This window comes from Indicator indicator, chromosome 5 (genome assembly GCF_027791375.1).
Source record: "Indicator indicator isolate 239-I01 chromosome 5, UM_Iind_1.1, whole genome shotgun sequence".
NCBI lineage: Eukaryota > Metazoa > Chordata > Aves > Piciformes > Indicatoridae > Indicator > Indicator indicator.
This window is the reverse complement of record NC_072014.1, coordinates 32,641,686-32,923,947: the sequence shown is the minus strand read 5'-3', so window position 1 is coordinate 32,923,947 and position 282,262 is coordinate 32,641,686. Positions and strand designations below refer to the sequence as shown.

Below are 282,262 nucleotides of genomic sequence, written 5' to 3'. Positions count from 1 at the left end.
TATCTCCAGCTCCAACACTCTGTCATGCACAAAGCCCTGCTCAGGCTGACTCCAAAAGCACCCTCCATCCAGGGCAGAAAGCATCTGCTGCCCTTGGACTTCACCCTGTCTCCTTTCCCCTTGCCTTGCTTTACATGCCTGCTCTGCTAGATGAGTTTCAAGTTGGTACTTTCAGCCTTCTGCCACTCAAGGATTTTTTTGCCTGTTGGAGGGAAGCTCAGAGCCAATAAATGATGGTTGAGCTATGAGTCAGATTGTGCTGTTAGGTTCAACTGCGATCATGGCATATTGCAGCAAACTCCTCCTTTAATTTTCCAAGTGAAATCAGTCTTGACCCTATTCAGGTTTCCTGCTTGTTACCACCCTGGTTTAGGAATTGTAGGTGGCTTCTGGTAAGGACAGCTGTCCCTGCAAGAAAGGATGGGTGTGCGGATACCTGCAGGACTGAGGTTCAGTTCAGAGGTCTGCTCCTGACTCCTGGCACAACACTGAGTAATTAATGCTCAGCTGTAACACAGGGAAGAGTTCCCTACCTTGGCAGGGGGTCATATGGATGAAGTCTTGGCAGGAGTCAGCAACACCCACATAACTGCCTGAGAGGTGCTGAAAAAGTGAAGTATCAAGATCTGGTAGCATGTTTTGGAGCTTTCCTCCTCTAGAGGCTCAGTCCTTTCAGCTGCCTAAATTATTAGCTCTGAAGGTTAGAGGCAGGCATCTTGGTCTGGTTTGTTGGTAACAAGGTGGTACATTTTTAAAAGCTGTCTGAGTTTTTTAATAGTTTCCCAATAAGCAGAAATGGGAAGAGATGCTTTGAATTAAGTAGTTTTGCAGCTGAGATTATTTTTCAAGAGAAAATGAGTAGTCATTTCTCCTGTCTTGCCCTTGTCCCTTATTTCCCTGCTGTGTCCTCTTTCCTGGACATGCATTCAGGAAGACCATGTGTCTTGCTGATCTCTGACTAGCTGCACCAAGCCAGATGTTTTGACTTGTAAAGGCTTCCTTCTCTAAGGTAAGGACATCAACAGCAAGTTCTTCCCTGTCTAGGCATCTTGAAACCTGGTTGTTATTGCAGGCTTAGACCAAGCATTCAAAGTGGGGCAGCAGTTACACCTGTGTTTTCCTTTGAAAATACAGAAGCAAAGGCTTGTACTTGAGATGCCTCCAGGACTGAGTGCCCAGCTCCTGAGGAGTGCCAGTGGGCAGAGGGAGCTGGCATGATCGGGAGCCTCCACTTCTGATCCTGACAGCGAAGCACCAGTGAGGGGACCACAGTTTAAAACCCCTCTTGAGAGCAATCCTCAGAGGGATCTCAAAATACTGAGGCACATTGTTATCTCTGTGGGTGCTTGGGAGCCATGATCTCAGCTGAATATGGGGAAAGTTCTTGTCTCCAGGACAGTGGCTGGGTTCTTACTGCCTCCCTGAGTGGATAAAGTGCTCTTGACTCCCCATTTCAAAGATCTAGTCCATCATACAACCTGATTCTCTGGCTCACAAACCAACAGAGATCTCTAGGACAAGAAGGAAACCTTCAAGGCTGTTGCTTACCTCAGAACAGAGCACTTGTCCCCAGTCTCGTTTTTCTGTAGATGATGGCAGTTACCCGAAGGTATCTTTGCTCTGTGTGAAGCTATGGCTTCACTGACTTCTGATGGTGCCAAATGCTGGTCTGGAGCTGCTGCTTCACCCCCCACCCCCCCACCCCCCCCCCCAGTCAGCAGCCTCGCATCAGCCATGGACCAGCAGGCAGTAGAGCTGGCAGCTGTGGCTTGGGAGGTGCATTTGTGAGCTGCCCGCAGTTATGAGCTCAGCAAGGGCTGGGATCTGCTGATTCACATGGAGGCAGGAGCCCACCTCTCAGCTGAGTTGGCAGCATCTTCTGGGAAACTCCTGCTGAGTTTATAATATCACACTTAACCTCTGATTAGAAAAAAAATGCAGTCTGGCACACTACCCAGGGAAGGTTTCCAGTCCTGTTTGATTCTATCCAAGAAACACAGGAATACTCATTGTTTTCTCTGTGCTATGTGCACTTCAAAAATCATGCCAAAATGTACAGCAAGGTAGCCAGACACAAGGTCCTCTGCTAACTGGTGTGTGTTTCTCTTCCTTTTAGTCCACCCTTGGATTTATTGCCTTGGTAATCAGCACTCTGCACACACTCACGTACGGATGGTCAAGGGCTTTTGATGAGAACCAGTACAAGTTCTACCTGCCTCCGACCTACACCCTCACACTGCTCGTCCCATGTACTGTGATCATAGCAAAAGTCATCTTCAGCTTGCCCTGCATCCAGCACAGACTTCTACGGATCAGGAGGGGCTGGGAGAAGGGCAGATACGTGAAGTTTGTCCTGCCCAGTGCAACTGGGGAATTTTCAAGCGGAGAGACCTCTAGCAATGTCTAACTGAGCCCCAGGTGTGACAGAGGATATCAAAGCACTATCAGATTTCTATAAAGGTGTTTCTTTTTGGTTAAACACGTGTATGTTTTGGTATAATTGTATTGTGGGCAAATAATAAAATTTGGTGACTTTAGAAAATGGATGGCCATGCAACTAGTTTAGATAGGAGTAGCAGTTAAGTTCTATTGCTGATTTGCTGGAACATTTATTGCCTTAAAAATGACTGTGAAAGCCAAGCCAGCAGCACTGATATTTATAAGGAAATTGAAGGACTCTGTTAGTCAGAACAGTCACTGTAGGTACTGGCTGGCAGCTCCCCTGACCAGTAACTTTTTGGTTGCTTTCCTAGATGCTATCATCAATTTCAGTGGGTTTTCATTGTTGTTGTTTTTTTTTTTTTAATATGAACTGGGGGGCGGGGGGGGGTATGACAGCAAAAATATCCTGTCTGTTGAATTTCTGGTTCAATCAAGGCAGTGAAGTTTAGAAAAATGGTCTTTGGTCTTGGGTCTCCTCAATGAACTCTATGACAAGTAAGAACAGCAATATCTATGGTTATGTAGCATCTGCAGATTTTACTAAAAGCATCCAAACCTGACAGCAAGGCCAAGTATCCTGATTCTCTCACATACAGACAGCACTTCTGGTCCTCTAAGCTGTGCCTGGTGCACTTTCATAAGCTACAGAACTAAAGCACTTTTTCCAGCAGTAGAAAAGCAACTGACGAGATCTGTCCCTAACATTACACATCTGGTCTGCACTGCAGGCTCTGCAATGAAAGCTGCTGCTGTATGTTCTGTGTGTTGCTAAGCCAAAGTTTCCAGCAGCATTTGATGGAAATAGAGTGAAGGTAATTATCAGACAGTCCTGCTGCCTCACAAAATTACATGGAGAAAATCAAGGCTTTCCAGCTGGCTTTACATCAAATAACAGGGTGAAGCTTTTAGAAGCCATTGTCACCTTAACATGTCCATTTATACAGACAAAACAGCAGCTTTGCATGGTCTTGCAAAAGGATCAGCAAGTTTTGACCACAACATGAAAATACAGCAGTTGTACATTCTGGGCAGAATCCTTTATTGCCTTGACCTTAAAAAGTCATTTGCTACATCACAAAGCAGGTATCAAATGCTCTTCTGACTTCACACCCACTTTGGACATGGTACAGGGCAATGAAGGTTTCTGTCCTAATTTCATTTTCCACCTGTCACTTTCTATCCCTTCAAGCTCTTGCTCTTTATCAGAATAATTCTTTAGGTTCTGGACATCCAAATCACCAAATAGAGAATGTACAGCCATTCACGAGAGCTCATTTAAAAGCAAGCAATTGGGGTGACATAAGAAGTCTACCTCAGCAAGGTCAGGTGCAAGGACATGGCTAGAATAGCCTCATTTTCCTACAGTTAAGTAAAAAGACACCACTCAGTGTTCAGTATTGCTTTGACAAAGAACAGCTTTCATCATCAAATGAGTCATGGTTGTGGGACAAGAAAATATCTGCTACTAGACCAGTTAACATAAATGGAGGAGGGCCAAATGATCAGCTTTGGGGTGCATAAGCCCTTCTACAAGCCAACTTTGCTTTTGTAGCCTGGATTACTTCTACATAGAAAACCTTAAGAATTCCCTGTATGGCTTCAAAATTTACAGCAATATTGCTCATGGTGTCAGTGATGATATTGAGGGATTTTAGTTCTTGCCTAAGGCTTACAGTTAAGTCTCCAAACAGCACTTCCTTTCATTGACTAGAGAGAAATTGACATGAGGGAAATGCCTAGATTTCATAATCAGCTGGGCTTTTTGGTTTGTGGAGGTTTTTTTGGCAACACAGGGAAGGTACCATTCTTTTCCACTGTCCTCTTCTAAAAGGTGTGGTTATTCAGGTTTCCCCACCACTTCCACAACCTAGCCCAGCTCAGCACCTGAGCAAATCACTCAGCAAGCAGGCTGACTACCCAGCACTTTCTATTTGTGCTTGAAAGGTAGATTAAGTTTCTGCATGGATTTGAGACAGTTTCACCTAAGTGTAATTCCACTAGTGTAATTCCAGTTTAATTCATACTTTGGGGAAAACTGGATTCAGCAAGCTAGTTCTTTTAGTTGTCTTCTGCATTTCATCATCAACAGAGAAGCACCAGCTTACACATTTTCTGGTTACAGTAGTGTATTCCAATGCCTCTCTTTCCCACCTGAGGTTCTTTTCACATCTTTAGGTCAGATAAGACCACTGCCTGGTGGAAGAAAACAGAAAAGAAAAAAAAAAAAAAGGAGTAGGAGACAGGTGAAGAACATTACCCAGGCTTGCAGGCTTTGTCTTGAAGGGGAAAGGTGTGGTTTTACTGTGAGTCACACAAGGTTGAAGACTTAACCTTTCTGCCCAGCTGTAAATGTAAACCTTTGTTTACATGACTTTCACACCCACATGCCCTTTCCCACCGATGGCAAAGGGACAGTTTTCATGAGCAGAAGCAGAGTAAGGCACCCGGACCTTCCTGGGGAGCTGGCTCTGTTAGTGAGCCAGCATGGTCCTTTTCAGATGGACACAAGCCCAGATGGACAGATGAGCCAGCTCAAAATCCTCACAGCTACTGCAGCCCCATGGAGTCTAAAAAAAGGCTGCTCAAGTGTCTCCAGGAACTGCCTGTGCCAGCAAACTGTCCAGCCAGTCACCATCCCTTTTAAAGACTGAGACTGATTCCTACAAATGCAGAGCAACATTTCAGATGGTGCCTTCTATAGGCATCTGGTCCTGAAAACATTTGACACAACAGTTTGCCTAACACCTTCTGATTCTGGAGTGCTGAAAAGTAGTTAGTTTGAGAAATTTTTCAGTTGCCTTTTCCCTACACATTTTTTTTATGTGAATAGGGAATCTGGTGCGGTTAGCTTAAAATTTACTTATTAACTGGTTTTGTACCTGGAGTTTCTTTCTCTGTATATTTGTACACACACACACACACACACATATATAATATTGCAGAATATATAGCTGGAATGTAAATTCTTTATATTTTTATTTTCTGTAATGCCTACTATGTGCCTCTGGGATACATAAGAACCAACTGAAAAGCTGTAAGAGTAAATCCAGTTTTAATCACTGGCATCTGTTGTTATATAAAAGATATTCTGAACAGGTCAATATAATTATGTCAGAAATTGTTTGAGTCTTTTTTCACTCCTTCCCCTAAACAATCCCATTACTTTAATGGCAGTGGTAAAGCAGTGTGATTATCTAAAATGTAACCACTAGGAAATAAAACCTACTACAGCCAGCAGCTAGTGGAATCTAGTTATCAAGCTTATAGCTGAAAATGATCATTGCTGTGATCCATGGTGCCAGGGCCTCAATTACAGAGTTCCTATGCATGTGGGAGGGCACAAGTGTGTACAGACACACCTTCCATTGCAAGCTACTGATATTACACAGCATTTGTACCACAGGATCAAACAGGCTTAATTCACTAAAGAGAAAGTGCTGCTGATACAGAGTTCAAGAAAGTGGGAATTCCAAATGAGAGTTTATAGGGTTGGAAAAGAGAGTTTTAATAGCATCAATTTGTTCTCTGTTTTTTAAGTCACTTCTTCACAGAAGTGTCATGCCAGATCAACCAACTTCTAGATCTGCAGCGCAGCATTTTAATGAGCTAATTTGTAAGCTGGTTTTAATGAGTCCATTTAAATTCCTGTGCTGAAGATTAACCTCTGCAGGTACGGTTCTCTCACTCCTTTTGCTTCATAATACAAGGCTTTTAACAGTGCGGTTGGTTTCTTGCTCTTCAGGGATTTACTTAAAAAGTGATATATCAAACTCTACAGTTAGGTCTCTACAGGGGATGCACTTGCCTCAGCACCTCTGTATTTCCCCCAGTCTTTCTGAGATGGTCAGTGCAACATCATGGCCTGCTACAGGCAGCAATAAAACTCAGGTGTTATCCTTGAGCTCAACATTTCATGCACAGAGGCAGCAGGACCTGTGGACCACGCTTCAGATTTGAGGAAAAAGATTGGTTAGACCAGGACAGTTTTCCTTTGTCTATTCATTTGACTCAATAAACAGCATCAGTTTTGCAGAATTTCTTCATGAGGTTTTTTCAGTGCAAGTCAGAACCATGCTTAATTTAAAGCTGAGCATACAACACACAGCAGGAAGATACCATCTATGATTAGAGACAGTTCTTGTGTACAGGACTTTCATAATCAAAGACTAAAAATAACTGTTGTGTGAGGATAGCCAGGAGGATCACTTATCACAAACCAGAACCTTTCAAAGTGGCACTACTGTAGTCCTCCTAGAAAGACAATCTGCTTTAGATTTAGAAACCTCAGCACTGGAGGATCCACTACAGCTGCTGTTCAGCTGCTAAATTACTCATGTTATCTGTTTCCTCTATCTGATCTGCAATTAGCTAGCTTCAGCTGCTGCATGCCAGCTTTCTGGCTTAAAGAGCTATCTACAATCAGATGTTTAAGTAGCTGTCTCATTCAATGCTCTAGAAAACAAAGTTGCTGTGCAAGGATCAAGTCTGCTCTTGCAAAATCAAGTTTATTTAATCTGGGAGGGATGGGGAAGGAGAGTAGTGTGAAGCAATGTCCATGATACTAACTACTAGAATGTAAGGCTTCCATTTCTTAAATTGCTGATTTGACTCTAAAATCAGCTGATGTCCTCCAGTTGCATGGACACAAATACATGCAAAGAGCCAAAGATGTGACCTTGAAGCAGTATGGAAAACAGCCTAACACCACACCTTCTATTTTAGAACTCTCAGTTCACTGAAGAAAATAATATGTTCCCTAGGCTTCAGCTAGAGAGCAGAATTAAGCTTTCCCAAGGCACAGAATGAGAGCTGACAGCAGAAGTTCTTGTTGCCATTCCTGGTACACAACACAGTGAGTCACCTGCCAGAGAGCAGAAACGGACATACAAAGGTAAATTCTTACGCTCTCTGGCATACTGAGCTCTTGAATATATTCACTACCATGTGAAACTCTCACTCTTCTGGCTAGCTGCTTTTGGCCCACTACAAAGGAAAGAATCTGTTGGTGTGAGAGAGGGAGGATGCTAGCAAATACCAGGTACAATCTTTATCTTATTAAAAATATCCTATCTATGGGAAGCTGAAAGCTCTGGCCCCATTCTCTCACCCACTGCATCACCAGCCTAAACAATCACTTCTCAGCTATCTGCCATGCTTCAAGACAGGGTCCTGATCCCCAGGGAAGCAGGACTGGGTGCCGAACAAAAGGAAGAGAAGCAAGAATAACAGCTCCCAGACAAGCTGTACCACCATGCTGGCTGCACCCATCCACACAGAAGGTCTTTCCCTGCAGACAGCACAGTTGCAGTTTTCCATGCATCACCTATGGATTATGACTAGTGTTTGAGGGTTATGATAGTTAGGAATCAATAAGCAGTTCTCATAAACAGTAAGCTCTGGCGAGCCTCTAGCATGACAGCAGTGCTATGATGCTAGAAGAAAGGAAGTAAAGCAGCAGCCCGAAAAAGAAGGAAGCAAGAATTCAGGTCACCCAGGCTCTACCTGCCACTTAACTTCCTTCTCTGCAACAGTCTCCCTGGCATCTGCAAGCTGCTGCAAGAGAAGTGACAGGAATCTCAGCAGAAAGCTCTGTCACACCTTGTGCCTGTGCAACGATTCAAATTTACCCTTTTCACCAGGCAGCACCTATGCATGCTTCAATCACTGACAGCATTAAGCTGTGCATGGTGCTTGGGTTTGGGCTCTGAAACTCATCTCCCATCTCAGCTCATGACAGCTCAGAAAGCATGGCCCAGAGAATGCAGTGCCAGCTTCTCCTCAGCCCTCACTCTACAAGGAAGAAATAGTAGGAGCTTAGGGTCAGAAGCATGGAGGATACGTTTGTTGTGTGTTTAAGTTCTGTTGCTGAAGATGTTTTGCTCTGCTTTGCACATGTGTCTGTTCTGGGTGGTTTTCCTTGTGTTAAAAATTTTGGGGGGGGGGGGGGCGGGGAAGACATATTGCAAGTCTACTTTACAAATCCTCAGCAAATTAACACTGATCTTTTCCAGACAATTCTTCAAATGAATGTTCTGCAAATGCGTCCTCACAGCATGCAAAGATTTAGATATGCTGGAACTGGCTCTGCAAAGGATGCTCTCCAACAAGAGGAATTTGAGCACTGATACCAGTTCAATTTGCCGCTTTTTGATTTTAATATAAAAAGAAATACTTTCTGCAAGGAAAGATTCAGCTTTCATCACCCCAGCCCTAGTACAGAATTTGCAGGCTAAACCAATTCACAGATAAGCACTCTTCATAAACATTACATATTTCTTGGCTGACACAGGTTGTGGAGAATGAAAGAACAGGCTGTGCTGACATCTGGTGGCTTTCTCTGCAGACAGTTTATGGCAATAGGTTTTGGCTTTTCACTGCTTTGGAGATTTTTTTGCATTCCTGGTGTAATTTCTCTCATTTCCTTCCAAGATACAAAGCATTCTGATAAAAACATTTTTGTTTCTACTGACCATTGGTCAGTGCTGTCCTATGCAAATCCTCCTGTAAAGCAAGAAAGGATCCTTTGTTGTGTGCTATTAGTGACTGTAGAAAATAAGTCTCCTTTATTTCAAAGCATATTTCTTCTTGAATACAAACAAACAAACAAAACAAACAAACAAAACAAACAAAAAGCATTCTCTGTCACAGGAAATGCTGCTATTGCATATCAGATGAGGTGCAAACCTAATCATTAAAACACTGCAAATCAGCAGAGGTGTCAGCAAGAAGCACAGGGAAGTGTGCTGGGAAAACATGCAAAGATGTGTCTGTTTCTCTAACTCAACAGGAAAAGAAAAGTCAATGCCCTGATAATATGAAAAGCAGCAAAGGTGTCTACTGGGCATCATTGCCTGACTCACTCATCATTTGCAAATCTGTGCCAAGTAGTACTATGAAAAGGGAGTCCTGGAAGGAGGATCAGATGCCAACCAGGAAGACTGAGCTCAGTCTAGACTGTTCTCTAAGCAAAAGTGTGCACTTGCCTTAAGCATTTGTAATGCCTCCAGCCAGCTGCTGTGGCTCTGAAGCCAGAATCCTGTCAGTCATATGACACCAAGAATGAGTATCACATGTTCTGGTTTTTCCTTCTTAATTTCTGGACACTCAGGATTTCTGTGGCTATTAGCTTCCAAGGGCAGGACCTGGCATGGCTGCGGTAGTTCTTGGATTGTTACCTGCAAACTTATTTTAAGTCAGTGATCTGTCAGGGGATGTGCTGAATTTTTTCACAGAATTAACCAGGTTGGATCATCAAGTCCAACCTATCACCCAACACCAGCTAATCAACTAAACCATAGTACTAAGTTCCTCATTCAGTCTTATTTTAAACACCTCCAGGGATGGTGACTCCACCACCTCCCTGGGCAGCACACTCCAATGGCCAATGTGTCTTTCTGTGAAGAATTTCTTCCTTACATCCAGCCTAAACCTCCCCTGGTGCAGCTTGAGACTGTGTCCTCTCATTCTGTCACTGGTTGCCTGGGAGAAGAGACCAAACCCCTCCTGGCTACAACCTCCCTTCAGGTAGTTGTAAATGGCAATAAGGTCTCCCCTGAGCCTCCTCTTCTCCAGGATAAACAACCCCAATCCCTCAGCTGAATATCCCCAAGGAGTGAAAGAGAAAACCACAACTTACATCTGATCTCTGGATCACCCTTAAGACAGCATGTTTACACCAAACAAAGCAGTTCCATGACTTTAACACTGGTATGTATTAGATCTTTGAGACTCCTTTATGCCTTTAGTAACTGTCAACATTTAACTCAGCTATTCATGTCAGCAGTCTTCTTAGCTCTTGCTTCTTTGAGAGGAAACATCACTACCTCCAGACAGAAAAATACACAACCTGTTACATGCAGAGGGTGTAACATGACAAAACCAGAAAAAACAAGACACCTACTCCAGCAGTTTGTGATTTCAATTCCAAAAAAATCATTAAAATGCACCAATTTCATAGCTTTAGTGCTGTAAAATCCAGCACCACTTCAGCATTTCTTTGTCAAGTGTTGCACATTCAAGATTTTGCATGTTTACTCAGTTGCACTGTTACCACTTCTTCATGTTCAGAACAATTCCTTTCCTAATTTCTTCTTTTCTCTTTTAGTAGCTATTCTTCCACACCCCCTAACTAAAACTTCAGTCTCTCTGAAGTTGTTTTCTCCAAGAAACACACAAGAAACACACACACACTTGGCTTCCAGTTTGCCTCTCCCTGTTGCTGTGTTATAACCCAGAAAAAGTTGCATCCATCAGCATGCACTCTGGATGATGCTCTTATTTCCTTTGTAAGTCAGTAAATAAATAAATAAATAATGGTACATCACACTGAAAGATGAATCCTTACTAACCCCATGATGTCTAAGAACACTAGCAAAACTGATTTATCCCACCACACATTATGGAGAAGCCAACTTGAATTAACAGTAATTGTGAACCAATGCAGCAGTTCGTGTCCATTTTGTTTGGTACAAAACATGGTACCAACTCTGTAGGTGGTTTTCTTCATTAGAAAGATAATTTCATAACAACATGGGCAAAGACATCTCAGTCTTTAGTAATTTATCAGTCAGTGTTCACAGATTTCATTTAGTACTCAACCATCTTGGAATCAAAGCTACTTTGACACAAGGCTATACTATATCCCACCAGAAAATGCTGGAACAGCATCTATCTTAAATTGTCAATTATTATCTATGGTTTTGTGGGGCTTATTTGAAAGAAGCACTATTAAAGGTCCAGTTAAAATTAAAAAAAAAAAACAAAACCACTTCAGGAACAACCCAGTTTATCAAGTAGAGCTATTGAGAGCATTACAAAAGGCTCTACTGTGCTGAGGCAGAAAGAAGGCAATGAAGTGCCCCTGCCAGAGAGAACTGAGCTCATAAAGTAGCAGTTTAACTCTTCCTTTGGAAAGAGAATCTAAACCAGAGTGCCAGAAACAGCACTCTTGAATATTTGCATTAAAACATTTACCATTTTCTCACTGATGCTGTAAAATTGCTCTTCCACAGTGCCACACTTAACGTGTTACTGAACATTTGTAACAGTACTAGCCCAGAAAGGGTAATTGTTGAAACTTGGTGACTCTTTCAAACACAAATGCCTTAGATAAAAAGTGATCACAAAACCCATTCAAATCTGTCTGAAAGGGATAGAGACAAAATTCAAATCCCCAGAATAGGAGGGAAAAAATGATAGTTTTTTGTTCAGTCTGAGAGCCTGAGTGCACTGACAGACATCAGCCAGATGCCCTGGTAGGACAGTCTGAGACACTGATCTTTCCAGTATGCCATCTACTTCCTACAGAATTACTTTCATTATGGTAAATATGGCTGAACACAGCTGGTATACTCTGGAGTGCAATGCATTAGCTTAAATTGTCTGAGAAGATGAGTACAAACTCTTCCTAGCCAGATTAATCTGCAAACAAGAAGGTAGCTGAGACGTGGGCCCATGCTTGGGGAGAAAGCACCAGCAACAGAACGGCAGCTTGGACAGTAAGAGGAAGCAAGTGGTAAATTCTCCTCACATATTCATCAGAGCATGTACAAGAGCATCCAAATTCCCAAAGAATACAAGTGACTCCAGCAACAGAGGACTTCTCCTTACAAGAAAAAAGATATACCCTTTTAATTGCAGATGACAAAATGGTAGACTACTTTCACAAGAGATCAAAACTCTGCTTGAAGCAAAGCTGTGGTAACATCAGCTAGCAAAATCAGTCTAAATAAGAGAATTGTCAGGAAGAATGAAGAAACTGAGGTGGGAACAATACATGGAGATTTCTTTGGCCCTACATCTAAAGCACTACACTTTATTTAGATATTTTGAAAATCACACATTTGTTTTCATTAACACATGACAACAGATGAAATGCATAAATAAATAAATAAAAATCAAAACTCTAGAAAATGGCAAGCTTACTTCTCTGGAAAGTCTCTTGTGGCAATGGTTGTTGTCAGCTTTCACCCATAGCTGAGGGTAGATGAGTGGGTGTAAAGCAATTGCCCATGAGGTCTCATTTGATTTAGCAAAGCCCATGCCCAAACAGAGTGCTAAGGCACGCAGCCAGCCTCACTTTTGTCACAGTGAAGAGAGGCTTAAAGGCACAGTGTCCCATCCTGGTACCACCTAAAAAGCATTTTCATAAGCAGTATCTATCTAAAGGCACTTTATTGAATGCATGTTCATTTCTTCTTATTCTTGACTTGTTAATGCAGCAGGGAAGCCTGCAATTAACAAGAACTAACATACAGCCATAGAGTATTTGGCTCTTTGAAAGCATGAAAGAATCAATTCCAGACTTGGCTCACAGACAGGGCCTCTCCTTGCAAAAATCCAATCATTCTACTTTTATTCTTAAAACTGAAACCATAAGCTTTCACTCCATTTGGAAAAGAGCCCAGTTCCTACTTACACACACTGATGTCCTGGCAGAACTCAAATTGCTACCTCTTACATTATGGTTTCTCCATGAAGTAAAGCTAGAAAGAGGCAAGCTAGTCCTTGAACACAAAAGCCTCCCAACAGTCATTTGTCCCTTTCAGAATGCTAAAGAGGGCTAGAAGAGACTATAAAGGAAAGCATTCACCAGTGAAGAGCATGAAACACTGGACAGTCTGCACCATTTAAACAAAAGCAATCAAACATAAAATGAGAGAAGTAAAGCTATGGCTTGAAACAAAGAGATTCTCTTCTTCAGCTCCTCTAAACACCCAGTGACTTGGTCATAAAACTTTTCTATTTTCCTTAGAAGCTAGCACTGTGATGGAATCTTACTGTGCATTGTATAATCTCCATACACAGCTAATGTCTGCTATAGGATCCAAAAACATGTGTCACAGGTCAGAGATTGCACTGCCTGCACTGAAAGAGGCAAGCAAAGTAAAAAGAAATGCAAGAAAGACAAGTCATTTATGTCCTTCACTTTTCCTTCTCTCAGTCTTTTCATATTGACAGAAATTAATTTCTATAGGAAGGGAATTGCACTGTTTGCAAAGCAATCCTCTAGGATTTATTGATCTTTAAGCAAAATCTCATTAAGCAGAATAAGGAAAATTTACAACAGGTATGGGAAAACAAAACAATCTCTTGGGATCTTCACCAGGCTGAAACAGGATTAGCTTTGTAGTTTCTGTAATCTTCCTCACAGAAGAATGCTAATTCAGTCTCATTTGCTAGGAAAAAAAAAAAAAAAAAAACAACAAAACTTAGCATACTAGTAAATGAACCAGCCAACAGCTATTTCAAATCACAGAAGACAATTGGCAACTTCTTGGTCAAAGATAATTGTAAGTCACAACACACTTCTCCTCCCATCCTCATATCTTTGCAATGAAGAATATGGTATCAAAGATGCTATTCAACCTTGTTAAAAACAAACAAATGGGGGGAAAAAAAAGAAAGAAAAGAAAACCAAACAAACAAAAAAACAAAAGAACCTGAATACATAGAAGTAAATATGTACACCACACCCCTCAACATTTAAGGCAGCTTTCAGAGTTGTTTCTACAAGCATTCAGCAAATTAAGTGATTGCATTTCTAATGCTAGAAAATGCTAGAAAAATGCTAGAAAAACAATGCAGCTTGGTTTTCTCTCATTTTTCTGCATTTTTCTGTTAGGAAAGGGGGAAAGAAACTATTTTTTTCCATTAAATTAGCCTGTAGGTGTAATAATTTAATACTTAGTGGATCAGTAGAATATTTTACAGATCACTTTACATTCTCCCTCATGACCCATCAAAATATGTGTCTGAAGAAGTTAATTTTTTGCCCTGCTGATGATTAATTCATGAGGCTTCAACAATATGCAAAGTGAAAGACACAAATTGGCTTCTCCAGCAATACCTTCAAATACCTCTAATTATTCACAGGGGATATGGCAGAGCTAAAGGACCCACAAAGGTTCAGAGCAGTCACAATTCTTTCAACCCAGTAGGTCAAGGACTTCCTCTTCTAAAACAGTAAGTCAGCAACATTACTAATTCAGAAGAGAGACAAATCTGATGGAAAGCCTTCACAATTATTAAACATCGAATTCTTTAAGGTGCTGAGCCAATAAGTTCCACACTCGTTTTTTAAATTAAACCTGAAGTTAATGAAGTCTGCCTGTCTTGTAAAAAAGAAGGGGGAGGTGGGGGGGGGGAAAGAGTGGAAAGGGTTTTAGAATCCCAAGTAGAAAACAGACAAGACTTTGCAATGAATACTGAACACTTTATTAACATATACCCTGCTCTTAGGAAAAAAAAACATAACCAAACAAACACAAAAAAAACCCAAGCAAGCATTGACTTTGCTGACTAGATAATAGCTGTAATAATAATCACTACCACAGAGGCTTTCCTGAGGATACTTATCTAATGTCCTCATAATTCATAACTCTCTAACCCAACCCTATGAAGTGCCAAGGGCAATCAACAGCAGCTTAGGAAAAAAATGTTCTATGTGTCTCAGAATTTCCCATCTTTTCTAGCAGCAATTCTCTGCTTTACTTGAGGAAATCTTGTCCAGACTAGATATTGGGAAAATGTAATATGCCAATAGGAGATTTCAACTCTTCTTACTGATTTAAATGAAAACATATGAAATAAGGATTAGTGGTGTATGTTATCATAATTCCCTTCCTCGGTTTCCTTTTTTCCATCTCTTGTTGAAGAAGGAGAGCTTCTTCAAGATTTGACTAGAAAGATCTCACTCCTAACTCAGCTAATTTTCACATCAAGATACACTGGAACATACCAAAATTCAGAATGGTATAATGGCATACTGCATTTCACAAAGCAAGAGTTTTTATTTTCTGTCCAAAATGCCCACTACATACTAATGAGTAACTGCTGTTAGTTGCTCTGGAAAAAAAAATTAAATTAAAAGCAGTCTTAAATTGTCTTCCCTGAATAAGCCACCCTTCTTAGCACAGAGACACAGAACAGGCTGGTCTACTCCAATTTTCTTTCGCTGTAGCATTTACCCAGCGATTTTGACACCTAGTTTCTGAGATTGTATCCAACTGTTTCAGTGCTGTAGCTAACAAACCTAGTTTCAAAGTCCTGTAGCACATAACAAAATATCAATGCCTGTTTTAAGGCAGCTCTGGAGAAGACTGCTTCTAATTCCACACTTGACACTGTCATCAGTCCCTTTCCTGAACTGTATTGCTTCTTTTGTCTTAAGTATGTAAAAATCGTGCTCAAATCTATCTTCTGCTAACTAAATTACAAATCTGTAAGACTTGAGTGCCAGTCAGATTCCCAAGGAATATTTTTTTTCCCCACATAAAAAGGCCTGGTTTAGTACAAACAGCCAGAGAATAACTATAATTCATATTACAGGAACACCCTAAGACCTTTATACTGAGGCCAGTTGCAGTGCATTCCAGAGAAATACATTAAAGAGTCATCCCATGGCACTTAAAACCAGGAAGTTAAGTGGCAGGAAACAAAAGAGCCAAGAAACCTATGAGAAAGAAATCCCATTCACTAGCTGGGAAGCAGTTGGAGGGTGTGGGGAACAGCAGGGAGCTTTCTCTTCGACATCCCTGCACTTAGAGCACAGGCAGTTACTCGTTCCAGTGAGGCAAATCAGATTCAAATGAGTGAATGTCCATATCAAGGTGGAATGCAACTACATCCCCTAAGTACCCTGCTGCCACAGAGTCATTCAGCCACATTTATGAGAAGCCCAAAGGACATCCAGGGACCATCAATTTTATCATGACAGACATTTCTTTACATTACTGAATGACATGCCCTATATGTAATCCCCTGTCAAAAATGTGAGAAATCAGGTCAGCTTTCAACTCTTTGCTATGTTCAGCACATTCTCCAAATGAAACTGCTTGAGCTTTCCTGAGCAATCTGGCTATGGGGCACTGTATGCTGCACATTAAACAAATATAATCTTATTTCATTATTCTGTGCTGGTTCCACTACTTACATTTCTAACCAAAACATCAGTTTAAATGTTACTGATAAGACTAAGCAGACATGGTACTAATAACCTATCTGTCAATCATTTAAAATTACTCTCAGCAGAATTACAAGCATACCCTCTAAAAATCACAATTTGCATTCTGAGCATTTGGAGTGCAGATACCTGCTGCCCTCAGTCCAATGATTTGAATGTACATTATCCCCCCTTCTTCCCTGAATAATTATCAAGTAGTGTAAAGAGCATCAGGAATAGCATTTACTTTTCAGCATGCTATCCAAACATAATCAGCCAGTTACCAGTTTAATGACAACCACAGTGAACAGCACCTTCAGTCAATACAAATGTACTCCTACCTACTCCAGCTGCTTTCAGGGTACTGTCTTCTTTCAAAATCAGTTTGTCATCATCCTCCAAACCCACTACGAGTTCGCCAGTCTACAAATCAGAGAACAGGAATACAAAGTAAATAGAATTTACTGACTGTCTCTGCCCCCACCTTGTTTGACAGTGCAGAGATCTGCCCCCATTAAAGCACCGAAAAGGGGAAGAATACAGCTAATTATCATACCTTAGATTTGTGTGCTTGGTGAATAATCTTCATTGTATCTGAAAGAAAATACAATGTTTTCCTAAAATAAGGCTTAATAGGCAGTTAACACTAAAAACTGTACTTGGGGAAAAGGAGACAAAGGGGTAAGGTTCAAAATCTTTTATTAGTAACAATTCTGTGCATTCAACCTAAAAGAGAAGAAAATATCTTAATTCCCCAGTCCTGCAGTCACAGCCTTAAAGCAGTCAATCCGTCATGAAGATACCACATTCTGTTGGACTTCTGTCTGCTGGCTGAACCTCAGTAACTAATGACCATCCCAATTGCCAGTCAAAACGTATCAATTTAAATGCCAGTTAGGATGTTTTAACTAGCAGGTTTCACACAGGCAGTTGGGGCAGGACAAAACCTTTATGCACTGCCAACTACTACAGTTAAGTTGACAGGCAGCAAATGATTAAGACAGACTAACTTGACCACTTCAGATCATTCCTTGAAATTTCCCTTCTCAGGAAGAAAGCAATTTCAAACATGTACAGCCTCTCCTCTTTTTAATGTTATTCCCTCTTCAATAACATTTACCTCTGATATGTTTGTGCAGTGTTGAACTTTAAGAAATTAGGCTATACAACAGGAAAAAAAACAGTATCCCTTTCCTCTGGCAATATGGGCAGGGCTTTGTTAACTGAAGGGAAAAGCAGGCAAAAATCATGTGGTCGCTAAAGCAACTAGATGAGTGCAAAGATCCAGAGAGAATGGAAGTCAGAAGACACCCATGCAGGACTTAAATAAATAAATAAATAAATAAGCATAAAAATTGAACTTTGAAGCCTCTTTGGAAAAAAAAAATCACAACAACACATCAATCCTTTCCCAGCAAAGAACCAAAAAACAGTTCTGCTTGCTTGGTCATTTTCTATTCTATTTGTGCACCAACTGAACCTTGTATGTCGAAACAGCTTGGTAAGAGAATTATGCAAGAAAGTTAAATACAGGATAAATCATCTGTCAAACTACTGAGAGTACCTATCCAGCTATTCAGAATTACAGAAATCACATTCTCATTCTGAAGTTTGCTTACATACCACTATAACCTCTTTAACATTTTAAACGTTATATAAGGTAAAAAAAATACTCTGCTAGTGCAGAGGTCACTGAGAAGGCAGCAATAATAATAATTGCAATATTACAAGCAAGACATATATTGCAATACATTGCAACTACCAGGCGCCATCTTGCATACAATCCATTCTTTGCCACTACTGTGGCACATTCTCTTTCCTCTCATCTTGCCCAGTCATACTCTGAACTATTGTCTCAATTTCACTTGTTCACAACTTCACCACTGGCACCCGGCAGTTTACTCTGTCTTCATCTGAGCTATTAAATGGCTTCTCTGTTAAAAATGAAATTGCAGCCTCTTCTCATCCTAACTAAAGCTTTATGTTCTCTCAATAGACTTTGCTATTTCATCCCCATTTATTCCCACTCAATCATATTCTGAAATTTTTATCTTTCCTTTTCTGGTAATAGATCTTCTGTGACAACAGATAAGGAATCACTTTCTAAGTCTGATTCTGTGAAGTATCTACAATATTGCTCTACATTAATGAAGAAAAAAAAAACTGAGAAGCAGTTTATGAGACAAGTTGACACTTAGGCTGCCATCATCACTGGCAATGACAGAAGACTCACTGAGGAGAGTTCTCAAGCAAGAATGATTTGTCCAAAGAAATTAAGAGAAAATGAAAGTCATAAGCTTTGAGATACAAGGTAGAGCACCAAACCAAGAAGAAAAACGTAATATCATACATGATGCTGAGAGAACAAAGTGGTGCTGAATTCTCGAGAGAAAGAAGCTGAAATAGGCAAAGTGAGAGACAGCCAGGCTGAAGTGAGATTTATTTTGGCACTGCCAAATAAAGCAGAAAGAAAAGTTTCTTACTTCATGGCGAAGTCTCACTGCCCTTTCATCACCAAAATACTCTCATACAAAAAAGAGAGTAGAGTACACAAGAAATGCCAAAACCATGAACCTGGATGATTCACAGCCTGAGGGGAAGGTGAGGAACTTGGCTTTGATTTTTTTGCTGTGAAAATTTCCACGCAGTTAGTACCATCCCACTACAAGTAGGCCTCCACTAACTGGTGTAACAGGTTTTAAAGTTCTGCAGTGTTTTTCATCCACATTATGCTCTGTCCTGCACAGCACCATCACATGCTTAGCTGCAACATATGCCTTGGGAAAAAATTAATAGATGCTCTAAGTAATGAAATTAGCAGCAGGGATAGGACCCTCTCATCTAGCCAAAGCCACAGATATTAGGGGCTGAAAGGACACCTCCAAATTCAAACTTATAGTTACCTAGATTTCAAGACCTTAAGTAATATATTAAAAACAATAATAACATTCAAGTCTTTGCCAGTGACAGAGCACAGATCATAATTGTTAATTCTTTTCCTGCTTTCATTTTGCAGTATCTGTTTCACCATCAGCAATAACACAAAATGAAATGCATGGCTGGCTTTTTTTTTTTTTCTCTGTCAAACAGACTATCATCATTCACATGTATTAAGTAGTTCCCTCATTCAATTATTTGAGTCACTGTAGAGGAAGGAGTCTGTCAACTCCAGGAACACAGGAGACAGGAGATCAGATCCCTTGCAGAAAAACTCCACGGGAACTTTCTGAATTGCCAAGTTTGGGAAAAGGTATGTTACTGACATCTGATTTAACAAACTCCAAGAAAGGAAGTAACTCAGTCTATTTTTAAAGTGTATTCTGTCCCAAACAGATGAGTTGCACATGTTCATGACAATCTTCAGGAAAAGGAAATATATACCTGGCTTTACATTAGAGGATAAAGTCAGCCTAAATTTCACACCAGCCTATTTCATGCCATCAGCTTGTATTTAAGAGCTTTCATAACTACTTTGAGCAGAGTTCTCCTGCTTCTCTTATATCATGTAAATTATTTAAGTATGTCTTAAGCATTTTCCATTTACTGCCTTCAGCTCTCACTTCACCATCCTTTCTGACTCTGTAATTAGTAAATAGATACTGAAATACATAAGCCCATAGAGAGTTACAATTTCAAAGTGTTTAAGATCGCAAGCTGCTCACTAGAGTAAAAACAGACTTAAAAGGCACTTATAAAAGTAATAAAAAATTAATACCAAAACCCATCAGTACCAATTAGCAAATAACGTGTAACAGTCAGCCTAATTCAAAGATTAACACAGAACTTCAAAACAATGGTCAAGTTCAGTAGACATGATCCCAGTGGCATAACACCTGCTACAAGACCAGGATAGAGTTGCAAGGATAGGCAGGCACTGCCACCAGCATGAGCATTCTACAGCAGCTGTATTCTGGATTTTATAGAAACTGGTATAAAATATTATGCCTGCATTTTAGATGAATTAAAACAACAAAGAAAAAAAATTAAAAACCCACATACCATACTTGTAATTTTTGAAAGGAGGAGGAAGTCCTGTTCTTGAAGGCACATCTTTTAAAACAAAAACACCGAGTTAGAATAAGGTTGTCTTGTTTATTTATTTATTTATTTCCCTTATTTTATTTTCTGTTGGGTCCATGCATGCACCCTGGACACCCTTTACATCAAAATTAATTTACAGCACAGGAGACTTGTTTAAACATAAACAAGAACCTTTGGCTCAGATTCTATAGTTGATTGACTTCACTTGGGCATGAAGTCCCACTGAACAAAACAACCTATGGGGACATTGAGTCAATGCAAGCAGGATGTGATCACCAGAGCCTGAGCCTCCAGAAATCTGCCAGGAGCACCGTGTTAATGGTTTGCACAGCACCTCCATCTACCTTATGCAAACAGCAGACAACTCCCATTGGTAACTATTCAGTAAACATAGCCATGGGAACCAGCCACAAAAAGGAGGCCAAACTGTACAAAATTAACTCTTCAGTCACATGCAGGACAAAGCCCAAACTCTCCCATTAAACAGATTATGGTGAAAGATGGAACACAGTTTTTTAGACCAGGAACAGCAGTACCCATCTGTGGAACAAGTTTCCAAAAAGCTTTATTCAAGACACTAGGTTTGTCTCAAATAACATCAACTTGCAGCACTACACACATCAAAAGCAAGTTTCTTGGTATTGTTTTCTTATTTTGTTCTTCGTAATAGCAGCTGTGCCATATGTTCCGAAAGTGATTGTAGTTTTCTAAAAGGCATCCTAAGATTTTGCCATGCCCATCTCTGTATGGAAGCTGCTAAAAACACAACACAGCCATAAGGCCCAGGGCAATGTTCCAGGAGTTGCTCAAATGTTATCAGTTGTAACAGTTTGAGACTTGTTTAAGTTGACTTCATGTAAAAAAACTAAAAATCACACGGTGTTATTCTGCACCCTTTGAAAGTCTCCATTTAGGTGTGAGGAAATACACCTGCAAGATTAGGGTAACACCCAAACTACTGACTCCCTGCGTGGGCTGGTCCACATAATTAACATTTAGACACACTGTCACTTTCAACCAGGCTTCTAAAACATAAAGCCCGTAGAAGAAAAAATCTGCACCACAAAGCTCAAGATGGAGAGAGAAACTCTGAAGCAATCATGCACAGTGAGACCTCACAGTGTCAAAAACAATTTTTCAAGGTCCTCTTTTCTCACAAATAGCAAACAGACTCCAGTTCCAACATTCCACATATTGATGTAGCTCCTAAGAATCAAAGGCTCTCTTAAATTCTATTAATTTATTCCCACTAATTTGTGAATAGCTGCCTCACAGTACCACTCAAGGAGCCTGAGGCACTGAGCCAAATGGAGCAAAGCCCTCATCTCTTTTTGACTAGACATGGGGATTTGGGCAGGGAGAGCAGTCTACCCAAATTTAGGCATGGCACACTTGCCATGGAGAGAGAACTCTTATTAACTCCAGACCTCTCATCCATGAGAGGAGAGCAACACAGGGGACGCAAACACAAATCTGGCATCTCTACCAAAGCCAGAGAATTCTCTCTCATTTATTCCCCTCCACTTTCTTGTGCAGAGACAGCAACACATTGGACTGAAACGAATGAATAAGACAACCACTCCTTACCCTTCTGCACAAAAGTAATGAACTGCTTTACTGTCTGGTCCAAGTTGACTCCATGATACACCACAGGTCTGAAATTCCGGTGTTCAAAAGAGCGAACAAGGCGAACTGTGATGGTTGAGTTTTCTGCTGACATGAGAATTAATTCTGAATAACCTGGAAAACATTAAAGAGAGGAACTATTGCCTTTCCTCTGTCTACCAGCACAGCTAGAAAACAAGGTGCAGGCAGGCCTCATGCAAAGATTAAAACATGGTGAGAAATTCAATAGCATTATGTCTTTCAGGACTTCACTTTTCATATTTCTACAGAAGCAGGATCTTAAAACAAAAAAGGATTACCTAGGATGTTATTGATACTGTGCATCAAATAGTCCAATATTTGTACCTGAAAGAAAGCAAATGTCACTCCAGTCTTCAAAAAAGGCAAGAATGAGGCCCCAGGCAACTACAGACCAGTCACTCTCACCTCCATCCCTGGAAAGATGATGGAGCAGCTCATCCTGGAGGTAATCTCTAACCACATGGAAGACAAGAAGGTTATCACGAGTAGCCAACATGGATTTATCAAGGGGAGATCTTGTCTGACTAATCTGATAGCCTTCTATGAAATTATGACCAAATGGGTAGATGAGGGAAGAGCAGTGGATGTCGTGTATCTTGACTTCAGCAAAGCTTTTGATACTGTCTCACATCCTCATAGAAAAGCTCAGGAGATATGGCATAGATGGCTGGTCAGTGAGGTGGATTGCAAACTGGCTCCACAATACAGTTCAGAGGGTTGTCATCAGTGGCACAGAGTCAACTTGGAGGCCTGGGGCCAGTGGTGTCCCCCAGGGATCGGTACTGGGTCCAGTTTTGCTCAGTGTCTTTATCAATGACCTGGATGAGGGCATTGAGAGTACCCTCAGCAAGTTCCTGATGATACAAAACTGGGGGGGTTGGCTGACACCTGTCAGGCTGTGCAGCCATCCAACGTGACCTGGACAGGCTGGAGAGCTGGGTGCAGGCAAACCTCATGAAGTTCAATAAGGACAAGTGCAGGGTCCTACATCTGGGGAGAAATAACAACAGGCACCAGTACAGGTTAGGGGCTGCCCTGCTGGAAAGCAGCTCCACAGGGAAAGACCTTGGAGTGCTGGTGGACAGCAAGTTCTGCATGGAACAACAATGTACTCTTGGGGCCAAGAGAGCCAATGGGATCCTGGGATGGATCAAGAAAGGTGTGTCCAGCAGGTCAAGGGAAGTTCTTCTACCTCTCTACTCTGCCCTGCTGAGACCACACCTGGAATAGTGTGTCCAGTTTTGGGCTCCCCAGTTCAAGAGAGACAGAGACCTGCTGGAGAGAATCCAACAGAGAGCCATGAGGATGATTAGGGCACTTGAGCATCTCGCCTGTGAAGAGAGACTGAGAGCCCTGGGGCTATTTAGTCTGGAGAAGAGAAGACTGAGAGGGGATCTCATCAATGTGTATAAATATCTGAGGGGTGGGTGTCAAGTGGAAGGGGCCAGGCTCTTTTTGATGGTACACAGTGATAAGACAAGGAACAATGGATTCAAACTTGACCATAGAAGATTTCACCTCAGTATGAGGAGAAACTTCTTTACAGTGAGGGTGACTGAGCACTGGAACAGGCTGCCCAGGGGGGTTGTGGAGTTCCCTTCTCTGGAGATATTCAAAACCCACCTGGATGCAGTCCTCTGCAGACTACCCTAAGTGATCCTGCTTTGGCAGGGGCATTGGACCCAATGATTTCTTGAGGTCCCTTCCAGCCTCTGATATACTGTGTGATACTGTGATATCTGTGCTGTGTGCTACAGCACCAGACATTCTATTAAAGGCACAAAAATGTTATGAATAAATGCACGTATATAATTTGGGTTTTAAGTGCCTGAAGACTGGGTGAGCAACCTTGTGCTCTAAAAGAATGTACTAACATGAACAAAATAAAAACCTTTTTAATATACCTGTGTTGTAGAAAGCAACATACCCTGGAAATTACCTAAGCTCTTACACAATGCTCATTTTCACTTCCCAACAGAAAGTGGAAAAACCTCCTCCATATACACATGCCAATAATTCTCCTAGTACAGTGCTACCTAATTAAGGGGGTTAATTTGTAATAGTAGGTCTCTAGAATGGCTCTACAGTGTTTATGCTACTTTAACAGTTAGTCAAACCTACAATGGAATTGCCTTATCAACCCAAGCCCCTCTTCAAACAAGTCCGTGTGTTGTTCCATTGGGTTTTTCTCTCCACAGGAAAACCAGTTATTGCCTACATCCTCAGTCTTCCCTATTTTTGGTGCCGGATATTCCTCTACAACCTTGGTTTCTGGTCACACACTAAACTGCAATGGCTGCTGCAGCAACAAGGGAAAACTGCAGCAACATCAGCGAGGGCCACAGCACGACCTTTGTACCTCCTATCCCTTTGGATGTCTGTGGAGATCATTTAAGTGCCCCAACATTATATAGGTAAACCCCAGAGCCTCTGCTGTATTTCTGCTATCTGTATCCTGGGCAAAGTTAGCCAGCAATATTTTCTTCTGCTTTCTGCAGAATGGGGGCACAGACCTCCCACGTCACAACACAATTTGCTTTTACACCCCCTTGGTTAATAATTCACGGAGCTCTAATTTCATTTTAATTGTAAATAAATGGTCATACACAAATAAAAGATGTCAATCAAGAAATGCATACTCTCCACCTGAGAATGAGTCAATTTATATTAAACAGCAAAGATTATGATTTTCTTGATGCTATTCCATTCCACATAAGCTTCAGATCTGACGAGAGTGGTTGTTCAATTCATTTTCTTCTGAGCAGCACAAAAAAACGCAATAGGGATACAGATTTGGGAGTACGGACAATTACAAAACACCGATTTTTCATCTTTTCTGTGCAAACCCAACAGACTGCTCCCATCTGGGGCCAGGACTAGGAACTACCCCAGCGCCTCCTCACAGGGAGAATATGGCAGATTCTCCTCACATAAGTCAATACATTTTATGAGGAGGAATCTCCAGGGTCCTGCCCGGCCGCTGCGGGGAACGCCTCATCATCCCAGAACATCTACTCCAGACCGATCACCCTCCCTTCCGCCCACCTTCACACACACTCACTCACTCACTCACTCACTCACACACACACACACACACACACACACACACACACACACACACACACACACACACACACACACACACACGCGCGCACACACACGCTGTCTCACACCCCGCCCCCCCCTCTCCCGAAAAGTGGCCTTTAACAACCTTCCTACCGACTCCCCGCCGGCACTTCCGGGTCCGTGCGATTGTGGTGCCTCACAAAGCCCCACCAATCACGTCCTTTCTGTGCCACCCAGCGCACCGCGGGATTGGCTGGCGGTACACCCTGTTCCCGCCCCCTCAGCCTCCCAGCCGCGGCAGCAATGCCCAGGCTCACCCCTCGTGCCAGCGATCGTCGCGGGTACCCCGAAACCCGCCCATCGAGCACCGCCCCTGCATTGTCCCTCTGCCTGGATTCTCCCCGCCCCCGGAAGGTGCCGATTGGTGGCCATGTAGCCCTTGGCGCTGTGATTGGCCAGCAGGCTGTCTGGCGAGGGGTGAAGCGGGCGAGTGGCGGAGGTGTCACGGCAGTCGCCAGAGGGTTGGGATTGTACCGGGTTCGTCGCAATGTCTGAGGTACGGGCTGCTATGGGAGAGGGCTGTAAGGAACCTGGGTGGGCGGTGGCACCCTGCAGGTTCTCACCCTTGCCCCGCCTTGGGGCCTTCCTCCGCTTTAGGCTGCGTTCCAGAAGGCCGCTGAGGAAGTGAAGCAGCTCAAGTCCCAGCCGACAGACCAGGAGATGCTCGACATCTACAGCCACTACAAACAGGCCACGGTGGGCGACGTAAACACGGGTGGGTACCGTCTCTGCCCCCTTTGAGTGAGGAGGTGGTGGCAGCGACAGTCAGGCAGTGCTGCCCCGTGTTCCTCTTGGGTCCTGTGCCGCTGCCAGCGTCCTCCACGGCCAGGGGCGATGCGGTTGCGGCCTCAGTCTGAGCTGGAGGCACCGTGGGAGGCAAAACCTCTCCCCTAGTGCGTGCCTCGCTTTGTGCAATCCTGCATCTTAGCAAAAATGTCTCAATACCCACTTGGCACGTATTTATATTCAGGCAGGCATAAACTGACCTGATAAGAGTTTGTGCAACTTGCGGTTTTTTGATTAACCCAGCTGCAGTCATCTAAATCATATAGCAATGATCTGAGAATCTGTTGCATTAGCTTTGTGCAAATATTTGGCTTGGGATTTTTTGAGACCTCTATCAGTAAGCAGCTGCCTAGTTCAAGGGATACTGCTTTAATACAAACATTTCTTAGTTAAAGAGGCTTAAACAGCAAGGCAGGTTATACAAGTGTGGAATTGCAATACTGGAGAGGGGGGAAATTTGTTCAAACTGGATTGACTAAAAATAGTATTGGAAAGCCTAACCAGAACGGGAGAAAACTTTTGTAGGAGCTGCAATTAAATATTATCATTACTTGGAAGGACTGCAGCAGAAGTATCTATGCAAAATCTTATCTTCTACTTCTTTTAATGCACTTCTGTCACTGGCACCTCAGCCTAGGAGTAACATATAGATTAAAGTCTGTCTCCATTGACCTTGTGTAGCATTACTTAAGTAACTAGAATTAGAAAGGAAGAAGGTCATTTGTTTGGAATACTGGCCTCCTGATTCAGTTGCTGGTGAAATTTATTTGGTGTTGAATTAAAATATGGTGGTGAAGTGTACAGGATGTGGTAAGTATGAGTGCTTTCAGTTTCTTTTTCCCAAGATGAACAGCATGGAGGGAGAAAAGAACTGAATTTGGTTTTACTATACAACCTTTTTGGTGTGGCTGGGCCCTAGCGTTATTAGTGTTTGCAAAAGTGAAGTGGTGCTCTAGAGCTGTTAATTCACCAACATTTCTGTAAGTTGCTGCATTCTTGTGAAACAGTAGCTAATATGAGTTGGCTAGGAAAGCACTTGGTGTAGAAGCAAGCAAAATGGGGTTTTGTTGAAGAGCAGTGGAGCTGCCAACTAGGTCTGAGGGTCACAGTGCCATGTGAGCAGTGCAAGGGTATTTTTGAGACTAGTGTACAGTTTCCTATCCAGTTCCATTTGTCAGTCCTAAGAATTGTGTTTAAGGAGACAGAGAGGAAGTGAAAACACAGAGAGGACTTTGTGAAGTGTAACCGTATACACTGGTTGTTCTGGCAGCTGTCACTTTTGCCAAAAAGCAGTGAAATTAATACACAAACATAATCTACATTACACCATATCTGCAGTTTAGTTTCAGTCACTCAGTTTCATTTTTTCTACCTGCAATGAAGTGAGTTAAAATTCAGAGCTTATACCCCTAAATGAAAGAACAAGTGAAGAAATTTGTTCAAAACATACCATTTAACTTGATGACAAGTTGTAAGCTGTACGATACTAGCTTTTGTTTTCCCCTGTCTCTGTGTAATGGATCTTAGGGCGTTTCTGCTTTACTTTAGAGCTGATGTTCTTTAATCTGATAGCTGTGGTGGAACAGCAGTCTCCTCAAAGTGTAGCAAAACCAAATCACACTGTTTGTTTTCCTGCTCAAATGCTGCTTTCCTAAGGGAAATTAACAGACAGTATCTCTATTGCTGCCAATAGGGTTCCCACATACTCCCTTGAGGTGATCTGCTGACTGCAGGTTAGTAAGTAACAGCTGCAAAGATGAAACTTGTATTTATCGTACTTAAGAGCCAAACAGCCTTCTGGAAAGGAGTAGTAACACGTGTTACCTACATCCCATCACAAACCAATTCTGCAGCTTATCCTGTCTGTTTCAGACCGCCCTGGTATGTTGGACTTTAAAGGCAAAGCAAAGTGGGATGCCTGGAATGCATTGAAAGGTGAGTGTCTGCTTTAAAAAAAGAAAAAACCTAAAATAAATGAAACCACAGGCAAACTAGGCAGAAAAGTGTATGTGGTTCAGCAAGAAATAAAATAGTATTACCTTACAAGATGGAAGTTCTAGAAGTCCAGAGTGCTGTGATAATAAAATCTTACTTTTGATTAACTGTGCGGGACAGAAGTAATTCTGGAAAACGTAGCTTGTGTGAAAGGGAATTAAAGATGAAAAGTGTCCAGCTGGGCCAAGCAGAAACCTAAATCTGTTTGCCAGGTCCCATTCTAGTGCCTCAGAGACTAAGCTCTCCCTCCAGTTGTTTCTTCTAAAGCTTTCGTAACTGGAAAATGCAACTGGGTTTTCTGCTCTAAATGCGTAAACAAGTGGCCTAATCTAAGAAAACTCGGGGGGGAGGAGGTGGAAAGGGGTGTTTGATGCCTTAAGGAGCCAGCACTACATCTAAATGCAGTTTAAGTTGATTGAATAGCTTTCCTATAATAATTGGGAATGGTGCTAATAGAACCAACATGTTTTCTTGCTGTCTATACAAATATAACTGTGCTTTGAAATGCTCTTTTGTCACAACTGCTGAACATGTTTGTTTGAAACTTTGATACTAGATTCACTTCCAAGTGGCCACCTTCAGCCTCTTTGCTCTACATGCTCTAACAAGGAGTTGTGACATGCATATAAAATGTGTATTAATCTGTACAAGGTATCTGACTGCTTCCTGTGTTCTGTCCTTCAGGAATGTCCAAAGAAGATGCAATGAAAGCTTATGTAGCAAAAGTGGAAGAACTAAAGGGCAAATATGGTGTCTGAGGACTGAATATAACAGCCACTTGCACGCCTGAAACATGCCTTATTTCTAATACTGTGGAAAACTGGTTTCTGAGAATCATTTTAAATACATAGTATATTGTAGTTGATTCTCCTCATGCCTGTAGTCCAGGAGAAGCTGTGTACTCGCCTAATGTACTGACCCCTTATAAATTCCTTCTGGGAACAAAATCTGGAACTCATTAAAGTGCATTTGGTACTTGAGGTGTGGTGGTCGTCCCTTAGAGCTCGTCTCGCCACTGCCATGTCGCAGCTGTCAGACCGGCAGCCGTCGGTCGTTGTACCACTAGAGGGGGCTCGGTACTCTGTTTTGATGTGCGTCCAGACTCGTACTGCTTTGCCTCCTTAGGTAGATGAGTGGCAACCCGAAAAGCTGGATCACCACAAAGGTTATGGTAAAGAGGCCAGGTATAACGCTGTGTATACTGAGAACAAGGTGCTTGATATTCGTTGGCTTGGACTTTCAGAGACTTAGTCAGCAATTGCCAAATCATCTTTCATAAAACACTTCTTGAAGATGCTATTCCTCAGTAATATTAGGCTTCTAGAGAGAAGTCAAATACTCAACCAATGAACACAAACCCATCCCTGTGGAAGAAAAGGTTCCACGGACAGTGGAGTTGTTGATGCCCTTGGTGCTGTACTGCTGTAAATACCAAGTGCTGGTGATGTCATGTACTGAGGCTGTAGTGAGCAGTGAATCAGACATAGTCCAGCTTAACACTGGCAAGGCTGTCCAGACAAGAAGACTTGTGATCATCAGCAGAAGTTTTATTACAAATCCCGCAGCTGTGACCATCTGTAGCAGGCTATTACCTGCTTTGGTCTGCTTAACATAGTCTTTTGGAGGTGCTGATGCTGGAAAGGGAGACTTTGCTTTTAAAATGTGCCACGAAATGATTCCAGCGTAGAGCCTAGAAGAACAAAGTCCAACCTTGTACAGGTATAAGATATTCTCATTCTTGTTGTATTGATTAGCATATGAGCAGGTGAGGACTTCAAATGATACTCATATAAGCAATTGATTTATAGAAATATATAGGGATGAAATCTAGCTTTGCCTATTTGTCTAGCTAAATACATAGTTCTGTACTAAGTTACACAGCATGTAGTATCTAACTTGTATTTCCTTATGCTAGTGGTAAGTGTTCCAGATAATTTTACTTCACATGCTTCCAAAAATTATGACTTTACTCCTTTGCTGCTTCTAAAGGGAAATGCTCTTGGAGCTACCTGTTTGCACTTTAAAATGTGTTGAGAATAATGGAGAGTTTTTTTCCCTCTTTCCCATTGTGGCAGTTTAGGCTGGGTGCCCCCTGCCACTGCTACATGGAAAAAGGTTTATTCTTTTTTGTTCTGGGTGAGTAATATAGGATTTTTTTTTCCTCTTGTATCCTCTGTTAGTTATTTGAGATTGTGTTAATTACATTCAGTTTGCAAAAGAGGGTAAGAACCAGGTGTTCAGCACAAGAGATGGTTTTAGCCCTTTGTCAGCCCTCAATTCCACAGCCAGCTCCATCTTCACAAGTGTATTTTGTGAGGCTGGTTATCCTTGGAGGATTCTGCCAACCTGTAGCGGAATGTAGCTCATCCTGGCAAATGTTCATTTGCTGGATGCACTGTGAGCATGCTGTGCTGCACTAACATGCTTTCTGTCAAGGCAGGTGTTGTCAGGATTTTTGACTGCTAAAGCAGTGGAATTGGATTCTGTCTAAAGAGTGGGCTGTTAGCAGCCAATTCTATGTCATAGTGCTCATTTGGCTGTATTTTCCCCATGAGACTTAACTGTTAGAGTGCAGTTCTTTCTCATACCTGTCTGGCATTAGGAAAACATAGCTGTGTACACAGGGCTTATCCCAGAGAGGGCTGGATCTTGGCCAGGCTTTTACATGTTGCCTCATGCTTACAAATGATGCCGTTTGCCGCTTGGTACAAGTGGCTGAGAGAACTCTACCTTGGATGCCTTTATTTAGGTATTTTATTTTTACTGTGGTAGCACCTTCTTGCTTGCAGCTTCACCTTCCCTAGGAAAGTAACATCTGTGGTCTCACTATTTCATTTGCCCTTTGGCAGTGAATCTGGCCTTGGGAGAGATGAACAAAATTCAAGCTATGGAAGTAAGAGCTACACAGTAAGAGATTGCATGAAAGGCACTAAGCCAGAAAAAAAGGTACAGATTTTTGTGCAGTGCTGGTAATGAGAAGCAGCAACACAGAAGTTGACTGTACAGCTATTAACTATAGGTACTGACACTACAGGAAGAGTGTTGAAGAGGACTGAGTTGGTTTGGTTGTTTGGTAGCAGGATGTACCTCTGTAAATGCATGGAGTGTTGGGCTGCCTGAAAACATTGCTGACTTACTGTCCATGTAGTGCTTGCTGGTATGGAGTATGGGACTCCTGGGTTGCATAAATAATGCTTTGGCAATAGTGATGCTAGGGCAGTGGTGGTTTAAGATCACCTATGAACAGATTTGTAGGTAGAGGTAATTGCTTTTATTAGATGAATAAGGTGGTAAAACCAGACAATCATTAAGCCATACAGCCTTGAGATTTCAAACAAGGAGCAAGTCTCAAACCAAAATAAAACTCTAGAACCATTGCTCTGCCCAAAGTAAGGCACTCTTGGTGGAGGAGCAGATGCTTTTGATGGCTGGGCAGTGCTGCAGAACAGGGAATTGTTCTGACATGCGTTCAGGGAGTTGCTGCTATTTCCTCTGTATTAGATCAAAGACAGGCCAGCAACATCCTGATCCTTGGTGTGCTTGCAGAAGGGAAAAGACGTGCACTGAGACAAGCCCAACACGGCAGAGGTCAGAGGCCAGCTGGCACACATGCACTCAGGTCTGGTTTGCTGAGTTTGCGGAGTGCGGAGGACAGAATCTGGACTTTGGATGTGGCAGTAATAAATGTTAACTTGCGTTTGATAAGACAGTGTTACTTCTCTTGTGCTCCTGCTATTAGTTCTTGCACAGAGAAACAAGCTGATTGGCACCCAGTGAAACTGGAGATAAGTTGTAAAGGGGATGTTGTTTTCCTTGCTGTTTGTTTTATTTTTCTTGTGGATTTTGCTTGCACTTTGCAAATATGTGAAGGTGCTACACTCCTAGCACAGATCTAGCAAATCAGTATTTGTGTGCTGTTTAAGGCCCAGAACAGATTTTTCAACCCTGTGAAGCTGAGTTTTCTGTCTGACTGAAAAACACTCCAAGGCTGGCTGTGGTGTACCACAGTTTGTCAAAATTCTTCAGTCCTCATCTGGAGTCATCTAGTTTCACAATGCAAGTATTTTAACCTTTGAACTTATTTGACTCTGATACTGCTAAAAATAAATGACAGCTGTATTTGCTGCTGTTTAAAATATTTGCTCTGCCCTCTGAGTGCTCAGAGAAAACAATATTGGGCAATAGTGCTTTGAGGTGACTGGGCATCTGAGAAATGATGTGGGATTTGTTGTAAATTAGGGCAAACAAAAAAGAAAATATATTTTGTCTTGAATAGGTTTCTTAATACCACAGGTGTCACCCAAAGAGGGTTATGCAGTGTTCCAAGTTGTCGAAGCTGCTTAGAGGTAAGGTAAGTTGGTATTACAGAGACAACACATTTGAGTGAGAGTCACAGTAATAAACTCAGAAGTGAAAAATTAATAGAACACAACAAAAGATAGAATCTGTTTTAATTTACTTTTTTTTTTTTTTTTTAGTATCTTCAAACCTGGATCTATAAACCAGCCAATCTTCAGCTGTTCAGTCTTCAGCTCGTCATTTAGAGTGTAAATAACATTAATCTATTCTAGGCATGAATCTCACCATCTATAGAAGGAGTTTGTATTTCCTCTAGAACCAGCATATCTGTGAAAGTTAAACATAGCTTGGTTATGTTAACTCTAGAATTGAAAATTCACACAAAGTTTGGCTGCAGTGATCTTTTATTCCCATTTCTACCAGTGGCTACTGGATTTTGCTTGTTAGACTCAGTACACAGATTTATTTATTGAGGTCTGGCATTCTTTAATGCTTCGGGAATCTCCCAAAGTCTGTCTGCAATATAGTGAAGATCTGTTTGTCTGCAAAATCAGATCTTCTGTCTGGAAAGACACCTTGAAATAAAGATCTGACAAGAATGACAGTTTAAATGTCAGATCAATTCCTACACCAAGAATTAAGGACATGATCAGAAAGAATTTTATTCAATAGGCAAATGAATTTACTGAAGTAACCAACTTGATTAGATGAACCTGGACTGGTTGTGTTATACTTTGCCTCAAAGTGAAATACTTCAGGTAATGTTCCTTATGTCCCTGGTGACCCTCAGACTTCAGTCCTGAGCCTTCTCTGGACTTCTGCAGGAGAAAAGCTGGAACAGATACTTCAGTGTTAAACTTTTTGTGGTTTTAAGTGAACTCTTTCCATGTTTTACTGCAGTCTCTGGTAATTTCCATTATTTATGAACACATTTCCCTGAAAACTTTCTCTCCAGGGATAGGATGTGAAATACTCTCTTAAACAATAGAGAAAAGAGACTTTCTAAACAAAATAATGAAACTGGCAATATCCCAAGAAACTTACATTAACACAGCTGAACAAAAAATACATCTGAAGTTCTTTAAAGGTCATTTATTGTGTTACCATGTAGGTAATGTATTTTTCAGGGGGGGAAACATATCTTATTTTTCTTTTTAAGGGACTGAACACTTGTGATTGTAAAACACTGTTGTCACATGAGATTTTTTTCAAAATAACCTCAAGGTATTTTTTCCACAATTCTCTTCAAGTGATTCTGTTGGGGTTTTGGGGGTTGGATCTTGTTTTTTGGTGGTGGTTTGGGTTTTGGGGTTTTTTTGGGGGGTAGGGGGAAGGATGGGAGTTGGGTTTGGTTGTTTTGGTTTGGTTGGGTTGGGTTTTTTTGGGGGGGTTGTTTGGTTTGGTTTTTTTTTTTTAATATCTCTTTAAAAGATGGAGAAAATTTTCACTGTCTCATAACAAAATGAGTAAAAGGAAAAAGTGCACAGTTCTAACAGGCTTCATGACTTCAGACATCTTTATCAAAAGGTATCTCTAGCCAAGCAACAACAAAAACAAAGTGCTCATAAACTGTTAGTAACCATGCTATTTACATAACTGTTACAATCACCCTTCTCACCCCTGAATTTATTAAGGAGTGAATCCGAAAGTACAAATCCAGTGCTGTTATTAATTACAAGTCAAGTTTCATTCTGGCTTATATCTGGGAAAAGTAAATACAAAATATTGAAGAAATTTTGTATTGGCAGCAAAAGTGCCATCACCAAACTGTCCTTTTCCTCAATGAACTAGCTTGGCAGATAACTGTGTCTCTACTGAAGGACCCAAGTGTAAGCTTTGTAACCATTTTTCCAATACAAGTATGACAGGGATCATTTTTGGTTTCAAAAGTAACCCCTTTAAGTTTCTCATTCTACAAAGCTTTTTGTGCACGTGTTTACTCATGTGAGTCTTACTACAGGGGGGAAAAAAAGATAGATATATAGATATATATATTATTCAGCAGGATACACCTCACTGTTAAAAATTGTTTCTTGAACTTGCTAAAGTCATTATAGTGAGTCACACATTTTAAAGGCTGATCTATGCTTAACAGTTTTTCTAATTAGGGCCAAATTGCCTAATGCTTTACAGAATTGAGCCTGGGTTACAGAAAGTGTAAGTCGTGAGGGGTTTTGGCAGGTAAGAGTTGGTTTATTTTGCCTGATCCAAACCTTCATCTGCTTGGCATAGTTTGTGCAAGCAGTGTTTAAGTTCATGCAGCAAATGAGGCAAAACCTGCTGGTCCTTTTTGAGCTGAAAATGCATAAATATTATTAAATTTAGAAGTGGAAGGGTAGGGTCAGTCTGAATGTTGCAATATGGAAATGCTGCTTAACCTGTGGAATAAATAGTCAAGGATGTTCATAAGCTCATATCATCTGATGAACCTAAAATGAAATGGATGCAAGCATTAAGTCTGCTAGCTTGGATAACACACCCAGAAAACAAAAACAAAACAAAAAAAGTTGCAGATCACAAACCCACAGAATCTGTAACAGCAGACCTTGCAAAAATTTTTCATGTGTTGCGAAAGTGGAAAATCCCAATTGAGTGTTTGATAGAAATCTAATCTAATACTGTATACAGCTTTGAAGAAAAACAATTCAACTGAAGGGTTTGCAGGAAGAGAGAACAAAAAAGGTCATAATTTATCACTAAAATGTGAAGTGCGAAACCTGAATCTACTGTTCAGAACACTCATTAGTCACAGAAAATGCCTGCAGCCAAATCACAGCAGATATATTTGTATTTTTAAAGGAAACACAGAAAGCTCTCATGAAATTGTGTAGAGATTAGAACAATGAGACAATTTATATAGACAACTTGTTTTGTTCAGAAATGGAAGCTGGAAAAAAGGGTAATGTTACAATAACTCCTACCACCCCGTGGTGGAGAATGAGACCCTTCCAACTCCTTTTGGCTAGAAAGGGAGTGGTTGAATCCTGGCCCCAACTTTGTGAGGAAGGCCTAGAACAAGAGCCCATGAGTCTATCCACAGGAGCCTGTGGAGTCACTGCAGACCTCTTCACTGGAATCAAAATCAGAATTTGGCAGTACCACAAGAGTTTCTGATGACACAGCAAAACACAACTTCCTTGGGCTTTTTTTTTCTTTCCTGTCTACCCCCTAGCCCCCTGCTCACCTCCCCTCTCCCTCCCCCCAAAAAGGCAGTAAGCAATCAGTAATTCATTTGAGGATGGCAAAACACGAGTGAGGAAAAAAAAGATCAAGGACATAAATCTTTATGAGCAAAGGAGGTTTTGCTGATGGTACAGGTAGAGATACATAAGGTTAAGTACTCTGGTAACAGATAAGAGAGAATGCACACAGCCCAAGGTGAGAGGCCACAATCACAGCGAGCAGGGAGGAGAACTGGTGTCCAAGTGGCTTTGGAAACACAAACACTGGGAGCAGACACCGCCAGGCAGTGGCAGAGGACGGGCAGGACAGGGTGTTACAGTGTTCTGTGACTGGAAAATGTGCACAGCCCTGCACCCCCAGGAATGGTTCTGCAGTGATTTCACTGTGTTCTGAGGCTGGGTATGGCTGTGCACAGCTCTGTGAGCCCAGAAACTCTTCTGCAGTGATTTCACTGTATTCTGAGGCTCAGAGTATGGCTGTGCACAGTCCTGCACCCACGGGAAAGGCTCTGGAGCGATGCACGGCGTTCTACAACACCCTTCTGCAATACCCGACTCCCAAATAGCTGTGGGCGCCGCGTGTGGACGAACGGGTCCCGGGCTTTTTCCCTGTCGCACGAAAGCCTGCCATCGGGGTCATAAGCACAGCCTCGAGTAACAAGGCTGGAGCTCTTCAGCAGCCGGTAGCACACGAGGAGGAGATGAGGCTGCAGCGCGGCGAGAGGAGCCGCTGCCGTCCGGGACACCACCTCCCAGAACGGCCATACTCTAGGCCGGGCATGGGCAAGCCTGTGCCCCGGGCCAGCGCTGCGCTGCCTTTCTCCGCTACGCCAGGCCACGCTGGGGAGCGGAGCAGCCTTGCCCGGCTCCGCCCGCCAGGGCTGCGCTGCTGACTCAGCCGCGGGGGGGCCCGGAGGGCGCCCCGGCCCCTCAGGCGTGGCGGGCGGGAGGGCTGCCCGCCGCCCTCCGGGGACATAAAAAGCCGCGGGCAGAGGCTGCCTTCGTCTTTTGGTGCTGCCGGCAGCATGACCGCCATCGGGGCGCAGGTACGTCGTCTCCCGGCCGAGACGGGGCACTAGGAAGGCTCCGGTTAGCCGGACCGCGCATCGCACGGCCGTGCGGTTGTTGCTTCGGCTTGTCTCTGTGCGGCCGGGGTCGCCCCGACTCTCCCCACAGCTGCGAGCTCCAACCGGCCGGATTCCCCCTAGCCTCCCCTGACCGGCGGCACCTCTCGCGGTCCGTGGCTCTCCCGTTTCCACCGGCGGGGCTGCAGCCGCTTTTCCCGCCGCACCTGGCTCGCTGTTCACCGCCGCGCAGGGCTGGAGCAAGCTGCGGGCTGCTTGACTTGGCCTTTAACTACATTTCGGGCCCCTTTCGAGAGGCAGGGGAGCGTGCGTTCCCCATACGGGTCAGCAGGGGCTGCAGCCGGAGACCTGCGCCCGCTGGGGAACCGAGCTGTAAGGCTGAGGAGCCGAGCGCTCACCGCTGCTGCTGCTGCCGCCAGGAGCAGGGGACCCCGGCTGGCTGCAGCCCAGGAAAGTTGTGGGAAAAGAAGGACAGTGCTAGCACTTGGGTACCCCCCCGCTCTGCTTCTGCCTCCTCCCTCGGCCCAACCGTCAGTCTCCATCCTCCCAGGTGCCAGTGGGTTCCTCCAGCCTTGCCAGAGCACGAGGCTGTGCCGCAGGGGCCGTGGGGCAGGGATTTTTCCCAGCTTGGAGCCTTTGTGATCCCGAACCCGGACCTTGACGTGGGAGCATTGTTCGTGCAGCCAGGGAACCGGGAGAGCTTCACCCACCCTTCCTTTCTCTTGGGTACGGCCTGTAACCACTGCCTTAGTCTGCAAGAAGGGTTTGATGTGCAGAAGCAAATCACTTCAAAGGCTGAAGTCCCACATCTTTGTCCCTTTGGCTGCATTTCACTCGTAAGTAGTGCCATTAACTCAAGTTTTTTCTTCCTCCCACTATCCTTTAAGGCACAGAGGCTGCTGGCCCACCGGAGACCACAGAAATCCTTCTTTGAGACCCTCATCAGGGGCCTGATCATCTTGTGCGTGGCCATAGCGGTGGTCTTGTCGTCCATCTCCATCTGTGATGGCCGCTGGCTGTTTGCAAGAGGTCAGCTCTTTGGACTGTGGCACTTCTGCACCGTGAACAACGACAGTGTCCTGAAGTGTGTCACTGACCTCAGCCTCACCAAGGTGGAGGGGCTGAGCGTGGGGGTGATTCCAATAAGAAGCATGGTGTCCTTTGCTGTTGTGGTAGCCATATTTGGCCTGGAGCTGCTGATGGTGTCTCAAGTCTGTGATGATGCCAATGCAAGGCAGAAGTGGTCAATGGGCTCAATTCTCATCCTTGTCTCATTTTTACTGTCAGCCACTGGGGTTCTGAGCTTCTCCATCCTCATGAAGGATCACCTCACCTTCACAGGCTTCACACTGTCATACTGGTGTGAATTCATTGCTGCCTTCCTCTTCTTCCTTAACGGAATCAGTGGACTTCACATCAACAGCCTCACACACCCCAGGAACAGGGTTTGCAAAATCTAGGCACAAAGGGTGTACCTCTGCCTTTATGTAAACAGCTTTGCCAATTAGACTGGAAAAAAAAATACAAAAATGGGAGTCTAATGAAGTTTGAAAAGGACACCATGTCTTAAATTGTATGCAAGGAGTGAAAGCATGAATCAGTCTTGGTGCCTGTAGGAGACATACCCGCCCACTGTGCAGTGTGGAGAGCCGCACAACATGGGCAAAGCGGAGACTGGGAGTAGCTGCCACTGCAGTGTGCTTTCCTGGAAGACTGGATTAAAGATGGTGTTCTGTTAGACCCCCAGGGAGGTGACAGACTTATCTACACACGTGGGCTGTTCTGTGGCTTTGCAGAAAGCCTGTACTGCTATGGATTTGGGGTTGCTATGCTTTCTCCCATACTCCGGAGCCTGCAATGAGTGTGAGACAACTTTGGTGTGTTTATGGCTTTGCTCCATCTCAAAGGCAGATGATTTATTACTAGCCATGCTCACTGGTGTGAAGTATTGAAAATCTTCACTGGATCTCACTCCTTCACTTCTCTTTCAAAAGAGAAGGCACGTGGTTCTCAATATAGTCACTCATTTTGTTTCCTGTTGGCACATTCCCTGTATCTGTCCTTTCCTCTGTTGTTCTGGGACATTTCTGGCAGAGGTGTGGGGAGATGTAGCTGTCCTGGGGCCAAGGGAAGATGTTGGTTGATGCAGGTATACAGGAAAGGGTTGTGAAGCCTTCCTCAGGCAGGAGAGTGTATTCCTGAGCTCACAGACTCTCACTGCCACTGCTCCTCTGCCACCTCTGTAAGACACAGCCTAGTCTGACCCCCTCACAGCCCTTGCTGTTCACAGTAATGGGGCATTGCTCTTGCTCTTTGAGGCAAGAGGGACAAGCTCTGCAGGGGCTTTAGGTGTGCACTGTGGCCGGGCAGACCATGCTGACACCCCTGTGCTCCTCTGGAGTGTGTTTTAGTTGTTGGAATGTCCTTCTGGGGCAATGGGAAGTCTGCTCATCCTGTAGCTGAGAGTCTCCTGTAGCATTTTTTTCTGGAGGAGAAAGCTCTAAATCCTCCTGAACAGGCCCAAGTCCTTCCCCTCATCAACAGTGGGCCTGGGAGGAGAAGCAGCCCATGATTGCCTAAGGTGGGGGTGGGTTGATGAGGGCAGTTCTAATCTGCCACAGCTGATGAAAATACAAAGAAATTTGAGCAAAATTATATTAAGACTGGTCTTTCTTCTGCCAATGCCTGAGTCAAGATCTCTAAAATTACTGCAACTTTGACGTTTTCCATGGTATGTGATGTAAAATGAGAGAAGACTCAGCAGGAGACCTTGGAGGCTCGTTGTCCTGCACATGCCCTCCCTGTCCAACTTACAGAACTGTGTTGTTTTCTGAGCGTTTTGAAGTTCCTGCTTTATTGTTTTCTATCTGCTGGTAAAGCTGTCTGTGCTCTCGAAGTACAGATGGCTCTGCGGGTTTCATCTCTGTTGAGTGAGGTTTTGGTTTCCTGTGCAGTGACAATACAATGTTCTAATGACACAATGTTTCACCTGAAACAAAAGCATCATAGCACAGAGGTTGAGAAGGCTGTGCAGGCAAGCTAGGAGTGAACAGCTTTGTCTCAGACAGCGAAGACTCTTTAAGTCCTGCCTGAGCATACCTGCACGTTTGCTGAATGTGGTCCTGTGGATGGTCTTGCCTTCATGAAAATAGTCTCCATTCCTTCTCAGATTTCCATAACTTCTTAAGACAACACTCCTAAGCCTGTTTTGCAATGCAGTTTCAGACAAGACTTGCTCTGGATGGTGCCAGTTGTGCTTTCGCAGACGAATCTGCCCCTCCTTCTGGCAAGACAGCGCCCAGAGCTGTGCTCTGCAGCCAACTCCTGAAACTGCAATTTTGGGGGTTCTGTCAGGGTTTCTTGATCCACTCTCGAGAAGAAGGACTTGTGCCCTTAACCTGCCTCTGGAAAACTGCACTGTGGTTGTGTCTCTTTGTGCAGGTGCTTTTGATTCCCTGAATTGCACTGCTGGAAGATGTGCCGGTGGGCTGAACTTGCAGATGCTTGCATGAACAGTGCTGTTGCCTTTAGCAGAGCCACTTAAGCCCAGAAGGAGACTGCGAAGTCCCGTCTGAAACTGTTGCACTTTGGTATTATGACGTGATAAAGTGCCTTGACTAACCAATAAATCAGTTGTGATGCCTAGAGGTGCCCATGCCAGGCAGGACATGAGGTTAAGGGGGTCCACGACTTGTCTAGAAACATGGATGTAATGAGTGCCTTTGTGGTGACATCCAAACTTGGAAATCAATTCTGTGTGTACTCCCTTTAGTCCTAGTGGGAGGCAGTGCCCCAGCCACTTCCCTGAGGAAGGCAGCATAGCCAGACTGAGTCCCAAGCTGGTGCCTCCCACTCGGGTTTGAGGGAGGCAGTGGACAATTGGCTATTGAGTTCACACAAGACTTGGTGCAATTGTGAGTGATTTTAGGTTGCCCTCTACTAGCTGAAGAAGAGGCCTTTTGTTGGGGGAGGTAGGGAATCCTCTAGGGAAAATACAGTAACTTTTTTTTCCCAGCTGGCTTTCTGTAGTACTTCTTGACTTACTATCACTGGGAGATGTGTTTTGATGGCTAAATATTACAAAACAGGGTTGATTGTCTTGTAGGTTGTCTTATATACAGCAGCCTGCCAGCAATGCGTAACTGTTCATTTTCTGAAGCCTGTGGAAAGTGTCAAGCAATATTCCTGAAGTTTGTTAAATAAATTTCTTTTAAATAAGGCAACTGTAATTCTTTTACCATTTAGATATTGGGGTGCAGATTTAAGGGGATGAGTAGGGTTTACTTAATCTCCCAGGCACCATTCTGTGTGTTTACCCAGCTAGACTGATGAAGAAACAACTGCTTGGTGCTTTGCCAAGCTCTGATCAAGGAAGCTGGGGCCGCTGTGCACTCCTTTCCCCTCCAACATGTCCTCACCAACCCAAGCGGCCAGCACTGCTTTCTTGCCTTGCAAAACAAGAGGAGCAGTCAGCTGTGCTGCTTTGTGGGAATTAGAGATAACCTCGTAGGCTCTTAATGATTTCCTGCTGTTGCCTGTGCTCTGTTTACCAGCTAAAGAGCTCTTTCCTGTGTCCTTCGCCTCCCTTTTCCCACACTGCACCCTATGTTTGAAGCATCCTTGCTCTTTCCCCAGCTCTGCTTATTCGGACTGCAGAAGTGGTATCTGAGTACAAATGTATTTATACAGCTTTTTGTTTGTTTTTTTTTTTTTTTGTTCCAAACTCCCTGTAATAACAGGTTTAGTCAAATGTCAGGAAAACAAATTTCCAGCTTCACCACTGAATTTATGTAATCTCAAGATTAATTAGCACCCAGTGTTTGCTTTATGAGGGGAGAGGTCATGGGCCTGTCTCAATACAGGACCTGCTAGCTAGGGAGATGTTGTGGACTGCTACAGGTATTTTGATTTTAAGTTTAAATTGCCTTAATCAGCTGTGCTTGGAAGGAACCAGGTCTGGGGGTTGAGATTTGCTTGCTTTTATGAGTCAGAGGAAGGTGATCACAGAAGAACCATTCTCATCTGCTTTCTCCTTCCTTCTACTGGGACATGTGGTAAGCAGGTAATGTCCCTTCTTCTAAACCTTCTGTATCAACTTGCTTAAGAAAGAAAGGTCTGTCCTGGGGTGGGGTGTCCTGGAAGGAGCCTCTCACCTTTGGGTGTATCCACCTCCTCTGAACTGGAGCCACCCTTTTCTGAAAAAGTCCTATCTCAGCTCCCCCTATGCCTGCCCAGTGAGAAGTTGCACAATGTAATTATGCACTGCACAACAACAGTACTTTTCGCTTCTGATGGTCTTTCTTGGAACTTCCTTGTTGCTATGTTGGTAGAGAAAAACATTAATCATTTCCTCTTAAATCCAGCCTTGAGTGTTATCTAAGTGTTCAGGCTGCTGGAGCTGCTGCCTGCACTGCTGGCTTGCAGAGCTGCCACTGGCTTTTCAGGGCACTTGGACTGAGTAGCCAGAGGCTGTCACCAGTGTCCCAGAACAAAGATAGCAATGACTTGTCTGAAAGATGGTACTCCAGTCATATTTACTGATAACAAAGGCCTGCTTTACATTGAATAATGAGGAGCAAAATGGGTGAACTCTGAATATGGAGCCTGTGTCAGTAGTTTTGGGCTACTGAGCCTGAAGTCTGCGGGCCTTACACCGGTTCATCTGCCTTTAAGCATTGCTCACTGAGATTTGCTTTCCTGTTCCTCTCCATCTGCTTATAAACATGTCAGCATTCCCAGAGCTGAGTAACTCTTTTCTTTAGTATTCTTCAGCACAGTTATTCAAAAGGAAGTCTCCAGCAGTGAAGCGTGTTTTTGCGTTGCCTGCGTAGAAGACAGGCAAGATAAGAACCTGTCCCACTATGGTGGTGTTTGTCGGCAGGTTTCTACATCCAGGTCACAGCATTGTAACACCTGGGCCTGCCTGCTGTGGCACCTCTCCAAGTGGACTTGCTTTTCCCAAAGAGCCAAAGACTCCAAAGGCCAGCTGACATACAGGGGTTTTATGGAACTCAGCCCTTCATACAGACCAGGCCAGTGCTTGATACCAGAAGCAAACATGTAATGCAGGGATCTGGGAGCACTTCTTGGGTTTCATTGTTTTCAGGAAAGCCAAATCGAACCAAAATGGCTATATAAAACAATAAATTGTACTAGAACTATATATATATATAAAAATATATAAAGCCCAGAATCATTTTATTTTGGGGCTTGTGGCTCATCCCTGTTTCACAAGGACTCCTGTACAAATGGGTATCACATTCAGCCTGGGCTCCACCTGACTCAGCACTGCAGGGCTGAGCTCTTGCATTGGCTTATGGGAGAGGCAGTAATTGCACCAGATCTAATTTATTATAAGTTATTGTATCTCTGAATCTGTATTTCTTCATTTATGCTGGAAGAAGGCACTTGCATTTAAAACAAACAGCTGCTTCGGCTCAGCTGATAAATGTTTAATTCTTAAACAGGGAACATGAAAATTGTTTCACTCTTCTTGGTCTTATTTGTAGGCCAGAGAGAAAATTAGACTAATGGTTGTATCTTTTTTGGAATTATCTGACTTGTTAGCTGTGCTGGCACTGAGTGAACCCTCAAGAAGTTTGCGGGCTTAGTGTAAGTCATCCAAACGTGCATGGTTGGGCTTTCACTTCTTCCTTGGTCACAGGACTGATTCTGCTTCTACTCTTCCTTCCACTTGCTTTGGCTGAGTTTTAAAGGACAAAATCGACTCAAAACTTTGCATTTCCAGAAACATAACTTTAAAATTAATTATTTTAAATGCTTAGCAGTTCACTGCTTTATATCTGATTTCCCAGCCCCCTCCCTGGTTTAAAAGAGGATCAATTCTCCCACTGCTGGGTGACCTGCATCAGCAGGCAAAGCAAACTGCAAGAGAGAGCAGAGCAAAGGCAAAAGCCTCCCTCCCGCCCAGTACCCTTCCTTGCCTGGCTACCATCAGTGGGGCTGCCAGGTGCCTCACCCGGGAGGACATGCTGCTGTCAACGCTCAGCACCAGGAGAGAGAGAAAGATATTTTTACCTTGAAAACAGTGCCAATAGCACTCCAAAACCTGCTTCTGCATAGGTAATTTAACTTTGAAAGCAATCCTTCTAATTTCTCTGCACGTTTGCCTTCTGGTAAAATGGCAGAAGTCTACCATGACAAAAGCTGGTTGGAGCAGTTTTGGCATAGCATTTGGGGAATGCCACTCGGTCACTGTTTGACATACTATGCACATTTTCCCAATGTCTCATAGGCGATTGAGGGAGAAATGTGATAAATGCCCCTCAATTCCTGTTCAGTCATCTTTGACCTTGAAGAAAACCAGGCAAGAATTTCCCCAGCTAGAGAAATGTTGATACAAAATTAAGTAGGAGGCTTGATTGTACATGCCAAATGAATTCTTTTATCCCTTTCCCATACAAGCCAGGGAAATTTACTTAACAATTTTATCCCTAAGAACATAAAGCTGTAATAGAAGCATAGATACCTTGTGACAGCATATTACAGTGCACAGTCTTGCAGATTTCAGACACTGAGTGATCACAGAGATTTTTGACAGCTACTGTGGTGGGTTTTTTACAAGATATATTGTAGTCCAGGTCAGCTGAGTTTTAAGTGTCTAAAGGGCTTTCACTGATTCCCTTCAAAGACTAGCTGGACAAGTCTCAGATGCACACCCAATAGGAAAGCATCATCTTACTGAAGCTTCCTTGGCCACCTTGTAATATACTAAAATAACTTTTTTACCATTTCAAAAATACATGGAGATCCAGATTGGACTAGTCTTAATTCCAAGGTCTCCACTGTTAGAACACATAAAGGAAGAAAACTGTCTGAAACTGTTATTTAAGCATGCCTGAGTGATGGATATGCAGTCAGAGAGGAAACAGGAGCTCATCTGTGCTTTATGATCTCAGTGTCCATCATAAATCACCACAAAAGAAAGACTTTGAATCTTGGTAAGTGTTAAGAGATTAACTTTGCACTTTAAACCCATGGGCTGTGCCAAAGGATGGCTGCCCAGAGAAGCTTGTTAAGTCTCTTTCTCTGGAGGCATCCAAAACCCACCCAGATGCATTCCTGTGTGACCTACTCTAGGTGATGCTGCTATGGCAGGGAGGTTGGACTAGATAATCCTTTGAGATCTCTTCCAACCCCTAACATTCTGTGATAACCTTCATCGTACATAAGTCAATGTCCTCCAAGTTTCAACAGCAGAAGGGATAAAGAACATCTAAAACTCACCAGACTGGCTTAGCCTGGAGAGTTGGAGAGCCACATGGAAAATGAAAGGTCACGTTTAAGGTAGAAATAGCAGCTGAAAAATATTGATGTGGAAAGAAGCACAAATGACTGTGGCCAGAAACCCAAGGAAGAGCATGTTTTGGCCCATTTTACCTTGCAAAATAACTCTGGTGCTACAGAGGATACAAATGAACAGATGTGCCTCAAGAGCCATTGATCTGCAGCCAAGTCCCGCTCTCAGAAACATACACAAGACTCCCAGCACGGTCCATGGGACTTAACCATGCACATCTGAGCATGGAGGTATCCTCCAGGCACACAGTGTTAAAGCATGCTTGATCTTTGGAGGGTGCCCTGGTGCTCTCTCCAGTGCTCTGGGGGGCTTGACCTCACCATCTGCATCTCTTGAGTCAAGCCACTTCCTCCATTGCTTGCTGAGGTGCTGAGATGCTGACGGAAGTGTTTGGTTAAACGCCACTGCCTCCATTTTCTCTTAACTTCCATCTGAACCTACGTAGAAAGGTCACAAAATACTTAGTTCAGCTAGTTTATCTTGGAGCCCTGCATTGTGGAGAGCAGTATAACAGGAAAAGGAGAGCAGGTTACCTTCGCCAAGGTTTGGATTTATTTATTTAACCCCTAGTTTGAAAGGTTTGGGTAGGGCCTGTCTCTTGTCATTTCTAATGATACACAATTTTCTGTTACCCTGTTTTTCTGTTTAATTGCCAGTGAAATTGTTCAGAGGGTTTATCTGACCTTAGAAAGTGTTTGGTTCAGTTTTTCAAGATTTTTATTTTACTTTAAAAATAGGACAGTTTGGCACCCTAAGGTTAAAGGAAAAAGAAAAAAAAAACAAAGTCAGATTTTCTTTTCCAAACTTTTTCTGAGCCCTGTTAAAGGGTTAGTCAAAATGTTTTGAACCCCTCCTCCATTTTAGTGTGACTTTTTCTTACAACTTTAGACACTAATGGTTAGGAGATTTTCCTTCCCATAACTTCAGGATCTCCCATGTTTGGATAATGTTCCCCCCACTGCCACCTCTACCAGCAGCATTTCAGAGTGCAAGTTCCTAGCCCAGAAGCCTGGGAGTTACTATAATGACTGCAAAGGCAACTGTCCTTCTTCCAAAAGCTTTACCTTGTGAGAGTCCTTATAAACTTGGACTGGATACAACTTTTGACAAATTCCCTCTCAAGGATCAAGCAAAGAAAACAGCCAGGAGATGACAGATAATAGCACCATTCATCAGAACCAGTTGATTGCCAGTGTGACCCTGTGTGGGATGGTACTCCTACCCTCCTTTCCCAGACAGTAATAAGCTATCTGATTTATGAAAGGGCTACAATAGTTGAGAGGTGAAGTTTGCATCTGGCATATAATTACTTAGGCTTGCCAAGTCTAGGAGGTATTTCACAAGTGACACTAGGTAGCTGGGAAGAAAACTCTTAGATAAAATGCGTAATCCATTGGACAACTTAGCCTACTGATTAATGAAGCATACTTGAGCAATAAAAATGAATGTTATACACACAAAACTCACCTCACCATTAAGAAAACAATAAAGTACAGCCACGACAAAGCCCTAAAAGATAAAAGAATCATGGTCACAGAATTCGAACTGCAGTTTCAGCTTTTGAATGAGGATGAGGCATCTCAAGGGAAATTGGCAGCTTGCTTTTGCCATTGGGGCTCTGCTCTGTTGCAGAGTTCCGTGTTATGTTTGTTTTTCTTGTTTGTCACATATTACCTGGAATGATCCAAGAGCCAATTCAAAAAACAACTGAATCTCCATTGTGCCGCTGCTTGCATCTTCAGGGAAAAAAGCGAAGATGATGTAGTGGATCCCAAAAAGAGGGATGAGAAGGAGTGTTGACTTTGCAAGTCTCCTGGAAACAAAAAAAAAGAGGAGGAAGTCAGTGTAGAAAGGAGCAAGAGGACGTTGGGTGGGCTTACGTGGCATAAAGTTGTGATGCAAAGAACATACTTGTATTGGCTGAAATCACTGCTCCGTCTTTCAGGTGAGCTGAGCTTCCTCATCAAGATTCTTAAAATGTTGACAAAAAGAATGAAATTAATCTGAAAAACAAAACAAAACAAAAACCAGAAGGAAGGACATGACAAATAATACTACCAAACTACAAAACTAGATACCTCATAGCTATTTATGTAACTGCCAGGTATCAGCAGAGGCAGTTTGGTGGGTTTTGGTTGAGCAGGCAGAATAGAGGGGCTGGGGCTGGCCTGCAGATGTCCCTGTCCCCATTCTAGTCCCTCTCTTTATCCCTGTCTTTCCAGCCTGCTTGGCCACCCTGTGCTTGAATTCTGGCTGCTTTTCTCACTGACTTGCCACAGCTTTAACTACAGGGATGATCAGGGTTTATAATCCAGTCAAATCATCAAAAAGCAGGGAAGCCAGGTGTATCAGCAGGATCCCTTCTGGCTGTGTGGTTCAGCCAGCCTCTGCGCAGTCTGGCCCCACTGGCACCCTACCACAAGGGTAGCACTGAAGCTTGTTAACTGGGACTGCAATTGCCATTTGCTCCCCACCAAAAGCCACAGCATGGTTTGGGATGGCGGAGGCAAAGTGGTTAGAAGTTGGAATACAAAAGTCACACTGAAATCTTCGTTTTGCATTCCCCCGGGTGGATATCAGATAAAACCTTGTATCTGCTGCTAGGTTTGGGTGAAGGTGAAGCAATGTTTCTGCTCGTTTGGCCCTCAGGCAAGGAGCAGGAAGGCAGAAGAGGCAGAGCCAGCCTGAGCAAGCCTCTCCCACAGCCAGCGGGGAGTAACCACTGGTGATTGACCTCAGGTTTATCTGCGTTTTGCCTCAGGGTTCCAGGCATCACCCTGCGCTCCTCCCGCACCCACAGGGTCCGACGACCTGTACTCGCAGCTCTGACCGTGGCAGGTCCTTAACCTTTCCCTACACTTGGAAGCACCACGACAGTGGCGTGTCCCCGTCGTGGCAGCTTGTACGTGCCAGTGGGTGATGCAGCAGGGTTCCGAGGTGCTGGGTTTCCTCAAGAGAAGCAAGTCTGCTATAGACCTGACGGACTCAGGATGTCCTTCGGTTCCCTAAATTATTGGATGAAAAAGGGAACAACCGGCTGCGTGGTCAGGGCTGCTGAGGGTGCCTGGAGGGTGCCTGGAGAAGGCTGTCTGCCTGGAAGCTGGAGAGGAGTGAGGAAAGGAGCGGAGCTAGGGTTGAGGAACGTGAAGGAAAGACTGAAATGATTTGTGGTGTTGGTAGGGAAAAGGAGGTTCAGATCTGGAGATTCTGGGGTTTTAAACAACTGGGCCAGGCATGAGCAATGTAGACTAGGACGTTTTGCAGACGAAAACTACAGGGCAAGGGGGGGCGGTGGGATTCCTGCCGGGAGGGATTTCCCGAGAGCAGCACAGCAATGAATGTTAGCCCAGAAGCACAAAGGAGTTTATCGGTGTTGATTTTCTGCTCTTTGAACTGCTAAGGACCGTGTGCTGTGAGGAATAAAGAGATTAGATCTGAATTCTGAAGGACTGGCAGTTTGTTTGTCCGTGGCTATGGGCTGAAGAAAAGCCTCTTTTAGGCAAAGAGGCAGAGTTACGCAGGCAGCTCCTGACTTAAGTGGCTAAGATGGGTGTGATCAAGTCTTTGAGGAAACTTTGAAGGGAATAGCGGGTGGTGGCCATCAAAAGATAAATTAAGATTGTGCTATTTACCTTGAAGAATGCCTGGGCCTTGATGGCATTTAAATATTGCTGAATGACCCCTGTAGTTGTTTTATTAAATAAATATGGCCACGTTAGGTTGATTCTGAATCAATTGTGTGGTGCCCTGCCTGTCTTGTGGGCTTGAAGGATTGCTCAGTGGTAAAGGGAGCAGAACTTTTAACTCACCGTTTCTGCTGCTTGGGTTTCCAAGAGAATATGCAAGTGCTACAGTTTGTGTTTTGCAAACATAATGGCTCGTACTGGCAAGACTGAAACCTCAACAGACTTTTGGGTTCTCATTTGGAGTGTCAGAGGATCACTTTACAGTTACTAGCAGATTGCATGTTGTCGTACTAGGGTTTCAGAAAGATTGTTGCAGAGTGGTTTATCACAGAGAATCTGTTAGGCAGAACTGCAAAAAGCAGCTCCAGCCCCTTGGTTCTGAGCACCAGCAGTAGCTCAAACCATAGGTGCTGAATATCATATGTACCAAACTGTTCTTGACATCCTTACTCCCTTGTACTGAGCAAGTTCACACGGAGTTTCAGTGCCTCTGCCCTGTCACAGTGAGCAATGCCATAGTAGTCTAACTGCAGTTCACTAACACAGGGTGCATGCAGCCTGTGACCTGCTTTCATTGCTGAAAACAAAAGCTAGTGGTCGTTTAGCGCAAGTTGGTTTTGGCTTTTCTAAGAGGGGCATTGACCGGGAGACACAAAGGCGATTGTACTGAAATGTACAGCCACTTCGTTTCTCCTCCAGAGCCTTCCTTCAGACAGTCCAAAACAAGCTTCCACAAGCCAGCCAAGTTCATATGAAATCAACAGGATGTGGAAACCTGATCTTCAAGCTCTTGCTTCTTGGGAGGACATTCTAGCTTTCCTTGTGAACTTAGCTTTGGGGCATTAGTTACTGGCTAAATCCTGCTGAGCAGAAGTTGCTTAAGCAGTAATTCATGTGACACAAGTGCAGACACATGTCTAAGATCAGTTCATTAACACACTTCTAAAGCATGTTGAATAGATGATCTCTGACTTCACCATATTTGAAAATACAATTTAAATCTGCTTGTCCTAGAAAAGACTTACAAAAATAGAGAAAACTATAGGGCCTCTAATGATCCACCAGGTATTGGCATTAGTGTTAATGTCCCAACACCTGTAAAAATAGAAGAGAAGGTGCAGTCAGTTATCAAAACACCAGTGTCTTTTCAAAGAGGTTTAGTTTGTTTTGCACTTCAGATGGGCTCCTGATCCCTTGTTCAACAAAATTAATTTCTCCATTCTCACTTAGCAGTCCAACATTTCTGACAGAAAATTGTCCACTTGGAGTGGACAAAAGTATATCCTGCTTTTAAAGTACAACTACTGTGCAAAATTTTGTAGGGGAGAAGAAAAAGGAACAAAGTTTCGCAGTGAAGAAAGTCAAATACAGATGCTGGAAAAATCATGGGTTGAACTCATACTTGAAGGCTATTTCCTACCCATGAAAATGCCAAAATGAAATTTGAGGCCCTTTCTCAGGTCACTCAGCTGGATCTCTACTTCCACACACACTTGGCTTGCACCACAGCAGGGTGGTAGCTGGTTTGCTTGGCTGTCAGTGGTTAGAAATGAGCAGAATGCCTGTATGGGACTGCATGCTTCCCTCGGCGTGCCACCTTCCCCTACCCCACAGAACTTACCCAATATTTTCATGGAGCTGCCTAGCAGTCGTCCATGCAGCCACAAATATGGTTGGGGCACCTGCAATTGGAAAAGCTAGTTACTGCTCCACAAGTCCACCTCACAGGCAAAACAAACCCAGAGTTACGCTTACTGAAATGAGAAGCATACCCCATCCGAGGGCGATGAACCACCAGAGGAACTTCCTTTCCGAAAAGAAAGAAATAACCAGGAGATTGTGGAGGTACAGCCCCTCCACAAGGAGCCAGCTGTAGTTAGACATGATGCAGTATTGAAAGAAGACCATGGTGAGCTTACACCCAGCCTGAGGAAAGAGAGGATAATTAGTTTCACCCTGGGTTTGTGTCTACCTTCAATCAGAGGGAGTGAGCTGCAGATAAATCTTGGGAAACAGAGATTTTATAGCAATTAAAGGACTAAACAGATGTTCTTAAGACAGACATTTACATGACAAGAAAGCAGGACTGGCACTGCTAAACTCATTAATCAACTGGCTTGCTAGAAAGAACCAAATGTTTCATGGGTTTGGGTTAGTGTCTCTCTTAGAGGATTTTCACTACTACTACCTTATTAGTATCAGTAGCACTGACATCCCTTTAGAGAAGCACGTGAATGTATTTGTCAGTCTTTTTTTTCCCTATGAACAAGGGTCAATAAGGACAAGTTAACATTTGCTCCAAAGATTGATTCTTTTCAGCAACAAAACCAGAGCAATGTTGGGAGGGGGGGGAAGGGTGTGAACAAACAAACAAACAAACAGAAAGCCCTTTTTTTGTATGTTTGTTTTCCTTCTTTGGGGAATTCTTTTGGGTTTGGTTTAAAGCATTGAACCAGTGCTCCTCCCTCACAGTTTTCAAGACACTTTGCTGTCAATAAAAAGAAAAAGGAAAAACAATTCAAAATGTGGGAGATTCCTTTTCCAGGCTCTCTGGGTGCAAACCATATCTTACTGCCAGATCTCAAACAGCAATATGTCAGCAATATTTAATGTGTTCTTTTACTTTTCCTGCCCCCCTCATCTAAAATCCATGTAAGAATCTCCACTCTGGTTGTGCATGTGGTGTTCACAGCCTGAGACACCCATATTTAGGCACTTCTGGGTCAATGTGTCTAGATAGTGAACACAATCAAGATGATGAACGTAGGTGCCTACTTCAGGCTAACCTAAATGCCTTCTGCTCCAACACTTGCAAAGGCATCTGTAGTCAGGAGGAGCTACATCTGGGCTTCTGTGTGTACAATCCAGCCTGGGCTGCTTGTATGCCCCTATGCCACTAGCACTCACCCCAAACAGGGACATCTCAGCCAGGAAAAACTAGCATGCAAGACAGAGCAGTGGAACTCTGCTCCCATAACCCCTCAGGCTGAATGGAAGCTGAGACAAATATTTCCCTCCCTGCACACTAACTGCTGCTGGGATCTTGCAGAGAAACTGAGGCAAGGAGCAAGCTGGAAGGTGAGAGAGTTACCGTGTATGACCCGCAGTAATTTGTGTCTTCAGAAGAAAACAAAATGGCATCTTTGATGAAGTTGGATGAGGCTCTCAGAATGAATGAGGTGAAGAGATGCATGTGGATGTAGTTCCTCGTACAGCGAAGTCTTCTGTTACAAAAAGAGACAGAGATCCTGTGAAGTGACATTTCTAGCCAACACAGACAACTTGAGGTTGTGAACAGCAGGTTACAATCTTTATTAGTACTAAACTGACAAATTAAGAAAGCTGTTTTCCTGTCTGTGAAAGGAAGACTAAGGCATTTCCAAAGAGCAATATCCTAGGGAAGGCCTTAAAAAAGGCAAAGCCACCTCTGCTCCACTCAGGTACTAAACTACGCTGGACATTGCCAGAACTGCAATTTAACACCAATATGCTTGATGTACCCTCCTTCCTTCCCTCCCTTTTGGAGTAACATGAGCCCAAGGTGTTTATCAACACCATGGTGGATTTATTTGGTTTGCCTACACAATGCACTTGTGCCTGCAATGTTTTCTGCGTTAAGCCTCCACGTAATCTGGGTCCAGAGGCCATGCAGCCTGAGGATGAGTTTGCAAAGTATCTGGCGTTCGGTCTGCCCAGAGGTACCGCCCTGACACTTACTGTAAGGGGAATTAATTTCACTGAATAAGCAGCAAAGTACAAATTCCAGGTTATAAGGATGCGTGAAGATAAACTGACTGTCAAATCACTGCCCTAAGCCTGAAATGCCTTCCCAGAAATCAATGCAGTGGCACTTGGAGCAAAGTTTTAGCCACAGTCTTAAGTGGAGAAAAGAACAGCAGGGAAAAAGACAGTGCCCAAGGGACACTGAAGTCATGGGAAGACCTCAGAAGGGAGGTTGTGCAAATGCAAGTCAGCAAAATAAATCCAGCTACATTTTGGAAAGGACAGGAGAGCACAATATGAGGAGTAGCTCTGACATTTTTCTAGGAGACAAAGCTCTGAGATCATTTTGGTGAGTGATTTCTGTGAAGGTTTTCAGAACTCCTTAAATTTTTAACTTGCCCTGAAAGCCAACAGAAAAATCTGTGTCAGCTGAGGTGACCAGAAGTCTTGGCCAAACACAAAGCAGAGATGCTTCTTCTCACCTAAAAGAGAACAGGATTGCTAAGGCTATTGTCAGCGTCACGAAGGAGGTGCAGTATCCAATGGTGTACATGGTCTTCAAAGTCATGAAATAGGAACGCTGCAGGGGAACATATATTCACATCTTTACTTTTGACTGGCTGGTAGGAATCAACCCATACCAAGAGAAAAACACCTCCTTCTCTTTAACAAATGAATTTTCTTGTAAAACCAGCTACTGAAGTTTTACCCTGAGCAACCCATTCCGATCATTTGCTGAAAAATACCTGTAACAATAACCCCACCCCAGTTAAATCGCAACATCATTCAGCCTCTGCTTAACATATTCCCCCTGCTGGACCCCAAAGCAGCATGTCTGTGATACAGGCAGTCAGACTCACTCTAGCCTCATTAGTCGTGTCGTTGACATTGTAGCCACAAGCGATATCAGGTCTTGGGTATGGGTCTGACCAACCCTCGCTGGTACAGTTTCGGTAGACAAAACCTGTGTGATAACAAAAACAACAGCCACAAAACGACAAACCCAGGTGTAATCATTTCCAATGGCACTTTTGTTCTCCTCAGGGGTCAGTCACCAATATGTAGGGTGCTCCAAGGCAAAAAGAATATTTTCCCCCAGGCAGTGCACTCTGCATAGCTGGAGGTGAAATGCAGCTGAGCTGATTATGTTGATACTTGCCCAGTGTACTTGTGTGGGTCATAATATTGTTTGCCAACTCAGGAACAACTGTGATGGATGTGTTTTTATTAATTGCAACATAAATAATACTGTTCAGTACATCTGGTGTTTCTTGGCTAGAGTTCCAAGATCAGCAAACACATAACTTGTTCAATCACCGATTCATACTCCACTCAAATCTGATGTTTTCCTGAATGCTCCCACCTCCTTTCTGTGGTTTCTCATGGTCTGAAGAGAACACAGAACTTCAGATGGTCACATATTTTTTATAAGGTTTAAATGAAAAATAAAAGACTTGTCCCCAGAGGCAGGCCTAGACATTATTTTAGACTGTTGGTTTTCTTGATTATGTGCAAAAGGCTAGGATGGGATTCCCCTTGCTTAAGTTAGACTTCTGAGAGCTAAAAGCTGCAGTCCAACCGTGTTCCTCATGGCTGTCTTTCTAGTCAGTGAAAAAAAAGAGGCCTTTGCAGAATTCATCTCATTTTGTGACAGGTATCTGCAGAGGGCAGTTTACCTGACCTACTTCTGCTAATACATCAGAGTTTTAGGCTCCTACAGCTGAGCGAGATGGATCCCCAGCAAATTGCACATGGTCAAATAGAGCAAGTTTTAAGATGTCCATATTCATATTTTGCTCTAAAATAGTGGAAGAAAATGACCATAGCAGGCATGTAGTTTATGTGCTGAAGAGAAGAGAAACTTACAAAGAATTAAAACCACTGCCCACTGTCCTAATCACAATCATCTGTCAGGTAGGAGCTACACTTTAGAAACATGAGTGAAATCCTGGCCTTACTACAGTAAAGGCAATACTGTCAAGGATTTGTGGGGGACCTGAAATCAGCAGGTCTTCTTAGTAGAAGCCTTGTCAGAAGGCTATTTTTGCCCACACATTCAGCCGTGGGGACTCTAGGGCATCCAGCTCCTGCAAAACATCCCCACAGCATTGAGGGAATAGAGGGAGATTCATATGCAGTAGTATTTGGCACTGGTTTATGCTCTTCGGAGACCTGCTGGGACTGTCAGGACTCTGTCAGGACAGAGTCAGAGCTCTTCCTACCTCTGGGCTAATTCTGGTGACCTGACAGCATGTCTGCACTTGATTTGAACTCACCTATCTCAAACGGAAAGGCACAGCAAACATGATGAGGCCTCCACATGGGAAGAACTCTGTGTGTGTCAGTATCAAACTATTATTTTGATGCTTTTATGAACATCTTGTTCCATCTTAGCATCTTTGAAAGGGCTAGACTTGTTTTTTAAGCCACATTTTCTATGCCCTGCTGCAAGGTGGCAACAACAGGAGAGAAACAGCTCACTGCAGCAGTCCTCCCAAGCCTGCCTTGGGACTCAGCAAGGGAGTGGCATGGTGGTAAATTTTCTACTTCAGCTTCAATTATTAAGACACTTAAGTACTTACCTCAGAGCAGTGATGTCCTTGTAAACATGCCTGTAACTGGTTTTTGGCCTGAGGCTATCAAAGTGGATCAGACAAGAAGAGGTGCAGTTCTGTGCTGGTGTGTGCATGTGATTGTGTTATGCACAAAGCATGGGAGATGTTGCAGGGTGTGTTATACTGATGGAAGTGAGCACAGTTTTAACAAGGCTAAAAACTGCAGCATGGCCCATCCAGAACAGAATCAGGGGTTGCAGTATGTCTAATGATTGGTGCTAGGTATTTACCAGTGCCTTGGGGTCTTTTGGAGCTGCCTAGGGAAGAGGGGACATTATCTAAAGGGATAGCTATGGAACAAGGGCCATCTGATGTGGCCTTCTTCTCTGCCTCTGAATCCCCACAATCTTCACACCTTTCCTCGTTTCCTGCCTGAGACACAATGTGCAGGTCTGGATGTGAACTTCAGTTATGTTACTTGGTTCCAGATTATTTTGTTTCTTTGGTCTGTTTTGTGGGAAGGGGTCAGACAATCTGGGCTGCAAATCTAAGTCTAGATATCAGCACAAAGCTCAGAGCACAGAGACCAGGGCTTGATCAGAATTCAGAGCTATCTGCATCCCTTAATGTATTGGTATTTGGCATTTGTGGCTGCCCATCTGCTTTCTAAGTGGTGAGGAGAGAAAACTTTCCTTTTTTTTCCAAGCAAACAGATCTTTGTTTTTCTTTTGCAAAATTGCTTCAAACAGGGCAACAACTGCAGTAGTAATTAAATGCATGAGTCACGAGTCAACCACAGTATAGAATCAGAGAAGAATGTGGCTATGAGAATGAGAACAAACTATTGCTGACTTTGACCCAACGCCAGATACTGAGGCTGAAGTAAGATGCAAATGCCAGTGGACCATGTCTTGGGTTTTGAATACTGTCACTTTGATTATTGCTTATCAGAAGTGGTTCAGCTTGGCTTCCCGATAAGGAGGGCAACTATAGTTTAAAGCTGTTAGACTATCTCCACGACAATGCAATGCACATTTGAGATGTAATTATGACCTTTGGATGTACAGATTCCTGTCTTTCGTGCCCTGGTCAAAGCCCAGAGGCAGGGAGTAGTTCCCTCTAGTGGTTGTACCAGCACACATATTTCATTTAATGCATTTAAAGGATGGTATAACCATGCTAAAGATCATGAGTGCGTGCCAGATGGATGATTTCTTCAGCAAACTGTGGCTTTGAGTAGTTTATCCCTTGTCTTTAAACCAGATTACAGGATTCAGAGGGCAGCTACTGTTTGTGTGTAGAAAAAGTAGCATGGTATTTAATTTAATCTGGATGGTCTAAGTCTGATTTTATTTAAAGAGCACTAAGTGCTTCTCCTCTGACTTATCTAATATTTATTAGACAATCTAATACTTTGTCTCCTGTTCCTCCCTTCATAAAATGAATCTGTCTGCTTTCCTGTAAGTACTGGACATCATTAATCCCTGTCCTATAACTGAAGAATCCAAAAACCTCTTCTGATTTGAGTCATTAACTCACTAAAGAGAAATGTAAGCACATTTCTTGGGCATTGCTGAAAAGTAGAAATGAACAGAAAGTAGGCAGAAACTCTTTCTTAATAGCTCATGATTATAATTACTGTAGCATACTGGGAATAAATTTCACCTCATTTCTAGCCCTTTTTCATCTCAGAAAAATGACAACAAATGTTGCTTCAGCTCATCTGTTTTTGAGTAAGCTGTTTGGTGCGCCATGAAACCTGAATTCTCTTGAATTTGTGCCATTTGTGTGGAGTTGGTGACAGCCATGGGATGAATCCCCAGTACAGATTTCCTCTTGATGGAGGCAAAAAAAAAAGGAGTCGTTTCCCCTCATCTGGCTGGCTGCTTTGCCAAAATCTGTATGAACTTAAAACTCTGTGAATTTTTTTCCATGTCAAGCTCACCTGAGATCAGCCACTGGCTCTAGGAGTGATTAGAAGGGGAAAGACAGAGAGAAACACATAAATGCAGAACCTGAGTGGAGGAAACTATGTCCCTTAAGAAACCATATTAAAAACCTCTTTTTCAGGATAGTATTTACCTCTTACACTTTTCTCCACATGGCTAAGAAAAATGCTTAAAATATCTTGCTATTTTAATTCCAGGCTTTGCCACATTTAGCTTAGTGTTGGAAATGGAGCTGCAAAGTGACCACTGGTTTGTAAAAGAAGCAGGGACGTCATTTCACACCAGGTTCAGACCTGGAAGTGACAACTTTGTAAATAACATGTTTTAAAATAAAATAACAATAAAAAAAACACCAGGGCAAGAAGAGCATCCTCTAAGTGTTACCTTTTTTCCCAGTCAGCATCTGGAAGAATTCAGGGCAGTGAGCACTGACAGTCTGTCCCACAGCTGAGGAAGGCCAGCAGCTCATGTTGTCCCACATTCCAGCACATCTGCCTGGGAGGGCAAAAATGAAACACCATACAGCATCTCCTAGTGACTAAACACCATGAAACTTCTCCCAGCAACAAAACACTGTGAAACACTTCCAAGCAAGGCAATACCACGCAATGTCTCCCAAGGACCAAGGCAGCTATGAGAACAAAGACCCTCAGTACTCCGGAAAGCAAGGTGGAGGAGACAGAGCAAATCCTGCTGAGACCTATTGAGACCTGGGTAGGATGTAAGAGATTCTGCTTGCTTCAAATCAGCGCCAGCAAGCTCCAGGCCTGTCTCATTCTACTAGCCAGACAAAGAGCAACCTGGGGCATTGTGAACTTTGTGTGTCAGGCCCTTGATGACCCATCTATCTTCTGGTAACTATTGAATGCCCTGGAAAGATGAAAGAAACCAGATGTATTTTTTTTATTTCACTTTTCAGTCTTTTAAAGCTTCCACTTTAAGTCACCCTAATATTTTCCTTATGTAATCCTTTTGTAAACAGAAAAGGATACAACTTGACTAGGAGTTTAAACAGCTTCAAAAAGATACTGGGGAAAGCAGAGGAACAGCATCAGGGTCATCCTTGTATCACCATAAGTACGCTTCTGCTTGCTCATCTCTCCCATCACACCAAGACTGTGCTGCAGTGAAAAACTCCAACAGATCACTGACCAGGCTTCACTGAGGGTCTCGATGGCTTTTCTGCTGCAGAAGAGCAAAACTTCGCCAAAATCTGTCAGTCTCTGGGTCTATAAACTGAAGGTCATCACATTTACAGGCCAGAGCAAAACATGGATCACAACCTGGAGTCCCTCTGGGCTCTCTGTAGGCACAAGCCTGTGGCTTAATTGCCCTCCCTGCACTTTCTGCCACCTAAGGACTCTATCAGCTGCAGGGACTGTCAACACTGCCCAGATTCACTCCATTTCCTTTAGTTAGGTGCAAGGGCTGCTTATTTCAAGGCTGAGCTTGTCATGGTCCCTCATAGAGTCAGGGTGTGAGGGAGACTTTTCCAAATGCACTCTCAGCTTGGTTGTGTGGCCCCCTGGCAGGGCTGGTGGAGATGCACCAGGGAGCCCACGGTCAGTGGTGTCACAGCATGATAATCATCCCTGATTAGCATCTTGCTTAGGTGCTAGAAGCTGGATGGATGAATGCATGGATGAATTTTGTTCTGTGCCACAGAGCATCAATAAAGAAGACCTACAGTTTGTGCCACAAAAAGTGTGTGATCCTGGCCTTTCTTATTTTGCTCTTCTCCAGACACAGGTGGAAATATTTCAGTCTGGTTCCTTTTTGCCTCTGCTCACTGTCACTGGTTTTAGCAAAGCCTCCTCTGTGGATTTTGTAACATGTCAGGAAAAAAAAAAAGGCCACTGGAACATGTCAGGACCACCTTACGCCTGGCAAGTCCTGGTGTGTGCTGAATGCCCTGCACACTCACTGAAAATGGAGGGGAGGAGGTGCTGAGTGCCTTCTTCAAATGCTTCATGCTTTATAAGGCCAGCCTCCATTAGCCTGACACAAGTATTTACATTTCTGGAAATGTATTGATTTCCTCCTGTACAACAGTCCTAGTGCCTGGGAATACAGAGCTTTTCACAACCCCAGGACCTCAGCACTGGTGTCTTTCCTGTGCCAATGTTTATGTGGCTTGGTAACCATTTAAACCATTTACTTCAGAGCAACACTTTAATGGCAAATGAAGCATGACATTGGGTGTTATTTATGCCTTAGCCTTGCTGCATTGTTTGGATTATCAAGCCTTCATGCCAATGTCATACCAAAGCATAAAACCCCCAAATCAGACTCAGTGCACAGAACAACCTGGCAAAACTGTTATGTTAGAATGGTCTCCACTCAGGAGTAGAAAAGAAAAAGCATTCAAGTTATTCCTCCTGCAGGTGGGCTTCTTGCCATTCCTCACAGAGGACAATGCCACCCACCCCTACATAGCTAAAGAGCCTCCTGGGTGGAGGCGGAGCACAGCAACACCTCTCTGACATCCCTGTGATCTTTGGAAACTCCCTTAAATAGCCAACAGAGTATTCCCGCAGCAGCCACGCATGGTGTCGTCATGACCAGAGGTCACAGATCTCCAGCACCTTCCCTCCCCTGCTACCTGCACCTAAGAGAAGTTTCATATCTTCACTCATGCACAAAAAAGAGCGTAACTATGAGTTGGGTTATGTTAATGTAACACTTCTCCAAGCTAAAGGTATCACAAAGGCAGAGTCCCCTTTTCCTTATCCTGCAGGAGGATGTGAAACGCTTACTGCGCAGGTACTTTGTGCTTAATTCTACCACAACTAATCCTGTGTGTTTGTGTATTTTTGACAGAGATGTGAGCACTGCAGCAGAGATGGCACTGTGAGAGCCTGCCCCTGCTTTGTTTCTGCCTGGATGGAGTATGGAGGTGACCTACACCTTGTAAAGCCACCTTTCTTTCTCTCTGTGTGACCCACCAAGGGCTTTGTTTCTCTCCTCTTCAAATTGAAGTTCCTGCATACAATTTTTTTCCACACAGACCTCAAGCATGAGGAAAATCAAAGACTGGAGGTATTTTCAGATGCACTATTTCCCAGAATAAAAGAATTACTCCATAATTCACCAAGGTAACAATCCCCCCTTGAATAAACACCATCAGAAGGAAATTCCTGGACTCTCCCCATTACTTGGGTAAAGGTGTGCATCTTACCCCTGGTTATTCTCTTGGGGTTTAACTGTCAGGAGAAGGTGCATTTACAGAGGTACACAGACAGAGAGGGGCTTAGTCACTGTTCACTTTCAGCTTAAAACTTTCTGCTGCATGGATAGTCCTGAGCCTACAACAGTATGTCTTGTTTGATCTGACTTGTAGTGTTACAAGAGCAATTTTGACAGTCACTGGAAATGCCTTGTTCAAGATTTAACACAATCCTATCTATACTTTTAACTTATCTCTTTGTAGATTTGGGGAGCAGAGCACAAAGATAGAATTATCCTATTTAAGAATTCCCAGTAGCAAAAGGCCTCAGTGGAATTTTAAAGATTTGGATCAAACTTGAAGCTGGATTAAGTCTCTGCTGAGAAACTAGTACTTGCTTAAAACAAAAATGATACTGTCTGTAAAATGTTACTACCTGCTAATGCTAATGCTGGACCACACCTGCACTGTCCTCTGAAGTTTAACTTGTTTGCATCTTTGGAGCTCTGGTGCAGAGGAAATGCATTACAGCCAGGTTACAAGATCAAAGCAGAAAAACAGATAGGTTGTCAAACCACCCTCATCTTCGGGGAAGGGCCCAGGGGAAGGAAACAAACAATACTGATTTATTCATATCATCAAGCCTCTTACATGCAATGAGACAAATCTGTATTCTGAAGTATCTGGCAACCTGCCATAAGGGACCCTGTCACTGCTACATGGACATAATGCCCTGAAGCTGTGTTTGCACCCACCAGTCTGCAAGGCTCACAAGGATAAACCAGAGAAAAGTGCCAGACATCCTACAAGACCAGGCAACAGATCTTTCCTCTGAGTCCTAACCTTGGGCCAGGTCATAGTGAAACAGTTCTGCGCTTCCAACACTCTCTAGCAGAGAGAGGAAGCCTTTAAAACTAAGAAAAATCCTCAACACTTGCTCCACACAGTATTTTATCTCTGGCCAGCAGGCCCTGCATACAGCACACCTCACAGGAGCTCCTTTCCTTCACTGGTGAGGACCTTGCCATGTCATGGTCCACAAAAGTCACCCAAAACAGTCTGCAAAATGCTGTGAATGACACAAACCCATCCTTAGTGGCAATGTCTGGTCATGGCCAAAAAACAGTCACATCTGTTGCCACCATCCAATATGCTCTGTGAGATGCTGACCCAGCTGCTGGCTGGGGGAGCCAACACGCAGTTCATAGGCAAGCTTCAATAATTGCTTGCAGTTTTATCTGCTTGAGACCCCTTGCACATGAACACACTTGCTCAGATGTGAAAGGAAAGGTGTTTATATGATGGGGACTCCGTACCACACAAGACCTCAGCAGGCCAAAAGTCTCCTTTATATAAATACTCCTTGAAATGCAAGAGCCCTGTTACATGTCAGTAAACCAGAGCAAAGAGGAAGCAATGAGGACCTTCAGGCAACATGATTTAAATGTTGGCTGCTGGTATTCATTGATTTTGAAGGCAAATATAGTTAAGTAAATTTACACTTGCTGGGCTGACTTTATACAAATATACTCATCCAAGATGAGAATACCAAATACTCGGCAGTCTGCAAGATTTTGTAGTTGATGTGTTTCCTAGTTGTAAGGAGTGCACTTGAGCAGCTGAGTTAGAAGTCTCCCACATTTGCTATCACAGTAAGGTCAAAATCCCACTCTTAGAGCCCTATAATAGATCTTACCTGGTTTTCTGCTCCTATATGAGAGATGCATACAAGGTGCATGCCTCCTACAGGGAGGAATGTGGGGATAACTGATTTTGAGGCCATCCAGTTCAGTTGAGAGCAATTTTTACTGTGTGCATTCATTTAGCTTTTACCTGAGCTCAGGAGCTGATCATTTTCAGGTGTTCTGTTCTTCACCTCCAGGGAGAGAGTCTTAGCACAGTTTTCCTCCTCCTTTTTCAGGACACTCAGGAGATCACAAACGGGGGGGACAGCTCTGACCTGCAAATTTTAAAAGCAGTAGAATCACTTCTCCTCTTAAAACTTATATCACTTACATCACCATTCTTATGCTCATATTCCCCATGCAATTCCATCAACTGATTGTGGGTAGTATTTCCTTGAAATACAGCCAATTTTCACAATTAAGTCTGCTTTTTTATAGTAGCAGCAGGCAAGCACAGACCGAGTTTCTGCCTTCTCCCTTTTGCTGACATTACTGTTATTGAGAAAAACGAATGTGTTATTCTGTTAAATTATGTACACGAGTAGGATGCTGTTCCAAAACACTGCAGAAACATCCAGGGCACTGCAACAGAGAATTAATTACTTGCCCCTGGCAGTGTTAAACCATAGACTTGGCAGGTTATTTTCCCAGGCAGAAGTGATTCAAATACTTCCATTGGTTGCAGACCACTGAAGCCTGTTTCACTGCTACTGATTAGGAAGCTGTAAGAGATGATCTGAAAGCAGAATCTTGCCTGATTTTGCAAGAACCTAGACAGTAATTTGTCCTAAGGTAATTTTCTCCTACTCTTGTCCTGCCCCACACTCTTTTCTCACAAAGCAATGTGGAAATGTTACTCTTAAATCTGATTCAGCAACTATGTTATACGTAGCTGGATCAAAAGGAACATACAAAACAGTTACCAACCATTAAAATGGCATGCATTAAAAAAAAAACATTACAAAATAATTTGCAGGACAAGGTCCAAGTTACATCTTGCTTTTAAAAAAGTACTTTTACCATTTGTGTTATTTTACCAGTTTCTGTAGTTTTTGGCAAATAAAAACCCCCAAACCTGAATACAAGCAGATTCCCATTATAACAAATTTGATAATTCCTCCCTCATGAACAAAAGTGAAAATCTTTATAAATTCCCACTATGGAACTTAAATGTGCATACATATAAATGTCTATGTACAGACTTACTTAAAAGATTAAAAGTCATCAGGAAGTATGATTTGAAAAGTATCAGGAGCATCATATTACTACTCAACCTAATGAATCTTGTGGCATTGCTGATCACTTGCAGATTAGATTTAGCAGAAGCCTTGTAATGAGAATGATTAATTTTCTACTATTACATTTTAGCCTAATAAAGATCAGTGACTACATTTCCACTGATTTCGGCTGGAAGTATTCCGGGTATTGTATTTCTGAACAAAGTTTGATCTCCCCAGCAGTGTATCTTGCCTCATCTAATTGGTTTGTTGTATTTAACTTCAGCATCTTCCTCCCTTCTCTTTGTGCATCATGAAATAAATAAACTAAAAACTATTTGGCTTTGTATAACGTAATGAATTTTCTGGAATCGCCACATGCAAAGAATTCAGATAAAATAAACTGATGCCAGGATTCAAATGCATTTTTAATCCACATATTGTCTGGGAAAAAATTAGATTTTAAAAATCCATTTAATTCTTGGAAAAAAAAGGAAATGTCTGACTGACATGTAATTGCATTTTGCTTACATTTCAATTGTTAGCAGAAGGTTGAATTTGATAATTTCTAAATATTGACAGGTGTTTTTAAATGTTTATTATTTATCATTCTCTGTTGTTAGCTATTTGATTACCAATAGTAAAGCAATTTAGTACATTTTCAGAGTTCACAACTATAAGCATGACAGTTAAGACCTACAACATACTTCTGCTGTATTATGTCTGTCCAAATGTTGCCTTAAAAATACATTTATAATCAATATTAGCTGCATGTGGGTTGTTCAAGATGATACTGAACATATGTAAAAACAAGTACTAGCAACCATTTTAGAAATTATCTCCAAAACAGGAACATTTTTCACCTTAAAGAAAGGTTATACATCTTGTGGGCACTGTTTTCTTCTGAGAAGTGTAGGTCATACAAAAGGTTTTGTTTTAGAAAGAGATTTAAAGCCTATGTGATTTCTTTATTGCTAGGATGAGGGCGTGTGCTTTCAGAACATTTTGCTGTGAAGACCACCCTGATGATCTAGTACAGCATTATTTTCTGACATAAAATCTCTTGTAGGAATAGGGTGCATTTAATGCCTTACAATTACTGTTTCACCCCACCAAGTGACGTCCACAGTAACCTTCTGGTACCACTGCCTGGTAATAGTATTTTAAAGCCAGCAGAAACAGAGACCTTCCAGGTGCTGTTTTAAATATTCTGTTTTCCACAAAAACATTGTGCCTTAGTCAGTCTTTGCCAACGCTGGCATCTGATGGGGCAGGCTGGGTGCAAGTGGGGCTGTCACAGGTCCACCACAGCTGTTCACCAAGCAACATGAAATCCCACTTCCCATGCCACAGGCAGATACCCTGCACCACTATCAACTGTGTTCGGTCTCACTCACGTTTACACCCGCAACTGGGAGCAAACAGCTGTCCCTATGCCTTGAAATCACAGAGGAAAATGAGTTCCTCTGTCTGCTATTTCTTCACCATTTCCTAAACAGTTCACCGAAACAAGTTCCAGCTCACAGGCTGTCAGGTTTTGATGAGGGGGCAAGACATCCTCATATTTTACTTAAAGACAAAATAAGATACCAAACCTATTCAAACAGAAATAGCTGTGATAGTCAGATATCCAGAACGGGCAGAAAGCTGCAGTTTGTGATACTGACAGCAACAGTCAACCAGTTTTTAACACTTTGCAATTAAAGTGTCTAGGCTGAACTCAGAGTTTCATAGGAGTTTGAACCAAAACCCCTCCTGGGACAAATAAACTTAGTTTTCCATTAGTTGCAACAACACAGTGATTTTTTTACATTTGGTGAGAGTTTGATCCTTTCCCAACTTCTCACACTCAGACTGGGCACATTTCAACCTTGGGTTTATATGCTTTCAAAATCTAAATAAGCTGAGCAGCACCTGGAGATCACAGCCAAGTTTCAGCTCTCCTTTCTGATGGGTCAGAGCACCCAGAGCTCAGCAGTGGCAATCAGCCGTGTAAATTCCCAGCCAAGTGATAAAGCTAAAAGAAAGAATCCAAAGTTTGTGGGTCAAACATTGCGGATCAAACATTGCTCTGTACTCCTTCAATCTGAGACAAAGGAGGCATTGGTAGCAGCAGGCACTCCTCCTCAGGAGGTTGCTTGCTGGTGTTAACCAGCAAAGCTTCTCTAAGTGGCAGCAATCTTTTTCTTCTTCATCACAGAAACTGTTATGTTTACCAAAGCAGGTTAGTAACGTCTTTATACAGGTAGGTAAAATGAGGCATCCAGCATCAGCTATCTGACCACTGTCAATTAGTGCAGGAAGTGGCAGACTTAAGCATGAAGTACTCCAAAAATCACGGATTCTACACAGACCTTTTTAAACAAAGACACCACAACTTCATGGAATAGAGGTGCACTTAGACAACATGTGATTCCATGCATTTGGGAATAAATAGTTCTGAGTACCTACCAGGACAGCTGAAATCCAGAAGATGATTACCCAGATGGTCCACATAGTCAATCACAGTCTGTTTTCTTCATCCCTTGCACATCAGAGGTCACTGGACTGTCCGTATGCTCTCCAGCGTGGCTCTTAGCTCCTTTCACTTCATTCCTTTCCCTCCTTGCTTTTTTTCCTTCCCAGCTTTGACCATCCTTAGCCAATGTTTCTCTCCATCTGCTGAGCCTCAGAAAGCATCAGCAATGACAGGACCCCCCATCCACCCTCCAAGCTCGCCTCCTCCTCTGCAGAAGCCTCCTGTCCCAAGAATAACAGCACCTCTGTCGAGCATATCCCTACTATCGTCTGCCTCCCTTCCCAGCTATTATTCGCTGCTATCGATGGGTGTCGCTGGGCAATGATCATTCCTCATGCTCCATGATAAGGGACCAAGCAGGACTCCCATGTAAGATGACAGTGCCACAATAGTAGAGGTAATCAATCAAGGGGAAATACAGCGCCAGAATACGTGCCCTGCTGAGAAACAGAGTTGGAGGAATGTGATTCAGGCTGCCTGCACTGCATCTGCTCTTGACAGCTCTGCACATGCCTCCCTCAGCAAGCTCACATCTCGGAGAGGCAGAAATCAGGAGGACGTTGGTGCCTGCTGCAGGAACACTGGCTACCCCTGCCTCTCACCCAGCCTAGGTGAGCACAACTGCCAGAGCTGAAGAGAAGCTGGAGTCTGGGACAGGCATCAGAGAAAGGGCAAAGGAGGGGCTGCTCTTCCCACCCCTTCCAAAGAGGACTCTAAATGCTCCCTGGACTTCACCTTCTCATCCAACTTCCAGAGAAACAGTTTTCATTTTGTCTCGATGCCTGCTTGCTACAGGTGGCAAGATGTCATTGTGTTCAGATCTGTAGTATGTAATTGGTGGGATTTAGATTCCAGATGTCACAGATTCCCCACAGACTGCTCCTCATCCATTCCCTTTCTTGGCAGCAAAGCACTCTGTTACTCCAGGTTTTGTTTCTGTAGCAAAACTATTGTAAAGGGGTTGTGTGCTTAACCTGGGTGTTGGCTTCCAGCCACCAAGGAAGGCGCTCCAAACTCTTGGTTTTCAAGTTCACTTGCAGCACAATAATGAATATGGATGCACAGAACAGAGCTGATGTTTACGCAGTGCACTAGTGTTCTTTCTCAAAGCACTGCATTCCTCAGCTTGTCTTGAAATATCTTTTACCACTTATTCCAATTCACTATCACCCATCACCACAGACAGATCCCTATAATGAGGGGCTGCTCAGAACACAGGTATACTCCAGATCTACCAGTAAAGTCAATTACTATGTCTGTAAAATCTATGGCTCGTTACCTCTGCACTGAAAATCCAGCCACTGGATTAAACAAGCCACTTGCTGAGCAGCACAATGAAGGAATCTGGGTTTCCTAGCAAGTGCTTCCCTGTCCCATGATACTCTTACCACTTATGTCCATATGTGCTCCTCAGGACCACTGAATTGCAATGCTCTCTGTTTCCCTACACACCAGCCTCCTCTCTCCCCACATCCCCAGTGCAGGAGTCTGGCTAGTGGCAGCAGTTGCTCCTACCCTCTGCTACACCTGTCCTGCCCGGCTGCCTGTTTTGCATGTGCTATCTATCCAGCTGCCACACTCCCATGGCCTTGTTTCCCTTGCAAAGAGCAAATGTTTCAGTCTTCCTTGCCTCTGTCCACAGTAAACTTCTAGTAACTTTAATTTCTTAAAGAGCTCTGCTTTCCCACAGAGTTTGGTTGAAATTGGTCAATTTGTTAAAAGGGGGTCTGAGAGGCAGCCAGGCAATAACATTACAGTAGTCTGAGGAAACCACATTGGCAATGTGGCATCATCTTGTTGGGGTGCCAAGTCATTCTCTATCTTCCTTTGGCTCAAGGAATATTTTATTATTCCATTCATATTGTAACAGCTTCCCCTGAAAGCCACTACTCTTGTTTACATTTGTGGAATTGACAAAGCTTTGCTCCTGAACATACTTCTAAACACAGGACATTTCCTAAGAATCATAGGATTGTTTTGGCTGGAAAAGACCTTTAAAATCATCAAGTCCAACCATTATCTAACTCTACCAAGGCTGGTGCAAAACCATGTCCCTTAGCATCTCATCTCTTTCAAATGTCTTTTAAAGACCTCTGGGGATGGGGATGCAACTACCTCCCTGGAGACCCTATTCCAGTGTTTGATAATCCTTTCAGTGAAGAAATTTCTTTTAATAGCCAATCTAAACCTTCCCTGGGGCAACCTGAGGCCATTTCCTCTTCTCCTATAACTTGTTATTAAGGAGAAGAGACTGACACTCACCTCTCTACAACCTGGTTTCAGGTAGTCATAGTTGGTTGCCTGTGAGTTTCAGAGAGATGTATGTAAACACCCATGGTGTGAATGAAGAGCCTAACATTTTATGACCCTTCCTTTATATTCATGAGCAGGCCGAGTGTTTGAAAGAAGCTGGATACTAAAACAAACATGGGAAATTTCCACCTGTACAAACCATTGTTGACTCACGGCACAGCAGACGTCAGTGCAGCAGGACAGACAGCACAGGCTGAGAAAGCTAAGAGAAGCAGCAGACTGCAGAGAATTATTACTAAGGATTCACCCCAAAATTAGGGGTTTATTTAATTTAACAATGCAGCATTGCATTTGCATGTGTGCATCTACCTTCATTCCCACTCAGTATCTATATTTAAGGTTTGTCACAGCTGGAATCCATGCCTGTCACCTAAATCAGAAATGAAGCATCACAGTTTGTCTATGCAATATGGAAAGACTTTTAGTTGTAGCTTTAGGAGTAAATGAAAGATGATACTTTGCTGTGTATTACTCTGATTATAAGATTGTTTACTTATCAAACATGAACCAGCTTTGATGTTAAATATTTATTTATTAATACTTAAAAATCCCATTAGTTCTTCGGTCCAATAATTCATTTTCCCCCCTCCTTTGCTAAATAATTAAGTTGTTTTCAGTGCCTCTATTAAACAGGGCACACATTTTTCAACTGATATTTGGACTAGAGAGATAAAGCTGAGGTGAGAATCACCTATTGAAATGCTTGTTCACAGTCTTTATTGATACTAGCTTTCCCAAAGTAGTCTGCAGACTTGTTGGCTGATAATCTCCTCTGTCCACCCACCTCTTCCACTGATTTGTTACCTCTCAGGAAACCTTATACAGTACTTCTCCAGAGGTGCCTCATATTCAGCTCCTACGACATACAAGTGGAAATGGATTCTGGCTTACACTCAGCTCTCACTGTCCAAACAGACAGCTGTACATGCAAATTGTGTTTCTGTGGGAGGAGAAATATGTTACCATGCTATTTGCTGTACTGTGTTCCCACGGCCTTTTCTTGGAAACAAGAACTAAAAAACAGCAAATCCATAGACCTAAACAAGTTCATTGTGGGACACTGTGATTAAGTTTTGGAGCTGGCAAGTCTATCTTCAGTGCCAAAGCTGTGCCATGCAAAACCATAGTATTTTGCAGAGGCATCTCCCCCTTGCCCTGAGGAGTCAATTCTGGCAGCACAGTCCCCTTTCCAGCAGATCCATTCTGCAAGAGAAAAGAGATTTAGCCATCTCCTCAGCTTGTCAGGTGGAGAATAAACTGTCTGCCTTAGCCTTTTTACTTAGCTGAGATGAATGGATAGCTTGGAAAACTGCTAGCTTGATTACTCCCCTGATGTTTGAGAGGGTTGAGGTTTCATCAAAAGCAGACAGATTGATGTGTGGAGCTTCAGAAGGAAGAGGTGCATGCACCTGGTAAAGGAAGGCTGAGACAGTTGGTATGGCAGGCAGGAGGTGTTTTAACCTCTCTGAGGTTAGAGTAATGTGGCACACATACATATGAAAGTGAGATGAGGACCAGCTCCAAGAGAAAAACTGATGTGAAATGCTGAGGTAGTGAGCTGCTGCAGGACTTCACATGCTGGGTAGTGACTTCCAGGATAGTATAGAAGCTGATTCTTGAACTTTCTCCTAAACTCAGCTTGAATGCTGTCATCAATGGGCATCTCTCTCCAGCCTTCTCAGCGACGCTTACATCATTCTTTTCTAATCAACAGCAATTATATTTTATTAAATATAGAAACTACGTTCTGGGAGCTAAATTGTATGATCTGAAGTTTTTCTTTCTTTTCTCTTCAAATGGAGCATTGCACTACTTCCACTCACATTTTACCTCTATATTGGAAAAGCTGAAATAGAAGGCTTTTATTCTTAGAATGCTTAAGGAAAAAATTAGTTCTGGAAATATTTCTGCATCTCCATATTAAGCCTACATTTAAGATATCATGAGAAAAAAAAGCAGGGCTGTGAACACTGCCTGCCCTATATACACATGCATGCCCATGGTAAATATAATACACCCATGAGAGAAAGAGCTGAAGCAGTCAATGCTCTCAATTTTGTTGTTGTTGCCTAATGAAGGATATTAGTGGAGGTTTCTTTGGTGTTAATCTTCCTCTTTGGCTTCTCCACTAACTTTGTTGGCAGCCTGAAGGACTGATAGGTTTGGGACAACACTTACCAAGGGATGCCCGGGCATCTTCAAGAAAATAAGTCATTTCTACCCAAATTATCTGTGTTTTACTCAGCATTTCTTATTCTCATTAGCCTATCCAGATTGCTTGTCTGAAAGAAAACGAAAAAGAAAACGAAAAAGGACAAGAAGAAGGAAAAGGAAAAGGAAAAGGAAAAGGGGGAAAAAAGGGGCAGAAGTCCTTTTCTTCTTTGTACACATGCAGATAAACGTAAAACAATTTATAATGGTAAAAGCAATAAAGCAATACATTGAAAAACGTTTTCAGAATATGTTTCAAGGGATTTATCTTTAAATACTGAAAAGCGAGAATATACAGGTAATGGGGGCGGGGGGGAAGAGAGAGAGAGAGAGATGGTCTTTAAAATATTATAATAAAACTTTCAAAATCTGTTTTAAGCCAATGCAGGCCCCAATGCATGAACCTGCATGGGTTCATGTCATCACCTCACCTCAGAGAAGAACCTTTATTTGAGCTTTACAGAATCACAGAATGCTTTGGGTTGAAAGGGACCTTAAAGTTCATCTGTCCCGTCACACCTAGTACAGCTGCTAAGCTGGGACATCTTCAACCAGCTCGGGTTGCTCAAAGCCCTGTCCAACCTGACCTGGAATGTGGCCAGGGATGAGGCATCTCCCACCTCTCTGGGCAACCTGTGTCAGTGTTTCAATATCCTCATAATAAAAAAAAAAATGTCCTTATCTCTAGTCTAAATGTAGCCTCATCTAGTTTAAAAGCATTATCCTTTGTCCTGTAGCAACAGGTCCTGCTAAAAAATAGTCGCCGTATTTCTTATAGGCTGCATTTAAGTACTGAAAAGCTACAATGAAAACAATTTCTAATAGAATCATAGAATTGTTTTGGTTGGAAAAGACGTCTAAGACCATTGAGTCCAACTGTCAACTTAAGACCACCATGGCCCGAAGAGTGTTTTTAAACAAAATGCAGCTCTGCCGTGTGTGCGTTGGTCCTGCAAACGACGCTAGCTAAGGAAAAGCAATGGGGCTTACTTTGGTTTTCGTCCTTTTCCCATCAGAGGCGGCTGACCTGCAGCTGACGGGTGTGCCCCGCCCCGCCCCGCCCCGAGAGGCCGCGCCCGAGCGCAGTGAATTGCCCCAGAACCAATTCCCCCTCCCAGCCGGCAGTAGTGCGGCCCAGCCGTGTTGCTCAGTTGCCTCGTAACCACTGCGGCTCGCCGCCGCGCTGAGGGCCGGGCCACGCCAAGCCAAGCCAAGCCGGGCCGCCGGGTGGGTGTCCGGCGCCAGGCCGCAGGTGTGGGTGTTCAGTGCCGGGCCGCCGAGTACCGGCAGCTGCTGTGAGGGGACCAGCAGTGTTAGCAGGAGCTCCCTCTGGGCCGTCAGGACGCGTGGGGCGGAGGGCGGGGATTGCCTCGGCCTGCGGCGCGGCGCCTTGCCTGCAGAGGCCTCTTCGGGACGTCCAGCAGCCTTCCGACCGGGCTGGGGTTTGAGGAGTATGCGGCGGGGGTACGTGTTGTAGAGCTATAATCCCTTCAGCCCGCTAAGAAATTCTGCTAGCCTAGTTACACGAAGTGGACCTTAAAAAGCATGTCGATGCTTTTGCAAGCCTGACGCAGTGTGCGAAGGCATTAAACCGCATTGCTTTCTGGTGGTGAGGTGTGCTAGGAGTTGTCTGAGACACACAGGGATGATAAAAGTGCTGAAAAAAGACCCCCCCCTTGGCCTGAGGGGATCTAGAGTGAGTTTTACCATGGCCTCCAAGGGAACCAGGATTTCACAGTCTCCAAATTTTCCTGTTAGTGGCTTTGCAGAAAATAAAGTCATATAAAGGGTAAACACAGGTATCTTGGAAAACTTAAGAGCATCAGTTAATCAGTCAGATTGCAGGACCTTGGCACGTAAACATTTGTATTAGCCTTTTGAGGAATACTGGAATGCGTGACGAAAGCTGGTGAGTGGTGAAGACATGATCCCTTTAAATTGCTGATAAGATTACACCTGGAATCCTTTGCTAACGTGAGTCTGCCTACAGCCTTTGAAAACTTGTGTTCCTGATAAGGAATGCAGGCCAAGAGAAGCTGTATACATTAAAGTTGAACAACATGACTGAAAGAATGCAGGCCCTGGGTTAAGAAACGTTTTAGCATGTTTTTGTTGGAGTTTGGTTGCTCATGCTACCTCAGAAGAAATTTACTATAGTGTGCTATAATACGTGTTCTTCTACAGATTTTCTGTTGCAAGTGGAAAATTTGTACTTGCAGCCGTGGAAAGGAAAATATTATCGAGGTCATGGTACTGGTAGCACGTTATTTTATAGTTGTTGTTTATTTGTTATTTAATACTGCACAAAGCTACAAACGGAAACACCATTTCATGAGCTGGAAGTATCTCTCAACTTCTGCCTGAAAGATCTAAAGCAGACTAGAAAACCAGACAAATACCAGAGATGAAACCATAAAATGGAATACAGGAGGTGTATCTCTTCAGTCCTCAGAAGTGCTGATCTAGCAATGTTGGACATCACTTTAATGCTCTCCTCTGCCCTACTTCTCTCAAACCTTTATTGGTTGGTGTTAATTTTAGGTGATGCCCTTTAAGGTCATTCCAGCCAGTATGAGAGTGTTAAAATGACAAACACAATACCATTTCTGGTATTAACGATTCAACTTTGGAACTGTTGAATCTTAAAGAGCTGCCACATTGTTGATCAATTGAACTCTGTTGTCCCAGCAGCTGATCAGCCTTTGTGCCACTGCTCCAGGAGCAGGAACATTCCTCATGACTGGAGCCTGGCAGGAGGAGTCTGTATTGTCTATCATTGGTTGAATTCAAGTGTGCATTGATACTAATGTGGCATCATCCTGAGCTACTCACCCACCTTCCTGTTCATGAAGAAACCCCACACAATTACGAGGTTTCAGCTGCCTTCTTGAGGGCTGAAAAGCCCAGCATGGCTTTTGTACTCTCAATACTTTTTCCAAAAGTATCTTATCTTTTTTTCTCTATGCAGTTCTCTGGTTTGTAAGAGAGCCAAGGGCTATTTGCTGTATTTAGGGAAGATAATTTCTTCTGGATGGATTGTGTCTGCTGTCCTTATTGTGTAATTTTTGCACTTGTCATTAGAGAATTTTATGTTCTGATAACTGTGCTTACTTAACACAGGATCTATAGTACCCATGGCCTTCTGGGTTTACAGTTATCTTCACTAACCAAATAACCCACATGATGCTATCTAAACAAAAGATTCAAATGCCAATTTTCTTATCTCTCATATTTAGTATTTAAAAATTAAAAGTTAGTCTGCAAGATAACAACCCAAACATTGAGGAGGGATTGAAAAACATCTCTACAAAAACCAGTTTGGGTAGTGGAGTTATCAGCAGAACCTCCTCTCCTTCTCTGTGCTGCAAGATGTGAAGGAAGAGAAAGATGTTTTACAGAGTCCTGAAAGTCAAATGTTCCAAATAACCCCTAGAACAAATAAACATGCCCACGGTGGTGGGAGCAAGGTTTCCTCTGTCCTTGTAATTGGTACACACAATAACCTATTTCAGTAAGAAAGCAGGTAACTCCCTCTCCTAAGTATTTTTTTTTTTAAGTTTTAGGCAACAAATGCTACCAGTATAAGGGAAGATATTATGACCATTATGTTATTTTGATTTGCCCTCAGGTGCTGAGGAATTTTAGTACTATCCAAACACCATTTCTGTCTTAACATGGACATTGTTCAGCCAGGCTCCACAGAAATCACAACTTCTAAGAAATCCTCTGAGAAATTAACCAGTGTCCTTCTGGAGAGCCTCGTGGAGGAACCTAAAAAAAGACTTGTTCCTAATCACCTGCTGGAATCAAGTAAGTTTATGCTCTCTGATGGCTCCCTAACCTTGGAGCAATCCTAGGCAATAATGGTTGTACTGATCCTGGCTGACCCTGAAGTTTTGGGGTGGGTTGTTGAAGCTATGATGCCAAGAGCTAAACTGGCAACAGGATCATGGCTCTGCAGGGGTAGTAGATAGTGCTTTACCTTTCCGTTTTTAAAGAGTAATTCCTGCTTAACAGGAGAAATAATTGCTGTCTTTTTTTTTTTCTCTATAATACATGGAGTGCAACATAAATAATGTAAGTAAAAGTCATCATGTGTGTTTCACCTGGTCTTCTTTTCTACCTATTTTATGGTCTGTCTCTACAGAGATCTTTTCAGAGCTTCAAAGCAGCAAGGTTATAGAGGCTGAGCCTGCTGTGTTACACTATGGCGGATATGAAGTTGGAAAACATCACCAACAGACACTGGTAAGTGTCAGAGCAGGGATCCTCTTGGGCCTTCAGAAAGGACAACAAAAGCTGAGTGAACTGCTTGTGGTCATGAAGCATTTTGCTGTCTGGAGTGCTCTAAAAGGCAGCACTTGCAATCAGTGGCCCTGCGGTAACAAAAGAGATGAGTACCATGCTGCGTGCATCACTGGCCTTTATGGTCTCTCTTTTACCTCTCTGCTTCATGTGACTTGCACGTCGTGAATGGAGGATTCGTGCTTCAACTCTGTAGGAGAGAGTTTTCAAAATGTGCTTGGACTGCCACTGTGCCTGCAAACATGTTCACTGGTGGGAAAGTTTTGAAAGCATCCCTGGCCTTCTGCCAAGATCAGTTTTATCTAAGGAAAGAAGCTCGCTGCATAGATTTGATTACCTTTCCTTGTGAATAGTTTGGGTAGTTTCTTTTCTTCTCTCTGCTTTCTCTTTGTGTGCCTTCTGTATTCATGTGGTAAGTGCTTTGAAGCAGAGGATGGGTGATTATGGTAGACTAGGTCCTCCAGATGTAATGAAAATAAGCAAGATGCAGGAGGCTTTATGGACTGAACTGTCACCATCCAAAGATTTTTTTTGTTTGTGATTCAAAACAAAACAATAGAATATTACATCTTTTCTATTATTTTAGACCTTTGTAAAGGCAAACTCAATAGGTTATTTCATTTTTTTGATAAGCAAAACAGGACCTGAACTTGATTCAAGTCTGCTTTAGCAAAACTTTTATTCCTAGGTAAGGAATTGTGACTTGGTTCCAAAGAATAAAAACACAGGCTGCAGTGTTTAGATAATTTTCTTTTAACTTCAGAGCATATTGTGAATTATTTCTGCTAAAGTAAAAACCACTGCTTCCTTGTTGAATACAGCTTCTTTGCTATGGATGGTCTCACAAAAAGTACATTTGGCATTCTCAATTGACTTACTGTAAAGTGGTTTACAATTTTGGTTTTCTTTTTTTCAACAGAAGCTGATAAATATTTCTGGCGATGTAATAAGCCTTCACATAATACCACCCCAGACAAAGTATTTTCAGATCAAATACAACAAAACAGTAAGTGTCAGAAAGTCTTCACACTGCTCTTTGTATGCAGCATTGGTTTTGTGTCATATGAGCAGCTTTTACACGCATTTGATCTTATGTTGGGTCATTTTCTAGCACCAGCTTGTCCCTGGCTTTTCATATGCGGTTACTGTTGACTTTTGTCCTGATGAGTGGCGGTATTACTATGACTGCATCCGAATTCACTGTCAGGTGAGGATTTCTTCTAAAACACATTTACAGTTGGAATGGAATGAAACAATGGTTAGGACATGATAATGATAAAAGTGCAGTGAATCTCCTAGAGCCACATGGGTTTGTTCCCAGTAAGACTGGATTGGAGTACTTCATTTTAAGTACTTGCATTTTTTTCTCTCTGTAACCATCCCAGACTTGTGGGTAGACTGTCTTCCTTATTCTGTTACTGTCTGCCAGTAGATCAGCCTTTGTGCCACACTGAGGAGTTCTGGAAAAACTGTGAATAGTTACTGAAAGTATGGAAAACCAGGTGGATACTGAAAACAGGAAGAATATTGATATCCTGAGGTGCAACACAGTGATCTTGAAGGTGTTTTATGCCCACTTATTGGCCTTTATAGAAACTTTTTATTTCTTCATTCACTGTAAGAAATAAAGATTTGCCCTTTTTTTTTTTTTTTTTTTTTTGACAGGGAGAGGATACATTACTCATTCCTGTGCATGCCTACCCTGCTGTGAATGTAGAATTGCCATCATTTATAAATCTGTCTGATGTTTCAGTTGGTAAGAGGTGAGTTAAGGACAGACATTTGTCCACAGTTTTGAGACATGCATGAAATCTGAAAAATCTCATTTTCCTCTATTTGTACAACTTAGTGTCTTAGAAATGTTGAGGAAGTCAGCTACCAGCCGGACTGCAAAACAATCCTGTGCACGAACTGTTTCAAGTGCACATTCACAAGTAAATGCTGCACAAACTAAATGTACATAGATGGAACTGGTGTTTCAGTCAGTCTAAACTGGTGCTGACTCCATTCATTGTATGGTGAAGCAATATGGCTGCTGTTCATAATTTGTACACTTCCAAGTGCTGTTCTTTTTAGCATTAATAAGTCCTAAGTGAATGGATCTTCCTTTCAAGATTAAGCCTTCTGGAAATGAAAGTATGAGCTGATAATGGTCTAGAGATTGATCAGTCATTAGATTTGTTTATTCCCTTTAAATATTTTTAAAGGGATCTTCTGATGTGGAACTCTGAGTGGCATAGACTATTTATATTACTCTGTTGCACAGGTGTAACGCTGACTGTTCTCACTAAATAATTGGTAGCAATTATTAGTAGGAACTGTGAAGGAGAAGAGAAGAATGGAGATCCTGTTGATCAGGGTCTAGTTCTGTAGTGTATTGACTATATTGTAGCTATGGTGATTTGTCAAGATTTGAGTGAATTCTAGGAACTGAAGGTCTTAGCAACTAGATTTTGGATTAGCCTGTGAGTTGTAACTCACTCAGGAATTTTACTGAAGCACAGAAATATGACTAGGCAAGGCACATGCAAAGAAATTAAAAGTTTCTGCAGTAAAAATGAGGTCAGCATTGTAGCATGGAAGTTTGTGTCCTTTTGTTGATGAGTTTTTCTGATCTCAATCTGTTAACTCCAGTGACACTGTGAGAAGTGATGTTACACCTTTCTCTCACAGGACTAAACACACCTTCAGGCTTTCTGGGTGCCTCTAGACATGATGTGATTCTGCTTATTTACTCATTTTTTGTAGCAAGTGCTGAAATGTACATAATTTTCATGCTCTCAGAATGCAGAGATTAGATAGAGGTAAAAAAAAATAAATAAGTAATGGGGAAATTTTTCAACACAAGAGGGATACTGAGAGATGCACCTGAGGGAATTTGGAAGAGTTCCTGAGGAGAAAACGGAAGGTTTCAAACTTAATTTTTTTTCATCATGAGGCTGTTAAAAGCTTTCTTAAAAATGAAAGCTCTCTGACACACTTGATGCTGTACCAGGGGAACCCAGGGGACTATGGGCCTAGTCCATAGCCCACTGAGCTCAGTGGAAAAACTGCCTTTTAGTTCCACCAGTCTAGGATAAGATCTATATTCTACTACACAGTTTTCTCTTTAGGTACGGAAAGTCCATCAGGCAACAGACAGCATAGTTGTATTGGTTTTAAGGCACTTGGTTACTGTACAAGCTGTGCTACACCTTAAAACAAATTGCCTCCCTAGTCTGCTATTAGATCTTCTTCATGAACAGGTCATATTAAGGCAGAGAAAGAAGGACTTTATAGTTATTGTTTATTTCCTCAGGCATATCAAAATGTGCTCTCTAAAGGAACACTGTGTATAACATGCATTCTTTGTTAATCAGCAGGGTAGGATTTCAGTCAGACAGTTTACAAAAACCAGAAATAAGCCTGGGTAAATTGCTCTTGATTTGCAGGCTGAAGGATGGTGTTACACCAATGCTTTTGTGTTTCAATTTGATGTGTGAAAATAGATGCTTACAGAAGCAAGGCAGCTTGAAAAGATGTGTGCTAATACCCCTCACACAACCTGCATGAGACATAAAAGGGCTTTTATGAAAATCAGACCATGGCATCATTATTTCTGCAGTGGTTCAAGCCTAGTCGTTCTTATGTGCTGGAGTTCTCAACCCTTTTGAATGCTGCACGGTCTTTTCTCATCGTCTTCCACAAAGAGGGTTAGGGGAGAAGGCTGATTTCTCATTCTGTACTTACTGTTGCTCCAGTCTGCTTGCTAGATATGGCAGTTTGTAAGAATGCGAGGGTACACATAAATAACTTCTAAAATGTAAATTTTACCATTTTTTTTCTGTAATGAGATTCTGTACGAGTAGGAGGAAGTAACTTGAGATGTAAAATATCCTGCTTTCAAATCAAGATTTAGCTCTCATTTCCTCACTGCATGAAAGATCTGAAAGATTTTGCTATTTTGGATCAAGGAATGACTATTTTCAACATTAAGTAACTCATCCCTCTGAACACAGACAAATTCAGTGCATGTTGTGTGCAATACATTTTCCAGCCTGTAATTAATGACCATTGATTTCTTTCTTCCTTTCTCTCTTTTCAGTAAGAAGTATGTTATCCACTTGCAGTGCAGCTGTCCAGTAGATTTTGAATTCTACATTGATTTTATTCAGCCTCACAGAGCCTTCACTGTCCAGCCAACATGTGGTAGACTGAACTTATTTAAAATTCTAAATGTTAAATCTGTATTTATTAAGTGTAGTTATTTCTGACAGTGTATGCAGTGCTGTAAAGAAAAAGCCTTTGCTTCAGTATTTCAAGGTAAGTGCAGGCTGGTAAATGTTAGCCATGGCAAATAGCTGGCAGATTTTTTTTTTTTTTTTGTCAATGCCCAGCTACAGACCTATGGCAAAATATGGGATGTTTTAAACAGTCCATTTGGCCTTTGTCTGCTCTCTTTGCTTGTTTGGCCTTTGGAAGGGAGAGAGGTAGGAAGGCCAGCATTCACCTTTTCATTGCACTGTTCTCTGAGGGCTATCTATCTCCTGCCCTGTTAAAGGAACAGATATCTGTCTTTGTGGAATAAGTATTCATCATGTAACTTGACTGGGGGCACAGAGGAAGTAAAAGGTGACCTCTACTCTATCAAACATATCCCTATACCTATTTTTCTCTGGTGGTCTGGAAGAACTTGGCAGAATTGTATCTGTCCTGTCGGTTCAGCAGGATCAGCATGATTCAGTCTAGACCTCTCTGTATGGACTTTGCAAGAGGCAGGGACTTCTGGCTGTAGTATGCTCAGCTGTTTTCATGCTTAATGCTGGAGAGGGCTCTACCTTGAGGCAGATAAAACTGTTTGCAGGTTAGCTGCTATCATTGTTCAGTTTGCCAGGTTCCAGCAGAAGCATCTAAGTGCCTAGGTGTTTTTGACAAAAATATGTAAGTGAATGAGACCTGGCTGCATAATTCACTTAGGCAGTCTGGTCAATTCCATGAAAATAAATAAAGATCTAAATAAGTAAAAACCTTCATAAATCTGTCCCTTAGTACTGTTTGTGAGACTGGAATTACAATTTTGATTATTTATGCACTTCAATAAAAGTTGCTGTTGTTCTGTATATCCAATTATATGAATTGGCCCTGTCTTGTCAGATAGATTGTCACTGTTCAGAGTTGGTAGTTGGCTTCTATCAGATGTGTGGTTCACAAAGGTGAACTATGCTGCTGCCTTGTTTTCTTTCAGAATATTTCAGAATATATCTTTCAGGATAATATTCTTTCTTACTTTGTGCTTAAGGATGTTTTGATATATCAAGGGAGAAAAGAAACTAATACATTGTGTAAAACTGGGGAGAAATTGTAAAATTCATCAAGAAGTTTTTCAGGTTTTGTATGGTCATAGACAAAGTGGCTGGAACTAATTCACATTTTCTAAGGTGGCTTAGTTCTTGGAAGAAAGGGGAACAAAAGTATCCCAGAAAAAATCATCAACCCAGTAAAACTTAAGTCAAAAACTTTGGTAGCTAGAAACTCTGAGATGCTGAAGGCTGTCTGAAAAGCAGTAGGTTTCAGCTCCTACTCAAGCTATTGTGCTCTGAGCTTAGTAATGATGAAATACTCTAACAAATGACACACACCCCCAAAAATGCCACAAAATAACGAAATGAACTAGTGCTTAAAACTACAGGATGCAGAAAACCAGCTAATGGTTACTTTAGAGAGATGAGAAATTAATATTTCTCATGAGCTGAATAAACTATGTCTTGCAGAAGTGATGAGGAGCATCAGGGCCTTTGTCCTGGGTTTTCACTGAATGTTTAGTGATATGATAGGTGGTTGAAGTGGTTGATAAAATACTGGAAAAGGTAATAAGGCAATAAAACCAAGCAGAGACAGGTTGAGACCAAGCAGAGACCAACCATCATATCCAGATGATTTCCACAACTTGGGTGAGCACAGAGGAATATATTTAAATGATTTGCTCATGAAAGCAGGAAGTGCCAGAGACTTCAGAATGGCAGATGTAAATGATTCTGTGAAGAATTTCTCCACACAAGCAGGCAATCATTTTCACAGCAGTAGGAAATACTGTGGTCTTATTGTCAAATCACTCTGATCTTGCAAAATATCTCCAATCACCTGGCAATGTAGAGTTCTTGAAAGACTCCTTGAGACCTGACATATTTTTCAGGCCTACTGCCATTCATGCAAGCATTAATATTGTTTTAAAAAATGTAATCTAAACTCAATCACAGCATAGTTAAGTGGGCTCATGTTAGATGGATTCTTACTGTTTTTCTCTTCTGATCTCAGGAATCATTCCAGGCAATGGGAAAATGAAAGTGACTGTGAAATATTCCCCACTTGAGTATGGAACAGCACAAATGACAATGCAGTTACGGATTGCACAGTTTCACTCAAAACCCTATATATGTGTATTCACAGGAACATCAACACCACGTCTGGGTCTAATGTATGTGTGACTGACTGGTCACTGAGTATTTTTACCCAATGCTAAAAAATATCAATGTAATAGGATTTTGTACCATTTTGCTGTGATAATTTTAGGCATTTGTATCTATGAAAATTTAAAATGCACTAGTGTAATGCAGCTACTAATACATGCAGCATCTCTTTTTAATCTGTATGAAATTAAACTGTACCAAAATAAAAAAAAACCAAGAAGCTACATATCCTTAAGGAAGTGTTGAGCATCCTCAACTTCGGTGATGCATGCTCAATGTTACTACTAAAGCATTGCAAGATACAGGAGCTTTGGAGCACTAAGGTCTTTTAGGCTGTACTTGATTTTTCTTGTGAACTTCAAAGATTAGAAAGTTTGGTTCCATTTGTAAGTTGGGAGCGAAATTTCCAGGGGATGTAAATGTGTGGACTAGACTTATATGCCATTTACCAGAGTATTTCTAAGAACCATGTCTGTCCTTCTGACACCTAGAAAAGAACAATTTGACAAACAACGAAGTCCAGAGAAAAAACCTGCATCTGCAGGGAAATCCATGGTGTGGAGAAGAGAACAACTCAACCAATTGCGATCAGCACCTATTCAGAGAGTAAAGGTGTGCAGAGATAATAATCACAAGCACTTCCCTGGGATGAAAAGTCTTTCTTACTTCTTTCTTTCTATTAATTTATATCTCTTAGGAAATTCAATACCAGAACTTCAGATTCCTTACAGACTTGTCGAATCCATATGCCGTAGCTACTGTTTTGAATCAGGACCCAGGCAAACTGAAGATTAAGAACTTGAAAGAAGGTATGCAATTACACATCATAAACTTGGTCTTAGCACTGTTTGTAGGTTTCTGATGAGAAACTCGCCTTCAGAATTTCTGAGGTGCTGCGATTGTAGTTTCTGTATGAACTCTCATCCTAGCTTTACGTGTTAATGAGTTCAGTTATCATAATGGGTAGATTTCCCAATTGAAAATTCAGTCTAGTTTGAAGTGTGATATGGCTTTCTGGTATTCCTGCAGCCTTTTGCCGAGGCAGTGAAGGGGTAAAGACAAGACAGATGAAGGAAGCAGTATTTCAACTAAGAATAAAACAAAATATTCAGGAAGAAGCAGCAAATTATCTGAAGTAAGTGTTGTTTAACCACATTAACAGTAGCAGGGCTTTCTTGAACTAAGTTAGCTTCTGTGAACGATGTATGCAATAACCAGTAGCACATAATACTGCTGTTTCATGTCCTGGTGGGTTTGTTTTTCAGCTATTGTTGGTTTACTGTCATGTTTTTCACCTAAGAGCAGTCCCAGTAGTAATCCACACTAGTACCCAGGGAGGTCTTTGATTATGTTGTAGTTGCCTTCAGAAAGAAACCTTCCTGAAAACCTTGTTCACCTGACCTTGTTCTCAGGCATCTCATCCTGTGCCCTTAAGGGCAAATGAAGCTTTTGTGAGAGTTATCAATAAAACAAGGCTAAAATCTGTAATGGAGTGCAGAATTGCACACGCACATCAAATGGTGTAAAGCAAAACACGTGTGTAAGCAAACCAAGGTTTCATTTGCAATTCACAGATCTGCTCTTATGCTGAATGTTATGGACCCCCAGATACCTTGGGAAGAGGAGAATAAGTCTGTTAGCCTTTAAATAAATCAAAGGCTGCATTAAGTAAAGCATTTTTCTTGCCTCCACTGTCAATGCAGGCAAGCTCGTAAAGGCAGAGATCCAATCTCTGTGGAATTTAAAAAAGAGATTATTGAAAACCGACAGAGGGAAGAAGAGCAATACAAGGTTTGTCTTTTCTGTACACTTAAAATCAAATTTATACTTTCAGGCAATAGTGCACTAGTGAATTGTATCAAGCTCTACATCTTCAGTTTGTCTTCAAATATTGATGCAAACCTGTGCTACCTTCTGACATCCCACTGACTTCCAGGGAGCTGTTTATGGGAGTAAAATTATTTCTAGATAGGGTAAAGGCTTAATTTATACACTGAATTAGGCACTGTGAATTAATTCAAACATTGTGTTTAGTACTAACAAAGAAGGAAGTGAGTAAAAAGAGGACCTGAATTGTGAGGTTGTTGCATCACTGAATTAGATGTATATTAACTTTGTTTAGAAACAGTTACCTGTTAGAAACAACTTACCTGTTGGACAGAGCAGCTGTGGAGATCTCTGAATGATTTCACAGCCACTGTGACTTTAAAGCAGAGGCAGATTTTTGCTCCTGCTGTCAGTTGGGTTCATGTTGAGTGTCATTAGGCCTCAAAGAGTGTTTATTACCCCTCCATCATTTGACTAAGTGGTCCTTATGTTATACAGCCTGGGAGTGTCCTGGAGACCTTTAACTGGTCTGTCTTCCACTGTACTAATTAAAACCTCAGGGAATTTCACTCTGCAGAATAACCCCAGGGTCTTTGTTCAAGAAATTAAATAATAGGTGAATAGGACTCTGATTGAAGAGGCGCAGTGAAAAGAAGCACATATCCATCCAGCATGCCTGAACACTTGAGAGAGCCTCAAAGTGAAATGATATCAGTTATAAAGTGTTTCACACATGAATAGATTAAAGAGATGGCACCACTGGAAACCGAGACAGAGATGTTTGCAGAACATGGGAAAGCTGCAACACTGTTGTCTGGGAAGATCTATTCAGATGCTAACATACAGTGTTGGTTCTGTAACCCCTCTCTGTCTGACTGGCTATGCAAAACAAACTGTGCTTCATTAGGGCAGGGACCTGATGAAAACTCAGACCCAAAAATACATTATTTTAATTTCTTTGACTTGCTCAAGGGTTGCAATAATCACTCCCTAGAAAGGAAGTTTTTTGTCAAGCACCTCCAGAATTGTACGTGAGTTCCCCTACTTCTAAGGCAGAAAATAATTCGCTGTATGCTTTGTACTAATGTGATTGTTCTTCCTGGTGGTAAATTAGATCCAAAGAGGAGATCCTATCATAGAACAGGAGTTTCAGAGGAACGAAGTAGAAGTTTCTTTCAGACGTGTTATCCGGCCCGTTGACCAGGTTTGCTTATATGTTATTATCACCTGCTCATCTAACAAACCACCATAGATGCTTGGCACTGAGTGCTTTTCCTCCTAATATTCCCATTTCTTTATCAATATCTGATTTCCCATTTTACTTTAAGCACAGTAGGGCAAGCACTGCACTGCATGCAAAACTCATCTGATGATGATCTAATGTGAGAGGCAAGTGGAAGTCTGCAGGCCCAACCTGAGACTCACATTGCTTGTTTCTGAAATTTCTCCCAGGAGTAGCCTAAGCATAATGTTAAAGTGTATCACAATATTTGCAACCTTCACCTGCAGGTCAGATTAGCAGGGACCTTTCTGGTACTTAGATTGTTTTGTCTTCCTCTGTGGTGTGAGGTACTTCCTAGGATCCATTTCCTATGACTATTGGGAGCTTTCTTCAATAGATACCCTGCTACCGAAGGAACTTTCTTAGCAACACAAAGGATCCTGGGTACAGACCATGCTACATTATCTCTGCAGTCCCTATGCTGCATTTGCAAGTATTTGATGATTACCTCCATTAAGTCCTGCAGTGAAGGCTTCTGGTTAAATGCCAATGCTGCAAGTGTTTTCATGTGACTCAATTTCAGTGTTTAGAAATAACACATATGGATTCAGGCCAAGGAGTGCCTTGGGCTGGAGGAAATTTCTCCCTTAAAATCATAGACTTGTTTGAGTTGGGGAAGACTTCTAAGATCATTAAGTACAACCACTGACCTACCTAACACCACCATGGCCATTAAACCATGTCCTGAAGTGCCATGTCTACAGGGTTGTCCTGTTTCTTTTCTGTTTTATTTAAAAAAAAAACCTTACAGCATCCAAGTGTTCATCCCACATTCGACTTGCTTCGTAATGACCCTTGGGACAACAGAAACAGAATGTTGAGGAAATTCCAACAAGCAGCATACAAGGTAATGTGAACCAGAATGCATGTGATGGCTTGACACCTTGGAAACAGCACAGAAGTACACGTAAATCAACGTGTAAGGAGTCTTCACAACTAGCCAGGCATTTGCTAGTTTGATAAATGATGTCCCTACTTCACCAGAAAATCAGGATCTGGAGTAAGTTTTGCATTCAGCTGATGCTGCATTCAGTGCTTCTTCTGGTGTTCAGTATTGCAATCAATCCTAAACAAATGCAGATGGACATAAATGTTTTTAAAGTTAAAAATACTTTTGCACAAAAAAAAAAGATTTCAAAATGCATACAGAATATTGTGTGCAGTTTGGAGTCCCCAGTACAAGAAAGACATCAGTAAGTTGCAGTGAATTCACTGTAGAGCCACCAAAATGGTCAGGATCTGGAGCATTCACTATGTGAGGAGACGCTTAGCCTGGCTGGAGAGGGAATGTGGAGGGAGTTTTGCACCTTCCAACACCTCTGATGAGGTTACTGATGATATAGCCAGAATCTTTGCAATGGTGTATGATGGGAGCATGGGAAACAACGGGCATATATTCAGGAGAGGTATTTACCCTGTGTAAGGAAAGCTTTTTCCACCACAGTGGCAGTCAATCATTGGAGCAGGTTGCTCAGAGATGTTGTACAGTTTACATCCTTGGATGTTTTTGAGACCAAACTGGATAAAGACCTAAAGAACCTGATTTGATCTCATTGATGACCTTGTTTGGAGCAGGAGGTTGGATTAAGGCCTTCTAAGATCCTTTCCAACCTGGAAGCTAATCAATAAAATCACTTATCTCATTTGCTTTAAATATTATCTTGCATCTTCACTGCTCTTTTCCTATGCAATCTAAATGTGGCAAGCAATATGGAAATTTCCTGCTCTCTAGTATCCAGTTTGGATATTCTTCTCCAATCTATTTACAATATTAGGCTCAATATGGGGATCCTAAAGTGAAATGATCTTTTCTGTATTACAAATAAGAAGGTGGCTAAATGGCCTCTTCAACTATTAAAACCTAGAACTCTTCATTGTTGTCCTCTGCTATATGGCACTGGGCAAATGCACAGTGCAGGTTACTACCTATTCTCATTCACAGAGCCACAAGTGTTTGTATGGCCCCAATGAGCTAACTATTTCCCCATTGATAAATCTGTATATGCCAATAGACGCAGCTGAAGTATTAGGATGTAGCCAACAAAGTCTAATTAAGCTGTAAGGTTTGAACTGTTTTTGTTAGGTAATGTCACTGTGGAGATCCTTTCTACTTCTCTTCTTCCCCTTTTTCTCCCTTCTGAACAGAAAACTGTAGTAAAAATTCTGAAACAGAGATGTTAAGTGAGCTTTGTAGGACAAGTACAGTTGTAGTGTCTGTACGCTTCTAAGGCTGGAAATTTTAGAGTGTTCAACTTCAATATTAAACTTTTAAATCATTCTGTCAGGTTGTGAGTCAAATTCGGCTAAATCATTTACTGCTTCTGTTCCGTGGGCTAACCAGAGAAGCCAGAGGTTTGGAGGAAGGCTGTGCATCTGGTAAGGAGTACGAGAACAAGTTGGTGTTGGCCATGAATTTATGATAAAGCAGATTGTACTGCAGTGTGTCAGCTGTATAAACATAAAGACAGAGTCCTTAACAAAGGAGTCTTCCAGCAAAATAGCATGGCAAGATAGAAATGTAGAATAGTTTCAGCTGGTCGTCTAGTCTAACCCCTCTGCAGTGAGCAGGGACATATTTAACTAGCTGAGGTTGCTCAGAGCCGCATCCAGCCTGACTTTGAATATTTCTGGGGATGGGCATCTACCACCTCTCTGGGCAGCCTATACCAGTGTTTTACCATGCTCGTTGTAAAACATCAAGTGGAGCCCAAGAAGTTAGAGTCAAAGGGCGACCCGGGGAAGGGTTCCCTTCAGCTGCCATTTGAAGTGGTGAAGATGCTCACTGGCGGTGCCGGCAGCCTGGGACCAGAGGAGGGTGAGGAAGTTGCTGGAGCGTGGCAGTGCCACAGGCTGGACCAGTCCTGGCAGGGCTTGGCTGGGCTGCCCACAGCAGCACAACAGGGTCAGGCAGGAGCAGGGCCCTGGGTTGTGATGTCCTGCAGTGTCTTGGATCATCCAGGTGAGGAAAGCTTACAAGGCTTTCCCATAGCTCTCTCCTCTCCTGCCCACCCCCATCCGAACCATGGAGCAGGAACTGTTCCCATCAGCACTCCCACAGCAAGCTGCAGAAGGGTTATTAATGTTTACAAATATCTGAGGTGTGGGTGTCAGGAAGATGTGGCCAGACTCTTCTCAGTGATCCCCAGTGGCAGGACAAAAGGTAAGGGAAAGGAACTTGAACATAGGAAACATGAGGAGGAGCTTTTTTACTTTGAGGGTGGTAGAGCACTGAACAAGGCTGCCCAGAGAGATGGTGGAGTCTCCATCTCTGGAGACTTTCAAGGCCTGCATAGATGTGTTCCTATGTGATCTGCTTTAGGTGGTCCTGTTCTGGCAGGGGTGTTGGACTTGATGATCTTCAGAGGTCACTTCCAACCCCTACCATTCTGTAATTCTGTGACACAGGATAAGAAGAGCTTCTCGCATGGGGGATGGAAGAGGGAAAGACACATGAATGTGCTGAAGGCCAGATACCTCAACTCAGTGAAATGAGACAGTAGGAACTGTGAGATATATGGCTAGGCAGCCAGTGCTGGGTTTAGTTTTCCTTCTTGTAGTTTTCTCATACAAATCCTTTCAAGTGATTCCTTTTCGTTACTGTGAAGTGAAAAGGTTGACTTGGAAAAGTTGCTTCTTTAACAGTCATAGTAGGAAAATGACCTTCTATGGGAGTCACAGCTGAGCATACTGGGAACAGAAGTGAATTTGTGTCTCTTAATTCCTGCTCCTTTCTACACACACAATTTGGCAACTGATGAAACACCTCTCCATATCAGGACTTTTTCTGCTTCTGCAAATAGGCACTTTTAATTCCCAGGATACAGGAGTTGCAGAGGTGCTTCAGGTAGAAAGCAAAATGGCATTTACAGTGTAAGAGAGGCCTTCTAACTTGGCTCTGCCTCTTTGAGAGAAATGAGATAGAGGGCCACGCTGGAATGAGTGGGTTGTAATCCCCCTTTTAGAAAAGGGGAAATTAGATCTGTCTTCTAGTCAAGGTATTGTGCCTGGTATCTTGTAGATGTGGCATTTAATGCCTTTGGGAAATACTACCTTTTTTTTTTTAATTAAAATCACTGGGTACATCCTGTCTTAGGAAGATATTAATGTATTTTGTGGCTCGTGTCTATTTTTCAAAGTCTATATTAAAATTATTACGAAATCTTAATATTTGCTTTCCATTCATGACAGAAGGCAAGAGTTTCAGCAAACCAGAGAAGAGTGAAGAGTATCAGGGCTTCACTTCCAGCATCTCTGAAGATCGTATATTGCCCTTTGAATTCCCTTTTCACAGTTCCCAGGAATTTCACCGTGAGTTGGTAGGTATAGTAACTAAAATGGTGGCAAATAGTCAAGATAGAATTTTGTTGAAGACATTGGCCCCAGGCTTGCTACTGTCTTTATTAAAATTTCACAATGTGACTAGTGTTCTAGTATTCCAACAAATTAATTCAGGGCTTCAGACTTGCTAATGGGGCTGCTAATAAAAAAAAAAAAAAAGGAAAAAATTCAGTTCCTTTAGTTGCGTTCTAAAATTCTGAGTAACATGTTAAGGACGAGTTAAGATCAGTGATTGGGACTTTTTAGGCTATCAGGTAGTGATAGGACTAGGGGGAATGGAATAAAGCTGGAAGTGGGGAGATTCAGGCTGGAAGTGAAGAAGAAGTTCTTCACCATGAGAGTGGTGAGACCCTGGAATGGGTTGTCCAGGGAGGTGGCTGAGGCCCCATCCCTGGAGGTGTTTAAGGCCAGGCTGGATGAGGCTCTGGCCAGTCTGATCTAGTGTGAGGTGTCCCTGCCCATGGCAGGGGGGTTGGAACTGGATGATCCTTGTGGTCCCTTCCAACCCTGACTGATTCTATGATTCTATGATTGTGCAGATAAAATGAAAAGTAACTGAAATGCCAAACTCCAAGAAGGGGCAGGAGAAATATCAAAAGAAATCTTTACATAATGATTTCCATATGTTTTCAAGTAGCTGTGGTGATGGATTGCTGCCAGTGCAAAACAAAACTCCTGCCATATTACTGAGTTTTAAATAACGTGTACTTTCAGGCACCTGATGCTCTTGGCCCAGTTCCTATTGAACCTGTAGATGTGAAAATTGGACACATTCTTCCTTTTTATGACTTAAAGGTGAGTCAGTATGGGTCCCTCACCTCTATCATGTTTCTCTCTTCCCCCGGTCCTGTTAGATGTGGTTCCTGTCTGATTTAGTGGCCCCAGGGTTCAGCCCAATAGAAATGTTGCCTTAATATGGCTGTATGACTGGTTTCCATAAGTAACAAGCTTTTAGGATCATAGAACTGGTTTGGATCATAGAATTGTTTTGGTTGGAAAAGATCTCTAAGATCATCAGGTCCAACTATCAACCTAACACCACCATGCCCACTAAACCATGTTCTAAAGTGCCATGTCCACACGTTGCTTGAACACCTTCAGGGACAGTGACTCCACCACCTCCCTGGCCAACCTATTCCAAAGTCTCACTACTCTTTCAGGAATTTTTTTTCTCCTAATATCCAATCTAAACTTCCCCTGGCACAGTTTCAGGCCATTTCCTCTCATCCTATCACCTGGTACTAAGGAGAAGAGGTCAGCAATAGTCCCCTCTCTCCAGACAGAGAGATGAATCGCCTCAGCTGAAATTACTATCAAACAAAACCTCTCTGCATGCCACACAGGTTTTCCTTTATCTTAGAGTTTTATAAAAGTGATATTATAAAAGTGTCCTTCCTTTTAGAAAGTAACAGAAGCCTTAGAAGGTAAAGTATTTTGTTTATTTGGCATCCAGTTTTGCATGCTTGGTTCCTTCATTCCTGCGTAAGAAATGCAAACATCTCCTTCTTGCAATATATAATGTTTTTTCAACCTTGGTGAGTACAGGAATCTTTTTTTTTCTCCCAACTTCTAAACCCTTTTCTTTCCAATTTTTGAATAGCAAAAGATCAAATTCTGAACCCCATCGAAGTAAAAATATTTCTTCAGGTTTAAGCCAATGCATATGTTGGCTCAGTGTCTACTTCCCTTTGTTTTCAGGTAGTGTAACAAGTCTAGAAGCTTTCTTGTAGCTTCAGGATGCGTTTGGGGCTGAACTTTGTGGAATAGGGTTATCGGTTGGGCTTGGTGATCCCAAGGTTCTTGTCCAACCTGAATGTTCTGTGTGTGATTCTGTGATTCTTTTCCCCTTATTACACATTAGTTCATCTATCAGTGCTATACATGTTACTTAAAACAGCTTTGCTGCACCCCATTAAGTTTAGTATATTTCAGTATATTTGATAAGAAACTGTTAAATCCATGATCCTTCATAGAAAAGCAGGAATGGAAATACTCCTCTATACACTTGGTCAGCTTGTCCTGGTGAAAGTTTTGGTGCTATACCATGTTCCAGAATAATGATTCAGGAATCTTTTTACCAGAGATATGTCCATGATAAAACTGGGATATTCCATTCACTTCATGAATTAATCAAAAATGATTCTTGTCATCAGAGGGTCCTGTGGAGGGCTACGATTAAGGGAGTGGAGCACGTGCCTTATGAGGAGAGGCTGAGGGACCTGGGGCTTTTTAGTCTAGAAAAGAGAAGACTTAGAGGGGATTTAATAAATGTTTATAAATATCTGAGAGCTGGGTGTCAGGAGGGAGGGGACTCTTCTCACTTGCTCCCTGGGATAGGACAAGGAGCGATGGATGTAAGCTGCAGCACAGGAGGTTTCACCTCAACCCAAGGGGGAACTTCTTTACTGTAAGGGTCACAGACCACTGAAAAAGGCTCCCCAGAGAAGTTGTGGAGTCTCCTTCTCTGGAGATTTTCAAGGCCCATGTGGATGCATTCCTCTGTGACCTGAGCTAGATTGTATGGTCCTGCTCTGGCAGGGGGATCGGACTCGATGATCTCTTTGGGGCCCTTCCAACCTCTGACATCCTGTGATCATCTCCTGCATCATGTCTTTTTTTCTTTGCACTTAGGTTCCTCAGCATTTCAGAATTATGAATTACCAGCCAGTTTGTACACACTATGCAGCCACAAGTTACAAGCCTCTAAAACTTAACCGACCACTGAGGCAGGGAGCCCAGGTAATGTTATCCCACATGCCAACTTTGCGAAGTCACTCCCAACCCTACATTTCTACAATTTTGATGAACTTTTTCTACCAAAAGGCTTACTACACTGTGAAAACCTTTGATGTCTGTGTTTTTCAAGGATGAGTTGATTCAAGTAGCTGCTTCTCACGAACCATCCCCAGAAGAAGCAGCAGAAAGGGGTATCAGCCTTTTAAAACTGGTTCCTCCCCGAGCTTTAGTCTGCCCTACAGAGAGCAACCCACATTGCGTTTTTGTGAGTATAAACTGACTTCCACAAAGAACCTAAGAAAGGAGTAGAAATGGTCTGTTTCCTCAGAAGCCTTATGTGAAATTGGTGGGCCATTCTCTTACTCAGATTGGTATATAAAACTAACCAGAGTAAGAGTAATCCTTCAAGATGCAAGCCCTGGTAGATAGGAGTCACAGAGCTTACCCCACTGAGATGAACACCATTTCATTTCAAGGTAGAACTTACTCAGTTTAGGAGAGGAATGGTAAGGCAAAGTTGACAGTGATGGCAGAGAACTTGACAAACACTCACTGATCCCAGGATTCCCTGGAACACCATGGGCCCTTCCTTTCTTCTCTATTTGTTTCCCATTTGGACGCTAAAAGAAAAGCCAAGATCTTGGCATCTCAGTCCTATAGCCTCATGTTCTTGCCCAGGTAAATAGAACTGGTGCCATCTTTTCCACTCTGCTAAGTGAAGTCAAACTCTTTGTTCACGTTGCATCCCACTGCCTTAGAGTTTCAAGTAGTTCTCTTAGCATCCCAAAACCACATTTCCAAATTATTAGGCACAGAGATTCAAAAAATTACAACCATGTACGTGGGAGGATTTTATCTGATTTAACTGTAATGTAGGTAGTGCTACTTGGCACCAGCTACAGAAGGTATATCCCACACAGTGAAGCACAGCCTGGAGGTCCCTGAGGTGTCTCTGAGCAGGCAGAGACAGCTGCATAGCTCAGTGAAGTGCCATGTAAAGTACAGGCAGCATCTTCAAGCCAGCATGGCAGTGTGCCTGACTTGGGTGGCTCTGTCTTTCAGCATTACTTTAGATGCAATGGCCCAGAGCCCAGTATGCTAGTCTGGTGATCTTGGCATAACGTATATGGTATAGCCTTGTCCTCACTGTGTGTGGCCAGGGCTACAGTGTATTTACTGGTGAGAGCCTCTGTCTTGTCAGTGTAAGAGCCAGGCTGATCCCACACTAACCCAACATTAGACTTTATTCAGAAGCAGGTCCTTGTGCAGTGAAATAGATGGCAAAATGCTCACTAGCTTCCATCACAGTGAGGCCAGTTCCCATTCTTGGATTCTGAACTGCTCAGAGAATCAGCCATGGATTTGGGAGTAATCAGGCAATAGTTTTTTCTTCCAAACTTGGAAACAATGCCTAAATTTCTGTATTTTAGACAGCAGAGAGCATAAATAAGCCAGACACATTATGGGTTTATGACAACTGCAATAAACAGGAAATGAAGGATCACACCAAACAAGAACAGTCACAATGAGATAAAGGTGTCAATGTAAGGAGATTACATTAAGTGCAGGAACTGAGTTTTCATGAATTTAGCAATGTATGATGCTCAGGATGTTGTTTGTGTTTTTTTTTTTTTTTTTTTTTTTTTATAATCTATTATTTTTAGAACCCCACTCCAAGATTAGTTTCAGTTTTACCTCCTTTGGCCTACTCTGAAACAGATATTGAATATCATCTTTGTCCTCATCCAAAATATGCCTTTACCAAGGAATGTCCCAAAGGATCCAGTATTCCAGTCACACAAAAGAAATTTCTGCATCATCAGGTATGGCCTTTTGGATTTATTATAGAAGTACTTTATATAAGTACCTGGTCTGTTCTTGCTGAGAATTTGGTCCAAGGAATCAAAAAGGAAGATAAAGAGTCCTCCTAGATAGAACAAAATTTCAAATAGAAATTGTGCATACACCTAAATAATCAGTACCATGGGTCAGAGTATCTTGTTCTTGTTAGGCTTTATCCATGTCTCTTAGTTATCCTTGAGTATTTCTCTGCTGTTCTTTTCACTGTCCCTTGGGTTTTTCATAACCTTGCAGTGGAGGAAGCATCTTTTAAATATAGAGAACTTCAGCTCCCCTGATTCATATCTCAGCCAAGAAGTCAGATGATCTCTTCTGCAATCCCCTTTTCCCACTGCATTATGTGCATTATGTGTTAGAGGTCTGACTGCTGTAGCACATGTCATTTCAGGAAGTGATTTGTGGAGTAATGGAATGGAGGAGATTCTTGCCTGTGGTGTATTCCACTTTTTCTAACACTCCCACATTGCCAAGTACAACATCTAGGTAAGAGAGAATTTCAGTATATAGTGTATCCACCCTGCACCAGTTTCTTGCTGTCTGCAATGGCATTGCCCAGTAGCTAGTTCCAAAGATAAAAGTGAGCCTACAGGTGGAACTAATTCCAGTCTGAACTTTCAATAACATTTCACCTGGATGCTTTTTGAATCCAGTGCCAGAAGACCCTGCCCTGCAGAAGTGTGAATGGTAAAACCTGTACCATACAGGCAGCTGCAACCAGTAGTAGCCAACATCTCTCAGGCTCGCGTTCCCTCATATCACAGCAGTTTCTGTGTACTCACTTTCATTGCAACTACAACTACTATGAAGCTTCAAAATACAAGCACTGAGTGCAGTTACTCTCTGTTCTTCTTAAATTAATACCATTTCCATCACAGGGATCCTTACAGTTCAGATATGCTTCCAAGAGCTGTACCACCTGTGCTGTATGACTTGCCTGAGAGAGACAGGGAGGATGTAATTGACCAGTAAGTTTCTCCTCCTATTTTGTATTCAGTGTGATTATGTCTTAACCACTTGTATGGACATGTCTAAACTTGTTCTGAGAGATCCTTGAAGACAAAAGCACAAAGTTCCTCTTGCATAAAACATACTTTGTTGTTGTTGTTTTTGTATAACAAATCCTTGTTGTTCTTCATTTTACTAATTTTCAGTGAGGAAAATGAAGATGAATTCAAAATGATTCTTGCTCCAGAGATGGTGAGAGCTGAATTTCCTCAAATTGGGCAGGCAAAAGAAGAAAGGTAGGCACAATTTGAAGTTATGGCAGAGGAATTGGAAAGAATCTGAAGACAAAAACCCCCTTCCTGCCAGAAGGGGATACTTAGAAAGCCATACAGAGATGTTTTAGGGGCTACTTCACGAGTGGGATGCAGATCTGGTACTGTGAGCAAAGTTGCACTGTAAATGCAATCTCCAGATTGGACTTGAGAATGTGACACACTGGCCTGGATGACTCTGAATTCGGTTTTATCAACATGATCTAACACTTGAGGCAGCTTTCTTGCCTTTACAGAGATATTCAATATTCTTGAACCAGTGGCATTTCCTTTTCAGTAGTCCTTCTGGTTAGGTATTAATGCTGGCAGAGGAATGAACCCTTAGAATTTTCCCCTGACATGGTGCTTTTTTCTTGGGCTTTTCCTAGGAGTAGGTCACATTTGCTCTGCTGCCCATGCTTCCCACTTGACCAGCACACAGGTTTTAGGCATAAGGCATAGCATGTAAAGTAGCTTGCATTAATAAACTCAGAATTACCTGCTCCCTAAAATGTAAAGTGGCCCCTGTAAGGGACAAATTCCACCTTTTGCCTCCAGTCTTGTCAGGCCAATGTCCTGAATTTGCAGCTCAGTAGAGAAACCTTGAGGGGGAACCTGAAGGAAAGTTGAGGGTCAAATGGGTCTTGGATGTGGTTGATAGTTACCACCATGGCTTTGGAGCAGCACTTCAGAACTGCCGAGCTGTAGGGCTGAAAGCAGAAGTGGATGCCCTTCATGAAACTGGGGGGTATGTGATGCTGCAGGAGGGATGCAAATGAGCATATGGCTAGGGTAGGGTGATTAAACTTCAGGAACTACATAATGACCTGAAGCTTTCAGAGCCATTAAGAAATTAGGATATTCCTTTTTCTTTAATTTTAGAGGGAAATGATAGTCATTCAAATTCTGTGCAACTGTCAGCCATTAAACTTTGAGGTAGTGCTGCATATTATGAGCTCTCTGATAAAACACCAGTTGCCATATTGTGATCATTACAGCATTGACTGAAAATAATTTGAGTTGAAAACACAAGTTTGTCTGACTCAGTGCTGCTTTTTGAGTTTTGTGTCACTTTTCTTGTCATATTCATAGTTTAAATGTGAAGCAATGGTTATGGAAGAATATTTTGAAGGCGCTGAGACACCATCCTGCTGCTTAATGTGTGTGCTGCTGCACCCAGCCATTATTGCATGGCTGCTGTGGTACCCACATGGTGCTTGGGTGGCCTCCAAGGGCTGGTGTAACCATCCTGTAGAATGATAGCTACTGGAAAGGGCTGTCTGCACCATCCAGGTGTAGCACTGGGGCTTTGCTCCAGTGGAATCACACCACAGTGAAGTGGCAGTGTGTTTTGGAATGACCAGTGGCCTTGGAGGGGCCTACAAGAAAGCCGGTGGTGATAGGACGAGGGGAAATTGCCACGGTGGTCTCAGGCTGATGGTTGGACTTTATGATCTTAGAGGTGTTTTCCAACCAAAACAAATCTGATTCTATGATGGTTTGGGATAGCTTGTGTAACTAAAGAGTGTCCTTTTTCTCCACAGTGACACAGTGCTGGATGGTGCTTTTCCTGGGTAAGTAGTTTTATAACCATAAGGTTCTTTCTTTCCGAAGGTTTGGACGTTTTCTTCAAAAATGAAAATATTTTTCTGTGTTAAATACCTCTGGATATTGATATTTACTTGTTGAAAGCTTCTCTGTTTGTCTGGCTTTGTGAAAAGGGAAACAAAAATGTATTAGCCACCAGTGAAGTCCCAATCCTTTCTTTTGTTGCTGGATGGTTCTTCGTTGTTATGGATGGGGGAGTGTTTCACTAGATGACAGAGCACACATTGCTCTTCTACAGTAGTTTCCAGCGTTTTATCCTGAAGGCAAATCTCTTTTTCCTGTGGTTGCTCTTGTTCTGACCATTCCATCATATGCTCCTTCAAAGATAACATCTAAAATTCAGTCTAGTGTTTACCTAGATGGTTAGCTTTCCTAACTGGCCAAGCCAAGAGTCAATGTTCTTTTCATAGTTTCTCTCATTTTCCAGATGTGCATAAGTACTGGAACAGCCTCAGTGTTCCTTATAATAGGAAAAGAGAAATTTTGTGTCGTCTTTGTTTTTGTCAGCATTCCTAAGTAGATCTCCTGGCTGTTATAAATACAAATGACTTCTTAAACTTCTTGCAGAGACCTGCACAACGGTCAAGATGGACACTTTCAACCACAGGAGGAGCTCAGAGAGAATGTTCAAAAACACATGGAGAAAATGAAGCTGAAAGCATTTAATAAAACCCTTATTCTGGGATTAGAGTAGTTTTACAAAATCCATGGTCTGTGCACTGATGTTCCTGTTAATGCGTGAGGCCTCCCATGGCCCAGCTACATGTACTTATGTTTGGTGAGGTCAGCAACTTCTTGTGCAAAGAGAACCACCACTGATGCCAGGTCTGTCTAGACTCTCACTCTGACCATTACCCCAACCCAGTAGTTGCTCCAATGAGAATCCTCAGCTCACTTTGTCCTGGTGTGAAGGAACATAAACCCATAGTACCACCATGTAAATAGTTTGGTAATTCATCTACAGCCCACTGTTTGCAAATAAAATGTGAAAAGTTCTCATGACCAAATTTTTTCTGATTTTGGTTTTTTAGTTATGACCTGCCCTGGGATTTTTCCAGGTAAGTCACTAAGTCTCAGACTTGACTGTAAATCGTACACTGGAGATTTGTAATGAAAGGGAAGATTTGAACACAGTCACTGTCCACTAAGGTAACATCCAAGCAGATTTCATTAGCTGCTTAGGGGTTTAATTCAATGTACAGCTCTCTTGGCACAAAGGGGGCAATGAACTCGAGAGCATTGTGAGACACCTGTAATACTCTAGGTGTATTCCCTAGGAATATTTCTCAGCATACCACCTTTCAGCTGAGATATCTCCTACTTGCTTGTGGGCAAGCTGGGCATCAGACAAAATCAGGTTTATCCACACTGAGTCGATGGCTCGTTTTGAAGAGTAGTCAAGGCTTTTTGTGCTAAAAAGCACATACCTTCTCTACTATAAGGCATGGGAAATACAGCAAGACATACTGCATTCCTAGAAGCCATACTTAAAGCACTCAGAAAAAGTTTATTTCAGAGAGAGGAGATCAATGTAGACAAACTGTGAAAAGCCCAGGGAGATAAAAAGTGGGAAAGCAGAATGTAAATAAAGCTGTAGAATAGCCTGTGTTGTACTAGCTACATGCTATCTCTGCTCACTTCAAAGAAATAAAAAGCTGTTAAGTTTCTGCTAACTAATTGGCAAGGGATTGTTCAGAATGCAGGTCTGGGTATCTGCAGAGTTTCTCTGACTACAAACAACTGTTTAAGTAAGTATACATTGCTTCTTTCTTCTGAAAGTCCTGAGAAAAGCAGTTGATCTTCTAAGAGCATGTTTCTTAACCATGACAAAAACCTTCTCACACTTTACAGTGAAACTATTCACAGTTCATAATTCACAGTTTAGGTTAAGTTAAGCATAATTCTTAGGAACTGTTATCCATCAGCTAAATTTAAGTGTCTACTAAAGATGGAGTAAGTGTTCAGACAACAAAGTTGACTTTTTTTTTTTTTCCCCCCCAGCAGTATCCTCTTTCCTCCCTTCTGCAGTGTGTCCTGGTCATCCCAATGGAAATTAGTCATGCTTCTCCATTCTCCAGTGGCAGATGCCAATCTTCAGGGAAATGAGCCTCCTTGGTATTTAAGTGATCCTCCTTTCTTTGTTTTAAGGCTTTTACAGGCAGGTTTCTGTTTGCAGAGATGCTGAGAAAAATCTGTTACCTTGCCCTAAATTGTTCCTAAAATACAAAGGAATTAATTCAACAACTAGTAATACACAGGCCATTGTACATTAAGTCCCTCCAGGACAGCTGATAATATGAGGTTGAATCTTAAGGTAAGAAGCTATCAAAGGCAATCCAGCTGTGTCTAATAACACGAAATTTGGCTAAATAATTAGAAGTCTTAGACTTTCCTATGTGAGTCCATTTAAATATTCTCCTGGTTGACTACAGAACACTTTCAGAAATGGGATATAAACTATTAGAATTATAACCTGCAGTTGGTGGTTATTCACAGTTCTATGCCTGTTCAGTGTTTCGTGGGAAGGAATGAGATATTACACAAAATAAATCACAAGAAAAAAGAATGAGATAATGGAAATTGTGCTTTTGGTGTAACATTGCCCAGTGCACTGGAATATTTCTGACAGTTGTTTTTATCTGGATTATCATTTATAACATACTGGACGAGAGCATAAATTTTGGAGTACGTTTTATGTATAAAATATATATAGTTGTCTCTAGAAGACTGCTGATACTTGTTAATAAACACTCAGATGCTTTATAGGGACTTATATAAGATTCAGCCAGCAGGCTTCAAAAGGAACTGGGTGAAATGTCAACATGCAGCATCAGTGCTATTTAAAACAGCATCAAGCAGTCCAAACTTCAGCCTTACGGCCATGTTTTAACAGACTGTGGAAAACAGTTTGTGAAGGCTTCCTAATGCCTCTACTAAAGATGCAAATCACACTCTTGAAGAAAGTGTAGCCTTCAATTCTAGATGAATCCCATGAATGTGCAGGTTAAGTTTACATACAGATTGCAAAGCAAGATCAATTAATTTGTTATATGTAGCCATATTTCCATACACTCTGATGTTAATTTGTGGATTGCCTTATTTTGGGAATCAAAGCACTGCATTGCTACTGATTTAGGTGGGAAAGTAAGAATGTGTAAATTGATTTGCAAGTTTATTTCCATTCACTGCAAATAAAATTTGCTGCTGCTTTCCTTTGTTTGGTAAAGATTAATTGGCTAAATGGCAGTGCAGCAGTTTTATCAATGAAGATATATCCATCTTACCTGAAAAAGCCTGTCTTGTTAGCAAGGTTAATAAGCACTGACTCATGCTTTAGCTTTTCTCTGTTTTGTTAGATCCAGAAAAAAAAAAAAAAAAAGAACATTAACCTCTAAATCAAATAAAAGGTATGTTTTAACAATGAAGAAAATGTTAATGGTTTTATATAGAAATGATCCATAATCTTAAGTGCTCAGTAACTGGGTTATTAATCTCACTTATTGTTTCAACATCAAGGTCTTTAAAATATAAATCAATTATATTTCATAAGAAGGCTGGGAGAAAAACAGCAGCATGTGTCTGATATAAAGAAGTGGGTGAAATTATATTTTCAGCTCATATGAACAGTTTAATGAACCCCAAACTAAAGAAACCTTCTTATCTTTGGATTTGTAGGGCAAGGTTCACTTATTCCAAGTTCCAAAGTTTTTCTTGTGGTCTGGGCATTTATTTGGTCTCTCTTCTGTGCAGGTTTTCTTGTGTCTGATAAAAGCTATGTTCACATTTACCCTTTGCGTTATGGAAACACTGTGAAGGCTTCTCTCCAGCTGTTTTAACAATGGAGGATTTTAATCTTGCTGAGACCTCTCCTACTCCTCCAGTTCGGTTGAAAATAGCCAGCAGATTTAGAACTTATCAGGTGAGATAGACACAAACAGTAATTTCCTTAGAAAGGTGCATTAAGGCAGAGAATAAGGACTTCACTGTGTATTAGTGTGGGTAAATTTCTCTGTAAGTGTAAAGGTGACATGCTGCTCTGCAACCAGTAAGTGCATAATTCATACAGTTCCTGGAGAAACACCACAGAGGTGATGTGCTGAGAGCTGCTACGACCTCTGAAAACCAGACCTGACACTGAAAGCAGAATTCATTTGAAATTTGTTTTCCCCTCTGTTTTCTCTTTCTTCTGCTGTCAGTCAGAGCACTGAGTTGCTCCAAGCAAGTACTGATTGCATAGAACAAGTCCTCTTCTTCAAGCAGTTGTTGCTATCAATATAGGGTGATAATTCTCAGTCTTTGGAGGGTTTTTTTTTCCAAAATATAAATAGTTTTCAGAGAAGACTTTCAAAACAGTGTGCAGTGCCTGCAGTTATTTGGTCTGGAGACAGATAAATCAACTTCGAGCCTGAGCAACCTCTTTAACCTCCTTCAGCTCTGCCTGCTGCCAAAGGGGTGGTCAGTGGTAGCTGCTTTGGTGTAGAGCCCTTGAGGACTTAGTCAAAACTTATCTTGTGATTCTTCATTTTTACGGACATCTCAAGTAGCACATGTCATTTCTACAAAGTCTTCCAGAAATACTGATGTACTGAGCTATTCTTTCATTGGCTATGTCCCTCTGTGTCCTCTCAGAAAGATGAATTTATCAAAACCAAAATCAGTGCAATATAATGGCAATAACTTCAACCACCACCACCGCCAAAAAAAAAAAAAAAAAAGCAGACATCACTTAATTTGGCCAGACACATCTTATAAGGCCATCTTATGCCACTTAACACCCACAGAAGCTGATTGATCAGGAAGGACTTCACAGATTATATCTATATGACCACAGCAGGGACTTGAAAATTAAACCAAGCAGCTCCTGGAACACTCCAGGTGATTTCAGAACATCTGCAGGAAGTACATTTCCACAGCACTGGTACATAAAAAGAAAAATAACAAACCGCCTTCTGTTGAGCTGTTTGCTTGTGCCAGGCACTGTTTAGTTCCAGCACATTCATGTTTGACCATCCAAAGGTTAAGCTGTGCTTAAGTGGATGAGGACACTGTGAATAGCAATAGTATGTCCTCCTTTCTTTAGAGAAGTAATATTTCCAGGACCCAATCCTACTGTTGGCTGAGTATAGTTTAAGGTTATCATTTATTTCTTGCAGTTAGAAGGCATTTCTAACACCTTCAAGTCAGCTTCTAGGAGGCTTTAATTGCACAGGGAATTGAGTTAACAGTATATTATTTTTAATAGTTTATTTTATCTAGCTTCAGAATTCTGAACCAAATTATGCCTCCATCATCAACTAATTACTGGTTTATAATAATTCACAGTGTAGAGTCTCCTCTAATCCAGTATGCACTGCGTACAAGTCAACAATGCACTTTGTCACCTCAGGGACAGTGGTTGGATGAGTTTTTGGCTGAGTTTCAGAGCAGCAGATGAAGAACCCAGAGCTTATTTCCCTTGAGTTTGGATTTGCATGATTAGTTCTCTGTATGTTACCCAGAAAATGGACATCAAGTAGCAATAAATAATTGCTTTCAAACAATTTGCTCTTCCCTGCCTCTGAAACATCTTTCCCTGCAGGCAGCATTGAGATGTCCCCATGTAGGTGTTGTCACTGTCAGGGGCAGTCATTTTATATATTGGTACAGGAAGGTCAGATACAGGATGCTGAAAAAGTGTTGCTAATGAACGATGTCCACCACCAAAGCTAGTAGCCAAAATGCTTCTGGTTTCCCTTGAAGGTAACAGAACAGGGAATCTCAAGTTTCTGAAGTTCAGCTTTTCCTGCCAATAGCCACTCCATGTCAATGTGAGGAGCATCTCCATCCACTGCTGGAACTCAGAATTTGTAGTAGGTGTTTGGTAACACTATAGAACAGCTGAGAAGGAGCAAAGCAGCTCTATCTGCTGTGACAGTAATACTCACCTTGGTCACTCATTTATCCCTTTTGCTAGCACCTTTCTAGCTCATTGTACTCTCTTTCTTGATGGATCCTTTCTTTTGGAGGGTGCTGAAGATCCTGCCATTGAATTGTCTGTCAAAGCAGCCTTCCAGAAACACAGTGCTGGGGTTCCTAGCCTACCCAGCAAGAGAATCCCATCCTCAGCCTTCCCTTTTAGTCTGTACCACGGGAAGTGCTGGTTTGTGGAACCAGGGAAATTTCAGTGCTGTTCCCATTGCATCATCCATGATTCTGCTCTCAGTAGATTTACTATGATCACATTCTTGCCTTGCTAAAAGCAGGTGATGCAGAAGCTGTGTGCTTCTATTCATGGTGCTGATACAGGCATTCATACATACCAGCACCAGAACAAGAGGACACAGTCTCAAGCTGTGCCAGGGGAGGTTTAGGCTGGAGGTGAGGAGAAAGTTCTTCACAGAGAGAGTGGTTGGCCATTGGAATGTGCTGCCCAGGGAGGTGGTGGAGTCACCATCCCTGGAGGTGTTCAAGAGGGCATTGGATGTGGCTCTTGGTGCCATGGTTTAGTCATGAGGTTTAGGGTGACAGGTTGGACTCGGTGATCTTTGAGGTCTCTTCCAGCCTTCTTGATTCTATGATTCACACACTTGGCTGGAGGAGTGACTCAGGCTAAACAGTTCAATCCCGGTAGCAGAAAGAGGCAAGTGTCAGTGTAGACTGGTCACTGACATCCCTGTCAAGGAGATTCACAGTGTCACATCTAAATCAAGCTTGATTAAAACTGGCATGGACAGACTTTTGGGCTGCAGTTAGACCTTCCATCTTAGCAGGGAAGTGCTTGAAGATGCCTGCATTTCAGACTGCAGAATTGGAAGTCAACAGTTAATAAATGTAACAGTTGTACATCATGAGTGATACTGATTACTTGATTAACCAAGAGGAAAGAAACAGCTGATGTGAACTCATCCAGCCCTCTCTTGAGAACACATTGAATTTTTAATGCCAAACACTGACATTTAAAACTTGAGGCAAATCTCCAGAGTGGCTGGATTATTTTAAAGCAGTTTACATTTCTTTTGTTTCTGATTTCTGAGCTGCAGGTTATGCTCAGAGTGCATTCTCAAACTTTTTCTGAAAATACAGAAGCCAGAACCTTAATTTCAGTTATATTGAGTTAAAAACTGCTGCTTAACCATCTGCATAAAGTCATTTATAACAGCACCAGGTACTGTGAGACTGCAGACTGTTAACTGCTGCTGTCCTAAACCTGGTATTAATAAAGGTTATGTAGTTTCATCTTAAGACTGGCTTGAATTCTGGTCCTTTTTGTACTGGAATAATTGAGCTTCTGAAAAATCACCACATTTAGCTCTACTTGATTCTTTTTGTTTGTCAGTATTGTTTGAAATTACTGACTCTCATCCTTGATACTTTCTGTCCCAAAGAAAGTGCAATAAGGAAGTAGCAGACCTCAGAACAACTTTAGCATACTACTTCTACAAGAATTAAACTTTAAACACCAAAATATATGTTAACAATGAAACTAATTTTCCACTGTTTTCTTTGAAGAGTCAAACACTGTGATGGTCAGAAGAAATCTGGTCACATCTGGACTGGGTATGATAACTGTGACTGTGTCTAGCCATTGTTGGGTTCATTATCCTGATGTATTTATTATTGAAAAGACACTGTTTATATCAATGGGGAGATAAAAGGAAAGTTAGTTTTGCAGAAGTGATATACTTCTGGGTTTTCTTCAGAAGTTTTGAGTTTTGGCTCTGGTTTGCCTTGGCTATAAACAAGAGGCATTTTGCCACTGACAGCAGTGACATCAATATTAGGCCTTTTAGCCTGTGATGTTTCTTGGTCACACAATCACAGAATGTTAGGTGTTAGAAGGGACCTCAAAAGATCATCCAGTCCAACCCCCTGCCAGAGCAGGATCACCTAGAGCAGGTCACACAGGAACACATGCAGGTAGAGTTTGAACGTCTCCAGTAAAGGAGACTACACATCCCCTCTGGGCAGCCTGTTCCAGTGTTCTGTCACCCTCACAGTGAAAAAGTTTTTCCTTATGTTTATGTAGAACCTCCTGTGCTCCAGCCTGCACCTAATGCCCCTTGTCCTATCATTGGACATCACTGAGAAGAGCCTGGCTCTGTCCTCCAGATGCCCTTCACATATTTATATGTATGTATGTGTGTATGTATATATATATATTTAGATGTACAGTATATGTATTTAGATGTATAGTAATCAACCTTCCTCAACAGGCTTTTCCATAGGCAATTACTGGAATCAGGAAACTGGAAGGTAAAGGAAAGAACATGGAGCTATGCTATCTCTCAAACAGAAAGCTTACGGTGGGTGACCACCAACCTCTCAGAGAGAAACAAAGAGAAAAATGAAAAAATGCATCTTTATGCATCTTTAACTTCTTCTAGAAGCAGAGAATTTATACTCCCTAGGACTGCAAAGGTAGGAAGAAAAACAAGAGAAGCTGGAAAGCTGAGTTTGCTGTTAGGGGCAAATACCAGGAAAGCAGCCCTGTTTTTCCAGTGGTCAGGAAAGAGTGAAGATACGCTTTTTGCAAACTTTTTGGCAAGATCTCTCAGCTGAAGAGCTGAGTAACCAGAATGATATTTTCCATTTTTCTGAGAGCACTTCTTTACCATAAAAACGCTGTTCTTGGAAGAGAAGATCACTGCCACCCATGGACACACCCAGTCAGTGTCTTCTCTTTTCATAGTCCTGGAGCAGCACTTAAAGCTGAAGGTTTAACAAGTGGCTCAGTTTCAAATACAGGTTCTTATTCTGATATTCCTCAGTACTAAGCATTTGCTTACTTCTCTATGCACTTCTCCTGACAGCCAGTCCCAATGTATGACTTATGCCCTTACAGGTCACCTACGCACTTCTATTACTTATCAAATATTTGGGTGACAGAAGAAGTCTTTTCTTTAGGACATAACTTAGACAGCCTCCTATATCATCAAGGATAGCTGCACCTGCACACAAGAGTGAAGCAGGAAAGACTTGAAAATTTGGGGCTGTTTTGCAAGACCCTTGATGTTGTTTGCTGTTAGTGACTGACTTGAGCAATGAGCTCAGCTTGAGGTGAGGTGCTTGCAAACTAGTACAGCACTGTAAATGATGTCTCCTGTAATTTATTGACACCAATAAATTATCTGTGTAAATCTTAGCTGAATTCAGGACTGATAACAGTGAAACAGATGCCAGAATCTCAGTCCTGGCCAGCAGAGGCCACTAAGAGATTATAGAAAGAGCTATTGTACAAGGCACTGGAGGTCTTGTTCTTCAGCATATTCGCTGCAGGAGAGAGAGCATTTGAGCTGTGGATCAGGACTTTTACTAAAAAGGAGGAATCTTCTGAGGATTTTCAAACTTCTCAAGATTTTTAAAATAATCTTGAGATGAATATTGGGTTTAATGCCACTCTACACTCTGAGTGGCTGGTAATTCCCAGCAATAAGTTAGAGCAGGTGCAGAGAGAAAGATCTCTATAAAAAAGAGTTTCAGGATACTCTTGTACCTGTGTACAGCGCTAGGGAGGACTTTGTAACTACACCATATGGTTTAGTACAGTTAGCTGAATACAGTCTTGTATCAGGATTTAATGGTCAAGCTGAGATGTTGTCTTTTATCTCTTTTGGATGGACAGTAGTAGAAGCTCAGGTGCAGCCCATGGGGCCCAGCTGTCTGTGTTACAGGGATGCAGAGAAGTGGCGGATGTGGACTTTGAATCTACCGAGTTTACTGCAATCTTGTGTTCTTCTTGATGGATATTTTCTGTTTGTGAGGCAGTATCAGCTTACTTCAAAACTGTCCTCTTTCCTCAAGGTTTAGTCAGTCCCTTTGGGTTTTATAAAACCCACCTAATACTATCATGTCTTTCCCCGGTCCAAATGATTTATTTGGTGCTTAACATCATTCAGTTCTAGGGTACATATTGCTGAGAAGAGAGAGGTATCGAGTAAAGGAAGCCGATTTAGGCTTAGTTACTTACTTCCACAGTACTGTGCAATTCCTTTAAGTCCTGACCTTTTTTATGGTCTGCAGCTGCTCATGACAAACTAAGAAGAGTCATCTGAAGAGGCCCCCAGTGCACATCTTCAAGTGCAGATCTGCCTACTCAGAGAGATGCCAGGACACTCTTGGATTCAGCACTGATTCTCCTTTTCACTGACCTTCATTTTAGAGCATCAACTCTTCCCTGAAAGCACACTCTGAAAACAGGTAATAGGAGCTCTCCAGGCAGGCTGCAGATATTTTCCTTCCTCGAAGAAAAGGCTAAGCAGAAACTCAGCAGGAGCTGGGAGGCACAGCCTTGCAGTGAAGCAAGATGTTGTCATTGCTCCTTGGCAATAACTTGCCTCAAGGAACATGGCTTCTGACTGACTGGGTTCTCAGCCCCATGCCAGCCTGGCTGTGCCATTGCAAATTGTGTCTGTGCCATCTTTGGCAGGCCCTGCTCCAAGTGGGAGATGCCAGGCAGGTGTTTCTGTGTCAGGATCCATTAGATCCATTAGAGCAGGCAAAAATGGAAACAGCATCCTTCACAGTTTCACATGCCTTGCTCCTGTTGTTACTCTATAGGCCTGAATCTGATCTGTGTCCTATGCTGCTCTTCTCCCAGGCAACCAGCAACAGAACAAGAGGACACAGTCTCAAGCTGCTCAGTTTAGGCTTGATCTTAGAAAGAAGTTCTTCACAGAGAGATTGCCCATTGCAATGGGCTGCCCAGGGAGGTGGTGAGGTCCACGTCCCTGGAGGTGTTTAAGAAAAGACTGGATGAGGCCCTTAGTGCCATGGTTTAGTTGATTAGATAGGGTTGGGTGATCAGCTGGACTTGATGATCTTGGAGGTATCTTCCAACCTGGTTGATTCTGTGATTGTGTGAAATGCAGACCATGGACATGAAGAGTCCTCTGGCAAATAAAGTCCACTTTAAATACAGTACAGCTATGACTGAGCTCTGCAGCAGAATGAAAGGAACAGAGAGTATTGGGTTTTATCTCCCTTCTGGGGAGAGGAAGTGAAGCAGCTGATATATCCGTTATAGGTATAAAGAAGTTAGCTTCACGGGGATGCTCTAAAGCATAGAATCATAGAATCATTTAGGAAAAGACCTGTAAAATCATCAAGTCAAATGTAACACCATTAAACCATGTCTCTAGGCACCACATCCACTTGTCTTTTAAATACCTCAAGAGATGATGACTCAATAGATTCCTGGGTCAGCCTCTTCCAGTGCTTGACAACCCTTTTTGGTGAAGAAGTATCCAATCTAAACCTCTCCTGCTGTAACTTGAGGCCATTTCCTCTTGTCCTACCACTTGTATCACCTTACTGCAAACTCCTTTCAGGTAGTTGTAGAGAGTGGTAAGGTCCAAGTTTATCAAGAAAGCCTTTGGTTTGTGACACGTCAAGTGAAAAATATCAGCTAAACAAGATGTAGCCCCCCAAGAAATATAACCAAGAAAATTTCTCTTTCCTGATTTCACCATTGAAGGGGAGGTGTTTGTCAATTATCTTCCTCCACCGCTTGACACTCTTAATGTGTTTCACAATGGCTGAGCACTCAAATTCCTTAAAGAGGTTTCCGTGAGCTCAGTCAAGTCCTTTAAGCACTTCAAATAGAGCGAAATGTAAGTTGTACAGATAACAGACTAAGCTATAAATTATTAATAGGCTTGTTCTGAAAATTGATCATGCACTTGAAAGGCAACTTTTACAGCCTAATGTGTGTCAGTAGCCTGTACCAGCATGCTTTTTCAATCAGCAAAGTAGAAGAGGGTTTAAAATTATGTAGAAACCACTTGCTTTCACTAACTGGCATAGCAAAATCTATAAAATATTTTCTCCTCCAAGAAATGTGTTGTGCTATTTTTAGACATTCTATTCATGCTCACAGACCCTGTTGCAGATACAACTGGACAAACAAAAATGAAATACATTCATGTTATAACTATAGCAAAATTTAAAACAAAGATATTTAACAGGCTGTGCTTCCAAGATTAAAATGTATAACACAGTAATAGAAGTTGTGCTCAGCAAAGACTTTCCAAAAAGGACTGAAGTTGTCCTGCCTCATTGCAGTTCTCTGCTGATTCTGCTGTGTGTGAAACACAGTCTAATTTCATCAAGATTTGACTTTGCAGGTGAGAAATTGCTTTTCCCCAATCTAGATTATTAATTGCCTGTCAAATCTGGTCTGCATACTAATGTCAATGATGGGATACAAAACCACATTGTGACAATACCCAGGGATCTGTCCTTCAGCAATGTTCTGCTCTAGCTGTTCTCTGCTCTGTTTTCTGTAACCTGCCTTCCTGAAGTAAAAGCTGCTGCGTTCAGCAGGTGGCACCAGCTGCTCACCGTTCAGTGCAGGTTCTGGGATGACACAGAGGTGTTCTGATGTGTCTTGAGTGAAAACCATACCCACAGCCAGGAAAGCGACACTCTCTGGAAGCAGTGGGAAATGCTGTCCTTGCTGAAAGGGAAGGTGTTTTTTTTTTGTTTTGTTTTGTTTTGTTTTGTTTCTCTTCCTCTGCCAACACCACAGATTGCACTTTGTATTCTTTCACTTTCTCATACCTTACCTGTGCAGTTACATAATTTGTGTACACAAGACAGCTTTTCTCAGTGCTCTCCTAACCTAGATGTCTGCTGTCAGAGCAGTGTGGCATTTGCTTTCAGGAAGAGTAAGGAGCACTGGGCCACACCACCCTTTTACCTGCCATGGTGGATACACTGCATCCTACCTCAGTGCTCTCACATTGATGGCCCCACTGCAGGAAGAGCAAGTGTATGTGTGAAATAAATTGCTGTTATGGGTGTTGCTGTATTGCCAGAAGTGCCAGCTGTTCAGTACCTCTTTTACTGCCTGTTGTATGAGAGCAGGGCAAAGCCAGGAATCAGGCAGACACAAGGCACCACAGGAGAGGTGAGCACAGTGAAGCAGAGCCTTTAAAAGCAAGACTCATGTACTCCCAGCCTGTCTGTGCACATATTGCAAACCAAAGCCCTGGTCTTTAAGTCTTATGCATGTGATTATTTTTCACATGAGGAAAAAAATCTCATTAGCTTTATCAATCCAGAACAGGTTTATAGATAACATCAACCTGTCCTGGATTAACCATAGTTTTGCAAGTCCATATCCCAAAGCTAGGCTTGAGGTTGGTGTTGTTTAATGCCAGGGAAATTATCCTTAAAACAGGACATAATTATTTTAATGATAAAATTACACATCTCCAGCCAGAATAATACACCTGGCTGAACAATGAGGCATGGGCTCATTTTAGCTGCCCATCTCCATTTCTGGACAGAACTGGACAGAATGGAGGAGCCACAGCTTTCCCTAGGGAAATGCAGCCTGGACTCAGTAGGAGTCATTCCTTAAGAACAGACAGGAATAGATACAAAGTTTTTGCCCTATAATGGACAGAGTCTGGATATGGCTTTGCTTGAGAGGGTGAACAGTGCGATGGATGGAGAGTAGGAACCCAAAGGAAGCAAGGACTTCCTTGTCAAGTGAGAATGAGTGCCAAAAGGGGCAACTGTTTTAATCAGGTCTTGATATGGAAGTCAGTCTGTTAATGCAAGAAGTAAGGTTTTTATCCTTACCTAAGTATTTTGTATTTTGCTGTGGATGCACAGAGAAAAGCCATGGTGCACCTCTGTTATTTTGTAGCATTAATGTAGGAATTTCACACTGGTCACAAACCCTGAAGCCATAAAAAAAGATAAATTTAGAAAGTAATCTTCTGTAAACCCTTTGATATCTCATTGGCATGCACTTAAATTGATATTTCAGATAAAATCCTTTGCATATTCTCTATAGTTTTAAGGAAAAGCGTTGGCAGTGGTTTTTCATAACTCCCCACCTTTAAAGTGGGTTGCCTTAGTTACCATGGCCAGCTTGAGAGACAGCAAATTTAGTGCTAATACATTTTCAAAACCCTGCAGTTCCTGCAAAGTCTCAGCTACAACATATGCTTTTACCATAGTGTTAATAAGCTACAGTGGTGATATCTAATCAAGTTAAATCAGAGGTTAAAACCATAACATGCAAAACAATAGCCTTGGGTCACTACCTTAGTGACTGTCCAGTGTATATTGGGTGAAACAGATTGTGGGATTCCCCTGTATTTTAAGATACAGATTGTCTTCAAGTGGTTCAGGTATCTGGTGCTTGAAATCAGTCTCTTTCATTCAAGATCATAATTTTCCTAGTTGTCTGAGAATTTATCTGATCCCTTATTGGACCCGCTAATACTGTTCGCCTGCTCCAAGTTCTAAAGATTTACTGCCCACTGTGTAAAGAAGTATTTTCTGAAGTGTGTTTTGAAATGATTTATCTTTGCAACGCCCCCAGGAAGAAGAACATATTCATCCTCATTTGTCAGAAGGGGAAGATCAGAGGGTTTGTTTCCAAAAGTACCTGTTAATAGTAGATGTCTCATGCATGAGTTTGTCTAATGTGAGGCATTTGAGGCTTGATTTTTTTCAGATGCCTGAACTAATTTCTATCCCGGATCAGTCAGGCACAATGATTAACATACAAATGAGGATCACTTGCGGTATTGTTTGATTTATGGACTGATCCATAATTAAATACCAATTCCAAGGCAAAGAGGGGTCCAAGCCTAGTTTTCCCCAGTCATAGCCAATTTCCTTTTCCTGGAGGTCTGTGTCTGGCTCATCATTTGTTATCTTGTGCACCAACATAAAAAAAAAGGGCCACATTAAAAGCTGGCATTGTTCACTGGTGTTCCAGACTTATCTACTGAACAAAGAGCAGCATTTGCCTGGTCCAGGGAAAGCTACAATGGAAAACACAGTGTAGATAGAACTGTACAGTTGCAGCCTGACAGTTGCTTGAAGCATGTAGAGAACGGTAGAGAACTAATAATGCTGGGAATAAGAGCATCTCAAGGTTCCCAAATGATGTTGCGTTCCCTAATGTATTTCTCAGTGTTTGAAAATCTGAACCCCCATGCTATCACCACCAAAATCAAAAGAGCAGGAGGAAAAAGCACTTTTATTATTCCAAGCAGTGAGTGTTTCTGCTTCTGGTTAGGTCCACTGAAAGAAATGGACCATAGTAGTGCCTGGAGCAAGCCAGAGGTGGATGATCCCACAACTGGCAGCCTAAAGTAGAACTACTCCTGAGCAGGTTGGAGAGACTCCTTGCTCATCAGCCGTGCTTGGGGTGTGACGGGTTCCTTCACTCTCACCTCTTTCTGCGCTCGGATGCCGTGCCCTTCACCAGCAGGGTGCGGGTTGAAGCAGCGCCCCTGTCCCTCGCCTGCGGGAGCGAGCGTGGCTCCTGAGGAGCCGCCCCTAGGCGTGGCGCTCGGCGCTGGCTGCCCCGCAACTGCCGCCCACTCGGGGGCGCCACGGCGCGACTTGCCCCGCCGGAGTTCGGCGGCGCGGTCGCTCGGGGGCGCCATAGTGCGCTGGCAGAGGGGCCGGGCCGGGCGGGTGCCCCCGCGGCGCGGGTCGCGCCTCCCCGCCGGGCGGAGGCAGCTGCGGCGGCGTGAGGCTGGCGCACTCGGCAGGGAAGACCCCTCGGAGTCGGGGGAGCTGCGGCGCGCATCATGAATCCCGCGGCTGCCTCCCGCCCCGCTGGCCGGCGGCCCGGCGCCCTGCCGCGGCTGCTGCTGTCGTCTGCGGCGCGGACGCTGCTATGGCTCGGTCCCGTGTACCTGGCGGGGTACCTGGGGCTGAGCGGCAGCTGGGTGCTGCTTGGGCTGGCGCTGTGGCTGTGCTGGGGACACAACCGGCGACGGAAGCGCGACCGGCTGGCTGCCGCTTTCGCGCTGCTGGAGGACGAGCGGGAGGCGGTGTGTCAGGGCCTGGCCGCCCGGCACCTGCCGGCTTGGGTGAGTGAGGACCGGGGGGCACAGGTGCGCTGCAGCCGCCGCGTTGCCGAGAACCCCGCCGCGACAGCGGCGGCAGCCCCTGGGAGTTGGGACGCTGAGGGCTCCCAGCGGCTTCGGAGCGCCCGGCGGTACGGAGGGAGCAGGGTATTCTGTGGTGAGCAGCTGGAGAGCAAAGGAAGAGGGGTGGCAGTGGTGCCTTGGACCGAGCCGTAAGCCCTCGGGCTTTGAAGTCTTGCTCAGTAAAGTGAGTACCAAACTGGAAATTGTTTTAGTCCGGGAATTCTGCGTGTTGCTGTTGGCGTGCTTGTGAAATTAGACTGCTGCGTCTCTAGAGAAATCTTGTTACACATATGTGCTGTTGCATTGCAGGGGTTTTGATATAGGGGTATTAACTCTAGATCTTCTCATCCAGAAAGTTCTGTCCTCGGCTCTTTAGTGCCATCGAAAAAAAACCAACAAAAACCTCCCCGACAACCAAAGAAACAAAAAAACAACCCACAAAAATCTAAAATCATAATACATATTTTCTGCCTGCTAAACCCCAAATATTTAAATTTAAAAGGCTATCTCGATGGTATGGCAAGCCAAGCCTTCTTCATTCTTTGCATTTGTTCCTCACCACTCTTAGGTTTTTGGCTATTTGTTGGGTAGCCTCGGTTGACTAATGGAAAAGGATGATGAGGGTTTGGGGTTTTTTTTTTTTTTCTTTCATCGTCATTTGCTTAGCATTTAAAAACATGTCGGGGACTGGTAGGGAAATGCTTTTTTTGTAAGAAAGTATATCAAAGAGCTCTGTTTGTAAGGAGTGTTGCGTGGAGACATTTATAGTCAGCAAACTGTTTTATATAGCCCACAGCACTTGGCTCTCCTTAATTCTGTGGGAAACAAAGGAAGGCAGTCGGCACTTCTGGGAAGCGAGGTCAGGGTCTCCTGGCAGAGCTGGTGCAGCTCCCCGCACATGTTCCCTCCCGCCGGGCGCAGAAATCTGCATTTGAGAGAGGGTTCTGCTTGGTTTTGTCCTCAGAGGATTTACAACGAGTCGGAGCATTAATGCGTGTGGTGGTGTCAGTTCTTGGCTCTGATGCTGTGAAAATGGTGGTGTGTTCTATTCTCGAGTGCCTTGAACCTTGGTAAAGAGAAATCGAGTCTCTTAGTCATTGCTGAAAAATCAGAATTGTCCCTTCCCAACACACACAAGCAATCTCAAAAGTTCTTAGGTTCTGTGGTTGAAAGTGTCAGGCTTCATCAGGACATGGACAGGTGTTGATGGTTGCCCTGCTCTTGGCACTCACAAGGCTGCACTGAGAGTGCTGTGTTCCCCCAGGAGCTCGAGAGGTTTTGACAAATGGAGATACCCCAGCAGAGCCCACTGAGATGGTTAGGGGCTGGAGCACCTGGTGAGTGAGGGGAAGTCAAAGGAGCCGGGTCTATTTAGCCTTCTCTAGGAGAAGGGAAGGCTTAAGGGGGAATCTCACCACTGTCTTCTACTGCCTAGCACATGTTCACAGAGAACATGGTGTTAGACTCTCTTCAGAGACCTTGCTTTTGACTTGTGAATTCTTGGGAGTTTGCTGCTGGAAGGCAGGATGTAGGACCTAAGGATAAAGGAGCTGCATGGTGTGCTGTAGTAAGAGCTTTTATTCATATTGCCACTTCTCTTTCTTTCCTTTTCCTTGGTAACTTCTTCATAGTTGGTGTTTGCTTCCACACCACACTTGCACCTGATAGTTATTTAACTCATCAGTTTTAATTTTCCTTCTATTCTCTTACTTGATTTGATCTTCTGCTTTTCCCCTGTACCAGTGTTGAAGGCTAATTCTCACCTGCTGTCTGTTCAGTTTATTCACTGTGTTGTTAGAATCATAGAATGGAATCATCAAGCCTGGAAGAGACCTTTAAGGAGATCAACTCCAACCATAACCCAACTACCATGACCACTAAACAATATCCTGAAGCGCCACGTCTGCAGCTTCTTGAACACCTCCAGGGATGGCAATTCCACCACCTCCCTGGGGAGCTTCTTCCAATGCCTCACCACTCTCAGTAAAGAAGTTTTTCCTAATGTCCAATCTAAACATCCCCTGGTACAACTTAAACCCCTTTCCTCTTGTCCTATCACTACATACTAGGCAGAGGAGACCAACACCAGCCTCCCTAAAATCTCCTTTCACATGATTGTAGAGAATAATAAGATCTCCCCTTTGCCTTCTCTTCTCCAGACTAAACAACCCCAGCTCCCTCAGCAGCTCCTTGGATAGCATGCCCTCCAAACCCCCCACCACTCTTGTTGCTCTTCTCTGGACATGTTCCAAGACCTCAATGTCTTTCTTGTACTGTGGTGCCAAGAACTGAACACAGTGCTCAAGCTGTGGCCTTAACAGGGCTGAGTACAGAGCCACAATCCCTTCCCTACTCCTGCTGGACACACTGTTTTTGATACAGCCAGGATATCATTGGCCTTCTTGGCTACTTGGGCACACTGCTGGCTCATGTTCAGCTGGCCATCCACCAGCAACCCCAGCTTCTTTTCCACCAGGCTGCTTTCCAGCCACTTTTCCCCAAGCCTGTAGCATTACTAGGGGGTGTTGTGACCGAAGGGCAGGACACAGCATGAACCTTCAACTGAAACAGCTCTAAAAATGTCCCTTGCATTCTTCTCTCCTGGCATGCAGAGGTGGGAGAGGGAATACAATTCAGGCAGGAGGATCACAGGTTGGATTTTCAATGTTGTAATCCTGGGAAAGGTTTTGGAGGTGTGAAATGATAGCAGAGTTTTAGGGGAATGGTAAGTAATTGTGTGTCCAGTAGCAAATTGAAGAGTAATCCATCCAGTGGAGAGTTCAGACCATTGATTGTTTTGGTTGGTTAAAACCCGTTCTCCCTGAGGGCAGTGCAGTGGCTTCTTCAATGTGGCTGAGGCTGTGGTATCAGTAGTTAGGAGATGTATTTGTATTGCAGCCTTTCCTTCAGGGGGGATGCTGAGAGGGTTTCCCTCATCTACTTAACCATCTGTTTTAGGGGATTTGCAGGGTTATTTTGCAGCACCAGTTTCTTGACTGAAACCAGCCAGGGAGTTTGGAAGAGAAGCATTCCTGTGCTAGACAGCTTACGTGGGCAGGCTGTGCTTCCTAGGGAAACCAGCCTGGAAATCTGTTCATGTTGAGCAGAGTCAGGTTTGTGTCTTGGAGAGGTGAGATTTTCTGATTTCAAAGCCTGTGTAGCCTTTAGCCTGACTTGTGTAAAACCAGTCAGTGCCCAGAGCAGAAGTGATTGGATTTCTACCTTCATTCTGGCTACTGGAGGTTGTGGTGACTTCCCTGGTTTGCTTTTGCAGCTGTTAGCAGTTTGCAGGTGAGAACATCCAAATATGCTGGGTTTCTCCTGATTTTAAAGCTCTCTTTATTGGGAGAAAATGATATTACTAGGTACAGAACAGTCCTTTTAAACCTTTGTCAATTTCTTGTTCGTACAAAAGGCTTGTTTAGGCTTTTGCCCCAACACAGGGAGTTAAAAATGTCCCTTAAAAAAAATTCAAAACAAACCCCAAACAACCAAAAAAACCAACCAAACAACAAAACCCACAACAACCCCCCCAAACATAAACCCCTTGATGAATAGATTCCAGTGTTGCGTTTGGACAGAAGGGCACTGTTGTGTCAGACATGGGGTTTGCTATTGCTATGATCATTGGTGTGGTCTGCTCCAGGGCAAGGTGGAGTTGTGCAGAGACTTACACATTTTCTTTACTTGCTAGTAATTGGCCCTAACCTGCTGGGTTTGATCTTCAAAGCTCTTTTCAAATGCTAAGTAATTTTTGCAGCATTCCTAAAATCTTGTCAAGAAGCACGCCTGCTTTTCTGGATGGGGAAAACTCATTTTGATAGTTGACTTGCCCAAGGCTACAGGAGTAAGCCTTATTCTGGGATGGTGTTAACTTTGGCAGCTGTTGGTGGCTGCTTCTGGGCTTAACAGGAAGTGTTTGAGGCTTCTCTTAGAATCATAGAATCAACCAGGTTGGAAGAGACCTCCAAGATCATCCAGTCCAACCTATCACCCAGCCCTATCCAATCAACTAGACCATGGCACTAAGACACAGAGCATCCAGTCTGCTCTTGAACATCTCCAGGGACGGCGACTCCACCACCTTCCTGGGCAGCCCATTCCAATGGGCAATCACCCTCTCTGGGAAGAACTTTCTCCTAATGTCTAGCCTATACCTCCCCTGGCACAACTTGAGACTGTAAAGCTTGACGCTGTGCTGATGACAAGCTCAAGGACAAGACCTTGCTGCCAGGGCTTTCACCAGTTGCAAGGGCCAGAAGAGAGTCTGAAGTCCAGAGCAGATGGTTTAAAAGTGTGGAACTGCAGATGTTTATTTTTTCTGAAACATACCAAGAGTAAGCTGTTGGGTCGAGAAAGAACTTGGAGGTGTCCCTGGGCTGAACTGGAGCAGAACTCTGCTAGTGGGATATGTCATTATGGGAATACCCTCTGGGTAGGAATGTCTTTGCTTGGTCTTACTAGTCAGCACATAAGCTAGATGTAACACTTGAATATCAAGGTGTGCTGCTTCTGCAGAACTGCTCATTGAATTTGTACCATTGAGTGGAGCTGACCTTTGATATCAGCAACCCAGTGAAGTTTGGTGGCCTTTCGTAATGGGCAGGAAGCTGGTTCCACTAGGGACAGGTAGTCAAGTCCATTTCACAGGGTCTCAGGATGTTAGGGGTTGGAAGAGACCTCTGGAGATCGAGTCCAGCCCACCTGCCAGAGCAGGACCACAGAATCCAGCACAGGTCACACAGGAATCCATCCAGATGGGTCTTGAATGTCTCTAGAGAGGGCGACTCCACAACCTCTCTGGGGAGCCTCTTCCAGTGCTCTGTAACCCTCGCAGTGAAGAATTTCCTCCTCATGTGGAGGGGGAACCTCCTGTGCTGTAGTTTCTATCCATTACCCCTCATCCTATCACAGGGTGCAACTGAGAGGAGCCTGTCCTGTCCCTCTTGACAGCCAGCTCTCAGGTATTTATAAACATTTATTATTTTTGTGGTGTTTGCCTTTGTGAGAGCCCTGTTGTGTTAGCCCAGGAGCTCCTGGTGGTGTTTGGTACCTTTGAGCTACAGAAGTGCCTTTTTGCCTGTCTGTCAAAGGAAACTGAGGCACAGAGTGTCTGGGTAGGAGCTCTGTTGCAGACACATGAATGAGACATTGTCAGTCAGGATGGAAGTGTACTACAGATGACTGCCAATCCTATCACAGCAGTCCAAGATGTGACACAGTGATACATCATCCATTGTGGTTGCTTTTGGAATTTGCCTTGAGCTGTGTGGTTTGGCTGTCTGGCTCAAACAGCAAATTCAATTTTGCTCTTTCTGAAGGTGGATCTAGCTGCTGCCTCCCTATGGGTTTTGCCTGTTTCCTGAAAAGGACCTGGGGGTGCTGGTTGACAGCTATCTGAACATAAACCAGAAGTGTGCTCAGGTGGCCAAGAAAGCCAACAGTATCCAAGCCTGTATCAGGAACAGTGTGGCCAGCAGGAGTAGGAAAGTGATCATGCCCTTGGTGCATGCTCTGGTGAGGCTGCACCTCACTTTTGGGCCTCTCACTACAAGAAAAACATCAAGGTCCTGGAGCATGCCCAGAGAAAAGCAACAAAGCTGGCGAAGGGTCTAGAGAACAGGTCTTACGAGGAGTGGCTGAGGGAACTGGGGTTGTTTAGTGTGGAGAAAGAGGCTGGGCGGGAAGACCTCATTGCTCTCTACAGCTCCCTGAAGGGAGGTTGTAGTGAGGTGGGTGTCAGTCTATTCTCTCTAGTATCAGCTGATAGCATGAGAAGAAATGGCCTGAAATTGTGCCAGGGGAGGTTTAAATTGGATGTGAGGAAAAATTTCTTTACTGAAAGAGTGGTCAGGCTTTGGAATAGATTGCCCAGGGTGGTGATGGAGTCACTGCCCTGGAGGTGTTCAAGTGGACATGGCACTTCGAAACATGGTTTAATGGTCGTAGTGGCATTAGGTTGATGGTTGGACTTGATGATCTTAGAGGTCTTTTCCAACCAATACCATTCTGTGATTCCATAACTGGAACTGGATTCCAGCTACCTTGCCTTGCTGGAAGACCTTTTGGTGAAGGATGAAAGGCTGGCAGGTGGAGGTCCCCTGATTCACATCATCCACCTTACTGTAAAATATCAGCAATGTTTTATCAGTATGAATTGTCCCTTCTGGTGCTGTATTCTCACTTTACCTTGCAGATAGAGATGAGTAGGCTGGCATTTCAGTGGACTTGAGTTGTCTTATTTAATGAAAAGGTTGCTATTTAGAGCATCAAAAGAAATATCACTAATACCACTTCAGGTTTTTGTAATGTAGTAATTGGAGATAATTTGTAGCATTACTTGAGTAAGGGAAATGGGCTCTGAAATCATACATGAAGCTGGAATAAAAGGCAGGCTGCTCTCTGTTCCATCTGAACTGAACATCTCTGAGCACCTCTCTGGAAGCTGATGAATTGAGCAGCAAGGCTTTGACTGGAGAATGTTATTCACAGCTCTTGAATAAGGAGGTAACATACTGTTCTACCTGATTACTATGATCAGCCTAGATCCCTTTGTATTTGGGTGCTCTTGTAGAGCTGAGCAGGGCCTGAATGTCTGTTGCAAGAAGCTGCAGCACTGACCTGTCCTCCTGCCATAACCTGCTACTAGCTTGTGGCACTGGCTGAAAACGCTGCATCTGCAAGACTTTACTGCCTGATTGTAGTAAGGAGATTGTGGCTCTTTTCTCAGCAGCTTCTTGGTGAGGTCTGAGAAATCAGTGGCTTGCTTGAGAGTGTCCTCATATCAGATTGCCCTGATGGTGATTGAAGGAGGCAGTGCTGCAGGGAACTGGAGGGATGTTGTAACGGACACGTACGCTGTTCGCTGGCATGTGATGTGCCCAACTTGAAAACATGATGCATGAATGGCTACTCTGATTTAATTTGTCCTTAGCAGCTTAAAAAGCTCTGAGAGATGAAAGCACTGGACTGTTGCACACGAGAGTGTATCTAACTGGCTTGAACTCTGACAGTGCTTCTTTTCCCTGAAGCACTGTGCTGGCACTAGTGGAGAAATGCTGCCTGCAATGGTTTCAATCAGAGGCAAACCAGGTCACACCAAACCAGGGGGTTAACCTGGCTGTTTTCCCAACACAGAAGGGAGGGAAAAGTAACACACAAAAACTCAGCATTGTGACCAAAAAACGGTGAGATAAGAATAAAATTTACTGATCAATAATCAGATGAACATGGTACAAAGTGCATAATTACCTTAGCCTGTTTGCAGAAGCAGCATGGCGCAAAGCAGCAGCAAGCAGAACCAAGCGGGCCAAAAGCCCAGAAAACTACTCCCCCACCCCTCCTTGTCCTGCTGCCATCCTAGTGGAAGAGATAACACCCAAAGAACCTCGAACCCAGAAGCAGCAACTGGAACAGGAAGCCTCCCACGTTGCAATCTGAACTTCAAGCCCCATCATACTTTGCTCCAGTTAGTGCTTTCATTTTCGAAGCTGGCACAGCTGCAGCACAGCATGAATAACAGCAAGAGGTTCAATTCAATCCATGACACTGCCACAACCAATACACTGAGTTTCCTAAGCAGGTTCCAAGGTATGGCATCTGATGTAGGTGAGCCAGTCAAGGAACAGGTCCTGCAGAGCTCATGATCTTACAAGGAAGCATGTTCTCATGGCTTCCCAAGGTGTGGCCAAGAGAAAGATGAGAAATCTAATGCTGCTTTACATCATGAGCAGGATATGACACTTACTGCAATTGTATAACTGTGCCCAGAGGCATACTGGTACATCAGTTCACGTGTGTTCATTTGCCTTTTACTATGTTTTACTGGTCTATTTGCCTTTTACAATTTCTCAAGGAGGTAGTAAATTATAAAGGATGTATGTATGGGGGTAGAGGGATCTCATCTTTAAAACTTGTTCCACACCCTGTAGTCTCTCTCACATGTGTTGCAGTATGCTGAAACAGATGGCACGTGGCACTCACTTTGTTTTTCTTTGCACTCAGGTTCACTTCCCTGATGTTGAACGAGTGGAGTGGCTGAACAAGGTGAGGAGCTCTGAAATCCAGTTTGTGAGGACTTCTGTTCTGAACTGCATTGCAGCACAAACTCTGCAGGCCAAGTCTGAGAAAGTTATCAGGTCATTACAGTATGGCTTAGTCATATCAGTGTCTGCACTTAAGTCTTGGAGCCACTTCAGTATAGAGTTGCCACAAGTTGGATCAATTTGGCCACATCACTTAACTCTGAGACTAAAAAAACCCAACAAGTGTGTTGTGTGTGTATATAGATTGTTATGTATATTGATACCTGTCTCTATTGTATTATATTAGCAAAAGTAGTGGCGTCTTCTCTTACCACAGAGGATCCCAGATAGCGCTGAGGCAGGTCCTCCCATCAGCGGGTGTAGTCAAGCCCTCACTGCAACCAGCCTCTGCAGAATTCAAAACAGAACAGCTGAATGTGCAAATGAGCATCCTGTAACTATCCTGTTTGTCTTTTTAGCAAACTTTCTTTTTGATGTAAAAGCTCATCTGCTCCTCCGTACATAAACCTAACTCAGGGGACCACTGTGACACTTAAGAATAATTAGGAACTATTGTGCTATAGAGACTTTCACCCTGGGCTTTGCTGCCTAGAGGCAACCAACAGAGTCGGTGATGCTGAAATTCCACCCTCCAGTTCCATTCCTTCAGGGATTTTCCTCAGGTTCCTTTTCTGAGGAAGTGAGATGGATCTTTCCTTAGTGATGACTTAAGAACACAAAGTTGACTTGGTATTTTGAAAGGACAGAGATTAATAGCCAGGTGTCCTGTAATACGTGTGTGCTTCTCCACAAAAGGTACTTTATATGAAGAATGTTCAGTTGTTTTCTGCTTTTGCTGTTCTTTAGATCCTTGTACAGGCTTGGCCATACTTTGGGACAATCATGGAGAAAACATTTAAAGAAGTCCTTGAACCAAAAATCAGAGCAAAGCACATGCACCTGAAAACGTGCACCTTTACCAAGATTCACTTCGGCGAGAAGGTAGCGTGAAGCCTTTGCAACTCTTGCAGTTCATCTCCCAAGATGCAAGGGAAGTCTGATGTTCAGCTCTTTAATAGCACTGATGTCTAACAAAATGGTATTGGTACAACACTGCTGCCTCCTTTGTGTCCTCCTCATCTTGACTTCAGTGTTTTCTCTGTGATGGAAAAGTCATATAGGAGGCTAATCCCTTCCCGCTGGCTGTCAGTATCATGGGACTGGAGATAAAGGGGCAACATATTCACATTTATTGCTGTTGTACCTTGCAACAGGAGATTTCAGTGCTTCCTAAGCCTTGTAGCAAGCGCTGCTTGCCACCAGCCCTGTACCTGAGAACTGGCAGTGCTGTTCACATTACCTCTTTAAGGGAGCTATGTGTGTGGTTTTTTTGTATTTTACATGCAGTTATGCAAAGACTTTAATGAATGCTTCTCAAATTGATTGAAGTGAGATTGAACTGAAGTGAGGACTGTTCAGTTGGGCTTAGCTTGGAAGATACTAACTCTGGCCTGTCTTGTTTGTTTCAGTGCCCTAGAATCAATGGAATAAAAGCCTACACCAAAGAAATCAATAGGAGACAAGTTATCCTAGACCTGCAGATATGGTAACATTGCATCACTGTTATGTGTTTGGTTCTTAACTCACTGCCCATCTGACACCTGTATGTGAGTTGTTGTGCTGGACATGTAGTCCACTAAGATCAGCATGAAGTGGAAAGGTCCTCATATTAATGTAGTATTACATGACATAATCTGTCCTCTCATTGGATGTCCTCAAAACTTACAGAAGTGAGGAGATGTGCATCAGTCTTTAAATCAGAAAGCAGGGTCACCTGCAGAGGTTTAGGTGTTACCTACTCTGGTTTATAACTGCTGCCCATCACTGCTACCATGGGTATAACGAATGTGCCCCTTGACTTTGCCATTCATGGCAATAAGAACCCAAGTTTTAGAACTGTATTTCCTGCTCTGACAGCTCTCAGGCATGGAGATGCCCCACTATGTTGTTCAGTCTGGAGAAGAGAAGGCTCCAAGGTGACCTTATTGTGGCCTTTCAATATCTGAAGGGGGCCTGCAAGAAAGCTGGGGAGGGACTTTTTAGGCTATCAGGTAGTGATAGGACTAGGGGGAATGGAATGAATCTGGAATTGGGGAGATTCAGGCTGGACGTGAGGAAGAAGTTCTTCACCATGAGAGTGGTGAGAGCCTGGAATGGGTTGTCCAGGGAGGTGGTTGGGGCCCCATCCCTTGAGGTGTTTAAGGCCAGGCTGGATGAGGCTCTGGCCAGCCTGATCTAGTGTGAGGTGTCCCTGCCCATGGCAGGGGGGTTGGAACTAGATGATCCTTGTGGTTCCTTCCAACCCTGACTGATTCTATGGTTCCTGTTGAGTCCAACCTCTGCAGTAGTTCCAGAACTACTTGTGCTATTTATTTTTTAATTCCTTCCTCTAGATTAGTCCTCTTACTTTACTCATCATTTGTTTCCTGTGCCACTTAGCACATTTGCTTTTTTTGACTACAGCTGTTCTTTGAGCAGAAAACTGCCTCTAGCTCTATTTAACAACAGCAACAACAACAAAATTAGATAAAACATTAGATACCTCCCAGGCTGTTTTAAATGAGCTTGTGTGTTTTGTAAACATCAGAGCCACTGCAGAGCTAAACTCTCTCCTGGTTTAGCCTGCAGAGTGGGATTACAGGGAGAATTGCCACTTGCATGCTGCTGTAGCTCTGTAAGTTTAGTGGGCGACTGAGCTGCCTATTTAAATGGCTTTTCTTCATGGTACTGTGAGGGAAAAGCACTGTGAAATTACAGTGTCTTGGCAACAGCACAGAGCTGCTCAGAACTCTGTCTGCTGCTTAATGTGGCAATGGCATGGCAGCATCCCCAGGCCTGGCAGAGCACCATTGCTCTCTGCAAAGTGGCATGCTTGGTGTTCAGCCAGAAGGTGTTGTGCTTCAGTACTGTCAGTGAAGTGCTCTTTGTAACAGGCAGACCAGTTTTAGGGCCTTTGGCGAATCAGGAGTGCTTTCCATGTTGAGATTGAGGGATTTGACAGCTTCAAGGCTTTGCAGGAGGTTGTTCTCTGTTAAACTTCTCCAGGCTGCTTCTCCCACATACTCTTTTTTTCAGTCTTTTAAGAATCCTCTGCAGAGGGATTCCCCCACCTCCTCATTCCTCTGGCAGATCGTTCAGCATCTCCAAACTTGCCAAACACTTCTGTTCCTCATCCTGATGATAACTTAGCCTGAACTGCCATCTGATAACCCAAGCATTTCTGTATTCACACAAGAGTGTTTAGACTACCTTGTGTCTCTGTTGGGAGTCTTCTCCTGAGCTTTGTTAAGGACCCAGCTTCTCTTAATACATGAACAGCAGTTTCTTCAGCTAAGATGGGTGTTGGGCATTTTGCAGTGTCTGCAGGAGGTAGTGGATTACTTCCAGGAATGGGGAGCACCAAATCTGTAAGCACTGCTGTTACTTACCTGCCTTTTTCTGGATTGCCAAGGAACATGACCTTTTTTTTTCTCCTTTAACCAAAGAAATGGGTGATCTCTAGTTTCCCCCCTGTACTTTGCACTGGTGAGACCTTATCTTGAGTGCTGTGTTCAGTTTTGGGCTCCCCAGTTTAGGAGGGACAGGGACCTGCTGGAGAGGATCCAGCAGAGGGCTACGAGGATGATTAGGGGACTGGAGCACATGCTTTATGAGGAGAGGCTGAGGGACCTGGGGCTTTTTAGTCTGGAAAAGAGAAGACTTAGAGGGGATTTAATGAGAGCTGGGTGTCAGGAGGGAGGGGACAGGCTCTTCTCACTTGCTCCCTGGGACAGGACAAGGAGCGATGGATGTAAGCTGCAGCACAGGAGGTTTCACCTCAACCCAAGGGGGAACTTCTTTACTGTAAGGGTCACGACCACTGGAACAGACTCCCCAGAGAGGTTGTGGAGTCTCCTTTTCTGGAGGCTTCCAAGGCCCATGTGGATGCATTCCTCTGTGACCTGAGCTAGATTTTATTGTCCTGCTCTGGTGGGGGGGTTGTACTCGGTGATGTCTTTGGGTTCCTTCCAACCCCTGACATCCTGTGATCCTGTTTTCTTTCTGGAGTAAGGCAAAACCCTTGTTCTGAAACAGCTTAGCTACATGAATAGCAGTGTGTGCTCTAGAGCAGTTGGTGTTTGGAGAAGAGATGGTTAGAGGAGATGAACTTGAGCTATCCTGCTGCCTTTTGCACTACCTCTCAGTCACTGCATGCTGGTGAGATTTCAATGGCTGGATTTGTCCACAGAGCTATGTCCACACAGCTCTGAAGAGCAGAGTGATGTGCTAGTGTGGTGCACTTTGCAATGCTGAGGTCACAGTCATTGACTTTCCTCTCGAGTTATGTTTCAGAGAGGTGTAGTTATGCAGCAGTGGCTATCAAAGGATTAATTGTGTCTGCATGTTACAAACATGACTCCTCTGCCTTGCTGCTTGCTAGCTGTAATTTTGTGGGAGTTCCTTCTCTGGTGAACCCACATGAGCATGACTTGTTGGCTGGCTCACCAGTGCATGCAGCTCATGCCACATGTGGTATCACAATTTAGAGCCTTTGCTTGGGAACTGTGGAAAAATAGCCCTTAGGGGTCCCTTACCAGTATGGGCAATAACTGTCAGGAGAGCCAGTGATGTAGTAGATCTAGTATTGAGTGGAGTTATCAAAAGAACTTGAGAAGCTGCTTTAATTAAGTCTGTTAGCAACAGCTTATGTGTCTGTAGCTTACACGTACATAGGCATACACTGAGAATAGTTTTGTAGAGCACTGTATCATTACAGTCTTCACGGTCTCATCTGAAAGGCCTATACTGGAGGTTTTTGGCATAAAACCCAAGGCTCAGAGGTGATTACCTGTGAGGCACAGAGAGCTTTTGGCAAAGCCGAGGAGAGGTGCTCTATAAACCTCCTTGCAAAATCTTTTGCTCTGTTCCTGAGATGATGCACCCAGTTTGTGTAAATGATGTAAATTTTGTCACAGCTTAGAGGACTGATAAAAAGGGTAAAGACTTCTCTGGCATCTAGACTCGAAATCACAACTGCATCTATTGAAGTGTTGCTGGAGAAAAGAGACATCTGGGACTGACTGGGAAGAGTTAACCGTGTGAAATAGCATAAAGGCTGTAAATTGAAACACTGCAACTTTGTTGGACACTGGCAACAACTGAATGAAATCCTCTTGGATTAATTGCTGCAAATTGAAGAACTCATTTTTGACTTCTCATTTGAACTTTTATTGTGGCAAAGCTCTATTAGCACCCAATGTAATGAGCTGTAAGATAATGTCAAAACTGTGGAAATTAACAAACTTACAAATTAATGTTACGACTAGCTTATAAGGAAGATTGTGTGGATTTTGGCATGGCCTGTGAGGCTGGTTATTTAAGAAATGATCCTCCAACATTAAAGGCTTTAATTTGTGTGTTATGAGCTTTTAAAGTTCTATTAAGTGACTATCCATAAACAAATATTTGAGAACTTTGCTTGCAAACATGGAGACAAAATCAGAGAGTTACACATTCTTGGCAGTTTTTTTTTTTAATTTGGAGTAGAGGATCTGTCCATGTCCAAATTACAGTGTCAGGTAGTGGCAACTGCTGAACTATATGCCTGTGTGCATGTGGTCAGAGCAAGTATCTTGTCCTTTTTCTTTGATTATGGAGTGAAATTATGCATGCAGGAAGCAAGCACAGCACATTCACTGTGCTGTGGTACCTTTACACCCACCTTTACCTGCAGGGTGTTTTTGTGTCTGCATCCAGAAAGAGCTATTTCTGAGAGAGCTGAAGGGGAACTTGGTAGCTTCCTTCAATTGTTTTCTGCCAGAGGCATCAACAAATGTGCAATGTTCTGCTCCCTGGGGAGTGGCTATCCCTTTCTGCATAAGGTGGTGTTTGTACTTCAGTAAACGTCTAAGATGGTTTCCAAGTTGCCAAAGTACCGCAGTCTGCATTTGTTTCATTTGAAGCCTGGTGTTCTCCATGGCAACTGACCAAAATCTGATCTTAGTCATTATCTTTTAATTCAGCCTCAAGGAAATCAGGTCATTTTTAGTGATACTTGTCCTTCAAGTGGGCTTTTGGGTTGTGGGCAAGGGTCATCTATGGCCTTTTTGCTTATGGGCAAGGTGAGGACCCTATATGTAATGTCAGGATGACTCTGTATCAGCCTGAGAGCTGGGTCACCAGGTTTGTGGCATGGGATCAGGCCTTTGGCAGAGAAAGGAGCAAGAGGACAATTCCTGTGACTGAATTTTGAATGAGCCTGTCAATTTCCTCCTTGGAGCAAGCTTGCCTCAGCCAGCTGCTAGTCTTAGAATGGAAAAGTAACCTTGAAATGGTTTGAAATAGTGGTGTCCCCCTCTTGAAATGGTTACTTGAAATAGTGGTGTCCCCCAGGGATTGGTACTGGGCCCAGTTTGGGTCAATATCTTTATCAACAACCTGGATGAGGGCATTGAGAGTACCCTCAGCAAGTTCCTGATGATACAAAACTGGGGGGGTTGGCTGACACCTGTCAGGCTGTGCAGCCATCCAACGTGACCTGGACAGGCTGGAGAGCTGGAGTTGAAATGAAACTCATGAAGTTTAGTAAGGACAAGTGCAGGGTCCTACATCTGGGGAGAAATAACAACAAGTACCAGTACAGGTTAGGGGCTGCCCTGCTGAAAGCAGCTCCATAGGGAAAGACCTTGGAGTGCTGGTGGACAGCAAGTTCTCCATGGAACAACAATGTGCTCTTGTGGCCAAGAGAGCCAATGGGATCCTGGGATGTATCAAGAAAGGTGTGTCCAGCAGGTCAAGGGAAGTTCTTCTACCTCTCTACTCTGCCCTGCTGAGACCACACCTGGAATAGTGTGCCCAGTTTTGGGCTCCCCAGTTCAAGAGAGACAGAGACCTGCTGGAGAGAATCCAACAGAGAGCCAGGAGGATGCTTAGGGCACTTGAGCATCTCGCCTGTGAAGAGAGACTGAGAGTCCTGGGGCTGTTTAGTCTGGAGAAGAGAAGACTGAGAGGGGATCTCATCAATGTGTATAAATATCTGAGGGGTGGGTGTCAAGTGGAGGGGGCCAGGCTCTTTTGGGTGGTTCCAGTGATAAGACAAGGAACAACAGGTTGAAACTTGACCATAGAAGATTTCACCTCAGTATGAGGAGAAACTTCTTTACAGTGAGGGTGACAGAGCACTGGAACAGGCTGCCCAGGGAGGTTGTGGAGTCTCCTTCTCTGGAGACTTTCAAAATCCACCTGGATGCATTCCTCTGCAGACTACCCTAAGTGATCCTGCTTTGGCAGGGGGGTTGGACCTGATGATCTCTTGAGGTCCCTTCCAGCCTCTGATGTACTGTGTGATACTGTGAAATACGTATGTTGCTTTGAGCAGCTGACTGCAGGGTTTCTTTTGTGCAGCTCTGACCCTTGTTCAGTATGTGCTCAACTTTCCCTTTTCAGTTGCTTGAAAATCCATTTCTTCCTGTGGGGTCGTGTTGTAAATAATGAAACTGATTTCGTTTATACTCTGTACCACCCCAAAATTCCCATTGCACTATTGTAAACTGTGGAATAATGTGAGAATTTTCTTTCAGTTACATAGGAGACTGCGAGATTCACATGGACATATCGAAATTTAATCTTGGAGTGAAAGGCATACAGGTGTGTGCAGTGCTAACCTTGCCACTTCAAGGCTCTGTGTGGTAGGAGGCAGATTGTCCCAATGGGAAGGCTATGACAACTGGCAAACAACCAGCTAGGATTTTTAGAGTGATTTGCTTTGTCTCCTTGTGTTTTGGCTGGGGAAATGATGGTTCCACATAAAACACTTAAATACCCTTTTTAAGCTTCTTAAGGTGCCTTTTAAACGAGGTGAACGCTAGAGCTGTGAGCCAGCTTCTGACACTGGAGTTCAGAGGAGCTCCATGTTGTTAGAGAACTTTGAAAGAGTCAGTTCTGCCAGGGTGTTCATAAACTGGTGTAGATTAGACTAACAACCTATTCTTTCAGTGTTGTTTGGGCAGATCACTCCATTGTGAAGCAGTCAGGATTGCAAAGGTTCCACTAACTTGGAAAGCGTTGCCAGATATCAATAACACTGCTTTGAGGTGTGTGTGTGGGGAGGTTATTGTTACTACATTCTAAATAAAGTTACTTCAATTATGATTTTAAAAATTATCTCCATCTGTGAAAAGTTTGCACTTTTGAAGCTGCATCCTGAGAGCACTTTCAGACTGTTTTCTCCTTGGTCCGTTGTGTTTGCAGTTGTATGGGACGCTGCGGGTGATACTGGAACCTCTTCTAACTGATGCACCATTTATTGGAGCAGTGACCTTGTTTTTTATGCAGAAACCGGTGAGTCAGTGGTGAACTGCACTCTGCAGCCTTCTTCCTCCTTCTTCTGTCTTAGTGCATGGATAGGTCTTCAGTGAGTGACATGAGCTGTCTGTTACTGGTAACCCCAATGGCATAACTGTGAGTGCCTCGCAGGACAGGTGTTTGAATAGTCAGTTCCTGGTTGTTCAGTGCACCTCTTGGACTCCAGCAGGTGATGACTTTGTTCTATTCTTTTGTAGTAGTACCTTAAAAAATACTTGCATCACTCTGAGAATAGGAGGACTTCCCAATGGTGATAGCACAGGAACCATTTCTTAGGTCTTTGCTGCAAGGTCCCTGGCAAATGGATTTTGAATTTTCCCATTCACAGGCTTCTAAATAAAATCATCTTGGAGATCATTCAGTCATGGTTGTGCTTTGAAAGCTTGCCTGTTTAAGGTCATGTGCCTTGTAGTGGAATTGTGGTTTAATAAAAGATGAGAAACCTTCTAGTCTTGTATGAACCAGTTATCTTACAGCATGCAGCTTTGTATGCTTGTGGGTTGTCCTCTGCTTGAGTTCATGGAAGTCATACATTTTTGATCTTGGATGAAGTGTTTTTTTGTGTTTAGATGTAGTAGCATTATTTTAGGACATGAAAAAAAAAATTGTTTTGCGAATGGAAACACTGACACTTGAATTCAGGTGGTGGTTGTAAATCCCCCTGCTCCAGGGCATAGGCCAACCCCTAAGTGAAAGGATGAGGAAACAATTTCAATGTCTAGGTAGAGCTGTTGGATTTACTACACAGGACACCAGAGCATCTGCAAGTGTACTTGCAAGGTAAGTCCCAGCGATGCCCTCATTTCAGGTATGGCACCTAAAACAGGTAAGGGAACTGATACCAGCTGTAGGTTTTGATGGATAGATGCAGTCACTTACTTGTGTAGGTTTTTCTTTCTTTAACTAGCTGGCCTTGGTTTAGAAGCACTTGTTTCTCCTTTAAATTCTACCTTTCTTCTGAAATAAAATGTAATGGTATTGTATAATTTTTCTCCCTGATCATTTTGTAGCATTTGGAAATCAACTGGGCAGGAATGAGCAACCTCCTGGATGTCCCAGGCATTAAGTGAGTGTCTGTTTTGTTTCACTTCATTCTTCTTTAGAAAGCCTTTGGAAGTTGGGATGGCATTTTCTGGTAATTATCAATGTTGTTCTCAAGAGGGGTATGTGAAAGGTGTTGTGCTGGTAGTCATGTCATCACACCTGGCTATGGAGTTTGCAAAACCTCAGGAGAGTGCTTTTGCATTCTGCCAAAATAGGTTCCATTGCTTCTTTAATTTAGGATGGAAATAGTAAATCTCAAACTACAATGGTCTATGAACTAAACCCAAAGACCTTCTGTTTCCCATGTACCAGTTACTTGCAAAGGTAGTCTGGCAGAGTGTGCTTGTTTGTTTACCTTAAAGAAAGAAAAGGCAAAGTATCACAGAGTTGCAGTCCCTCTGATGAACTGAAATACAATCCATGATAAAGAAACCTGCACTGGTTTTAGATGGAGAAATTTTCTTCTCTTTCTGTCGGCTGCTCACCCTTCAGATTCTTCATAAAATGTAGCTCTTCCTCAGTGCCTCTTGAGTTGATTTTGCACATAAAACTTGCACAGCAAGAAAGAAAATCTTTGTGGGTTTCAATACTGTGTCAAACTGTTTCTGCAGTTTGGAGATTCGCTTTGTCCTTGTTCCTTAGTGTAAGGAGAAAGTTCCTTTAAGCAAAAGCAGAATATACTTGGTCACAGTGTTTCTCCCTTTAAATGCAAATGCAGATGCTTCTGTTCCCCCTCTCTTCTCCTGCAGCTCATGGTTTGCAGACTCATAGGAAGTGGCTGGCTACTTTAGGTGCCAGTTTATGTATTAAAAGGTCTCTGAAGACCTTTGATGTTGAGTGAGAGGAAGCTTTCCTTTTCTCTTAATTTGAGGGCAGAGTGGCCATTTGCCCTGAAATGTGCCCTGAGAACTCCAGTTTTTATCAGAGGAATTAATCTGTTATTTTCTAAGATAGTTTCCTTACTTCTTTCAGGGAGAAGGTATGTAGGTGTTCCAACCTACAGCTTCTCATATAATTAAGTGCAACTCTGGTGTCCTAAATTTTCATTCCCTGGCTCTCTCACAGAGATTGGAGCATGGAAACCCTTGCTTGTTCATCAGCACCTCACATGAAAGTGAGGAGCCTGACCGTGAACAGGCTGAAGTACAGGTTGAACAGGAGCTGCTCTCCTTTTCAAATTAATTAGGTCTATTTAAGAGAGTTAAAAAAAATGGATGTAGTCATCTGTCCTCATGTACAAGCTGTGTTTAGTTGGGTGTACCCTGAGACTCAAGAGCAGGGACACTTGAGCCAAATTCAGCCCTAGTAACCCTAGAGTGGAACATCCCTGCCTGCAAGGGGACACTGCACCATGTGTGACACAAGGCAATAGTGATTATCTGCAGAACAGTAGGGAATAAAGTTGAAAGAGATCTCAAGAGGCTGCTCCACGCTCATATTCTCTTCTTCAGCTCAAGAGAATGCAGATTACTGATAGAAGACAATTTAACCTTCCACAGTGATCCACATGCGCCCTTGGAGATTGGTTCTGGTGTTAACTGTCTGCCACATTTCCCCTTACTCTAAGCCAAATGTCACAAGCATGAGTTTCTTTTGCCCGTGTGCACTTCTAAGAAAGCATTCTTTCAAAGAACCAAAGAATCATTTAGGTTGGAAAAGACCAAGTCCAACCAAAACCCATGTGCTTAAGTGCCACTTCTACACATCTTTTAAATACCTTCAGGGGTGTTGACTCACCCATTTGCCTGGGCAGCCTGTTTGATGTTTGATAACTCTTTGAGGGAAGGTATGCTGTATCCCTTGTTTTACAGTGCTCACTTCTTTTGCTCTGCCTCATTCTTTCATTCCAGCTGAAACTGTAATCCCTTGCAGAGGTTTAGGTTGTGTTTTGTTTTTTTTTTCTCCACTTGCAGTGTAATGTCAGACTCACTCATTCAAGACTTCATTGCTTCACGACTGGTCCTACCCAACAGGGTCACAGTACCTCTGAAAAAGAACATGACCATTGCCCACCTGAGGTTCCCTATCCCACATGTGAGTTTGTTTTTTTCAGTGAGTGTTAGCCTACCTGAGTGTGCAGTGTGGATGCATGCAAGCTTAGTGTCTTAGATTCCTGCATCAGCTATTTCTACCTGGTTTTATTTCAGGGTACGAAAGTAATATTTCAGGGATATGAAAGTAGGTGTTGGATAGTTCATAGTCTGGGGGAGGGGGGGACTGGGAGGTCCTACCCTCTCCACGTGACATAAGAGTCTGTTTATACAGAGTTAATTTGTAAATTAAACCTTTAGTCTCGTTTGAGAATACCACAGATCCTCAGTTAGAGAAGGTAAATACATGAGCAATGAGTGTCAGCCTGATGAATTTTTTTTATTAAAGCTGTGAAGGATTGTGAAAAATGAGCTCAAAGGGTGGCATCTTTTTGTTACAGAATAAAAAAACAACCAGGACAGCAAATCTCCTAAATGCTTAACATATCCATATCTTCAGTCTCCTTTAGCCATCAAATACCTAATACACTCATAATATGGGTGAATACAAATGAAGGGCAAAGGGATGCCCCCTATGGCAAACTTGCACCACTAAACTGAAGTTGAATGGCCACTCTGCAGTAAAATAAGAACCTGACAATGGGTGCTTAGTTCTCCCTTCAGTCAGTGGGAATTGATCTCTATTCTACGCTTGATTTGACTGTGGCTGCAGTCCTGTGTGCATATGTATGTTCCTGATTTAAAAATAAATTGAAGAATATTTTCTACCTAATTATCTGGATTATGTATCTGTTTCAGGATGTTTTTTTTTCCCTCCAGGTAAATGGTGAAGAAAGTGTTTTAATACAGCTGTCACTGGAAATACACTGCATCAAAATAGATACCTTGGCCAAGCTGACTACCCTTGCTGCCTGAAATAGCTAGTTTTAGGAGGTAGCATATTATAATTGCCTGAAGTTTGCATTCTCATGACCGGTGTTATATCTTCTTTTATCCAGGGAGTAATAAGGGTTCATCTGCTAGAAGCTGAAAACCTTGTCCAGAAAGACAGTTTCCTTGGTGCAATCAGGGGGAAGTCTGACCCATATGCTCTTCTTCGCGTTGGCACGGTGCAGTACCGAAGCAAGACAGTTTCCCGAGATCTTAATCCCATTTGGAATGAGACATTTGAGGTACTGAATCTTTTGATCTTTCCATCTGTAGGGTGCACAGCTGTTTACATCCCTGTGCTTGGAGGATCTTCTCTTAGCTGACTGCACTGGAGCAGGTGGAATTCCTTTTTAGCTGGTTGAGGCATTTCTGTCCCTTAAGTTCAGATTTACATTGCAAACTTGAAGTGTCATTCAGGTTGATCTGATTTGCATATGTGGGTTTTTGGAGGAGGTGCAAAATACTGCTTTAAATATCAATCAGTGCAGCTGCAGGCTGCTCTAGCATTGATTTTTTGCTTATCAGGAATACCAGTTTGAGAGGTTTAACTCAGTTCAGAACCAAGTAAACTGGTTCTGAAATATTTTGACCTATAATCAATTGTATTTGTTAATGCAATTAGCCATGAATGTGTTATGCAGCTGTGAAATGTCATGTTGTTGTCCACAGTCTGAGGCTGTGTGAACCTATGTCAGTACTTTTTAGTTTTTAATAAATACCTCTTTCTCTTCCAGTTTGTGGTTCATGAAGTGCCTGGTCAGGACTTAGAAGTGGATTTATATGATGAAGATCCAGATAAAGATGACTTTATGGGCAGGTAAATTAGCATGACCTTTGCTTGTGGTGCAGTAACCTCTGCAACACGACACCCAGACTAGTCATACCAAAAATTTAATACTGAAAGAAGCTATTCCCTTTGTCCAGATATTGATACCAAGTTATTAGTTCCTAGGGCGACTAACTTTAAACAAGGCAGAGAATGTTGCCAGACTGGTGTAGGGAATCCTAGGAAGCCCTTAGAAGTGATAGTTACTACACCACTCGAGATTTATTTCAGATTTGGTTTAGCTTTGCAAGTATTTATAGGCTGGATTTGATCATATCTGAGGTCTTTTCCAACCTGGTTGATTCTGTGATTCTGTATTTCAAGAGGGAGATACTAGAAGTATGTGTGTGTGTGTTCCAGCACACACACACGGGTAATGTGGAGAAGTAGTTACTTGGAATCGATGTGAGGGTGGTTTCTGCTTCCCCAGGCAGCTGTATTCTATATGCTTCAATATGCACTGAACATTTGCTTTTTGTCTTTCAGCTTGCTTATAAGCCTCGTGGATGTAATGAATGACAGAACTGTTGATGAGGTAAAGATCACAGCTCGTTTCTAAGTGTGGCTAGTGGCATATGCTGACATGTACTTCTCTGTCTTCTCTCTCTGCTACCACATTTCTGTGTTCATAAAGCTTTCTTCAACACTTGCATTGCTGTTTTCACAAAAAAGAAAGTACCTTTGCTCCTCAGAAAACTTGCAGTAGCTGTTGAAAAAATTTTGGCAATGTAGCTGGCAACCCTAGACAGCCCTGAGGTTGCGCTGAGCCAGCAGTGTGGGGTATCTCGTGTTGGTATCTTGTGTCCTGTATGTACCAAATATTTTGTACAAGACTACAGATAAAGTTTGCTGAAACAGTTTGATTGCTGAGGGGTGAAATTATCTGATCTTACTGTGGTTCATTGTGCAACCCAGCGCTCTACAAACAGTGCCAAGGTGCCTGTCTTGCACTGCTGCTGGTTGGAAATAACCATTTGCTTTGCTTGTGTATGGGTATCTTTCATATTTTTCTAAGTAAATGGACATGCTGCAATCTCAGTGTTAAAAATGCAAGCTGAGGCACTCAAAGTAGAATTTATATTATCTGTTTTACCTTGATATATATATATCTAAAAAAAATATTCTGCCTCATAGTTACTCTTTGTTGTCTCTGTTTAGTGGTTTCCCTTAAGTAAGACAACAAGTGGACACTTGCATTTAAAACTGGAGTGGCTTTCACTAGTAAATGACCAAGAAAAGCTGCATGAGGTGAGTAGATTTACTTAAAGGATTCAGATACTCTGATCTCTGTCCAGTAATCAACAAAAGGAACCTCAGGCATACTTATGAGAGTTTATTTTTTGTCTGACCAAGTTTTGGTGTGAATTCCTCTGGTCTGCCCCTCCTGAAGAGGAAGGATGTTTGCTTGCCCTGGGATCCATTGGTAATTCAGAAGTCACTGAGATCTGGTCTCAATTTTTACTTGATTTAGCAAAGCTTTTTTGATTCACTTGCACAGTGGCCTCTCACAGTTCTCTGATAATGTTTCCTGTCCGTCTTCATGAAGGATCCCTGTTTGTAAAATGCACTAGTCTTAGACAAAAACCCAGCAAAAGTGCTTGGTAGGGCCATGGCTCCAAACAGTGTCTACCTTGTCCGGCTGAACTGCTTGAATAAAACCCATATCCCAAGGATGCTGCTGCTTCATAATCAAAAGCATTCAAGTTACACTGTAGTGAAGAGCATTTGTTCCCAGGCTTTGTTCTGCTAATGCTGGATTACTGATGCTGATGTATGTGGTTGAGCATGGTTTTAGGTGTATTGCTGCATGGGGGCATCCAACCAGTTCTGTACTAGAGAGATTGGAGAGCATTGAGGCCAGCAAATTGTAAAGATTTACACCTCTTCCTGCTGGTCTGCTTAGTGCTGTCAGGCTTGTGCTCCTCTAAACTGCAAGTTTGAGGAGAAAGGTGAAGAGCTGCTTTGATTTCAGAAACTGTCCTTTGAATTTGTGCCTTTACCTTGTCCTTGATGGATGATCACACCTACCTTGTGTTTTGTTTTGTTTTTCTTGGCCTTCACAGGATAAGAAGGGTCTGTCTACAGCTATTCTAATAGTCTACTTGGACAGCGCCTTTAACCTTCCAGTAAGTACAAACCACGTGCAGGCAGCCTTCACTCCTAACCTTTTTTTATAAAGCCCACAAATTAATTGTTTTTAAATGATTTTTTTTTCCCTAATTCAGAAAAACCACTTTGAATATTCGAATGGTGACTGTGGAGCAAAGAAGATCAAAAATAACAAGTACCTCAAGGTAAAATTTATGTTTTCTCCCATGCTTGCAAAACAGCATTCTGGATTATGCGGTATCATAGCAACTGAAACTAGCTGTGGTTAAAAAGAATCTCTCCACTGGCAGAATCTAAGTGACCAGGAGTTCAAAATAGTGATTGCAAACCCACCTTCACCCCAGTGAAAGTCTATGAGATCCAAGGGGAAATGTAGTGCAGCAATATTGTGTGTATGGTTGTCTTTGTTTTTATTTTACACTTTGGACTGAGAGCCTCCAGACATCAGATCAAGTCATGTTATCCTTTCTGCTGCTGCAATGGTTCTTTCCAAGCTGAGCTATTCCAGCCTGACTTCCCACATTGGGATGGGAAGTATACGCTTGGTTTTGGTAACCTTTCTGTGCATTGGAGCCCTGATCACCAGATTCCTTCCCCCTCAGTTTTTAGAGGGATTCAGAAGCCTCTCTGTCATTCATGCCTCCTCTGTCTGCTTTTGTTTCTTTCCCCCCAAAAATACTGCATTTGTCATGTAAATGGTGGGTATAGAGAAGAATGCCTTTGTCTCTTTTTTTTCTTGACCAAGGTATACATAACCACAGCTCTGAGCAATGGATAAAGCTTCCCATTTTCTCTGAGTAGTTCCCCTCTTTACACTTAGATGAGTTACCAGCACTGTGATAGACGTCACATTCAGTAGTCTTTTACTCTAAACTTCTCTGTATCCACCTAATATACAATGCTGTGCCAAGACCAGATCCTCAGCCTTAACTTCTCCCACATTAGTGCAGAGAAGCCCAGTACAAGAGGTGCACTTCTGGAAAGGAGCTGTTACATTTAACTCTTGCTTCTAGCAGCTTTACAGCAAGTCCTGAGCCTGGAAAACCAATTCTGAGAGTCCTGTTTCATTCAGGAATGATGAAGACTTCCCACTGAGCCTTCAGCTCTCTTCTCTGTCTCTCCTCCTAACTTCTCACAAATTTTTAACAGCCCCCCTGTCAAAACCTACATACATAAAGCTCTGGCTTAAATGTGTACTCTAGATGGTAGAGTGTAAGGCTGGAGTCTTTCCTGTCTACTGCAGTCTTCAGATGTTCTGCATCTGAAAACTATGGTCAGCTTTCCAGAAACTTATGTCAAGTAAGAGTAGTGGTTTGATGTTGCTTGCTGTAAACTATAAGTGTCTCATTTTTTCTTTTTTTTTTTTTTTTTTTTTCCTTTTTCTGTGTAAAATGCCAGAAGATGGAGCGAGAACCTTCCTCCTTTGTTCTGCTTACAGTAGGAAACAAGACTCAGAAAAGTAAGGTGAGGCTGTTTGACTCCTCTGCTTTCCTTAAATATTTTCTGGTTTGTGGGTGACTGCCTCTGAGTAGCCCCCAAGAAGAGTGAGGCTCATGAAGCTGACAGGAAGAGCTGTAGTTCGGGTGAAAGCTGCAGAGGCCAGAAGGTGGGGGTCAGCAGTATGTGGAAGCAGTTAGTGGGTGTCTGATGAGCTGCTCTTAGAGATATGTGTTTCTGTGCTCATGGCCATGAGGTCATGTTGGTTAAAACTCTAGGTCTACATGGGTTGAAGAGCTAAAAATTACAGGTCTCCAGTCTAGCTCACATAAAGAAATTTGGTTCTGCTTGCATTTTAACCTTCTTTGGGCTTTTCATTTTCCCCACCACATAACATATCTCTCCCAAGTTAGGTCAGACTTCTAGCTTTCCCCTGCTCCTTTCTCCTAGCTGCCAGCACTCATGGCCTAGTGGAAGCAGCTGGTGTATGGAGCAGCCCCATCCACAGTCCCCTCAGGTGCTTTCCATACTCTTTAATCCTTGAAGTGGATGGTGCTAAAGCTGTGCCATTCTTCTGTTCCCACAAGCTCTACGCTCCTCAAATTGCCTCTAGCTTTCCTACCCTTCTTTGCCAGCTCACTGCAGCTTAGGGAGCTGGTTCTGGATGCCTACAGGCTGGAAGTAGCACTCTGACTCCCTGGATGGAGAGGTGAGAGAGAGGGAGTGGTGCCTTGCTGCTGGTGAAGCAGGCTTCTGGTCCACGCAGCACTGACTGGGGCCAACTGCAGCTCACTAGACTTGTTCTTCAGCATTTCCACACCCTGCAGAGCTTGTTCTGGGTTTGCCAGAGACTTTTCTTCTGCACATGTCTGACCTGGAAATTTCACTCTCACCATATAGCTGGAGTGTAGTATCACTAAATAAAAAAGAGGGTCACCGTGAGTCTCTTTGATAATCAGTGTCAAAGTATTCTTTTGCTGCTTACAGAGTAAGCTAATGTACATGCCATGATCTCCTTGTTGCAGACCTGCAATTTCAGCAAAGATCCCACGTGGGGCCAGGCTTTCACCTTCTTTGTCCACAGTGCCCAGTCCCAGTCACTCCATGTTGAGGTGAGAGAAAAGCCTTTTCCTTTTGAAGATGTGCATTCCTTTGGAAGGCTGAGTGTGCATCTGTAGGAAAACCCCTCTTTTATGGTGGGTGTGATCTCAGTGCTCATTGTTTCTGTGTGCTTGTCCTGGGGTCCTCCTACTTGAAAGGTGGCAGAAGCACCTGTCCTTGCACAGGCAATGATGTTAGCTGCCTTTACTTCTAGGGTCATGTAATGCATAAAATCTTAGTTCAAAACATGGGACATTTCTGGCTGCGAAGTACAAAGAAGGTTTTGTACAGAACTATGTGTAATAAAGCCATGAATATTTTGATGTCAGATGCTGCAGCCCTCAATTCTCAACCAGAGTCCTGTCTCTCTATCTTAGTATTTTGGCTCGTTAGGAAATCCTGTATCTCAATAGCAGTCATTGCAGTCACAGCCAGTTCTGTGGCTGTTCATTCAGCTACAGAAGTGGATTTTAACTTAGAAGGTGTATTGAGGTTAAGTAAACTGTTCCCTAAAAAGCTTGTAAAGGTTTAGACCAATTGTCATCCCAACTGCCTAGGACATTTTCCTCAAAGCAAGTAGTATAAGTCCAGTAAATCCCAGGGCCTAGTTTTTCTGCTAAGGCAGTTCCTGATGAGATTTTTACTCAAACCAGTTTTGTACACTCCTGAAATATTCTCATCACTCATTTGGAAGTCACCATACTAGATAGTATGTCCTCAGGTAAATAAGGTAATCTTTGAAATACCTTCTTGCCTCGCTGTTCCCAGTGGCATGCTTTCCAGATTGCCATCTAATAAAAACTTTTCTACCCCTGCTAGATAAAAGACAAGGATCGGGATAGTGCCCTGGGTACATCAGTGGTATGCCTCTCACACTTACTGAAGGACCCAAACATGACTCTGGATCAGAGATTTCAGCTGGACCATTCCAGTTCAGACAGCTTCATTAAGATGAAACTTGTGTTGCGGGTAAGTTGTTCTTTGCCATATTCATTCAGCTTCCCCTGCAGAAGCATCCAATTCTAACCAGACAAAAGAGATGAAAAGTGGGTGTGAAGTATAAAGCAAAAGTGTGACAAGGTGTTTTAAGTGCAATTAAGAGTTTATGGTGCAGCTGAGAAGTACACCTGAGGCTTCCTTAAACTTTAGCATGGTGCCATTGCTGAAAATCTTATCACGACAACAAAGAGTTGGAGTGAGAAAATCTAAACTGGGGAATCAAAGCTGCTAAATAGTAAGAGAGACTAATGCTTAGGAATTGTTTTCTCACTGCTCTTGGTCAGCGTTTAGACCCTGTTAAATACATACAGAGTAGGATAAGGGAAGAGAACATCACAGCTAACCCCATAGGCCTCTTCCACTTCTAATGGCAGGTTCTTGCTGTTACTGTTTTGTTGTGAAATTTCATCCCAGGTGGTAATGCAGACATTAACCCCAGTGCTTTGGGAGCAGCATTCATTTGTCTTCCTTGTGATTTTTAGGCTTTCAACGTTGAAGAACCCGATCCGCAAAGGGTCAAGGTTGGTGTTAATGTCTCAAAGCATGGCCCCGTGCGTGTTGTGGAGAAGGGTGGAAACCACCAGAAGTCTGCCTCCACACTGCAACCAGAAGTCTCAAAAGTACCCCCAGTGAGCAAAGACTCTGCAGCACTTGAATCCCTGCCAAAACAGGACAGCAGGGAAGACCTGGACACAAATGGCAGTTCAGCAGCACCAAGTGAAACTGCTGCCAGCCTTAATGAAACAGAGCGGGAGCAAAATGCAGAGCATCACCCAGCAGCAGCATTGCATACCAGAGCTGCAGTAGTGCCCACGCTGCCAGTCGTGCAGGAACTGAGGATTGCACCCAGCGTCACTTCCCTGGGCTCTCTGCCTTCTTCTTGCTTTGAATTAAGTAGCAGCAATCTGGACCTTCATAAGTAGGTGGTTCTTCCAGCTCTGTTGTTCCTCTCTTGGGAAGGTTTAGGTTTTATATGTGGAATTAACTGCATGCAACAGCCAAGTCTGCTAAATCATTTGGAGTCTTGGGTCAGTTCTTCGTGAGGTGATTTGAGAGCCAAGTATTCCAGTCAAAAGCAAAGTGAATTACAGGGTGACTGGCACATCAGGTGACAGCATTTGCTCTCTGGCTCTGCCAAGAAGTGCCCATGTGTTGGCTTTATATTGCTTAACAGCATATCATAGCACTCATGATTTTAGGAGATTAGAAGTCTGAATTTTCCACTTCTGTAAAAACAAACTCTTCATAAGCATCTCTGCCTGCTTAAAGTTTTGGATGCTGCATTTTATCCCAAAAGCTTTGAGACCCTCATAATGCTGTGAACAAAGTTTTAGTGGATAGGTGTGCTTGTGTGTGAGTGTGTCCTTTCCAGTGCAATTGTCAGGCTGCAGGTAGTCTTTTCTGTTGAGGAGGGCGGAGAGCTGCATCTCTCTCTCCTGGGGTGCAGAATGGAGCTAGCAGAATCCTTACTGGGCTGAAGTAGTTAAGAAGGTCCATCTCAATTAACAGAGCATCAGAGCAATTATCAATCTGAACATCAAACCCAGCTCCAGATGTTCAATCTAGTACTTCTGGACTGACAAATTCTCTAGCTCTGAACAGGACTTCATTTTAAAAGAAAATTAAAAAAAAAAAAAAAGGCAATTTTTAAGCAATATTTTGAATTTGAAACCACTTTAATAACATGCAGTCCCAGTTTGCATACACAGATGTCCTTGAAGGAGCTGTGTAATGTGCTGACCTGTACTTTGCTGGTCCATGTACAGCAGACCAAGTAGGTGCTTTTTTTGCTGTGGGCTGAAATTAAATCACTATACAGAAGGCCAGCAAGGCAGTGCTGGCACTAACAGAGTGTTGTGAATGTGGACTCTCTCTGGTCCAGCTGCTCTCTAGATAGCAAACCTTAGAATGCCAGAAAGAACAGTTCCCTAGAAGTTGTTTTTAGTGGAAAACACATCACCAAGTTGAACTGCTGTATTCAAAAGCTTTGACTGTGCAACTGTCTTGCAGTGGGACAGAAATGCCTCTGGGAGAGATCCAGCTGACCGTGCGATACGCTTCAGTACGGCAGAGTCTGGTTGTGCTGGTGAACGGCTGCAGGTAATCCTGAGGTTTGCTTGTGTCTATCTCTAAAGCAAAGGGAAAGCGCTCTCTGACCTCATGTCAGACTCTCAACAAAGCTGGAGCAGGACCATGTGAAGTGTAAGCTGCCCAGCTAAGATGTGTTAGCATTGGCTGACTTCAGTCTATGCAGCTTTACTAAGCCCAGACATGTGGAAACCACCAGCTCTGGTCAATGCCAGTAGCAGGTCTCTGAGAGTGGCTGGTGAATGGTGCTCACTGCAGTAGAGATCCTTTAACTTTCATCCACCCAAAGCTTCCTCTGAACAGCACTGACAACTGATGTATGTCTTGGGATGTCATGATGTCTATCTTGACAAGGATTAACACCTATGACTGTGTTTTTATATGTTATTTTAGGAATGCAAATAAAGGGATGCACACTCGATAATGAAAATATTGTTTTATTTCATGTGCTTAAAATTTTGTGTTCCAGCTCCCAAGATAAAAGCTTTTGGCCCATGAACTCGTGAAGGGTTAGTCTAAGAGAGACAAGGTATTAAAATGGAAGAACCTGCCTTACTTGTCAACACTGCATTTCTTTTAACAGAAACTTAGTGCCCACTTCCAATCGTGGAGTTGATCCATACGTTCGTATATACCTGCTTCCGGATAGAAGGTGGTCAAGCAGGAAGAAGACTTCTGTTAAGAAAAAAACTCTGAACCCCCAATATGATGAAAAGTAAGAAAATATTAGTTATGATTGCTGCTGAGATAGTTATAACCTCTGTAGAATGAAAGGCCTTCCTTAAAGTATGCTCTTGTGACTCCTAGGGATTGTCTTATGAACATCTGCAGGTCTTCTGGAAAAAATGGCACTTTAGCTTTGAAGTACTTAGTGCTGGCCTTGCTCTGGTGTGATGTTGCCTGTCCCACTGTAGGAGGTCATATGTCCTTCCTATCCCTTCCCTGATCCTAGCAGGGTCAGGTTCATCTGTTGCTTCTGTGCAGACAGACACTGTAACTCCTGTGTAACAGGAGTAACATGGGTGTAACTCCCTGTCATTGCACAGGCAATCTTTCTGCTTGGGTACCTCCTAAAGCCTACTTCCGTGTCTGTAACTTCTTTGCCTGATGCTTCTTCTGACAGCTTTCAAAAGTGAAAGGCAGAATTATATAAAGCCTTTTGAGACTGGACTATTCTTTGTCATTTGAGAGCTGTTGGCAGCAGAGTAAAATCCTCCTACCTCTTGCAGATAGTGTAATGTCCACAGCTCTGCCACTGAAATAGAGACAAATACAGTAATGCTTGGTTGCAGAGCTCTTTTGAGAGGTGTTTTCAATCCCGTATTTAGAGGAAGAGACACATGAAAATATGTGACTATTGTGTGACCCTGGGTGGCTGAGGTTTTGCCTGTGTTGGGTCCTTTCTGTATAGGTCAGCACAGAACAGAAACGGAGAAAAGGTTTAAAAATACTTCATTTTAACGCTCAAAAACTAGAGTTGTAGATTTTGCTTCTGCCTCCTCATGTAACTCCACTGATGTGTAGTACCAGGACAGCTGTGGGGAGCAGCATCTTTTTCCTCATCCTTGGTATTGACGTGTCCTTTACATCCTCAATTAGGTGCAATGGGTTGAGCAATGCTCAGTTCCAAAACATACTACCTGTTCTACAGCTCTGACTGGAGGAAAAGCTATTCAGGTGGGCAGAACTTCAATGATTTAGCGTGGACAAAACTCACTTGACACTAGCTGTTCTGCCAGAGGCATGAATCAGAGCTATTAAAAATGTAATTGCCACAGGTTTCAGTCCTTGTCTTAATGTGGTCTAAGCCTACTTTGTGAACTCGGGGGGTTGGCTAACCTATTTCCTCTGAGTAATGGAGGTTGCATGGAAAACATGCTGAGCTTCATGAAGGGGGAAAATGATGGTAAGCAGCATTTCATCACAGATGCATGTTTTCCTCCTTCCCCCTGGCACACTGAGCAGTCTAACAGCAGTGCTGTAGTCTTTCATGAGGCCTGAAAAAGATTTCTTACAATGTGAATAAAATCTGAACTACAGAGAATTGCCATTACTGTGTCTTCCTTCTCTGTTAAAAGTTCTGGCCATGGATGCTGCATTCTGTCACTGTATCCTGGCCATTGATTCTTACAGGATTTTAAGTGCTGACTTCAGTTTCTTCTTTCAAACCTTTATTCTAGGTTTGAATTCTTTGAATCTTTGGAAGATGTAAAGAAAAGGACGCTGGACATTGCAGTGAAAAACAGCAAGCCATTCATTTCCCAGGAAAGGAAGGAGCTGGGGAAAGTAAGTTGAAAGCAGCAACATTACTGGTTGAATAGGGCTGAACAGTCTGAGCAATTCCTGTAACCTTGAAATGCAGTTAAAGTCTCAGTAGCAGGACTAGCAATCTGGAAACAACTTTCTCTGCCAGATTTCCACCTAAAATCAGGCTTTATCCACATGGAAGCTTGTGTGGCTTCATGTGATTTGTGTCCTGTGCTGCTTCATTTCAGAAGGGTGCTCCTGAAATGAAAACACATTTCCTGGGATCTGCTGCTGCTCATTTGGGGAATGGCTCCAAGAGTGCAAACACAAAGCTGAGACAGAAGCGTGATTAAACCCCAGAATTTGCCAACAGTGCTTTAAGCTTTCTGTGAACAACTTTGATTCTGTGAAAAGTAAACTAGAATTACTTCTGTAGCAGCAGATAAATTTCCATGTAGTGCTGCTAAGGAAGAGGGGCTGTGGGGCTGAGGCTGGCTAATGTCTGTGTCCTGTGAGTACAGGAAATTCATTTTCCCTTGAGCCTGAGCTGCAGCCCCAGGACTTGACAGCAGGTCTGAATGGGGAGCAGTGCTACCTTAGCTAATCAATTTGTACATGGAATAATGTACAAAGGAAATTTGCTTTTTTAAAGGTGCGGATTGACTTGTCACAGGAGGACTTAATAAAAGGCTTTGCACAATGGTAAGTTTTCATCGCTGTATATTTCCAAACCCTGCAGGAAGAATGTGTTTTGTTTTGTTTTTTTTTTTTTGCAAACACAAGACTAACTTGAACTAATCTGGCAGTTTTATCTAAGTTGTGTGCTAAGCCAGTTGCTACTGCAATGCCTGCCCTGTGAAACAGTTTTAATGAGAGGCCTTTATGTCAATTACAGTCTTCAGCATATTTTATGTTACCATAAAAGCCACTGGGACACATAAGTAAAAGAATTATGTTTATTAAAGTAGTCTTGCAACAAATTTTTACTTGGATAAAGATCTTGACTAATACTCTGATCAGCAATATATATATATGATAAAACTTTAATTACAAAGCATTTATAGAAATTATTATAATAAGCCACCTACAGTTTTGCTTCTATGTTTATTGTGGTTTAGAGTTAAACCTTAAGCACTGGTCTGAGGGTAAGATTAAGAACTGTGTTTTTATTTTCCCTTCTACATCTGTAGTTACTAGCAGAAGTTCTTCCTTCTTTCTCCTTCAGTGGAGCCCAAGGAATGCAGTGCAGGTAGTCCAGGAGGTTGCCATCCACACAGGCAGTGAGCCAGCACTGGCCAGTGGGGTAGGAAAACCACACTCCAGACCAGAATGAGACGCTGGTGTCATTCTCATGTACAGATATAGCAGTTATGGGACTAGGAGAAAAACAACACATCCAAAGCTCCTGGTAAAGAGCTGAAGTGTGAGGCCATCTCCAAAGCCTCCTTTGCCATGGTGCCTATGAAGCACAAACAATAAGGCTGCCCTGGTTCTTTCTGTTGTCAGTTAAAACTTTTTAAAGAAAGTCTTAAACTACTCTAATTATGTATTGTGTCTGTCTTGCAGGTATGAGCTGACAAGGAGTAGACGCAAGAAAAACTGATTTCGTCTCATGTACATAAGTTACTACTTTTTCAGATTTATATGAATGTACATATCTGGTTTGTAATTAATATTTTGAACAGTCACTGCAAATTTGAAGCAGTCTCAAGCTCAGGAGATGTAAATTTAATGATCAGATTAGTCCTTATTGAAGTAAAAAAACAAAACCAGTCAAACAAACTCCCAACACACACAGTGGGTATAATTTATCCCTAAAGAATAAGCCCTTTATTTTTGCTGTTTCTGGCATAACTCTCCCAAAGAACCCTTAAGTACGAATATTCTCTTAAGGAAGTGTTATACCTGGAGATATTTTAGACTGACAGCTGTCCTTTACTTTGATTGGAAGTTTTACCTCCCCAGGTTCCCAGTCATGTTCTTTTAACATGAAATCATTCTACTTTTAAAAGAATTCATTTTTAAATAGTGTCTTTCATTTGAAGGGCTACAGAATGAGTTTTAAAAAACTGTTTAAGACTCTAATAAGCAAGAAACTAAGAAATTGTCATTCCACTGTTCAAAAGCATTTTAGCAGATTGTGGCTGCAGGTATGTATATAATGAGCTCCTGAAAGCAGGGAGATTAGGTTTCCAAGATGTCATTAAGGTTTTAGTTTGTGATGCCTTAACAGGTTTTGTTCTTTGTTACAGTACATTTCAGAATCTTGTAAACCTTGATGGCAAAGCATTCTGTCTGAACAACAGCAGAGTTTTGTAAACTAAGCTTTATTAATATCACAGAAAAATATACCAAAATATTTTTGGAAGCTTGGTGTTTGTTTCTGTACAATAAAAATCTGTCTTGCATAAGAAAATTGATCTCTGCCTTTCTAAACCTGAGGTCTGAAATACAACTGTGGTAACTTTACATTTCTGCTAGGCAGAAACTCATAAGCTACCACCACCTGAAGCAAGTTTCAAATACTTTTGGCCTACAGTACATTAACTTAGTCTGCCTCAGTCCATAACTGGGGAGAATATTCACAACAATTTGCTTGCCTCCCAAACTGATCTAAAATGTAAACATTCTATAATAGGTTCTTTAGAAAACTAAGATTAGCAAATGATAAAAGTGTTATGGCTAATTAGAACACCTTTATCTTGTACTTACTGTGTCAGCAAGGTTCAAAATGCTTCGTGGTTATAGTGTGTCCAGCTTTGTGCTGGCTTCAGATTCCTAGACAGACACAGAGTGTTGGTTTGCTGCCTGGAAGTGAGACCAGCTGGCAGTGGTTATAGCAAGTTTTTCTTAAATTGGCCACGAAACAACAATTCAGAAAAATGAAAAAACTTCAGCAGCTTTTATGTGAAAAAATACCCTGAAACTGTTGATTAGGGTAACAGAGGTTAGAGGCAGCTGTAATGTCATGTGCATCAAGAGGTACATTCACAGGCAAAATAAGTCTTGCTAACTCCTAACTAGCTGCCAATTTCAGATTTTGCACAGTAGGTAAGATATCATCCAGGTTACTGATCTCTGAAACAGAATGAAAAGCAAAATGGTAAGATGGATGTACCTAGAACAGCTAGAATTCCAACTTAAATATTAGATATACAGTTAGTGGATAGAGTGGATAGAAGAAACTCCTTACACCTTTTAAAGCTTTTGGAAAAAAAGATCAATTTAGCTTATTTCAAGAGTAATCTGAATATATGCAATACCATGTTCAATGAAAACAAAGTGTTTTGGTTACTTCCTGAGGAAAGATGGGAAGAAGAGAGCCAGGAGTAAACAAAGCACGTGTTAGCTATATAAAGCTGTAGGAGGATGTGCTGGCATGAAGATAATTACAACTGTTGCAAATACTGCTCACCTAGAAGACGGAGTAAATCCTGAATGAGAGCTTGAAATGGTGGAAAGAAGCACTCATGTTCTTCTAACTTACTGATTATTCTGAAATGGGTAAGTAAGACTGTCAGATAAAAGTTGCAAGGGTGCTTTAAGTTTACCTCCCTGTCTGTTTTGCCACATGATGTCATGGCTTTCTGAAAACACTGCTACTTACTTACTAGTATATAAAAACATCTATAAAAAAGTCTTCCCAAGATCTGAACCTGCAGCCAACAAGTGCTGGCTGTCGAAGAGGCTCTTTTACTTTGTTATTTATACCCATATACATCTTCCCTTTCCTTTTTATGTGGTACCAGGTAATTTTGGGCTAGAATACAAGTCTGCATATGCTAAACACACTGCCTGGGGGTGGCTGATGTAACTATCTCAGAGATGGAGCAAAGAATAAGTTCTCTGGTTAAAACTGTAAGGAGCACAGAAAGGGGAGTTAGTATTGTTAACTCAGCATGTGTCAGACTTGCTGCCTGCTGCAACTAATTTTAGCATGTTTGCAGAGTGTGTGCTGAATGTAAGCTCTTACAGTCTGCTACCAGGCATATGTGTGCTGTCATCTGTTAAGGACATGACAGGATTTGTCCAGTTTCCAAAGTATTTGTGGGCAGCTGGAACCTTTGGGCTTTTTTACTTTGCATGCTTTATCTTTTTGAATGTATTCAAGATTAGTTTCATGCAGTGTAGTAATAACTCTTACTGTCACAGCTCAGTTGTAGCTAGGTATCTCAGTTACTAAATGTGATGCTTGAAGAATGACTGCTGATGGCCCAGCCCCACATACCTGTGGATGTCTTGGGTCCCCAGAAGCTGCTGTACCTGCTTGGTCACGTTCTCATTAATTATGTCACACAGTTTCCCAACAGTATCCACTACCACAGTGGGTGGAGCTGAACTGTCTGTGGAAAAATAAACACTCCATGTTTCTTAGTAGTAATAGGAAAGTATTTTAAATGCACTCCAATTCTTGCAGGTGCCCACATTTTTTATTTGTTTTCACACATTCTAGATTTAAAAGTTCCATCGCTCACAGAAAACAAAGTGCCTGTGGGCAGCGATAAATTAATGTTAGCTAGAAATAGGGAATCTCACTAAGCCCTTAGTGGTTAAAAAAGTGTGTCAGAACTATGTGTTTTCACAGCAGAGATAGTACTAAAGTATACCCTACAATGTCAGTGGAAATCAGCCAGCTGAAATTAGAGAGAAAAGTATATTCATTAGGTTCCTGTGACGCAGCAGGAGCGTGGTCTAGCGGCTAGGCATTGCTCAATGAATACTTCAACAGCCAGAACTTGTTCTGGTACTGGATGTTACCTGCTCTGACTGAAGGGAACAAGCTCCTTGTCTTCTTCTCCCTACAAGCTTCAGAACTATGCTCGGAGAAGGCATCCTCTGTGGTCCCATTGGTTTTGCAATCATTAGCGAGACATGAGGCTTCCTCATCTCCTGAGCAGAAAGGCTGCTTCCCTCCTTGTATGAAGCTAAGATGACCTGACTTAGTAGCCTCAAGCCTTGCGCTGGGACACAGCCAAACCTTTAAACCCAAGAGCAGCAGCAGCTGCTGTTTTCCAGAAGTACAAACCAGAAGAGAATGGATACTGGGAAGTACTGAAGTATGCCTTTGAGCACGAGCATTTAACAAATACTTTTAAGGTTAGTGTTAAGACAAAGTTTCTGAGGACTGAACATAATTACACTTTTATGAATTAGCAAGTCTAAATCTACAGGAGAGGCTGAGTTATTTTTTAGTTAAACTGGTTATCTTTCAAGTAGAGACTGACTCAAGAATTACTAAGACAGCTCACAGGAAACATGGGGTTGTGAGAGCAAAAAATTAACATTTAAAAATTCATTTTCCTGTTACTTCTTTCTTCTGCCTTCCTGGTATTCCTCAGCACTTGCTAATGGCTTTTTGCTATTTAAACTCCTAACTGACAACAACCTATTTTTATCTTCCTAAATATGCCCACTTTACTCATTTCTCAGCAGCTTGGTGTATTTTTTTATGAAAAGATCAGCCTTTCAACTTGTTCTCTTTCCTTGGAAATGGCGTGAACAAGTTCCAGGGAGTAAGGCTTTACCTAGTTCTAGGAGCTCATGGAGATTTCTCATAGCATTGGTCAGTTCCCCAAGCTTTGTGTAAACCTCATTCATTCGTGGGTAAACACCATTCAGAGAATTCACATCAAACAGCTTCTGGAAGTGAGAGACTATTGCAGACAGGGTCGGTAAGGATGGTGTCTGGCTGTTCTGTAGCAGGCAGAAAGAATTACTCGTCACTTAAAGCAGGAATTATTCTTCTAAGCCATGAAATATTCTTAAAGCTAATCTATGAAGAAAGGCAGGTGTAACTTCCCTTATGAAATCATAGCATTTCAAATATTATTACATTCTAAAACATATTGTAAAGACAGATTTCAGCCACAAACATCCAGCAAACCAAAAATACTCTCCTGAAAGCTTTCTTTTCTGCTGCTAAGTATGTTTATGTATTCTCGATGCTGGTTGAGAAACAGACAGAACAGGATAATACCTGGGACTACAGGGCAATGCTAATGCATCACTGGTCAAATGCTTTTGATTAAAGCAGTTTTCCCCAAGGTGAATTTATCCATTATGTTAAAACAGGCTTTGACTACTGAGTATCTTCAATCAGCAATTTCTTAAACACCACAAGGCTTTCAGCTGCACAAATCTAATCAGTGTGTGAAGAATCCGTTTAAGAATTCCACAGTAAGCTATGGTTATAAACTTCTGACAAGAATTACCTTTTCCTTATTTTCTATTTCTTCCAAAATTGCATCTACTATGAACTGGAGGTCTTCAACTCGTATGGATTCCCTGTTATCCGGTGGATCTGCAGTGTGCCAGGGCAGCAATTCCAGCGAGAGTTTTTTCAAGGACCTATGCAAATCCTTTTAAAAGAAGGGAAAGGACACAACTTATTTTTTACTTCTTCAAGTTGTGTTTATTATAGAAACAGGCAGATTTTCTCATAAGAAAAACATTCCAGTACTGGAGAGAGTAAGGTTTTAGTTTTCATGGAATTTAAGCACAGCATCTTGCTTACATTCTTTGACTTAAAAAGAATGTTGAGAGTCTAAAAATTAAAGTAATTCATATATTATAGTTGCAATGATATAAGAAATTTTGGTCACAATGAGTTTGGTTTAAGAAAAAAAAAATTACCAAAAAGTTACTGTTCTGGCAAGACAAAAGGAAGAATTAGAATGCAAGGACATTAGAGACTCTGTGAAGTACAGAGTCTCTAAAGGATAACTCTCTTAGGGACTCAGCCATTGAACAAAAACATTTAGATGACACACAGAGAAGAGTATCTCTGCCCTGTAGGCACCCTGCACATTTTTCACTTTACTGTGGTTTTAAAGTGGTGTATACATGGCCAGTACAATTATTTTTAAAATCTAACACTATGTCAGGCAATAACAAAAGCTACACACACAGAAAAAATAAACCTACATGTAGGTGGTCAGCAGATTAAAGGAGGAACATAAAGCCAACTACAATAACGTGTTACCTTTAGGGCCATCAACTGATCTGCCCACATTTCTATAGCAAGTGGAAGGTGCTCAAAACCACATTGCTGTCCATTCTCTTTAAGGCAGCTTTGCACTGGCCCTTTGCTGCGCCTGTATAGCAATGGAGGAGCTCTTGGACTTTGTAAAACAGAATCAATATGGGACAAAACCTTCAACACCAAAAAACAAATGTTATTGCTCAAACGTGTGCAAACCCCTCTCCACCAGTCATGTTTGTCTAAACATTAAATCATAATTAGAACCAATAATTTACTATCAACACACTTGATAGATGCATTTGATATTTAATAGAGTCAAAGATTTAAAAATATACTAGCTAGAAGATATGTAGAAGTAATGCAAATATACTTCCCTTTAAGGGACATTTAACATTTATTCACTTAAAGCATTGTTACATCCACAATTTACATTTTACTAAGTTTTATTATATCTGCTGCCTTTTTTTGGGGGGTGGGGGGCAAAGATAAATACAAGCCATTGTCTCTTCAGGCATGTTTAAACCATAACAGAAGGAGACCTTGAACAAATCCCCTGTCCTAGAAAGACTTAAGCTAAATCACTGATTTGATGTTTGCCAACCCAGCCTCTGCTTCCCCAATGTATTTTCAGGCACTTTAAACTAAGAACAATTAAGAACATGTTTACATCATCTGCCAAACCCAGAACTTCACCCCTTTGTGCAGAGGATGTCATATGAACTCTTAGATGCAAACCAGCATGCTTCAGTTTACATAGTTAACCACAACTCCTGTATTCTATTTGTTACATTGCTGGATACACACAGCACAGGTGCAATTTGCATACCTGTAAGTACTGCTGGCAAACCGCCTGCAGCTGAGCTACTCCTGCAGCTGTGATACTCTCAGGTTCTTTCTTTTCTTCTGTTCTTTCTCCATTGCTACTCCCAGAAGATCTACACGTCAAACACACACAGTGGGTTACTCAAGCGGCCTTGGGAGGAGATACTACATTCAGCTTGATGAAAGAACCAGGTATGTAGCACATATACTTACACCTACAAAATAAAGCCTCCATTTTATGATGCCTGTCAACAGAATTCCATCAAACTGAACTAGCTGAATAATGGAATACCTAGTGTTAAGTATCATTCATTTATCTGAAGTATCCAGATTGAGGTTATTCCAAACTGCATTTTAATTTAAAGGGACACCATCAGATGTGCAGCTGTTCTGTTACCAGAGATTATATTGTGGCTGCTAACATCCAGAATTTAACTCAACAGGGTCCAATTCCATGTTCAGTCTTTATCTGCTTCTGCTTGAACATTCTTCCTGGATTATATACAGCTCACGATCCTTCTTGTCAAATCCAAGATTAATTTCTCTCAAACTACCATCTAAATCATACCCACTGCATGAGATAAAAGACCATTTAGATACACATGATGAAAAATGAAGAATTGGACATTTTTAAGTGATGTCTTTTTCAGGCTATAAAATATTTAACATTCATGTGCAGAAATAGGTGAAATTACAGATAACACTTTATCATTACTGAATCTCTTATACCTTCAATGTATTTTCTTAGAAATGTTTCGACAGAAAAAAAAAATCAGTTTCTAAGCATAGTATGGACATAACTTCAGCAGCTGCAACATTTTGACAACTCACATTTTCTCATTCATAACCCATATGTAACCAGCTCACAGAAACGGCAAACAACACGTTTTGGTCCTGTGCACGCTGAGAGCACTCAAATCACATCCAGAAATACAAAATGAACTAAAAAAAGACATGCTGCTGTGCTCCTATTTGGAGACCATGCCACCACTTCAGAGATTCACTGGGTGTCTTCAGAGATACAGTAGCATTTGCTGCCCGTATTCAGGCTCTGAGGAATAGTGGTAAGGTACATTGCCTTATCAGCCACTAGCTACATTACAGCTTGCAGATTATCTTTGCCTTAAGAAGTTCAAAGGATTCATGGAAGTTACTGAAGAAGTATACTTACTGGATAGTTTTCTTTAAAGTTTTCTCTAGTTTCTTCACTTGGTGCTTGTAAAGTTTTAATTCCTGTGCAGTTGGTCTGTTAGAAAGAAGTACCGTATTATATGTCTTGCATTTGAAGGTATGTATAAAACTCAGCCAAGCAGAAAAAGTAAGCAAACTTTGCCAGTGCCACATTGTGGGAATGAAATTCTGCAACATTTCTGGCAACAGTAATAAACAGCAAACTTAGCAGCTGTTGTTATTAACAGTGCAGGGAGAGAAGACTGACAGTTTCTGCTATATTTTCTTTCTGTGAATCACTTCTAAAGCAATTTCATACCACTTTTACAATTGCTGGTGCTTCCAGTTTCTTTCTTGGTAAAGCAAACTCTGCTGAAGTGCCCTTATGGTGGATGCATTATCCTTTCTTACCTTATTTCTAAATCTTTCTTGAGATGTACATTTTCAAGCAAAAGCTGTTCATTCCTGGTTTTTGCTTCAGTAAGTTGTTTCTGGAAAGACTGCAACATAGACTGTTATTTCTTTCATTTCACTCATTCCATAATCAACAAGCTTGAACAATTTAAAGCGTGTGCACGTTAAGAAAAGTTCCCATTTGCTTATACAGCAAGGCAGCATGGAAGAGGGATTAGTCAAGATCAAGAGCCTGCTGCATTAGACCACTGGTGGAGAACCTGTGATTAACGAGGTCTATGCAGTCCCGAACAAAGGCATCTCAAACCAGAATCTCTGCATAAAGACAGCAAACTCTGCCTACAGAGGTTACAAGTTAAGAAGACAGGGTAAGAAAAAGTGGATAGAAATCAAGCACATATATGTTTGTATGTGGCTCCTGAAGGGTTACCATTCAGAGACCTGCACTTGCTTATTCTTAGCAGTTCCATACCGTGAGCAGTGCTCTATAATTAGGAGTAGCATCCAGATTTAACAATTCTTCCTTGCTTTTTACTTCTTTCTGTCCCTGGTCTTGATCTTTTTTATATTGCCTATTAGGAAAAAGAAATTGTTTCAGTTTACTGTAATTCAATTACCTCAAAGATCTAAGCTGGTTTAGCTAGGAGTTATGTATGCTAATACAATTCCCATAAACTGCAAAATAAATAGAATAGTAACTGCCCTAAGATCTACTGCTCTTCTCTGTTATCTCTGGGAAACTGTTTTATATACTTATTAAATGCACTTATTCTACAACAGAAACTCCAGTACAAGCAAATCTTATTTCAGTTTTCAAGATAAAGATCTCAAATTATAGAAATGCCTCTCTGCTTGCTGCTTTATACCATGTAGGCACCACAACAGAGCTGAAAAGCTGGTATTCCTTTTGTTTAGGGGGATCAGTCAACTGAGCACAGCTAATGCAGTAATTCAGTAATTCTGCCTGTGAAACACGGCAAAAGAGGAAGGGGGAAAAAAGGAAAAAGAGGGAGAAAGAATTATAGCTCAGATGTCTGAATGCCCCTAAACTTCCAATCCCCTGGCCTCCTAACTGAACAGCTGTTCACCCTGACAGTTATTCGCCAGATGAATCCAAACTTCCATGACCTTTGCTATTTCTTACACGCTAGTGATACTTACCATTATACTATTTAAGAACTGTAAGGAGTAGAAAAATGTTGAACAGTAGAACCACAAGGTGAAACCTACCTTAGTTCCTTTTTTATTTGACTGATTTGAGATTCATAATAATCAATTAGACACAGGAACCTGAAGAAAGAAAAAAGACATATTGAATTTCAGATACTCCCCAAAACATTGATTTAAAGATACAGTGACCAAACAACAGGAACAGGCTAGCTTATACCACTGCACTACACCTGAGAAATGACTGCTTCAAACGGTGTGTTTTCTCTCATACCAAACAAACGTGGTCATAATTTTCCAAAACAGAAAATTAGACATTAATTATCTACTAGCCTAGAAGTGGCCTCCTGCCAGCTTCCTCATCTTATGACATTGAACCAGCAAGCTCAACAGCAAGACAGTCCTGAGTGCCAGGGCTCAGCGACCACTGCAAGAGGTAGAGCGCTCAGATCCCACACAGCCTCAGAACATGCCTCCAAATAAACAAAGTGCTTTCAATGTAAGTGGTCGCAAAAACTAGAGCCACAAAAACTGAACAGTTGCCAAACTGCATTTCCTTTTGAGCACCCTGAGATTCTCATCTGTCTCTCCAGAAAGGGCAAAACACAGGGAACCAAATTCAGTGACCTTTCCTCTCATACAGTAAGGGCATGAGAAAAAGGCTGAGCACACACAATCTCTCTTAAATCCTTGCCAGGTAAACAGAAAAGCCAGGGGACAAAAGCACAATAAAGTTTTGGCTACTACCTGAGGCCTAAGAATTGGCAATTCTCTGACAGTGGCCAGAACTACGGAGATCTTACTGCAAGAGACACAGGCTTGGAATACTTGTAAAATTTCCCTGAAGTATCTGGGAGGCCTTAAAGCAAGCCTACAGCCAGCAGTCGCTTTCTAAAACTAGAAGGGTTTATTTTGCTTTGTTTTGGTCTTTAGGGGTGGCAATGTGATGTTTGGGGAGCTGGTGTTTATTGTGTATTTGTTTGGCTGTTTTTTAATTCATATTTTAAAACATTAGAACCCTGGGGTGAGATCATCCCAGCAGATAGTGCAGTTACACAGTCAAGTGACTCATTCCCTTCTCTTTGCTGACACCTAGTGCACAGAGTGGCTGATCATTTCTTGATTTCTCCCATGGATTTCCCCAGTTCATGGATTTTTTTATACAAGAAAAAATTACTGCATTGATGTCCCGTTACAAAAATTCATACTTCAGCTTGCACTCCTAAAGTCTATGGATATTTTGGGTTTTCATATAAACATTGCTAACAGTTATGTTAAAATCTGTTCCTCCATTCAATCATACAAGGCACTGTCAAAATGGCTTACTGCTGGTCTAGAAGAGACTTGGGAGCTCTTTTGCAAAACTGACAGAACATTTTGTTTTGAGTGGCAACACGACGTTGCTCCTCCCTCCCAACTCTGCACAGCTCCTTCTGCAAATGAGCAATAATCTCTTCCTGTTCTTGCAGCTTTTCCTGCTGCTGTTGATGCTTTGCCTGTGAATAGATCATAGGAACATTATGAAATTATTCTAATCAACAAGCTGGATGCTGCACTGTACATTTCCAAGGAGGCATTTGACCCCAAGGAGGCTTACTACTTGAGTTTTAGCCGTACTGAAGAAGTAGTGGAAAGACTCAGATATTTTTCTAAGTTATAGCTAGAAAAAGCTATATAGATTGAAAAAAATCTTAGCTATGAACAGTATACTATGATCCAAGACTCATGTTTATTTTGATCACTATAATTATTTTTACAGCTTTAAAAAAAAACCTCAAAAGTTTGAATCCCCACAGCACTATCTGAATTACCTGTGAAACCTGTTGATCTCTTTGAAGTTCTTTGACTTGATTCTGTTGCTGGCAAACTTTAGCTATTGTTTCATCTTCCAGCTGACAAATTTTGGACTTAATGTTCTTTACCACGTTTTCCAAATCATTAGCCCGTTGTTCTTGTCGAGATGCTCGACTTCGTTCCTGTCGTATATCATCTCTGACAAAAACCCAAAAATTTTTAAAAAAGACAGCAAAGGAAGCATGGACACAACATTATCTGGGTGACACCCAATAAAATGCTGTAGCAGCAGATGTGGGACATATGCCAGTATAGGAAGAAGCACTAGATGAAGTAACAATGGAGCTCAAAAAGAACTAGGTGAACATTGCTGCATATTGGAAAATAATCTCAGGAAAAGTCATGACAAGAGTTATGACAAGAGCTCTGCCTGGCAGGAGATGGACACATTAGGAGGTAAATTCATAGAATCATAGAATGGTCCAGGCCAGAAGGGACCTCCAACAGTACCATCTAGTCTGACGTCCCTACAGTCAGCAGGGACATCCCCAACTATGTTGAGCCTCACCTTAAGTATCTCTAGGGACAGGGCCTCAACCACCTCCCTGGGCAACCTGTTCCAGTGTTCCACCACCTTCATAGTGAAGAACTTCTTCCTGATATCCAGTCTAAATCTGCCCTTTTCTAGTCCGAAGCCATTGCCCCCCATCCTGTCACTACAGGCCCTTGTAAACAGTCTCTCCCCATCCTTCCTGTAGGCCCCCTTCAGGTTCTGGAAGGCTGCCCTCAGGTCTCCCTGCAGCCTCCTCTTCTCCAGGCTGAACAACCCCAGCTCCCTCAGTCTGTCCTCATGGCAGAGGTGCTCCAACCCCCTGATCATTTTCATGGCCCTCCTCTGGACCCTCTCCATTCCTTCCACTGCATCTTACCTAAGACAACGATTAGCCTCCAGGAGCTGATGAATGATTTTCTGCTGTCGGTCAGTTTCTTCCACCAGCATTTTTAAAGCAAGTCTTATTCCTAGAGAAGACTGACTGTCTAAAACAATCATATCTAGAGATACACAAGCAAAGTCATAATGAAAGGTTTTTAACAGCTGAAGAAGTTCACATCTTTGCTGTCATTTGGAAGTGACAGCTTTAGAGATGCCTCAGGAACTTAGGCTTACTACTTCCAAATACAAAACCCTGTAAAATGAGCATTTCTTTACCTGATACATTCCTGTAGCTTTGAGGAGCAGCAAGACTCACTGGTTTCAACCCACGATGCATTAGTATCTTGTTTAAGTTTTCCCATTCTGCCTTCTCCTGCTGCAGTTGGGAGAAGAAGAGCCAGAAATCTGAGTTCTCAAGATCAGCTCAGGCTCTCCTGTCCTTCCTGCTGTGCAGGAAGTGGAAGATACCAAATGCTCCCAAATAAAAAAAAGGGAGCCCCAAACTCCCAAATAGCCTCAGCTGCTGAAGGAAGGCTTGTGAGACTTTTCAATAGGATCTGCAAAAGATATTTGTTAAAAAGTGTACTTCACAACATACAGAACGCTCAAGTTTTCTTTATCACTATCGTAAGAATAAATATTGCAGCGAGTTAAAATTCACCTTTTTAAAAAACCCAGCCAGCCCTCGGATGACTACAGTGCACCAGGGGTGCAGTGAGCCTCAACCCCCCGCCCCAGCCGCCTGAGAATCCCTCAGAGGACGCGGGTGCCTGCTTTGAGGTTTTATTGTCTGCTTGTTTTCTTTTTGACCAGTTTTTAACCACCCAACAGCAACAGCAGCCACCTCGGGTCCACCACGCTACCTCTATCATGGCGAGGAACTCCAGCTCTCGCACCGCCGGCCAAGGGGGCTGGGCCCCGCGCCGCCACCGCCTCCCACTGACGGCCACCGGGAGACAGGAGAGGAAGGAGGTGGGTTGCTAGGACGCGAAGCCTCAGCAGGTGCAAGTGAGCGGCTGAGCACTAATTCGAACAGCGTTGCAGGCGGCGGAAGGCGCTGTAACGGCCCGGCGAGGGCTGGGAGGCGGCAGGGGATAACGGCCGTCCCGCCGCCGCTGGGGCGGTGCGAGAGGCGGGCCGCCGCGGGGTGGTGCTGGCCGCACACCGCCATTTTGAAGCGCGGGGAGGCGAAGGGGAGGAGAGAGCCGTGGAGGTAGGAGCGGGGCCGGGAGCAGCGGGGAGTGGGGCTGGGTTCGCGTGACCACCCACCGAAGCCTGAGCTCTGCTCAGGTGTCTGGGAGCTGTTGTGCCTCCCCGCCGCGATATGCATCGCCTGGCGGGATGGCCGGGCTCACCCAGTCTGGGAGAGCGTCTCCCGGGCTCCTTGGAGACTGGCCGCTGGAGGAGGAGGAGGAAGCGGACCGCGCCTCCGGCGGCGTGTGCTTCGACGGGCTGCCGCGGGCTCGGCCCGGAGGAGGGGTGTGACGTGCTGGGAAACCTTCCTGGGTGTCGGCGGGGCTGTGCTGCCTGGGGCTTGTCACCCTGAGTGACATGGTTCATGGTGATCAGCAGTAAGCTGTTTGAGGAGGGTTTAGAAATGTCGCTGTCAGGGCTTGCTGTTAAAATTAAAAAAAAAAAAAAAACAAAAAAAAACACAACTTTGCTGGCAATAAGCGTGCGTGGTGGGGAGAAATTCGCCGTCTCGAGTTCATATGGGCCCTAGAGCACCATCCAGCGTTGCCTGCTATCGGCCATGGATTAGGTGGATGCAGAGCAGTAATCTTATCTGAGGTCTCAAATCAATCCCATACGTATGAAGAAGAAAATCTCATTTTGAGCTGCTGCTTTGATAAACAGAAAATGCAGTGAAATGAGACGGTTGGCGGTTAGTACAAATCCGTTTCCTTGGATTCGAGCCAGGGAGTTGAACGAGGGCTCACTATCGAGCATCTCTCCGTCATGTATGGCTTTCCTCTCAGACTCTGTTGGTACTGACTGCCCTTCAGAAAACAGCGCTGGCCTAGAGCTTGGGTTCAGGTTTGGTTATAAGGAAATTGTGTGTTCTGGGATGTTTCCCAACCCTTTCAGCACTGAACCAAAACTATCTGCTAAAACTTGTAGAGCAGGGTTGTGTGGTGCCAGGGGTGATGTTGGACTCTGGGTGGCCTGTTGTAGACATGCTCCATCTGCCACTTTTTCTGGCTTTTGTTTTCGTGCCCGAGGCCACTTCTTGTGTTGATTAAGCCGACGGGGACGGGCGTGGGTCCGTCCTCAGCCCCTGGCACTCACCCCTTTGCGGAGAAGGGGAAGGGAGAAGTGCTGAAATACAGCCTGCCTGGCTTCCAGCGTGTGCCAGGGAGTGCGAATGAAAGAATTAAATCCTTAGAACCTTAAAACTGTTTTTAAAAGTTAGTTTTCAGTTTATGAACAGAAATATGTGTAGTTACCAAACTACGGGCAATAAGAAAGCAGTATGCTGGAACATGCTACAAAATAGAAGCTTAAATAAACCTCCTTCATTCTGTCTTCTTAAATGCACAATCCTCTGTTAAGCTGAAGAGAGACCCTGGAATGTACAGCTATACTTTTAATTCATTTTTCACCTAAACTTGCAATTTATCAAAAATTAAATTCATTGCACTTTAATTATGCTTTTTGGTACAATGCAGATAGCAATTTAACTTGGTAATTTGGTCATGTGTATGTGAACCACAAATAAATAACCTGTTCTTTACTTAAGGAGGTTTTTAGACCACGACTGTGTTGGACAACACTACTGACATTTTCACTAAACAAATTAACACGTTAAGAGCTAAGATCATTGAAAACTACTGCAGTGGCTCAGAAAAAGGAGTAGGTTGGAATTGTTGTTGCCTGTGCTATTTCACTTTCCCCGAGATGGTGATGGTTGTTAGGTTGTTACAGTTTGTGACTGAGAGGGAGAGCTGTGGGTTTGGTTCCTGCTTTGGACAAGTTGTTAATTTCTAAGCTTTTGCTCACAGGTTAGGTGAACCATTTCTCCCATCAAATAAGTGATAAAGTTAGGATAAGCTGCACTTAGTAATTTTGTAAAAGAATATTTGCCTTTCTAAGAGGAAAAATTATGTTTGTATTTCATCCTATGTATGGCAGTGCATGACCGTTCATGACTCTTTTAGAAATGTTAGCTTAAATGCAGAAAACAAGGAAAATTTAGGCATCGACACTTCTATGCTGCTATTCTACTTCTCTTTTTTTCTTGCTGCTAATTGGATTAAAAGGTGTTTTGGTTACTATGGCATCCCGGGAGGAGATTACTGTCTGTGAAGATGAAGTAAGGTAAAAACACAGAACTGTGGCATGGCCAGATGTGGAAAGATAATGTACAGTTCCACTGATCACTTATGACTGTGTCTAAACTTAAACAATCACTTAAGTGAAAGGATATCTTGCCAGATCTCATCCCTTAATGGTGTTTGTGTGTGTAGAGTTGTATTTCTGAATTATGTATGTAATGTTGATGAGAAAGATTACAGACAAATCAGTTAAAAGATATAATAGCTGAACTGGTCATTCTGACTGCTTTTCAAGTTTAAAAGTCTAAACCACTTTCTTAGAGACCAAAATGTTGTGTTTTATTACCTGCCGAGAAATCGCAGAACTGATCAGAAGCATGTGAATTCTTAAGTATAATTTTGGTAACCATACTGTTACCTGAAGTGGAAGTTTTGGAGGTTAGATGGATATGTATGTCTTTGTATGGTGTTTGTCACAGTGAGTCTGTTTAACTGTCTGTTTATATTTAGTGATGACTTGTCGTATCTGAACGTTTGAAAATACAAGCAGTTCTGTGAGCTTATTTTCTGAGGTCTCATTTTTCATATGTAAAAAGCAACTTGCCCTGAAGCGGTAAAGTTTTGAACTACAGACATCAGTAACTGAACTCTTTCAATTACACAATTTACTTTGTTGGTATTTCCATAGGTCTCGGTATAGCCACCTAGAGAAGATGACAGATTTGGTGGCTGTTTGGGAAGTAGCTTTAAGTGACGGCATTCATAAGATTGAATTTGAACATGGGACCACTTCAGGAAAACGTGTTGTCTACGTTGATGGAAAGGTGAAATTGCTATGTGATCAAAAGTCACTATGATATAGATTACATAAGTGCACTTACATGCAACGAGCATCAGAACAAAAAAAAAACACAAATGCAAGTGAGATATATTAATTAACTTTACCTAATTTAATGTAATGCATTGTTCTTTTTGTTTTCTTTCTTCTTTTTTAAGTTAAAATTAAGTTGTGAGTATTGATGAAGTTCTTTGCTGTCTTTGGGCAGAGACACTCTAGATATGCAAAATAACATGTATTTGTTAATTCTGGAATAATAATTAAGTACTGAGCTGTTTTCTGAGTTCATAGATGAATAGGATGGTTTGGGTTGGAAGGGAAATGAAAGATCATCTAGTTCCAGCCCCCCGCCACTGGTAGTGACACTTTCCACTAGAGCAGGTTGCACAAGGCCTCATCCAGCCTGTTCTAAAACACCTCCAGGGAGGGGGCATCCGTGACCTCCCTGGGCAACCTGTTCCTGCATCTCTCCACCCTTACTGTAAAGAATTTCTTCCTAATCTCCAGTCTAAATCTAGCCTCCTCAAGCTAAATCTACCCTCCTACCCTCTCATCCTATCACAACAAGTTCTTGTAAGAAGTTCCTTCCTGGCTTTCTCGTAGGCCCACTTGTTCTAGTTTTTCATAATACTAGCACATGCATTGAGGTTTACCTATTAATACCCATTGTCTTTGTTTATTCTACAGGAGGAAATAAGAAAAGAATGGATGTTTAAATTAGTGGGTAAGGAAACATTCACCGTTGGAGCAGCCAAAACAAGAGCTGCTATTAACATTGATGCAGTCAGTGGCTTTGCATATGAATATACTTTGGAGATCAATGGAAAGAGCCTCAAGAAGCATATGGAGAACAGATCAAAAACAACCAATACTTGGGTACTGAGCTTGGGTGGTACAGACTATAGAGTTGTTCTAGGTAAGTTAACACTGAGTGTCCTCATGGTGTGGCCTTTGAATAAACTTGTATGTGTTTAATGACTGGTAAATAAGAGAAAGTACAGCTCAGTGGGGAGCACTGTTACAGTGTAAAATCCTGGGTGGTCTGGAATTTTTAATTAGATGCCAAAGACAGTCTGAAAAGTTCTCCAGGGAAGCATGTAGAAGTGCTTGTGTTGTGATCAAACCTGCAATGTATGTAAGTTTGTTAACCAGGTAACCAGGCTTTCCTTCCAGAAATCATAAGCCAAAATCAAGGAGTCTTAACTGAAGAAGTGTGACAATGCTATTCTACTTTTTGCATAGATTAATCAAAATAGGGGTTTAGCATCACTTTTTAACTACTAATTTCATCAAAAATGTCAGATGATGTTTTTTTCACTTTCCTAATAGTAAGGCAGCACACTTTTCTTCTGTCTCTCTTTCCCAAATATATCACAAACAGATGTAAGGAAGGGATCCCCTGAGGAATTTGTCTGTGGAGTCTAGTAGAAAAACTTCCACTTAGGTACTGCTGTATGGCTAGACCTGGAGACAAGAGATCTTGGACTATTGCATTGGGACAGAATAAATTACCCCAAGATGAGTTGGGTGAGGAACAAAGCAATTTTAATGTCACAAATGGATTTATTTTCTCACAGACTTCTGCTCTCCTTAGGTTTACTTAAAAGGCAAGCAGTGTTCAGCTCTCCATTGATGTCCTGTGTATGACAGTGTCAGTAATGTGAATTCTGGAGCAAAGTAATATAAACAGGATGTGCTGGGAGAAGTGAAAGAATATTCTGTTTCAAATAAAAAAAATATGATTGATATTTAAATTGGTACTTGGGTTTTCAAGGAGATTTAAAGAATACAGATAGCTTGATGGATGTTAAATAATGATGCTTTTGAATTAAACTGACTTGGAAAAAATGTTGGAACTTTGTTAAATAAACAGCACTCAGATAACTAGCAAAAATTACTTGAGTGCTGTCTTAAAGCTTTTTAGTTTAAGAATGTCAGAATATCCCTGATGATATTCAGTGTTAACTGCTGGGGCTAAGGAGTGGTAAAAAGCTATGTTCTGAAAGTAAAACTCAACAGTAAACTTTTAAAATTCCTAGATATTTTTTTCTGTAAGGCAGGGGATGGTAGTGGGAAATATGTTACTATTTGTGTTTTCTTTTTGCTTCACAGAAAAGGACACTATGGATGTGTGGTGCAACGGTCAAAAATTGGAAACAGCGGTACGTGATCATTTCCAAAGGCTTTTTCCCAGGCCATAGCCAGATAACCAAAACTTAGCAAAACAAGCCACAGAGGGGCATGTTACCTGGCTTCACCACAGCCTGTGAGCATAGGCCTGGACAGCCAGTAGAATATTAGCCTATTCCAGGTGTCCTTCACTATTTTTTAACTGACAGTATTTCAGTTATGATGCCAAACATCTGTTTAAGGATGAACAATGCTTTTTTTTACAGTTTTTATACAAACAAAACCCTAAGTTGTTATCCAGGGTTTTGGGGAGTGGGAGGAACTTGAGTTTGATGCAGAGCATAGAGACACTTCATCCAAACCTGCTCATGTTAATGGTGATTGAAAGTTGAACATGTGATCTGTTATAGCTCAGTATTTTTTTTCCAAGTAGAGATGGTCACTAACACTTACAGCTTAAGAATCTTATTGGAACAAAGCAAATCTTTTGTCATTCTGTCACATCTGCATTAATTTTTAGAGCAGGGTGACAGGTAGAAGGCTTAATCTGTTTGTCTATTTGTCTTTGATGGCTTTCAATATGCATAGTCGTAGAATTATGCAAGAGTTTAGGTTGGAAGGAATCACCAGTCTAATGCCCCTGCAGTGAGTAGTGACATCCTCCACTAGATCAGCCTGCTCAGAGCCCTTTCAAGCCTGACCTTGAGAATCTCCACAGATGAGGCCTCATCTACATCCCTGGGCAATTTGTTCCAGTGTTCCACCACCCTCATGGTAAAGAACTTCTTCCTAAAATCCAATCAAAATATACTCTCCTCTAATTTAAAACCATTGCTCCCTCCTCCTATCACTACAGACCTTTGTAAACAATCCTTCTCCAGCCTTCTTGTATGCCCCCTCAAGTACTGGGAAGCTGCTATTAGGTCTCCTCAGAACCTTCTCCAAGCTGACCAACCCCAGCTCCCTCAGCCTGTCCTCACAAGGGAGGTGTTCCAGGCCCCTGATCATTTCTATGGCCTTTCTCTGGACCTGCTCCATCGAGTCCATGTCCTTCCTGTGTTGAGGGCTCCAGAACTGGAGGCAGTACTCCAGGTGAGGTCTTACTCCAGAGCAGAGGAAAATGGGCAGAATCACCTCTCTGGATCAGCTTGGCTATGTTGGTGATTTGATGCTATTGTAGGTTTCCCCATCCTTGAAGGATGTGCTTTCTTATCAGAGGGTTGTCATGGTGATTACCACTGCCACAAGTAATCTCCTGGACAACTACAAATTGTAAAATCAATTTTTTTCATACTTCAGAACAGGATGAAAAGATTGACCAAATGTTTCTTCTGTAGTCAGAAGAAGAAACATCCTCTCTCAGTGAACTGGAACTTCTGCTCTTGATAGTTCTCAGCCTTTTGTATAATGTAATAAAGGCAGTAGGAGCTATTCTTGCAAGCTAGGGATACAGGTTTAGTTGTCAAACTGTGCTTCTGTTACAGCAGCACACATTTTTATGATCTCCCAGAGATTATGACATAAATACAGCCATGCATGGCAAAATCTGTAACTGGAAATAACTGAGCTGCAGCAGGAGCTCTTTATCCAAAACACACAGCTGTTAATTCAGGAATTGCTTCATCCTGTTGTAGAAGGCACCGCTCAATACTTCGTGTTTCACTGCCACTTCAGCACAGGTTTGTGTGATACTTAATGGTTGTACCACACAACTCAGAGGGAAACTGTCTCTTCTGGTTTTGTTTTACTCTCAGGGATCAATGATATTAATTCACAAACTCCCAACTTTACCATTTCTGACTGTGAAATTTTGAATGTCATCTAATACCCATTAGTCTTTAACTGGACACTTTGGCAAAGCCCTAGGATTCTGCAGCTTTGTTCACAGTTTGCGCTGCATCTGTCACAAGTACCAGTGGCTACTCTGATGGTGGGAACTACAAGTGACCCTGACTGTGGAAGCAGTCTGATGCACTCAAGCCTTTATTTTACTAAAATAGCACATGTCTGTTTTGATTCTTGTCTCCTTTCTTCCAGGGTGAATTTGTAGAAGATGGGACTGAAACTCACTTCAGTGTTGGTGATCACAGCTGTTACATTAAGGCTGTCAGTAGTGGAAAACGAAAGGAAGGAATCATTCATACCCTTATTGTGGATGACAGAGAAATCCCAGAAGCTGTGGAGTAGCCTCTAGTTAGCCAACACCTGTAGGACTAAGATCAGGAATTTTCAATTACTGTGGTAATTATTTTGATACGTACTACTTGGTACATCTAGTTTGGGTTTATTTTCTAGTTTCTGCATATATGAAATAATTCTTTTTGAGGACCATATGAAAATAATTATATGCCAGTTTTTAAAAAACTATATATGTGTAATATATATTACACTATTAAGTGCAGAGAACCTTGAAGTAGAAACCATATACTAGGAAAATATCTTGCTCTAATAAAATGGAAGATAAATACTCCCTAAGACTGAATCCTTGCAAACTGTGGGTATATGTGGAAGGAGGAGGAACCATGTTCTGGGTATACAAGTAAGCTGTTAAAAGTTTTCTCAGTAATTACTTTATTAAACTGACTATCAAGGTTTAGCAGATGCAGATGAGAAGAGTTACTGTTACCAGTACTTGTGTGACACTATTAAAATAATACTTTGCTATGACAACTGTTCTTTATTCTGAGCAGGAGAAAAGACTTTATGCTGTGCCAAAAATTTCTTAAGGTTTTCTGAAAACTGATACTTGTTAGAAATTGTTGTAGTGGTATAGAAACTCTGCACTGAGCTTTTTCTAAAGAAACCAGAAAACAAATCCTGCCATGAAACTTCTTTTTAAAAAATGAACGTTCTTGGAGCAAGCTGAAGTAAGAGCTTATTCTTGCCCAATGCTCTCTAACAAACCATAAATCTACAGCTGTGTGTTTTCCTGACAGTAATGTGTGAATCAGGAAACATGAAGAAAAACAGGGCAGAAACGAAGGAAAAGAATTGGTTGCTTAAATGGGAAAGTTGAAATAGAAATAGACTAACTCTGTTTTCAGAATTCCAAAAGCAACCTTGGGATTTCTGTGAGAACGAGGCTCACTTAGAGATAGACTTCTATAACTCAGTTTCTTTTGGATTTGTGAGTGGTTCCTACCACTATGACTGCTATCCTGGGAGCTGCAGGTGCAGACAAATGTGCTGGGAATTCATTAACCAATTGTTTTGAGAAGTTGCATTGAACACTAGCTTCAGCTGTATTCCAGGGTTCAGACTGCCCTCCATTAGCACAGTGTTTTTACATGTAGATGAAAAGCTTTTCTTACAATATAGTTGCTTTTGCTAGTTTTATGCAAGCCCTTCTTCCCAGATGACTACAGCTTTAGGCATGGGTGACTTTTCAGTCTAGAAGCAGACCTGATAGGGACAGATGAGCCTTTAATTCTGTGCTGCAGCACTGTTTAGTGCTATCACTGTTTGGTTTAAATGCTTCAGATTGGACAGCTCCAGTGGATTTTAGTTGGAGGCAATAGGTACGTTTTAAACCCTACCCATGTCAGGCATTTTCAGGCTTTAGTACAGAAAGTTTCAAAGTTCCTGAGATCTGGACTGAATCTCCTTTTACACTGGCATGACAGCTCTTTGGCTTTTATATTTACTGTGTTCAGCTCACTACAGAAGCAGTGTGGGGATACCTAGTTAAAAGGTAGGAACTGTAAAATAGCTTTAAAAGATAGTGGTAAAGGTAGATTAATTGAAGAGCAATTTCAAGCTGTAGCTTGAACCAGTTCTCTATTATTTTGTAGCCTTCCAAAGAGATTGAATACCACTGAGAAGCCTGAAGCTCACATAGAGTCCCAGTCATGTTCTTAAGACTATATAAAAAATAAGAGGTTAGCAAATAATGTAATTTTTATTCTTTACTTTGAATACAAATACCTACAATGCTTAGAATATCTTAACTAATAAAAGGTGCAATGGCAGCTACTGTTAGAAATCACAATATATTGCCTCATGTTTGTCATAACTGTGTATTTAATAACATGCCCCTTCGTGGGACACAGTTTTCCCCTAACACATTCACCTATTTAAGTCAAAAGAAATTCATAGAACCAAAGGCACAGCCAAGATTTCTTAGGTTTCATTAACATATGCAATATCTCAGATTAAGAAAATGTAATGGAAGAGCGACAGCCTAGGAAAACAGCAACGGTATAGTCACATGCTCAGAAGATTTGAAGGCATAAATGATCAGATAAATGTTAAAATTATGTTTCGTGATACTTTCCCTTCTGTTCCCCATCCACAGATAATTTTCTTCTAATCTCCTTCAGGTACTGAGTGACTTTTTTTGCTCATGGATATTTTGAAGCGTTTTGCACAGAGGCACTTGGATCACAGCATGTTAGTAGGTAGACCATCCTCTTTAAATACTAGACTTTGTTCTGAGGGGGTCTTCACCATAGCTACTACACTACTGGTAAGTTCTTAATCAGCATGCTGCTGGTTTGCTCAGAGGCCATATACCTCTCTCTCAGCTGAACACAAGTCAACAGATATTGTGGAAGGGCCCCAATACTGTTGAAAATGACAAAAGTGTCAGGATTGTTTATATCATCTACTAGGCTGTCATATAGCTTAGTGGTATCTCCTTCCACTGCTGGTGGCATGATATAAGACTGCTTGCCTGTAGTGTATAAGCCTGTTAATACATCAGCCTCGAAAACATACATTTTGGTGTCGGTTTCCCACATATCTTTACCCTCAGTTAGGCTTTTCAGCTTCTTTTTAAAGTAGATGCCAGCTCCATATTTTTGTTCTGAAAAAAAGAAAGAAAAATTGTGGTGAGAAAAAAAAGAAAAGGCATTTAACAATTGGTTCTTTGGGGGTGCTAATACTAAGAGACTGCATCTGGATCCAGTGTGACACTTTGTTACTGCTCAGTGCGTGCCATCCCTTGGAAGTGAATCTGCATGAAGGGGCTCTGATGCTAGGACTGACCTCCCATTAAAATCATGAGCAACTTCAGTAATCAGTCATTGTTCATTCTGATTAAAGATGCCAAAGTGTGTTATTACCTGTTGGTGGAGAGTACATCCTATGAAATCCTGTTTGGCACACTGAGCTACAGAACTGAGCAGGGACATGCTGGTACAGCTTGTGTGCTATCTTGGAGGTACCTTGTTCTTCTAGTTGTTTTTTTTTCATTTGTTGGAATGCAGCAGATAAAAGGGGATTCTGTATCTTTTCAATCTGTAACATAAAAAATAATGCAGTATAAGCAAACAGACCAATATCCCTGAAATCCATGAGTATTTTTGTTCAGGCTAAGTTCTTCAATGTAAGAAGCTTTGATACAGCTTATATGCATTGACCATGCAGTGGATAAGGTATCTGAAGAGCGTAGCTGGTGCATAGAAAAAGAACCATGTCACTGTCCCATGCCTCTCATTGAAGTCATGGGGATACGTCTGATTACACAACAGATTATTAACCACGTGAGAAATAGCTGTGTGGGTGTTGCCAGCTTGATCTTATAAAGAACTGCAAGTGTGCTATAAGGCATAGAGAGCCTCAGCTGACTGGTATTTGCTTTTATTTCAATGTTAAATACCTTTTTCATATGAAAGGCAGTTTGGCAGTCTGCTTCCCAGTTACCCACTGTGACCACCAGGGACACAAATCCCTGTTAACAAAATTTTCTTTTTTCTCTGTGTTGCACAGCATCATCCTCCTCCTGTTCAGTAAAAGACTGATACCCAAGCAAGATCGCAGCTTCAATACACTACTAATCTCACATCATAACTCTGATGAATTCAGTTGCTAACTTTTGGTGTCAAACTTACACGAAGAAAACAGACACTGCATTAGTGCCCTGCAGTGCTGTACTCACTCTAACAGACCAATCTTCTATTTCAACTAGAGTCCTGCTAAGGAACATCTGGAACATAAAATGAGAGACAGAATATACTGATCTGTACAGCTAAAAGGTCTTCACAGAATTGTGGTAGTTTTAGGGGTGGGGGGTAATTTCAACCCACCACAAGAATATAGCTACACTTTTTTGACTGATCATTTGCATTATATTTAAAATACTTTTTATTAAGACTAAAGACTATATTCATTTTAAGGATTAGGCTGATTGGATCTTAAATGTATTGAAATAGTTCATTTGAGCTTTTTAAGGAGAAATTTAGTTTTTTTCCATTAATGCTCTCTTTACCTTGAGAACACAAAGCCCAGCTTTTTCAAACTGTTTCTGCCTGTCTTTAAACTCCTGAAGGTGTGATTCCACCAGTGAAATCTGGATGCTTTTAGTATTTGTCTCGTAAAGCTGTTCTTCTGAAAGTTGACCTGCTTCTGATTGGCCTGGATACAAAGAAAGGAGTAAATTTTTCATAAAATACCTGAAGCAAAGGCAAGGAAGAAGGATCCAACACTTTGGTAATTTAGTTAAGAACAAAGAATATTATATATTCTCTCAAGTAATACCAGAGGCTAATATTGAGAGAGACTGATATATAGAGAGAGAGGAGATAAGAGATACAGATACAAATAAAAGTTTATTAAATTTTTCGCATTTAGCAAAGAAACCAGAGAGGGAACCAAAGAAAAACAATTATCTTGTCCATTACATCTCTCCACAGCCAAACTTCCATATAATGGGATTTGTAGTAAAGGACTATACAAACACAAGGAAAAATGGATCGCTCAGTAGCTTCACTGTAATGCCACCAGTTCTATCAACTGTTATGAAAGTCAAGGACTCTGCAGAACCATTAGTGGGTCCTGCAGCAGTGGTCCAGCTGCAGCTAGCAAAATAGCTCCTCAAAGTAATGTGTTAATTAAGTGCAAATTTTGTATGTCTCCAGTAGCCAGTGAAACTGTCCTGGAGGAAGCAGTGTTGCAGCTGGCTGTAGGACACCACCTAGCTCCCACATAAACTCCCCTACTGAGAGTACTGCCAAGTGAGTAACCAGAATTAACAAATGGTCTTTCAGGGGCCCATGATAAAAGTATGGTAATACTGGTAATTAAAACAGTGCTCAGTATGTGTGTGAAATGAATGCATGTCTGTCCTCAGCAATAACACAGATAGATGCTGCTTTGCACTTGATCTTAATTAGTCATTTAGTTTACATACCCATTAAGTGCAGCAGTTCTTCTTGTTTGGCTGTACTCTTCTCTTGCATACGGAGCAGTAATTTTTCAGTTGCGAGCACTGCATCAATCACAGCATCAGGAGGGCCTTGGAATTGCAGTCTTGCTTTTCCCCCTCTCACCTCTTCTGATATGCACACACCAGCATGCTGCTCCTGAGATAGCTCTGCAAACTCTCCTCTACCGAGGCTAAAAATGTAGTTGTTCTCAATAACAGCACAGTGACTTTCCCAAATTTGTACCATGCTTTTGATCCACGATTCTGCTGCTTCCAGTGCTGTTTGTACGTTCCCTTTAAGTTCAAGAATTGGTTTATTGTTTTCAATCACTTTTGCACCCTGACTGCCTGATGTGGTACCTGGAAGAAAAAGTTTTGTTTTTATAAAAGTACTTTGAAAAGTGAAAACCTTTCAAATGCTGTCACAAACTTGTATATGTAATCCATGAGGTACAATGGAAGAAATAATACTACTCTTCTGGTATGCTCAAACAAAACAACAGATTAGATTCCAGGATGTAAAGTTCCAGGAAAAAAAAAAAAAAAACAAAAACACCAACCACAGAGCAGAATTGATTTGCCTTCCACTAAAATGACTTCCAATTTTGGTACTAACAATGTTGTTTATGTTTGAAATTCTTATAAAGGACTGCCCAATTCCATTCCTGTTTATGTAAAAAGCAAAGTGTTAACACATATTTGCCTCCCCCTTTCTCCAAGACACGTGCAAATACTAACTTCTTTCTAAAGGAAATATGAGAGTGCTCATTTACTTGAAACGCCCCTTCTGTTCATTACTTACTGACATGATCACTTCTGTTGCAATATTGCTTTTTTTCCAGCTTCTGTGTTGTTGAATATATCTTTTTCTGGAAAACCTTGAAAGAGAAAAGTTTAGGAGCAGTCTGCAGCCTCTGTTGTCAAATGTACAATTTTGCTTTTCAAAACTTTGTTAAATAAGCAGTTTCCAGCTGTAGTTACACTCCCCCCTCCAAGTCTGAAATGGTTAACAGCTGACATTGGTTAGTTTTTACAAAATTTCATTGGGTACAATATCAAATATATTCCTGTTCTGTGTCCCCTAAGGCAATACATGTTACACACTTTACCAGCTGGCACCTTTACCAACTCCCTGTGGTTGTGGCATATCTGGAACTCATGGAGCCACAGTAGATGGTGTTCATTACGTGCAGTTTATCTATGATAAATTCTTACTAAATTTTAAAATCCAGGCTATTCCCATGCCTTTATCCACGATCACACATGGAATGTCTCTGAGAAGCTAGGCAATGGATTTGGCATCTGACAAACTGCCTTGCCTTCTTTTTTTCAGCAAAAAGAGCTTCTGCTGTGCCCTGATTATCAGGATTATATGTAATGAACACATAGCTGTCATACAACTTGCTTTAGAGTTTATGGGAATCTTACAGAATGTGGATCTGTAGAATCACAGAATGGTTTGTGTTGGAAAGGGCCTTAAAGATCATCTAGTTTCAAGCCCTTTCCACTTAGTCTTGCACTCATCAAAAATGGATGGTTGAAGTTAAATGGGAAGAAAAGCAAACTTGGTATTTTGATAACAGATGGCTATCTAAGATAGTTGTGTATTAATCACATCAGTCAAATATGGAAAATGACCTACCACAGTTTAAATTATCTATTATAATAATATTATTATTACAACCCTTCTCTCGTGTTAGGTCATATAATGTGTCAATAATGTTTTACCCTAGGAACTTCATGCAAAAAAAAAAAAAATTAAATTTCCTCAGGACAACTATGTTTTTTCCCTAAAGAGTTAAGAGTAGACTCTAATTTGCTGACAGTTGTGAGAATTTCAGAGGTCCCTCCTCTTGTTATGAGAGCACAGGGTGAAGATTTTTGGTTTAGTGAAAATAAAGACTTGTAAAGATTAATAATACCTGTTAATGAGAGAAACACTTTCATAAAGGGATCTGTCGCTCACAAATACTCTTAGTACAGAGTTCAGATTATTTTAATTTGTAGTCACCTATGGGATAATTTTATACAGTTTTGTGGTTTCCTTAGTAGTAGTTAACAAATTTGTTACCTCATAGGCTTCATAGTCATCTGGGCAAAAGACAAACTGCACATCCATATTCTGCTCAGGGTGTTTCCTGGCAAAATTTAAAACCTCTTCAATCATGATCTCTGCCACTGTATCAGCAGGCAGTACTGACAACCATTTCCCACCATTTGCTGGAAAAGAAAGTGAGGGAGATCTCCGATTCTGAATGTATTGCAAGCATCCTGTCACTGCAGCTCTTAATTCCTGCAGGAATAACACGTGATTTAGTCCTCATATCACTCAACATGAAAATCAGTTAAAATCCACTTAACTAATCTTACCTCACACAGTAACACCCTGTGCTTGTAAGGCTGCTCCACAATGTGCAGTACCTCCGTACAGGGCAGATTATACCCTTTTGTTGGTATGATTTCTGTAAAGGATGATGAACGTTCAGAATAAACCTTAAGTTTTTCCTGAAGACGTGGACCCGCTTTTTGCAGCAGTGTTTTTGAGACGGGAGAGTCAGGCTTGCCATTCACAGACAGGTAGTTAACAACAGCTGTAGTCTGGAAGAAGAAAGAGCGTTAGCATACTTCAAGTTTATCATTTGAAAGCTTTGCTAGTATAAAGAGCATTTTTTTCTAAAAGCAATTGCTTTATAAAAGCCTGACTGCAGTACATCAGTTGCCTGGAAGGTTCTTTAACTACTTTCTACTATGGCAATGCAACATCAAAGTATGCACCTTCTAATGGCAGGAGACTTTTTTTTGGTTGGGTTTTTTTTTTATTTTTTCAGAAACCAACAGCAGGCATAAGACCTGTTCAGGTCAGAGTACATTCAACAGAATTACTACAGCAGCTGTGTAAGTGACCCATCTGCACCTCATCAAGTGCAGTTCTGAAGCCAGTTATCAGTGAGCAGAGGAGAACTATGGCTGTGTCCCAGCTCACGCAGATGCTTCCCATGTTAGGGTAGCAAGCCCTTGTCACCGAACCAGCGGGGTCAGTGCACACAGGGGAACTGCAAAGCTACAGTTCTTCCAATTCCTAGTGGAAACAGCAGATTCCTGTAGCAGGCCTTCTGTATTTCAAATTAAATATGTAAAATGTGAAAAAGTTGTTTACAGAAGGCTGACAACAGCAGTAATTGTTCTAATTTAAAGAAATTTTGGAGCATATTTTCCTTGTAGTTTTGAGGACATGTTGGTACCTTTTGGTGCTGTAGAACTGGTTAGTAAAATTAATGTCGTCTTGGCAATCCTTTCTCACATCAAAACAATGAACTTCCTATTCAATTAAGGTACTTCTTAGAAATAAAAGCTATGAATTCTTTAGAGATACAGTATTTGCTAAAAGCAAATGCCATTCCTGTGATGCAGCTTCCAGTCCAAGAGCTCTCTTGGACCACCATGGCTAAACTTGTACATTTTGCATCAGATTTTCTAGCTAAAAAGTTAAATGAACCAATTTAAATGATGGACTGTTTAAGGGTAAGGTGCACATCATCTGCGCATTCTGTGTGTATAACTTATTTTCATCTGTTCCAGTGTTTGCTGAATGACTCCAGCAGTGGCATCTAAAAGAACAAAAATTACAGGAAAACACCCAGGGCAAAAAGCAAGAGGAGACTCCTAAGGAATGCATGATTAAATGTGAATGTCCATGATGTTATAATAAGATAAACATTAATATAAATATTATTATTAATCATCATCATCATCCAATCTTCAGCTGCTTCCTATTATACAATAACAGGCTATATACAAAAAAAGAAATTAAAATGTGCTAATGTTTAATACCCATTTAGTTAAAAAAAAAAAAACCAAACAACTCCTTGCCACTCTGTATGTTCCATTTGTAAATTTTCATCAGGCTGAGAAGATAACTATGAAGTGCACCAATACATATGTGTTCCAAACTCCTAGGCATCAAATCCTGCAAAGACTTGGAGACACTACTTCATGTTCAACATATTATGGGACAATCGTACCTTCTGCTGTTCAAGCCGTCCTTTTATAATGCGCAAGCGAATGCCTCCGTGTTTGATGTAAGTTGGATGCTGCCTTGGTGAAGCTGAAGGAGTTTCCTGAAGTGAACTGGTATCACCCAGAATCTCTTCACAGGCCTTCTTCATTTCTGCAACTGTAGACTCAAAAATGTTCACCAGGCGGATTTCCCTGAGACAGCTTGGTGGACTTGCTTCAACAAATTCCTTTATTGCCATTACAATCACTTGAGCACACAAATGGAGTGGGAAGCCAAAAATACCTGAACTCACTGCCGGGATAGCCACTGACCTTATAGTACTTTCTGGAGCACTGACATACTTCAGAACATTCTTAATAGCTTCATGAAGTAGATGGCAACGTTTTTCCTTCTCATAAACAGACCACCTTGGACCAACTACATGAATAATTTTCTTACAAGGAAGCTTCCCTCCACCTGTCACTGCTATTTGACCAGTTAGGAGTCTTCCGTACTTTTGAATATAAAGGTTGCTTTGCCTTTGTATTTCTGGCCCTCCAGCATTCACAAGAGCTAAAGCAAGGCCTCCTACATGTTCTAGGTGTTCATTGGCTGCATTCACCAACGCATCTACCTTGTGTCTTGTGAGATCATCCTTACAAACACAAATGTCAATTCCTTGCTGTAGTTTTTTCCTGTATACTTCAACAGTGCATGCTGCACTTTCGAAGGCCAAGGTACAAGCAAACTTTCTGTAAATGACATCACTTAGACAGTCCTTTCTTATCTTAAGAACTTCATAGGCATCTTTATTGATGGGGACCATCAAGCTGTGCTCATCCATTACCATGCTTGGCCCTAGAATACAGAATTATATAAAGTAAAATCAAAGATACTACTATTAAAACATTGCTTTTTATATAGGAGTGTGATTTATAGGTCTCAATTTTACCATACTATCATTACTTACTAATATTTTTGGCATAGTCTGACCTTCTCTTTTCCCTTTTCATAGGCTTAGAAACCCCAGCTAAGCAAAGAAAGGCACTAAAAGATGACAACAACAGTATCACTGAACCTGTGGTGACTTGAGGGTTTGGGTTTGTCTTAGTTTACCTGAGGAGGAAGTTTGGTTAAGATGTGTCTCCTCCTGCTACTTGTTCTTGTCTCTTTCCTAATATTTATTCTCCCCACCATTAAGCTGACACAAGCATTGTCAGGGACATATTCTTAACTGAATCAGTGATATAATCTAAATGAAAAAAAAAAAAAAACCAACCTACAACCAACACCACAGAACTTCATTGATTTACAGCACCAACCTCAAGGACTGATGCAGCAGCACAACTGAATGGGCTGGGAATAAATGGTGAGGAGGAGAAAGCAGAAAAGCGTGAGAGAAATGTCTTTGAAATAAATGCTCTTACAGGGCTTGGTTAACTGGCTGCAGAGCCACTGTGATGCTGTGCTGCATTTGCCACTAAAACTCTAGCTGAGAAGGCAAATGTGAAAAGCCACATCATAATCAGGTCTTCAAAATGCTTGTAAAAGCAAAAAACACCACATTATCCCTTCTGATCTTTTCTTGCTCAGAGGGCTGAAGGCATGCTTGCCTCTCTCAGGCATGTCTTCCATCAGGTTACCGACTTCAAGCAAGGTGCAAGGGTGAGCATCCCAGGGCTTTGCAGAGTCAGTGTCTCAGCCACAGAGGCAGGGGAACACTTGCCCATACGTTCCACTGGGATCTTACACTGGCATTTGTAAATCTGTAGCTCTTCTCTAGTCTGCACTTACAAGCCCACAAGCATGTTCTTTGTGTGCAACTGATAAATTCACAAGGGCATTTTAAACTACTTTTAGGAAACAACGGTAAGAATGGGGCAGTTTTTATGTTGTCACTGTGCCTATACAGCCCTCTTTTGGCAGATGTCAGCAGTACTACATGCAGTAGTTCAACGGTGTAAAGTAATCGGTGTAAAGTAAAGTATGAGTTTAATCATACTTTCGTTCAGGGTACGCTAGAGTGTAACGTGTTGCACTTACGAAACACCCATTCAGCAAAACACTTCGGAGCACTTAGCTTCAAAAGAGAAACGCAGGCAAATCCTGCTGATTAACAACATTGATCCATAACCGTGGCTAATTCACACACGGTTTAGATTGCTTTTGGCACTGATGTTCGTCAGTTTGCTGGTGTGAACTGGCACTTTTCAAGTTATATACAGGAACATTCTTTGCAGATTGCTAAATGCGGGGGCTTACCTAAACCGTTCTTCCTTCCCCAGGTTATCGGATTGTAGCTCTATTGGAAAAAAAAAAAAAAAGAAAGAGAAAACACGCGTTACGGCCTGATGGGCTGTGCTCCTACTGGGGCAGTTCTGTTGCAGCAAAATCGGCAGCACCACCTTTTCACAAACGTGTATAAAGTTTCCCACTACTTAAAATGCTACTCAGAGCTGACGTTGCCGTGACCGGACCACCGCGGATGAAGCTACCCACCCCACAGCCTCCTTCAGCTCCAGCTAACCCACAATTGCGAGAAAACAGGAGCTTTTACTTCCCCCCAAGCTCGAGGCCAGGGAACAGCACTTCGCCCAGTTCCACACCCAGTGCCTAAGCCCCGTTTGCAGTGCGGTGCGCACAACGCGGAGAGCCCGTCCCGGCCTGTGGCCCGGCCGCTCCCAGCCGCGGCGCCCCGCGACTGTGAGGGAGGCGCTGCCCGGCAGAAGGCCAGTCCGCGGCGGTAAGGCGCCAGCCCGGCCACCCCAGCCCTGCTCCGTTACCTGGATAATCCCCATTAACAGGCACCGCGCGGCGCAGCCGTTTTCTCCTCAGAGCCGGGATCTGGCGCGGGGATCTGGGGTGTGGAATCAGCGCCCCGAGCTACGGAGCGGAAACGAAAGCGAAAGCGTCCAGCGGCGGGCATCATGGCGGCATCACCGCTCCTAGTCCACCTCTGTCCCGCACCCGACCCTAGCGAGAAGGCGATCCGCAAGGTCCATAGTTACTTCCAGTCAGGGAAGCGGTCGGGCGGCGGTGAATGCGAGGTGCGGACGGGTTCCGAGCCCGGCACCTACTGGGTGCACTTCCAGAAGGAGGAAGGTAAGGAGCTGAGGGAATGGGGCTGGGGCGGGCGGTGCGGGACGGTGTGGCTCGGCGCGACTCTGCAGGCGGCTCGGCCCGCTGCTTGGCAAGCCCCTGGCACTGAGGGGATGAGGGCGCGGCTGGGTCGCCCCCGGGGCGCTCTTCGCACACAGGCCTTGCAGACGTGTGAGAGGACGATAAATGGCCGCCGAGGTCACCATCCTGCGCCCGTGGTCAGTGCGTGCAAAGGGCAGGTGGTCTCTGTGGCCGCTTAGAGCCATCAAGTTTTCAGATGGCTTTATCGACTTTGTCTGCCTGTTGCCAAATTACTGCAGATAAGAAGAATGTGGAATCCCGTACGGATCACATCTTGGAAATGGGTGGCAGAAGGCTTAAGATAGTCATCCAGCCCGTAGAGGGGAGCCTGAGCAAAAGCCCATTCACGGAGGAGGCCTATTCCAGCCACTCCATCCCTTCCAGCTCTTCCTCACCTCGGCAGGAGCAGCAGGCAGCCTGTGGCTATGGAGACGCAGCCATGGAAGTAATTTCCAAAAAGGTATATCAGAAAAAGCAGTAATAAGCAGTGTCACAACCTGCCTTGCTTGTAATTCCACAAATCCTTTGCATTGCTTTATGTTGCACTTCAGTATTTCATGCCAAGCAAATGTCAGTTGCGTTATCTTAACCGATGAGTGTGGGGGAGGAAATTTTGAGTGCTGGATCACAGGTCATCCACAGATGTTAACAAGCAGCATTTTCTCTAGTATGGTCTTCGCACATGCCAAACGCTATACCACAAAGCTGTGCCATGGCAGGTATCAGGGGTTTGTATGCACCAAGGACTGCTTGCAAAAACATTGAAGAATTGCATGAGGTTTGGAGTCCTTCCTGCTACTCAGACTTCTAGCACTATTTCAGCGTTCAGGCAGAATAATATTGGCACTAATTTGTAGTTACAATTAAAGCTTTACCTTTTTTTAACAGGATTTTATGATTAGCATGGCATAGAATTAATGATCTGAATTGCACAAGATTCCTACAACCAGAATCAGTTTTATAAGTAGTGTAGTGCTGAATGTTTTACCACAGCTTAGTTTATACTTTCTAATCACCTGGACTGAAAACCACATAAAAAAATACAGGTCATTCACTCAGTCCTTGGAGGAAGCAGAAGACAGTGGAGGTCCAGGAGATCGCAGGTCTCACTGTCCAGCAGCAGTTGCAGTCCAAGTTCCCACTTAGGACTTGGAACTGCTCAATTTTGTAGGCGTTGCTCTGCATGCTTCCCTGTTTGGCATGGGGTCATCACCAGCTGGTTGTGGGATACCTGGGATAAGGAGGGGAGTCTATGGCCTAGTGCCCATAAGAATCATTGAATGCACTAAATCAGAAGAGACCTTTAAAGGTCATCAAGTCCAACCTCCCTGCTGTAAGCCCAGACATGCCCAACTAACTCAGGTTCCTCAGAGCCCCATCAAGCCTGACCTCCTGTCTCCCAGGATGAGGCCTCTAACACCTCTCTGAGCAACCTGTTCCAGCATTGCACCACCCTCATAGTAAAAAACGTTTTCCTAATGTCCAATCTAAATCTACTCTAGTTTAAAATCATTGCCCCTTGTCCTAGTGCTATATGCCTTTGCAAACAGTCCCACCCCAGCTTTCCTGTAGGCCCCTTTCAGGTACTGGAACACTGCAATGGGGTGTCCCCAGAACCTTGTCTTCTCCAGGCTGAACAGCCTCAACTCTCAGCCTGCACAGGAACCTTGAGGATGATAGGGAGGGTGGAAAAAAAACCAAAACCCATACCTGTTTGTTTCACCTGCTTGGTGTGCAGGACCTTCAGGACCTGATAATGAAGGCAAAAGGGACTAATAGGTGATCAATTTTGTCACAGAGAATGGCCAAATGACCTTAAAAAATTACATGAGTTATGCTAACCCTATTACCCATAGCAGAGAGTACTGGTCACAGTGTCATTCAGACTGGATGTAAGGAAAAAGTTCTTCACCATGATAGTGGTGAGAGCCTGGAATGGGTTGCCCAGGGAGGTGGTTGAGGCCCCATCCCTGGAGGTGTTTAAAGCCAGGCTGGATGAGGCTCTAGACAGCCTGATTTAGTGTGAGGTGTCCCTGCCAGTGGCAGGGAGGTTGGAACTAGGTGATCCTTGTGGTCTCTTCCAAACCTGACTGATTCTATTCTATGATTCTAAATAGCAAAGCTATTGTCTTTGGTCCTGCAATGCTGATGAGTAACAAATTTCATTTTTGCTGCTGACTTGGAAGAAGATGGCTTTACCTAGGTGTGTGTAATGGCAGTACACATGGTAGAAAAAAACCACTCTGTGCAGGTATGTCTATAGTGGTGTGGCCTTTAGAAGCAGCAAGCAGAGAACCTTAGGAGAAACAAATATTGATATGTCTTTTTTTTTTTTTTTAATCTCCTTAGATATTTCTTACAGTGTCTGCAACTTTGAATAGCAGTATGTTCTCTGAAGAGGAAAGGGAGAAAATTACCATTATATGTCCAAATTTAAAAAGAGAAGCAAATCTTGATATTGATGGCTGGGAGAAGTTGACAGGAGATTTTACAGATATTGAAAAAGCTTATCACTACTTTAAGGATATCCTGGCAGGCAATGACCCACACCATGATTTTTCACATTCTGAAAGCGAGAATGGTTTGAAAGCTGAAAATGGTGTGGATAGTGAAAAGGTGAATGTGCTTAGAGTTCCATCAGCTGTCTATGAATATTTCAGTTATGTTTGCCAAAAAAAAATCAAAGAACTATGCGAACGTTACGGAGTGCGCATTGGAAGTAAAGATGAAAGTGGAACCACATTAATACACTTCACTTCTGATAAAAGTCCTGCATCAGTACAAAAAGCTATCGATTCTTTTACCAGAATTTTTCAGCAAAGTGTACAAAATCTGAAACAGGAAAAAATTCAAGTAGCAGACAGCTATACAATAACTGACACAATAATGAAACTAAATGCTAGATTTAGTAATCTTCTTGTCAAGGAGGAAGGGAATTGTTTGGTACTCCGTGGTCCAGAGAGTGAGCTTTCAGATGCCCAAAAGTTTTTAGCAGAGAAAGGTGAGAACAACCAAGCTGAAAAGAATATAAAAATGTCATCAGAATTGTACCAATACAAGAATGGAATCGAAGTAGATTCTTCTGTGTTTAAATTGTTGGAAACAATACTAAGCAAAGAAATTGAAGTTATTGAAGACAATTTTGATACAGTAATAGGAAAGAAAGAGAGTTCCTGTGGCCAGAAGATGCTCATAGTATTTAGACCTAGGATCAAAACTAATGATATGTCTTCACATGCTACTGAAAGTTTCATCAATGCATTTCAGAGTGCTTCTGCAATGTTAAGATCAAAGCTCATGAGTTCAAGGCTTTCAGAAGATCAGAAGAAAAGATTAAATATACTAGTGAATGGAAAACAATTAGAAAATCTGCATGTAAAACTTAGCAAGAAGGAAGACAAATTCATCCTAAGTGGTTTACCAGACCATCTTAATGCTGCTGAAAAGCACATTATGAATGTTCTTATCACTGAAGATTCAAAACAAACTGAAAAGAGGACACCACTGTCTTCTAATCCCACCTATCAAGAAGCTGCAGGAGCATCTGAGATAAAATACAATGGCAGGCAAAAGAATAATCTATTTTCTGAAGGGCAGGCTAAGGCAAAGACAGAAGAAGACCAGGATGTATGTCCAATTTGCATGGACAGAATTAGTAATAAAGAAATACTGAGCAAGTGCAAACATGCCTTTTGCAAAAGTTGCATTGAGGAAGCCATGAGTTATAAGAAAAGTTGTCCCATGTGTCATACTGTCTATGGACTCATGGAAGGAGATCAACCAGAAGGAAATATGTCAACTGACAGGGTGTCAACACATCTCCCTGGTTATCCCCATTGTGGTACCATTGTGATTACATATGATATGCATGGTGGTATTCAAACTGTGAGTATGTGTGAAAATTCACAAAATAGATTTTCCCATCACTTTAATGTATGTCTAGGAGAGGCATTTCTTAATTCAATATTTTTGAGTGTGATTAAGTGAGAAAGTAGAAATTTAAAAAAAAAAGTAGGAAGTAAATAGTCAAATGGTAGCCCTCCATTTTAGATGCACGAGGACAGAGCTACCTGTCTTTAACTTGTATTTTGGGAGTAACTAAGATCAAATCCATGAAGTGATATCATGTAAACAAAATTTTGGACCAAAATGAATAGTGTACTGGCTCGTAAACTTGCCGTGTCAGAAATCAGCTTATGTTATTAGTCATAACTAGGGTGGAAAATGGGATAAATTAAAAAGGGGTGAGGTGACATGTATTTGGGAGGGCAAAAAGGAAGAAACCTTTAACAATCGATGCGTGAGTAGTAACAAGAAAATGTGAATGACACTTACATGAAAGAAATTGTCTAATGAGAAAAAAACTCCTCAGAATCAGTCAGGCTATGTCCTTATGAATCAAAGAGAGGATAAAAAATATTAGGAAAGTGTTTATCATACACAATGTGGTTTGGTTTTGTTTTGTTTTTCTGTAAAACAGAACAACCATCCGAACCCAGGGAAACCTTATTCTGGAACTCATCGAAAAGCATATTTACCTGACAATAAAGAAGGGAGAGAAATTCTGCAGCTCCTCAGAAGAGCCTTTAATCAAAAACTGATTTTCACAGTGGGGCAGTCACATACTACCGGTGAACAAAATGTCATCACGTGGAATGATATTCACCACAAAACTCGTACAACTGGAGGACCTAGCAAGTAAGCAGTCTTTTCTTTATGTAATTTTATTGCTACTTTGATGTGTCAGAAAGGCTGCCCTGAGTATTTTCCACATTAGAGCTTTTGGATTTTGTCCCTAACAAAAGTGGTTATGGAATGCTTTGTGGATCCAGACTTGAATCACCTTCACCAATTTGTACAGTCAGAACAAGGATGAACTTAGTCTTCTGATGCTTGTCAGGCTGCTTATTCACCAGTGAGTTGTGTAAAGCAGCTGCCCAGTTAACAGCTGCTCTGATTTGAAACTACTAGTACAGGACAGGATAGCAGGTTCTTGATAGCAGCTGAGATTGGAGTCCTGATCTCAGCCTCTTCTGTTACCTGCCATTTTGCACCATTATGATCCCAGTGAAGATGGCACTCAGTCTGTAAAATGTCATTTGAAATTCTACCTGTTAGAGCTAACAGCAAGAAAAAAGAGATTGTATGGCTTTTTAAGTGCTCGGAACCTTGAGTTCCACAGCATTCAGTGGGTCTCTGATCAAAGCATAGGATACCATAGAAAGAGTTACCCCATTTTGGTCATTCAATCTGTTACACTGATTTTCTTAGTAAAAGACAGCTCTGTTCAGCATTTCTCAATAGCTTGCTGTACTTCTGGATAAAGGCAAGGATGTGCAGCTGGCACAGTCACTGGTGTGAGTGGGAGCTGCCCGCAGCACCTCTCTTGGGAGTGAGCTGGCTGAATGCGTTGTGCAGCTGCAGGACGTACACAGCATAGCCTGGGCCTGACCTGGTTAACTATTAGGTGGATCACCAGTTCCTTAATTTATAGCGGTCTTCCAGTTAGGACCACTACGTTGCACCTCTTAATGCACATACAATTGACTGTTTGTAAAGATTGGATTAACTACAGATTGTATCAGTAAACAGAGTCCTGGAAAAAGTCTTGATAGGCAAGAGGGAAGCTTGGAACCATTCTTTCAAGCTTGTTGTAGCCTCCCAGGGTCAGGTTTCTTTCTGCAAGCTCTGAAGATTTGTCTCTAGATCCTCCTTCCTGGGCTAGGATCATAAAAATGCTTTTTAAGAGATACCTTACCCCTCCCTGCCCAAATACTCTTCCTAGCTATCTCTTGCTTCACACACACTTTGGTGATATGCTACGTACAGTCCAGAGGTGCCACTGTGTTTGTGTTTTGAGTGCTTGCTTGGATATACTTCAGGTCTGATTTTCAGAAAATTGCATGCCCAAGTGCCCTGCCATTTTCAAGTGAGACAGCAAGCAGCTTTATCAGGTTCTCTGTTTGAAACAACCAAATTCATCAGCTCCTTTTCTTAAGCTTTTAGCTTTACCCTGTCTGTACCACCTCCCTGCCCAGCAAAGTAGGGTCTTTCCTCTAGAACAAGTGTATAACGTTTGTGAAGTGTTCTAAGAGATTTTGATGAGAAGGTTCTGTAGAACTGTCAAGTGCTTCGTTGCAGAAGAAGCCCTTGCCATGACACCTAACAATTCTTTTCTTATTCTCCTAGTTTTGGTTACCCTGATCCTGATTATCTGCAGCGAGTTCGTTCCGAATTGAAAGCAAAAGGAATCGAATAAAGAAATTTATCATCTGTCAACTCTTAAGTGTAATAACTGAACATGTAGTGGGTAATTTACTCAGAAGAAAGAAGTTACTTTGTTCAACTGTGTTAAATCTCTTTTATTTCTCAGTCACCTAAGAATTAAGAAACCTTTTTTCATCAAACAGTATGTTCTTTTTTACACATAGCATCAGTCTTAGCACTTACCAAATGTGTATCTTATTTTACCAGTTAATCTGATTTGCACTTTTTCTCTCTTCAGTTTGACCACCAAAACAAATAGATCCACTACTAGCTTTTATTTTATCAAACACTTAATTTTAGTTTTGTCTTACTATGTCTGTCCTCATGGATAGCATCATGGAGCACATCTGCTGGAAAATTTGTATGCAGCTGTTATAATATCGGCTTTGATCAGGCTATGATCTTCTGCTGCTTTTTCTTTTCAGGGTAGAACCATTAGCATTAATGGTTTGGATTTTTAAACATGGAATTAGTATGGATAATGTATGAAGGGGTATGTGGTTGCTGCTGCTGTTTCTTTAACCCTGCACAAGTGCTGCACGCTCAAAACTGTGTTGTAGCAATTGGAGACTAACAGTGATGGTGGCTGGCTGAGATAAGGGCTGTCAAGATCTGTGCCTTTCATTGTTTAAGCTTACATACAACTTCTAAATCAGGTTTGCAACTACAAAATGGTATTTTTCTCATTGTTTCCAATACATGGTTTGAATTGTTACTACTCTGCACTCTCCTGTTAACTCGCCTGTTAATTACTTTGGTGATGGTGTGAAATAGCTTTCACTTAATACTGTTAGTGGGTTAAACCATGTTAAGCTATTAAATATAACAAATAAAATACCATATTTTCAGTCCTGCATTCTTCTGTAAAGGTTTTCCCTTCTGTTTTAGATATATATAGTCATACAGAAATTTAATTAAAAAAAATAAAAATGGGAGAGCTTCTCAGAAACACTATGATTTGAGGTGATTTGGACACTTGCCACTTCATTTTTGTGAGATTCCCACATTATGACTAGGCAGCATAGTACCCTGACTTTCAGATTTCATAGTACTGGGCACTGTTTTATGTGTGGTTTGGGATGTCTTTCCTACTGTATTTTAGTTTTACCACATTTGTTTTCACATTTCACACTATCTCACATTTACTCCCTTTTCTATGAAGGTACATACCAACATTACAGTTTTAAGTGACTGCTTTTCTGCACATTGAAACAAGCTGTGAAGATCAACACCACCCCACCCTCGCTACTTTTGGTTTTGTTTCACTTTCTCTTCCAGTGGTCACTCTTACCTGACAATTTACCAGCTCCCATTTTACTTGTGAGTTTTGCAACAGAGACCTTTGTCACTGAAATCTCCTGAGTTTTTATTCTATAGCCAGTTGCCCAGACCTTTATTTTCTAATCACAGTTTAAGACTAAACCTCCCCGATGTGCAACCAAAGTCAGATATTTTGTCTGGGTTACAGCAAGGGAAGGGAGCATGCCCGTGGGCTAACTTGAGAGAAAGATGACCCACAAAACAAAGGCATTCCCCTGGATCCACTCAGCAGCATGTCTGACTACACCTATTTAGCTGAATCCTACCTTTAATGACATTCGGTTATTAATCATTTTCTCGGTGGATTTGCAGTAAAGTTGGAGGGAGATGTTTTCACATATCTGTTATTTTAGGATCTCATATTTGAGCACATTAGTAAAATACGCATCAGTAAGTAGTTGGAAATTTGGCAACGGCAAGCCTTGAGCACTCGAAAAAGTCTGAGCCTCCTGACACGTCGGTTTCTCTACGACCTCGAGTAGTTAGTTGTACAAGTAGTTCTGAGGCAGCATAATGGAAAAGGGCAACTTGTTTTGCGTGCTCCGGGGTGCAGTCCCAGGGCTGTGGAGGCGAGACCCGACCCGCCGAGAGGAGGGCGGCAGGGGTGTACGGGGCTCGTCTGTCTGCGGGGCGGGGCTCAATGCTGCTGAGTTTCATCGAAGAAAGGAAACCGAAAGCATCAGGGTGAGGGGAAACTTTAGAGACGGCCATGGCGGAGCAGCGCCCGGGTGGCTTCCCGCTGCTGGTGCGCGGCGACTGGGGTGCCGCCAAGCCGCCGCTCGCCCTGAAGAAGAAACTTCTCTGCTACTTCCAGAGCCAGAGGCGGTCGGGTGGCGGCGAGTGCGAGTTGCAGACCAGGACCGGGTGCCTCCTCGTCTGTTTCGCCCGTCCTGAAGGTGAGCGCTTGGGACAGGGAAGGGATATTAATGGCCGCTGCCCGCGTTTCGGGGAGGGGATGGCGGCCACTGCCGCCCTCCCTCACCAGTGCCTGTCGTGTTGGCAGTGAGACAGCGGGTGCTCGAACAGCGGGTCCATGAGCTCGACTGGGGACCCAGAAAGCGGCTGTCGCTGCTCGTCACCGAGCTGCCGGCGGATGGAGACCCCACGCAGGTGAGGCGGGTGGCAGCGTGTGGGGAGGGGTGGGCGAGCGAAGCCGCGGGTAACCGTTCTCCTCTCTTTCCGCTTCCAGGAGGTCGGACTGGCCGGCGGGGCCGAGGCGCCAGGTAACGGTGTGCGTGAGGGCATGCGCTCCTCGGCTCAGCTCTACGGGGCGCTGGCCCGGGGAGGCCGGGCGGGAGGGTGGCAGGACCAGTGTCCCAGCTGTCTGCTCGACCAGGGCGTGGCCGGGCTGAGCCCTTTCTCCTATTCCCCACCGCCAGCGCTCTTTCGTTTTCTAACCCGCAAAATTAAATTAATTTCATAAAGCAGAGCCATTAAGGAAACTCCACGGCCATGCGTAAAAGCCGAACAATTAGCTTCCCATGAAGTTTCTGTTATGATTCCAGCTGGCATCGAATGTATTCTTCCCGCGGGCCTGACTGGCAGTCATACCTAACACGTTTATTTCTACATACACGTTACTCATTTGTGCAGGTTAGGGTGGTGCACGGGTGAGAGAGATCGTGCAGACTAGAACAGCAGCAGCCTGGCAGATGTCACCGTTGTCTTTGGATTTCAAATTTAGCTGTGCAGTGAGACTCGAGTCTCCGATCTTGCACACCAACAAGACAGTATAGTAACTTTCTGTTTCTTAAGCACACGCATGTATATTTGATTTCCCAGAATATGCATGAATATTCATATTATTTCCTGGAATGAATCAACATATTTACATCTTATTATATATATGCAGTGCATATCTCTGGTGGTATCCAAGGGGTGGTCTTTAAGGGGTTTTACATGGTGTCCTTCAGTTGAACATTAGCAATGAGTTTGCAGTTTGCTGGAATTTCAGAACTGCTTTTTTTCCTTGTGTCTAAGGATTGCCTGATTTGGGCTGGATCACTTTCCTATCAAAGAAGTAAGGTTTCTCCCTATCTATTGTTAAAACACCTGTAAGTTGGAGAAATCTCTGACCTTGGGGAAAAAAAACTATTCTCACAGTTGCTCTTTGTTGGCACATCTTCATTTCCACTGAGCTGAATTCTTTATCATCGTGATAGATGATTTTATAGAAGTATCTGGTTTCTAAAGGCGTTTCCGTCCAGAGGAGGAGTGTTCTCAACAGATCTCTGATTGCACAGTTTTCAGATGAGAATGTTGTTGCATGGGAGAACCTGCTCACAGTGGTTCATGCAGCATGACCATGTGCTAGTTTGCTTTTTGATACTGTGCCTGAAGCTTCTTGAGCTTCAAGAGGTTTTCTGTAACCACATTCAGCATATGGTTTAAAATGTGGAATACATGGACTTCTATGATTCTGGAGATGTCAAACAAAACGAAATTCAAGCTGTGCTAGTTCCTGGGTCTGTAAGTGTATGACCTTTTTCTTCCTGAAGGACCCAGTAACTAAGAAATCATTGTCACTTATCCCTAGTTAATGAATCCCAGGTGTTTCTTCCCACCTGCCAGAATAAGGAGATTTCTACGTGCTGCACTCTGCAGGAAAAGACAGGTAAGTTTGCCACTTTGCAAGGAGAGAACAGTGTATTCTTACTTCATTGATTTGCACTGCTGCAATAGTGCTTGTGGTGTTTTGTCTATAATCATGACAAAAATCACGATCTCAGGCTAAAATAAAGAAATTGGTGGGTTTTTTTGTCTTTGTGTGAGTCCCTTTAGGAAATTCACCGCTTCACTGGCTGCCTTAGACAGTTCTGTTCCTTAGGAATACTATGCAATGGATGGTGACCTTTGTTGAGGGTAAAGCTGTCCTACCCAGACCTTCCTAGCCGTCACCAGTTCCACCAGGGCAATCTGTGATAGAACAGCAGTAGTTTTGTATGCCAGAGCTCCTGTGGCAGCCAACGTATGTAGACCCATGGTGACCCACAGCAGTGGCTGGAGCTGAAAATGGAAAAGGTGCACAGGCAGAGGAATAATGGTTACCTGGATTCATGAAGCTTTCATAGCCATTACTTCTGCTGTCCTTGCCTGATGATGAATGGATTTTTTTTCTCCTCACCTGTTGATGGACAACTCATGCTGGTGATATGCTCAGCTTGTTTGGGGTTTAAAAGTTGTTTTGGAAAAGGAACAGCCACCTGAATCAGTGTTTATTTGCCTGTTCTTTTCCTGCTCTTATCTATGATCTAAACAAAAAGAGATGTGAAATCTTGGAAGATAATAAGCTCAGATTTTTTTCTTAATTTTTGCCTAAGTACCCAGGAATTAGGATGTGATCTTTCATTTCAGAATCACATGAGAAATTTGAAGCAGAAAAAGCAACCTCTAGGAAATCTATCATAGTAACCACTGCCTTTGGGGAGGAAATAGAAGATGAGGTTGTGGAAATGTATTTTGAAAATAAAAAGAAGTCTGGTGGAGGGACCATCGAGTCTTACATCAAAAAGAATCAGGAAATTATCATTACTTTTCAGGATGAGGAAGGTATGATGTTATGGGTATTGTGTTACTAAAGCTTCCTTTTGAAAATAGGCCTTTGCTGGTGCTGGATCTCTCTGGGCATTGCTTGAGCAGAAATGATGTATTATTCCCAAAGGGTGACAGGGTATAAAAGGAACATGCCTGTCTCTCTAATGCAGATGTGCACTTATAAAAGCACAGGGAAAGAAACGGTTCTCTAGACAAGTCCTAAATGCCTGATCAAGGCTCAGAGAATAATGCAGAAAAAGTTATGTAAAGAGTGCTGCAGCATAAGTAAGCTTTAATTTGAGTCCAGGAAACTGGATAAAGCATAGTAGAATACTAACTGCAGATCATGGGGAAATATTATTTGTTGTTCATATGTTATTTCATATTCATTTCAATTGCCAAGGTTTTGGAGATTGGGAGGAAATGAGGAAGTAAATACTATGTAAAACAGCTGAGTATGCAGAGAATTATTTTAAAGTAACCTGAATTTATTTGTAGTTTTCCTTTATACTAAAGTGCTGTTGGCTACTTGTTAGTGTGTGAAGGATGTATGCAAAAAGGAAAGGATTTATGCAGGAGAAATAGTTAAATATGGTTAAATATATAACTATTAACTGTATTTGACTGTTTAAATGTATAAGATAAGCAGGATGGAAACTCCTTTATTTATGATTTATTAGGTTTTGTATCTGGAGAGCAGTTTCTTCCACTTCAGAGCAGTAGAAGGCAGGTGAACTTAACTGAAAAAGTAATTTTTTTTCCCTATAGGAAGACTGGGTACACCTAGATAATAGAGTAGCTTTTATAATGAGCCTAACTTTTAGTGTAGTTTTCATTGTGATACAAGAGAGAAACAGCTGGCCAGATTACAAGGTAAAGTGTAGTTTAATGTGTTGCTCTGCTGTGGTGGGAGGGGAAGGGAAGATCATTTCCTTTGTTTGTTTTTCATGTGGAACTAGATGCTGAAGAAGTTTTGCAAAAGAAGCATCACTCTGTGAAGAAAATTGATCTGTTTGTGAAGCCATTTGAAATGGAGGAGTCTCAAGAATCCCAGCTTTCCACCAGAGTTGTGCTCGAAAATGTGCAGGAGACAATGAAAGAGTGCATGTTAATTATGCTGATAGAGAACATCAGTGGCTTGTCAGAGGATGATGGTGACTTCAGTGTGGAAATGATACCTGAATTACATGCTGCTGTAGTTACTTTCACTGGAAGTATTGGTAAGAAGGAGTTAAGAGTTGTGGATCTTTCTTATTAGCAACGTGTGTGTGTGTGAGGGAGAATAAGCAGCAAGAAGCTTTCTGTTGTAGATTTGAGGTTTATTCTGATGTTGCTTCATCTAAATGACTATTTACTCTACTAAAGTTAATGGCATCCTTTTTATCAGTAAGCTATGTAAAAGATCCAGCTCTGATTCAGATAGTAAACAGAACAGGTAGGATGAAAAACAAACTAGAACTTTATACAAGCAATAAAAGGATATACTTGGTCTTAGAATAGGTTGATGATAAAGGCTTTCCTTGCCAAAAGTGTTACATGTCTAGTGAGTTTGTATGGGTTTGAGAAAAAAAAATGGAAAAAGTACATGAACAGATCTTTTTAAGGTTAAATACACTGCATCAAGCTTGGGCAATCTACTGTAACAGATTAGAGGCTGGGAGAGGATTAAGGAAGCAGCAGCATCTTACAGCTTTTTTCTAGATACCTGCTGTGGCTGTTGCCACCAGGCTAGGTGGACCCTGGGATGCTGAGGTAAGTCCAGCTGTCTTTAAGCAGACTGGCAGCTGTTTTTTGTGAAACATGGGATGCTTTGCCTGATGCTGCATAACCAACCAGTGGTTAGACTACTGCATGCCCACTGTGTGTTTTAGTGTGTTTGATGTTCTACAGTTTCTCTTCTGCTTGATTAGTGATGACAAAAGCATTTTCTAGTTGACAGAGATATGCCTGTTCCCACTTATCACCAGTGAGAGGTTGGAGTGAGGACTTCCTGGTTAACTTATGGCTGGTATTTTTAACAAATTCCATCCTAGGGCATGGGTAGCAGTCAGTGATATGATAAAACCAGAGCCAATGCCATAGCTGGGGCTGTAGAGATAACAGCACTGCATTACCAGGGAAACTCAATCGAAATTACAGCAGTGAGCTGGTTCCAGGATTCTTTGAGTGTTGCTGTGCTTGAGTGCTTTTGGGGACAAGGTGATTTCATGTGTATGATTCTAGGTGGGGAGGTGAGACAGGAAGGAAGAGAGAATTTTGTGTGGAAAATCTGTAAATGCCTTTAGAAGGTAGAATGTGGTTAAAACAAGTTACGTGCCACTTAGAACCTGCTTTGTGGGAATAGTTGTGTTACTGTTTAGATGTAAGAATGAAGTTACCCAGAAATCTTGGGAGTTGAAAAGGGATCAGTCAGTGGTATAATTAAACTAAAGGAGTTTCTAGTCTCAGAGAAGGCATAGGGTGTTCTGCTTCAGAAGTCAGAAATTATTTGCCTCTCATCTTGTGATCCAGTCCTGAAATTTTTAGCATGTAACTAGATCCTTTGAAAACTCAATTGTGTGTTTTCCTGATAGATGCAAAAGTGACTTCACTTTCTTTTACTGTGATGATAACAGGGTGGAAAAATAGCCAAAAGTAGAATTTATTTATTATAAAACAGAGTCCAAATTTGAACTGTTGACTTCTGTTTGATTAGTTGTGTATAAAGCCAAAGTAGAAAAACTAGTAACAAATTCTGGCTGGAGTAGCTGCAGTCAGTAATTTTGATCAGCCACCTGGTTAATACTAGGTAACAGATACTGAATATGCGGGAAGAGGTACTTTTGTGGGAACCTCTAAGTTGATGGGTGCTTTGTAATTCGGTGCTTTGGTTGATGCACACAGTGATAGTTACCTAAAGTCATAGTAGAGAAGTGAGCTACTAATTCGATCTTGGGTTTTTTATTTCTCTTCTCCCTTCTCTTTCTACCTGAAGCGAAATTTACTGAGAATCTTAATCACAACCATCGAGCAAAGCAATACAATATTACTGCACGGTGCCTTGAGCTAACAAATTGTGTTAGGGTTGAAAATATACCACCTGGCACACCCACTGACTATATAATTGTCTACTTTGAAAATAAGAAGAATGGAGGTGCCCAAGTGATGTGTGTTCAGCAGCTGCCTGATGAAGAAGCAGCTATCGTTACATTCGATGACCATAAAGGTAATGCAGAAATACAAAGCCTGTGTTTATTTGAAGTCCTTTCACTTAAAGATCAAAATGCAGATTTTCTAGTGAAACAGACTACTTTGCCCTCGTGAAAGAGCACATCTGTTGCTTTGTTAGCAGGTCTCTGCTAACTGGAGTGCAAGCTTAAGTTTTGGATGAGCTGGGTAGGAATTCTTTCCTTTTTATGCACAGTTTATTTCACTCAGGCCTTGATGCTTACAGAGTTCAGGCTACAGTTTGGGTTCAATAGAGAAATTACTGCCCTGCATAATGCAGAAGACTTCTCCCCACAACTCCTACCAACATCTGCCTCTGGCTTGTCAGAGGACAGTATTTTGGACAGCTTTTTGTCTGTAAACCAGGGACTGTGTGTTATCTAGCCAGCAACAGAAACATGAGCAGCTGTGGAAGATGGAGGACAAGGAGGAAGCTGGAGGCATTGCAGTGAAGGGGAGGGTTAAAGGGAAGTTGAAGGAAATAAATACTCTTCTAGGGGCAAATGGAGGAGCTTTGATTTGATACAGCTGAGTAACAGCCCAGACAACTACCGAGTTGGGCACTTCAGGTACAGCAGATAACAGAAACAGGGGCAGAGACAGTGCACACCTCCTTTTGGAGGTAGACATGTTGGTTCTTAACTGTTCCTCTCTGACAGTTTTTTGGCATTTAAAAGCAGGAACTCTTAGGTAACTTTGAATTCTATCTGGAAAGGGGAGGAAAATTAATGTAAAACTATTCTTAGGCATACAAACATATAGAAATCAAAGATTTAAAAAAACAAAACCAAAAAACCTGGAAGATCTTCACGTTTAAGTGCTAGCACTAACTGTTTGGGGTTTTTTTTGTTTTAGATGTAACCAATATCCTGGCAAAGCAGCATTCACTCAACAAAACACCAGTCTCTGTCTACCCTTACTACACCTCACTGGGAACAGCTCTATATGGAAAGGAAGGGCCACAAATAAAGAAGCCAGATCCAGTTACGGTGCCTCTGAATTTGTATATCTGGTGTTACTTGCAGATCAATAACAGGCTAACTGAGGCAATAAGTGGTGAAATGGCAAAGTGCAATTGTGTGGTAACATGGCCTGAACCCCACTGTGCAGAACCAGAAGTTACTTTGCATCCTTCAGCTGCTTTGTCTGAGCGGAAGAGATCAGTATCTCAATTGGTCAAGACATGGAAAGAAAAAGTTTCCACAGCATTTTCACAGAGCATATCAAAGTATGAAGCAATTGAATGTCAAGTAAATGCAGAGGTGTGGGATGCCATTAGAAACAGCTTTACCCACGATGAAGTTATGATAATCCCATGTCTTTCCAATGAGTTATGTATTCTAGTGGGTGAAAAAGAAGTTGTGAAGAATGTTGAACAAGAACTGAAGATTTGGATAGAAGAAGCCACCAGAAAAATTGAAATAGAAAAGCAAAGAATTGAAGTAATAGTGACAGTGAGTCCGGGGGAATATGCAATTTTAGAGTCTACTGGTCTTCAAGAAAAAATTTTTACAGAGTTCCCAGCCCTGCAGATGAGTTACGATTGTTTGCAGAAGATATTTAATCTGTGTGGAGTACCTCATGAAGTTTATAAAGTAAAAGGGGAAATATTGGACAATATACGCAACATGAAAAGGAGAACAGTTAATATCCACCCTAATATTTTCCAGTTTTTAAAGAATGTTGATAATGAAACCCTGTCACAGAGCCTGTTTATGTCAAAACAAATTAGTGCCTTTTATGAGCTTAGCGAAGAAGATATCATCTTGAAGGGGAATACTGATGACGATGTTGAAAAAGCAGAGGAAGAAATAAAGAAGGAACTGGACTACAAAACTATTGCTGTGCAGGATGGGTCTGTACTCCAGAAGAAGGAATGGAGGATACTTACTGAGCAAAACTGCTCTAATGGAGCTGTAACAGTCACTCAGGCAGAGAGTCAGGTCATCATAGCTGGCTGTTCTCAAGCAGTAGCAAAAGCCTATGAGGAGCTTTTTAACTTTATAGATGAAAACATGCAAGTAGAGAAGGTCATTGGAGGAAGGCCCACGGCAGTCATGATGTTTGTTGAGAAGGAGAAGAGCAGTGTTTGGAATGACTTACAGAATAAAGGTGTGAAAGTTGACTTCAGCACACAGAAGAAATGTAGAGTTGTGTGTTTGAGTGGGCCAAAAGGAGAAGTGCTGAAGGGAGTTACCTTATTTGAGCAAATTCTGTCTGGCCTGCATTATAAGCGTGTGGTAATTGAAAAGCCAGGAGCCAAGTCATACTTCAAAGAACGAGAACGCTTTTTTGCTGCCACTGCAAATCAAGACTTTAAGTGTCTAGTCATGCTGGAAGAGGAATCAGAACAGCTGGGAGAAAAACAGGAACGTCGTAATACAGGCAAGCCCTATATGCAAGTGACCTTAGGTGGAATTGTAATAGCGGTTTATAAAGCTGACTTGTGCACTCATCCTGCTGATGTTGTGGTAAATGCAGCTAATGGAGACTTAAAACACACTGAGGGCCTTGCTGGTGCGTTGTTAAAGGCAGCTGGTCCAGAGCTGCAGCAGGAGTGTGATCTGGTGAGGGAGAAAGGGATTTTGCACCCTGGGTGTGCAGTTATCACAAAGGCTGGGAAACTCCCCTGCAAAAACATCATCCACGCAATTGGGCCTAGGTGGAGGCAGGATGAAGAAGAGAAGTGTGTGTTCTTGTTGAAAAAGACAGTGAAAAAAAGTCTACAACTAGCTGAAGAATTTAATCATCATTCCATAGCCCTTCCTGCTGGAAGTGCAGAGATTTTTAGCTTCCCTCTGGAACTGTATACATATTCAATTGTATCCTCCATCAGGGAGACCTTGGAAGAATCGATGGGGGAGAGCAGCTTGAAGGAGGTTCATCTTGTGGATATTGCACAGCATAACATTGAGGCTTTCAGCAAGGCACTGAAAAAAGTGTTTTTATCTCCTAACAAGTCATTGCATCAGCCTCAGAAAAGCAAAATTTCTCAAAATAGCGAGGACCTCCCATTGGTAACAACTGAGGAAGGCCTTCACATCATTCTGACAAAGGGAAGCATTGAAGATGCTAAAGTAAGTTTTTAAATTATCAGCTTTTAAAATATTAAGTGTTTTGGTTTTTTTTAAGAAACAACAAATGAACACACACACACAAAAAGACCACCCTGAGATCACCATCTGCAACTAGCAATGTAATAGGTTTGATAAGGTACTGAAATTGGTACTGCTGCTGCTGATAAGAATTGCAATTAGATGACTGTCTTACATGATAGATACAGATGGCTGCACAGTACTGCATTTCTCATCTACTGATAGAGGCATATGGATCCATGTGGGACGTGCTGCATTATGGTTTATCAGAAGCAAGTGAGGTCAGCAGGTGTAGTTCTGGACTCTGAACCTCCCTGACCCTACCTTGATGGGCAGGAACTGCCTTCATGCAGTACTGACTTTCCCAGAAATCCTGATTGTGAGAGTATGGAACTAGTGCAAAAGCAAAAGAGGGTGCTTGGTATTGATTAGTGTCAGTACCCTACTGCATAAGAGTGAGTGGGCTGCTTCCAGGTCCACTGTGGTCCTGATGCAGCACAGACATGTGCTTCTGACCACGGGCCTTCAACCAGTCTGGTTCTCCCTGCACCTGTAGGATATTGATCTGGGAAACTATTATTCATTATGTCATTGGTGAAAACTGGCACAAAATATGCAGTTTCTTTTGTATTTCCTGTGGAAAAGCAACTTCATTAGTTGATTTCCATTTGCCTCTGGTATTGAACTGCTGTTATAGGGCTGATAGCAACTTTACTGAGTTCACTGATAGTAGAAGCAAGTCTTTTTGGAACTGTTTTTGTAGTGGCCAACAAATCCGTTCAGGCATGGATTCAGCCCACAGCTTGTGCATGCAGATCCTCTAGTTGGCCAGGGCAGAGTATGTGTATGGAGGTCCTTTCTGAGGAGCTGAGAGTAGTGCTTGACACAATGTTCAGAGCCCTTTGTATTTCTCACTTCTTACCTTTCCTTTGGTCTTGTTTGTTTTCAGCTTCTTTGTGTCTAGACCAGCCAGCATGGGAGGCCCTGCTTAGCTCAGTGAACGCAGGTTTTTGGTCTGTTATCTTCTCTTGGAGAATGAACTTGCATATATGTTTTCCAGATAGAGGTAGAACAAATAGATCAGGAATGCAGAATTTTAACTTTCTCCCATCAGGTTGAAATGAATTTTACTGTTAATTCAGCTTCTGTGTTGCTTCAGGCAAGGTCATGGTATTAGAACTGAGCATAGCTTCTGGTTTATTCAAGATCTTTGTTCACTTTCAGATTCCTGTCCCAAAAATTCTTTTGTAAATCAGCAGGCAGGCTGTATTACATCGGTGCAAAATGTAAATGTGATGCTTAAAAGCTGGAGCATTTTGCTTGCCTGTTTTTCAGACGGACGTTGTTGTCAACAGTGTTGCCCAAGATCTCCAGCTTGGTAAAGGGCCACTTGCTAAAGCTTTGCTACGCAAGGCAGGGCCAATGCTTCAGACAGGCTTAAAGGAAGAAGGCCAAAGAAAAACACCTGTGGAAGGATCTGTGTTGAAAACAAAAGGTTATGGTCTAGATTGCAGTGTTGTTCTTCATGCTGTTGTACCGATGTGGTCCAAGAAACACCCATCTTTAAAGGTACAAGAGTTTTTATCTGTCTGAATATTAATTTTACTGGGTTTTCTAATGGGTTTAATACCACTTTCCCTTTAAAATGTGTGACAGTATCATAGAAGATGAAAGAGTCTGGCCTGTGTTTTCTTTAATTGTGTGGCTGACGTGTTGTTGATTAATATGTTCCTTGTGATGTATGCAATGACTGTGTTTTAATACCAAAAAGATAACTAAAAGGGAAAGATACTACATTCACATACTGGAAAATAAGCTACTTTCAGTAATTGAAAACCACAATTGTGCTTTACAGGTTTTGGGAGATGTCATCACAAAATGCCTGGAGATTGCTGAGGAGCTATCTTTAAAGTCAATTACCTTCCCAGCAATTGGGACAGGGAATTTAGGATTCCCAAAGCCTCTTGTTGCCAAATTACTGTTTGAAAAGGTGTTTGAATTCAGTAGTAAAAATCGAGTACAGTCTCTTAAGGAAGTTCATTTTGTGTTGTATCCAGAAGACACAGATAATATTGAGGTGAGCTACTATATTTTTCTGTTTCTTATATGCTAGTTTATTTGGGTGTATATCATGATAGCTCTAGACAGCAGCCAAGCACCATGCAGCTGTTCACTCACCCCTCCCCACTCCCAGTGGGATGCAGAGGACTATCAAGGCAAGGGGGAAGAGTGAAAATCTTGTGTCAAAATAAGAACAGTTTAATAACTAAAACATAATAATAACAACCATCATGAAATAGTATGATAACAGTAATGAAATGGAATACTACAAAAAGAGAGAGAAATAAAACTCAAAAGGAGAAGTCTTGCATGATGGAATTGCCGGCCACCCACTGAATGATGCTTGAGCAGTGACACCCCCAGCCCTCCCCCTGAGGCCCTAACCAGTTCTCCCCAGTTTATACATTGAGCATGATGTTTTATGGTATGGAATATGCCTTTGGCTAGTTTGGGTCAGCTGTCTTGGCCACGGTTGCCCCCAGCTTATTGTGCACTAGCAAAATAAGGGGATCTGAAAAGCCCATGATCTCCCAGCAACAGCTAAAGCCGTCAGTGTATTATCAGCATTCATCTCATGCCAGTTCCAATGACCTGAACCCAAAACACAGCACTGTTCTGGCTACTGAGAAGACAAATTAGCTCTGTCCCAGACAAAACCAGGACAGTCTATCTCGTGATACTTGGCTACGTGTTGACCTCCAAAGAACCCACAGGGTGTTTGTTTTTGTACTAAAGAAGTTTGACAGTCTCATCTGCGCTGAAAGCACTCTTCTGGCTCTACCCTTTGTGGCCACCTGCCCTGCACCCCTCCTATCCTTTTCTGTTCCCTGGCAATAATGCAGACAAAAGTGTAATTACTCTTTATCTCATAAACTCACCTAATTTTTCAGTATATAAGACTTGCCTACAGATAGATTTGCTGCAGCTCCTGCATAGATGCCTTCACTCTGGGAAAACAGGAGTACTTTCAGTGGTAGAGACTTTTTAGGAAGAGTTGTGCTAGGATTGCTGTGCTGGTAAGCTTCTCCAGGAGAAATGTACCAGTATTCCACATCTCCCTCTCTTCAGTATCAAGTTAGCACAAATTTTCCACATCCATACTCAAGTTACTCATTTCACATATGATCTCTCAGAAGAGAGCAGTCACACTGTGAGTTAATGTCCAAATAAATGTTTTTGTATCTGTTGACTTCTGCAATTTTGTGCAGTAGCTAATGTGTTTCGAAAGATCAAACTTGAAGGCTAAACAGCTAAAGCCTTAGCTGTTGTGAATAGTAAAGGGTGGCACTAGCTGCCAGACTTCAGTTAGAGTGTAAACTAGCCCCTCAGAGTGCAAGGATGCTCTCTGCTAATGTATTCCTCTGGAACGGTGACTAGGGCTTTGGCTTGGTTATTTATCAATTCTCTCTGTTGCTCACCCTGAGTAACTTGTTCTCTGAGAACCACAGTGTGTCAGGACTTGGCGCCAGTGTTAAGGTAGGTGGTGGTATGAAGTGATTTGCATTAAGCTCTCTCTCAATGTTTTTTAACTTTACATTTCAAACCTTTATTTCTCCTGTGTAATCTAAAGATTTCTGTGGGGGTTGATTGTAACTTCCTTCTCTAGCAATTTTCAGCAGAACTTCAGAAGAGGTGTGAAAATACTGTAGATGTTGAAGAGGAAAAGGCTTCTCCAAAGGCGGCATTCCAAGACACAGGTAAGCTTATTTCACAGAGTTGTGTGCCTGGTGGCCTTTTTTATTCTTGAAAATATTCCAGAGAATGCATTAATGGTGAATGTTTAGATACTTAATTGGTGAGCATGTCATTCCCAAAGTCCAAGTAAGAGTCAAAATAGCTGCTGTAAAGGCAGTGTGCAATATTTTCAGGCTGAGTGTCTGTAGTACCTGAAACAGTGTTTGGGGTTCTAAGAAAAAGATGTACCTGTGACTCATTATTTGCATAGTGCCCTCATGAATCAGGACAGCAGAAGTATCACGTGCCAAGGGCACAAGTAAAGCTTTTTCTTTTATTACTGCAGTACTTGATTAAATCACAAACTGGTCAGTGTCTTCCTATGGCCTGGGAAGCCAGGTGACGTCCTGGTTATGGATCTTCAAGTAGCCTGTTGGTAGTAGTCTTCAATCTTTTACATGTTCAGATGAATAGCAAAACCAAACTGAAATACCTTTGGTGCTATCCAGCCTAATGGAACTGTAGAGTGCAGAAAACGAGGTACATGTTGTAAACTTGTGAGGTTTTTATAGATAACACGTGGGTAAAAAGTTCCTGTCACACAGTGGAGAACCTGCCTGAAAACTATGAGACAGAGGAGCAAGGGAGTCAAACTTGGAAAGTGTGCTCCTCTCATACCTTGGAGTTTCACAAAGGTTTATATAGCAAAATGTTGCAAAGTAGTCACTATGTACCAGACATGCTGCAAAACATTTTTCTTAGTGCTGTCTCAGCACGAATAGCAATTACAGGAAGAGGTGAAGGTCGATGAGAGACTCCTTCTGTGGGAAGGAATGATTTTCAGGCAGTTCTCTTCATGGTCTGAGTCTGGAGCCAGACTGTAGTCTCTGTAGACACTGTACCCATGAACAAGTGCTTTATCACCTTACCACTTACCTTATTGCTCCCTTCTGCTTAGTGTCTGTATTTCTTTCCTGCAGCTTCCTCTCATACCCCAGCACAGAAGGTACATGAGATGACAATTGGCTCAGTCATATTCCAGGTGGTGGAAGGTGACATTACCAAGGAAGCAGCAGATGTTATTGTAAACATAACAAACAAAACTTTCAACCTCAAAACAGGTATTGTAGTTGGTACTAGCTGTGAAAACAACACATGTAGTTTGAAGGACTGGATAAGGAGTTTGAAGGACTGGATAAGGAGTTTGAAGCTGCAGTTGGTTGGTTGTTTTTTTTCTCCCATTGCTTCAAACCTTTTTATTTCACAGTGTAGTTTCCTTCTTAGGGTGCAGTTAGGAAGTGTCTGAAACTTTCTTGTTAATCTGTTACAGGATGGCATTTTTAAGGCTGTGGCAGTGAAAGAAACTAATCTGTTTTAATTTTTTAAAATAATATATAATCACAGAATGGTCTGGCTTGGAAGGGACCTCCAAAGGTCATTTAATCCAAGCCCCTCTGCAGTAAGCAGGGGCATCCTCAATTAGATCAGGTTGCCCAGAGCGTCTCTTGGACTAAAGGAGATGTCTAATTTCAATGAAACTTAGGTACTTTTGACATCACTTGAATTGAAAAGCATAAACCTAAAATTTAGGCAACAGTACTTTTCAATTATACCCTTACTGATGCCAGGACTGAGATTTTAGATACTATGTGGTACACAGTTCTGCCTCAGATGGGATTTTGATAGCATTAACGATACTAACAGTAGATTCATATGCCTCTTCTTACCTAAGGTGTTTCTAAAGCAATTCTGAATGGTGCTGGAAAAGCAGTTGAAGATGAATGTGCTCAAGGTATGGTACAACATTTCTGACCTCCTTTCTGAAGGTGTTTGTGCATGACAGGGTATCTGTTTCTCAGTGCTTACTGTACATCCATCTGTATCACATCTGCTGTGTTACATCAGCTAGTTTTTAACCTGTTACTGTGATACAGCATTTTTTGAGAAGAAAAAGAAAAGTCTTCAAGAAGAGGGGACTTCTAAGCATTTGTAAAGACCTATATCTATTCATTACTGTATCGCCAAATTCTACCCCCAGTCAGCAACTAAGCACCGTGCAGCTGCTCAGTCACTTCCCCCAATAGGATGGGGAGGAGAACTGGAGATAAAAAAGCTGCAAGTAAAACTTGTGTGTTGAGATAAGAACAATTTAATAACTAAAAATGTAATAATAATTGTGATGAAAAATAATATAACAAAAAGAGAGAGAAATAAGACCCAAGAAAGACAAGTGGTGCACAGTGCAATTGCTAAGCACCCACTGACCAGTGCCTGAGCAACGATGTGCCCTGGCAAACTCCCCCTGGTTTACATACTGAGCACAATATTCTATGGTATGGAATAGCCCTGTAGCTAGTTCAGGTCATCTGTCCTGGCCATGCTCCCTCCCAGCTTCTTGTACACCTGCACACTAGCAGAATCTGGGCAACTGAGAAATTCTTAACTGAAGATAAGCACTACTTAGCAACAACGAAAACATCAGCGTGTTATCAGTGTTAGTGTCACACTAAATCCAAAACAGAATACTGCCCCAGCTACTAGGAAGAAGATTATCCCAGCTGAAACCAGGACAAAATCTAATAAAGCTCTTCATGACAAAAACAAATCGAGTCTGTGCCGAACAGACCATGAGCAAGGGATAATGTTGGCAGAAGTGTTAATAGGGAAGCCATACCTCACTGGAAACAACTACCTACCTGCAGCTCCCTTTGTCATTCCTGAGTGAGAAAATGTTTGCTGTTGGCATAACTAGCAACCCACTATCAGATCCTCTGTGTAATCAAGAGGGAAAACTAGTGAAGCTAGGTTCCTGCCTTAGAAGAGGCATTTATTTGTAGATCAAATTCAGATTGTGAACAATAAATACAATGAATGGGACGTAAGGATGGACAGGTATGTGTTTTAAAACCCCACAAAATAAGGTAAATGGGCAAGACATTGCTGTGGAGATCAGATTGGAACATCTACCAAAGCAAAAGAATTACGTGGAGAAGGTAAAAGCTATACCTCTGTTGTGCAGGCCAAGAGGGTAATTCAGGCTGGGCAGCCTGAGGGCAGATGGCATGCTTGTATGTGCATGAAGACAGCAGAGCACTAGTCTGCAGGAAGTTCTCCAAGTCTGCAGTGCAAACCCAACAAAGGTGCACACAAATTTTACATGCCAAATGAGGCAAATATTTTACAAACATAAAATGAATCCCAGTGTCTTCAAAATGAAAATAGAGAAAGGAGGTTGCAGAGTTTGTGGAAAGAGACTTGAAGCTTATCCTGTTGCATACTTGTCAGAATTTTGTTATTCCTAACGAGGATTATTACACATCTGTATTATGGATAATTGTTGATTATGTTCTCCTGCTTACATTTCAGCCTCCCAGTCTAACAAGAGCTTTATCACCACCCAAGCAGGAAGCCTGCCATGCAAAAAAATAATTCATTTTGTTGCCCAAGAGGATATCAAGCAGTTAGTCTCCATAGTGCTTCAGGAGTGTGAATTACAGCAGTATACCTCTGTCACCTTCCCAGCGATTGGAACAGGTCTGTGTCTCCCTTTGAAATGGGATCAATGCTGATCTTGGGGCTCAAGTGATGAGTTTGATTTATCTGGAGGGCTTGTTCTTTGATGAAAATTTTATTCAGAAACTGAAGACTTTAAATCTGTTATTAGAAGCTTACAGAGACCTAGAAAGCTTCACTCCTTGCAGTCAGCTTAGTACACAGTATGAGTGCTCTGGAGCCACTCTTCCTTGCTAATGGGGATTTAAAGCCACATCTATATTTCTGGAGAACCATAAATATTTGTTATAGCAGCCTGATAATTGTAGGCAGTTCATCAGAAAATATTCATGGAGCTACTTTTTCATTGCTGAAGTCAAGTAGATGATGCAGCTCTGGCTAGCAGCTGCATAAGCAGAGTTGATGTGGCTGGAACATGAACCTGTCAAAAAGGTTAAGTTGTTCTTTTTCATTTGTTATTTTCAGTTAGTTCCACAGAAATCTCTGTAATCAGAGAATCCAGAACTGGGCCCTGTGCATGCAGGGACCTCTTGCATGAATAGTTGTAAAAAGTAGACTTGCTTTTTGAGCAAAGAGTTGGCTACTGAACCATTGAGCATCAGGCCTGTGGTAACCCAGCTACATCGACTACATCATAACCTGATCACTCACCATGTCAACAAAAGTAAAGTTAAGTTTTTCTTTTTGCTCAAACCTCCTTTTTCCTGATAAATAGAAATCATTCCTAACTGCCAACCTGAAGTTATTTCTGAGCTGTTTCTGATCCAGGTGATTGTGGGTATGTTCGTAATTGTTCTTTTAAAGATGTTTCAACCATTTGTAACAGCTATTAATGCTGCTTAAAAGCAAAATATTTATAACTTGTTTTAGGTGAGGCAGGCCGTGATCCAGCTGTAGCAGCTGACAACATGATAGAAGCAGTAACTGACTTTGCAAGAAGTAACTCTGCTCCATCTCTGAAAACTATTAAAGTTGTCATCTTTCAGCCACATCTGATGAGTGTATTCAATAAAAGCATGCAGAAAGGAGGTCCTCTTAAAACAGTCAAAGCAGCATTTTCCAAGATTGCATGTAAGTAGATCTCAGTTAAATACAGGTTACAGATCAATCTTGTCTAGCACCAGCTGATAAATGTTGTCATTAATATTAACCTTTGTGTTTTTCAATGTAGCATTCTGGGGCTCTGAGAAGGGAAAAAATATTTCCCTGAAGGAAGAAAAACTTTCCCAGAAGAATAAAGCAGTTTTGGAAAAGAAAATCAACCCGGCTGTTGTGCAGATTTGTGGTGAAAACAAAAATAAAGTGGAAGAAGCTGCAAAATGGCTGGAAAAGGCAATTTTAAATGAAATTATTCAAACAGAAATCACAGATGAGTCTATTGTCCATTTTCGTGAAAGGGAGAAAGAGGAACTGGATAACATAGAGAAGAAATTTGAAGTTGCTCTCAAGTTGGATGGTAACATTATTAAAATTTCAGGTGTTGAGAAAGATGTCTGTAAGGCTTCTTCATCTATTCAACAAATGATCTACAGGTTAAAAGAGAGTGAACAGGAAGAGAAAAATGCAAAACTTCTACAGAACATAATAGAGTGGAAGTATTTTAAAAAGGATTCCTATGTGCCCTTCGACAGTCTCACAAATAAGCTCTTGGAAGATGCTTTCACAGGGCAGCAGAAAGTTGTTGAAGCCACCATTGACGGGAAAAAGTGCAGGGTGAATACAGAAACAAAATGTTTTCTGGATGACCAAGGAAACAGTACACCAATTATACGTATTGATAAATCCAAAGGTAAGCAAAAGCATCTTGGCAGGCTAATGTTCCTACATTAAAACTAGATTGTTTGTATCCAGCCTAATAAGAGTAAGAAATGGTAAGAATATGCAAAATACTGTTAGGAGCTTTATACAGATCAATTTTGGGAGAGTGTAGAAAGGAACTGAATTGACAAATGAAAGTTTAAAAAAAAAAAATCCTGCAGTGACTTAAAAAAATTGAAAATGTACATAATGTGTTATGAGGTCCTTAACAGGCTTACTAGCAATAATCAGATATTTGTAGCAGTTGCTATTCTAGATCTCTACTCGCTTCTGTTCTTGGTATACTCTCTTCCATTTACTTCTGATCCTTTACAGTATAAGGAGCTACCATTTTGTTTCTCATCCATACAGGATTTTCTCACAGTGTAGAATCACATAACGGCTTAGGTTGGAAGGGACCTTTAGAGATCATCTACTCCAGCCTCTCTGCAATGGGCACCTTACAACTAGACTTGGCTGCTCAAGGCCTTATCCAGCCTGGCCTTGAATGCCTCCCCTGGGCACAACCTCCCTGGGCAACCTATTCCAGAGTCCCACCACCCCAGTACTGAAGAATTTCTTCCTAAGATCCAGTCTAAACCTACTCTTCCTCAGCTTCAAACCATTCCCCTTTGTCCTATTGCTAGACACCCTTAGGAAAAGTCCTTCTCTAGCCTTACCGTAGGGTCTCTTCAGGTACTGGAAGGCAGCAATAAGGTCACCCCAAGTCTTCTCTAGGCTGAACACCCCCAGCTCTCTCAGCCTATCCTCATAGAAGAGGTGCTCCAGCCCTTGCATCATCTTTGTGGCCCTCCTCTGGACTTGCTCCAACAGCTCTGTGTCCTTCTTATGATGGGGACACCAGAACTGGATGCAGTATTCGAGATGAGATCTCACAAGAGCAGTGTGAAGGGGCAGAATCACTTCTCTTCACCTGCTGGCCACTCTCCTCTTGATGCATCCCAGGATACAATTTGCCTTCTGGGCTGCATGAGCTCATCGCTGGCTCATGGTGAGCTTCTCATCAATCAGTACACCCACACATATTCTTTGGATTTGTCCTGCTGTGACTCAGTTTTACAGGGGCACATTTTATATTGTAGTGGAAACAAACTTTTTTTTTGTCCATTTAACTCTTGAAAATGAAAGTGAGCAGATTTAAGTAGTGGTGCAGCTCTTGGTGCCTTAGTAATGTAATATTTTTACCTGTTATCTATCTACCTATCTGTCTGTAGATAGATAAAAGAAATATAAAATATACAAAAATATATATATTACCTCACTATATTGATAAACTTTCCTTGGAGCCACTCTGAGGCACTCCTGCACATATTTTCAGCTTTTAGTTTTTTTATTCTCTTAAGCAAAAGATGTCACTTCTAATTGAGGGATCCTTAGTGCTGGATTTCTGTAGCATCTGTTATCAGCCAGTGTTACTCTTTGAAAATACAGCTAGACACTAGGCTTTGCATTGAATAAGAAAAGGGAAGAAAAAGAAGATTTCTGCTTTTCAGAGGGAGAGTATTCTTGAACTTTTAAATTTTAAACCTTCCTTGTTCAGATACTTTGCTCCTTGTTTCCTAACTGATGAGAATTAACTACTCGGTAAATCTGTATTTGCTCTGTGTCCTTGAAAACTTGATTTACAGGGAAGGCTACTGATAAACAGTGTGGGAGAGGATTCCTCTTCAGCTATGAAGAACAGATTTGACTAGGAACTAGCAATTGAGGCATCAGTTGACAGTGCAGTGGCAAATTAGAAACTACACCACTCTAGTCATCTGGTAAAAGACCAGTTGCATCCTCTTGGCTGACAAAGACCAGTAGGCACCAGTGATAAGATGCGTGGGCTTTTAGAAGGGTTTGCTGCAGGGCATGTTTCATTTTAAGCAGAGGATTTGGGTAAATATGATTGATTATGTTTCTTCTGCGTATCAAGAGGCAACAGTGCTCCCTGCAACGTGGGATGATATGGAGAACCAGCGACTCAAAATAGTGGAACTAAAACCAGCAACAAAAGAATACAAAGATGTGCAGAAAAGGTTCCTGCGTACCTGTCAGTCATTCAAAATTGAAAAGGTAAAAGCATTTAATAATTTCTGAGCATAAATATTTTGATAGAAAGTAATGAAGAATATAACAACAGAAAAATTAATTCCACAGGGATTTATGAAGTTGGACAAGTCTTTATAGCTGCTAGTAACTTTAATGAGCATCATTTTAATGTTGCAGCTTGAGGTGTTTGGAACAACTCAAGCAGTTGCTGCTTCGGCAGCAGGGGAGAGTGCTCTTTCTTTAAACTGTTTTTGCTATAGTAGAGCTTACCTAAGCCCTGTGAGCTTTGCAGGTAGATGTTACCTACACCCCAGAAACTTGCAGAGCTCTCCTATATTGTTTGCCATGAAGTGTTTCTGTCATGTTTTGGGCTGGGCTCTGCTGTCTCTCATGCCAAAGTTTGGAGTGATGCGACGATCTTACTTCATAATCTGGTATAGATGTATCGGAGTTAGGAGGGGAACCTTGGAAGCAGATTGTGTTGTTGATACGTGAATGTTTTTCATGACAGCAGCCTCCTTTTTCTTTCTTTCTGTCTTCCTTTCAAACGTTGCAGATTGAAAGGATACAGAACCAATTCTTATGGAAGAACTACCAAATAAAAAAGGATGAAATGGATAACAAAAATGGCAACAGAAAAAACGAGAAGCTTCTGTTTCATGGGACAAACTGGGAGTCATTACACTTAATTAATAACAAAGGATTTAACCGGAGCTATGCTGGAATGCACGGTAATGTGAATTTCAAAACAACTCTTGTTTTCCTGAGTAGGGCTAGGACTGATCTACCCTACCATCTGTATAGACCTGCCTTGTATGCACAATTACTTATTATATCTCCCTATTGCAAATAAAAAACCAAATTGTCCAGAGCCTCACAGGCTCTAAAGATCATAGGTAAGTGATTGCTGCGAACGAAACACTCACAGGTGTTTGTTTTTCTGACTCCAGCTGCATACTATGGAAATGGAACATACTTTGCTGTTAATGCCAGCTATTCTGCCCAGGACACCTACTCTCAACCAGATGCCAATGGGAAGAAGTACATGTACTTGGCTCAAGTCCTTGTTGGAGAATATTCTCAGGGGGTAAAAGGATCGATTATTCCAGGCGCAAAAGACCCTCATGACTCTGTAGATCTCTTTGATAGTTCAACTGATAACATGGACCATCCATCCATGTTCATCATATTTAATGATGTTCAAGCTTACCCAGCATACCTTATCACTTTCACAAAATAAGCATTTTGATTACAGCCAGGCTTGCATATCTTACAGTCTTCATGAGACAGAAACACAACAAAATGAACAACTGAAACAAATACTTTTATGAAATCAATTTGTTAAAGCTTGTTTATATTCAAGCAACCTCTGGCAGTTTGGGAAAGTACCTAATGAGGCTGCTGCTTTACACTCAAGTGTAGCTGATCATATTTAACTACTTAGTATTCTACCTTTCTACTGTATTAGTCTTTTCCTGAAGCCTTATAGTCATCCTTATTGCCCTAGGAAGCGGCGAGGGCCTGCAGGGGATTGGAAGGGAACTTTCAGCCACTGCCTCCCCAACAGTGGATTTCTGATGGCTTTTTATACTCTCTAAAGTACACACTGCGTGTGAATTATGATACAGTGGTTTTCCAAAAACTAATTGTCATTAATGGCTTGTGCTTGTCTATATATACCATTGATTTTTTTTTTTTAACCAGTGAATGTCAATGAATGTGATATGTCAGATACAGATCTGCTTGTTCTTAATAAAATAACCTTCCTTTGTGGTTTAGGACGTTGTCCTACAGAAGGTTATAGAAGTTATAACCTATGAAAAACAGGAAAGTAAATTTTGAGGAAGTTTCTGTGGTCACATACCAGCTGCAGCAACCTTGAGGAGAAATTAATAGAGGAAGGCCAAACACAGAAGGGGGTGGTAATCTGGCTTTGGGTGTGAAGGTCTTAAGGCCTGAGTTTTGCTTTTAAAACTAATAAACTTAATCTTTGTGACAAATATCTCTCTTTGCTGCTTCATCAACATGGCAGGAGGTAAAGATGATGATGGTGGCTCAGGGTGCTTTGCTGCAGCTGATGCATTACTTGTATCAAGTCTGAACTGGCTCCCAGGAGCCAGTAATGCATCTGTACTTGGCATCACCACAACAATCTGTGGGGAACACCATGGTGGTTTTTCACCAGTGCTTGTATTACTGGGGCTTCGGGCAGCAAGCATGGAGCAGAAACCTGTAGCACTGGGCTCTGCAGAAGCAATCAGTAAGAAATCACAGTACCACAGTGGATCAGAGGTCTAAGGGCCCTCAAGAGATCATCGGGTCCAACCCCCCTGCCAAAGCTTAGGGTAGTCTGCACAGGAATGCATCCAGGTGGGTTTTGAAAGTTTCCAGAGAAGGGGACTCCACAACTTCCCTGGGCAGCCTCTTCCAGTGCTCTGTCACCCTCACTGTAAAAAAGTTTTTCTTCATGTTGTGGTAAAATCTTCTATGTTCAAGTTTGAACCCATTGTTCCTTGTCTTATCCCTGTGAACCACCGAAAAGAGCCGAGCCCTATCCACTTGACACCCACCCCTCAGATATTTATACACATTGATGAGATCCCCTCTCAGTCTTCTCTTCTCCAGACTAAATAGCCCCAGGGATCTCAGTCTCTCTTCAGAAGGGAGATGCTCAAGTGCCCTAATCATCCTCGTGGCTCTCCGCTGGATTCTCTCCAGCAGTTCTCTATCTAAGAAGCCAGTGAAGCCGGACCAGGCCAGGTGCTGCGATAAACGGTGACGAAGGACCTCTCCCACCTCCTCGCTCCTTGTCCTCCGCGGACTATGCTGCGTGGCCGCCGCTTTCGCTGCCTGCCGGGAAACGGGGCGGGCCCCGCGGACCCGCCCCGCCGGCTCGGGAAATGAAAGCGAAAGGCAGCGGGAAAGGAAGAGCCATACAGCCATGGCAGGGAAGTGTCCGGCTGCCTTTCCGCTGCTGGTGCGCGGCGACTGGGGTCCTGCCGACCCGACGCCCGCCCTGCAGAAGAAGCTGCTCTGCTACTTCCAGAGCCAGAAGCGCTCGGGCGGCGGCGAGTGCGAGCTGCGGGCTGCTACCGGCACCGGGCATCTCCTCGTCTTTTTCGCCCGCCCCGACGGTGAGGGTTGGGAGGGACGGGAGTCGGGGTGAGGGGGGTGCAGGGGCTGTAGGGGCTGTTCCCCCAGCCCCGGTCAGACGGACTGGGAAGCAGGTCGGGGTGTCAGCTCTCTGCGGGAGTGACTGTGTGTGGAGCTGTAATCCCCAAAGGTTACCCTTCTGCGAGTAAAAATAGATGCACTGATTTAATTATTGCATATGATGTAATATAAGCTGTTTAGTATGGAATAGTCAAGTCTATCGTGTATGTAGTGTATATGATACTTCAGGACGTGGTTTGGTGGGCATGGCGATGTTGGGTTGACTTGATCCTAAGGACCTTTTCTTACCTTAAAGATTCTATGATCCTGTAATACACAATCTAGAATATGTATGCTTGCTTATATACATGTGCTTAAATTTGATGTTTAATACTAGCCTCTAAATTGCATCTTGAGTAAGTAGGCTATAACTCAATCAGTACATCCTACCGGTATATATTAATATTGATGCACAATCGTTTTCCTTTAGATTGATCTTGGAATAATAAAGGTTATGTTAATATAACTTAATCTATATTGCTCTTACAGTTATAAAATCTTAGATATGTAATATGCATGCATTTATATAAACTTGCAGTGAGGTGGAAAGCATTTAGCTGCAGGTGTGTTAAATGTGTGCATGCACGTAGATGTGCACAAGCACACTACATGCACTTCTTTTTCTCTTCTTTGTCATGCTTTCCAGTTGCTGATTGGCCTAGTTGGTAAGTTCAGGATGTACAGCTCCAAGTGAGTTTGGCACTGGCTGGAAGACGTTTTTCAAGGCATGGGGGCTGGTACTGGGACTATTACCCTGGAGCCACAGTGTGGGGTTGCGACCAGGCACCATCCAGCAAATGGGGGGGGGGAGGGGGCTGAGCTTCGCATCTGTGGTGGGTTTTTGCAGAAATACTATCCTCTGCTTCTCTTCCCTTTCTTTGCAGAAGGGAAAGCCTTGTGTGTGTTGTGTTAGTGTAGAGTTTGAAGTGCGTTCATGTTGTGGGATAGTATAGAAATTGTTAAGGGAGTGGAACATCTTCCTTCCGAGGAGAGACTGGGGGAGCTAGGTCTCTTTAGTTTGGGGAAAACGAGCCTGAGGGGTGATCTCGTTAATGTTTATAAATACGTAAAGGGTGAGTGCCAAGAGGATGGAGTCAGGTTCTTCTCGGTGGTGCCCAATGACAAAACAAGGGGCAGTGGGTGGAAGTTGGGGCATAGGAACTTCCACGTAAACATGAAGAAGATTTTTTTTCACTGTGAGGGTGATGGAACACTGGAACAGGCTGCCCAGGGGGGTTGTGAAGACTCCCTCTCCAGAGATATTCAAGACCCACCTAGAAGCATTCCTGTGTGATCTGGTATAGGTGATCCTGTTCTGGCAGGGCTTTTGGACTAGATGATCTTTCAAGGTTCTGTCTACCCCCTAACATTCTGTGATTTGTCCTGATGTAACAGTGGAAAAGTGCTGCCTAATTTGAAGTGGTATTTCTCTTCAGTTTGTCACTGAGTTTTTTGTTTGTTTGTTTTATTTAGTGAGGCAACGAGTTCTTGAGAGATCGTGTCATAAGCTGTGTTTGGGAAAAAAAGGAGAATTGAAGTTGATTGTCACAGATCCTGAAACAGCTGCTAAAGAAGAGGCATCAGAAGAAAAAATAGCTCCCATTAAGGTGAATAGAAATTGTAATACTAGCCAGAGCTTTGAAATAGTGGTGAGAAGGTCAAATCAGTCACTGATCTTTTGCTTTCATTTTATTTTAGGCTTTGGATGCCATGGGCAACCGTCAAACTAAAGGTAAAATGTTATCCTTCACTCTGTAACACTTCATAAAATGAAAATACGGGTGCTTATCTCCACATGCAGCTGCTGTTCTGTGGGGAGTCATGCAGAAAGTTTCTGAGCTTGGCAACCTGCCTCAGGCAAGGAGATCTGGTCAGGAACACTACAGACTTGATCACTGAGATTGGAGTTCACCTTGGCAGACTTAGACCACACACCTGGTGTAAGCTTCTAAAATATCCTTTTTAATCAGAGGAGCATCTCCAGAGAGGGATTTAGTTCCATTATCCTGCATGACTGCTCTAAGATAAGGTCTGCCTAGAATCACCTAGATGAAGGTCTTAAGTTCAGGTCTGGTGTCTTTGTGCTCCCTGCAGTCAGGAGAGTCTGTAAATGCAAGTGGTGCATATCCCCACTGAGGTCAGTGGCTTCAGTTTGGTTCTCTTTCATCAATCTTCTGCTGAGCTTTTTGGTTCTGAAAGCAGTGTCGTAAACACTACTGCGCTCCCAAATACACTCAGCCCCAAGACAGACCAGTTAATCAGAAAGTTCTTCAGTGATTAACCCACTCTGTTTTCCCTTTTCATATTAAGCCTTATTTGGTGCCTTTTTTTTTTTTTGATAGTTCCTGCTTTCCAAAGTAGGTACTCAAAGTTGTCATCTACTGATTTTTAGTTATACCAAATACTATATATGATATATATAGTGATTCAAAGAAACCAATAACTGACTGAAGTGGGGAAAACTCACTGGTTGTTCTTCATTAAGTGTTTTCTTTCTATTGGAATGTTTTTCACTAACTGTTTTTCGTTCTGTCAGACTTTCTGTCTGTTAGAAGTTTTTCTCAGTAGCATAAAAGATAAAGTGTCAGCATAAGAGATAGGTTTTTAGACATAAATAAGAATGTTTTGCTTAAACATAAGACATTGGTACAACCTTGAGTTCAGATAAAATGGCAGCTGCCAGACACAGCTGCCGAATGTGAAGGGGCCAAGATAAGAATTCTCACCCGCTTGAAGATTGGCTGGAAACCAACTTAACTAGAAGAATTAGTGGCAATGTTGTCGGGAGGCCAGAAGGTGACAGTGGAGAACAAGGAGAGAAAGGACCTTATCTATGGAAAATAAGTTTTTAGAAATCCTAATGCATATGTATTGTTAAGCTCTATATAAGAGGTGTGATTAGCGTTTTTAGGGGTTTGCAGCCATTCAGGGACTACCCTCAATAAACTGATGGATGCTTCTTAATGATTTTAACAATCATTAAGTCTTTATCACCATGTCTCGACAGCCAATGTGACTTGTCAAGCTAGTATTCTTTATTGCAGCGCTGGGGTATGTTAGGATCACTCCCAAAGACGTCTACCACCGAATCCATGGATACACGAGTTTGTATAGCATGTAAACATACAAGTTCACCACATTATCCTATCCCCACCTACACCTGGTGCTTATACATCGCTCATAGCTATTGTAACTTCTTGATCACTTGAAATTATCTGTTGTCTGTGGTCCTTTAATACCTCTGAATGGCCGGTGATTGGATATTCTCCGGTGATTGTATCTTCCCTCGTCCTTCGGATGTGTGCTCCGTCCTTCGGATGTGTGCTCCGGAGGCAGCTACTTGCCTGTCTCCCAGCTCCCACCCACCCTACCCCCCCTCCCTGCTGCTCTCATTAAGTTCCTTTTGTCAAGCAAATCAGTATCATCTAGCAACCAGCTCCACAAGTTTTGCAGAGGCTGAGCCTTGCAAAATTCACTTATCTCCACAAGAGAGCTATTGCTTTTGTGGTTATTTTGTTTTCCTCTTGTTGGGCTTTGAAGGCCTGTAGACCTTCAAAGGCATCTGCTTTCTGTAAATGTTATGGATTTGGTATCAGTTGTTGTTGTACCTCGGGAGAGCTTGTTAACTAACTGAGTGGGCAGAGCCAGCCTGTTGTGCTGCTCAAGCCTTCCCATCACATGTCTCTGTGTCTGTTCTTGGGGCTGACCCACACAACCAGCCTGCTGGGTGCTGCCCCAGGATTTAGGGATTTTTGGCTGCTTTTGACCCATAACACAGACCTCCTGGAATGGGCCCAAAGAAGGGCCTCAAAGGTGATCAGAGGGTTGGAGCACCTCTCCCATGAAGACTGGCTGGGAGAATTGGGCTTGTTCAGCCTAGAGAAGAGAAGGCTCCATGGGGACTTTGTAGTGGCCTTCCAGTACTTGAAGGGGGCCTACAGGAAGGTTACTGAGGGACTGTTTAGAGGGGCTTGTAGCAATAGAACATCAGGAGAAAGCTCTTCAAAGTGAGGGTAGTGAAATATTGGAATGGTTTGCCCAGAAAGGTGGTGGAGCCCCCATCCCTGGAGACATTCAAGGTCAAACTTGATGGGGCTCTGTGCAACCTGATCTAGTTAAAGATGTCCCTGCTCACTGCAGAGGGGTTGGACAAGGTGACCTTCAACGTTCCCTTCCAACTTGATGCATTCTATGATCTCTTTTCTTGGGAAATGAAAGCATACAAAATGGAAGCAAGGTCTGTTTATTCCAGGAAATGTGTACTAATATGTCATGTGGCTTATGTCTCTTTCTGTTGAAAATAATGCAGAAGGAGAGAGTTTTGTTCCAAACAGTGAACTCCAGGAGGAAGCTGGTTCTGTGGAGAACATTGCAGAAAAGTCTGCAGTGACCTCAGCTTCAGTAGTTTTTGAAAAGATAGAAGGTTGCAGTCCAGAATGCTTAAGTATGCTGATAGAGAACATCAGCGGCCTGGCAGTAGGTGATGGCTTCACCATGGAAGTGATACCTGCAAAAAATGTTGCTGTAGCTACCTTTACAAAAAGTATTGGTAAGACAACATTTTTCACCATCATTCATTTCCATGTGTGTCTGTACATGAATAACAGCTTTCAGAGCTCAATTCCTCTCCTGTTAGAGATTCAGAGAGCTTTAAAAAAGACACAGGTAGTGACTCAAGAAAGATGTAAGTCTGATATACAGATCTGTGATCTGAATACAGTGGTCCAAATGTCACGCTGAAAAAAGAAAATTGTGGCATCTTCATTAATTGAAAATGGATGAGAATATTTCATTGTCTCAGTCTTGGTTTAGGTTACATGTAGAAGAATTAGAAGTGGACTGAGCATGCAGATGAGTTCTGCAAATTACTGGAGTGTATAAATTCTCCGTTTGAGAAGATCCTGAAACAGCAAGAGGTGCTTCGTGTATCCTAGAGATGGCTAAGAGAGGAACGGAGACATAGTGGTAGTGAATAGCAGAGAGTACCATGGCTGTGTCTCTTTCCCCCTTTTGTTACAACATGTAGTTATTTGGCACCAGAGACAGTTTTGCTCCACAGGGAGAAAGCAGATTCAGCTCATTTCTCTGCCAGAAGTGCTAGCCAGGGCTGATAACGACCCAGCAAACCACGGTCAGTTCATATCACTCTTCTGTTTACAGATACTGCAGAATTTGTGAACAAATGCTCACAAAGCAAGAGACTTAAAGAGTTCCAGATGACTGCCAGGCTTCTGGAACTGACCCAGAGCATCAAGGCTGAAGAGGTACCAGCCAGCGTTTCCACAGACTACATCACAGTTTACTTTGAGAACGCACAGAATGGAGGGGGGCCAGTGGCAGATGTCCAGCTCTTGCCTAAGGAGAAATCTGCCATCATTACTTTCTGTGATCACAAAGGTAAAGCTGTCCTTCTTCAGCTGACTAAAGTGCTTCCTGAAAGAAAATTACTGCAGCTTTGGGCATTAGGAGGAGGAGGAACTTGGTTTGCTGGTGCTAAAGCCAGCGTACACAGTCCTGGTACTGAGAAGTGCTCTGGATTTAGAAATACTGTCCCATGTCTAGGGTTTCAGAATCTCTCTGGGTTTTTTTATGTTGCCAAAGGTTCATTTTAATCCCTGCTTTGTGCACAGGCTGTTCCCACTGATGTTTTTTCCCTACATATGGAGGATTTTATCTGCTATACAACATGAATTGTACTTTCAGGGAGAGCATCCTGGTTCCAGCTGGGATAGAGCTAATTTCCTTTCTCAGTAGCCAGAATAGTGCTGTGTTTTAGATTTAGTTCATGGGATGAATACTGATAATATGCCAATGGTTTTAGTTGTTGCTGGGAAAGGAAGGACTCCTCCATTCCACTTGTTTTGCTAGCGTGCAGGGGCAAAAGGAACTGGGAGGGAGCATGGCCAGGACAGCTCACCTGAAGGTGTCAAAGAGTATTCCATACCATAAAACATCATGCTTACCATGTAAACCTTGGGGAGTTGGCGGGAGGGGGAGGATTGCTGCTTGAGCCTTGGTCAGAGGGTGGCCAATTGCACTGTGCATCACTTGTCCTTTCCTTGGGTTTAATTGGTCTTTGTTATATTAATTTTCATTATTATTACTTAATACTTTATTTTTATAATTTTAGTTTATTTGTTATACTATTCTGGACTCAGGCGGTTTTTTTGCTTTGTTTTCGTTTTTTCCCCTTGTCCTCCCAATCCCACTGGGCAGGAGGAGGAGTGAGTGAGCAGCTCTGTGGTACTTATGTGCTGGCTGGGGTTAAACCACGATGGAGAGGAAGCAGATTTTGTTAATTACTTCAGCTTTTACAATCACTTTTCAGAAACTTAAGTTCAAATCTGTTCATTATCAAGGAGGAACAGAGCTAAAGAACAATTTTGTTACTTTTTCTTGAGTCCTGTTTTTGTGCCAGCACAACCCCTGCTAAATTTCTCTGTTATGAAACTCCTGACTTAGTAATTCTTGTAATTAAAGGGGTCTGCCAGGTGATTGTTTTCCTTCTGACTTTCAGAATTTGCTTAAGAATATTTTGTACATTAAGTTACTAAGTCATTTGGATCATTGTAATGTGATTTAAGTCCCTGTCAATGCTACAATTCTTTTTGTCCATTCTGACTGAAATGTAAAAAAATGCATTGGCACAAAGAGCTTTATTTTAAGTTGAGAGTAAGGAGCATTTTATAGTAGTAACTTGATATGTCCCTGCTTTGTGGTGGAGTTTCTGTAGAAAATGAGAGCAAAGCATGGCTGTATAGGTAAATACAGGCACAAGCATATTTCATAGAATCATAGTCATTCAGGTTGGAAATGACCCTTGAGATCATCAGATCCAACCACTAACCCTAGTCTACCAGGTTCACCACTAAACCATATCATTAAGTGCCATGTCTAAACAACCTTTAAACACATACAGGGATAGTGACTCTACCACCTCCCTGGGCAGCCTGTTCCAATGCTGGACTACTCTTTCAGTGAAAAAAAAATTCTTAATGTCTAGCCTAAATCTACCCTGGTGCAGCTTGAGGCTTTTCCCTCTTGTTCTTTCACTACCTGTGAGAAGAGACCAGCAGCTACATCTCTATATTGTCCGTTCAGGTAGTTGTAGAGGATGGTAAGGTCTCCCCTTGGCCTCCTCTTCCTCATAATAAACAGTCCCAGTTCCCTCAGCTGCTCTTCATAAGACTTATTCTCTCAGCCCTAAACTAGTAAATTTACTAAATTACTTGGAGCCAAGCCTTTTATCCTGTCCACCGCAGAATGGTTTGGAAATCAGAAAGACCTGAAAACAACTCCTTCAAATTAAGAAAAATAATAAAAAAAAAGAAGCTACTTTATCCTGTGTAATAGCTCTAAGAACAGTCACTTACTTGATTTGAAGTTACTGAGATAGATAGATATAGAGATATATATATCTCATTTTATATATATATATATATGTGTGTGTGTTTCTCTCTGTGTGTTAACTTTTAGATCTAAAGACTGTCTTGGAAAAGCAGCATTTACTAGAACAGACACAGATTTCTGTGCATCCATATTACCACTCCTTGGGAGAAGCTCTCTATGGAGCATCAAGACCAACTAAGAAGATGCCAGACCCCTTTGGGGTGCCACTAGATCCGTATGTCTGGCAGTTTTTGCAAAGGCAGGCTACATTGATTCAAGACATAAACCAGGAGATGGCAGTTTGCCACTGTGAGCTAAAATGGCCCCAGGCAGACTGTGAACACCCAGAAATTATGTTGTGCCCATCATCATCTCTCTCCAAGCAGAAAAAGTCAACGACTAAGTTGATCAAGACATGGAAGCAAAATGCTTCTGCTGAGTTCTCACGTATCATGGCACGTTACATAGCTATAAAATGTAAAGCAAATTCAGTGAATTGGGAAGATGTGAAAAACAGACTGGCCAAAGATGCTACTTTGATCATAACTGATATTTCTGAGGAGACGGTGGTGATTGCAGGCATCAGAGAAGCTGTGGACAGTGCAGAGAAAGAAATGAGGGAAAGCATGGAAAAAGCCATGAGACAAAGTGAAAGGGAAAAACTAAACCTAGAAATTTCCGTGCCTGTGACCCCAGGGAAGTATGCTGTTCTGCACAATGCTGGGCTAGAAGACAATATTCATGAAGAATATCCGTACTTAAAGATCTTTTATGATGATGTAAATAAAACTGTTCACTTACATGGGTTACTTTCAGAAGTATATAAAGTCGAAGCTGACTTACTGGAGAAGCTGTGGAATATCCCATGTACATCTGTTACCACTGATCCCCTTGTTTTCTACTATCTACAGCATGTAGATAGCAAAACGGTGTCAGAGACATTATTCACTAAGAAAAACATTAATGCTTTTTATGAGCTTGAGGGTGATGGTGTGTTGCTATTTGGAGATTCTTCCAAAGATCTTTTAGAAGCAGAAAGGCAAATAAAGACAAGCTTGGAATATAAGTGCATCAGCGTGGAGGATGGTGAGGTCACTAAAAAGGAGCAGTGGAGGAGTCTTCTTGCTTCCTTGAGTAAGGAGTACAATTCTTCTGAGGAAAGTGTAGTCATTGATGAACCTGTTGAAAAAGAAAATGAAGTGGTCATTGCTGGCTTTTCCAAGGCTGTAACAGAAGTTTATCAGAAACTTACTGATTTTATAGATAGAAACACACACATGGAAGAGGTAATCCCAGCAAAGTCAGTGGTGGTAGTGCAGTTTGTAGAGGAGGAGAAGTCCAATATTTGTCTTGAACTGAGGAAGAAAGGGGTGTCAGTTTCTTTTGACACCAAGAAACCAAGTATTTCTCTAAGAGGACCAAAAGCAGAAGTGTCAAAAGCAGTCACCACATTCAAAGAAATTCTCTCATCTCTCTACTCAAGAGATGTGCCAATAGATAAACCCGGAGCCAAAGAGTTCTTCACTGAGAGGAAAGATTTATGGATTTTTGAGGCAAAGCAGCGATTTAGCTGTTTGATTAGGCTGGAGGAAGAAGAAGAAGATAAAGAACAAAACCAAGAGAATGATGAAAAAGTTATTGATAAAAGAAAGCTCTACTACAAGGAAATGCTGCCAGAAGGAGTTGTAGTAGCAGTGTATAAAGGTAATCTGTGTAATTACCCTGCTGATGTTGTGGTAAATCCAGCTAATGAAGACTTAAAACACACTGGGGGCTTTGCTGATGCACTGTTTAAAGCAGCTGGTCCACAGCTGCAGCGGGACTGTGATGAGCTATTGAGGAAGAATGGGAATCTGCACCCTGGGTGTGCAGTTATCACAAGGGCTGGGAAACTCCCCTGCAAGAACATCATCCACGCTGTTGGGCCCAGGTGGAGGCAGGATGAAGCAGAACAGTGTGTGTGCTTGTTGAAAAAGACAGTGAAAAAAAGTCTACAGCTAGCTGGAATTTACGATCATCATTCTATAGCTCTGCCTGCTATAAGCGGAGGAACTTTTGGCTTCCCACTTCAGACCTATGGAGATTCAGTTGTATCCTCCATCCAGGAGACCTTGGAAAAATCTGTAGGGGACAGCACCTTGAAGGAGGTTCATCTTGTGGGTGATGAGGAAGAAATGGTCCGGGTTCTGAGTGAGACAGTAAAAAATGTGTTTGCATCTTCCCAAACACTGCTGATGAGAGAAGGCCAGAAGGAGGAGAGAAAAGATCTGCAGATGGTCACAACAGATGAAGGACTTTGCATCTGTGTAGAGGAGAAAAACATTCAGGAAGCCACGGTAGGTCTTTTAATTTTCCACTTTCTCCCTAACGTGATGTGAAGATCTTTAAACAGAAAAGGAAGAAGAGTAGGTCATATTGTTTTATAAGGCTAGGTAAGGAAACAGTGGCTATATGCTGGCTAAACAAGGATGCAAGCCTGCAAAACTGATGGATTTCAGGTTGTGATCTGCCATTCTGCAGCCACTGTGAGCGGGCAGCTGTGAATTTCGGAATGTTTCATTCCCAGCTGCTTTTTATTCGTTCTCCATATCTAATGCCCACATGTAAAACAGTTTTTGTTTTCATTTGGTGTTTTTAAAGGGCATTATTAAAATATTTTTTCAAAGTATTTACATGATCTATTGGCTATTTAAGTTGGGTGTTATGGGAAATCAGCACTTGTATGGACTGCTGTCATGAGTCATGCTAACAGGGAGAATGTAACTTACTTTGTTTAGTTCCCTTCTCTTTGGATGAGTTTAAGACACAGCCTTAGGAAGAAGTTACTGGTATCCAGAAACATGACTCTATAGAAGAGTGCATGCTTAGATTTTTTTTTTTTTTTTTGTCCATAAAGCCTAGACCTGATGCTGCTTATTTTCCACTCCCCCTTCCCATTTTCCTTTTTTGTTCTTTTTTGCAAATAAAAGTTAACTACTACTCTTCTAAACCATCAAGGCTCAGTTTACACCTCTGACATAGTTATAGCGACACAAAGTGCATCTTGATAAATCTGTTTCAACAGCTCTTGATTTTTATACTTTGGGAATTTAAACCCCTCCCTAAACTACTATTATTAGAAGTAGTATTAGTATTATTATTGTCCTGTTGTTGTTTCAGTCATTTTGGTGCCTGTAAAAAGCCTATTTCAATAAAAGAGCAATATTAGATGTAAAAAAACCCCAAACCTCTAGATGACACACATTTAAAATACTTTGTAAATAAAACATCTCCTGTAGAGAAAAGCAAAGCAAGCACCAGACTTTGGTACTGCATTAGAGCACGGCAACATCCTTTCACCTCATTTTGGTGCATGAGGTGCTGCTGTTCTGATAAGGTGTAGACAGTCCCTCTTCAATGAAAAGCAGGAAAGGGACATTAAACTTTCTGCATCTATGCAGTACATGTGTTTTGCATCCTCTGATGATGGTAGAGAAGAAGGAACAATACTGCAGCAGTTCTTTGCAAGGAAACATAGGAAAGGCTGGGCCTGGGGAGACGGAATGAGGCACACTGCAGACACTGAGTTTGTTTCACGTGCCCAGACAATAGCATTTGCCTGGGACAAGGTGAGTCACAGTCTTTCCACCACTGAGGGCCTGACAGCTCTGGATGCATGCATGCACGGATGTATGACCTGCTCACACGTAGATACCTTTGGTATTGGTACTCACAGTGGGTCTGATGCCACTTACTGTAGGTTTTCTACAAGTCTAGGAATACTCAACATGCAGAAGCTGTGCTGGAAACCAGGTTATTTATCCACTGACATCTCAGGTTTCTGTGCCATGGATTGTCTTCTTGTCTGTGCTTTTAGTCTCCATGCATATTTTTACTTGAAGCCTGACTACAGATCTTTTCATTGTAATTTTGTTGCAGACAGATGTTATTGTCAACAGTGTTGGCACAGATCTGAAGTTTGGTGTGGGGCCGCTTTGCAGAGCCTTACTAGAAAAGGCTGGACCAGAGCTCAAAGATGAGTTTGACAAAGAAGCAGAACATCTGTCTGATTGTGAATGGAGTGTGCTCTGCACCCATGGTTATGCTTTGGCCTGCAAGTTCGTGCTTCATGCCATACTTCCTGCGTGGGATGGAGAAAAAGGACAGAACACGAAGGTGCGTTTTACTTATCTAGATAAATAATTGATTTTGAAAAGAGATTTATTTGGGATCCTATCTTGAACTCCAGGAGTGCCCTTAAAGAAGTCTTGATGCACCAAGAGTTTTTTTTTTTTTTTCCCACACCAGCATAGTTTCTATGGAACTATTAATAAATGATGTTGTTTTTTTTAAAAAAAGTAAAATAAAGATCTTTGCTGTATTTTACAGACACTAGAAAATATCATCAAGTGCTGCTTGAAGGAAACTGAAAATCTTGAACTGAAATCAATTGCTTTCCCAGCTATTGGAACTGGAGGATTTGGATTTCCTAAAGCTGTTGTTTCCAAGTTGATGTTTGATGCGGTATTCAAGTTCAGTAGTAGTCGCACTCTGAAGACTCTCCAGGAAGTTCATTTTCTCTTGGACCCAAAAGATCAGGATAACGTTCAGGTAGTTCTCAGGAGAAAGCCATCTGTATTGCTTATTATTCTAGTCATGTCTTAATGATGTATTTTAGTTATATTGCTTTCTTAAGGGACTCATTTAGCATTTTCTTACTTCTGTGGACCAGTGACAGTGGGATGCCTCTCCAGTGTCTCATTTAGTGTCTCTTGAAACGTAAACCCTCAGCAAGCACAAGCTGCAGACAAAATTGGCCTGGCTGCTGGTACTGTAAAACACCTGTTGGTGCTCACTCATCTTTTGAAAGATGAGTCCTGCCAACATACAGTATCTGTTATCACACTGTCCACACTCAGTCTTCCACTGTTATTAATGATACCTAAACATGACTGTAAAATGTGTCAGATGGCTCAGCGAGAGCTACATGACTGTTAATGGCAATTACAGAAATACAGTATATCAACTGAGATGCTGTCTTTGGTACCTTTTCTGTCTTCTTAGGTTTTTACCACTGAACTAGAACGTAGACTAGCTGAAAGTCACCATGCTGAAGCACCACGGTCAAGTAAGTTGTGCAGGGGCAGCAGGTGGGACACAGGGGAGGGTGTAAATCCTGTAGTTTTAGTTATATCAGGAAACAGACAAAATGTCATTAAGACACAGAGCCTTTTTATTTTTTTTCCTCCTAATGGACTACCATTCTTAAACTCCATTTGTAAAAATGTTAGAGGAATTTCTTCTGAGAGCGTGCTTATCTCTTAGTGAGGCTAGTGGTACCACATCGACGAGGATATCCTAGTAAGAGATCCATTAGTTTGTCCTACTCAAAGGGTACAAGAACTTGGCATGGCTTGTTTGGTAAAGTGATTAACAACATATTTCTGTACCTTTAATCTCCTGTATAGGGATACACAAAATTGATACTTTCTTTTCCATGTATTAATTAACAGTATTGTAGCACAATATTAAAATTGTATGAGTGAACTGTATCAATGGCAGAGGCTTGTTCATTAGAATATATAGCTCTTTCTTCTCAGCCACTGTGAGAATCAGTGAGATGAAGTTAAGAGTGTGGAGATGAAATATGAATTAGGTAAGTTTAGAATAAGGAACAATTTTATATCTGTGAAGGCAAAGATGAAATAACTTTAATAAGTGGTGTGATGGGATCCCCATTACTGGCAGTGCTTAAGGTGGATACTCCATCTCCTTATTAATTTAGGAAACTCTTGTTACAGAGCTGGTCAAATCAGCTAACCCCAAGAGTCCTATCTGAATTTATACTGCATGAATTTACAGGAACAGAAATGGTTTCATATTCACAGTATTTAAACAGAAGCAATACTGCACCTTCCTGCTTTCAAAAATGGAGTAAAGAGAAAAGCAGAGACTCTCTAGGTCAATCACGTTGATCTAGAGCGTATTCCTTAGAAGGATTAGTTGAAGTTTCCATCAATGAAAGAGCATAGAACCCCAAACTAGAGGAGAAATCTTCTCAGGAAACTTTATTTCTTTTGCAGCTGTCATTAGTCCTGTTTCAACTGACGAATTGGGAGTTCATGAAATGCAGATTGGTTCCATTACACTGCAAGTAACTAGTGGAGATATTACCAAGGAAGACACAGAGGTTATTGTGAGTGTATCAAATCCAACATTTGATGCCACATCAGGTATTGTATTGAATATGCCGTTCTTGTAGTGATAAATTTGACCTGGTTTTTAGAAGGAAGTTAGGGAAAGAATTGTGCATATGGAAAATTTCTATCGAGTACCTTTCAGATGAGAGAGAGTGAGTTGTGCTTACTCAGCAAACAGATCTTAAACACTTTTTTTAACACGTGCTGAATATTGTATTTAGTTTCCATACTACTCAAAACAGAAGGCAGTTTTTCATTGTTTAAAACCAAAACTCCTTCAATAAAAGGAAATCTTATGATCAAATATAATTCTGAAAAACTACTTTTGTCTTCATATGTTTCACTCTAAGTCAATGCCCTGGTTAAGTAAATTCACCTGTAAGGAGCAGAGGATTCTATGGTGACTTTGTGAATTGCAAGCATGATAGCCCTGAAATGATATAATTCAAAGCAATCAGAAAGTTTGGTGAGGGGCCTGCATTGGCTGGTGCAATGATAAAATAGGACCTATTCTTAATGATTGCTGATCAATAATGAAGTCAGCACCCTCTTTGCAGCCACTGCAGTGTGTCACGGAGGGCACTTAGGAGAACAGGCAAGGTTTGGCACTTTGTTGGATACTGCCACATGAGAATTTCAGGTATTTGTGAAGTACAGAAATTGGGCAGAGTTTTGAGTGGAGATAACAATGTTGACTTAATGAATGTGTATGCTTTTTGTGTATAATTTAAGGAGTTTTCAAAGCAATTATGGATGCTGCTGGTTCTGAAGTAGAAGATGAATGTGATCAGTATGTTCACTATGGTATGTTAAAGCATACTCTTCTGTGTGATTAAATTACTTTTGTTCTTTCTGGAAACTTAAAGTTGTTTTACAATTCTCTGATAATATAATTATTTTATCTGAAAAAAGAACTTTTACTTCTAGGAATTTTGAAAAGTCTTGTTGTTGTTTTGACACCTACTTTAAAAATTTTTCTTTTTACATCCAAACAGAAGATGGATACTATTTGCTGCTGCTAATAAGTGCTGGGATATTAATGTAATTTAAGTTCTTTACACCTGAAATTACTCAGGCATGTTCCTGACTTATCAGAAACAATGACATTGACTTGAGTATTATTTTTAAGCTCATCTATTGTCAGCTACAAAAGAGCTGAAGTTTTGAAACTGAACAAAGTGTGGGAAAGGCTCTTTTGGGGCAAGCACGTGCAGGACTGGCTTTAAAAGCTAATAGCAAATCTGGGCTTCTATCCACAAATGCATAATTACTTTTTATTGAAATATTGACACTCTGCTTATCACCCTAATCATGAGTTCTGCATTCTGCCAACCTGGAGAGCATTGAAATCCCATGTCACTGTGATTGGCCTCCATGAGCAGGGACACATTCTGATTACGTAAATAAAACATCCCTGCTCTAAGTCTAAAATTTAACTTTCAAGATGAAGTTTCCTGGATATTTTTCCCAGCCTTTGGCTCTGCAGGCTCTCACCATTTATCAGCCTGCTTTTAGTGCATGCAGAGCATCTTACAGTCAGCCTTTAACTTTGTGCCTAGTGAAGTGATATGTAACTCCGTGTTCATCAGTCCATTCCTCCTCATAACGTGACTCCATTTTGAGGTGTTTATAATCAAATATGAGTGCTTAAAGAAAAAAAATTCCAAACTACACCTCTTGGATCAATTGTTCATTATGTTAATGATATTACTGTAGCCATTCCGCTCTTCTGCTGACTACAAGCTTGAGCTTTCAAGGAACAAGTTGCATAAGAAAGGGTTTCTCATATAAATGAATTGTGCACATTCTATTGGCGTGTTTTTAAATGAAAGTGAGCTGTACTTAAATTCAACATAAATTCTGAAGTTGTACTTAATAGGAAACTACTTCACAGCAGAGATCTCAGGAAATAGGAAAACACAATAACTTGAATTATTTTCTCAAATTCTGGAAACAGAAAAACAGACTAAACTAATACCAGGATAACAGCTCACAGTGGATTTCTTTCCACTTTCTCCTTTAGCATCAATATACCCAGATGTTTTATCAGAAGAATCTGATGCTTTGAAAATGTCTCCCTCTTTATCTTCTTTTTTTCCAGCTGAGAAAAGTGGCTTTATTACTACAAGAAGTGGAAACTTGTTGTGCAGTAAAATCATCCACTTGGTTCACAACAGGAACGTGAAGAGTCAGGTCTCCAAAGTGCTTAATGAGTGTGAGCTAAGAATGTACAGATCTGTTGCCTTCCCAGCAATTGGAACAGGTTTGAATTTCCTTGAGCAAGTGATCAGGGCTGTGATGGGGATAGTTCAGAAACTGGGACAAAGTTAATACTTCTGATAAGGATAACTGTAGACTTTTACAAGAAACTCTGTAAACTGTGATTTGTGGAAGTTCATTGTAGTCTGTTCAGATGTGCATTCAAAAATGCTGCCTTTTAAAAAAAAGTATCAATATCACAGTTGCAATTTGATTGAGCAAGAACACACAAAGAAAAGATACTGATCCATAAAAAACATTCTGCTCCACCCAAAAAAACCCCTGTATCTCAGATGACCATCCTGCACCTTTCTTCAAGCTTCCCATAGACCTTGTCTTTGGAATTTCAGCCACACAGAAGAGCTGGGTTGGAGTCTGTAGGCAAAGCAAGCTGGAATTGTTCTGAGACCAAGCTTTGCCTGGCTGACTACAGAAATTCTGTGCTGGGTACAGGATACCTGAATTCACACTTCTAGTAGGTTTTGTTTCAGCCTACCCGCTCTAGCAGAGGGCTAGAGACAGACTTAAGATCCTGGTTAGTTTGGGGAGCAAGGCAGGGTGAAAGCAGGGTATCTTTCTCAGATCTAAGCTCCCCATGCCTGGAAGAAGAAATGCTGAGCTGGTTCTTGCCCTTTCAGGGTAGGAGCTGATGCATGAGTCTGTGTTTGGAATCTGCAGTGATTGTGTGGCAGAATCCCAACGTTATCTGCATGCTGATATCGCAGTGGCTGTGCAAGGGGTGCTGTGGCACACGCTCAGTGTCTCAGGATAAGCTTCCACTTGGACTTCAGGCTTCTAAGGAAGTGAAAGCAGCTATTTTGAGCTTAGTGTTCCTGTTTGATGTTGAAACACACATCAGGCTTGTGCCAGCATCCTCTGATGATTCTGATTTAGTTTTATTTTGATGCCCAGTTTAAAAATAGGAATAGAGTTAGCGATGAGTTTAAAAATATCATGGGAATACTAAGGCTGAAGTGCTTTTTGGAGCCTCTAAGTAAAAGGGGGGGGGGGGGCAAATCCCAGAAGGGCTTCCCAGGGCTGTGTGTTGTTTCAGCTCATGAAGCTCACTGGCTTATGCGTAAATCTGAGGTTAAGCTTGGGGCTTTGGCTGGAAAGCATAAGGGGGTGAGGAGAGAGGGGTACCAGTCTGTATAAGCTGGGGACATGGTCTCTCTTTCCTGGATGTTGCTGTGATTTAAATGCTGTTCACTGTTATGTGTGTTTTATTTTTGTTTAGGTAAAGCAGGACAGAGCCCATCAAAAGTAGCTGATGACATGTTGGATGCTATAGTGGAATTTGCAAGGAGAAGCTCAGTACAGCATTTGAAAAAAATTAAAATCGTCGTCTTCAAAACAAACATGCTTAGAGACTTTTATGAAAGCATGAAGAAAAGGGAAAACTCAGATTTATATGCAAATATGTCATTGATATCTCTGGTTAAAGGTAAGCAGGTGGGGGTTCTGTGTACCCAGGCATTTAAAACTAAAGGTCATTTATTTAATCTTTAACATATATTTCTTCACAGCATTAATATGGGACAAATCCCAAGCCACCAAGAAGATTTTGGAGAAGAAGGTTGATTTAGCCACATTTCAGATTTGTGGAGAAAGCCAAGAAAATGTGGATGCAGCTGAATCCTGGCTAGAGAATCTAATTTTAAATGAACAGTTTGAAAACATTATTTCAGATGAGGTAATTGCAAATTTTGATGACAGTGAGATAGATATTTTGACAGATCTCCAGAGAAGAAAGCATGTTACCATTGAGCTTGAAAATAAACATTCCTCTCCTTGCATCAAAATTTCTGGTATTAGCAGGGATGTCTATTTTGTTTCTGTGGAAGTTCAGAAACTGGTCAAAAAAATTAAGGATACTGAAGAAGAACGATCCAAGGCAGAACTGGTTTATAACCTGGTAGAGTGGAGGTATTCAGCAAGCAACGGCACTTTTGTTGCTTTTGATAAGCTGACAAATATGCAGCTAGAGGACGCCAGACTAGCTAAAGAAAAACATCTTACTGTCAAAATTAACAAGAAGAAGTACAAAGTCGATCTGAATACTCTACGGGCTAAAGATCACGAAGGAAAGTCTGTAATCTTTCAGCGTGTGCCAAAGAACGAAGGTAAATTACAGCTTTGTTAATAAAAAGACCTTTAATAGTGATTATTGAATGCTAATTATGATAAAGGCAAACTCAGGTATTCTAAAGTAGTAAGCTATCCCATAGCTTTTTTCCCCTCTTTCCCCCACCTCACCCCAGTCATGCCATATCCAGTAGTTTCAGTTTCATGAGGGTGGTGAGACCACTGGAACAGGTTGCCTGGGGAAGTGGTGGAGGCCCCATCCCTGGAGGTTTTTAAGGCCAGGCTGGATGTGGTTCTGAGCAACCTGCACTAGTGTGAGGTGTCCCTGTCCATGACAGGGGGGGTGGAACTAGCTGATCCTTGAGGTCCCTTCCAACCCTAACAATTCTAAGATTCTATGAAGTCAGAACTTCTACTTCAAACACAAGTAATGTCTGCCCTTATGTAACAGGAAGTGGTGTATGAAAAATGCACGAAACTCCTCTGTGGTTTTCAAGCTTCTTTTAGTTAGTTCTTGGTATTGGGGTAATTAGACTAGCAAAAATCTAGTCTTAACAGTGTGCTACAGAGCCATCCAATGTATCAAAGAGAGAGTATTTTTGGAATAAAGAATACCTGCTGTCATGGGTTAACCCAGGACACCTGACTAAGGTGCTGGCCTCTCAGCCCTCTACATGTAGTTGGTTTGTAAGACATGGAGACAAAACGGAGCTAGGGATCTCTGATAATGCAGTCTGTGTTTTGCAGCTCGGCAGTCAATAACACTCCCGCAGCACTGGAATGACATGCAAAATGAATGGGTCAGACTGGTGAATCTCCAGCCATCCCATCAGGAGTACCTGGATGTTGAGAAGAAATTTAAGAAAACCTGTCCCAGCTTTTTCATAAAGAAGGTGAAATCTTGGGTGGGGTGGGGTAGTGAATTCTTGGTCTGAAAACATTTAATATGCATTCTGAATATTTGTTTGTAAATTGTCTGTAACCTAATACAGCTTTCCTATGTCAGTCTCCCCAGCACTGTACAGAGTGGATATAGGTCCAATCAAATTTCCTGTAAGGTGTCCTGCCATTTATGCCTCCTAATGGAAAACTAGTGACCATCAGTCTTCAGGCTGACTGTGTTCATAGATTCATAGAATGGTTTGGGTTGGGAGGGACCTTGAAGATCATCTAGTTCCAACCCCCCTGCCATGGGCAGGGACACTGTTCACTAGACCAGGTCACTCAAGGTCTCATGCAACATAGCCTTGACTACCTCCAAGGAGGGGGCATCCTCAGCCTCCCTGGGCGACCTGTTGTGGCATCTCACCACCCTCACTGTAAAGAATTTCTTCCTGATCTCCAGTCTAAGTTTACCCTCCTCAAGTTCAATTAATGTGGTACTCAGTCTTTGATGTGGTACTTCCAATTAGTAAATTCTATATTGAAATGGAAGCATGAGTAAACACATTCAGAATACAAAGTCAAATACAAAATCCTTTCAGGTTGGCTTTCTGCTATTTTACTATTACTTCCCTGTCAGGCCCAGAGCCTTTCAGGATAGAGTCTTGTTTTTAGCAAAAGTGTAAAGTGCTGATCCTGCTTACTGAAAAGTATCCTACACAGTGCACAGAGATTTAGTTGTCAGAGAGAAGATTGATTTTTATTCAGAATCAAGGAGAAAATACAATGAAATTAAGAGTGAGAATACGTGATTTAAGTTTTCTGTCATGAGATTCAACGAGCATGGTTACTGAGTTACAAATAGAACAAAATATTACTGTATAATAGGAAAAATCAAGTAATAACATGAAGTCTTTTTCCACTGAAAATGGGAAGCTGTTACACAGCAATGCCTTTAAGATTATATTTTGATGTTGATACGCTATTTCCCCCTGAGCTATATTCACATTGTTGGCAGAGGGAGCCAGCAAGATCCATCCTCCCACCCAACTTATTTTTATATGGGTGTTTCTTTTGGGTTGCTAAGGAAGGAAATAATTTTGATTTCCAAGGTGAGATCTAGAAGAGAAATTTAAATTGAACATAATGCTATTGCTACAGGCTACCCTTTAGTGAGAAAACCATCCATAAGGCAGATTAGGATTTACAGAAGGCATCTTACATCATTGCCTCTAGCAGTGGTAGAGCAGCTTGCTTCTAGAAATGACCGTGCACAGCTACTGTGACTGCCTGAGTACCTGGTATGCTAGGGAAGACAAATTAACAAAGCTCTTAAAAGGTACTCTGCTTTCTGATTTTCAGGAGACTCACATATTCAACCCAAACCACAGGCTAACAGGGCATGGTGAAAATTACTGTCATCCTTTCAGTTTGGTTTGGTTTTAATGCTTTCCTGTCGTGATAAATATCGTTCCCTATCAGTATAAATATGGTTCTATTTTGTAACTTTGCAGATTGAAAGAATACAAAATCCCTTCCTCTGGCAGACATACCAAATTAAAAAAATATCTCTCTGTAAGAAGAACAAAAATCAAAATAATGAGAAGTTGCTATTTCATGGGACACCTTCATCCTCACTGAGCATGATCAACTACAATGGATTTAATCGTGGGTTTGCTGGAAAAAATGGTGAGTTGCAGTTAATATCCCAGATTTGTATGAGGTGCTAGGCATTGTCAGTGTTACAGTGCTGTCAGCACAACATGAAGACTGAATAAAGATGGAGAACAAAATAATAAACAATTTCAGAATGTTATCTCTGTAGACAGAGGAATGAATCTGCTCAGTTAGTCCCTTGCTGATGAATGCCACTGTCTAGAGGGCAGTGGTAAAATCTCACCTGCTCTGAAATCAACTCTGGGCAGCTTTTTTTTTTTTTTGTGATCTGCCTACAGAAAAGAGCAAGGACCATATCCTCAGCTCTGATATCTGCTCTCTTCTTAGAGACAGGTAGAGCAAAGTAGAGGTGCAGGTATTTCTCCAGTTGGCTCCAAAGATAAGAACAGCACAAGCATTCAGAAAATCCAGAAAACTCTTAATTACAGATATGTAGTAATTTTAAGTTGAAAAGGCTCTGAAGATTTGCAGTTTGATGGATTGAAGTCTAAACAACAAGGCTTTTCCCCATAGGAATGAGTAGTCAAAACGTGGACGCTGACACTTTACCAAACATTTGATTCTGATACAAAGGATTATTACTATAAGTTGGTGTTTAAACTCTAACCAAATATATAATTCCTCCAGAATCAAAAACGGGAGCTTTTAGGCATGAGAATGAGAACACTGGTTTTATTTGAAAATGTTGTCTTTCCAAGTAGGTGCAGCCATTGGAAATGGAACCTACTTTGCTGTTGATGCAAGTTACTCTGCTCAGGACAGTTGGTCCACACCAGATGTGGAAGGCAGAAGATACATGTACTTGGCTCGAGTCCTCACAGGGAAGTACTGTGCGGGGAGCAGAGGACTAATCACTCCACCACCAAAACACTCATCAGATCCTACTGACCTGTATGACAGTGTGGTTGATAAGGTGAATAATCCAACAATGTTTGTCATATTTAATGACATTCAGGCCTATCCTGAATACCTCATTACTTTCCAAAAATAGAGTATTCTTAGTAGCCTGGAAACTTCTAGTGCCTTTCACATGTGGGAATTAACAGGGCCATTCTTGACTCGTTTGTATCTTGGTTTCTTAACTGAAGTGGTTGTTTACCTAGCCTTGTGTTTAACTAAATTTGCAAATCATCAACACAATGAGGCCAGTAACTATTGTAGAGTATGCTCTTTCAGTACTCTCATTTCAAATTCAGTTATGCAGCTGTGTAAGCAAGAACTGTGAGAACAGCCCCAACCTCTTCCAATGCAAGGCAGAGGGGGCTGGTAGGAGAGGGAGCTGCTCTACCTCATCTGTGGCATGAAGTAAGAGGTGTTAGGGTAGGTCGGTGCACCTGTGCATATTTCCGTTCCACTATTCACCATAAAGCCCCAAGTAGGTGATTGCCTGTGAGGATTTATTTAAAATACCCATGTTGGGGGAATAACCTCATTTACCAGCATACTTTTCAGTCATTCTCAGACATGCATTTACCCTTGGTGGTAATAATCCTACCAAAAAAAATGCAATATTGAACATACACTTTGCACTCATTGTGTCACTGCCCCCTTTTGCTTTTGCAGCATACTTTGTTATTCCCTGGGTATAAATTCTTATGTTCAAACCCATTTGCTAGGGACGTTCTCTGTGGTCCCCTGTTCTAAGTATCAACCACCTTCTGCGTATGAAGCCATTGCTACTTGAATTTTCAAGACAATAAAGAGAAACTTTTAATTTCTTCTGGATGGTACCAAAATATCGGCCCTCCTGTAGAATTAGCAATTTGCAGAGAGATAACTACAGGTTACTTGTACCCTTCCAGGTTAGCACACTTTAACCTTTTGAAAATGTTTTAATTCTGTAAAGCAAGTAAAAAATGGCATTTGTACATCTTTGCAAGCTGTACACTTAATTACAATGGTAACCTTACAACTGCCACTCAAAAGCAATATGCACTTGATTTAATAAAAGTGTTTTCCAACAGCTACATTGTATTACTGAGTCATTTACACACAGGAATACACTTCAAGTAGAAATGTTGCCTTACATTTTAGTCTCTTTATGTTACAGTAATAGTATAAATAATGACCACCTGAAAATCCTTGGAAGACAAAATTGCTTTCTTCTCTTGTCCCAAGTGACAGATTTGTGCATACAGGCTCCAGCTGAAATTATTTTGCCTTTGTCCGAAGGAGACACGAGCTATAAATAGCAGCCAGGATGTCTTAAAACACCACACTGCAATGTTCTCATTGCTTGCAAATAGGAAAAATGCTCATAATTTCTGTAGGTGGCAATATAAAAAAAATCAGCTCTTCACAGCAGATGCCCCTACAACACTTTAGATGAAGGTCCTGCATAAATTCCGCCTTAAGGCAAAACACATTTTAACCCACTCCTGCTTTAATAGATTTTTCTCCCTGTGAGAAGGTGAGGATGCTTTTTTTCTTCTGTTGTTTTTTTTTTTTTTTTTTTTTTTTTTTTTTTGAGTGGTTTTCTGTATTGTGGAAACAATGCAGCAGCCAGAGTGGCACAGTTTAACTGACAGCACCAAGTGTCCACTGGCTTCTTACTCTGCTGTCACCAAGCTGCATGGTGAGCTGGGACTCACCACTTTCTATTTGCATGGACTGCACAGTTTAATGCCATGGAAAACAGCAGGAGCTGCAAGATGAAGCAGTGCAAAAACCCTGACAACTTGTATCCCCAGTGCTGGCTGTACAAATTTCTTCACTAGTTTCTGTACTTGGGTATGCTTTGTTGTACAGTGGTTATGGTCCAAAAAGCTGGAAAAGGCCATGTGGAATAGGAAGAATAAAATCCCAGACCCACATCTGGAGTGTGGGGTGCTGGGCTCATAAGATTTCAGACTCTCATCCTGGAGCAAAGCCCTCAAGGCACAGGATTCCTGGGGCCAAGGAGCTTGGTCATGGGGAAGAGGGCTTTGGCTTTGGTTAGCTGGGGACCTGTTGTCCCAGCCCAAAACTGGCTTTTAAAGGGGCCAGGCAGCCAGAGCCCCCGTGCACTGAATCTCATGCAGCAGTGAGATGCACTGTATTCCATGGACCTAACAGGATTGCACCACACTGGTGCACTTCCATGAACTGTGCCACACTGCACCTGGCTGGGTTACAAAGAACTGCATTGCCCCACGTTGCTCTGCACAGTGTTACACTGCCCCCTACCCCCGCAGCATGCCACGGCCCAGCACTGCACAGTGCTGCCTATCCCACATGCCCCACACTACTGCACAGAAGGCTCAGCTGAAGATGGCTGCATTGACCATGCAAGTGCTGCATTGCTGCTTTGCAAAATCACAGAACAGTTTGGGATGGAAATTACCTTTACAGCTCATCCAGTCCAACCCCCTTCAGTCAGTAGGGACACCTTCAACTAAATCAGGTTGCTCAGAGCCCCTTCCAGCCTGACCTTGAACGTTTCCAGATATGGGGCAATTTCTCTGGGCAACCTGTGCCAGTGCTTCACCACCCTCACTGTAAAAAATGTCTTGTTTCTAGTCCTCTTTTAGTTTAAAATTATCAGTCCTTGGCTTGTTGCAAGAAGATTGTCCCCATCTTTCTTATAGGCCTATTCTAAGTATTGAAAAGTCACAGTAAGCCTGGAAGCCATCTCCAGGCTGAACAACTCCAACTCTCAGCCTGTCCTTATAGCAGAGGTGTTTCAGTCCTTTGGTCATTTTTGTGGCGTCCTCTGGTCCCACTCCAACAGGTCCATGTCTTTCATCTGCTGGGGGCTGCAGAGCTGGATACGGTGCTGCAAGCGGGGTCACACCAGAGCGGAGCAGAGGAACAGAACACCTCCCTTCACCTGCCGTCCCGCCCCGCGCCATCCTTCACCTTGCCCTCAACCCCCGGCTCGCCGCCTGCCCCACCCGTCACCCCTCAGCGAGCCGCGTCCAATCACCAGTGCCCTTCGCCTCCGTCCCACCCTCTCCCGCGCTCCTCGCTCGCCTATTGGCGCAGACCACTTCCACCGGCGCTGCCTCCATGGCGACGCGGCGGAGGGCCAGTCGAAGATGGCTGCTGAGCTGGGCGGTCGGCGGTCCTGGTCTTACCCGTGTTGCGGGCTTGCTGCTTTTACCGCCGCGCTGCTGTTGCTGGGCTGTGGCCGCCCGGCCTCCCTTTCTCCTTCCTCTTTCTCGTCCTGTCATCATCGCGTGCCCAGCGGCAAGGAGGTGGGGCCGCGGCGGGGCGTCCTCGGGCGGCGACGGAGGTTGGGGGGCAACGGGTCCTCCGTTTCCCGCTCCCTTTACTGGATCCATGCCCTACACAGCTGTCACGGACTAGGGCTGAGCGGGATTCCCCTTGATGTGGTCCTTGACTTTCATAACGGCGGCGGGAGGCTGCGGGGCGGCTTCTGACTGCGCGGCGGAGTGTGAGGACGGGGGCGGGAGGGGGCTTTGCTGAAAAACAGGCAGAAAGAGGCTCTGGCATATGAGGAGTGAAGGGTGGGGAACAGGCCTTCGTGTGGCGTCCTAGGTGAGTGGCCTGATTGGCGTCTTGTTTCTTTTTCTCCCTTCCAGGTTGTCTATCAAGTTCCTCTAAAGGAAAATCATGTCTTGAAGAGAAATGTGGATCAACAGCTAAGAATTAAGATTATGTATGACAGAAGTGTTGAGGAGTGAGTATAACGCAACAACCTTTTTGTTCTCCACATCTGAGAATAGAAACCCTATTAACCAGAACTTAACATGTTTTGTTTTTAAATATAGCTTACTACCAGAGAAAAGACACCTTATAAAGGTATGTCGTATTTGTTCTGCACTCTCTCCCCTTTTTTTTTTGTGTGCATATTAACATGGATGATGTTTAAGGCAAATTCAACTAAAGCTTTGAAGCAAAGCAATTTCACACCCTCTAGTCCAGGAAACCAAGGTTTTGTGTACAGGGTATGTCTCCATTCCAAATGTTTCCAGTGTTCTGTTGAATGTTGTTCGGCAGTTTTTTGCTCTATCCCAAGGTGCAAATGTTTCAGTAAGAAATATTTTGAAGTTTTAAAGGCTGTAGTTTTCAGCTGTAAATTCAGATTAATGCTGGCTCCCTTCTCATTTTGTCATTCCAATAGCAAAATATGGGAATACTGAAACAAAACATTTCCCAAATATTTTGATAACAGTTGAACTTCTTAGCAAGTCTGGGTTTCCACATTTCCTCTGTACCACAACATACAGCAAATTTCATGTAACGTGGTAGTTAACCCTTTTAATGTGAGTTATGTCTGCACTGCTACTGGGTGACTTTTATTTTTCCTTCTGTTCAGAACAAGCTTTTTCCACAAGCTGTATCTTATTTGGAGAAGACCTTCCAAGTACGCAAATCCACAGGGACTATATTACTAAGCAGGTTTGTGAAAGTTTGTTGAAAGCTGCTTGTTGTATTCGATACATTTGATATTTAACATTGTGGTGGTTTTTTTTTTTAATTTGCTTTTTTTGTTGTTGTCATTGTTGGGGGTTTTTCTGTGGGTGGGTTTTTGTGTTGTTTGGGTTTTGTTTGCTTGTTTGTGTTTGTGGGTTTTCTCATTGGTTTTGGTTGTTTTGTTGTTAGGTTCGGGTTTTGGGTAGTGGTGGTTTTGGGTTTTGCTGATGGTTTTGGTGGTGGTGGTGGTTGTGGTTTGGTTTGTTTTTTAATGTTTTTGTGTGGTTTAGTTAAAATAAAAACAGAATAGGAGTGTAAGAAATGCCCTCCTGAATCAGACCAGTGACCTATCGGTGGTGGTAGCAGATGCTGTTCAGGGAGCATACACAAATCTGCCAGCCTTCTGTGATCAACATCTACATTGCATAGCCAGCAGGTCAAGGGAAGTGATTCTCCCACTCTTAACCTGCTCTGGTGAGACCCCACCTGGAGTACTGTGTCCAGTTCTGGAGCCCCTATTACAGGAAAGATCTGGACGTGCTAGAGCATGTCCAGAGAAGGGTCATGAGGATGATCAGAGGGCTGGAGCACCTCTCCTATGAGGACAGACTGAAAGAGTTGTGACTATTCAGTCTGGAGAAGAGAAGGCTCTCAGGAGACCTTATTGTGGCCTTCCAGTATCTTAAGAGGGCCTACAAGAAAGCTGGTGAGGGGCTTTTTAGGATGTCAGAGATAGGACTAGGGGGAATGGAGCAAAACTAGAAGTGGGTAGATTCAGACTGGATGTTAGGAAGAAGCTCTTCACCATCAGGGACACACACTGGAACAGGTAGCCGAGGGAGGTGGTGGAAGCCCCATCCCTGGAGGGTTTTAAGGCCAGGCTGGAGCTAGATGTGGCTCTGAGCAACCTGCTGTAGTGTGAGGTGTGGGTTTGGAACTAGATGATCCTTGAGGTCCCTTTCAACCCTAACAATTCTATGATTCTGTGATTTGTTGTTTCAGGGATGATAAAGGATATATGTGCTGCCTGTTTCCTTTTTATATGTACCCTTATTTATAAGCTGTTCCTAATCTCTCATTGAACCTATGCATATTCCATTAATGACTTGAGCATTATGTCCTCCAGAGCAGGTTAACTAACAATCCTCACTGTGAAAGTTAACATTAGATACTTGTCCTGCAGTGTTTTTGGATGCTGTAAGACTATTCTAAAGTTTCTTTTTAATAATAAAACAGTGCTGACTGTCTTTCATGTTTGATTGAAGGCAGTGTGCCACAAACCAGTATTTAAGGAGGAAAGCTGACCCTCACAGATACTGCCGGGGAGCCTGTGCAGACCATACAAGATGTGGGCCGGTTATAGTTCCTGAGAAACATCTCCAGGTAAGCTAAGCCATTCAGATGATTCCTAGGCTTTGCAATAATATTGTTTGGTGAAATTAACAGAAGCATTAATACTGTTAACTGTGCACAAGTGACATGCTTGCAGGATATCACTAAGTTTCAGTGACAGAATACAAGAGCTTGACTTAGAATCATAGAATCACAGAATATTAGGGGTTGGAAGGGACCTCTGAAGACCATCTAGTCCAGCCCCTCTGCCAGAGCAGTGTCACCTAGGGCAGGACATACAGGAACGCACCCTGGCAGTTTTTGAAAGTCTCCAGAGGAGACTCCACACTCTCTCTGGGCAGCCTGTTCCAGTGCTCTGTCACCCTCACAGTAAAGAGTCTCCTCCTGTTGAGGTGGAACTTCTGTTGTTCCTTGTCCTGTTAGTGGGCACCACCAAAAAGAGACTGGTACCTTCATCTTAACACCCACCTCTCCAATAGTTACAGACATTGATAAGATCCCCTCTCACCCTTCTCAAGACTAAACAGCCCCAGTTCTTTTAGTCTTTCTTCACAGGAGAGGTATGTCAGTCCTTCAGTCATCCTCATAGCTCTCCATTGGACTCTCCAGTAGATCCCTGTCTCTTGAATTGGGGAGCCCAAAACTGCATACAGTGTTCCAGGTGTGGTCTCACCAGGTCAGAGTAGAGGGGAAAGAGAATCTCCCTAGGCCTGCTGGACACACTTTTCTTGATGCACCCCAGGATACCATTGTCTGTTTTGGCCACAAGGGCACATTGCTGTCCCGTGGGAGTTTCAATAGTTTCTGACATTAAAGCAAAAGCCAAGTACAACTGGACTGTTGACTGTTAGCCTGAGTTACAATGAACTGTACAGAGAGAATGAGATTCAAAGCTTGTTGAATTGATGCTAGCTACTGCGTTATTCACCTTGATCAATGAGATTTTCACAGAATTAATAATATATATTTTTGTTGTTTTAAGACCTCATTTAAAGAGGTTATCCACTGAACCAGGAACATGATACAGGAAAAGCTATATTGTTTCCTTGAATGAATTTTTTATTCAACTACAGTATGTGACTGTTAGATTTCTTTCTTTCTCTTAGCTTGAAGTTTCAGCTAGAGTATTGATTACATGTGAAATGTGGTTGCTACTTATGTATACTCCTTCTGTAAGAGAAAATTTTTAATTTGTAGGAAATTGAAGGGTGCTAATTTGAGGATATCCAGCTTGGCAGGCACTTTTTTTTTTCAAAATCTGCTACCTTAGTGTCTAACAAATCAAAGAACTGGCAATTTCAAAGTTATTCCTTGGCTGCGGTTTTGTTTCCTGTTTTCATAGCAAATTTCCTCATCTTCCACTGTGCGGTTCAATCTTTGCCTCAAGCTGACTGAATTTTGTCATGCAAAGTTTGTGTCATAGCTGATATATATTTTAATTGTGCCACTATATATTTTAATTGTGCCATGTGAACGTTTTCAAAGCAATGCAGGGTGTACAATGAGAGTGAATGGCACTACGGACCCACAGGCTTACCTGACCAGGAAGGGGTTCGGGATGCTGACTTTGTACTTTACGTTAGTGCTCTCACTACTGAAAGGTGTGGCCATGAAAACATCATTGCATATGCAGCCTACTGCCAGCTGGAGGCTGAAATGGACAGGCAAGTGTTCCATCTGGTACAAACTCTGTTTTTAATTAGACTTTTGATTTATTTAGTTTGTGATTGTGTAGATGTGGAGTTTAATTGTTTCCCTGTGTTGTATAATGTATCGAAGTTGAAATCATTATTGAAATAGACAAGCACTGTATGTATCTAAGACCACAAAATCATGAAATAGTGCTTACCTTGCAGAGCTGAGGCATTTAAGTCATTGCTAGTTGTCTACTGTTTTTGCCTGAACTTTATCTCAAGATCTTGTTTCTGTTGAAGTGAATGCCGTATCTCAAAAATCTGAAGGAGATGGAATGCAAATAGGCCCTACTTTATGTGGCTCTTGCTTCTAGTTTGGTAGTAGTCCTTGTAACAGACACATTCTACCTCTATAGTGTCTTACCTAAAATTCAGATCTCTTCCACTGTTGTCAGTGACATCAGTGCAGAATGCTGAGTATAAAGACTAATCCCTTCCCTCCCCACTTCAACAATAAGCTGGTTGCTGTATTTCTAATAGACTATGTAAACAATTGAGAAAATTATTTGGAAGAACTTATCTTTACATTAGTCTCCATTTTCTTTAAAAAAAATCTTCTACCTTTTCAAGTGGATGTGGTTTGAATTTGCTACTGTTTTACTGAAAACACTTTAATTTTAAAAACTGTCTTGCAGGCCAATTGCAGGATATGCTAACTTGTGTCCCAATATGATTTCCACACAAGCTCAGGAATTTGTTGGCATGTTGTCTACAGTGAAGCATGAGATTATCCACGCATTGGTAAGGGTTGGTTTCATAAAAAATTCATTTCCCTGAAATTTGTACTTGCTTCCTCACACACCTCCTGGTTGTTGCAAGGGAATGATGTGTGGTGGAGGAAAGCTCTTGTGTGTGTTAATTGCCTTGGAGTCTGGCACCTGAAGTGCCTGTGATAACTCGTTCACACTGACTGGCATTTGACTTTGCCAGTGTCTTAGCAAAGGTTTCTGTGTGCTTGGTTTTTAATTTGAAGGGTTTCTCTGCTGGACTGTTTGCATTTTATCGTGATGATGATGGAAAACCTTTGACAACAAGATATGCAGATGGACTCCCTGCTTTTAATGAGAGGTATGTTAATTTTTTGGGCCTCTGGTACTCCCATTGCAGGATGTTTTCATGTTGCCTTCTTAGCATTTTTTCTTGCCTGTCAAACATCCAACTTGATTCCATTATTAGAATGCTTTGCCTTTAATAAGTTCAAACATTGGTGTGTTAGTGGTTTTTTAGCCTTTCTTTACATTTGTATTATGCAATTGTTTTATCCGTGTGCATTACAAACTAAAGCAAGACTTCCTTTACCAGGAGGCTTGAAATTAAACATACAGACTAGTCATGCTTAAATTCTCACACTGAGCACCTTACTAAGTCAGGGTTTATATTTTCTGTGGTGTGTCTACTGTCAGTGCAATTCACCTTTAAGACATACATCATTCAAACTTTATAGCTTTGCAGAACTGACAATGTGTGTAGTCTGCTGCCTGATTTTTCTGATGTGTTGAATGGTTTGAATTTTTTTCTTAATTTAGTTCATACTGTACAAATGTTCTAGAGGTTTATGGAGGTGGAAAGGTAGAAAGCTTTTGGTTTTATTCAACTTTTTATAATAGCAATTCTGAGGATTTTTATTTCATTTCTTACACTTTGGATAACTGTAGAAAATATGTCTTGAGTCTACAGGAATTTTTTTAATTATCTGACTTACTAAATTAGAGTTGTGTGTGTAATGAATGCATATTTTACAAAGGAGAATTGTTGCATGATGAATTTAAACTTCAGAAAGCATGAGGAAGTGCAAAGATTATTCATGATTCTGTGATTCTGTTTGTCTATGGAGATAAATCTTTGCACAGTAGTGTGTATTTGTGGGCAAGATTTATAACCAAAGCATCCTTCTCACAGTCTAGGTTTGTATCAGTGGAGTGATAAAGTTGTTCATAAGGCAGTGAGGTTATGGGATGTCCGTGAGGGCAAGATGCTGCGCCACTCTGTTCATCTCCTGATAACGCCTCGTGTAGTTGTAAGTGTGGATTAACTTCAACTTCTACACTTTGTTTGCCAGGGTTACCATCACATTCTCAGGCCATAAATATTTATTATACTTTAAGAAGTAATATCCTAATATTAAATACCCTTTCCCTGAAAACGTAGCCTAAACACTATGCAATTAAGACTAGATAATTATATATAATTAGCTGAGACGGTGTATCCAAAAGGAAGTCAACACAAGAGGCAATCAAGAGACTGGGATGTAAATTATAAAAGGTTAAGCAAAACTGATGCTGAATAGATTCCACAATTCTACTCTTTAGATGCTTTCCTACAGACTTACACACCTATTAGTCCTGTTGCCTTAACAGATAGTCACTGCTTTTCCCATTTTTATGTTCACCCTAGTTTCTACTTTTCTCTTCAAAAACATATTTTTAATATTTTTCTGATTGTATTGATTAAAAAAATAACACAGTTAACATTTTTGCCATGTGTAAAAAGTATTCTTGGAAATCTTTCTTGCTTCCTACACTTCTGATTCTCTACCCCCCACTTTCAACAGAACATATGCTTAAGGCTAATAAATTGGCTTTGGAAATAAGTTACAGTGTTAATTATATTTGGCCATGAGTAATCTTTTTGTTTGTTTTATATCTAAAATAGAATGTGGAACAAACTTGGTTTAATTACCACTGTTCTGAAAATTGTCCGTGCTGGTCAAAAGGTTCAGAGTGTTAAAAGTGCTCCTGAGTAGTGCCACACTGGCAAAGGCTGAGCTCCTGACTCTGAGACCACAGCTTTGTTGTGATGCCTCTTCAGGTGTAAAAATATTTTGCAGAAAATACTTCCCCATGCAGAACCGGGTTGCACATACATCTTCCTCACAGAAAAGTGATTTTCCTCTGAAACATTTGGCAGAAACAGGGTTGTAGTGTTTCTAAATTATTTTTGGGATGGGGGCATTGTTTTTATATGGCCTTTGGTGTGTGCATACTGTTCTCAGCTAATCATTTTCTGATTTATTCTTCCATCATTTATTTCCAGGAAATAAGCAGATAGATTGCTAGATTTGGTGTTGGGGTACTTGCTGGCTTAGCTTCTCAGCAGAAGTGTTTTTTTTACATTTGGAGGAAAATGAGATGGCATGGAAAAAGAAATGCTGCAGTAGTTTTTAAAGATACTTCTAGAACACTAGGTCTGTGTATAGTTGGTTATATGTCTCGATATCCTGAGAGTTTTGTGTTGAAACGTTTTCTTTCTAGGAAGAAGCTCGAAAACATTTTAATTGTCCAATTCTAGAGGGAATGGAGCTTGAAAATCAAGGTGGCATGGGTACGGAGCTCAATCACTGGGAAAAGAGGTTGTTGGAGGTTAGTGCTGGTATTAGGGATGGAGGGGGATGTGGAAGTGCCTACTCCTTCTGCCTTTACTTGTAGGTTTGTAGCAGTGCCTACTGGAGCCTTGAAAATGCAGGTGTATCAGACCTCACTGAGATTATCACAAACTGTACTAAACTACAAATACTTCAATGTCCAATTTCTGGATAAGTCTTCTTACCTTATTGGTAAATCATAGGGTAGGAGTTTGAGATAAGCTGATTACTAGAAAACTAAAAGGTCTCTTACTTTTGCCTGCTATTTACCCTTCTAAGAAACAATGCTGCTTTTTTTTAAGAGAAAAGGTTATTCCTTTTTGAGTCAATTCAACTTTGTCACTCTTTGCTTCTTATCTGACAAATATTTGATCGTTCTGTCTATTCATTATCTTGACTTCATCTTTATTCATGTCCCCTGGGGTTAGCTTTTGCCAGCTTTAGACCTTCATCTGATCAAGGAAATGCTTATTTCCCTCTTGACATTTAAGCTTATTTTTATTTATAACTTTGCATTCGTTGACATTTTTTGGCAGAGATACACTTTCTAGTTATTGTTGTATATAGTGAAGTAAAGATGAAGGGAAATGCTACGGGACAGACCTTTTTCTGGAAGTAATCTTGAAAAATACATGTTCTTCAGACTAAAATGGTTAGTTTTTCCTGCTTTTCATTAACCTTTGGTGTGGAACAGTAAGTTAAAGACAACTGGAAAGGCTGCCATAAGAATGAGGATAATTGTAAGGATTGAGTAGGATTAACAAAAAGGAGATGATGATTGTTCTCCACCTTTTCAGAGAAAGTTTGTAATTGGAAAGCAACTCATATGGTTTGTTTTTGGTCTTGATCCAGATCTCATTAAGTGTTGTAGAGATTGCAAACATAGGACTAATAACTCCTCCTAATCATACAAGTGGAGAAGGAAGGCTGGAAAACTACATGTTTTGAAGAAATAATATAAATGAGATGAAGTTCAGTAATAGAAATCCCAAAGTTGTGTAATTAAGGCTGAATGACTTTTACTGTAAGCCTGGACTTTATCAGATGGAAATGACTGAGCAGGAAAAAGGCATTTCAGTTATTATCAGGCAGCTCCAAAGTGACTGGAGTTGCTTTTTTGAGGCTGATAAAAACTTCTTTATTCCAATGCTGCACTAATAAAGCCTCCTTGAAAGTGCTGTGTTCCTTTAGTCATATGTCCTGTGTGCTTTGCTCCTGAAAAGGACTACTAGAAATTCTAGGAAAATTAAAATTCAATCTTGCACAAGAAAACTAAAATGAGCTTGGGTTTCATCTTACTAAAAGGAAACAGAAGCTGTGGTGTGATTCCTGCTAAATACATTTGAAGAAGGAAGAGTTTTATTTTACCTAAAGAAAAGCTGAGTACACACTGGAGATGAGTGAGGTTAAGCTGGAGTTTGGAATGAGCTTTCTGGCTTTTAGAATGCTGAAGCTTTGAAGGCTGGAGCAGGTGGGGAAAGGAGTTCTACTTTTGATCCCTTTCATAAGAGATTGGAGTTTGGTTGTCAATAGTAAGAAAGTACTGGAAATAATTTTTTTTTTTTATAAAAAGTATTTTCTTACAAAAATGTTTTTGAGTGGCTTGCTGATAGTAACTGTTAACTTTCAGAATGAAGCAATGACTGGATCCCACACACAGAATCGAGTCTTTTCCAGGATCACCTTAGCATTAATGGAAGACACAGGGTAAGAGTTAATAAGAATGGGGTGCTTTTTTGTTAATTACTGTTTGTTTTTCATTGTACCTGGTTTTATTTGGAATTTATTATCTACTGCAACATTAATTGGCATAATTTGCATTACACTAGACAAGGAGTTATACCTGGTATGTTAATTTTTCTTTGTGCATTTGAAAACCCATCCATTTTTAATCTAGCCTTAAAAAAATGCATGGCAATGCCTAGTACTGTTTGCAGTGTCTGTTTGCTTTTTTCTTAATATATTTTCTGTTTCATGTAGTAAATACTATTTTTTTAGTTCTTGTTGCACTTAGAAAGCATAAATTGTCTAAAACTTCATCTTTCTGTATGCATTGTTCCTTTGCAGGTCATGATGCATCACTGTTGAACAAATAAACATTAAAATTTAGTTAATTGTGACTCGCAAAATAGTGAAATTGTAATCGATTTTGTTATAGGCAGAAAGTGATCCAATTTTTCCTTTTCTCCATTTGAATGCCCTTAAGGCACAGTATGAAGTTCTTTGAATTGCTGTTTCATTAATCAGAACACTGAGTTTTGAAGTAACTCTATTCCCATTTCAAAATACCTTTGCAGCTGGTATAAAGCAAATTACAGCATGGCAGAGAAATTAGACTGGGGACGCAATAAAGGCTGTGACTTTGTCATGAAGAGCTGTAAATTCTGGATCGACCAAAAGAGAAAAAAGTAAGAATACAATCTTTAAAAAAAAAAAATGCGGAAGGTGGCCTGATGCTTGCTTACATTTATCCTTCAAATGCAACTCAGTAGAAAGAAATGGAGGTAAACACAGGCTAACGAGGAATGCTGTCCTGAGTACCTTCAGAATGCAGCCAGGCAGGAGCACACCAGGTGTACTAAGAGCAGAAGCAACCCACTCAATAAACACAGAGCTAAACATCTTAGGGTGTGGAATGCATTTACCCTATAAGAGGGCTCTGCTTAGAGAGGAGGGGAGGGACTTGATCTAAAAGTGTTTGCTTTCTTACATTTTGTCCCTTTGAATTAGAAATGCACTGGAACAGACAGTCCTGACAGTCTGTTAAATTATGAGAAGGGGTTAAAGTGATCTCATGTGATTTTTAATCTATTTTTTTGTCTTTATTTCTTTTTCAGGAGGCAATTAATCAGTCCATACTGCGACACTTTGAGGAGCAATCCTTTGCAGTTAACCTGCAGGCAGGACCAAAGAGCAGTAGCAGTGTGCAACTTACAGAAGTTTCCAAAGCAGTTACCTCAGGAATATCAGGTATAATGGATCTTACTTTCCAAATAACTGGTTTTTATTGTTGTACTTTACAGCCCAGTGATCACACTTGTTTCTTTTTTTTTTCTTTTCTTCTGAACTAGTAGCTGAGATTAGACACTGTGAAAAATGTTGGATTAGTTTATTATAAGGAGTTTTAGAGGCTGGAAAAACAAACTTTGTGATCTTTAATAAAACAATAAGCATGCCACTTAGCCATCCAATTAAATATCATGTGGAAACATTGCAGTATAACACAAGTCCACCAGAATGTTTGTTGGGGGCATTTCTTTACCCAGTCATGGAATCATGGAATGATAGACGTTGGAAAGGACCTCTGGAGATCTAGTCCAACCCTGCTGCCAGAGCAGGCTCACTTAGAGCAGGTTGCACAGGACAGCATCCAGATGAGCTGTGAATGACTCAAGAGACAGGAACTCCACCATCTCTCTGGGCAGCCTGTTCCAGTGCTTCACCGTCCTCAACATGAAGAAGTTCCATCGCATGCTTAGATGAAACTTCCCAAGTTTGTGCCCATTACCTCTTGTCCTGTCACTTGGCACCACTGAAAAAAGGCTGGCCCCATCCTCCTGACACCCACCCTTTAAGTATTTCTAAGCATTGATAAGATCCTCCTTCAGTCTTCTCAGTCTGGTGGCCTGTGTTCCTGCACACTGTGAAATTTGTTCTGCTTCATCCCAGAGGATGCTGTGATTGCAAAGGAGGGGCAGGGGAAGGGGTAGGGAGTGACATATGCAAATGTAAATCTCTCAGCATCGTTTTTGTATTCTTAAATACTTGTGCCTTATCTGCTTTGTGGCTGTTAATAACATTCCTGAGTGGCAGTGGTTGATGTTCTTACAGCTGTAGCAATTGGTTCTATTTAAAAACAGCTGCACACTTGTCTTTGCACAAACTGCTTCACTTCATATTTTGCTTTACAGTATTTTGACAATCTTAATGGAGTACCTGCAGAAGAGCTGCCTTACTATGGTGGCTCAGTAGAAATTGCTGACTACTGTCCCTTTAGTCAAGAATTCAGCTGGCATTTAAGTGGCGAATTTCAACGCAGCTCAGACTGCAGAATAATTGAAAACCAGCCAGGTCAGTTTTCAGTTCTTCATATGGTTATTTAACAGACTGTATATTTCTGAATCTGGAATGGGCTTGCTATATACCCAAACTAATTGCATGTGAAATTAGTTCTACACTACTAGCTGTGTAAAAGCTGCACTGGGGTGAGCAGCACAGCACAACTCCCTTGTACACACATAGGAAGCAAGCACTCACATCTTATAGAAGAATCGCATAAGAGCTGAACAGAAAATAACTCCAAATTATCTAAATGCAAGGCAAAGGGTGAGGTTGGGTCAGTTGGTTGTTTCTTGAGTCTGTTAAAAATAATTCCACTTTCCACCTTCATAGGTTGGTCCTGTGGTTTTGTTTGTTTGTTTTGGCCAAGGCAAGGAGCTTTGCAAATTACCAGGACATGGGCTTGTCTCCTAGGGTAATGCATGAATGCTCAGTATTGCAGAGCTCCAGAGTGCTGTAGAATATTGCCTGGCTATACATTTGTCTCAAAACCAAACTAACGAACACCCTCTGTTCTCAAGCCAGCAGTCAGCTAGCACTCCCTGAGGGCAAACATATCCACATAGTTCTGCTTTAAAGTGCTTGGATGTTTTGTGTTGGGCTTGCCCTTTTTTTTTTTTTTTTTTTTTTGCTTGTATGTTGGGCTTTTCTTTTTTCGTTGTTATTTATCTTGGCTTTCTTCACACTTTTTATTCAAGACAGCATGATTCGCAAACTGGTGAAGATTAATGGTCTAAAAGGTTCTGAAAGTAAGCCTTGAATTGGCTAATTATAGCATATTAAGTGGATTTTCTGTTCCTCTAGTAAGTTGCAATTCACTTTTTTTTCTTTTTTTTTTGTTGCTACCTTAGAGCCTACCAAAAACTATGGTGCTGAGAAATACGGACCAAACTCTGTGTGTCTCATTCAGAAATCTGCTTTTGTCATGGAACAGTGCAGGAGGAAACTCAGTTACCCTGACTGGGGTAGTGGATGTTATCAAGTAAGTATATGTTGAATTTTTAGTTTTTTTCAATAACACTAGAGGGAAAAGTCAGGTAGAAAACGTAGGCTGTGATTGTTAGAGCTTTGCACCTGGACACTGTACATGATCATCTCTGCCTTACATCACTAGATTGTGTGATTTGCTTTGAAAATAAGTTATCTTCCAGTCATAATCCTGTGGTTTAGACCATGCATTGAGTTAAGTATGTGACTGCTGGAATGGCTTGTGTGTTACTTCCAGTCTTGCTGGAGACTTCATCTGCTTTACCCCTGCGACACTTTCTCCACACCTAAGCAGCAGTAGTTATATTGGAATCTTTTGCTGTTGAAGCTTAATTAGTCACCCTGGGTTTTTTTTAAAGTGGAAAGCACTGTGAACATATCACTTATTTTTCATTATCCCCACTATCTATCTCATTAAAGGTGTCAGTCTAAAAAAGTAATCATTAGCAGAAGCTGAATTTTACTTGTTCTCAGTTGATTAGCTGCTTAACTGCATGAAAAGAGTACAGTCAGTGCTTCTTGAACCTAGTAGTTGCTCTGAGTGCACTAAAATACCTGCAGTTAATCTGTGCTCTAATGCCAGGTGTTTACTGAATGTAGTATTCTTGACGGAGCTTCACCACCCCAGAACCCATTTCTCTGATAAATGATTATGCAGACTTGACTTCTATTCTTTTATTTTCAGGTTTCTTGTTCTCTACAAGGGCTGCAGGTCTGGGTCAAGGACACTGTGTACTTATGCAGCCGCTCAGGTCAGGTATTAACTGTGAGCATTCAGATGAATGGCTGGGTACATGTTGGCAACCTGATTTGCCCAGCCTGTTGGGACTTCTGTGACTCCTGCCCCCCTGAGCGGGATCCTCCAGCTGCTAACTTAACAAGAGCTGCACCAATCGGTGAGTTGCCTTATTTGCTGAAGTGAATATTAAACATCTGGAAGCTCTGAAGGTTTGTGTCAGCTCTGACTGTCAGGGAACAGGAAAAGAGAGCCATGCCCTGACTGTTCTAAGATCCTAATTTGTAGAAGTTGAAGATGGCAAAGGTGCCTTGCTTTTTGCTCTGCCGTCGTGCAGGAGAGTTGCCAGCATATGCCAGAAATACATCTGAAACATAACTACTTCGTGTCACATCTCCTGGTAATTGTCCCAGAAATCTAGCTTTAGCCTAGCAACTCTCCAGAAAATCTGATCTGTGTTTTAAAGGTCATATCCTTATTATAACCTCCAAAGCCATCACTTTGGTGGAAAGAGAGTCCTCACTTGTAGAACTTCCTGTTCACAAGGTTAATACTGTAACCCAGACCGTGAGAGATGGGTGTCAGTTTTCTTTTTGAGGGAGGAAGAAAAGCTTAATTCACTGACTACCAGTTAATGTTTTGTCAAGAACAGATGGCTTTCTAAAAAAGGAAATTGATGGAAGAGAACAGTCTGTAGTGCTTTGCACTAGTGGCTTGTTTTTAAGCCTTTAACCAGTTCTTTAACAGTTGGATGTGCTGTCTATGCTGCAGGTTTCAAGGAAAAAATAAACCTGTTTTGTTTGCTTGCTCCCTCAGTTCTTGTTTTCTTTTGTGATTTTTTTTTTCAAAGTGGTGCACTTGGGTTTTTTTTTTGTCTCAGAGATGGCAACATTTCAGTGGTTGGTGTAATGAGTCCTATAGGTTAGATTTTTAGAATGAGAGAGCTGTAACTAAGGAGATTCACATTTTCTAGTGGCTATTTGAACTCATGCTTGGTGTTTCTCATACAGGGGTTTGTGTATATGTAGTTTATATTTTTACATATAAATATATGTAGAATGTAAAAATATGTAAAATACATGTATATATATAAAATAGACACTATATAATAGACATATTATACATACACATGATATATATACTATATATCTAAAATATTATATATAGAGATATAATTTGTATACACACACATGTATTATATATATAATTGCTTTTACTGTGCAAAGTGACATTTATGTTTTCTTACACCTCATGCCTGTGTGATCAGCTACCATATGGACAAACTCCCTGATTCATGTATTTGGGTTTCTCCCTCATTTTTTAAATTTTTTCTCCTCCCTTTCCTTTTCAGCTTGGTGTTTTGTGGCTTGGGTTTTTAAGTGACTTCAGCCATATGGATAAAAAGTGTTAACAAAACAGCATTCGGAGAGTCTTTGGTTTTGAGATGCTGCTTCTCCTCAGTCATGTCATAGGGAACTGCCTGCTTTTTTTCTTGCCATACTGATATATTTTTCTCATTTGAAATCCTAATCAATCTTAGTGAAAGAACACAGACATTTGTTTAATTGTAAAGGCAGTAAATGTGTAATTTGGTTGGTTTGAATTCTGAGCTGTGGAAGCTAGGATGAATCAGTGCCAATTACTGCACTGTTTGGTGTGTTTGATGATATTTAGTGTTCTTTGTTATTCCATCATCTCTTTAAAGATAAAATGTATAAGCTTTGTGGTGTTTTGTTTTGTTTGTTTTTTTTTTCAGACTTATGCTCCTGCTCATCTAGCCTGGTTGTAACCCTTTGGCTCTTGATGGCTAATTTAATTCCCCTGCTAACAGGATTATTTCTCTGCGCATAGAGTTAAGCATGGGGCAAGAAGATATGCCAAGATGCTATAACCACCATATTGCACTCCTTATTGTGGAACTCGGAGGTTCTTGTCTCTGCAGGCATCTTTCTTCTGCCAAGCCTCATCTCTCCTGGCAGGTATTGGTGCAGACAGTAGTTGAGAAGGTACTGACAAAAGCAGCCAGAGCTTGAGAGGAGGAAAATTCCCCTTGTCATCTTAGTAAGTGCCAGTATCTTCCTGAATTGCAAGCTTTGATTGTTTTGATGCAGTAACAAGATCTGCTATGCCAACCGTGTTGACTACCTGGCAACTTGGTCGAGATTTGACATGAGAACTCTTCTGTAACACAGCTGAGGGTTGTTTTATTGTGACTAGTAGCAAAGGATCCTCAAACTGGAAATATACCTCAGTGGTTTCATCAAAAGCCATGTGAAAATCCATTGTCATCACTGCTAATAACCCAGGCCTAAACAGGTGTTGGAATCATGGATTTGTTTGTTTTGTCAATTCTTGCAGTTTATGGGGGAAAGCAAAAATGTAATGGGACAGACCAGTGGGTGGCAGTTGTCTCCACAACTGGATTCTGCAGCTTTGGGACTTCCCAGAATTCATACTAGTTTATGGTGAAGTGGCTAATTCTTGGGGTTCACTTAAACCTCCTACATGATCAAAGCTGAATATCAGACTGGTAACCAAGGCAACTGTCTAGAAATCCCATTGTCATTAGGATGTGCCAGTTCTACTGTGAAATTTAATATTCTCAGAGTCATTTGTTAGGTAGATGCATTTCAGTGCTGACACCCAGTTTGTAAAATTGGGATAGGATTTCTGATTATTTTTCACTCTGCTGGTTTGTTTCTTAAATAATGGTATTACTATTTTTTAAATAGATACAAATGCAGCTGTTCCCACTTTTTTTGTAAAAGAGGAAATGAGTAGCAATGGCAGCTAGAATCTTACAGGACTATATTGACTTCTCTAGACCAAAAACTATATTGAATGTGATAAAAAAGAAGAAAGGAACTCTGATCTGTCTGTTTCTGGTTTGGCTTTTGTTTTGTTTGTTTTACTTTTACTTGGACGTATTATGGATTATTTGAGTATTTGTAGTAAGTTGAGAATGAGACATTTTTGAACCACAAGAGGGGGTATGCCTTGGTACAAAATTAATCAGTTGATAGACAAAATATGTAAGAGAAAGGAAATGAGCAAAATCTGTCTAGCTGCTGTATAGGACACTTTGAAGGATGTTTTTGTTTGTTCCTGACTCTATAGTGTGTTAAAAATAATCCTGTTCAGAGTAAAAGAAACTCTTATGTGGTCCAGTCCATATTCTGTCCTGTTAGGATAGTTTTCATTCTTGGAAAAGTACGAAACTTCAGGGAGCAGATGTGCCCACTGCACAAAAAAAAAGTGCAAATATAGGGCAAAAGGTGTTACTCTGCTTCTTAAATGTGCTGTGATGTTAGAATTGTCAGTGACTAGATCCCTTTCTAAAATTAAAGGTAGGGGGATGGAAGGGATGTGAAGTAAAATTTATTTAGCTGCAATTAAACTTAATATTAGGACTTCCATTGTAGTTGTAAGGAAATCTTTGTGCCTACTGGATTTGTTTTTTTTTTGTTTTTTTTTTACTTATTGAGAGAAATTTTTATGACACTGCTGAGGTGAATAAGCTGCAACCTAAAACTGAAGGCATCACAGTTGAGAGAACACCTTGCACTAGGCTAGTTCCCCATCTTAGCTGCAGGTTAAGTTTACTTTGAATTATACAGGGCCTAGACTAGCCTTAAGTAGGTGTTTCTGAGAAGCAATACAAATTAGGAATCAAATGGTTTAAAAAATATGTATGAGTTCCAGTTAAGAAACACTCAGATTAATAAGTGAACACTAATTATTTTAATATATGCACAATCAACAGTCAGTGTAAAATGATTCCTTGAAAACATGAAGATTTGAGAATACATCTTGGGTGCCAGAGGCTGATATTGTATTTTTTGTCTGTCATGCAATAATACAGTTTGAAAGGTATCACTCAACAACAATGCTTTTGATACTTGAAAAGAAATTATTGGTTATTTTTTCTTACTGTGAAATACTTGCACTGTCTGAACTTTCTGGTTGAACTTTATAACTGTTAAAATTTTTTTACTGGTGTTAATTTATTGTACTCAGTATTTGATATGGTAGTCTGTCTGTGTGTAAGATTTGTCATATTTAAGTGAATATTTTTATCTTCTACACAGTTGTTTATCTTGAGGGCTTTTCTTCTGTTCTCTCTTCCTATTAACTGAAAGATGGCTTGAAGTCGATGCTTACCTGCTTCTGACTTGTATGCATTAATTAAAGAAAGAGACTGTAGTGCTTTGTACCTACAGGGAAGAATCTGTCTGCCTGTCAGAGCTCTTGTGGTCAGGCTTACCAGTACCTGCTGAGTAGCTGCATCTGTGAATACAGTGAAGTAAAACTATTGCTGCCTTAACAATCTGAGATTTCAGTTGTAACTTCTTTGCCATGCAGCCCTTCAGCTGGCTGTGAACTGCAGAACTAGATGTGATGTTGGGGAGGGACAGGTACTTTAGGAGACAAAATTCAACCTATTGTATCCATCCCTGCATTAGCAGCTGTAGCCATGTTGGAACTGCCAAGGGAATGTCAAAGTAAATTTAAAGTCAGAACGAATTTGGTGACTGTCAACAAGGCTATTTGAGTTAAACTGACTACCTCAGTTCTGTTTGTCTTTACGTTTCTAGCCTGCTGTGAGCTTCAACTCTTAAAATGTATTAAGTAAAACCATGTCTCAGGTTTTTAAAAGCAAAACAAATACAGTAGGAAGCATAAGCCATTTCCAAGTGTAGAACACAGCTGAAATTGTAGCTTAAGCAAGTCAGGTAGCCTTATTGTAGTTTCCCCTTTAAAAGTCAGTTTTTAAATAAAGTTTGCAGGCAGTTGCTTTGGGTGTCCTGACCATATTGTGGCAACTCCATCCTATTTCATCTTTTAGATATGAAAGCTTTGAAGTAAGCCAATGTGTTTTGACCAGACTGGATAGGGCAGAGGGGCCCCAGAAGTAGTGCTAAGTGAGGAAGCTTGTCTGTAGCAGAAACGTTGTCAGTGTATCAGGTCCACAGCTTCCTCTTTTTTAAAAAACACTCCATGTTTGCTTATGGAAGTAAATTAGTCTTGTGGTCTTGTTTTCCCCAGTAGTTCAAATCTGTAGCATTTCAGTTTGAAGTCGTCATGCTTTAGGAACACATTTTCCTAGTGTTTCAAACAGTTAGGAAAGATAGCTTTTGGCTGGAGTATGCAGCAAGTAAAATTACAGAGAAGCAGGCAATTCACTCCTCTTGAAACGATTTGAGGTCTTGGGAGACTATCCTGGCCTTGGATGTAGGTTAATTGCTGAAGGAGAATCTTGACCCCCATTAACTGACTGTTAGTGAAGTGCAACACTAGTAAATTGGGAAAATTGATGTCACTTACAAGTAGACATATCCACAATCCCTTACAAGGGCCAATTGATTTACACCTTTCAGTCTTGCAAATCTTTCTGCTTGAATATATTTCAGTAGAGAGGGAGCTATAGCTCCTTTCTTCCCCACAATTCCTAGGCCTGACTTTCAGCCAGCTGAGCAGGTCAAGGTCTTTCCCCTGCCAGACCTAACAACAGGCTTCTGCTTGGCTGAATGTATCACTCTTCAGGCTCTGGGTCTATTTATATTCTGAATAATGAGATCTTACACCACCAGACTTCCAAAGTGCAAATGTTGCCTTTTTAATGTGAAACTTACCTTAAAGATAAAACAACTGTTGTGAAAGAACTGGCTGACCTTGAACGTGTATTTCCTATTTTGGTACAGAATGTAAATAAAGAATAAACTATTTTACTCAGATTTTGACTGGATTGAGATATAAGGGCTAATTTTTGTTATTTATGGAGTAAATATTTCCTTATTTTACTGTGTAAAGAAAAAAAAAAGGGGGGTGGGGAGAAAAATATGTCATATGAAAAAATTGTTCCTCAATAAAATATCTGTGGAAAACTGACTCTTCTTGTCCTTTGAGAGATGATAATTAACTGCAAGAATAAGTGCACTGAAGAATCACCATTACAAGTCATTTATTTTGTGAGAATTTTGAAAAATGAACTTCCATGAAGTCTGCATATTGATCGCTTTATTAAATATACTTTGTGAAATGTTCTATATCATGATTAGCTCATAGGTGAGTTACCAGAAGTTCAGTAAGGGTGTTCTTGAATGTGTTTCATACTTTAAAATTATGCAGTAGTTATGTCTTTTTTTTTTTTTTTTTTCCCCACTTGAAATGGAAGACCATAATTTCCTGTAAAGGATTTGGCCACACAATTTCCATTTCAGCAGAAGGAATGTTGGTGATGCCCAGCAGAGCCTGGAGCCACTGGCTGTGACCAGACTCATCACTGGAGGAGGTGAGCCACCTCTGCTGCTCTTTGGCAGGGATCAGCTTTGCTAGCTGTGAGACCAAGATTTTTTCAATATGTTCAGAATTACAATACATTTATATATATATTACTCTGATACGTGGGAAAGACAACAACATTCCTCTAAAACGCAAAGCAGAGATGCTTTTATAATCTAGCTTGGGTTTTTTTGTCCCTGAAGCAATATGTCAGCAAATACACAGATTTAAAAAAAAAAAAAAATATTTGCCTTCCTCTGCTATTTTGGAAAGTCAGACAAAGCAAAGCAAAAGTAGGTTACTCTTCCCTTTGTTTGCCTTGTCTCAAAATAGGGAGCCTTTCAAAAGGGTATTAAAGCTTACAAAGTGTGCCACTGTTCATCTCATAGGTGGCTTTAATTCTGAAAAACATCAGGTATGTAAAGTTACCCCAGTATAGCTGCAAGGTTTAAAAACTTCTGTGTTTCAAAAATCAATGCCATTGGTAGCAAAATAAAAAAGTCTGATACATGAACCAGTTTGTGTTTAAAATTCAGAAGTTAATAAAGAGATCACTCTTCGGGAGTGGAAGAAGCATTGCTCAAGCTACAGCAGAGACACAGGGCATTAGCCTGCAGTCTGGAAAGATGCATGGAGGTGCACTGGGGTCAGTCCAGTGGAGTTTCCCAGTGCAGTTAAAATGCAGCCTGGTTTCAAATGCAATTTTACAGGATTCTTGTGCGTTTACAGCGGTCATTTTCATGCGTGTATAAAAAGTCAAGTATTACAGAGGATTTTACTGTTACTTGTTCTGTCTTCAAAACAGCAGCATGCACAAGCTGCAACTTGTGCATCCGTCCTCCCTGTCAGCCTCCAGTTCTGCCCTCTCGGCCAGTATCAGGTAACGTCTATGACTTGCTGGGAAATCCTGACAGCTGAGGTCAATGTATTTGGTTATTCTGTGTTTCAACAGAACACAAAGTTTAACAAAGCCAGACTGTTGCTGAGGGTTCCTAGTGTCCTGAATTTGAAAGAAACCACACCCCCACCCCTGCAAACCTCCTTCTTTCTACTCCCCACCCTTTGAACTGTTTTATTTATAGATCTGAACATTCACGCGTGTCTGTGCACAGGAACAATGCCTGTTCTTCCAAAGAGGCTTACACTAGCAAACAAAATCAAGGAAGGACTAAATGTCACAAAATACAAAATGTTATTTGTGTTTGAGGGGAAATAGGGAAACCCAACATTTGCCCACATGATTGTATTTTACTGCTGTTGGACTTCTTTTTTTTAACTGAAATTTTTCTGTTTGGATGAGTTCTTCAGTTCTGCATCTTGTTCTCTAAGACTAGTAGGCAAAAATCACAGAATCATAAATGCTGAGGTTCACGTGAGCCAGGTGGAGCTCATTATGGAAATGACATAGGGAACTGTTTTCGATCAGCAAGAAAGTAATTCTAGGGAAATGCCCAGTTACTAACTCAAATGTTGTTATATTTGTACATTCATTTCCTGTTCCTTGGGTGTAATGGTGAAGTTAAAGGCAGATTTTTTTTTTATTATTTTTTTTTTAACCCCCAGAATGAGGATACTGAAATACATTCGTTGCTGTTTTTACAGCAAGCATTGTCACACAATCTGTTTTTCTGTTCTGTTTGCTGTGGAGTGGACACAAGTCCTTGGAAGATGAGAATATGCAAGCAGATGGAGGAGAGGGGCTCTCTACATGTGCTCTGGGTGGTTCTGCAGGCACGTGATGAAATCCTGGACCGACTGACCCTCATAGCAGATCTTGTAGATGGTTGTAAACAATGGAAACCTAAAAGAAGTGTGTAGCAATGAAATACTTTTTACAGCTTATGGAAACATTTCCATCCCATTTATAGTGGGAATTTTTTTTTCTTTTACATTAAAAGGAAAATGGAAAAATTTCCTATCTTTATAATTTTAACTCAGAGGTGCCTTTACTAGAAGACTACATCAGGCAATGCAGAGGTACTTGGGGTGGTTCTTGGGGTGACAGCAGAGGAAAACTGTTTTGGAGACAAAACTCCTATCCAGTATTTTTTTTTATTTAGGAAAAAAAATCTTACATTTCTTACCCTCTTTTTCCTCCTGTGTGTAAAATGCGTATGTTATTTACATTCATTACTGACATTTAAAAGACTAAAAAGAATAAAAATGTCTAATAACTTTCTTCTCCTGGCTTAAAAGGTTTGTTCCCTTTTGCAAACTGTCTTCGTCATCGTGGTAAAAAAAAGAGTCCACTGAATGACTTGGAGCTGTGTGTGTAACTAAGGGCAATTATAAGATGCTTATTAGATCAAGGTTTGCTTTTAAAGTTCACATCCTGTTAAAATGAGCTGTCCTTTTCTTGCTTGTTTTTGAAAGACAATGCCACTCCAATCTTCTGTACCAGTCATGATTCTAATGGGGTTTTAAGTATACATTTAATGATGTTTGACCTCTCAGTACCACTGCAGTACAAGAGATAATGTGATGGAGGGAAGTTCAGTCTTTTCTGTTGTGTAAGCTGAGACAAAGGTTTGGAATTCTAAATTACCTTATGTCACCTAAAATAATAAGAAATACTTTTTATCTAAGCATCAAAGCATTGATATCAGCATGTTACCTAGTCCTTGCATATAAAGTGTTTTAATTAGGAGTATGCTCCTGAATTTTATACTAAGATAGCACTTGCACTGAAAGCAGTACTGCTGCAAACTGTAACAGTGATGTGCTGAGAAGAAGAAACCCTTTGACCTATTGTCCTGGTGTCACTGGGATAGAATCACAGGCAGGCCACATTAGCAGTTCTGAGTCAGCCAGGGCAGTGACTGGAGCTGGCTCACAGGTGCATCCCACACCATAAACATCACAGTATAAAGGGGGAAGTTTGCAGAATGCCTCCTGCTTGGGCTCCTGGTCTTGCTTAGGCTCTTCCTGAGGCTGTTCCTCTTTCTTCTCCTAAGGACTGCCTTCCCATTTATTGTGACCATTGTACGCTTCCTGGGCTGAGTATAACTTCATATAATTTGTACTGGCATTGCTGTTAAATCCATTTTAATTTCAACCCATGGATCTTCTTTTCCTGATTCGCTTTCTCTGATAGGGAGGGGTCATAAGGTGATAGAGAACTGCTGTAGCTTGGCCCCAGGTACAGGCTAAATATAGACACCCATAGACGATGTTTGCAAGCCAACTCTGTGTATGGTGTTCAGTCTGGTTTAGGGGGATGGAGATGGCTGGGTAGCTCCCTTGGAATTTTATGTAAATTTTGTTTTCTCTCTGTCTGTAGTTTGGTTTTTCTAACACTGTTTAGCCCTCATCCCTTTCTACTGACCATGGAAATGAGGTATCATGCTAAGCTGAGCTCTAACAGTGTAGAAAGCAGTTGTCATGGAAACAAACAAGATAATTAAACACTGTTAGGGAAGTTACGCATCGTTCATCATCTGTTGTTCATTCCATTTTTGAAAATAAAAGCACTTACTTATTGAGCATATTTTTCTGTTGCAGAATCTTGTAGACTTCAGCTGAGGTCAGAGGACCTTGCAGCTTTTGTCCATTCAGCATCTCATTTTCCAGTTCCTCAATGGACTAGAAGAGAGGAGACTGATTACTTGGATCAGATTCCAGGGGGGACACTGCTGCAAAACCAGCAGTTATCAAGAAGGTAAACAGATAATGATGCCATTGTAAGACACAGAAGTATTCCTTCATGCATCAGTGTAAAATATTTCAAAATCCTCCTTACTTTTCCTGTGCGGGCAAAAGCTTCTGCTACTTTTCTGTTGCGTCCCCCGTAGCAGGTAGTGATTAGGTCAGCGACACCACAGCTCTCCAGAAAAGTGGCTGTTGATACCTCTCCCCTGCAGAACATCTTGGCAAAGGCCACCATTTCCATGAGGCCCAAGCGAATCACTGCTGCCTTTGTGTTATCACCAAAATCCAGCCCGTCGCAGAACCCGGCTCCCACTGCCACGATGTTCTAGAAACAGTTTAGTGCAAAACACAGAGGAGGAAAGGAAACCATCAGGCAAGGTTTGTGGTTCATCGGTGTGCTTTACACCCACAAATCTGTCTTCACCAGGACAAGGTTCAGTTTCCAAAGGCCGTGAATTTACCTTATGAATCACAGAATGTCAGGTTGGAAGGGACCCCAAGGATCATCTGGTCCAACCTTTCTAGATGCTGGTGTAGTTTAAATGAGATGGCCCAGCACCTGTCAAGCTGAGTCTTAAAGATGACTTCTTACGAAGAAGGTGGACAGCTAGTTACTGTTGGACAGAAGTAACCAGATTCCTAGATGATTTTTATAAAGTGCCCACTGATACTCCCATGAGCAAAAAGCAGCTTGTTTAATGCAGTCATATTACAGTCACACAGCATGTATGCAATTAATGTTCTGTTTTTCTGCTAGTTCCAGGCTGGGAATCACTGACCTTGCTGTTCTAACTCTTTAAAATATCCCACACGGAGTCCTGCCTTTCTAGATTTTGTCTGTGGGTCTCCAAACGGACATGAGTTCTACGTACAGATGTGTGGCAGTTTAGGCTGGGTGCCCCCTGCCACTGCCGCATGAGATACACCTCTGGTGTCCTGGGTGCCCACCCACAGGGGTGGACACAGGAAACGACGTATTTCTACCCATAAATCCTGCACCCTATAAAGCCATCTGCAAAGTCATTCTCTTCCTCTTTCTTCCCTCTCTGCTCCCACGGGAGATGTCCTCTCTTATCGGGTAATGCCGGGGGAGTATCCTCAAGGCCTCTTAGGCCTGTCTAGGCCTAATGCCAGGAGGAGAATGGAGGGGGGGCAGTCTCAGACCTGGCCAGTCTGAGACTTGCCTAGCAGCGGGAGGAGGAAGAAAGAGCCCTGGGGGTTTGGGTTTACCCTCAGGTGGGGAGAAGGGAAGGATTGGGAAGCCTCTGGGAATTCTGTGAGGGGTTCTGTACGCTTTGGGATACTCTTTGTCACTATGCTTTGTAGTTTGTAGTTTTTTTTGTAGCTTCACCAATTGCTTTTCCATTTAAACTTTCCATCACTCTCCAATCCATTTGTGTGAGTCTCATTCTTTTGTCCCTTTCGGGGCAAGAGACGATCTGTGTCTGGCCCCAAACCAGTACAGATTTTTGGTAGCAGAGGATGGTTACGATCCATCGACCTCTGGGTTATGGGCCAGCAAATCAGATTTGGGGTTTGCCTGCAAAAATGGGTGGTAGAATTGCCCTTTTCTGCAGCTTTGGACAAATGTTCTGGGATCCTAAACATCTTCATAACTCCTTACCATTGTCCTGCACACCTGCATTCCCACCTCCCAGTTTCCAGCCCCTAAGTCCCTAAATCAGTGCAGTTTGCTGTATATTCTATGATTCTGCATCTGGGTCGAGGCAATCCCAAGCATGAATACAGGCTGGGCAGTGACTGGCTGGAAAGCAGCCCTGAGGAGAGGGATTTGGGGGTGCTGGTGGACAAGAAGCTCAACATGAGCTGTCAATGTGCACTTGCAGCCCAGAAAGCCAACCAGAGCCTGGGGTGCATCAAGAGAATTGTGGACAAGGGAGATGATTCTCCCCCTCTACTCAGCTCTAGTGAGACCCCACCTGGAGTACTGGGTCCAGTTCTGGAGCCCCTATTACAAGAGGGATATGGACATGCTGGAACATGTCCAGAGAAGGGCCACTAGGATGATCAGAGGGCTGGTGCACCTCTCCTATGAGGAGAGACTGAAAGAGTTGGGGCTGTTCAGTCTGGAGAAGAGAAGGCTCTGAGGTGACCTTATTGTGGCCTTCCAGTATCTGAAGGGGGCCTACAAGAAAGCTGGGGAGGGACTTTTTTGGCTATCAGGTAGTGATAGGACTAGGGGGAATGGAATAAAGCTGGAAGTGGGGAGATTCAGGCTGGAAGTGAGGAAGTTCTTTACCATGAGAGTGGTGAGAGCCTAGAATGGATTGTCCAGGGAGGTGGTTGAGGCCCCATCCCTGGAGGTGTTTAAGGCCAGGCTGGATGAGGCTCTGGCCAGCCTGATCTAGTGTGAGGTGTCCCTGCCCATGGCAGGGGGGTTGGAACTAGATGATCCTTGTGGTCCCTTCCAACCCTGACTGGTTCTAGGCTTCTATGATATGACTAGTATGTCAGGCCCCATGTTAGACCCTGCAGCTTACAGAAGTCTCAGGTGAGACTACACTTTGGCCCGAATAAAAACATTTTGGTTTGAAATCACTTACTTTTAAGGCTCCACAAAGCTCTACTGTGTCAGAGTCAAGCACCACAGTAATCCTGAAATTGGGGGTCTGCAGTAATTCTTTAAAGATTTCCCCTTGCTTTTCATTTTTGCAGCCTGTGGGAAGGAAGGATAAAAGTCAGAGCTTTTTTGGCAGTGTTTGAGGTAAGTCACAATTAACCGAAACCTGGAATAAGGTCTCGTGGAACCACTTCAGGTTTTGTGATCCCAGTAACTGGGTGTTGCTAAACAAGAGATCTGTGTGACAGCAGTTCCTGCTGCTGGAAGACAGTGTTAAAGGTAAGTCTTGTCCTGCAAGTCTCAGGGCATTGACCAGGCATTGCTTAGTAACACTTTAAAGGGATTAGAAGTAGGTAGCCCCTAACACAGCTGTCTGCCTCAGCAAACTTACATAAGCAAAAACCTTACCAAAAAATCATACTTATAAGTTGCTTTGTACAACACAACAGTATAATTTCTGCTTTGGAAATGTAAGCCAGTGTAATTGCTAAGTGTTATCGTGGAACACAAATGATTAACGCCCAATTAATTCCCAGTTACAGGGAGATCCACAGAGGATGAATGTCAGCACTGCTTGAATATTTTTGTTGCCAGTTCCATAGAGGTCATGTATCAAGTCATTATGGTGCTTGCCCGAGGTACTGAGAGGAAGGGTACACTGTCTTCTGCAGTAAAGGGGCTGAGGTTTGCCTTTATCCAGAGAGCCCCTGGACAGCTGGGCAGAGACTTCTGAATGGAGTTTCACTTAATTTTTGCACAAGGAAGCTTGGTCTCCTTCAGGGAGAATGCAGCAGTGAGTTTTAGTAGCCTGAGGCACCATAGGGTTTCTGCTCCATCTCATGAGAAACTTTTTGGGTTTGCTTCTTAACAACAGTTGAGGTTGGGGGATACCCTGCCTCTTTGAGGTGGTTGTTTCTGGACTACGTGGCTTTCCATGAGGACAAAAGCAAGGAGCAAAGCTCCTTTACACAGTCATCATCACAGATGGCTTCAAACTGGGCCAGCAGAAGTTAAATTCTCCCCAAGAAAATGGAAAATTAATATTGCTTTGCTCTCCTAATCGTACCTAGTCCTAGTGCCACAAATGCCCTGCTGGTAGGGTTTTTACTGTTACTGTAACATTTGCAAGGCAAAGGAGCAGTATTGCAACAACAGTTTGGGAGTTTTTGCCTTCCCCAACTATGGAATGATGTAGCTTTAATTCTGACTGAGTTTAAAAATCAGTGGGTTGTAAGAACTGCTGGATGAACTTTCCAAATCAGGTCAGACCCAGACTGGGAGTATCTGAGGCTATGTCTTGGCAAGCAGTCTGAATGGGAGGAACAGAATGTTACTGGGTGGTTTTTGTTTTGTATTTTGGCTTTCTTTTCAAACAAAGATGGAGAAATATGCCTTGGGGATCTTGAGCACATATGAGCTTTTGATTGCATATCTCTATCTAGACCATATAGTGTAACAACTGTCAATGTACTGAGTGTTGAGCTATAAAGACACAAAAGGTGGTTCTTGCCAACTCTTAAAGAAAGAGGATTAGGCTGTAATAGTTTAAATTAGTCCTCAGCACTGAAACTCATCATAAGTTTGGATCTGATCCTGCCAGCACCAATCACCCTGCTAACTGTGCTGCCCCCCTGAAGGAGCTCAGCAGGCACTACACCCACCACACAAGTCAGGAACCACTTGGGACCCATCACAGCCTCTTGCTACATCCAGAAGCTATCCTGCTGTCCAGCCACAGGTGACATCAAACCACTGGTAGCAGCTCTAATTTTCTCTTTATTGCAATAGTTACCAATGGTGGTTTCACAGAACTGCTCATCAGCCACTTCTTTGGCTATGTTGGCTCCCATCAGCACACTGATTTCTATTTTCAGTTTCTCTCGAATGAGGTCAGAGATGAGCTTCAGGCCATCAGGACCCTCATCGACCCCCTGAATAAAAGATGACAGTTAAAGCCAAGTTATTAGAATAGGAAAATGACAGCAGTGAGGCACTGGTAAAGCTGAAGGTGTCCTATTGCCTGCAGCTCTCTGGTTTTAATGGGAAGGATTTGGGTCTTATACTCACTAGCATTAGCCATTAAATACAAATGTTCTGGCTTTGCACTTTGATAGCTGCAAGCTCAGGGAGAAGGTAGCAAGGGTCAAGGTAACCCTACAAGAAGCCTCATATCTAGTGCTGCTGTGCTGAGGCTTTCTTTGGTGCTATATTTTAACTTTGTGCTAAATTCCTGCACTACAGAACCAGACTTCTAAATTAAGCCTATAAGCAGTGGCTTTCTTGCAAGATCTAAGTATTAATCTGTTTCATTGGTATTAAGGAGTATACTGAGAAGCCTTTTTATATTTTTAAAGCTAAAGAAAGAAATAACTTTGCAGGAATTTCCTCCTTCTCTCATCTTCCTCTCCTCTATGTACTGCTGCTTGTGAGATAATTGCTATGGGGAGTGAGAAAAGGGGAGTGAGAAGAGCTGGTATTGCAGCCTGAAAACTTGAATTACAGTTCTTTCATTACAATTTAAAATTGGATATTTCAATATCAATATACCAATATATCAATTGGATATATGCAACATAAGAAAGTGTTAGACTCTGTTCCTATGCCTTGCCTTTGGCTTTCAGTATGAGGTTCTCTTAAAATATTAGTTCCCTTTAAGATTATGATAATATGGTACCTCTAACCTTAAAAAGAGATTCCAAAGTCCATGTAAGATCGAAATGGCTTCAGTTCTGCAAATTCCTTAGTGTTACTGCGCAGTTTTAATGCTGCTAAGAAAACCTTTAGCATGTACTTTGAAGAGGCACTTCAACCCAGTGCTTTTTCCAGCTAAGAGTTAATTGAGGCTGCAGTCTGAGCACTTTTTCTGGCAGCAGCAGCAGCTTATATCGGCCCTTTCTCTCCCATTTTCACCTCTGGCCTAAGCTAAGGGGGAAGCAATCCAGGCTAAAAGTGGTTGGCAAAGACAGTTACTCTTAGCCTGGCTGGGTTGCTCCATCCTTTTCTCTCCACAGCCATGTGGGTAGTAGAAGAGCTGGCAGAGGCTGGGTAAATTTTAACTCTTGCAGGAAGAAATGCCTGCATTTGTGCAGCTCATGCAGCTGAGGACTGGAGCTCCCGTCCTGAAATTGAAGCTATTTATTTAGTCCACACAGACTGAGTCTTGTGGAGGTGACAACCTACCTTGATCAGTGAAATCCCAAAGGTCCCAGGTTTCATCTGGCTGGCAATCTGCTCACAAATCCGTCCGATGAATTGATGTGGCAGAACAAACACTAAAATGTCTGCCCCGTTTGTTGCTTCCACTATGTCAGGTACAGCCACCTGGGACAAGGATGACAACCAAAATGAGCTCCAGGTAGGAATCCTCACACCTAGCGAGATACCCATACACCAAAGACATGGAAGACACTTTGCAAACGTCCTTAATTTTAACAGTGTGGCATAGCTGCTGGCTCTCCACATGAGCAGCCTCAGCTCTCTTCTGATATCACAGAATCACAGAATGTTAGGGGTCAGAAGGGACCTCCAGAGATCATCGCGTCCAAGCCCCCTGCCAAAGCAGGATTACCTAGGGCAGGCCACACAGCAACACAGAGTCTCCAGAGAGGGAGACTCCGCAACATCTCTGGGCAGGCTGCTCTGTCATGCTCACCATAAAGAATTGTCTCCTCCTGTTGAGGTAGAACCTCTTGTGTTCTAGCTTGTACCCATTGTTCCTCGTCCTGTCACTGGGCACCACTGAAAAGAGGCTGGCACCTTCATCCTAATATCCACCCCCCAGATATTTATAGATGTTCATGAGATCCTCTCTCAGCCTTCTCAAGACTAAAGAGCCCCATGTTTCTCACTCTTTCTTCATAGGAGAGATGTTCCAGTCCTGCAATCATCCTCCTAGCTCTCTGTTAGACTCTCTCCATGAGATCCCTGTCTCTCTTGAACTGGGGATCCAAAACCGGACACAGTAAAGCAGCCTAATTATTGCAGGTTTGGATTTTTTAATAATTTTGCTTTTAACTTGCCTCCCAGCCCTGTGTGGATAAGCTGGGGAAGATGATATACTTCCTAAACTTGCACTGTCCAGGGAAGCCCTTTTGCTGGTTCAGCTTCTTCAGGTTCCTGAAGATAACTGAACAAGGAGCACAGGAACAAAGCAGAGTGGTGAGACAGAGCCTCTTCTGGCAGTTTTTACTTTCCATAGGTCACTAGCTGAGAGCTATTCTGAAATAAACTGTATCACAAAGCACAGACTATTGTCATACTTGAGCTGGGATGGGTTGCTTGTTTTAAATATATAGTAACTTGACCAATAGTTAAAAAAACAGCCCCAACATTCTTACTAACTAGCAAGCTGTATCTTCCTCCAAATGCTAGCATTACTCAGAACAGGTCACTTTGAGCCTGCTAGTACAAACAGTTTACAACCAGAGCAAACACTGCCCTTGGACACAGCCTTGGAGCACACCACCCCAGAGCAAGCAGGATTCCCAGTGGAAGAACCAGAACTGCTTCTAGCAACGCTGCTTCTCTGGAAAAACAGCAAAGCAGGAGTGGAGCAGAGGCTGGCAGTGCTGTACAAGCAGTGCTCCTCTCTATCCAAAATATTGCAGGGCAATGGAGGGAAAAATAAGTTGGTTTTTTTTTTTTTTGTCAGTCAGAGATGAAGGTGTGAAGGTCCCTCCAAATTTTGCTGCACCCAGCTGATTTCTGCTGGTAAGGCCTTGGACTTTGCTACAGACAGGACATGGCTGTTCTCAAGTGATGATGACATGCCTGTTGAGCTGCTAGAGGGTTGTAAAAATAACACTGACAAGTCCATTGTAACCCAGGAGAACTCTGCAACTGTTCAAGAAACGTGGTGCTGCTTTATTTTTACCACACATAATAGCAGCATTTGACAAAATCTTAATAGTCAAAGCCCCTACCTTGCTTGCTTCAGCAGCAGTAAATGATCTAAGCTGATTTAAGCAGAGATGCATAACTTGGTATTTTAAATGTTCATGAAATTTAAATACCTTATAATTTTGGTGGAATTTAAAGTATTAATTATAGCAGTGTATTGCTATCCTGAAATCACCCATGAGCCAATAGCTCATTATTAATTTCCTTGTAAGCCACATCTGTTAGCTGTGCTGTTGATTATTTTTTTTTTCAGAAGGGAGAGCAGTAGCTGTTCTCTTTTTTTTTTTTTTTTCCAGGAGATGCTGTGGGTTTGAAATATCTCAGCTCTGTGTGGACAGACCTCCGCCTGCTGTTTCTAGAATGATTTCTGCCAGGGAGGAGGATGGTGCATTACCAGCACATGACAGTTGGATGTTTGAAGTCGAATGTGACATGAGACAAGCAGAAGTCATACAAGTGAGTTATATGTCAATAGTGGAGTGAGTGAGGTGGCAAATCAGAATGAAGCAGTGAATTACTTCCTAGTTTCAATTGTGCCTGATTTTGCTTCCCTTATAAAACAGAAAAAAATATTTCAGGGTTTGTGTTTTTTTTCAACTTACCACATTTTTGGGTAGCTTGTATCCAGGCAGATATTTAACATTTTCATGTTCCTGGTTGATTATTTCTGAGAGTTTTCTTCCATTGATAATCTCTTCAAACACCCACATCCTGACAGTAGGATCAAATCTGTTGGACTTCTGGACATTTTTGCCAATGATTCTTGCTATAGCTGATCCCCTTAAAAGAGAAAAGAGCTGTAATGACTAATGGGAAACAAATAGCTTTATTGTGAATTGGAAACACAAATTACTTTAAATGTAATAACTCCTAAGAGGCCTGTGCTATAAAGCTGTTCAATGCTTGCTATACTTATGAGAAAGCTTTATTCACTAATCTTCATCAAAACCCTCTCAGTTTAAAAATGCAGAAAGCAGAACCAGGGAAGAAAACTGTGATAAGGAATCTGAAGTCACACCAATGATTATAAACTGGGAGTGTGATACACCATCAGCAACACTGAAAATACAGCACCTGGAACTTAAATCTCTCTTGTTCCTTGCATAATTCTTTTTTTTTTTTTTCTGAAGACAAATATAATCCAGGTGATAAAGCAGACTTTGATGTCAAGTTGTTAACCAAAACTGTCAAGTCTTTGTTCATTTCATCTAAAATAAATGCATCCCACTTTCCCACCAATAACCAGAAAATTGCACTAAGGATTTAATATAAGACCTAAATCCTCTGAAATTGTTATTTTCTTTAAAACAAGCAAACAAACCTAAATCCTCAGAAATTGTTATTTTCTTTAAACAAACAAACAAAAAAACCCAAACCCCAAACAAACCAAACTTAAAATAATTTCAACCTGATGGCTTCTCTTTATTGCTCTACTTATTACTGTAATGAGGTACATAATATTTGCAGCCTGAGGATATTTTAACCATCCACTGTACTCTTCTTCAGTCATGCTGATAATTTTTTAATCTCAGTTCAGACAATTTCATTTCCCCATCCCCACTGCAGCCTTGCAAGCATTCACTTATTTTCTTGGCAAGAGAGAATTAAAAATCCCATAGAAAATACTGGAAGTATTGCTAATGTTCTTAAAATTATATGGGGAGGAGGGGTGATTACTTTTTACTTCTCTGTCCACTCTTCCTATTTTAATGTTACTTTAATCCTTTGAGTACTGACTTATTTTACTAACACAACTGAAAGAGGAGGTCCTGTTGCAATACATTTGTCCTCTGACCCACTTGTAACACACCTGCAGTAGGGGGCATGAACAGGATTTAGCTGTGGTATGTTTTCTGGAACTGATAAAAGTCTTGAGTGCATCCAAGACGAAGTTCAGGTAGGTCTGTGCTGTCAATGGCTCAAAGGGAAGCCAAGTTGTAACTGGCTCTCCTCGGCTCAGCCTTATTTTTGACCTAACAGGTTTGCACAAAGCTGGATTGCTCAATCTGTAGTAAAAGAATGAAGGTTTCATCTTAATCTTTCACGATAAAGAAATCCTACCGAGATCAGGGTTCACTTCGCTCAGCCTTCACTATATGCTATATCCTGAGCTGCTGGCTGGGGTGGTTTTAATTTTCTTTTGGGGTTTTCTTGGTTGGTTGGGATTTTGTTGTTTGTTTTGTTAAGGGATGGTTGGTTTGTGCTTTTTAAAAGATTTAGGGAAATGGTTTAGGGGTGAACCTTTACTGTAAGAGTTCTGCTTTATTGAAAGGCAGGCATACAGTCCTATCCTACATTTATATTATTTATAAAATTACTTATGTTCTGGTTCTTTTGTCCTGCTATCAACAGAGAGCACAATCAAGGCTCAAGCTGAGGATGAATTGTGGCTCTGCATAAAAAAAGATGTGTCTTAATAAGAAAAGGTTGTGGGTTTTTTAAACAGATAAACTGGAGATCTAAATTAGTTGTCCAGATTGTTCTGGAGTCTTGGATGTTGCCACCCAAGTATTTTCCTATTGACAAGACATTGGTGAAGGTATAGCAGGCACAAAGGTAGCTCCATAAATTACAGCATTTTTGTCTGGTTTCATTTCAGATGAATGAGGATTTGGGGGAGAAAGGGTTTAACATTTAAAAAAGCATTGAGTAGTCATCACACTCCTCACCACACGCCTCACCACAAAAATCGTCAAACAGTTTGAAACTTGATGCTCTGTTTACTTAGTCTATTTAAAATTCAGTCTCTGCTGATCAGCCTTGGGAAGAAGAATTGCTTTGTCTGAGAAGGTGGTGTTTGGTGGACTACACAACCTTTGCCAAAGAGGGCTGCTTATGCAAACAACACCAAGGATGCTCACAGATAAAGGCTTTGCCATGGTCTTGTTTTCTCCAAAATGCAATTCAGTGAAGATTAATAGAAGGCAGAGAATGCCACTTAGATCATGTTAAAATGTGAAAACTGTCAGTCAGGTGTTTTTCCTCCAATTATGTTAATCCACATTGGAAGTGATTTACATATTGCTAAGAAAAATAAAGCTTTTATCTGGAGATTTCCTATCAGTATAATGAGAAAGCTTTGATGTAGAATAACTCAAGTAAGACCCACTATTTACATATCTGAATATGAAAGTGTTTGTGGCATGCATCAGCTCTGGTGAAAAATAGAGCCTAGTCGACCCCATGAAGCAGCTAGTCCCTTCCTGACACAAAGGGCAGTCAAATATGCTTATGTTGTTCCTAAGAGTATTTCTGAGGAGGTCTTAAAGACCTCAGTGGTTGCAGGTCATATTTCTTCCCCAACAAGCCCATCCCAGAACTTTGCTATTCTTAGCATTTGAAAGATCATCCTCACATCTTACCTAAGTCTTTCTCACTGCAGTTTAGGCCCATTTCTATTCTAGAGGGGTGGAATACTGTTTTTCTCTTTTAGATGCTTGAAGATGATCATGTATTCCTCCAGTCTCTTTCTAAGACAATCACCCCAAATTTATTTACATTATAGTATTGCTCAGGTTGGAAAGGACCATGGAGGTCTCCAAAGTGTGAACACCACAGTTCAGACAGGTGTTAAGGGCGTTGTTCAGTCAAGTCTTGAAAGCTCCTCTCTGGGCAGCCTGTCCCAGTGCTTTATTATTCTCATAGAGCTTTGGTTTTTTCCTCCCTATACGCTGAGTCAGAAATCTCCTCTGGTTCAATTTATGACCAGTGGGTTTTGTTTTCCTTCTATGTACTTCCATAAAAAGCCTGGCCATCTGTCCATGTTGAAGAGAAGAACATAGTTAAAGCTCAATCTTCACTGAGGACTCTGCAGTCCAAATGAATCTAAAAGGACTGGAAGACCTTTAGTAGTCAGAAGGGCCAGGGAGTGAATTAAAACTAGGTAACAGATCTGTGAGTAAGGTAAACACAAACCCTTCTGCACTTGGTTGCAACTGCAAAATGCAGTGCAGCACTTACTCCACTTTAACCACACCACTTGTGGGTCTTCTGGTAGTGTTGACTTAGTAAGCTCCTGTGCTGAACTTCTATAACTGGCATGAGCTATTGCAACATGCTGCCTCACGTGTCAGCCTTGTTTCTGAGCTGCAAGAAAGACTGAAGTGCAGTGTTCTGAACTGTCACCCAAATATCCAGGAGGAACTCAAGAGAAAAATGGTTACTGAAGATAAATATTATATTTCTATGTTGTGCTAAGACAACCTGTTCTGCCAGAGAGGCTATGAATAGATGTGATTTAAACATCAGAGCACAATGTTTATTTCCTCCCCAAAGATTTTACAGACTGCGTGTGACAGGAAGCAAGAGATGGTCCCAGGCAGACAGGCAGTAAGTAGATAGCATTGAATGAGCTGGGGTTTCTATATCTCTGTGGCATAACTCCTTCCAAGTTTGTAGGTACCTGTGGGAAAAAAGAGAACTTTCTCCAGTACAGATATGAAGGAAGACAACTAATTGGCTTTGAAGAATGTCTTATGGCAAGAGGACAGCTTGGGAAAGGCAGGAGGTGCTTGCTTGAGGATGCAGCAAGAGAATGATGAAGACTGTCCCTGTGGGATGACCAAATGTAAAAGCTGATTCCCAGATATATAGCCATGGGTGTTGAGGACTTGTAAGTGACAGCGAGCTGTCTGCACAGGCTTGGATTCCTGTGGCTAAGGTGAAGCAGACAAAGGCAGCAAGGGTGAGATGCAAGTGCTGTAATGATGTGGTGAAAGTGGCAGCTGGGGAAACACTGGTGCAGAAATGATGGGGCAGGATTGTGTTCCTCAGGGCCAGAGAAAGCCAGGTGCATGATCAGGAGTTCCTGGAGATGACTTAGCTGTGCAGGTAGATGTGAAAGGCTGTATCTGAGAGATGTCATGCACAAAGAACCTATGATCCGGAAAGGGCATGCACGTGGGGGCTCAGAAAGCAGCAGACTGGTTTTGCAAGGCAGGAAGGCAAAGAGCCATGTTTTAACTGCTGTTTTCTCAGCAGCTCACAAGCAACCACTCCCTCACCTATTGATTGGTTTTGGCATTTGCTTCCACTTAGCTGTCAAGATATTTTAAAAATCTTAAGGATCCTGCCCTTCTTGTACAAAAACAATCCACAGAACTACCCAAAGCGTGGGTTTGCTAATTCTAAGTGCATGCACTTACATGTTGATCTGTTTGTGTGCAGGTTACATAAACTGTAAGAGAAGATGCAAAGTCCAGTGAGATAGGATTTCCTGGTGTCAGTGGGGTCTATCAGACCCCAGGAGCTCTGGAGATCCATACCTTTGTCCAGGCTAGCAAGGACTGAGCAGGAGCAAACCTAGTCTTATGAGTGGGGGACAGACTAAAGGGGGACCTAAACGCAATGCTTGTAATAGGGCTTTGTCTGCACCAGGATGCTGAGGAGGGTGGAAGAGAAAGGTGCCAATAGGTCATAGCTTTAAATGAAGCCTGTGTTCTGGTTCCTTCAAAGGAATACAAATGGCACCACTGCTCTTCTCACTACTGAATGCTCACAGGCCTCGCAGTGCCTCACAGGCATGCACAACCACAAGGGCACAGCTCTGGTCCTCTTTGGAATCTGTCACTAGACTTCAAGTGGCTCATACACTTCAGTGTTGCAGGATTCTCACTGCCAGGTTCATCTCCCTGGGAGTGCTCAAGGCCAGGTTGGAATAGGCTCGGAACAATCTGGTCCAGTGGAAGATGTCCCTGCCCATGATAGGAGGGTTGGATCTTTAAGGTCCCTTCCAACCCAAACCGTTCATCGATTCTACGACGATAGTCCCTATCCAAGGAGTCCACCAAGCTGAGGCAGGACACGATCGGGACAGGGGCAGCGCTTTCAGGACCATGGAGACCCTCCTGCTGCCCCGGCTTCCGTACCTCACCTGTTGCGAAGTCCCCAAGCAGCGGCTGGGTGGCATTGGCCCGGGGCACGACCTGTCCCGGGGCACGACCCGGCCAGGCGGTCCCGTTGTGCTGCTCCGCCACTCCGCTGCGGGGACGGAGGGGAGAAACAAGGACGGAACGGGGAGGGAAAAAAAAAGGAAAGAAATGGGGGGGAAAAGGGAGGAAGGCAGGTGAGCGGGGAGACGGAGGGTGCCCCCCCCGCGCTGCGGCACTCACCAGTTCCCCGAGCCGACGATGCAGACGCGGAGCGGCGACATGCTGCGGGCTGCGCTGCCTTCCCGCCCGGAGCTCTGCCGGCTCGGCTCAGCTGAGCTCAGCCCGGCCCGCTTGCCAGCACCGCCCCTCCGGCCCGGCCCCCGGCGCCTGCGGGAGGGACCGACGTTCGCGGGTGGCGGCCCCCGCAGGCTTTTCTGCGTGCGTCGGCCTTTGCCCTGAGGAGTTGCCCTGCGAGCGCCGGCTGAGGCCAGCGAGGGTTCAGTGTCCTGGAGGGGGAATAGGAATTACTGGGTGAGGGCCTGCATGGGCCCGGCGCTTCTCGTGGTGTGGGACCTTCGTGTCCATTGGCGGCCCCGGGGGTCGGGTAACGTGGTGGAGCTTGGAGAAATGCAGCAAGCTGAGCCCTTAGGAGCAGTGAGAACAGGCTTGACTTTTTCCCATAGATGAGGAGCCCACTGGGGAAAGGTTATGTGTGCATTTGCAGAACCAAATTCAGCTGATAAATCATGGACTATTTCACGGCTGTTAATATGGAAAACCAAATTAAAGTTTTCTACAAGGAAGGATAGAATGAAGTGTTGTCCTTTTTCTCCTACATGGCCTAACCATGCATAAAGCCACATAAATGACCACATTTTACTTCTCAGCTTTCCACTACATTGTCTCCTCTTCAAAGCAGCCTCCTGTCTTTTTGAGCCAAATCGCTGCATTTGCTGTCCTCGCTGAACTCGCAGTCCTGCTTCCCTTCGCCCTGCAGTGCTCAGACCCCTGTCCACATTAAGGCTGTAGGATCAGCAGTGACCACCACATCTGCTGCCCTCACACCGGAGCTTGGCTCACGGGGTTTCTGGCTCCATGTGATGAGGACACCTGACCCTGTGATTCACAGAGAGAGGCTGGCTGCCAGCGTTTCAGAAGCCCGTGGGTGTTTCTGGAGGTACACAAATGCTCAGCTCTCCTGCTGTCAGCTTCATCAGCTGGGCTATTTCATGTGTCCTGATAGCAGTGAGAATGTTGGGGACGTAACAAAGACACTATGGCAAAATCCTGCATGACAGTATCTTCAGAGAATGACTGGGTCAGGTTGCTTAAAAAGAAGGTGTAGCTTGGACCCTGGGCATGCATAAACCTGACGGTGAGCTCTGTGAGAAGAGGTATAACCCACATGCACAGTTTGAGTATAGCCAAGGCACAAATTGCCTTTCTCCAGTTCCAGGTGCTTTTCCTCCAGCTTTCTGCTTGTTCACCATGATTTGCTCTTTCCCTAGCTGTATAGCTCCTCTGTGCCTCTTACCTGTCTTCTCGCTTTGACTTATTCCCTTCCCCAGGAAGATCTATTGAGGAGGTGAGGAAGAGCCACCATCCCTCTTGCCCTGATCAGCCCCTGAGACTTCTCTGCCTGTTGCAAGCTTTTTTGTCCTGGTGAGTCTGCAGGCCCCAGAGAGAGGATGCACTCACTGAAGCACTGGCTTCTGCATCTAATGCAAGAGATGTCCCTTATCTGGATAGTACATAAGTGTTGCAAGCTGTAATGGTTTCATCTAAATTAATGTGGAAGCTTTTCATTACAAAGGGGAACTGTATCAGTCCAGCGGCCTCTGGACTGATGGATTAATGTGCCAGCCACACTCAGGTTGCACTGACCATTTGGTCGGTGCACAGAAGCTGGCAGGGGTGAGATTGGCAGGGGATGAGAGACAGATGGATGTGGTAGCACTTGTGAAGAGCAGAGGACACAGCTTGGAACTGTGAGTGCATGCATTAGCTTATACATCTGTGACACTAATTGGTTGTGGAAGTAGATAACTTGTGCTGTTCTGGACTGTCCTCTGGATTTGTGCAGTCATCACTCCATGGAGCTGGATAGGAGAGCATTCATGCATTCATGGCTTGTTCAGATGTCAAGGCTCTCTCGTTGTCAGTGGAGTGTGGGGACACAGAATGGCCTCAAGAAATGGGTCTTCTGGCAGATTCCAGATCCTCAGAGCCCTATACAGAGTCTGTACTGGCAGATGCTGACAACTGTTATTTTTATCAGGGAGAGTGAAGGACCTGCTTTTCCCCACAAAATCACAATGTTGGTTTTTCACAATAAACCACAAAGCACTACCTTTCAAGTGTGAGTCATTAGTACTTAACCAGCATAAAAGCTCAGCCCACTTAATAGGGAGGATAAAGACGACCCTCTTAAGGCCAGCCTCATCCCAGCTCAGCTGCTCTCTGCACCTAATGGGTCATGCATTTGTCAACAGCCAGAGATGATACAGCCAAACAAGTTTCCTCTGCCTAGCAGCTACTGCAAACAGAATAAACTCATTGTCAGCACTGCAAAGCCAGGGCAGCTGGTGGGCATTTTTTCCTAAGCCATGTGTGGTTTTATCTGTGGTGGCAATATGGTTTTTGAACACCCTGAGAAATGCCAGACTCAGCAGGTGGTGGGCAGGTGCTGGGCAGAGAAGAGAGATAGGGTTGACTGCTCTGTAAAGAGGAACACGAGGACAAGGTAAGAGGTGGTGTGCTCGGTCCTGTGGCACAGATGTAACCATTGCATTCTTTGCTTCCTTGGGCACCTTGTATGATTGGGTGCACAGAGTAAATCAGGTCAGTATGGAACAGGGTCAGTCTTCCTTCCCTGGGTGAGCTGGACCTGGGCCTGGAAGGACAGTCTCTGCCCAGTTCTTGCTGCCAGCTCACAATCATACCATGCTCCATGTTAAAATGGGTTTGGTTTTTTACATCTTCTCCTACTGAGAAGGTCTAAGACAGTTACTCTTCTCACAGTGACAGCCCTTCTTATCCAACTTATGTCCATCTGCTCTAGCACAAACACTGTCTGTAAATGCAAATGATTATTCTCTCTTGATGCTTATTCTCCCCGTCTGCCTGCCTTAAAGCCCAAATGTATTTACAGAGAAGAATCAGACCCCTTCTCACTGTTCATTTTGCCAAGCTCAACAAGATGTGTTCTCTTATTTCCTCTTTTTCTCTCATTACCTGGGAGCCACCTCAGAATCATAGAATGGTAGGGTTTGGAATGGGCCTCTGGGGATCATCTAGTCCAACCCCTTGCTAAAGCAGGGTTGCCTAGATCAAAATTGCACAGGAACGTGTCCAGGTGGGTTTTGAAAATCTCCAGAGAAGGAGGCTCCACAACCTCTCTTGGCAGTCTGTATCTCCCCATACCTGTTCCATCATGAATTCAGGCTTGCTGAACATGGATAACCTGAATGATGCCCTAAAATCTCATCAGAACTTATCCAGTGCCTTGTATATATTTACTTATTATTCTTTGAGTAATTAATTTACCTTTTTACTAACTACATCAGGCATGTGGCTCTTCCTCTTCTATTGTTCATAGGCAATCAATTTTAACTTGCAGCAGAAATTTTATCAATCAGTGCATATCCCCCAGCATTTTATGCTGTTACATTTCATCCCATGCCTAAGGTATCATATACCTAAGGTATCATATCATTCTCCCTGTAGGATTTCCTCTCTATTGAAAATGTCTCCAAATTTTGTCCTTAGCAAGTTTCATTACCCCACTCATCATTTTTTTTGTGCCAAGTAACTAATTAAATTATTCAGTACAACCAATTCCTCCACTCCTATAATTTTGCTATAAGCCCCACCAGCAGTTTTCACCCCCAATACTATTATTCCTTTGGCATTTTGTGGTGTTTATGTTAAAAGTTGTCTTCTTAAGTTTAGCTAATAATTATCTAGGTAATACCAAATCAAATGCTTTTCCAAAGTCCAGGTTGATAACATTTATTAGCTTTCTTTTGTCTGCAAATGCAGTATCTTACCAAAGGAAGATACTGAGTTAGTCACATATAACGTGCCTAGCTTGTACTTTAACCCATTTTCTGCTTCCTCTGTGCCTTTTCTTACTCATGGCTAACATTTCCTCTAAAAAGCCTATAGATTTCAGTGATGAGGATTAGTCAGTCTTCAGAATTGAAGGGTAAAGAGCTCTTGAGTTTTATGGCTGTGTTGCATTTGTCATTTCCATATCCATGCCCTTTATCCCATTGATTGTGCTGCCTCTTATCTCTGGGGATGCATTTTTTAATGAAAACTGAAGCAATATATTCCTTTAGCTTTTAGTTATTTGCTGTGCTGTTGTTGGTAATGCTTTCCTTTATTTTCTTTGTAATTGTTGAGTTAAACCCCTTTTGTCTTGTTGTTCTTCTCTGTACAGGTATGATTTGCTTTGATTTTGAGCTGTACTTTTAATTTTGGGTGTCTGAATGGCAGTTTTCTCTACATATCCCTCCTTTCTCCTTTTTTCATTGGGCTGCCTATTCTTAAGATGTCCTGCGCTGCCTGCATCACAGTTCACATCCTGTGCAGGCATGTGGAGCTATGGGTAGCATTCTGCCTTATTTTATCTAATCTCTTTGGAAAGAGGTAAGATTCAGGGAGCCTCTTCTGTCGTGTGATTACTTGAAAGCAAAGCATTGTAAGAATTTTGCATTCCCTGGGGTGGTGACTAGGGCATCTCTAGGAATGCAGGCTTCAGCACTGAGGGAAAGAGGAGATTTTTTTTTTTTTTTTTTGCCAAACCTTGTGGGCTGATGTCAGCAGGACTCAAATGTGTAGTTTTCTCATATGTGGAACCATAGGTAAAGTTTAAGTTGGGGTAGGTCTGAGTTTAAAACAAGGGTTTCCAAGTTCAGCCTGTGTGTGTAAGAGGAGCCTATATGGGGTGAAGGTCCACAGAAACCTTCCCTTGGATGAGGTCTGCAGACCATTAAAAACCTACCACTTTAACTGCCACTTTAAGTGCCACACCTGACCCTCGTTTTATGCCAGACAGCCTGGAGGTCAGCAGCAGCATCAAAATTACTCATGTATCATGGCCCTCTTAATTTTCCACTGGAAAATTTTTGCACATGAATTTTCCCTGGATTACATTCTAAATGTAAGATTTGCATGGTTTTAAATGTATATATATAAAGACTAAATTACTGTATGCCTAATTATTTTTAATTCTATAAATTACTTTTAATTGTATTAAAATAATAGCAATTTAGACTGAGGTAGCTTGCAATATCTCAAAGCTGCTCTTCCTGGATATTAGTTACAAATAAATAATGTCAGTTAATGTCTCTAAGAGCTGACAGTCCAAATGATGTACAGTTTTCCAGCTTCTACATGGGCTTCTTGCAGTCTGCTTTTACTAACTCATGGGATCTAGGGAACAAATCAACAGTGCAGTTTTTACTTCACTCATTTTATTTAGTTGGATTCTCTGCTGCAGATTCTGATTGGATTGTATAGGAAGAACTTTTTGTTCACACTTAAATCAGTTGTCCAAGAAGGTACTTAGCAGAAAGTAAGACTGGGTTTTGGCCCTATAGAAGTCTCCATCATTCCAAATAATTTAAGGAATTCAAGCAGAACAGACTGAGAAGCCAATTGTAAACCATCTATACTCTTTAGGGCTTTGTGTAATCCAGCAGAGAAGGTTTTCAGTAGAAGCAACAGGACTGTAGAATAACTGAAAAGTGCATTATTTGAAAGGAAAACAGTGCTGGTAACTTAGAGTTATTTTCTATCAAATACATATCAAATGCCAGGTAACAGACCAATAGAGGCTTTCCAGAATCCAAATACATCTACTCTGTAGGCAGCACAGGCTGCAATGAGAAGGAAGGATGTCAGTCGGAAATTATGAAGTAGATGTGGAATTGGTTGGAGTGCGCAGGTACAAGTAGGAGATCTGGTTATGAGACTAGCTCAGGATCAGTATCCCAGAGCTTGTATAGAAACATAGCAGTCAAACTATGAAGGACAGGTTTGCCAACAAATATTACCCAGTGGTAAAAAAAAATAAATTACCAAGCTTGGTTTCCAAACTATCTTGTTATCACGATACACCTGGAAGTGACATTTGACTGAATTAAAAAGCAGCTAAACATGATAATGGGAATCCACAGCAGATGGAGAGATGTTCATGTTGCCATAGAAACCATGCAGGAAAATTGTGTAGGAGTAAAGCACGGCACAGAAAAGCTTCTGGGAGAAGGGGCTAGTGACTGAAAAAATGAATTCACTGAGCAGCTATTAAGGTTAGGTGAGACATTAATAAAAAATGCATTTGCTTTTCAGGAAATTGAGAATCATGGAGGAAAGTAGTGATAACAGTGAGCTGCAGAACAGCTGAAGGCAGCAATGCTATGTTTTGTCATAGGTAGGGCAGAAAATGTCTTTAGGGGAAGCCTGGAGTTGGTCATGAGATGGATACAAAAGCTGGGAAGCCCCTCAATCACAACCACAGCATGTGCTCCCCTTGTGTTTGCTGAGCTCACACTGGACCTGGGCTGGTGGTATGGGGATGCACTTTCATTGGCCTCCTCCCCCTGCAGCTCGGGAGGTGACCCAGCCCAGCTCATCTGGTACCTCCTCACCTTCTCCATGCAGAGAACCTGTTGGGTGGTCCCATGGTGCTACAGGGCTGACTCCTCAGTGATGGACTCACATGTGGCTGCATTTATTGAAGAAAAAGTCAGGCTCTGAGCAGACAAATACATGTTTTAGAATTCCCCACACAAAGGGTCTATCTGGAAGAAGTTTCTGGTTTATTCGCTGTGGGGCAGTAACATGGCAGAAAAGATCCCCTTGAGCTCTGGGAGTGGAGTCACCTGAGGGCTGCTGAGGCAAGGAAAAATGCAGTGCTTTTCTGCACTCCTGTAGTGTAGAAGGACCAGGCAGAGGTGATAAGCTTAGCCATTGCCCTTTGTGCTAGAATAGTCTGCACTCTGCCACAGTGGGTGATGAGGCAATACCCCCAGGTCTCTGCCTGCTCAGAAGCTGGAGAGAGTAGAGCAAGCAGAGAGCTGGCACTCAGTGATGACTCAGGGTGCACATCCAGCTGTCAGCAGCAGCTCCAATAGACTTCCAGATTAGACCCATGTATGCTGGGCAGCTATGCAAGGGCAGGCAAAGGGATTGAGACTGCTCATCAGTGCTGTGATTACAGAAATGTCTGGAACTCTGGTCATTACACAGTTATGCTGTTGCTGGTGATCTGCCTTTCTAGAACAAGCAGAAATCCCTGCTAAGATCAGGTGAATGTGCTTTAATCATTGCCAGCTGATGGGGATGGATGGTGGGCAGAACCACAGGTTGCTGAGATCTGAAAGATAAAAGGCAGCATGAACATGCTGATTCATAGATTCTAGAATGATTTGGGTTGGAAGGGACCTTCAAGACCATCTTGTTCCATCCCCCCTGCCATTGGCAGGGACCCCTTCAAGTAGGCCAGGTTGCTCGAGGCCTCATCCACCCTGTCTTTGCACACCTCCAGGGAGGAGGCATTTTCCAGTCAGCAGGGATGTCACCAGATTGCCATGATTTTTCAGGTATGATAGACAGTGTCTAGGCAGCTTCATCTGCCAGTTCCCTCAGGACCTGTGGGCAGATCTCCTCAGGCCCTGTGGGTTCTGAGGCAATGTGCTAGAACAGCCTGCACTCATCAGGAGATAACTCTGTAATGACCAGCATTCAAGACATTTCTGGAATCACAGCACTGATGAGCACTTTCTCTCACTCTCTTTGCCTGCCCAGCACACATGATGGCAATACACTGGTGTGGAGAGGGACAGGGCTGCTGTGGTCTTTGCTCTCATGTGATGACTACAGAGCTGCACTGCTTCTGCTACTTTTGCAACCCTGTGGCTGCGTGATGAGGGTAACAGATCCAAGCTGTGGCAAGCCTCTCTCCACAGAAGCACTAAAGAAAAATATCTGTGTATGGGCAGCAACTCCACAGAAGCTATTCTGGAAGCAGATGCGAGGTCACTCAGTCCTGTTCTTTGAGCTCCCAGGACATGGCCTTTTCCTCAAAGGATGCCTCACAGTGGAGAAACTACTGGGTTACACTCCCAGCTTCCAGCCAGTCTGAGCCTTTGCTACTGCCCCAGTTTACATTTCCAGGTCTGAATCATGTTGGGATTACATAACACTGGAGCCTGGAGTATAACTCAATGCAAAGTCACACTGAATGCAACTGGAAATGGTGCCAAATGTGAGTGTGATGGATGCAAATGGGTTGTGGATGGGGAGGGAAACTTTGTAGGCAATGTTAGTTGCTGGTGTCGTAAGTCTGGCTTTTAGCTGGACCTGCAATATAGCAGAATATGATGCATAGGAATTGATAGAAAAGAGTAAGAAAATTAGGAGACAACTGACAGTGACTGAAAAGCTCAAAAGAAAAAAGCTTTTGACTAAGACCACAGGAGGACTGATGAATAACCATTAAAACCAAATGCCAGAGATTCTGCATGTCAAAAAGAGCAGTGTTTCATGTGTATGTTAAGTTACAGCAAAGCCATAGACCCAGTGATAACAGTACAGCTCCAAACCCAAAACATTTTGTAAAATGATCTCTTCAGTGTAAATTATGCTAGTGGGTGTAATAATTTGCATTACACTTACCTAACCTCAATGGCCACTTTCACCTATGGTCAGGAGAATGCAGCCATGTGTTCAGTGTACTTAAGGAGAAAGACTGTGTTTGTAACCAAATTTCCTTTCTTCTTTGTTGGAAACAAAAGTAATCTTAAATGTGATTATTCAAAGTATGTGCTTTAGGTAACATTAATAGCTAACTGGCTTAGCATGAGTAGCTAGCTTGCTGAAGCTTTAGGCCAAAGCCATAACTTAGAAATTGATGAACTTAGACCAAACACAAGAAAAATGGCTAAGACTAGTTTTGCATGACCCTGATATATTGTAACTAGGCCAATGTAATGAGATTGTATAAGTAATATTAAAGAAGATTGTATGGTTAACAATATGAACTAGAATGACCATTACTATCAAAGGAAGAAGAGCTACATTTCATGGAAATCAAGAAAGAGACCATTCTACATGGAGTCAGCAGAAGACAAATGAGATCCAGGTGTAGATGGTGCCCAGTTCAAGCTGACTCTGCTGGTATTCCATGCTATTAAATAATTTATTTTTATGAGATTTGATGCTTGAGACTCTTCCAGGAAACCTTGGGTTCAGAGTACACTTCTTTAATGTTCTTGTGTCATGGCATCTGAAGTTTTAGTAGGCAGGTATCTTTTATTCTTAGTAAGAATGGGAAGTCTTTTCATGCTTGTTATCTAGAAGAGCCCAGAAAATATTGTTTCCCAAATTCAAGTATCAGTTGTCTTAAGAAAGAATCTAACCCGAAGAACCATGGACTGCACAATTAACAAATGCAGACGTGAAGAGCTATTAGCAATGTTACTCTAATGGTAATTTTCTCGTTAACCAGCAGCTCTTCCAGTTCAGCAATGCTTATGAAAAATCACACTCCTCGTGTGACAAAGACAGACTGCAGCTCTCGCTTGCTTCTCCCAGGATTGAGGTCATTCCTCCGCTTGCCTGTAGAGGATGTACTTCCCTTAGCAGAGAGGAGCGGTAACTGCTTATCTTCCGTGGAACGGCTACTACGGGAGCGCACAAGTTTTAAACCTTAAAAGAGGTTAAACTTGGTCTCATCTAAAGATACTTATTAGGTCAGGGAAAAAAAAATCCTGTCTGACCAACAAGGGAATAGTAGAATTCTTGTATAACGATTTCTATTTTTAAAAGATAAAGTTTTTTGTTGTTGTTGGGTTTTTGGTTTGTTTGTTTGTTTTTAAAGCACATAGATGATGCAAACGTGCTGGCTTTTAGAGCTTTACTCTTTGAACGTAAATAGATCTTGCTGCTCTGAAGAAATTGTTTTGATCTGAAGAGATGCTAAGCACCTATAGCCAGACTTCAGAAGAAATCAGCAAAAGCAGTACATGGTTTTGATCAGATCTTGGACAATTTCCTAAAACTGAACGATAAAGTACAGAAAATCTGGAAAATTTGCTTTAACATGAGTTCTAATAAATTGTGATCCACTCCAGCTTGTAGCCATAATTGGGCCTGCGAGGATTCAATTTGACAAATGTCAATAAATGCATGTTGTCCTATGTACACTCCCTTCCTCCAGATCTGCAGGTCTTCCTGAACTCTGGACCTAGAAATTGCAGCAAGTGGTAAGGCTCAGGCATATTGAAGGCAGGGCACTTCTGTGGGACCTCAGTGCTCATCCTTAGCTGTGCTTGCAAGGGCCAGGATGGGATTTTGGCCATTTTGAGCCCCTGAATTATAACCAGGGAAGGAGACTGAGAGCAGTGAACCTGAACACAGTTATAATTAGAAGCGACCGTAAACTAAAGATAAAAGGCTGTATAAAGATAAAAGAACTGTAAATCCTTAGCAAATGTGGTTAAGCTGTTAGCCCTTCTCTGCTGTTGAGCATTTTGTCAATGCCATCTTATGACAGTCTCTGGTACTGCAAGAGCAACACCTTTTAAGAGAAAACAACAAATGCTTTGGGGAAACAAATCTAAGTTTACTGCCCTGTGCTCAGGGACCAGATGCACAGAGGCTGCAGAAACATGCACTAAGGATCTCTGGTCTGCCTCGGGTATTGGAGTGTGCTGGTTTGAGGCCAGACAGATCTTCTCTTGCCCTGAGAGGGACAAAAGAATGACATTCACACAAGCGTGTTGAAGAGTGACAGAAAGTTTAAATGGAAAAGCAATTGGTGAAACTACAAAAAACCTACAAGCATAGTGCTAAGAATATCCCAAAGTGTACAGAGTCCCTTACATAACACCCAAAGGCTTCCCAACTCTTCCCTCTTCCCCACCTGAGGGTATACCCAAACCCCCAGGGTTCTTTCTCCCCCCCCCCCCCCCCAACTTCTAGGCTAGTCTCAGGCTGGCCAGGTCTGAGACTGCTCCCCTCTTTCTCCTCCTGGCATTAGGCCCAGACTGGCCTAAGAGGCCTTGAGATACTCCCCCACCGTTACCCGACAGGGAGCATCTCCCACGGGAGCAGAGAGGGAAAACAGAGGGAGAGAATGACTTTGCAGATGGATTTATGGGGCTATGGGGCGCAGGATTTATGGGTAGCAATACGCTGTTTCCTGTGTCCACCTTACTGGGTTGGACACTCAGGACACCGGAGGTGTAACTTAGGTGGCAGTAACAGGAGGCAGCCAGCCTGAACTGCCACATGGAGAAATTCTTAGGTGGGGTAATATCCTGCTGGCCATCTGTGATGCTTACAAAAGGTCTAGCATGGGTGAAGCTATGTCTCTATTGGGACTGGTTGGCCTCAAGCATCAGTAAAATGAAACAAAGAATTAGGATTCTTCCTGAATTGCTTTTGCATCAAAATTTCCTCGGAAAAATTCAGTTACGTTGGCATGCATTATAATACAATGCAATTATATTTTTGATGTTTGGAGGGCAAGAGAAGTGCAGTTCTGGTGTACAAGAAAAGAGCTGCAGAGTGTAGGAGGGAGTTTGGATGAGATATGGAGAAGAACCGCAACTTTGGTAACCACAACCATGTCTGATTCTGCCCTCTTCTTCTTCAGGTGCCAATTTTGATTAAAGGCAGAACAGGGATCCTTTGCCTCTGATTTTAAGAAATAATGCCAATGTAGTAGATTAAGTTCTGGTTATCCAAAAGCCGTGCCTGGCCTGGAAGGTTGCGCAGAACCAAACCAATCTCTTTTGGTTAGCTCTGCTGTCATTCTGTGAAATAAAAAAACAGCTTAACTGTTGCCTATATGCAGTAATTGGCGAGAAAATAGGAGAAACCAATGTTAATTCTTCTGGCGGCCACGGCACATCATAGCTTTGCTTGGTGAATCACAGAATCAACAAGGTTGGAAAAGACCTCAAGGATCATCGAGTCCAACTTGTCACCCAAGACCTCATGACTACTAAACCATGTCACCAAGTGCCACGTCCAATCCCCTCTTGAAGACCTTCAGGGATGGTGACTCCACCACCTCCCTGGGCAGCACATTCCAATAGCTAACAACTCTCTCTGTGAAGAACTTTCTCCTCACCTTGAGCCTAAACTTCTCCTGGCGCAGCTTGAGACTGTGTCCTCTTGTTCTGCTGCTGGTTGCCTGGGAGAAGAGACCAAACCCCTCCTGGCTACAACCTCCCTTCAGGCAGTTGTAGACAGCAATGAGGTCTCCCCTGAGCCTCCTCTCCTCCAGGCTAAACACCCCCAGCTCCTTCAGCCTCTCCTCATAGGGCTTGTGTTCGAGGCCTCTCCCCAGCCTCGTTGCCCTTCTCTGGACACGTTCAAGTATCTCAATGTCCTTCTTAAATTGAGGGGCAATGAACTATTGAATTTGGCCTTGCTTTGTGGGTCCTTGTGACAATGGTCAGAGAGATCCCTGCCAAGGGCTTTCAAGCCCCTGCTCATAACAACCTATTAACAACACAGCTTGGATCCCTCATTCTTCTCATTCCTCTCTTTTCTGGGGTAAGAATGCCTGTAGCCATGAGTTTAACAATGTTTTAAAGTTTTGCTATCTCTTTAAGTGCGGTAGTAGTGGAGAGCGGCCTAGCCTGGGCAGTGTTGCCCGCACTAAAGATGGCGGCGGCGCTGACCCGGAAGGGGCGGCCGAGCCGGGCCGCGGGGTGAGGGTGCGGGA

At 42.2% G+C, this 282,262-nt stretch overlaps 15 protein-coding genes across 16 annotated transcripts in view; 10 read left to right on the top strand and 5 right to left on the bottom strand.

Annotated features, from left to right (window-relative positions):
* STEAP3 (STEAP3 metalloreductase) overlaps window positions 1-2,424 on the top strand; it is a 10,271-nt gene extending 7,847 nt beyond the window's left edge. The window contains exon 4 of the mRNA XM_054380993.1: window positions 2,117-2,424. Within this exon, the coding sequence (XP_054236968.1) occupies window positions 2,117-2,407 (291 nt within the window). The 3' untranslated portion in view covers window positions 2,408-2,424. The remainder of the gene's footprint in view (window positions 1-2,116) is intronic.
* An 11,118-nt stretch (window positions 2,425-13,542) lies between these two features.
* C5H2orf76 (chromosome 5 C2orf76 homolog) lies at window positions 13,543-25,472 on the bottom strand. Its single transcript, XM_054380991.1, has 6 exons — window positions 25,456-25,472; window positions 22,013-22,165; window positions 20,384-20,434; window positions 16,941-16,978; window positions 16,726-16,807; window positions 13,543-13,619 (listed from the first exon to the last, which is right to left on the bottom strand). Exons 2-6 carry the CDS (start codon window positions 22,143-22,145, stop codon window positions 13,543-13,545), a joined length of 381 nt encoding a protein of 126 aa, XP_054236966.1. The 5' UTR covers window positions 22,146-22,165; window positions 25,456-25,472.
* A 166-nt stretch (window positions 25,473-25,638) lies between these two features.
* Window positions 25,639-28,937, top strand: DBI (diazepam binding inhibitor, acyl-CoA binding protein). The gene is made up of 4 exons (XM_054380990.1): window positions 25,639-25,694; window positions 25,796-25,913; window positions 27,857-27,919; window positions 28,664-28,937. The coding sequence occupies exons 1-4, from the start codon at window positions 25,686-25,688 to the stop codon at window positions 28,735-28,737; spliced, it is 264 nt and encodes an 87-aa protein (XP_054236965.1). The 5' UTR covers window positions 25,639-25,685; the 3' UTR covers window positions 28,738-28,937.
* A 7,547-nt stretch (window positions 28,938-36,484) lies between these two features.
* On the top strand, window positions 36,485-38,015 carry TMEM37 (transmembrane protein 37). Its single transcript, XM_054380981.1, has 2 exons — window positions 36,485-36,506; window positions 37,433-38,015. The coding sequence occupies exons 1-2, from the start codon at window positions 36,486-36,488 to the stop codon at window positions 38,003-38,005; spliced, it is 594 nt and encodes a 197-aa protein (XP_054236956.1). The 5' UTR covers window position 36,485; the 3' UTR covers window positions 38,006-38,015.
* Window positions 38,016-45,116: 7,101 nt separating this feature from the next.
* On the bottom strand, window positions 45,117-65,525 carry SCTR (secretin receptor). The gene is given in 15 exon segments (XM_054380823.1): window positions 45,117-45,302; window positions 46,333-46,374; window positions 46,540-46,678; window positions 46,777-46,868; window positions 49,577-49,646; window positions 50,173-50,233; window positions 50,324-50,477; window positions 51,643-51,775; window positions 52,757-52,854; window positions 53,135-53,238; window positions 57,163-57,273; window positions 61,778-61,904; window positions 65,298-65,396; window positions 65,399-65,461; window positions 65,463-65,525. Coding segments are annotated over 15 exon segments (1,542 nt in total).
* Window positions 65,526-73,562: 8,037 nt separating this feature from the next.
* CFAP221 (cilia and flagella associated protein 221) lies at window positions 73,563-96,240 on the top strand. Its single transcript, XM_054381256.1, has 24 exons — window positions 73,563-73,698; window positions 74,036-74,136; window positions 75,113-75,199; window positions 75,305-75,400; window positions 75,859-75,956; window positions 78,278-78,381; window positions 80,488-80,647; window positions 81,131-81,251; window positions 81,337-81,448; window positions 81,669-81,776; window positions 82,342-82,430; window positions 83,581-83,670; window positions 84,500-84,595; window positions 86,034-86,124; window positions 87,937-88,064; window positions 88,801-88,881; window positions 90,718-90,825; window positions 90,953-91,087; window positions 92,487-92,645; window positions 93,071-93,165; window positions 93,558-93,647; window positions 93,834-93,923; window positions 95,465-95,512; window positions 96,114-96,240. Exons 1-24 carry the CDS (start codon window positions 73,563-73,565, stop codon window positions 96,238-96,240), a joined length of 2,550 nt encoding a protein of 849 aa, XP_054237231.1.
* Window positions 96,241-111,088: 14,848 nt separating this feature from the next.
* ESYT3 (extended synaptotagmin 3) lies at window positions 111,089-144,235 on the top strand. Its single transcript, XM_054381255.1, has 23 exons — window positions 111,089-111,373; window positions 119,438-119,479; window positions 120,325-120,459; window positions 120,987-121,063; window positions 127,077-127,143; window positions 127,747-127,836; window positions 128,871-128,926; window positions 130,818-130,938; window positions 131,894-132,067; window positions 132,560-132,642; window positions 133,138-133,186; window positions 133,810-133,899; window positions 134,715-134,777; window positions 134,877-134,945; window positions 136,159-136,224; window positions 137,223-137,309; window positions 138,118-138,267; window positions 138,780-139,216; window positions 140,308-140,397; window positions 140,969-141,100; window positions 142,566-142,671; window positions 143,285-143,334; window positions 144,199-144,235. Exons 1-23 carry the CDS (start codon window positions 111,089-111,091, stop codon window positions 144,233-144,235), a joined length of 2,556 nt encoding a protein of 851 aa, XP_054237230.1.
* A 1,413-nt stretch (window positions 144,236-145,648) lies between these two features.
* Window positions 145,649-156,267, bottom strand: CEP70 (centrosomal protein 70). Its single transcript, XM_054381082.1, has 15 exons — window positions 156,192-156,267; window positions 155,911-156,034; window positions 154,999-155,179; window positions 154,514-154,683; window positions 153,251-153,310; window positions 152,493-152,592; window positions 152,018-152,106; window positions 151,608-151,682; window positions 150,441-150,549; window positions 149,615-149,785; window positions 148,845-148,991; window positions 148,158-148,326; window positions 146,861-146,975; window positions 146,048-146,127; window positions 145,649-145,710 (listed from the first exon to the last, which is right to left on the bottom strand). The coding sequence occupies exons 1-15, from the start codon at window positions 156,250-156,252 to the stop codon at window positions 145,649-145,651; spliced, it is 1,713 nt and encodes a 570-aa protein (XP_054237057.1). The 5' UTR covers window positions 156,253-156,267.
* An 828-nt stretch (window positions 156,268-157,095) lies between these two features.
* Window positions 157,096-164,390, top strand: FAIM (Fas apoptotic inhibitory molecule). The gene is made up of 5 exons (XM_054381120.1): window positions 157,096-157,128; window positions 159,879-160,014; window positions 160,716-160,944; window positions 162,141-162,190; window positions 164,196-164,390. The coding sequence occupies exons 2-5, from the start codon at window positions 159,904-159,906 to the stop codon at window positions 164,343-164,345; spliced, it is 540 nt and encodes a 179-aa protein (XP_054237095.1). The 5' UTR covers window positions 157,096-157,128; window positions 159,879-159,903; the 3' UTR covers window positions 164,346-164,390.
* A 1,709-nt stretch (window positions 164,391-166,099) lies between these two features.
* Window positions 166,100-175,585, bottom strand: PARP9 (poly(ADP-ribose) polymerase family member 9). The gene is made up of 9 exons (XM_054380875.1): window positions 175,562-175,585; window positions 173,325-174,157; window positions 171,673-171,900; window positions 171,374-171,595; window positions 170,105-170,180; window positions 169,288-169,662; window positions 168,367-168,512; window positions 167,222-167,396; window positions 166,100-166,962 (listed from the first exon to the last, which is right to left on the bottom strand). Exons 2-9 carry the CDS (start codon window positions 174,147-174,149, stop codon window positions 166,613-166,615), a joined length of 2,397 nt encoding a protein of 798 aa, XP_054236850.1. The 5' UTR covers window positions 174,150-174,157; window positions 175,562-175,585; the 3' UTR covers window positions 166,100-166,612.
* A 641-nt stretch (window positions 175,586-176,226) lies between these two features.
* DTX3L (deltex E3 ubiquitin ligase 3L) lies at window positions 176,227-183,588 on the top strand. The gene is made up of 5 exons (XM_054380838.1): window positions 176,227-176,401; window positions 176,719-176,939; window positions 178,829-180,364; window positions 180,960-181,177; window positions 182,669-183,588. Exons 1-5 carry the CDS (start codon window positions 176,227-176,229, stop codon window positions 182,736-182,738), a joined length of 2,220 nt encoding a protein of 739 aa, XP_054236813.1. The 3' UTR covers window positions 182,739-183,588.
* Window positions 183,589-184,775: 1,187 nt separating this feature from the next.
* Window positions 184,776-206,954, top strand: LOC128967320 (protein mono-ADP-ribosyltransferase PARP14-like). Its single transcript, XM_054381399.1, has 19 exons — window positions 184,776-184,962; window positions 185,070-185,176; window positions 185,256-185,289; window positions 186,603-186,680; window positions 187,421-187,615; window positions 188,560-188,840; window positions 190,589-190,805; window positions 191,663-193,884; window positions 195,238-195,471; window positions 195,758-195,979; window positions 197,570-197,660; window positions 198,618-198,758; window positions 199,370-199,429; window positions 201,004-201,171; window positions 202,021-202,221; window positions 202,322-202,939; window positions 204,887-205,026; window positions 205,559-205,733; window positions 205,953-206,954. Exons 1-19 carry the CDS (start codon window positions 184,776-184,778, stop codon window positions 206,240-206,242), a joined length of 5,661 nt encoding a protein of 1,886 aa, XP_054237374.1. The 3' UTR covers window positions 206,243-206,954.
* A 989-nt stretch (window positions 206,955-207,943) lies between these two features.
* Window positions 207,944-229,743, top strand: LOC128967026 (protein mono-ADP-ribosyltransferase PARP14-like). Its single transcript, XM_054381002.1, has 18 exons — window positions 207,944-208,136; window positions 209,689-209,822; window positions 209,914-209,947; window positions 212,199-212,222; window positions 212,525-212,764; window positions 213,376-213,612; window positions 215,692-217,940; window positions 219,523-219,759; window positions 219,973-220,194; window positions 220,648-220,711; window positions 221,667-221,816; window positions 222,516-222,591; window positions 223,895-224,046; window positions 225,280-225,486; window positions 225,569-226,165; window positions 226,875-227,020; window positions 228,524-228,698; window positions 229,388-229,743. The coding sequence occupies exons 1-18, from the start codon at window positions 207,944-207,946 to the stop codon at window positions 229,675-229,677; spliced, it is 5,427 nt and encodes a 1,808-aa protein (XP_054236977.1). The 3' UTR covers window positions 229,678-229,743.
* Window positions 229,744-232,702: 2,959 nt separating this feature from the next.
* Window positions 232,703-248,085, top strand: LMLN (leishmanolysin like peptidase). Its single transcript, XM_054381254.1, has 17 exons — window positions 232,703-232,861; window positions 233,210-233,307; window positions 233,399-233,429; window positions 233,947-234,029; window positions 235,310-235,427; window positions 236,883-237,061; window positions 237,727-237,832; window positions 238,065-238,159; window positions 238,991-239,108; window positions 240,343-240,450; window positions 242,083-242,159; window positions 242,750-242,860; window positions 243,290-243,422; window positions 244,364-244,523; window positions 245,363-245,493; window positions 246,184-246,394; window positions 247,991-248,085. Exons 1-17 carry the CDS (start codon window positions 232,703-232,705, stop codon window positions 248,083-248,085), a joined length of 2,013 nt encoding a protein of 670 aa, XP_054237229.1.
* Window positions 248,086-254,220: 6,135 nt separating this feature from the next.
* LOC128967046 (glycerol-3-phosphate dehydrogenase [NAD(+)], cytoplasmic-like) lies at window positions 254,221-269,798 on the bottom strand. Of its 2 annotated transcripts, none has more exons than XM_054381030.1 (8): window positions 269,755-269,798; window positions 264,247-264,424; window positions 261,926-262,066; window positions 260,538-260,676; window positions 258,729-258,841; window positions 256,256-256,489; window positions 255,992-256,098; window positions 254,221-254,317 (listed from the first exon to the last, which is right to left on the bottom strand). In XM_054381030.1, the coding sequence occupies exons 1-8, from the start codon at window positions 269,793-269,795 to the stop codon at window positions 254,221-254,223; spliced, it is 1,050 nt and encodes a 349-aa protein (XP_054237005.1). In that variant the 5' UTR covers window positions 269,796-269,798. The 2 variants fall into 2 exon arrangements, with proteins under 2 accessions (XP_054237005.1, XP_054237004.1); XM_054381029.1 differs by having other exon boundaries at window positions 261,926-262,002; window positions 264,252-264,424; window positions 269,755-269,795.
* Window positions 269,799-282,262: the final 12,464 nt, after the last annotated feature.

What these genes read in the sequence shown, in the direction of transcription:
- LOC128967320 (XM_054381399.1), top strand. Translation starts at nt 184,776, where the DNA reads ATGGCGGAGCAGCGCCCGGGTGGCTTCCCGCTGCTGGTGCGCGGCGAC. An exon ending in GTAAGAAGGAGTTAAGAGTT is followed by an intron (nt 188,841 to 190,588) that starts GTGGATCTTTCT and finishes AAATTTACTGAG; the next exon opens with AATCTTAATCACAACCATCG. An exon ending in TGAAGATGAATGTGCTCAAG is followed by an intron (nt 199,430 to 201,003) that starts GTATGGTACAAC and finishes CTTACATTTCAG; the next exon opens with CCTCCCAGTCTAACAAGAGC.
- ESYT3 (XM_054381255.1), top strand. Translation starts at nt 111,089, where the DNA reads ATGAATCCCGCGGCTGCCTCCCGCCCCGCTGGCCGGCGGCCCGGCGCC. An exon ending in ATCCTAGACCTGCAGATATG is followed by an intron (nt 121,064 to 127,076) that starts GTAACATTGCAT and finishes ATTTTCTTTCAG; the next exon opens with TTACATAGGAGACTGCGAGA. An exon ending in AAAATAACAAGTACCTCAAG is followed by an intron (nt 134,946 to 136,158) that starts GTAAAATTTATG and finishes GTAAAATGCCAG; the next exon opens with AAGATGGAGCGAGAACCTTC.
- DTX3L (XM_054380838.1), top strand. Translation starts at nt 176,227, where the DNA reads ATGGCGGCATCACCGCTCCTAGTCCACCTCTGTCCCGCACCCGACCCT. An exon ending in GCACTTCCAGAAGGAGGAAG is followed by an intron (nt 176,402 to 176,718) that starts GTAAGGAGCTGA and finishes AAATTACTGCAG; the next exon opens with ATAAGAAGAATGTGGAATCC. An exon ending in TGCATGGTGGTATTCAAACT is followed by an intron (nt 180,365 to 180,959) that starts GTGAGTATGTGT and finishes TCTGTAAAACAG; the next exon opens with AACAACCATCCGAACCCAGG.
- FAIM (XM_054381120.1), top strand. Translation starts at nt 159,904, where the DNA reads ATGACAGATTTGGTGGCTGTTTGGGAAGTAGCTTTAAGTGACGGCATT. An exon ending in TTGTCTACGTTGATGGAAAG is followed by an intron (nt 160,015 to 160,715) that starts GTGAAATTGCTA and finishes TTTATTCTACAG; the next exon opens with GAGGAAATAAGAAAAGAATG. An exon ending in AGACTATAGAGTTGTTCTAG is followed by an intron (nt 160,945 to 162,140) that starts GTAAGTTAACAC and finishes TTTGCTTCACAG; the next exon opens with AAAAGGACACTATGGATGTG.
- LOC128967046 (XM_054381030.1), bottom strand. Translation starts at nt 269,795, where the DNA reads ATGTCGCCGCTCCGCGTCTGCATCGTCGGCTCGGGGAACTG. An exon ending in ATCGTCGGCTCGGGGAACTG is followed by an intron (nt 264,425 to 269,754) that starts GTGAGTGCCGCA and finishes TTCTCTTTTAAG; the next exon opens with GGGATCAGCTATAGCAAGAA. An exon ending in CAGAAAAATATGCTCAATAA is followed by an intron (nt 254,318 to 255,991) that starts GTAAGTGCTTTT and finishes CACTTCTTTTAG; the next exon opens with GTTTCCATTGTTTACAACCA.
- LOC128967026 (XM_054381002.1), top strand. Translation starts at nt 207,944, where the DNA reads ATGGCAGGGAAGTGTCCGGCTGCCTTTCCGCTGCTGGTGCGCGGCGAC. An exon ending in AAAACATTCAGGAAGCCACG is followed by an intron (nt 217,941 to 219,522) that starts GTAGGTCTTTTA and finishes ATTTTGTTGCAG; the next exon opens with ACAGATGTTATTGTCAACAG. An exon ending in CAGTATGTTCACTATGGTAT is followed by an intron (nt 222,592 to 223,894) that starts GTTAAAGCATAC and finishes AGCTGAGAAAAG; the next exon opens with TGGCTTTATTACTACAAGAA.
- DBI (XM_054380990.1), top strand. An exon ending in GGTGGGCGACGTAAACACGG is followed by an intron (nt 25,914 to 27,856) that starts GTGGGTACCGTC and finishes TGTCTGTTTCAG; the next exon opens with ACCGCCCTGGTATGTTGGAC. An exon ending in TGCCTGGAATGCATTGAAAG is followed by an intron (nt 27,920 to 28,663) that starts GTGAGTGTCTGC and finishes TCTGTCCTTCAG; the next exon opens with GAATGTCCAAAGAAGATGCA.
- LMLN (XM_054381254.1), top strand. Translation starts at nt 232,703, where the DNA reads ATGGCTGCTGAGCTGGGCGGTCGGCGGTCCTGGTCTTACCCGTGTTGC. An exon ending in AGAAAAGACACCTTATAAAG is followed by an intron (nt 233,430 to 233,946) that starts GTATGTCGTATT and finishes CCTTCTGTTCAG; the next exon opens with AACAAGCTTTTTCCACAAGC. An exon ending in AATAATTGAAAACCAGCCAG is followed by an intron (nt 244,524 to 245,362) that starts GTCAGTTTTCAG and finishes TTGCTACCTTAG; the next exon opens with AGCCTACCAAAAACTATGGT.
- CFAP221 (XM_054381256.1), top strand. Translation starts at nt 73,563, where the DNA reads ATGGACATTGTTCAGCCAGGCTCCACAGAAATCACAACTTCTAAGAAA. An exon ending in GGGCAGGCAAAAGAAGAAAG is followed by an intron (nt 93,924 to 95,464) that starts GTAGGCACAATT and finishes GTAACTAAAGAG; the next exon opens with TGTCCTTTTTCTCCACAGTG. An exon ending in CTGGATGGTGCTTTTCCTGG is followed by an intron (nt 95,513 to 96,113) that starts GTAAGTAGTTTT and finishes AACTTCTTGCAG; the next exon opens with AGACCTGCACAACGGTCAAG.
- C5H2orf76 (XM_054380991.1), bottom strand. Translation starts at nt 22,145, where the DNA reads ATGTCAGCAGAAAACTCAACCATCACAGTTCGCCTTGTTCGCTCTTTT. An exon ending in CATTACTTTTGTGCAGAAGG is followed by an intron (nt 20,435 to 22,012) that starts GTAAGGAGTGGT and finishes TTGTTTTAAAAG; the next exon opens with ATGTGCCTTCAAGAACAGGA. An exon ending in CCTGAAAGCAGCTGGAGTAG is followed by an intron (nt 13,620 to 16,725) that starts GTAGGAGTACAT and finishes TTTTTTTCCTAG; the next exon opens with CAAATGAGACTGAATTAGCA.
- PARP9 (XM_054380875.1), bottom strand. Translation starts at nt 174,149, where the DNA reads ATGGTAATGGATGAGCACAGCTTGATGGTCCCCATCAATAAAGATGCC. An exon ending in ACAGGGTGTTACTGTGTGAG is followed by an intron (nt 171,596 to 171,672) that starts GTAAGATTAGTT and finishes TTATTCCTGCAG; the next exon opens with GAATTAAGAGCTGCAGTGAC. An exon ending in GATGTACTCTCCACCAACAG is followed by an intron (nt 166,963 to 167,221) that starts GTAATAACACAC and finishes TCTTTTTTTCAG; the next exon opens with AACAAAAATATGGAGCTGGC.
- TMEM37 (XM_054380981.1), top strand. Translation starts at nt 36,486, where the DNA reads ATGACCGCCATCGGGGCGCAG. An exon ending in TGACCGCCATCGGGGCGCAG is followed by an intron (nt 36,507 to 37,432) that starts GTACGTCGTCTC and finishes CTATCCTTTAAG; the next exon opens with GCACAGAGGCTGCTGGCCCA.
- CEP70 (XM_054381082.1), bottom strand. Translation starts at nt 156,252, where the DNA reads ATGCATCGTGGGTTGAAACCAGTGAGTCTTGCTGCTCCTCAAAGCTAC. An exon ending in AAGAAAGATTTAGAAATAAG is followed by an intron (nt 151,683 to 152,017) that starts GTAAGAAAGGAT and finishes TCTTTCTAACAG; the next exon opens with ACCAACTGCACAGGAATTAA. An exon ending in TTTGCCAGCAGTACTTACAG is followed by an intron (nt 149,786 to 150,440) that starts GTATGCAAATTG and finishes TTGGTGTTGAAG; the next exon opens with GTTTTGTCCCATATTGATTC.